Source organism: Salvelinus alpinus, chromosome 9 (genome assembly GCF_045679555.1).
Source record: "Salvelinus alpinus chromosome 9, SLU_Salpinus.1, whole genome shotgun sequence".
NCBI lineage: Eukaryota > Metazoa > Chordata > Actinopteri > Salmoniformes > Salmonidae > Salvelinus > Salvelinus alpinus.
Genome location: NC_092094.1, coordinates 69,304,319 through 69,592,676, shown reverse-complemented (window position 1 = coordinate 69,592,676; position 288,358 = coordinate 69,304,319). Strand labels below are relative to the sequence as shown.

Sequence of the window (288,358 nt, the reverse complement as noted above, 5' to 3'; positions counted from 1 at the left end):
GCCACTCCAGGACCTTGAGATGCTTCTTACGGAGCCACTCCTTAGTTGCCCTGGCTGTGTGTTTCGGGTCGTTGTCATGCTGGAAGACCCAGCCACGACCCATCTTCAATGTTCTTACTGAGGGAAGGAGGTTGTTGGCCAAGATCTCGCGATACATGGCCCCATCCATCCTCCCCTCAATACGGTGCAGTCGTCCTGTCCCCTTTGCAGAAAAGCATCCCCAAAGAATGATGTTTCCACCTCCATGCTTCATGGTTGGGATGGTGTTCTTGGGGTTGTACTCATCCTTCTTCTTCCTTCAAACACGGCGAGTGGAGTTTAGACCAAAAAGCTCTATTTTTGTGTCATCAGACCACATGACCTTCTCCCATTCCTCCTCTTGATCATCCAGATGGTCATTGGCAAACTTCAGACGGGCCTGGACATGCGCTGGCTTGAGCAGGGGGACCTTGCGTGCGCTGCAGGATTTTAATCCATGACGGCGTGGTGTGTTACTAATTGTTTTCTTTGAGACTGTGGTCCCAGCTCTCTTCAGGTCATTGACCAGGTCCTGCCGTGTAGTTCTGGGCTGATCCCTCACTTTCCTCATGATCATTGATGCCCCACGAGGTGAGATCTTGCATGGAGCCCCAGACCGAGGGTGATTGACCGTCATCTTGAACTTCTTCCATTTTCTAATAATTGCGCCAACAGTTGTTGCCTTCTCACCAAGCTGCTTGCCTATTGTCCTGTAGCCCATCCCAGCCTTGTGCAGGTCTACAATTTTATCCCTGATGTCCTTACACAGCTCTCTGGTCTTGGCCATTGTGGAGAGGTTGGAGTCTGTTTGATTGAGTGTGTGGACAGGTGTCTTTTATACAGGTAACGAGTTCAAACAGGTGCAGTTAATACAGGTAATGAGTGGAGAACAGGAGGGATTCTTAAAGAAAAACTAACAGGTCTGTGAGAGCCGGAATTCTTACTGGTTGGTAGGTTTCAAATACTTATGTCATGCAATAAAATGCAAATTAATTACTTAAAAATCATACAATGTGATTTTCAGGATTTTTGTTTTAGATTCCGTCTCTCACAGTTGAAGTGTACCTTTGATAAAAATTACAGACCTCTACATGCTTTGTAAGTAGGAAAACCTGCAAAATCGGCAGTGTATCAAATACTTGTTCTCCCCACTGTAGGTAAAACATTTGTTTGTAATGTAATTACTCTCATAAAGTTCCACCTATAATCTGCCTCATTTGTCTCTGGGTCTCCTGCTGCAAAGAATGAGTCAGTGGTCTATAATGTTTAGAATTACTCAATTGTCTTTTAGCCTCTGAGGTACTGGGTTTTATCCAATATAACAATCTTTGATCCTTTATCTGCTGGTTTTATAACTATTTTGGAATTGTTACTTCAGGATTTTAAGGATTTACTTTCTTGTTTTGTAAGATTATCTTTCCCTGCCATATAAAACCTAAATGTACTAAAAGAAGTAGAGTCCCTTTGAATTAAAGTCTGGGTAAGGGTTAGGTTTAGGTTTATGGGAAATTCTGTTTATTGAGGTGTTGCACCTTGAGTTGCACTGGCCTATTGTGATCTCCTCTGTTATTATTTCCAATCCTGGGTTTATGGAAAGATTTGTGTTTGTGAAAATGTAAAATGTGTGAATAGTTGACCTACCCTTATTTTTTGCCATTCAGTCCAAGTGGAGCCGAAAATCTAAGGGTGGCTATCCACTTGGATTCTGCAGCCTTTCTCTGGGCTATAGTCCAGGTGGAGATAGTTTCTAGGCCAGTGATGTTCAGGTGTATAATGGGGTGTGTTTGGAAATGTGTGACTAGATGTGTGGACAATTTATTATTAGTGATTGTATATATGTGTTTAAGACATGCTAAGATTGTAAACCCAGTTTCCCCGACATAGATTTCATGACATAATGCACAGGTGATTGCATAAACGATATTGGTGCTGTTTATGTTCATCAGTTGTTTGATTGGGCAGAAGGTGTGTGCGTGTGGTTTGTGTATGCTTGTCAGTTGTCTGTAGTAGTGATATTCCATGGGAGAGGGCCTGTTCGAAAATGTAGCATGGATTAAGAGGTCCTTTTAGGTTGGGATTCCTCCTGTATGCTGAGATGGGTTGGAATGGTTGTAGTGGGAGGAAGACATGTTGTGTATTTAAAAATGCGCTTTTTAGTCTTGAGTTTATGCGTTGGTTTGTGTCTGAATAGGTGCTGATGATAGGTAACCTCTGGGGCTCAGACCCTGTAACCAAGATGGGAGTGGGGGTTCGAGGGAAAGTCTGAGGGTAGCGGAAGGGGATTGGATTGGGATTCAGACCCTGGTTAGGGAAGGGGAGAGAACGGGATATGGGTGGCTGGCCCAGAGGTCTGTGGTGGTGGTATTGAGGGTGGAGGTCGGAGTCAGGCCCAGTGTTCTGGTGGTCCTTATAGGCATTCTGGTCCTGATCCTGGGGGTTAGGGTAAGGGTTGGGATTAGGGTTAGAAACCAGGTTCTGTGGGTTAAGGTTAGGGCTAGGGTTAGGGTCAGGAACAGTGCCACCTGGGTTAAGGTTAGGAGGGAGAAGCAATTGATTTTGGATGATGCTTACAAGCGTGTCAACTTTGATGCACCTCAGTGACCGCTTTGAGTACCCCCTCAATGCCTCAAATAATGTGTGTGTAGCTGTATTGAAATCCGTCTGTTGAGTACATAATCTGTAGAATCGGATGAGTTGTGATTTGACAATTCCCCTAAAGGTATGTTTGGGGTGGAAACTGGATCGGTGGAGTAATGCATGTGTGTCTGTTTCTTTGAAGTAAACTTCAGTGTGTAGGTCAACTATGGTTGCTTCAGTGTCCGGAAAGAAAACGGTGGTGTCTAAGAAGTTTATTCTATGTGGGCGTATGACATATTTAACTGTAATGGTGGGATGGTGATTGTTCTAGATGTCTATGAATGTGGTGAAGTCCTGTAGATTGTGTTGCCACACTCCGAAGATATCGTCCAGGTAGCGTTTGTAAAACAAGGAAAGCAGTGGGCATTTTCCCAAAGCTGTAGTCTCCCAGTCCGCCATATATATGTTTGGTATGCTGGAGCGAACTTTTTGCCCATTGCTGTCCCATGAAACTGTAGATAGTATTGGTTGTTAAATGTAAAGTTTAAAAGTATTCCTGACCCCCAGTTCAAGTAGCTGTAAAATGTGATTTTCTGGTCTCTGTCTTTCTGGACATCTTCGGAGTGCGGCTTCCACTGCTGCCATCCCTGAGGGGATGTCTATGTTTGTATAAAGAGAGTCTATATCTACGGTGAAAAGGTATGCCTGTGCTGGAACTGGGATTTTACGAAGTGTGTCTATGAAGTGATATGTGCCATTAATGTAACTGGCACGTTTCTGTGAGATGGGATTGAGAAAATGATCTATGAATTCGGCTGCTGGAGATGACTCACTACCACAATCCGAGACGATGGGTCTTCCCATGGGGACCCGAAAAGGGACGGTCCACGTCTCTGGTGTTTTGTGAATTTTTGGTAAGAGGTAAAATAATCTCTGTCTCGGTATATCAGGTCCATCTAAATATTCTTTCTGTCTATGTGAGATAAATGTATTTTTATAAAGGTACGCTAAAATCTGTCTGACTCGTGTCTGTCTGCATCTGTATGGAAGTGGGGATGGGTGTGTAGTGTTGTATATTGGAAAGTTGGCGATTGGCTTCCAAGAGATATTGCTATTTATCACTATCTTGGAGCCTTTGTCTGCTGGTTTAATTGTTATATGTCTGTTTTGTCTTAGCTGGGTTATCGCTAGTCTTTCTTCTTGTGTAATGTTATGTGTGGTTGTAATAGTAGAGCTATGTAAATCTCTGATAATCTGTGTGTTGGTTTTAATACGTTTTCTGATCGGTTGTGATAATGTCTTTAGTGGGGGTCCCCATTGGGATCTTGCAGTGAATGGTTGCGTAATAAAATCAGTAGTGTAGTCAAAATGGTCTAATAACTTGAGGTTTCTATGGAACCTCTGGATGTCCCTTTGCAGGTCCCCATAGTCAGACCGCGTCGGTGTCGGGACAAACGTCAGTCCCTTCTCAGCAGCCGAGTCTCAGAAAAGGACAGAACAAATACTGTGGAGAGATTCAGAATATTAGTGTGTTGGTGGAGGGGCTGCCCTATGCACGTACCCTCTTCTAGCACTTTAGCTGAGTTGCCCAATGTGTCAGTATTTTGGCTGCTGTAGCTGGTGTCCAATGTATGTAGTCATGATTTTCAGTGATGAATTCTGAGTGGTGTATTTCAAGTAGGGCATTGCAATGTGTAGTGATGTATGTGTTGATATGTTTCAGCATGTCCTTCTGTTGACGTGTGAGGTTGGGTGAGAAGTTGATTGGCCAGTAGATGGTGGCATTGGGGTACATGACTGTGGCTTTGTTGTGGAGTATCTGTAGTTGGCTTATGGGTGTTGATTTCCTTTCCTGGTCTTTGTTATTTATCCCCAAGGACAGCACAACCACCTTGGTGTTGGGGTGGACTTGGCCAAAACCCCAGTAATGTGATGACATTGTGCTCCTGGATAACTATCTATCTGAATGTGTTTTGAAAGGGTGTGGTGGAATTCTACTAAGGTTAGAATCTCCTATGATGATGATCGGTTTATGTGAAGTTATATAACAATCATATGTCCTTCTTGTGCTCAAATTATGTCTGGTGGGTCGATACAATAATCTGGGAGATGGTGGAGATGTTGGGGTGGAGTATCTAGGTAGAGGAGAGAGTCTAACCATTGGTTCTTGGCCAATCTTTTTCATAGTACCCAAGATAAGTGGGGTGGGTACAAGGTTTCCAGTATGTGGAGAAGAAAGTATTGGAGATGTTTCAGAGGGGAAATTGAGTTCCAGTCTCACCATAGGTTGTTTGGGGAGCCCATTTTTTGGAGACATACTACGTGGAGTGGGTAGTAAGGGCGGTCTGGTGTGTGGAGAAGTAGGTGTTGGGGAGGGTTCAGACGGGACATTGCTGGGATTTAACTTCCCTTTAGTCTGTCCGATCATCACATTTTTATCACCCTTAGCCCCTTTCTCCTTATTCACCGTCTCAGTGGGGTTTATGGGTATGTTGGTTTGGGTCTCTGTGGAAACAGAAGTAAAGATGTTAGTGTCTGGGCTAGATGGACCTGAGATGTTCAAGTCAGAGTACACCGCCACATTATTAGATCTAGGTTTACCGGGTGGTTGTGCTGTCCCTATTGCTACGGTGAGTGGAGAGGTGGTTGGAATGGCCACTTGGCTCCAAGGTGTATGGATCACCTGGGCCTCAATCGTAACTGTCTTTGGTTTGGCTGTGATATGTGAGTTTTCAACTACGGTAGATTGTAGAGGTGGGAAGTCCTCTTCTATTAATTAAAAGTTAGTGATGAATGGGTGAGTGTCAGATCGGAGTGCTATACTGGGCTGGGCAATTGTTTCTGGGGGCTGAGTTGTTGTTGCTTGACTGGGGTGAGGGAATATCAAGTTTGGTGTTACCCCATCCCTGTCTCCTGTGTGGTGTGTGTGGAAGGGTTTTGTTTGACGGGCTGGAAAATGGGGGCCACAATGTCTAAAGCATATTTCTCATTACTCAGTCTGGAGGCAGTGTGAGGCTCTTCCAATTTGGCCAGATCTGGGAATCTGTTGTGTAGTTTTGGCTACTGCAGGTTTGATTAGCCTGACAGCCATAAGTGATGGGATTTCTTCTATTGGAGTTTGTTTGGAAGGTCCTGTCATCTGGGTAGGTGGTCTAGGGTTCTTAGTGGCTCGTGGAGGAAAACCTCCAGTTCTCGGAGTTGGGGTAGCGGTAGTGAAGTGATGTAGAATGGCTGAGGTGGGAAGAGGAGCCTCTGTAGCTACTTGGTCCTGTAAGAGGGCTGTCACTGTGGGGAATGTACTATCGTGCAATCTATGTTTGTACCTGTGTTCAGCCCAACGAACCGCTGTCTGAAAGGCGATATCGTTGAAAGGAAAGCCTGTAGGGGACAGTGTTCAGTATGGTCTCATAATGTTCAAGCAAGATATGCATGTTAGCCAACATCCAATTGTTAGTGTTTACTGACACGTTCTGCTTTGTAGATGTGTTTGGGGAAGATGGTTTTATAAAGTCTGTCAATTTCCTTACGTGTTTCATCATTCCCACTGGAAATGTCTGTTTCCAGTGCATGTAGGATAATGTGTTTGTGGTGTGTAGCTTGTACCAGTTTAAAATAAGTCTTGGTTATGTGTTGGATGGAAGGTGTTGTGTTTAGTTCTATGGTGTGAGCGTTAGTCTCCCCCTCTTCTGGAAGGGTATCTAAAACAGTGAACCTATTACTGTGCATATTTAATCCAGCTAATGTTCATTGACATACAAGAACCGTACTTCAGGTGTGTTTACCACCTTCAATTTGAAGGCATGTTGTGTATTTAAAAATGCGCTTTTTAGTCTTGAGTTTATGCGTTGGTTTGGGTCTGAATAGGTGCTGATGATAGGTAACCTCTGGGGCTCAGACCCTGTACCCAAGATGGGAGTGGGGGTTCGAGGGAAAGTCTGAGGGTAGCGGAAGGGGATTGGATTGTGGATTCAGACCCTGGTTAGGGAAGGGGAGAGAACGGGATATGGTTGGCTGGCCCAGAGGTCTGTGGTGGTGGTTTTGAGGGTGGAGGTCGGAGTCAGCCCCAGTGTTCTGGTGGTCCTTATAGGCATTCTGGTCCTGATCCTGGGGGTTAGGGTTGGGATTAGGGTTAGAAACCGGGTTCTGTGTGTTAGGGTTAGGGCTTTAGGGTTTAGGTTTTTGTTTGTCAAGGAATCCACAAGGTCGATCTGATGCCTTCAAGCTAATGCAGAGACCGGGGCGGAGGGTTGCACTCCGCTTGCCGAATGGTAGTCAAGGGGTCCGGGCACAGATCCGCCCAGGTTGTAGAACCCTATAGTTGCCCACTTTAGTAGAGTTGGTTTTAGATGTCTTCATCCTTGGTCATACGTACATTTTAAGTCCATGTAGGGGGTAGGGTTAGGGTGGAGGTTAGGGTAAGAGTGAGGTTAGGGTTAGGATAGGGGTGGGGTTAGGGTTAGGTTTTTGTTTGTTTGGGAATCCACAAGGTCGATCTGATGTCATTTTAAGTCCATGTAGGGTTAGGTTTTATATTTGGTAGGGTTAAAATAAACTTTCGTTTTTTCTAGGTGCACAGGCCTGTTCCTATGTGCCCCTCCAATGTCTTAATAAAATGCCGTATAAGAGTCGCTAGATGGCAGCATAGGATCATAAATAAAACAAAGATGGTACTGAGAGAGTCTTAAAAGCAGTAGGCCAGGCCTCCGGAGGGCCGAATTTTCGAAGCCATGAATAAACAAGTGCATGCTCTGAAATCAATCAGTTTTAGAACTATTTATTAACAGAGAAACATACACATTATCCATCAAACCACCTTTCTTTCAAAATTGACATTTTCGTATTACAACTAAAAAGGTTAAATCCCTCCAACCCCTCAACGCCCTATCCCTGTTTCTCATTCAAACCCTCCAGTGTAATGGTTTTTAAAACTCTGATCCAATTGCTTTCTGCTGCCCCTCGCTGACTCCCGGTCCACCCAGGACCCGACTGCAGAACCGATACACTGCGGTTGGTGATGGGGTGATCTTGAAAGTGATTAACCAGTACTGTATGTAATTATGCTTGTTTGATGTTGTACAGATGTTTTTTCAACCGGGTTTCTATTGTATGTTTTGTTTGACCGATATAGGGTTTATTGCATATTGTACAGATGATAATATAGATAACATTGGAGGTGCTGAGGGAGAGGCTTTCTGTGATCGGGGCAGAGGTGTCACTGTGGGGATTGGAGATTAATTTTCTCTGTCTGTAGTGTGTGGTATGGTGTTTGGGGGGGTTGTGGTGGTATGTTACTGAACTTTGCCTGACTGAGTATAAGTCTTTGAGATTTTTATTCTTCCTGAATGCTGAAATGATTCTGTAAGGATGAAGGGGTGGGTAAACCTGTTGTACTATGGAGAAGTTGTATTTTAGTGCTTGATGTAGGGGTCTGACTCTTAGTGAAAATGTTGATACCAAGGGGATGAGTATTTTCTGTTGATGGGATGATGAGGAGGAAGGGTTAAGGTTAAGGTTGGGAGCGGGATGCGAACCTGGGTTAGGGTCGGGGGTGGGAGTGGGATGCGAACCCGGGTAAGGGTTAGGTTTAGGGGTGAGATGCGAACCCGGGTTAGGTTCTTTGCTAGTTGTGGAGTCGGTTGATCCACTTCCATCTCTGCCATGTGGAAACCGGAGGGGGGATTAGGGAGGGTGACTCCACGGCATTGACACATGAGCCAGAGGGATCCGGGTACACCCGGACAGAGTTGTAGACCCCTTGGTTGCCCACCTGTAATAAAAAGGCTCTGGGGTGCGATTGCTGGGCTTTAGGGTCAGTCCGTCAGTAGGGTTGGGGTTGGGGTGAGGCTACACACACATACAATACAGTATGCTTAAAAATATCTTCTGAACGTTTGTTCTTACAAAATCGAAAAATGTGTAAAAAGGTCTTTAGTCCTTTATGTACACCCCATAACGAGCATAATGTGCATTACTACAGAGTCTCAAATAGTGACATCTGATATTGTGAAGAACACCAATTGTTTAACGATGAACTAAAACTAGTTCCTTCCATAATCGAACTTGAGTTGTAAACCATGTGGTGCGCTGCACAGAAAACGTTAAGCCTTGATCTTGGACTTCCCTTAAACTATCACAATGTGTCATATGCAGGCACAACCCTTGCTACATCCAATTTCCCAGCACCCTAACCCTAACCCCCCCCCCCCCCCCCACCCCACCCCCACCCCCACTTCCTCATCAATTTGCTTCGCCCCCACAAGCCAAGCTAAAGTTGTGTTCTGAATATGAAGCTTTCTGAAAGAGAGAGAGAGAGAGACGACACTGCCACAAGTTATAGCATGTTAGCAGATCCCATAGACTTCCAGTCATAGCAACTTCCTTCAAAATGCACGCAGAGACGTAAAAAGGGTATCTATCTGATGCCGTGTAAAATAATCTTGCCCTATCCCTTTATGTAAACTAGCTAACTGCCTGTGACAAGAACATCATCAGTATTCTGTATGCATTTTAATGACCTTTGCATTGTTTGAAAGTCCCAATCACACCCCAATTTTTTTTTAAAGACATTTATTTTGGTAATTTTGCTTTATATGACATTAATCTTTGGAGATATAACAATGTTGTTGGTAAGCAATTTACATTTATATGTCAGTATTTTGTGGTGTGTTATATCTTGTTTTATTTCTTATGGTCAATTTGACCATTGCCATTTCACAATATTCAAGTCACATACAAGGAAGTCAGGTACAACATGGTGCACAGAAAGTAATTAATATATCTGATTGGTCACCAAAAAAAAGGTTGTAAAAAAACACAGACATACACAAAAACAAGAATCACTTGCTGTAATCAGTAAGACATTTTCAGGACACAACATAGCCATAACACCTCAATTTCACATGTTGCCTCCACTCACAAAATAAAACTGTGAATCATTGGTAACTTTGATTGCCTCCCCATCCCCGATAACTTGTTAGATTTCCTTCCTCTTAGCACCCACTTCTTGTATTTTCAATTCGGGATGCTTCTATTCCTCAAAGAGAGAACTGCCTGGTTGGTAAAGACAGGGAGATAACTTGTTTGATAAATAGCTTGCAGATTTTGTTGTGTGGTTATTGGGTGACACCGTATCACGTTGAAGCGATAAGGAACCCAGAGAAAGAGCAGTGGACGTTCTCAGCGGCAAAGATGCCATTGGCCTCATCATCAGGAATCTGAAGGTAGACTGTATCATTCACATCGAGCATAAGGACAGTGCTACCGGACATCTGGTCCAGGAAGCCCTTGTTGTACTCATCATAGCTGAACATGACCGGCGTGACGTTCTTGTACAGAGCCACCAGAGCATGAGCCCCATTCACGTGAATGGTGTATGAGAAGTAGTAGACTCCAGGGACCTGGCAAGTGAACTTCCCAGTGGTAGTGTCATAGTGATTCTCTGCATTGTACACCTCATTGTCAAACTTAATGGGTTCCCCAGATGGAGGATAAGGACTAGCCAGGGAAACAGAGAAAGCAGACATTGGGGCCTTGACAAGAGTAGGCACCATGACCTCACCCATGCCTATGCTCTTCTCGAAAAACACCTCGCCAGGAGGACCAGGTGGGCCGGGAGGTCCAGCAGGGCCTTGGCCACCATCCTGACCATCATTACCAGGGAGCCCAGGGGGACCCTGAGGGCCAAGGATTCCCTTAGCGGCCTGTCCAGCTGGGCCAGGGAGACCTGGGTGTCCTTTAAGGCCAGGTGTACCTGCGGAACCAGCCGGTCCAACCGGGCCTCTGGTACCTGGGGCACCGGCAGCTCCAGCCTCACCTGCCTCACCATTGCGCCCTGGGAAACCTTTGGGCCCGGCAGGTCCTGGGACACCTGAAGCACCAGTTGAACCTGTGTGGCCAGTGTCACCTTTGTTACCTGGAGCTCCAGTGGCTCCACTGGCACCAGTTGGCCCTGTTGCCCCAGTATAACCTTGCTTGCCCTGGAAACCTTGTGCTCCCTGATCTCCCTTATATCCCTTTGGTCCCTGGGGTCCCATTGCACCTGTGTCACCTTTGGGACCCATTTCCCCAGTATCTCCCTGGAAGCCTCTTGCACCCTGAGGACTGGCAGGACCCATGGGCCCAGTAGCACCAGTAGCTCCAGTGAATCCATGTGCTCCTGGCTCACCCTTCTGACCTGTTGTACCTGTGCTTCCTACAACTCCCCTTTCACCTTTCTGTCCATTTGCTCCTGGCTTTCCATATCCTGGGATACCAGGAGCACCAGTTGCTCCAGTTGATCCCTGATGACCTTTAGGACCAGATGAACCAGGCATACCTGGAGCCCCATTATCACCTGATTTTCCGGGCTGACCTACACCAGGAACCCCAGTGTGGCCCTTAGCACCTGGCAATCCAATGGGACCAGCACCCCCATCCCTACCTGGGCTACCTGACTTTCCTGCCTCACCTGGGAATCCTGGCTTGCCTGGCTTTCCAACACCGACTGCTCCAGGCTGCCCAGCAAGTCCCATAGGTCCCACAGCCCCTGTCTCACCTTGTGCCCCTGGGATACCCACTCCTCTGTCCCCTTTAGCTCCTGACGAACCAGGCACACCTGGATGCCCCTTAAGACCTGTTTCCCCCCTTGGTCCCATTGCTCCGTGCAGACCGTGAGGTCCAGGTATGCCGGTGGAAGAGATTCCAGCAGGTCCGGGGCTTCCAGCAGGTCCAGGCATGCCCCTGGGACCCTGAAGTCCAGCTGCCCCCACCTTTCCTTTCTCGCCAGCTGCACCAGGAACACCAGGCTTACCAGGACCACCCGGAGAGCCAGATTTGCCAGGTGCGGAGTAGCCAGCAGGTCCTGGTGGTCCGGCAGGGCCCTCTGGTCCGGGCTGTCCCACAGCTCTTTCCCCTGCGGGGCCAGGTGGGCCAGGTGGTCCCTCTGGGCCGGGCTCACCTGGGGTACCGGGCTCTCCTGCCACTGACACCACTGTGGAGAAATAACAAGTCACCTTATTAATACAACAGATGACAAGTGATCCTCTTGTAGTAAATGTGTTATTGGCAATTGTCTCTACCTAATTATAGAATTATAATTAAGTCAGCTACTATTGTCGATCATTCTCCAATTATTATTATTTTAATTTAAGACTAGGAGCTGAGATTGGTGTGCCACTCCTGAAGTGTGCACTTGTCCACTCCTCCATACATATTTTAAAGCATTGGAAAGGTGTAAGCATATTCATATTTTTTTCGTTTTAAATCCATTAAGTATACATAAGTGCACATACTTGTTCAGAAGTTTATAGAATTGGGAGACAGAAATGTAGTGCACTTTAAAAGCACAATACTTTGACTTCCATTACCCTATGTGGGCACCTCAAGGTACTATGAGCACATTTAGGTGCCAGGATGTAGTAAAAAAGAATATTAAGATAATACTAATAATAACACTAATTTACAAACAAGTGGAGCACCTTATCCTACTTGTTGTGTTCTATTGGATAGGGTGTAGATATAGAGGTGTAGAGATGAAAGAAAGGAGGAGAGAGGGTGCTAGAGCACTGAGTCGGATTCGGACCCATGCTCACAGCTGCACAGTACATATGATCAAAGGCAGCCGATTAGACCGCTAGACCACCCCAGGCAACAAATGGGTGCACTTTTGGTCTTTGTACTGCAGGGGCATAGCCAGAAATACATTGGTGGATGGTGGACGAGGAGTATTGTTTTCATAATAATGTATTTGCCCAATCTAATTGGGTGGGGCAGGCCCTCCTACTTGTTTGAGTGATGGAGGATGGACATTTTAATTTATGGACATGAAAAATGAAGAGGATTAGAACTTATTAAAATAAGTAAAGTATTGTGTTACACTCAGCAATTGTCAGAGGAACAATGATCTTTTTTTTTTTTTTCCATATTCAAAAGTCATGTACATTTGGTGGATACCTTATTTGTTTATACTAGGATTCCCAGAATGCAATTCACCGCCTGATCATTTACCAAAATGGTGTACTACATCTTTGTTTTGGGTAGGCAAGTTAGTTCGCTAGCTAGACAGAAGTAAGTCGTGTTTCCCAATTTAACCTCGCTCTAGTTTGACATTTGGTTAACACCCCCTTTTGCTGGAAACATGGGAACATGGGGCTGTATGTATCAAGTGTCTCAAATTAGGAGTTTTGATTTATGATCAGGTCCCCCCTGTCCATATAATCTTATTCATTGTGATCTGATCCAAAACTGATCCTGAATCAGCACTCCTGCTCGGAGATGCTTGTTATACATGGCCCCCAATCACCTGCAAAATGTCGGGGTACACTCTCCCTCAAGGTCATTCCAATGATTTTGGCACATTTATTCAAAATGTTTATCAATGAAATTGCCCTTTTGTCCATGTATGTTAAACCTGCATGGGGGAGGAAATCGCCTAATAAGGCAAACTAGAATATGAAATCCATTTTTTTTTAGGAATTGCCACTTCGAAAGCATTGGGTATGATAGCATTAACAGTGCAAGTCAAACCTGCATAGACATTTAAACCTGCTGAATTATTAGCTCAAAGTAATTTTCTCAAGGGTTCAATCTGTTCTTATTTCACCATTTCACCATAAAAAAAGCAGACATTTCTGTCTTAAGAAACTGTAGTATGGGGAGAAAACAAGCATTTGTAAAGCAGAATGATGAATTGTAAGAGTCTTTTTTTTTTAAATTAATTGTTTATGTGGTCACATGACCCAGGGTGTAAACGGCATGTCCTTGGTCAAATGTCGAGGCCTAGTTTAGATTCATCAAAACATATGTTTCTACTTTTTGAAAGGCACACCTATATATTTCTGGGTGATTGAACTGTAATTGACGGTGTTAAAGTCGTATAATATTAACAAGAGGCATGTACCATTTTACACACTACTTTATATGATATGAAAATACAGTTGATGACAATTTAATGTTCATTTGTTACAGCAAGAAACCAATGATGTTGAGCTGTCTATAAATGATTTCATTGTTATCTTCTAGATCTTCTATTGTAATGAATAGCTGACTTTGCCCTACCTAACTGATGGTAACAGTACCGATACTGACTTTAAAAAAAAAGTCATATATATATATAGTTAATTGAAACATAAACATAAGAAGAATCATACAATGTGTCTCTTTTTCCTTAGTAATGCATTAGCTAACTATATACTGTATATGACTTTAAAAAAATCCAGTATCGTTACTGTTACCATCAGTTAGGTAGGGCAAAATCAGCTATTCATTACAATAGAAGATAACAATTAAATATTTATAGACAGTCCAACTTATTGCCATTTTATAAATGACTGAAATGAGCCATCTGTACTGAAGTGTCGTTTTTTAAAGTTAAATATTTAAAAAATACTAAAATATCAGCACATCTATATTCCCCACTAAGTTCTATACAACTGAATCACTGATCTAACTGGGGATCCTCAAATCACTTCTTAAAACCTAATGACAGCACCAAGAGATTGACTGAGAATCCAGTAAAAAAAATCCATTTAAACTCAATTGAAGTACAGATATTGTGAAGGTATTAAAACGCTCAGTTGTAGAATTATAACAAAATGACTGTTGAAGAAATAGGGTTATTTAGCCTGAGTGAGAACGATAACAACTGCATACACAGCGTACTCACTTCAGACGGTATGCAAGATAATGTGATTCAACTGTTACTATCGCTGTGAATTATTATAACGTGTGTTTATGTGTCAATTGATCCTGTAAGGGATGGGTTGTCTACTGCCAATATGACACAAAAATAAAATGTCATTCATTAATTCAACTGTATGTCTGAGTGTCCCTGTGCAAGAACTGAAAGTGTACATCCTCAGATGGAAATCACACGTTCAGTGGAAAAATGTGCACATATATCTGCCTGTTTGTGGGAAAGTGTGAAGATGTTAGAATGAATCATTGATTATAGTTGAACTGTTACATTGTCCATTGAAACTATCACAGCGATTTCAAAGACATCGCCTGTAGCATACCAGGCAATGTAGACGAGGATGTTGGTTCTTACCGTGGCTCTTCACAGAGTAGGGCTGGTATTGGGGGGAGACCTTCATTACCTTCTTCACTATATATGAACCACTACCATGAACAGCTGTCAAGGCCACCAGGAGGATGAGGATGCTCAATACTCTTACTTCCATTTTCTGAAACAAGAAAAGATCCAACACTGCTTAGCTTTAATTTTGAATTTGCTGCAATGACATTTCTGTAACACTCTTTCTTCTCTCTGCACACATATACTGAACTCTGAACTGCGCACACAACTGAATTACACCCCCCCCCCCCCCCAAAAAAAAAAGTACAACAAATGATATAGATAGCAAGGAAATTCATTTGAATACTGAGTTTCAGCCTCCTGGATCTCAGCCTGTTCTTCTAGAACTCTGGCTATCCTCCTTGGTTTTATAAGGCACCAACATCTCTTCCACCTGCCCAGTCCTGGCTCATCCCAGTGGGAGTAGGAGTCAGGCCTCGGAAGGGCCCTATTGTTCACTGCGCCAAGAGATGAAGCGGATAGAGAGGAAGAGCACACATACCGGCATGCAGTTGAGTGAGTTGGAGTTCCAAAAAGGGGTAAGAAATCTTCAGCACCACTGTCCTCCTACTGCTGCTGCTGTATATCCTTAGGTTAGGAGCACTTTGGAGAATCTGCTGCCTCCCAGTACAATGATGTGAGTATTTATACCATATCTGCCCCTTGCATCATAAGAAATAGCCCCCACCACACAAGTACCTCCCTTCTCAGAGCTGCGCTGTAATTAGCTAACAGATCTGCCCAATGCAGGCATCTCACATACTGTAAGGATGCCTATTTGCTTCGAATAGTTAGACACATGATTAGAACTTATTTTAGTCTTGCAAAAATAATCAAGTTTAGACGCCAAAATGTAAAATAGTTCAGTTTGGTTTGAAGATTTATTTTAATTATTGCTCTTGTTCATATGGGTTTTCCCTGTAACGTTTTTCCTCTACCTTTTGTGTGGTGAACAGATCTGGTAAATGTTCTTCCAGATTTGGTCAGTTTTCTGTCAATAGTACCATAAGAGTAAACAGCTAAATCTGTGTTAAAAGTGTTAAACTAACTCGCTGTAGTGCTCATTTGAACACTTTTGCAGTGTGTATATGCATCCACTCTCAGCAGAGTGAATTTTGTACATTCAAAAGTGTTCAAATGTCTACATTTAGACAATTTTTCTGTAACCCTGTACAGAGTAGATCCTTTACACTGGCTGCGTGAAATTCACAATACACTGGAGTGAACTAATAGGCATTACACTGGAGTGAACTAATTGTCAATCAATCAATCCAATTTGTCACAAAGTGCTATACAGAAACCGAGACTAAAACCCCAAAGAGCAGTGGGATGCCCCGGTGCACAACTGAGCAAGGGGACAAGTACATTAGAGCGTCTAGTTTGAGAAATAGATGCCTCACAAGTCCTCAACTGGCAGCTTCATTAAATAGTGCCCGCGTCAACAGTGAAGAGGCGACTCCGGGATGCTGGCCTTCTAGGCAGTTGCAAAGAAAAAGCCATATCACAGACTGGCCAATAAAAACAAAATACTAAGATGGGCAAAAGAACACAGACACTGGACAAAGATATGGCTGTTTCTTTGCAACTCTGCCTAGAAGGCCAGCATCCTGGAGTCACCTCTTCACTGTTGATGTTGAGACTGGTGTTTTGCGGGTACTATTTAATGAAGCTGCCAGTTGAGGACTTGTGAGGCGTTTGTTTCTCAAACTAGACACTCTAATGTACTTGTACTCTTGCTCAGTTGTGCACCGGAGCCTCCCACTCCTCTTTCTATTCTGGTTAAAGACAGTTTGCTCTGTTCTGTGAAGGGAGTAGAACACAGCGTTGTACGAGAGCTTCAGTATCTTGGCAATTTCTCCCATGGAATAGCCTTCATTTCTCAGAACAAGAATAGACTGATGAGTTTCAGAAGAAAGTGCTTTGTTTCTGGCCATTTTGAGCCTGTAATCGAACCCACAAATGCTGATGCTCCAGATACTCAACTAGTCTAAGGAAGGCCAGTTGTATTGCTTATTTAATCAGCACAACAGTTTTCAGCTGTGCTAACATAATTGCAAAAGGGTTTTCTAATAATCAATTAGCCTTTTTAAAATGATGAACTTGGATTAGCTAACACAACGTGCCATTGGAACACAGGAGTGATGGCTGCTGATAATGGGCCTCTGTACACCTATGTAGATATTCCATATAAATTCAGCTGTTTCCAGCTACAATAGTCATTTACGACATTAACAATGTCTACACTGTATTTCTGATCAATTTGATGTTATTTTAACGGACAAAAAAATTAGCTTTTCTTTCAAAAACAAGGACATTTCTAAGTGACCCCAAACTTTTGAACGGTAGTGTATATTTTTTTGTTGCTAAAAATGTGGGTCTCAAAACAGAGCCCCACCTGCCCTGAATGACAGGTAGGTTTTCATTTGAAACTTCAGTATGTGGAGAATAGGGCAACACTTTTAATTATATCCTGTGATCTGCAGTACTACGGACAGTCAAAATATTGAAATATCACTTAGTCACGTGCTATAGATGTAGATGACAAAATATACATTTCAGACATAGATAATCAATGATAAATATTCGTATTTATCAAAGACTAAACACATTGCGAGTATGTTTTCTGTTTCATTATTCAATGACCCTCTACGCACATATCCAGATACTAAAACAAATCTAAAAATAACCCCAGGTTTTTGGTGCCGCCACAGTGGAATCATTGCCTCAGCAAGATGGCATTGAGGATAGGGTATACATCCCCAATATATATCTGCCCCAGACTGTCTGTATTTGACAAGCCTGTTACCTTTACTTACTGTCTGAACATTTCCCACCCGTCCTATGATAAAGTCAACAAAAACACTGGAAGGGCAGCCGAAGTATGGCTCCTCTCTTGACCTAATATTACAACAGTCATAATAGGACCTAAATGTACACCTCCCTAAGGCTAAACACACTTAGCCCTTTACCCTAAAATGAACATAGCAGCATGGATTCGGTTTGGTCGAGTACACAGTGAACCTTTCATTTCATCCACTATTTTAGGCCTAGCAGTTTATAGTCCTTAACTTGTGTATTTTTGTTCGGGCTTCACCCTCGAAACAGCTAATAACGCTATGAAAATAAGTGCTGGAAAAGCCATTTGTGTTGGACTCTGCCTGGTGAATGCAGTGTAGTGTGTGGTTGGCCAGTGCTCTTGAGATGAAGTGTCAAGACCTGAACACCAGGGGGCAGGTTCTGCCATTCAACTTCTGTGGGATGTGAAGTGGCCTTGCCTCTGTGGTCGCTTGTTGTTATTTTGGGACTCTTCTACCTTAATATACATCATCAGGCATATCCCTACAATTATAGCTACTGCCACAATGTAGTACTTCCTCAATCAGCTACTGTATATCCCTCAGTATTTATGGTCCCTGACCCATGTCTCGCTAACTTTGGGATGCTCTCAATGTAATTTCTGAATTTCGTCCACGCTATGTAAGAAATGCATACACCCAAAAAAATCATAGTTTTATAACACACACGTGGCCCATACATTATGTGTAGGGTACTTATTATACAGATTGTGTCCTAAAACGTTTTGAACATAGTACCACTTATGGTTGATTTCCTGCATTTTGAATGCACTGACTGGTTTATATGTCTATTTGCGTCAGAGGCAAATAGGGGTGAGGAAGGGGTGATGAAGGGGTATGCTGTAACAGGATTCTGTGGAGGATTTCTATATTAGCCGTGACACGAGAAACCCCTTCCACAAAGGATATAATTTAAAATTCTTAGAACATGAAACTTGTTTGAACTTTTCCTATTTTAGAATTAGACCAAATTAACTGTAATTTTCTAAAGTGCTGCCTTGCATAAATGATAGTTATAACACTTAATCGAGGTTGACAAGTATTGTTTGAGCACGTTGTCACTATCAAATGAAAGATCATGCTTTATATTAGCTGAAAACACTGAGATATCCCAGATTAAGTAGTAAAGGTGTCTCATATCTAAGACATTGGAATTAGAACAAAAGGAATGTGACATTAGATCATTCTATGCAGTTAGCCAAAGACTCACTTTCAGGCACCCATCATAAATGCCAAGCGTGTTTTTCATTCTGTTCCTACATGTTCCCCCTTTCAACAAGGCTGTTTTCATTACTATGTGTTGTAGAGAGCTGTGAAACAGTTGCTGTAACTTATACTGTGGTGGTATATAGTATATTCCTGTGCCACCTATACTTTTATTTCAAACTCTGTGTTTATGACCCACATAAGAGGACCGATCATCCCAACTTTAGTCATATTTAGCTAAATGGTAGAGCAAGAGAGGATGGAGTCAGGATTTTATACTTTTCTAAGTTCAGATAATTCTAGTTTATTTTAGTTATTTTAAACAGTGCTAACCACAAAGAAGCCAAACACATAAAAAATAAAATGTATGATGCGCCTACTGTATATCTAAAGAAAACTAAGTGCATGATGTGCCTTAGAGCTAACAGTGTAATTTGGTTACTTTATATGTTTACACAATATAGAATTTTGTAATTTTCTACACTAAAGCATTATGAAGGGCTTAATGTCCTTATACTTGGTGCTGAAATCCAGTATTATAAGACTATGACAGTGTATAACTTATTCTTCCTTTGTCCTCTGTTCAACTCAGTGGCATGATGTGGTAGCATTGCCTCCATCGTGATAACCATTATGGATTAGGGTAAATGCTGTAGAAATGATCAGTGACAAAGCCTTTATATTGTCTATTGCTGTGCATTGTAAAACACATTAAACATAAAGTATTAAACTCTGTCACCCCCCCCCCCCCCCCCAAAAAAAAAGATGTGCCACACCAGAGGACATAAAGAGAATGGTAATGCCCCCAAATAAATAATTCTTACTCCTGCACATACACAATATACAGTTGAAGTCGGAAGTTTACATACACTTAGTTTGGAGTCATTAAAACTTGTTTTTCAACCACTCCACAAATTTCTTGTTAACAAACTATAGTTTTGGCAAGTCGGTTAGGACATCTACTTTGTGCATGACACAAGTCATTTTTCCAACAATTGTTTACAGACAGATTATTTCACTTAATCACAATTCCAGTGGGTCAGAAGTTTACATACATTAAGTGGACTGTGCCTTTAAACAGTTTGGAAAATTCCTTGTAACCGAAAGGTTGCAAGATCGAATCCCCGAGCTGACAAGGTAAAAATCTGTCGTTCTGCCCCTGAACAAGTGTCACGTTCGCTGGAATAAATATAGGACCAAGGCGCAGCGGATGTTGAGTTCCACATAATTTAATGAATGAAGTGAAACTTAGCAAAAACAAATAAACTAACAACGAACCGTGACTACAGAGATGCTACGTGCACTAACTCAAAACAATATCCCACAAACACAGGTGGGAACAAACACTACCTAATTATGATCCCCAATTAGAGACAACGATTACCAGCTGCCTCTAATTGGGAATCATACAAATCAACAACATAGAAATTAAACTAGAACACCACATAGAAATACATAAACTAGATCACCCCCAGTCACGCCCTGACCCACTTCACCATAGAGAAACAATGGCTATCTATGGTCAGGGCGTGACAACAAGGCAGTTAACCCACTGTTCCTAGGCCATCATTGAAAATAAGAATTTGTTCTTAACTGACTTGCCTAGTTAAATAAAGGTAAAATAAATAAATATTTGCTTGACATCATGGAAAAATCTAAAGAAATCAGCCAAGACCTCAGAAAATACACTGCTCAAAAAAATAAAGGGAACACTTAAACAACACAATGTAACTCCAAGTCAATCACACTTCTGTGAAATCAAACTGTCCACTTAGGAAGCAACACTGATTGACAATACATTTCACATGCTGTTGTGCAAATGGAATAGACAAAAGGTGGAAATTATAGGCAATTTGCAAGTCACCCCCAATAAAGGAGTGGTTCTGCAGGTGGTGACCACAGGCCACTTCTCAGTTCCTATGCTTCCTGGCTGAATGCTGGCGGTGCTTTCACTCTAGTGGTAGCATGAGACGGAGTCTACAACCCACACAAGTGACTCAGGTAGTGCAGCTCATCCAGGATGGCACATCAATGCGAGCTGTGGCAAGAAGGTTTGCTGTGTCTGTCAGCGTAGTGTCCAGAGCATGGAGGCGCTACCAGGAGACAGGCCAGTACATCAGGAGACGTGGAGGAGGCCGTAGGAGGGCAACAACCCAGCAGCAGGACCGCTACCTCCGCCTTTGTGCAAGGAGGATTAGGAGGAGCACTGCCAGAGCCCTGCAAAATGACCTCCAGCAGGCCGCAAATCCTTCTCTCAACTATTATTCTGACATTTCACATTCTTAAAATAAAGTGGTGATCCTAACTGACCTAAGACTAGGATTAAATGTCAGGAATTGTGAAAAACTGAGTTTAAATGTATTTGGTTAAGGTGTATGTAAACTTCCGACTCAACTGTATACAAAAGTATGTAGACATTGCTTCAAATTAGTTGATTTGGCTATTTGAGGCACACCCGTTTCTGACAGGTGTATAAAATCAAAGACGCCATAGACAAACATTGGAAGTAGAATGGCCTTACTGAAGAGCTCAGTGACTTTCAACGTGGCACCGTCATAGGATGCCACCTTTCCAACTAGTCAGTTTGTCAAATTTCTGCCCTGCTAGAGCAGCCCTGGTCAACTGTAAGTTATGTTATTGTGAAGTGGAAACGTCTAGGAGCAACAACGGCTCAGCCGCAAAGTGGTAGTCCACACAAGCTCACAGAATGGGACTGCCGAGTGCTGAAGTGCGTAAAAATCATCTTTCCTCGGTTGCAACACTCACTACCGAGTTCCAAACGGCCTCTGGAAGCAACTTCACCACAAGAACTGTTTGTCAGGAGCTTTAATAAAATTGGTTTCCATGGCCGAGCAGCCATACACAAGCCTAAGATCACCATGCACAGTGCCAAGCGTCGGCTGGAGTGGTGTAAAGCTCACCGCCATTGGACTCTTGAGCAGTGGAAACACGTTCTCTGGAGTGATGAATCCCGCTTCACCATCTGGCAGTCCAACAGACTAATCTGGAATTGGCGTATGCCTGGAGAATGCTACCTGCCCCAATGCATAGTGCCAACTGTAAAGTTTGGAGGGGAAGGAATAATATGAGGCTGTTTTTCTTGTTTCAGACTAGGCCCCTTAGTTCCAGTGAAGGGAATCTTAAACTCCGGCATACAATGACATTCTAGATGATTCAGTGCTTCCAACTTTGTGGCAACAGTTTGTGGAAGGCCCTTTCCTGTTTCAGCGTGCACAAAGTGAGGTCCATACAGAAATGGTTTGTCGAGATTGGTGTGGAAGAACTTGACTAGCCTGCACAGAACCCTGACCTTACCCCCATCGAACACCTTTGGAATGAATTGGAACGCTGACTGCGAGCCAGGCCTAATCGCCCAACATCAGTGCCCGACCTCACTAATGCTCTTGTGGCTGAACGGAAGAAAGTCCCCGCAGCAATGTTCCAACATCTATTGGAAAGCCTTCCCAGAAGAGTGGACGCTGTTGTAGCAGCGTGACTTGTAGTCGTGACTTGGCAAATTCTCTCATGACCTTACTGGACACTGTCCTAAGGAAATCCTTGGTCTCTTTTTTGTTGTAACACACAGAAGGGGGTTTAGGACCACTTTTAACATTGAATTCCTAGCAGTGTTTCAACTTGTGGGATAATAACAGTGTCTGGACAAAAGGTTTCCCATTTCGTATGTTTTTGTGCGCCTGAAGAACTGATGTTTCTGGTTTATCCTCCTGCTGACTGGACCCAGGAGGATAATATATTTGGCAGTTGATGTAAGTGAGGCCAAACCCAGCACGTGAGCTAAGGCTAAAGATATCCCATCATGGTTAGGATACGGATTTAACGTTTCAATATACTCATTGTACCACTAAGAACTACTTTGAGAGTTATGAATGGAAGGGTTGATGGGGGCCCATGTGACTGATTGGTAGTGAAATTACAGGGTCCCAAAGACAAACATCCCCAAATGGATACGGAAGGGGAACGGTCCAGAGGAGTGGTGTTTGCTAAAACAGGGACCAAAACACCAAAAGGAAAATTCCTAGTTATCACAAAACATTGTGTTTTAATTGGTAATTCATTTAAATGTAATGTGTTATTTAATAACTAGAATATGTGAGCTCTTGAACCATTTGATTGTTATGTTGAAAGTGTTATTCTTATTGAAATAGTGATTTTACTTATATGGTTAAGCTACTATTTATATGGTTTATATGGCCAAATCCTTTGTTACTGCTACCAGAAGAAAAACTTAAAAGGTGATTGAGTTTGAAATGACATTTATAGATACACTATATGACCATAAGTATGTGGACACCTGCTCGTCAAACTTCTCATTCCAAAATCATGGGTATTAATATGGAGTTTGTCCCCCCTTTGCTGCTATAATAGCCTCCATTCTTCTGGGAAGGCTTTCCACTAGATGTTGGAACATTGCTGCGGGAACTTACTTCCATTCAGCCACAATAGCATTAGTGAGGCCTGACTCACAGTCTGCGTTCCAATTCATCCCAAAGGTGTTCGATGGGGGTTGATGTCAGAACTCTGTGCAGGCCAGTCAAGTTCTTCCACACCGATCTCGACAAACCATTTCTGTATGGACCTCACTTTGTGCATGGAGGCAATGTTATGCTGAAACAGGAAAGGGCCTTCCCCAAATTGTTGCCACAAAGTTGGAAACACAGAATAGTCTAGAATGTCATTGAAGGCTGTAGCTTAATATTTCAGATTCTGGCAGGTAGCATTCTCCTGGCATCTGCCAAACTCAGATTCGTCCGTCGGACAGCCAGATGGTGAAGCATGATTCAACACTCCAGATAATGCTCTTCCACCGCTCCAGAGTCCAATGGCGGCGAGCTTTACACCACCCTGATGCTTGGATTTACGCATGGTGATCTTAGGCTTGTGTGTGGCTGCACGGACATGGAAACCCATTTCATGAAGCTCCCAACGAACAGTTCTTATGCTGAAGTTGCTTCCAGAGGCAGTTTGGAACTCGGTAATGAGTGTTGCAACTGAGGACAGACAAGTTTTACGCGCTACACGCTTCAGGACTCGCCGGTCCCTTTCTGTGAGCCTGTGTGGCTTACCACTTCGTGACTGTGCCGTTGTTGCTCCTAGACGTTTTCACTTCACAATAACAGCACTTACAGTTGACCGGGGAAGCTCTAGCAGGGCAGAAATTTGACAAAGTGACTCGTTGGAAAGGTGGCATCCTATGACGGTGCCATGTTGAAAGCCACTGAGCTCTTCAGTAAGGCCATTCTACTGCCAACGTTTGTCTATGGAGATTGCATGGCTGTGTGCTCGATTTCATATACCTGTCAGCAGCGGGTGTGGCTGAAATAGCCAAATTCACTAATTTGAAGGGGTGTCCACATACTTTTGTATATATATATATATATATAGTATTTTCTTTATACAGTGTTCTTGACAATGTATTGTAACCAAGAATATATGTAATCAAGAATGCACTTTCCATATGAAATATTACTTCCAATTCATGATCTTGTAAAACAATTACCATTTATGTTTTTGAATTCTACTCTCCTGTGGATTGTCTTCAGGAATTCCCAATCAAATAGAAGACAGTCTTAATGACGGAATGTGAGGCAGAAATGAATGCTTATTGTGAAATAATTGAAGGTTATCAAAGTTAAATAAAGCCATCTTAATGGGTTTTTCAGCACTTAAGTGTTGGTGGTGGAGTCCTGTATTTAAGGATAATAAATAATCAAAGACAGAAAGCCTACGACAATTGCAGGTTTAGCTGTCTGCATGGGATAATTTCTGCAATTTCACAAAAACTTGACAAACCTGTCAAAGTGTGAGAGAACACCAGCATGCAGCTGTCAGTGTGAAAGCCAATGCCATAGCAGACTGGAGTGCCATTTTAGACAATGCAGAATGAACCACGATGTCAAACCCACATGCAATTCTATTTACTTGAGTTAATATGAAACAGACCGAAACTCTGTACTATAAGGTTAACTTTACCCAAAATGTATGGGTCAGTTCCATTAAACTCATAATGACATAATTTTTTGTCTGCTATTCATCAATTGTACAAAAAGGACCATGAAGTATCATTCGTATGGTACCATTTATGTTTACCATAATTGATTTGACTTTACTATCTAAACACTGATGCTTCAAATGGATATACTTCTCCATTTCCTGTAGCTCCAAATATATGTGACGGGACAGACAGGAAGTTTAGACGAGACACTTGTCACCGATCCTGTTCACCCTTCTCTCTAGAATTGAGACTATGCATTGCACCATAATGAGTCACCGAGAGAGAAGTGCTGTTGTATTTGAGACCAGGCATGTCTGTCTCAAATTATGGGTGCTATAAAATAACCTTGCCCACACAATTCACATATCTTTCATACTGTACACAGATCCACTGTCATATGAAACCAGTCAGGAAATAGTGTATGACAGTGTACAGTACTAGGAAAGAGGCTGGACCCTATGTGGTTTGTAGGACTTGGTGGCTCAACATTGGAGGCTGTGGACACATTGGAGAAGTTGACACTTCTTGTGGTGTTGAAAACCTCACACTTTCTATGAGGCACACGACTATAATGCACATATAGGATACACTTATAGCACATTATAACAGTTGCGGTCATAACGTCTCTTAAGTAGTTATGAAATCCTGACAATACATCGTTATGATGCATTATGAGACTAAAGTGCGTTATGCATCATACCCCATCTATATACAGTGCCGGGGAAAAGAATTTGCACCATTTTAGATTTGTTTTTATACTGAACGTTATCAGATCTTCAACCAAAACCTCTGTATTAGATAAAGGGAACCTGAGATTACAAAAAACTGCATATACTTATTTTATTTATGTAATTAACAAAGTTATGCAATACCCCTGTGTGAAAAAATAATTGCCCAATTACACTCAATAACTGGTTGTACCACCTTTAACTGCAATGACTGCAACCAAATGCTTCCTGTAGTTCTTGATCAGTCTCTCACATCGCTGTGGAGGAATGTTGGCCCACTCTTACAATTGTGGGTTTTCAATCATGAACTGCTCATTTCAAATCCTGCCACAACATCTTAATTGAGATTAGGTCTGGAATTTGACAAGGCCATTGAAATAATTCAAATTAGTTGATTTTTGTAGATGTAGACTTGATTGTGTGTTTTGGATCATCGTGTTGCTGCATGAACCAGTTGCGCTTCAGCTTCAGCTCACAGACGGATGGTCTGACATTCTCCTGTAGAATTCTCTGATTCAGAGCGGAATTCATAGTTCCTTCTGTTGAGGAAAGTCATCTAGGTCCTGAGGCAGTACAGCATGCCCAAACCATCACACTACCATGTGACTGATTGGTAGCGAAATTCCAGGGTCCCAAAGACAAACATCCCTAAATGGATACCATTCCATAATCTCATCCAAAAAGTTGACTAAAGCTTGACAAAAAGCACCTGGAAACAACTGAATGATCATGGACAGACGAGTCAAAAGTATAACTATGCCTGGCGAAATGTTTATTTATACGAACAAGTTTGACACTTGATCAGAGAAAACATTGACTGTGCTGTTTTTTATTTATTTATTTTTTATTTCACCTTTATTTAACCAGGTAGGCAAGTTGAGAACAAGTTCTCATTTACAATTGCGACCTGGCCAAGATAAAGCAAAGCAGTTCGACACATACAACAACACAGAGTTACACATGGAGTAAAACAAACATACAGTAGTACATAATACAGTAGAAAAATAAGTCTATATACAATGTGAGCAAGTGAGGTGAGAGGTGTTTCCCACTCATTGCCACCATTGGTCTCCTCCCGATGTCGCACCGGGTGGTTACTTTTCAAGAAGTGCATCGATGCACTCTCCAAGTTCGTGAACATTATCAGTCACCATGTTATGTGAAACCTTCCCAAGGGTGCAACTTTTGGGTTCAACATCATAGCAGCCAAGGCAGGTGGTCAGCTCACCAAAGTAGGGTTATGATGCATTCTGGACTTCGGTCTTATAATGCTTCATAGTACTGTATTATAAGGATGTTATAACTACTTATGGGTTGTTATGACAGTGTATAGCAAGTCTTACCGACATGTGTTAATTTGTTGTATAATACTTTCATGTGTTATTCTTCGGACCCTTTCGTACTGTGTACCTGTGACAATTGTAAGGATTTTTAACCATTTATAGAAGTTTGAGTGATACATTGATTTCTCTGAAGAACAAACCATGTGTTTGAATATCTGAAAAGACAGAAAAATGTATCTAAGAATGTGCAAACAAGTTGGCCGCAACTGAATCTGCTACTGGCCATTCATGGAGAGAAGGTCAACTTAAAATGAATCAATAAAAAAATTATACTTATAGTGGTGGATTCATTCAAACGGGTTTGCACAATCACGGTGGTCAGCTTCGGGGTCTGTTGGTTTAGGGGTTTTGGTTTGAGCAAGCTCTTCATTTGTGCAAGATATTTTGAACAGTTGCAAAGAAGGGGGCTTTTGTAGAGCTCTAGAGTTGTCTGCATGTTTCGTGTCTCACGTGGCCAAAAAAATGGAGGCATTGGAAAACTGTCCTTAGTACAGTGTGTCTTGATTGTTTCTTTTGAACAACCACTATACGGAAACCATACTGCTAAAGTTATCTGACAAATGGTCATCTTTAGGTGAGACTGTCTTAGCCATACTTTCAATATACTATTAAAAACAACATAGCCCTATTACACACACAATGACATGCTCAATGCCTGACTGCTGAGTATACTGTAAATGCTTCTTCCACAGTAATGGGATTCTATGAGGATATAATGGAACAGCTCAAAAGCAACTATTGTATTGTGTATTGCACAACGATGTTGACTTTGGCATAGGGGAAGTTGTTGGAAAATCATAATGTCATACATCTTTTTCACAATGAAAAGTCAAGGCGAAGCAAAATTATAAAATAAGAGCTATTACCTCCACCTTTACTGTTCTAAACGCATCTCCTTCTGTCAGAACACATCTCCTGCTGTCTGAACACATCTCCTGCTGTGTGAGTGTTTTTGCAAGTGGAAGTGCCACTTAGGCCAACTTTTTACACCTGATTCACACTTGCTGAGATGATCAGTGATCAAGTCGTCGAGATCTCGCCTAGCGGGTGTATTCTTCAAACAGCATGCATGACGGCAGTTGGTTGTTAGCCAATGTCAAAGCATGCTAGTGAGAGCTACACTCCCTCGATTGGCTCTCACACTGTCGCATCAGTGAAACGTACATAAACTCTGTGTGTCTCCTCATGTCTCCTTCCATTGAAAATAAGTGGTCACTGGTATCTAGGTTGCTGATGATCACTGCAAGTCTGATAGGGAGGTTGGACCTTACCCAAACCAACACCCATACTGTATGTTAGACCTAACCCAGATCAAGTCCCAATGTACCGAGATTGTGACAAGACCTAAATGGGTTTACATGTGGAGAAAGAAGACTCCAAGACCCAAGACTGATATCAAGACCAATTCATCCTAAACAATAAAAGTTAAGACAACGTTTTTGTTGTTGCGTTTACCCCCTTTTTTGATCTTGTCTCATTGCTGCAACTCCCCAACGGGCTCGGGAGAGGTGAAGTTTGAATCATGCGTCCTCCGAAACATGACCTGCCAAACCACACTTCTTAATACCCGCCCACTTAATCCGGAAGCCAGCTGCACCAATGTGTTGTAGGAAACACCGTTCAACGACTGAAGTCAGCCTGCAGGCGCCCAGCCCGCCACAAGGAGAAGCTAAAGCGCAATGAGCCAAATAAAGCCCCCCCACTGGCCAAACCCTTCACTAACCCAGACGACTGTGGGCAAATTGTGCACCGCCCTATGGGATTCCCGCTAACGGCCGGTTGTGACACAGCCGGGGATCGAACCAGGTCTGTAGTGACACCTCAAGCACTGCAATGCGATGAGGCTGAATAACAGTTTCTAAAACTCTTGTCTGTCCTAGAATTGAGGGTAAATGGTAGGCATGTTCTCTGCTATCCACTTTATGTTTTAAGTGCTTAGCTAAGCCAGTTTATGAACTCGTCAGTCAGAATTTCCCAGTTCCTCAACACCACATTCCAGCCATTGTGATCTATACAATTACTACTCCAGCCGGCATGAAGCCGCTCATTGTGCGCAAGAATGAATGAGGAACATTAATATTCTTCGTTGACTGGACAATATAGAGCTAGCGGGATTTTCCATGCACCGGCAGAACAGTGTAAGACGAGGATGTCTTTTTGACAATAAGAGCTGGTGCGCGATATCTAATCAAAGAAGTCTTGAGGTATTGCTCGCCTGAGGTTAAGTACCTTATGATAAGCTGTAGACCACATTATCTACCAAGAGAGTTCTCATCTGTATTATTCGTAGATGGCTATTTACCACCACAAAACGAAGCTGGCACTAAGACCGCTCTCAACCAACTCTATAAGGCCATAAGCAAAGAAGAAAATGCTCATCCAGAAGCGGCGCTCCTAGTGGCCTGGGACTTTAATGCAGGAAAACTAAAATCAGTTTTACCTAATTTTTACCAGCATGTCACATGTGCAACCAGGGAAAAATAAATCCTAGATCACCTTTACTCCACACACAGAGATGCATTCAAGCTCTCCCCCGCCCTCCATTTGGCAAATCTGACCATAATCTGACCTGATTCTTGCTTACAAGCAAAAACTAAAGCAGGGAGTACCAGTGACTCGCTCAATACGGAAATGGTCAGATGATGTGGATGCTACACTACAGGACTGTTTTGCTAGCACAGACTGGAACATGTTCCGGGATTCATCCAACGGCATTGAGGAATACACCGCCTCAGTCATCGGCTTTGTCAGAGACTCCCCCCTCCCTTTTGTACACTGCTAGTATACATTTGGGTTTTAAAAACCTTTTATAGCTCTACAGTCTTTCTACTGTGGTAATGGGTGTGATCATCTGTCGAAAATATTGGCGCAAAATGTCTAATTATGTGTGTTGCTACATTTGAACGTTTCTCATGGTACAGTAACTCAGACAGTGTTTGCCTTGTAATCAGTGATGTCAAATTCCAGATGAGGCTCAGTCTGAGATTAAGGTTAAAATCTAGCTGTGGTTTAGCGGTCAAGCAGACATGTTTATCCTGATAGCATTAGTTTCAGATATTTTACAGCACCCTCGTCACTTCTGATTGATGTCTACCTCAAAATTATTTGATTTGCCCTTATTTCAACATGAAAGTCTTATTGAGACTAGTTTTTTTGTAAATGAACACTGAACAATAATAAAAATGAACACATGACACAGACAGGCAGTTATCTGTGGGAATGATAGGCCTACTGTTCACAAATCCGACGACCTTAATCCAACCATAGTCACTTGTCTAAAATTGTTAAGATATCTCATTAGAAAAAAACTGAAATCTATTATTGATAATGTTTGTCTATTGCTAATGAATAATATTCTCCATTTGAGTTTACTTCAAGTAAATTCTGTAACTCTACCAGGGACTGAAAGAGACTTGAGCCTTGCAGAGTTTCCTCTCTCAGTAACAGTTTCCTTCTCAGTAAAGGTTTCCATAGAGTCAGCACCTGTATTTGGACCTCTTCCCACACATCAGTTGTTACTCCGTAAGTGTTAATTTAACACTCATTTGTGCAAAATAAAGCCAGTGTTAGTGTTAATAACCAGTTGAGTGTGAGAGTTTTATTATGCAAAAGTTTTCACCCCCTTGGCATTTTTCCTATTTATTTGGCCTGCAATTTCTGAGGCTGGTAACTCCAATGAACCTATCCTCTGCAGCAGAGGTAACTCAGGGTCTTTCCTGTGGCGGTCCTCATGAGAGCCAGTTTCATCATAGCACTTGATGGTTTTTGCAACTGCACTTTAGGAAACTTTCAAAGTTCTGGAAATTTTCCAGATTGACTGACCTTCATGTCTTAAAGTAATTATAGACTGTCGTTTCTCTTAGCATATTTGAGCTGTTAACATAATATGGACATGGTCTTTTACCAAATAGGGCTATCACCTGTAAACCACCCCTACCTGGTCACAACACAACTGATTGGCTCAAACGCATTAAGAAGGAAAGGAATTCCACAAATTAACTTTTAAGAAGGCACACCTGTTAATTGAAATGCACACCTCATGAAGCTGGTTGACAGAATGCCAAGAGTTTGCAAAGCTGTCATCAAGGCAAAGGGTGGCTACTTTATATTTTCATTTGTTTAACACATTTTTGGTTACTACATGATTCCATACAGTGGTTGCTCCACTAAAAGGTTTGTGATTACCTGTGGTAATTTGTGGTTTAGTACGGTACCCTGCGTCACTGCTTCATTGCTCCAGACCAGCACAAGGGGGAGTTAGAGCACTGATTGTGTTTTTGGGTCCCAAGGCGCTACTATGTCTCTAACTGACAATAAATGGGTGACAAACCAAAAAGAAACGGATAATTGTGCATGACTTCAGTATTAATTACTAAAACTTGTTACACAAAGGTTTTTATTCTAAGAGAAACTTAGACTACAGTTAGGACGTGGAAATATTAGGAATATTTTTCTCTTACTGTGCGGGAGCACTGGTTGGTCGGCCCAATTGAGGTAGTATGTACATGAATGTATGAGTGACTATGCATATATGATAAACAGAGAGTAGCAGCGGCGTAAAAAGGGGGTTTGGGGGGGGCACACAATGCAAATAGTCCGGGTAGCCATTTGTTCACCTGTTCAGGAGTCTTATGGCTTGGGGGTAAAAACTGTTGAGAAGCCTTTTTGTCCTAGACTTGGCACTCCGGTACCGCTTGCCATGCGGTAGTAGAGAGAACAGTCTATGACTGGGGTGGCTGGGGTCTTTGACAATTTTTAGGGCCTTCCTCTGACACAGCCTGGTGTAGAGGTCCTGGATGGCAGGCAGCTTAGCCCCGGTGATGTACTGGGCCGTACGCACTACCCTCTGTAGTGCCTTGCGCCCCAAACTCCACCATTAACACAGTTTCCATTCAAAAACTAGCTGTTTGTCTAAAAACAAAATGACATTGTGACCAAACAGGACAGACATAGTGGACATAGTTTTCATCAAGCCAGCTTCTTTCTATGGTGCTACCCGTTCCAGGGTTGGACTGTAACCACCAGAGGACTTGAAAATGAGCCGGAGCGGAGAGGATCACCAAAACTAAAGGTATTTTGGTTTCAGTGCATTTTCATAAAAAAAATGTATATAGCCTATCAATGTGTAGGCATAATGTGTAATAAAATTGATAATTAAATAAACGTTAAATAAAAAATATATATTTTTAAATGATTGTGTACTGAATGTGTTTTTGCAGAGCATACAACCATGACGACAACCATCCAACCATCGGTTGGCATTGGGGGAAAGTCAGGCGGAGAATGACACGTTGAAGAGGGCGAGGAACGAGATGGAGTCACAATCCATGCCAGGCACACCTGTGAGCTCTGGAACTCCACCTCCAACAGGCAAAGTCAACGTACCTGGCGGGTTTGTCAGGTCGTCGGTTCACCCTGACATTTCCATTTCTCTTCTGACAACAGAACTTGACGAAGGCAAATGTAGCTTACCAGTGAACCTCCAGGTGTTCATCATTGATACTGTGTCTCAGAAGTTTCTGTCCATGACTGATGCAACCCGAACAAGCATTAAAGGCAGAGTTAATGAGTTCTTGAGGTCACCGACTGCTCTCCCTTATGTAAGGAATTAGGCTCTTTCCCATGTTTACTACAGTATGTACTGTAGGCTATGTTTACTTGTCAGACTGCACAGTAGCCTAATAAACATGTATATCCAAATGTAAAACCATATACTGTACAGTACTGTATTTCTTTATCAGCATCTTTATTTGATGATTAAAAATGATTAAAATACTCTTTCAAAATGCATATGTTTATTTAGTTATGTATCCATAACGAATTACTTTGGAAATAAATATCACTGAATTACAAAAATATTGGAACAAAGTTGTTTTTTTGAAACAAATTGTTGCTTACTGGAAAATACTCTTTCAAACATACACGGTCACAGAGTCATTATGGCTATTAGCAGGTACAGTTGAAGTCGGAAGTTACCATGCACTTAGGCTGGAGTCATTAAAACTCGTTTTTCAACCACTCCACACATTTCTTGTGAACAAACTATAGTTTTGGCAAGTCGGTTAGGACATCTACTTTGTGCATGACACAAGTCATTTTTCCAACAATTGTTTACAGGCAGATTATTTCACTTATAATTCACTGTATCACAATTCCAGTGGGTCAGAAGTTTACATACACTAAGTTGACTGTGCCTTTAAACAACTTGTAAAATTCCAGAAAATTATGTCATGGCTTTAGAAGCTTCTGATAGGCTAATTGACATCAATTTTTTGTAAACAAAATAATCTCCAAAATATCGTTATATATTATCAAGTTGATGGCGTAGTCATATAGCCCGGCACCTACATACAGCTGAGTGACTCAGTCATTCATGGCTTTGTAGCAAAATAAATAAGTACCAACATTATTTCTGATAGCCTTTAATAAAGAAATGTTTTGGTTATCCTGACCTGGACACCATGTACAGTATTTAAATAGCCCTTCCGAAGACACTGCATCGCAGTGCAAAATTCTTTGCGACAGGTTCGATACCAGTGCTGGCCGCCACCGGGAGACCCATATGTAATTATCGGCGGTCACGTCATTGAAAATATATTTTTCGATATACTGTAGGCCTACCGTAGGTGACATGAGTCTCACCAGTGTTGAGTAATGTGCTGTTAAAAGTTCTGTAGGTCTTATTTATTTAAAGATCATAGTGAAGTTAGGAGCAATAGGATTTGAAGCAATTGCCTACCCGCTGTGGTCACTATTTTAGCACTGTTTTGCGCTGCTCTGAGACAAGCATGGGGACTGGTCTTGATGAATCTCCTTTTGGGTATTGGTTAGACTACAATTATACAATTAGTGTGTGGAAATGTTATGCTCTTAGTACTGTAGCCTAGTCCCGACTGTCACTTTGTACAGCGCCATATTTTCCATTCCATCTTAACGGAAACCCTGAGGGTTTTTCAGTTTTTCTTGGAATAGGAACACCATAATATTAATCAAATTCATTAAGCAAAATTTCTTAAAATCAGTCCCATATACTATGTTCTTACAAAAAAGGTTTTAAATTCTCTAGTACAGCCACTATTGAAGGCTATCAAGTGCTTCTCAAAGATGCCTTCTGGTGGTCAAACTAGCACTAACTAGCAGTAATGGTACCAGTGGTTGGCCATGCAAGCTGTGCTGCAGTACGCTGCAACTTTTAAAGGACGCACCACTGTATGTGTTATTTCATAGTTTTGATGTCTTCACTATTATTCTACAATGGAGAAAATAGTAAAAAATTAAGAATAACCCAGGAATGAGTAGGTGTCTCCAAACTTTTGACTGGTACTGTATATATATAGGGTTAGATGGCAGTGCAATTTCCTTTTTTCCCCATTTCCCTTTTCCCTTTTATTGTGAACAAATGTGTAATGCACTTTCCAAACTGTGAAAGGCAGCAATGAGTAACAAAGTGTCTCGTCTTCCGGGATATCCACACAAAGAGGTAGAAGATTCAAGTTTGAGCATGTCCATTGACAGTTCTTTGTAAATGCTGATATAAGAACATGTGACAATAAAGAGTTGTAAATAATATTGTAACGTCCTTAACCCAACATTGAGCAACCTTGTCATAATGGTTAAAAGTACTATATGAGGTGTTATTGCCTAACACTGACAAAGTGTAACAGCGTTAGCACCAAGCGCAGTGTTAATTTAACACTGCAACGTGTGGACCCACATTTCAAAATTACTCATTGTAGATCCTCCGACTCTCAACGACTTCTGAATGGAAAGGAACTGATGGGTTAAGGTGCAGAATCTGATAAAACAAACAATGGAGGGCCCTGTGCAAAACAGGTAGGGTGCCAGTAGGTGTCATTTGCCATAAACCAAGCCTTATTCTTGTGTAAAATGGAGCCATTACATGTACAGTACAGACCATTAAGCTAATATCACTTAAGTAGCTGATAAACAGATTTATGGCTGACTTCAGGACACGGAGGGAACTAAAACTATTTGTTTATCACAGCTATTTCTATTTTTGCACAATTTATCCTGGCATGATCTCCGAAGAGATAAACATGGTCCATTAGTGGGAGTACACCTCAAATACAACCCACATTGCCACGGAATTATTTTTCACTCCATATGGAAGGATGTTAATTCTCTCTATCGTCAATAGTTATATTCATTGCTTAACCTTTTGAGTTCCATTTTACAACTCCCTCCCTGACTAGCACCATCGTGCTGTGCATGTCTTGTGAGATTAGCCAATATTCAAATAATAATATACCTAAGTGTTTCAAACTGATTTACAGTAGATCACCTCAACATGGACAGAGAAAACCAGTTCTTCGATACTGAGCCCTTGAGATCAACCCACCAGATGTGGCATACATGATAAAGCATAATATGTCTCGAGACGGGAGGACTGGGTGGGTCTCCAGTGGGTCACACTACACATTTCCCAGAGTGCCACTTCCCCAAACCCAAAGTTAAAGAAAGCTATGGAAATTACAGAGTTGCCTTAGAAGGAAAAAATAGATGTGTTTTGATCATCCTTAAGGCTATTTATTAACGTACTTACTGTGCTCAGCTATAGCATTAGTTCTGTCAGGGATAGTAGATAGTAGAAGAAGGTTCAATCCTAGGTTTTCTTGTACCTCACCATTAATGCTATTAAAATTTGCCTTGTCTTTCAGTGATCACTAAGAGACAGAGCAATTCATCATAAGAGACATGATGCAGTAATTGGTGGCTAAATGTCTAAAAATGGGTAGGATGCATACCATCATATATTCATTCTTCACATGGCTTCCGCATGGGTTTTATTATTTTATTTAAAATATATATATATTTAACCTTTATTTAACTACCTGCTGTTACCAAATTGGAAACTACAGTAATGGTCCCTTTCCCTGTAACAGTTCAAATATGTGATTGGAATTGTTTTGGAACAGTGGAGGCTGCCGAGTGTAGGACAGAGTGAATGGAATTGTAACGGTCTTCTTCATCTTCCTCCTCCTCGGATGAGGAGGAGCATGGATTGAACCAAAATGCAGCGTTGTAGTTCGACATATTATTTATTTACAACAAACAGACGAAGACGAAAAACTCTTGAATAAAATACAAAACAACAAACGAAGTAGACAGACCTGGACTACGAACTTACATGTAACGAAGAACGAACAAGTACTGACTACAAACAAACGATACAGTCCCGTATGGTGCAAAAAACACAGACACAGGAAACAACCACCCACAACACCCAATGTGAAAACACCTACCTTAATATGATTCTCAATCAGAGGAGATGAAAACCACCTGCCTCTAATTGAGAACCATATCAGGTACCCATAAACCAACATAGAAACACAAAACATAGACTGCCCACCCAAACTCACACAAAAACTAACAGAAAACAGGTCAGGAACGTGACAGGAATGGCATCAAACACATAGACACCATGTGTTTGAAACCGTTCCACTTATTCTTCCCCAGCCATTACCACGAGCCAGTCCTCCGCAATTAAGGTGCCACCAACCAATCCTGTGATTTGGAAATATATTGGAACAAATTCTGCAGAAGAATGATAAAATAAAGTAGAGCCATTAAAAATAGCTTCTAATAGCACAATGACTGAGAACTGGATTTGCACCTCAGATCTCTGACAGCTCATAGAGAACATGATTCTATACAACTAATCTAATATACGGATTGTAAAGATATTAGCAGAAATTAGCCTACAACAATAAAGGCGCATGCACACACTAAAACTAAACAGTTGCATTTTCAGATCCCGAGTGCCTTTACATTTAGAAAAGCACAAGAAGTAAATGTTGTTGTTTTTCCTCCTCATTTTGTCTGTGGTGTGGATATGTATAATGGGAGACTGATGTCTGGTTCCTAACCATACGTTGCTCTATAGCTGTTGATTTTTTGCATCCATCCTGTTCCCTCATGTGTGAAATGACCGTCTGCTCTGGGCCATTTAAAGATCTAGGGCCACACTCGAGGGGAGCTGTCGCCTGCCCAGACACACACGTGTAACATAGCACCAGATTGCATACACAGGCCAGTAACAGCGGGAGGAAAAGTCATTGTACTCCAGTTAACTCCAATATTGAAGCAGTATCTGTCCTTTAAGTCCTTACATATATACTTAATTTTTTTTTTATCATAGTGAGACCCATACCCCAGGGTACTTTGTTGCTTATGTAGAAGTTGTTTTTAAAAAACTGTCGAGGGACATCAAAGATGAAAAAAACATTTGTTGGGTTGCACAAGCATTCAAAACAACATTAGCATTATTCCAGGAGGTGTCTCTGAAAGGAGGGGAGTGGACACGGTCCCAGAGTGACCCCCTTGCAGGGTACACCCAGTGGTCATCAGACACAGCCTAACACAGCCAGCTTAACTAGAATCAGTGTTAAACAGAACCCACCAAGGAGGGATACTTGCACAAGACCTAAAACACACATAGAGCTCATCCAGGCCAGGTTTGAAACTTGACCATATTGAAACACACTTAGGCCTAATAAAAAGTGCAAGAGTAAAAGGCCCTCCGTCCAGGTGAAAACACTGGCGTTAACTGAAAGTGTGGTCAAAACTCTTGCCAGATGTATGTCAGACTTCTGCTTCTGGGCACTTTTCCCAAAAACTATGAGCATAAAGAAATACGTGCACTTATGATTAGCCTAAATGACTTAATTGTGACAGAAATAGATACATGTCTCCTTCCTTCTAGCTCATTTACACATGGTAAAGACTATTCACAACACGACTCTCTGTATTTGCTGATGCTGGATTTTAATCGGAGGTATACTTGATGTCAAAGCAAACTCAGTGGTTGTAGAACTACACCGTATTTGGTGTTCTATACGCAATCGGTTTTTATTTTTGAACAATTCATTTTCAACATAAATGAGTCTTTCCTTATTAATATAGAGCAATTAACACTTTTATTTTCAGCCATGTCCAAGATTTGAAAGCTGTGCTGACTTGTTTGTTGAAATTATACACAGTAACTGCAGTAGAAAACTCTGTCACGCCCTGACCATAGAGAGCCCTTGGTTCTCTATGGTGTTTAGGTCAGAGCGTGACTAGGGGGGGTGTTCTAGTCATGTTATTTCTATGTTGGTGAGTTGTATGGTTCCCAATTAGAGGCAGCTGGTAATCGTTGCCTCTAATTGGGGATCATATTTAGGAAGCCCTTTCTCCCACCTGCTTTGTGGGATATTATTTCAGTTAGTGCCTATGTGTGCGCTGTATTTGACGTTCTTTGGATGTTTTGTTGTTTCACTGTGAATTAAAAACATGTGGAACTCACGCTGCGCCTTGGTCAGCTCTGTACCACGTTTGTGACAATCTCTGACATGCATATGGTTGTTTACACACCAAACATTCTCTTTCCATCTTCATATGTAAATGTACACAGTGGAAAATTGAGGGTGGAGACCTAGAGCAGGACATGATGGCCAAATTCTACCCTTTGTGGTTTCCACATCCCAAAATATCAGTCTGATCATTGAATACAGTATGTCCCACAGTGTCCTCAATGTGGATTAACATTATGTCTATGGTTGTAAAGGAAATGGTTTAGACATACCACAGTGAACATGTGCATTGCTTGCTGTATCATGGGCAATGGTGTTTTTCCTCAAACAAGTTATTGTATAATTCTGTTATTTAGACCATTTATTTACATTATTCTAATTGGGGAATGCGTCTGGTGAATGGTCCTTAAATTGGAGTACTACACTGAGTCCACAGACACTGTTAGTACACAATAAATATTATACACTGAGTATATAAAACATTAAGAACACCTGCTCTTTCCTTGACATAGACTGACCAGGTGAATCCAGGTGGAAGCTATTATCCCTTATTGACGTCACTTGTTAAATCCACTTTAATCAGTGTAGAGCAGGTATTCCCAAACTGGGGTAGGTACGCGCAATGCCCTCAGGGGTACGCCAAATAAAAATGTTATTCATATTTAAAATTTGATATTTTAACATTTTTCTTCACATTTTCAAACAGTACATTTATATTTTCCAACGAGATATACATTTGGGTGAGTTTTTTCTCGCCTGAGTATCCTCGTTTCACTGCCAAAAACAAAATTAAACCATCTACTGTTCAAGGAAATAACAGCACAATGTCAAATACAGGTAGCCTAGTCAAATCATTAGCATCCAATCACATAAACTGTTACTCACTCGCGGGAAACCTTCACTCTTGCGCAGACATTTAGAAACGAAACATGACAATTTGAAAAATAAGCCACGGGAGTTTTTTGAGCAAGAATAAAGACAACTTTCGAGGAGTAAGACATGTATAAAAGCAACAGATATCATTAATAAGAAGGGGCTAGAAGCATCTTATATGGTGAGCTACCGAGTGGCTAGGATATGCAAGACCCATATTATTGTGGAGGACTTAATTGTTCCTGCTGCCACAGATATGCCTGGGACAATGCTGGTGGAAAAAGCCAACAAAAACTATACAGACAATTACTTAATCAAACAACACTGTTTCACAACGCATCAGTGACATGGCAGGAGATGTTTTGAAACAATTACTGCTTCGCATACAAGCCAGTGCGTTACAGCTGGATGAGTCAACAGACGTGGCGGGCCTGGCACAGTTCCTGGTATATGTCCGTTATGTTTATGGGGGGTCAATTAAGGAAGACATCCTCTTCTGCAAACCACTGGAAACCGGGACAACATGAGAGAATATTTTTAAAGTACTGGACAGCTTTGTGACATCAAATGGACTTTGGTGGTCAAGATGTGTTTGTATCTGTAATGATGGCGCAAAAGCCATGACAGGGAGACATAGTGGAGTGGTAACGCGTGTGCAAGCAGTTGCTCCCGAAGCCACTTGGGTACACTGCAGCATCCACCGAGAGGCTCTTGCTGCCAAGGGAATGCCTGACAGCTTGAAATACATTTTGGACACTACAGTGAAAATGATTAACTTTGTTAAAGCAAGGCCCCTGAACTCTTGTCTATTTTCTGCATCATGAATTTATATGGGCAGTGTTTTTTACAACATACAGAAGTGCGCTGGTTATCAAGGGGCAAAGTATTGACATGTTTTTTTTTAAATTGAGAGACAAGCTTAAAGTTTAATTCGCTGACTATAATTTTCACTTGTCTGACCGCTTGCATGATGACAAGCCTATGATTAAGAAGTTGGAGCTCTTTTCTGTCTGCATTAGCAAGGACAAAATACAGCTCTTTCTGTCATTGTATGATTTTTTTGTGTGCAAATGAACTCAAGCTTATGGACAATGTCAAATGTGATATAGCGAAGCACCTGAATGAGCTGGGTGTGCAATTACACAAGTACTTTCCAAAAACGGACGACACAAACAACTGGATTTGTTATCCCTTTCATGCCCTGCCTCCGGTCCACTTACCGATATCTGAACAAGAGAGCCTCGTTATAATTGCAAAAATTTGAATTTAATCAGAAGCCACTGCCAGATTTCTGGATTGGGCTGCACTCGGAGTATTCTGCCTTGGCAAATCGTGCTGTGAAGACACTGATGCCCTTTGCAACCACGTACCTATGTGAGAGTGGCTTCTTGGCCTTCGCTAGCATGAAAACGAAATATAGACTGTGTGGAAAATGATTTAAGACTGAGACTCTATCCAATACAATCCAACGTAGCAGAGTTATGTGCATCCTTTCAAGCACACCCTTCTCATTAACCTGTGGTGAGTTATTCACCATTTTTGATTAACAAATAAGGTTTTATATGTAAGATGGCTAACCAAAGAAAGAAAATGATTGACTATTATTATTTGTGCCCTGGTCCTTCAAGAGCTCTTTGTCACTTTCCACGAGCCGGGTTGTGACAAAAACTCACACTCATTCTTAGGTTTAATAAATGTATCGTATAGTGTGTGTGTGGCAGGCTTACAATGATGGCAAAAAACAACATTTGAGAGTGCGTTGACCCTGGTGCTAGAGAGGGTACGCAGCTGGAGGTTGAATGTTTGAAGTGGTACGGGAATAGAAACATTTTGGGAACCACTGGTGTAGAGGAAGGGGAGGGGACAGGTTAAAGAAGGATTTTTAAGCCAATTGAGACATGAATTGTGTTTGTGTGCCATTTAGAGGGTGAATGGGCAAGACAAAAGATTGAAGTGCCTTTGAACAGGGTATGGTATTAGATGCCTGGCGCACCGGTTTGAGTGTGTCAAGAACTGCAACGCTGCTTGGTTTTTCACGTTCAACAGTTTCCTGTGTGTATCAAGAATTGTCCACCACCCAAAGGACATCCAGCCAATTTACACAACTGTGGGAAGCATTGGAGTTAACATGGGCCAGCATCCCTGTGGAAGGCTTTCGACACCTAGTAGAGTCCATGCCCTGACGAATTGAGGCTGTTCTGAGGGCAGAAGGGAATGCAACTCAATATTAGGAGGTTTAGTATAACTCAGTGTATATGGACCAGTAAGATTGCGAAATCACCATAAAACTTGAAACTAATGATTGGGTAAGAAGCAGACACAGTGCCTAGTGGAAGTCGTCACACCCCTTGCACAGCTGTCAAATGTTGCTGCCTTAAAGGGATAGTTCATCCTAATTGCAAAATGGCATATTAGTTTTCTTTCCATGTAAGCAGTCTATAGACAAGGTATGACAGCAATCCATGCTTTGGTTTTGTTTCCCTGGCCACTGTTTCAAATGCTAACTTTTTAACAGTTGTGGCATAAATTCAATGCAAATAATTGGTTTTGGGGCGGCAGGTAGCCTAGTGGTAAGTGTTGGGCCAATAACTGAAAGGTTGCTGGATCGAATCCCCGAGGTGACAAGGTAAAAATCTGTCATTCTGCCCCTGAACAAGGCAGTTAACCCACTGTTCCCAGGTAGGCCGTCATTGTAAATAAGAATTTATTCTTAACTGGCTTGCCTAGTTAAATAAAGGTTCAATAAAATAAACAACGGTACCTATAATTATTATCATTTTCGCGCATTATGTCCAAATCATCATAAAGTATCTAAAAATGGATTGTGTAACTGAATGAAGCTACTTATAGAGGAAGTTTGACATGAAATGGGAAAATGCTAATATAGGTACCAATGACTTGCATTGGATTTGTGGACGCTACTCTGTGTAGCTTCCACAGTCAGTGTGTATCAGCTCACCCCTAAGACTACACACAAACTCTGGCTCTGTGAGATCCTTCTGGCAGGTATTGCACACCAGACCCTTATCCAATTTCAGCATTCTTGTTGAGGCTTGGGCCTGAGGGGACAAGAGATGAATATTAATGCAATGCATAACATGTATTAATAAAAATGGAGTCGACTTCCGCATTATGAATACCTGAAGATTCCCATGACAAATAAAGCAAGTGCATCCCTGAGAAAATATTGTAGCATGTGCTCACCCAAGTGTACTTGTGTCTAAGGAGTTCGACCTGGGCCAGGCCCCTCTCCACCCCTGCCATTCGTCTTTGATGGAACGTCCCTCGAAGGGACCCCAACAGGAACTGGGAGACCAGCTGAACCGACCAGGAATCAGGCAGAACCTGGAGGACTATTTCCAGGTCAAAAGCAGCAGCATTGGCATTCAACAGGTCCACAGCTGCACTCGCTAGCTCATTGGAGCCCAGGTAGATCTGGAGCAGGGTGAGGAAAAGGGTGTGTTCCAGTTCCCTTTCCTGCCATCCAGCAGCCCTCCTGCAGTAGGCCCCTGCAACCTGGAGGTCTCTCTCTTTGTGGACCAAGGTCTGTAGGGCCTGATAGTGGTCACCATCTCTCCCGAGCAGGATGGCCTGCTCTATGTGCAGGACTGTCGGCCGGATGGCCTCTGTAATATCAGTCATACTTATATTATTATAAAACAATAATCACATACACTATTCAATCTAACCATGGGAATCAGGTTTCTAGAGAGAAGAAAAAACAAATATTGTTACTGTGGATGAATGAATATGAAGTTTATGAAGCTACATCAATCCCAAGGAATATGGAGTTTAGTAAGTTACATAATTCTTAGAGCGCAACATGAGTAATAGTTCTATTTATCCTGTTAAGTAATTTTGATAAAATAGTTACGCGAGTAAGGATTTCCTACATACATTAAGCATGATACCTTTTCATATGACTCACATACCATGTACTGTCATGGTGTCATAGAGGGAAGACTGCCACAGCAACTGTTGCAGTTTATCTCTGGTCATTCCTCCATCTGAATCCGTACCCTTTCCATTCTGCAAGGCTCTGAGTATCTGGGTGACATATGTGGTGGCCAAAAGTGTATGATGCTTCTCCTCCTGAGAAATGATAAAAAGAGGGGGGGGGTACAAATATGTGCCTTTAATTAATTTCAAACAACAGTTTATTATGGGTAAAAGTGGTGTGGTGCTATTGATATACTGGTGGTACCAACCTCGCTTTTCAAATCATGGACCAAAAATTCCAGGAACAACATCAAAGCTAGAGAGTACTTCTTTAAAAAAGCGAGGACATCCTCCTGTGCAAATGTGTCTTGGTCTTCTGGATCTCTTTTTGTGAAAATCTGTATTCCAACCTTAAAAGTTACAGTAAAGAAATTACACTGAAATAGGTCAACATGAGGTATAGTTCCGATCAAATAATGTTATTTATTCTAATTATAATATTTGTATACTTTTTTATCATATAACTCTGCCCTCTACAGTTGAGCTATACGGATACTCAGATACCTCCTGGTTTCTTTGGAGAGTCCAGTCTGCAAACGTCCAAACAACGTCTCTCTGTTTTAGTCGACTGAGAGTTCTCACAATGTGCTCATACACATTTGAACATGAGCTGTCTTCATATTGCCCATCGGTAATCTTCACCCAAGTCTGCAACATCATAAGGACTTTAAGTTCTACCGGGAGTCTACCAGGCCAAATAACATTTGTGATGACAGTACTTTTATACATCTTATTTTCAGTATGGTCTGAAATCCTAATGTAAGCAGAAACTACATTATATCATTGTTCACTGTCTTATAACACAAAGATGGTACAAAGTAAGATACAAAGAATATGCTATTGATTAGACTGGTTAAAATAAATGCAAATCATCTATTTATTGAATGCTAAATTCAGAGATTACCTGGATTGCTTTGATATGGTGACCATGACTCTGGTAGAGTAATCCAAGTGTGAAAAATCTGTGATGACAGTATAATGAAATTCTAGCAGTATTATATTAAATGGAGCGTTGCAAGATTCAAATATGTTGTTCTCAGTTTATACTGAACAGCCACCCATTCTCACCTCTTGTGCCGCTCAAGGAGAGGCACACATTTGTCGATTGAGCAGGAATTGGGAGAGGACACAAGTGCGTCCAGGTCTTCTCTGTCACCTTGCTCTGTGTATATTCTCAGTTGTGCAGTATCGATATCCTCACTGCACTCAACTCCCTGCTTCGTCCCTCGAACCACCCTTAGGAAATCGCCCAGGAAGTCTAGATACGGTTGAAATGTGGTCCTGTCCTCTTGCCGTAGTGCCAAGAGCTCCTTTGCATTGTTCACTTTGACCAGCTGGGAATGAAAGGTCTCACAGAGTGGTTCCATCTCCGGATACAAGCTGATGATTTCTCTAGGGTCCAACTCACCTTTGCTGTCGAAAACAGGAATGAAGGATTGAAACGTTATTGAAACATGTCAACAGACAGCAGAACTAAGAATTCAAACGGTTATAACAAAGCAATAAATAATGCTAGTGACATGATCTACTTTTACTATGATTGAAGGCAGTTTCTTTAAATTAGGGGTCCATACTGAAAATAAGATGTGGAAAAGGACTGTCCTCACATAAAAAGTTCTTTGGCCTCTGAAAAAGACTCCTGGTAGAATTTAGTGAATCCATCCATGCAAGTGATGATCTTATGCAGCTCCTGTCAAATCAAATAGAAACATTTGTAAAATCAAATAATATCACTTATCTTCTAAGATCTGGTACATATTTCAAATAAGCATATTTTAAATCAATTTCTTTTTCTCAAGTCACTGGGGCTGAACTTAATGTGTTTGCGGCTAAATCTTAAGATCAACCGTTAATGTATGTCTAAATGTAGTACCCACAAACCCAGATTTCAAAGCTTTCGAGATAGACAAAGTATAATGAAAAAGTCATGAACAGAAGGCATATTCATTCAAGAATCCTCAATTCAACCCTTGACCTATAACTTGAGAATCTACCATGATTCCAACAAATCTCTGATACCAGCTGTTGCCTTGGTGCGTGCTGCATTTCATCATACACCTCCATGTGCAGCTCAATAACTGATGGACATGATTACCCTGATGAAATATTACATTCTTATACCATGTCATGAGGGTATTAATATATTTTATGCCGTCTACACACCAGTTATAAGGTTCTGATGCAATTTTGAACTTGTAGTCCAGGGGATTAGGCTATTGTAGTATGTGAATGGTTGGATTAGTTTTTGTCTTTATTTTCTAGGATGGAAGAGTCAAGGAAGATGAGAGATTAATCATCTGTTCAACTTTCACAATCTGTGTTTTACCTTGTAAGAACCCTTGGGTACAAGAGCTTGCATTGTCTGGGTTCGACTTGCCTGCCTGGCCTGAGTCCTTTCATTTTCAAAGTCATAACCATGTTTGATTAATTACGTGAGAGTTGCAGTTCTTATTCTTGGTGTTCAGTTAGGCAATTTGATTCAGAGTCAAAAGGAGATCTTGGTTATTGTCAGTGATTACCTTGTAAGAAACCTGTGGAAGATGAGCTTGAACTCCACCAAGCAGTCCCAATGCTTCCTCCACTCTCTTATACCTTACCAGGGTTTGGATCTGCTCCTCAAATGGTACAGGGGACAAACCGAGGATCTCTCTCTCCATAAAAATGTACACACCCTCTAAAGAGAGGATAACATTGACATGTTCTGACAGAAACCCAAAACAGAGTATTTGAACCAGAGTAGAAGTCACAGCATGCAGAATAACCACAATTAAACATTGTCATGAGCACTGACTGACTGACTGAATGAATGAAATGAAATGAAAAAACATTTAAATGTGTTATTGGTTGGCAGCTTGATCGATTTGTTGGTCCATTTCTTGTAAATTACCGTAGAAAAAGGTACAGTATGTTACCCTACTGTATTTTTGCAGTATTCAATACTGTTACTGTAATCTTTTTTTACTGTTGTTTTTATGGTAACTTACAGGCAACTGGCTGCCTGTAAGTTACAGTAAAACAAAAGTATAATGCATTACAGTGATCGTATTACGGTAATTGTAATGAATGAACGAATGGGTTAATTCATTAATTTAATTAATTGTGGGGAAATGGGGTTTGTATTTTACAGTATTTTACCGTAATTACATTGAATTGCTGCAAGCGGGTTGGCTGCTAGGTAATGTGTTTACATATTACAGCATATCAATGAATGCCAGTTTGGAAGCCTTTGTTAAGGCCTCCAGAAGTGCAAGTGATATAAGACCACATTTTTGTATTTTATATCACTTGCAATTCAAGAGGCCTTAACAAAGGCTTCCAAATAGTGACAGGGCTAAACACACCAAAGGACATGTAAAATACTCAACTATTAAAGGTTTACGACTTGCGGAAACTCCAATATGTCGCTTATATACATTTAATTTATAGGACACTACTACGACATTTCAGTTAAATTGGTACAGCACTCTTGGTACATCACAAGGCACACAAGGCATGCCTCAAAATATGTTAATGAGCCAGAAACAACAATACCATGCACCCACTAGTGGTCAAAAGGTTTTGGCGCTCCAAAATACTGTACGGTACTTTTTTCTGTGGGGTGGAAGTTACAAGCCATTGGAAATACAGCAACAAATAACATATTTCTTACATTAAAGAATGTACTTTGATTTTGTCAACCATATTGTCACGCCCTGGCCTTAGTATTCTTTGTTTTCTTTATTATTTTAGTTAGGTCAGGGTGTGACATGGGGAATGTATGTGTTTTTTGTAGTGTCTAGGGTGGTTGTAAAGTTTAGGGGGTTTATTAGAGTAGTTGGGTTCATGTTTAGTATAGAAGTCTAGCTGTGTCTATGGTTGAGTGTAGGTATCTAGGAAAGTCTATGGTTGCCTGAATTGGGTCTCAATTAGAGACAGCTGGTTATTGTTGTCTCTGATTGGGAGCCATATTTAAGGCAACCATAGGCTTTAGCTGTTTGTGGGGAATTGTCTATGTCGATGTTCTATGTTGCATGTAGGCACTTAGTTCTTGCTTAGCTTCACGTTCGTCTGTTTGTTGTTTTTGTTTCGGTTTTTTCCTTCTTCTAATAAAGAGAAGATGTACTTTCCACGCGCTGCGCCTTGGTCCTCTCTCAGTCCCTTTGACGATCGTTACAGAATCACCCACCTACCTAGGACCAAGTGACGGGGGAGAGCACAACAGCGAAACCAGGACTCATGGACATGGGAGGAAATATTGGCTGGAAAAGGACCCTGGGCTAAGGCAGGAGAGAATCGTCGCTCTCAGGAAGAGAGGGAGGCAGCTAAAGCCCAGGAGCGGTGGTTTGAGGAGGCAGCAAGGAGAAGTGGCTGGAAGCCCGAAAAGCCTGTGAGTAAACCCCAAAAATTTCTTGGGGGGGGGGGGGCTAGAAGGGAGAGTGGCGAAGTCAGGTAGGAGACCTGCGCCCACTCCCTGTACTTACCGTGGAGAGCGAGAGTACGGGCAGACACCGTGTTACGCAGTAGAGCGCATGGTGTCTCCTGTACACGTGCATAGCCCGGTTCGGTACATTCCAGCTCCACGTATCGGCCGGGCTAGATTGAGCGTTGAGCCGGATGTCATGAAGCCGGTCCAACGTATCTGGTCACCAGTGCGTCTCCTCGGGCCGGCGTACATGGCACCAGCCTTACGCATGGTGTCCCCGGTTCGCCTACATAGCCCGGTGCGGGTTATTCCACCTCCCCGCACTGGTCAGGCGACGGGGAGCATACAACCAGGTAAGGTTGGGCAGGCTCAGTGCTCAAGGGAGCCAGTACGCATGCACGGTCCGGTATTTCCGGCGCCACCTCCCCGCCCCGACCCAGTACCACCAGTGCCTCCTCCACGCACTAGCCCTATGGTGCGTGTCTCCAGCCCTTTGCCACCGGTGCCTACACCACGCACCAAGCCTCCTGTGTGTCCCCAGAGTCCTGTGCGTCCTGTTGCTGCTCCCCGCACTAGCCCTGAGATGCGTGTCCCCAGCCCGGTAACACCAGTTCCGGCACCACGCACCAGGCCTACAGTGCGCCTCAGCCGGCCAGAGTCTGCCGTCTGCACAGCGGGGCCTGAACCGCCCGTCTGCCAAGCGCCATCTGAGCCACCCGTCTGCCAAGCGCCATCTGAGCCATCCGTCTACCCAGCGCCATCTGAGCCATCCGTCTACCCAGCGCCATCTGAGCCATCCGTCTACCCAGCGCCATCTGAGCCATCCGTCTGCCCCGAGCCGTCAGAGCCGTCCGTCTGTCCCGAGCCGTCAGAGCCGTTCGTCAGTCAGGAGCCGCTAGAGCCATTCGTCAGTCAGGATCTGCCAGAGCCGCCAACCAGACAGGATCTGCCAGAGCCGCCAACCAGACAGGATCTGCCAGAGCCGCCAACCAGACAGGATCTGCCAGAGCCGCCTACCAGACAGGATCAGCCAGATCCATCAGCCAGCCATGAGCAGCCAGATCCGTCAGCCAGCCATGAGCAGCCAGATCCGTCAGCCAGCCATGAGCAGCCAGATCCGTCAGCCAGCCATGAGCAGCCAGATCCGTCAGCCAGCCATGAGCAGCCAGATCCGTCAGCCAGCCATGAGCAGCCAGATCCGTCAGCCAGCCATGAGCAGCCAGATCCGTCAGCCAGCCATGAGCAGCCAGATCCGTCAGCCAGCCATGAGCAGCCAGATCCGTCAGTCAGCCATGAGCAGCCAGATCCGTCAGTCAGCCATGAGCAGCCAGATCCGTCAGCCAGCCATGAGCAGCCAGATCCGTCAGCCAACCATGAGCCGTCCAGCCAGGATCCGCCAGAGCCGTCCAGCCAGGATCCGCCAGAGCCGTCATCCAGCCAGGATCCGTCCCACAGTCCGGAGCTGCCGTCCCTCAGTCCGGAGCTGCCCCTTATCCCGGTGCTGCCCCTTATCCCGGTGCTGCCCCTTATCCCGGTGCTGCCCCTTATCCCGGTGCTGCCCCTTATCCCGGTGCTGCCCCTTAGTCCGGTGCTGCCCCTTAGTCCGGTGCTGCCCCTTAGTCCGGTGCTGCCCCTTAGTCCGGTGCTGCCCCTTAGTCCGGTGCTGCCCCTTAGTCCGGTGCTGCCCCTTAGTCCGGTGCTGCCCCTTAGTCCGGTGCTGCCCCTTAAACCAGTGGGGTTAATGTGGAGGGTGGCCATTTGGAGGAGGCTACGGAGGCGGGTAGTGACTGTGGTGGGGTGGGGACCACGACCAGTGCCGGAGCCGCCGCCGTGGACGAACGCCCACCCAGACCCTCCCCTAGACTGTGTGCTGGTGCGCCCGGAGTTCGCACCTTAAGGGGGGGGTTATGTCACGCCCTGGCCTTAGTATTCTTTGTTTTCTTTATTATTTTAGTTAGGTCAGGGTGTGACATGGGGAATGTATGTGTTTTTTGTAGTGTCTAGGGTGGTTGTAAAGTTTAGGGGGTTTATTAGAGTAGTTGGGTTCATGTTTAGTATAGAAGTCTAGCTGTGTCTATGGTTGAGTGTAGGTATCTAGGAAAGTCTATGGTTGCCTGAATTGGGTCTCAATTAGAGACAGCTGGTTATTGTTGTCTCTGATTGGGAGCCATATTTAAGGTAACCATAGGCTTTAGCTGTTTGTGGGGAATTGTCTATGTCGATGTTCTATGTTGCATGTAGGCACTTAGTTCTTGCTTAGCTTCACGTTCGTCTGTTTGTTGTTTTTGTTTCGGTTTTTTCCTTCTTCTAATAAAGAGATGTACTTTCCACGCGCTGCGCCTTGGTCCTCTCTCAGTCCCTTTGACGATCGTGACACATATGCTCTTTGAGCGCCGTTATATTTTGAAAATTCACAAATACAGTAAGTGAACTGCTACGGTATTTTACATAGCATATTTTATGGTAAAGTCCAAAATACATAAAATATTACGAGAATGTCCAAAATACGTCAAATATTTCCCAGCCGTTGAATATTTTCACGCAATGCAATGTTTTTTTTACGGTAATCTACTGTATTCAGTTTATACAATGATTTAGATTGATAATAACAGGATGGTTTTACAGTGCACCTGTTGTTGAGAGTAGGCCTCTGGCCTTAAGCAGAGGCACAGTCTGTTTGAGATGCTGATCCACCATACTGTAGACATAGAGAGCCTGAGGCTGCAGGGCCAGGATGTAGGGGTAACACACCACCGCTGCCAACAGCTCCTCAGACCACTGCACTGGAGGCCGCTGGCATATGCCATTCTTCATGACAAACATGCCTGTGGCAAACAAATAATAGTACATGTATACAACAAATATCCTATAGATACGTAAACTGTACCAACCAACACGTTATTTTAAATAACACATATTAGCCACTCATTTTGTAGTTTATAATGATATCTTACAGTAAATGTGTAAGAACAGGAAATCTATACTTTTCCCAGCAGTAGATTTGTATCCTTCTGTGTTCACTCCCGTCATGAACGGCGATATAAACATGACCAATTATTTATTATAAGCTACTAGTGTGTAGTTGTTTATGTTATGTACAGACACGGTGCTTGACTATAAAATCAGACAAAGTAGCTGTCTATAAGGTGTCTGCGTCTGACGTGTTTGTCCACAGGCATTCTTTTGAAGGGCACAGAGCATGTGCTGCGTGCGAGTGTAATTGTTTTCATGACAGTAGCTCTTACCCAAGGAGCCGGGCCCATTTAAAAGGAATTCCCCTTTTCCTGCGGTGCTCACAATTATATTCTGCCTGCTCAGATTGTGAGGGAAGAGATCAACGGTGCTTCCACTCTTGTGGTCGTGGAGGAAATACCTGTCCCTGGTGGCCACACACAAAGTGTTATCATCCACAGCTAAGGCCACAGGGTCCTGGGGTAGAGACACCTCTTTAACACAATCCCATCTCTCCACCCCCACAACATGGATCCGGACCACTCTGCTCCTGCTAGAGGCTGTCACCAGCTCCACACACACAGACTGCGATGAGATTGACCGTGCCGATCCACACACGTCAAAGAAAGACACGTGTTGGATCCGCTTCAGGAAAGGGAGGGGTTCTAGGGAGAACATGTTGAGGGCGCTGACGGAACGATCCCACAGAACCAGAAGGTAATTGAAAACTGGTATCACCCTTAATTGGGTGACTGGGCTGCTTGAGCCGAGCAGTTTCACCCTCCCCTCCCGAGGACTTTGACTGGAGTACTTTGAGTCACTGGTGCTGGGTAGGATAAGGTGTTGGACCAATGAGTCTTTGGTTCCGATGTATATATTTCTGTCATAGCACTCCAGGCTATGGATGCAAAATTTGTCTTTTCCTTTAGGGTTGGGAAGTTTCTCATAGACTTGCACTTGCGTGAAGGCTTTCAAACTCATTGCTACTGTATTTGTTGGTGTTTGCTGATGCTGTTCTCGATATTAGATTTGAATACCCTGGACAAAAAAATAAAGCAAATAATGTTCAATCAATGATCTTCAACTGAACCCCAAAAAAGTTTAAAATGGAAATGTATTTCACCAATGTTGTCACAATGTTGTCACACAGACAATAATGCAAATCTATCATCAACTGAAAAAGTATATTCACAGGGTTTAGATGAATATCTATTCATATTTATTCTAATAAATTGTCCTTACCTCGATCTTGTGTTGTTCGAAATCCCTTCTCATCTGAAGTGTAGTTTGACCTCATCATGTGACTCCCATCCTGAGAGGAAGTCCGTGTCAGCATTTTACAACACTTATTCTCAGCCTAGGAGTACAATTGCACAATGCCACCACAAGTTAAACCATAAAACAGTTTTACAAGGATGAAAACGATCAGTGTGTTGAGGAATTATATTTTGACGTGCCACAAAACTTAAAATGAATTGTAGTGTTTGGTTTGTGGTCAGTGGACAATGTGTCAGGAAACAGTAGGTGAACAATGCAGTATAAACTGGGGTATGTTTAGAAAGGTGCAACATTCAGAATGTTATAGAAATGTAACAGGCCTTTCTGTAATATGGGAAAGAAAGTGCTCTTCCAAGATGTCATGTTTATTTGAAAAGTGTCTCAGCCTTTTAAATAAGCCAGAGAGGACTTACAACTTTTCTATGTACAGTATATACTGTGTCTATTTTACAGCAAGTTTAGTGCACTGTGTGTGTGACCTGACATAATTGGTTATATCCTCTGGATGGCATCATTGCTACAAGTTTCTTACCAGAAACAGCCCACAAAATCTTCAGTACAAGAGACAAAAGACATGATCTCATACAACGTTTTATCAAATTAAAGCAAAGCAGTGTCATTCATTTAACACAACAGATACATTCAATTTTTAGCCATTCATAAAAGAGGGTCACATTTTTTAGTTGAACAAAAGATTGTCACCGAACTTGAACTACTACAAAACAACTACTACATTGATGTGAATAATGATGAACACATATAACATGCAAACAGGACAGACTAATGTGCAGACAAATTCATTGGGGTCAACTACACCCCTTTGTCATGTAGATTATCACAAGTTAAATGATTCTGTAAATTATACATTTAACTTAGCAAACAATACTATTACTTCTCTTGAAAAGGGAAGCTACAGGTGGACATCATAGGCTCCTGTCCTCACAATCATCACACTAGTAATGAAACAACAACAACAACAATGAAACAATAAAAGGTAAATATCGTGACCATCTTCTGTCACTTCTTGTTGGGTAGGGATTTGTTGTGGTGTTTCAGAATATGTTGTAGTAGTAATATTTCGAGTGCGGTGTGACCAATTGCTGGATTGTTACAAGGTCATAAGGTTGTGACCTCACCAGTGGTCCACCAGCTTCTCTCTGCCGCAGTCGGTGCACAGGATGTCGTCGTGCTGGGTGAGGAAGCCACGGCCCATTAGAGACACGGAGCACTGCATGCAGGTGAAAGACTCGCTGTGCCACTGGTGCTCCTCAAAGGAGATGTACTTGGTTCTTGCCAGAAATGCCACACAGATTCACACAGATATGCACACATATAAACACACCTACTGTATCAGCACAGCACACTATGCAGAATAATGCACGCATAGACACACACACACTTACAAGTACACACATATGATGTTACAAACACAAACACCAAGAGACAACGTGTGATTTGCATGGCATAAATAGAGAATATTCATGGGAAATCTTAGCCTGAAGGGTGAGAAAATGAATGACAATATTCGTGGGGTGACTCACCGGTGATGGGTTTGGTGCAACCCACACACTTCTTGGCATAGAGGTTGCTAAAGCAGTCCAGACATTAGGGGTATTTCTCTCTGGAGGTGAGACGCTGTCCTGATAGCTGCTTCTTACAGCTGATGCGCAAGAAACACTCCCGGTGCCAGGATTTGTTATTGTAAGTCACCCCACCAGTCGTAATGGCCTTAAGGCAGTATTTCTCAAACTAGGGGTTGCGACCTCATGTGGTGTCGCCTGATTTGAAATGGGGTCGCGAGAGAAACTCAGAAAAACCGATTGCCCTTTGGTCATAGAACCGGGGTTATGTCAGGAGCAGTTGTAATAAACAGAGCAGTTTCTGTTTTATTCCTACAAATGTAGCTTTATCTTTTGAACATTTTAAGCTAGAAAATATTATGAACCCATCACTGAAAGATAAGCCTCAGGAACATCGTGCAAGAACTCATTAGAACAGAGCGGACAAGACCAGTCACGAAATCAGACTGGGGGGGAAAAGAACATCAATGATGATGTTCTTTTCTACACTGAAAATCATACAAACTTTTTGCATGATGATCTTCTGATGATCATCTTCTGATGATCTTCTGATGATCTTCTGAACTTCCCAATACATTTCTGATGCATTTCAGTCACTTCAAACCATACTTCCTTCAGATTGAAATACTGTCAAAAGTACTGTCAGACTGATTTGTAATGGACTGTCATAACATTAAAAATGTGAACAGTGGCCGTTGATTACATCACTTCTTTTGCAAGGTGGGGTTGAAAAAAAAATGTCATATCAAAAATGGGGTCACGGGACAAAAAGTCCCTGCCTTAAGGACACACACACACACACACACACACACACACACACACACACACACACACACACACACACACAGAGACTGTACAAAACACACGTTCTTTCCATTACATCGACTGACCAGGTGAAAGCTATGATCCCTTATTGATGTCACCTGTTAAATCCACTTCAATCAGTGTAGATGAAGTGGAGGAGACCGGTTCAAGAAGATTTTTATGCCTTGAGATACTTGAGACATGGATTGTGTATGTGTGCCATTCAGAGGGTGAAAGGGCAAGACAAAATATATAAAAAGGGGTGCAACTCAATATTAGGAAAGTGTTCCTAATGTTTTTTATAACTCAGCGTATAAGAAACATACAATGACTCATTTTTCGAGCATGCTGCTTATACAGTATGTAGGGTATCCAGATCCTATAATATTATGTCACAGTGTAAATAAAAACTTTTATCAGAACCCTTGTTATTTAATATAAAGTCCAAACCATGAGACTGTACACTCTAAAACATGCTGGGTTAAAAACAATCCAGCGCTGCATAAATGGTGGACAAAACGCCAGTTGGGTCACTTAGTTAGAGGTGTAGCTTTCAGATAGTTATTTTTGGCCAGCCATGAGAGTAAATGTAATTCCAGTTAATACATTTATTGTAAAATGTGTAAAAATATTAAAGAAACATTTAGTTTCTCAAACTAACAGTACTGTTTACTAACAGTAAACAAACTTAACAGGAATGTAATTTCTCTCACGGGTGGCCAAAAATAACTATCTGAAAGCCATGTCCTTAATAAGCCATGCCTCCTGAATAATAACGAATGGATTACATTAAAAAAGACCTAGCTGCTAGGTCAACCCAGCATAAAAATGAATGAAAACCCAACTGATGGTTAAATTAAGTTATTTTCAGGATGTGTAGCCATTTGGGGGCATGGCTTTGTGATAGATATTTTTGTCCACCCGTGAGAGTAAATGTCATTCCTGTCAATCATGTTAAGTTTGTACACTGCAATTTAAATTTCTTCTTCAATATTTTTGCACATTAAATATTTGTATTTAATATTAAAGTAGTAACGTTGGGATATGCATCGGCACCTGAACACATACTCTTCTGTAAGTCTCATAAAAGCTACAAGTTTCAGTGCTCAACCTTTACATGTTATGACAATAGAACAGAACATGAACCAGAATGACATTTACTCTCAAGGGCGGCCAAAAACAACTATTTGAAAGCCACACCCCATACTAAGCTACGCCTCCAGTCTTTTGATCTGGCCCGGTGGGTCATAGTGCAATAACCCATCATCAACCTAAATAAGTGACCCAACTGACTGGGTCAAAATAACCCAACTGTAAAGTTCTTAGGTAAAATTACTTTAAAGTACTACTTAAGTAGTTTTTGGGGGTATCTGTACTTTACTTTTTACTTTTACTTCACTACATTCCTAAAGAAAAAAAGGGTTCCAAATAGGTTATTTGCGGAGGGATAGGATTCAACCAAGAACCGTTTTGATCAGAATAACCCTTTTTGGAAGACAAGGCAAAGGGTTCTACCTAGAACCTTTAACATCCTAAGAACAGTTTTTGTAAGAAAGGGTTCTTTGATGATTCTTTGGAAGGCAAGAAAGGTTATTTGGAAGTCAAGAAGGGTTCTACATAGAACCATATATAATATTTCCCAGCATGCTCTATTGCAGGGAGATTTTCAGAATTGTTTGTTTTACTGTAACATCTGTGTTTTTGCGTATACATTAATTGGTTGATTAATTTTATGCTACACAAAGATAAATAACATACCGTTTTCTAAACCCAACCTATCAGTAATTGGATTAATTGCACCTGTTTATTGCACCCAGTTTAGATGATTGAGGTAGTCTCAGTATTCAATCTTGCCTACCCTGGCAGTCATTCTGAATCCAGGTTGCAGGTGAGTAACAACTCCTCTTGTTGGATATCCTAACACTGGCTGGATTCCAATAGGAATTAAACACCACTTTGCAAGCCAGTATAATGTGACTTGCAGGCCTGATGTGGCTTGTAACCAGGAGATTCCCAACACCCCCATGTTAGGGTATAACTAGGCCCTCAAAGAAAGGCCTTATGATATACACTACCGGTCAAAATTTTAGAACACCTACTCATTCATGGGTATTTCTTTATTTTCTACATTGTAGAATAATAGTGAAGACTTCAAAACTATGAAATAACACATATGGAATCATGTAGTAACAAAAAATGTTTGAAACAAATCAAAATATACTTTATATTTGAGATTCTTCAAATAGCCACCCTTTGCCTTGATGAGAGCTTTGCACACTCTTGGCATTCTCTCAACCAGCTTCATGAGGTAGTCACCCAGAATGCATTTCAATTAAAAGATCTTGCTCACATCGGCCAAGGAGAGCGTGAACACAGTCGTCCGGAACAGCTGGTGCTCTCATGCATGCTTCAGTGTTGCTTGCCTCAAAGCGAGCATAAAAGGCATTTAGCTCGTCTGGTAGGTTCGCGTCACTGGGCAGCTCACGGCTGGGTTTCCCTTTGTAGTCCGTAATTGTTTTCAAGCCCTGCCACATCCGACCAGCGTCAGAGCCGAAGTAGTAGGATTCAATCTTAGTCCTGTATTGAAGCATTGCTTCTTTGATGGTTCGTATGAGGTTATAGAGGACTTTCTTATTCACGTCTGGATTAGTGTCCCACTCCTTGAAAGCGGCAGCTCTAGCCTTTAGCTGGGTACGGATGTTGCCTGTAGTCCATGGCTTTGGGTTAGGAAATGTACGTACGGTCACTGTGGGGACGACGTCGTTGATGCATTTATTGATGAAGCCGGTAATGGAGGTGGTATACTCCTCAATGCCATTGGATGAATCCCGGAACATATTCCTGTCTGTGCTAGCAAAACAGTCCTGTAGCGTAGCATCCGTGTCATCTGACCACTTCTGTATTGAGCGAGTCACTGGTACATCCTGCTTTTAGTTTTTGCTTGTAAGCAGGAATCAGGAGGATATAATTATGGTCAGATTTGCAAATGGAGGGTGAGGAAGAGCTTTGCAAGCATCTCTGTGTGTGGAGTAAAGGTGGTCTAGAGTTTTTTTTCCTCTGATTACACATGTGACATGCTGGTAGAAATTAGGTAAAACAGATTTAAGTTTGCCTACATTAAAGTCCCCGGCCACTAGGATGAGCATTTTCTTGTTTGATTATGCCCTTATGTAGCTCGTTGAGTGCGGTCGTAGTGCCAGCTTGAGTTTGTGGTGGTAAATAGACGGCTACTAATAATATAGATATGAACTCTCTTGGTCGATAGTTTAGTCTACAGCTTATCATGAGATATTTTACGTTCACTATGTTACGTTTAGTCTATGAGACAAGGCTGATGGAATCGTTCATAGAAGGTTCTCTGCAATGGGTTCTACCTAGCACCAAAAAGGGTTCTCTATGGGGCAAACCGAAGAAGCCTATATGGTTCTTCTCAGCACCTTTTTTTCAAAGAGTGTAGTTCTTCAATTACAGTATATACACAGGAAGGTCAGTGGCTGAGATGATGCTGAAAGGAATGCATCTTATGTTATGGGCTTTTCCTCTGCTGTCTACTCCACAATTCTCACTAATGTACATAATTAGGCTGTAGCATCACTAGTTGGTCGATGTTTAGTGGGAGGCCGACACTATTACCTTGAGTAAAGGGGACTGTTGAAGAATCTTTGTCAGATAGCAGAGGTTGAATTAGTCTTGGCCTGTAGTATTCATGTGAACCTTATCAGGTTAATATAATGTTAGATAATCTCACAAGTTTGAGGACGCAACTATTAATTATGCTCAGATGGACTCAAAGTCACAAATGCTGCAAAAGTTGAGACTGTAGATCCAACTACACTTGAACTATTCACACACTTCTAAAATGTGTTGCTTTCATTGGCATGTCTTTCTGCAATGTAATGTACAAAGACAGAGTAGATGTGGCCTACATTTATGAGCGAACAAAAGGGCACAGATCTCATGCTGTGGACTGGCTTAATCTGACAGTGGTCGTGAAATAGCACTTCTGTGTTAACACTACTAAACAGACAGTTGAGCACTATCTGTCAGACAACAATGGGGCTGCATTGGCTTGCAAAGTGATGTGTAATGTATATTGAAATCCAGCCAGAGTGGAAAAACCCTCTCAGTAACGGGTGCAATAAATGTATGTTATTTACAGACATCCAACAATTGGAACTGTTAATTTAGAACTACGAGGGTACAGGCATTTGACTGATGAGACTGCCTGGAACATCTCAACCGAAACAACCATCTCAGTAATGGGTGCAATAAATCCAACTACAAACAGATTGGATTCGTTTAGAAAAATATGTTATCTATGGCTGCATTAGACCTTGAACAACGAGGCTTCAAGAAAGTGTGATTATTTTACTTTGTTGGGTACATTGAGGTGGTGACTTGTTGGGGAGGTGGAGTGATGTTTCCCTTTGAGGCACAAAGCTTCCCTGCAATGAGCCTTAAAGTTGCCTGGAATGGTGATGACAGGATAAGTGGATACATTGGGTCGAGATGGGGCTTGCTCTAGTGGTTAACGAGAGGCCTCACACAAACCTGTTCCTCAGAGCCGAGCGATACACTTTTTCCGCCATGGAGAGCCAAGGTCCAGGCTCTCAGCCAAGTACTCGGCCTAAACAGGATAGCCTCAAAGGGAGTGGGCAGGGGACAAGTAGGAACAATCGCAAACTCTGTGATCTAGCAAAACCTTACACCTCTTCAGGGCTAATCTGTGAGTGCCTGTGAAATTGGTTCCCACCCACTCTTGCCAAGTGAGTCATCGTAAGACAAGACCTGTTAGCGAGCCAGACATATGATCCCTTCTTCTAAGGAGGAGTTAAAAGCTATAACACGTTGAATAGAGTAAACATCTACTGTCTAGAAGTATTTTGACAATGAGAGTAGGGTAACAAAGGTGGCAGACATACAGTAATCATGCAGCATGCATCTGACAGGGTTGCAGGTATAGCATGTCATCAATCAACTATTTCTTGATTGATGAAGATAAAATCTACATACTGTTCAACCAGAGTCAAGGAAAATGGCTGAGAATAGAAGGATCCTCAAAAAGTTCTACAGTTGCACCATCGAGAGCATCTTGACTGGTTGCATCGTCGCTTGGTATGGCAAATGCAAAGCGCTACAGGAGGTGGTGCGGACAGCCCAGTACATCACTAGGGAAAAGCTCCCTGCCATCCAGGACCTCTATATCAGGCGATGTCAGAGGAAGGCACGAAAAATTGCAAAAGAGTCCAGCCACCCAAGCCATAGACTGTTCACTCTGCTACCTTCCGGCAAACGGTACCAGATCAACAGGTTCCGAGACAGCTTCTACCCCCAAGCCATAAGACTGCTAAATAGCCAGACTGCTAAATAGTCAAACTATCATGACTGACTATCTTGCACTGACCCTACGCACACTCACTAGACTTAATTTGCCTTCAGAAAGTATTCACACCCCTTGACTTTTTCAAAATGTTTTTTTTTGTTACAGCTGTTAGAGTTTAAAATTGATTAAATTTCATTTTTTTTTGTAACTGGCCTAAACACAATACCCCATAATGTCAAAGTGGAATATTATATATATATATATAATTTTTTTTACAAATTAATAAAGAAAGAATCGCTGAAATGTCTTGAGGCAAGCCTAAATAAGTTCAGTAGTAAAAATGTGCTGAACAAGTCACATGAACACTATTATTGCACACATGCAACTTATTATGCAAATAAATTAATTAAAAATCCTACAATGTGATTTTCTGGATTTTTTTTCTCATTTTGTCTGTCATAGTTGAAGTGTACCTATGATGAAAATTACAGGCCTCTCTCATCTTTTTAAGTGGGAGAACTTGCACAATTGGTGGCTGACTAAATACTTTTTTTGCCCCACTGTACATATAATTGTAAGGTCCCTCAGTAAGGCAGTGAATTTCAAACACAGAGTCAATCACAAAGACCAGGGATGTTTTCCAATGCCTCACAAAGGGCACCTATTGGTAGACGGGTAAATATAAAATGAATCAGACATTGAATATCCCTTTGAGCATGGTGAAGTTATGACACTTTGGATGGTGTATCACCACACCCAGTTACTACAAAGATACTGGCATCCTACTTGACTCAGTTGCCGGAGAGGAAGGAAAACGCTCAGGGATTTCACCAATTGCTGTGGTAGGAGAAAACTGACATTGTAATTACTCCATGATAGTAACCTAATTGACAGAGTGAAAAGAAGGAAGCCTGTACAGAATAAAAATGTTCCAAAACATGCACCCTGTTTGCAACAAGGCACTAAAATAATACTGCAAAAACCTAACTTTTTGTCCTGAATTCAAAGCGTTATGTTTAGGGCAAATCCAATACAACATATTACTGAGTACCACTCTCCATATTTTAAAGCATTGTGGTGGCTGCATCATATTATGTGCATGCTTGCAATCGTTATGAACTGGGACATTTTTAAGGATAAAAAAGTAACAGAACGGAGCTGAAAATGGTGGTCTAGCAATGATCATAAAATGGCGCCGGAAGAAATGGCAGCAGTTTTACGGGCGCCCAACCAACTGTGCTATTAGGTGTTTTTTTAGCGTTATTTGTAACATAATGTTTCTGCAACCATATCTTATGGCAAAAAAGAGCTTCTGGATATCAGGACAGCAATCACTCCCCTCGGATTACACAAAGATTTTTTCTTCAACAGGCAGGACGCACAGGACATTCTCCGAACACCCGACAAGGCCAACATCCCAGTTATTTGCAAGAGGAAGAGACGCAGGTACAGAGGACACAGAGCGGGGTCCCTCGTAAAGATCCGCAGAAGGCGAGTGGGAAAGCTGCCATTACCGCCAATATTACTCACCAGCGTGCAATCATTGGACAATAAACTAGACGAGATACGATCACAAATATCCTACCAACGGGACATCACAAACTGTAATACCTTAAGATCCACAGAATCGTGGCTGAATGATGGCATGGATATTCAGCTAGCGGGACACTATTTGCCTAGAGAGTTTTCAACTATACTTTTCATGGCTGTTTATTTACCACCACAGACGGATGCTGGCACTAAGACCACACTCAGTCAGCTGTATAAGGAAATAAGCAAACAGGAAACCGCTCACCCAGAGGCGGCACTCCTAGTGGCCGGAGACTTTAATGCAGGGAAACTTAAATCAGTTCTACCTAATTTCCATTAACATGTTAAAGTGCAAGCAGAGAGGAAAAAAATTCTACATCACCTGTACTCCACACACAGAAACGCGTACAAAGCTCTCCCTCGCCCTCCATTTGGTAAATCCGACCACAATTCTATCCTCCTGATTCCTGTTTACAAGCAAAAGTTAAAGCAGGAAGCATCAGTGACTCGGTCTATAGAAAAGTGGTCAGATGAAGCAGATGCTAAACTACAGGACTGTTTTGCTATCACAGACTGGAACATGTTCCGGGATTCTTCCGATGGCATTGAGGAGTACACCACATCAGTCACTGGCTTTATCAATAAGTGCATTGAGGACGTCGTCCCCACAGTGACTGTACGTACATACCCCAACCAGAAGCCATGGATTACAGGCAACATTCGCACTGAGCTAAAGGGTAGAGCTGCCGCTTTCAAGGTGCGGGACTTAACCCGGAAGCTTATAAAAAATCCTGCTTTGCCCTCCGACGAACCATCAGACAGGCAAAGCGTCAATACAGGGCTAAGATTGAATCATACTACACCGGCTCCAATGTTCGTCTTATGTGGCAGGGCTTGCAAACTTGTACAGACTACAAAGGGAAGCACAGCCTCAAGCTGCCCAGAAACACGAGCGTACCAGACGAGCTAAATCACTTCTATGCTCGCTTCGAGGCAAGCAACACTGAGGCATGCATGAGAGCATCAGTTGTTTCGGACGACTGTGATCACGCTCTCCGTAGCCGACGTGAGTAAGACTTTTAAGCAGGTCAACATTCACAAGGCTGCGGGGCCAGACAGATTACCAGGATGTGTGCTCCAGGTATGTGCTGACCAACTGGCAGGTGTCTTCACTGACATTTTCAACATGTCCCAGATTGAGTCTGTAATACCAACATGTTTCAAGCAGACCACCATAGTCCCTGTGCCCAAGAACACGGAGGCAACCTGCCTAAATGACTACAGACCCGTAGCACTCATGTTCTACAGCTGCAACATCGAGAGCATCCTGACTGGTTGCATCACTGCCTGGTACGGCAATTGCTCGGCCTCCGACCGCAAGGCACTACAGAGGATAGTGCGTACGGCCCAGTACATCACTGGGGCTAAGCTGCCTGCCATCCAGGACCTCTATACCAGGCAGTGTCAGAGGAAGGCCCTAAAAACTGTCAAAGACCCCAGCCACCCCAGTCATAGACTGTTCTCTCTACTACCACTATGGCAAGTGGTACCGGAGTGCCAAGTCTAGGACAAAAAGGCTTCTCAACAGTTTTTACCCCCAAGCCATAAGACTCCTGAACAGGTGAACAAATGGCTAGCCGGACTATTTGCATTGTGTGCCCCCCAACCCCTCTTTTACGCTGCTGCTACTCTCTGTTTATCATATATGCATAGTCACTTCAACTATACATTCATGTACATACTACCTCAATTGGCCCGACCAACCAGTGCCCCTGCACATTGGCTAACCGGGCTATCTGTATTGTGTCCCGCCACCCACCACCCGCCAACCCCTCTTTTACGCTACTGCTACTCTCTGTTTATCATATATGCATAGTTACTTTAACCATATCTACATGTACATACTACCTCAATCAGCCTGACTAACCGGTGCCTGTATATAGCCTCGCTACTGTTATGGCCTCGCTACTGTATGTACTGTTATTTTTCACCGTCTTTTTACGGTTGTTTTTATTTGTTTACTTACCTATTGTTCACCTAATACCTTTTTTGCACTGTTGGTTAGAGCCTGTAAGTAAGCATTTCACTGTAAGTTCTACACCTGTTGTATTTGGCGCACGTGACAAATAATCTTTGATTTGACTTCATCACCAACCACCTCGACAGAGCTTGAAGAATTCTGAAAAGAATAATGGACAAAGGTTGCACAATCCAGGTGTGGAAACCTCTTAGAGACTCACCCAGAAAGACTCACAGCTGTAATTGCTGCCAAATGTGCTTCTACAAAGTATTGACTCCGGGGTGTGAATAATTATGTCAATGCATTTGCTAAAGATTCTAAAAACATTTTTCAATTTGTAGTATAGTGTGTAGATGGGTGAGTAATTATTTTTTTTTAATCAATTTTATATTCAGGCTGTAACACAACAAAACCCACAAAAATTAACTTCATACACACACAACACGCATACCGCCACACACAAAACACACCACAGGGGGTTGCTGGCACCTTAATTGGGGAGGACGGGCTCGTAGTAATGGCTAGAGCAGAATAAGTGGAATGGTACCAAAAACATGGTTTCCATGTGTTTAGTGCCATTCCATTTTCGCCGTTCCAGCCATTGTTAGGAGCCGTCCTCCCCTCAACAGCCTCCACCTACACACACACACACACACACACACACAATTGTATTCATAATTTGCTGCTGCTTCTCTGTTCTTTATTTGACTGTTATTATCTATCCTAATGCCTAGACACTTTACCCTACCTCAAATACCTCTGCACATGTACAGTGAGGGAAAAAAGTATTTGATCCCCTGCTGATTTTGTACGTTTGCCCACTGACAAAGAAATGATCAGTCTATCATTTTAATGGTAGGTTTATTTGAACAGTGAGAGACAGAATATCAACAAAAAAATCCAGAAAAACGCATGTCAAAAATGTTATGAATTGATTTGCATTTTAATGAGGGAAATAAGTATTTGACCCCTCTGCAAAACATGACTTAGTACTTGGTGGCAAAACCCTTGTTGGCAATCACAGAGGTCAGACGTTTCTTGTAGTTGGCCACCAGGTTTGCACACATCTCAGGAGGGATTTTTTCCCACTCCTCTTTGCAGATCTTCTTCAAGTCATTAAGGTTTCGAGGCTGACGTTTGGCAACTCGAACCTTCAGCTCCCTCCACAGATTTTCTATGGGATTAAGGTCTGGAGACTGGCTAGGCCACTCCAGGACCTTAATGTGCTTCTTCTTGAGCCACTCCTTTGTTGCCTTGGCCGTGTGTTTTGGGTCATTGTCATGCTGGAATACCCATCCACGACCCATTTTCAATACCCTGGCTGAGGGAAGGAGGTTTTCACCCAAGATTTGACCGTACATGGCCCCGTCCATCGTCCCTTTGATGCGGTGAAGTTGTCCTGTCCCTTTAGCAGAAAAACACCCCCAAAGCATAATGTTTCCACCTCCATGTTTGACGGTGGGGATGGTTTCTTGGGGTCATAGGCAGCATTCCTCCTCCTCCAAACATGGCAAGTTGGGTTGATGCCAAAGAACTCCATTTTGGTCTCATCTGACCACAACACGTTCACCCAGTTGTCCTCTGAATCATTCAGATGTTCATTGGCAAACTTCAGACGGGCATGTATATGTGCTTTCTTGAGCAGGGGGACCTTGCGGGCGCTGCAGGATTTCAGTCCTTCACGGCATAGTGTGTTACCAATTGTTTTCTTGATGACTATGGTCCCAGCTGCCTTGAGATCATTGACAAGATCCTCCTGTGTAGTTCTGGGCTGATTCCTCACCGTTCTCATGATCATTGCAACTCCACGAGGTGAGATCTTGCATGGAGCCCCAGGCTGAGGGAGATTGACAGTTCTTTTGTGTTTCTTCCATCTGCGAATAATCACAAAAACTGTTGTCACCTTCTCACCAAGCTGCTTGGCGATGGTCTTGTAGCCCATTCCAGCCTTGTGTAGGTCTACAATCTTGTCCCTGACATCCTTGGAGAGCTCTTTGGTCTTGGCCATGGTGGAGAGTTTGGAATCTGATTGATTGATTGCTTCTGTGGACAGGTATCTTTTATACAGGTAAGAAACTGAGATTAGGAGCACTCCCTTAAAGAGTGTGCTCCTAGTCTCCGTTCGTTACCTGTATGAAAGACACCTGGGAGCCAGAAATCTTTTTGATTGAGAAGGGGTCAAATACTTATTTCCCTCATTAAAATGCAAATCAATTTATAACATTTTTGACATGCATTTTTCTGGATATTTTTGTTGTTATTCTGCCTCTCACTGTTCAAACAAACCTACCATTAAAATTATAGACTGATAATTTCTTTGTCAGTGGGCAAACGCACAAAATCAGCAGGGGATCAAATACTTTTTTCCCTCACTGTATCTAGTATTGGCACTCCCTGCATATAGCTCCATTATTGTGTATTTTATGTTATTATTATTAAACTCTGCATTGTTGGGAAGGGCTCGTAAGCAAGCATTTCACAGTAAAGTCTACACCAGTTGTATTCGGAGCATGTGACGAATACAATTTAATTCGATTTTTTTTACAATTCTGTGTTGAATTGAAACAATAGCTGTTGATGACTTCGCAAATGGTATTTAGGCCTAAATGGCATCATTGATTACATATGACTGATAAAGTATGGTCCTATTTAATTTGTTCTGTGAAACTTATCCTTTGAAATGACTTCCATAGCCACAGTGGATCTATTACATTTTTAAGTGGAGATCACTCAACAATCATTCTCACAATTGATAATAGTCAATGACAAATATCATGGCTGGGCTTGGTTAAAACCCTGGATGGGAGACCAGAGGTTAGCTGTAAATAAATCAGTTCTCCAACATGAACTGCTGGCCAGCCTTTTTTCTTTCTGATAGTGGATATAATGTTGAAGATCTGATGTTGTTTTAAAAGGTACAAATTCAACATATTTTATACAAATTTTATGCAGAAATTTGGTTACCATGATGACATCACCCCGTGGTTGAAATTTTTACCTATTTTCCACGTAGATTCCATGCCACATTACCTTGACAAATTACATTGAATCAACGTTGATTCAATCAGTTTGTGACCAGTGGGGTGATTCTTTTAATAAAAAAACGTGTCCTGCAGGCCTTTTATTTTGAAAGACAGAGCGGTATAAGGATCTCTACAAATCGGTGTCCCACCTGTTTTGTTCAACAACTTGTTGCATTAGATAGCAAACGTGTCCACTCTGGTCTTGGCACGTGTACTCTAGCCAGCTCAACAGCTTGCTGATAAGCCTACAGTGTGGGTAGTTTACCTACATTATGAGATTATTATGGATAAGAGCGATATTATTTTTATTTGTCAAACAGCAGCCAAGCATCAATCATCATGTCACCAGAATAAGACCCTCGATATTTATTGGAAAAGAGCATCAAGCTTATCACTGTGCACTTTCACCACCATGTGAAGTTCATCACAACTTATTTAATCTGTAGCCTAATAAACTGCATGGTTTCCTGAGTCATAGTGGGATGACCGCTCAACATACATCGCATGACATTCCACAGGCCCACCCACTTGGGAGCCATGCCCACCCACTGGGGAGCCAGGCCCAGCCAATAAGAATGCATTTTTCCCTACAAAAGGGCTTTACAGACAGAAATACTCCTCAGTTTCATTAGCTGTCTGTCTGGGTGTCTGGTCTCAGATGATCCCACAGGTGAAGAAGCCAGATGTGGAGGTCCTGGGCTGGGGTGGCTACACGTGGTCTGCGGCTGTGAGGCCTGTTGGACGTACTACCAAATTCTCTAAAATGACATTGGAGACGGCTTACGGTAGAGAAATTAATATTAAATTATCTGACAACAGCTCTGGTGGACATTCCTGCAGTCAGCATGCCAACTGCACGCTACCTCAAAACTTGAGACATCTGTAGCATTGTGTAGTGTGACAAAACTGCCCATTTTAGAGTGGCCTTTTATTGTCCTCGGCACAAGGTGCACCTGTGATTTGATCAATCTGTTTAATCAGCTTCTTGATATGCCACACCTGTCAGATGGATAATTTCTTGGTAAAGGAGAAATGCTCACCAAAAGGGACGTAAACAAATTTGTGCAAAGAATTTGAGACATATAAGCTTTTTGTGTGTATGGAACATTTCTGGGAACTGTTAGGGACAACTTCCGGGGAAACTGGAGGGAGCGCAATTCAAATAAATTCTAATATTTATATTCGATTTTAAACATTTAGGTAAATATAAGTGTCTTATATCGGCTGAAAGCCTAAACTTTGTTCCAACAAGTCAAAATACATTTCTATTTACTCCTCAGATACCCTAAAATGTAATCAAACTACATTATTTATTTAGGAAAGAAGTATGTTCAATAGGAACCGATTTTAGCAGGTGCATAATTTCTTCAATTTCTTCATCCGCGCCCGACACGGATTTCCAAGACTGTGTCCTTCTACAAAAACTATTTCTTATTTGTTTTTGAAAATACAAGCCTGAAACCTTGAACATAGACTGCTGACACCCTGTGGAAGCCATAGGAATTGCATCCAGGGAGCTATTTTATAACATGACCTTTCTCTTGCATTTCTAAGAGGATGGTCTCTCAAAAAAAACATTTCCGGATTGGTTTTTCTTTGGATTTTCTCCTACCATATCTATTGTGTTATATTCTCCTACATTATTTTAACATTTCTACAAACTTCAAAGTGGTTTCTTTCCAATGGTACCAATTATATGCATATCCTGGCTTCAGGGCCTGAGCAACAGGCAGTTTACTTTGGGCACAACATTTAGGTGGAAATGGAGAAAAAAGTGGCCTAGACCCATTTTACATGTTGCGTTTATTTTTGTTCAATGTATATATAAACAATATTGGTTAGTCTGTAAGAAATTGTAACCTCCATTTGTATGCGGACGATACTGTTGTGTATTCTGTTGCCTAAGGTGACCAGATTTCTGAAATTAAAACCGGGGACATTTCCAGTTCGGCGGTCAATATATCATTAAAATATCCAATGTTATTATCTATGAAACAAAAAAGGGGGACAATTCCAGTTTCATGTATTTAGTCTAACAGGCACACTGTGATAGAGAAAACAACTATATTACAGAAACACTACAGACAAGACAGATCTGAACAGCCATTCAGTGGTCCTGGTAGTCTGGGTAGAATTAGAGCAGAAGGAAACATGAGCAAAATTGAAAAAACAGATAATAGTATATGTGAAATACTTAACATAATAAAGAAATAAGATGATGATGAGATTGGTAACTAAATAGTATACTTATAACAACCTAATATGTATATTTCTCAGAAGAATGTATCTTCGTCAGGATTGCTCTGGTCTTTGGCCAGCTTCTCCATGAACTCCTGGCAGGGGAGGTTGAAGTTTGTCTTCACAATAAGCATGGCCTTGATGGTAGGAACAGTGAACCTATATCTTGCTGCTGTCCATATATCATTCATTTGGGAGAACACTCTCTCGACTGGTGCATTACTTCCAGGTACGCACATGACAACAGACGCTAATCTAGCCAGGTTAGTGTGTGGGATGTCGTTCTCTTTGAAGTGGGTAACCACCGTGCTCCATCTCTGACTAAGTGGTGTCTCAGATGTTTTCCATTCTTCAAGCGATCCCCCCCTTTAGGACCTCTTGCAGGCCAGTAACCTCGTCAAACAATGCATCCTCATTGATGGTCACATTGGGGCATTTTTCCTGCAGAGTGCCTGCTGCCTTCTGGATCTCTTCATGTTGAGGTTGCCTTTTTAAAAGGAGACAATGTAAATATTTTAGATTATCTGTGTGCTTTCCCCATGGTTGCAAGTAGTTCACAGCCGTAGTGAAGAACGATTGGGCTGTTTTGAGAAAGCTCTCTTTAGACATTGCTCCATTTTCCTCTTGCTCTCTCAGAAGTCCTCTGACCAAAACTGGAATGAAATTGTCATCACGTCTTGCAGTCAATTTTGCCTCAACGTTTCTCAGAATTGCAGCTGACTCCACAGCACAGCGGTCCCGGCCTTCAAGCATCTTGATCGTGTCACTGAATACGGTGAAGTTTCCAAGGACAAAGGCCAGCCAAAGTTCAGTCAATGGATCTTCGAACATTGTTCGCAGGACAACAGGGCATTTGTCTTCAGGAAGAAAAAAGGATTTCAATGGCACATACATTTTCAGCACTCTTTCTAGAGCAGGGAGCATGGACAGCCAGCGAACATTGCTGTGTCCTAAAATGTTATGGTACTCCTGGCCAACAAACTTACAAAAGCTCTTCAGTATTTCTACTCTGACTGTGAAAATATGAAAATATCCAAATATCTTTGCGAGCAGGTACGCAACATCAAGGGGAATCATATCCAAAGCTGTTCTGGCCGTGGTATGAATGATGTGGGCAGGACAACCTAAGCCAATCACCTCCCGCTGCAGAGCATTTTTAACTTTGGTATGGACATTGACCCTCCCCAGCCTATTCAGTCCTCCAAAGTTGATATTTGTGTTGTCGGCAGAGAATGCCACGACTTTGTTTTCCAGGTTACATTTTTTGGATGACCACCAGGACCTCAGCTGCAATTTCCTCTGCCGTTTCTCCTTTCAATTCAACAAAATCAAGCAGTTTTGTTTCCACAGATGTGTTGCCATCATATATCTTACAATATCTGACTTCTATTGGCAGCAGCTTTACATGTCCATGAATGGACAGGGACACAAATTCAACCTGGTCTAGGTCCTGTGTTAACAAAGTAGTTGCCCATGGTGCTAACAGGTTACTCACTGTGGTGTCACATTTTGTCCTAGCACATGTGAACTTTGGCTCATAAAGCTTCCGTGTCAGTTGTGCTGTGCAGTCCATAGATCTGTAGCTATGATTGTGTCGCATAGTGTGGTATGCAAAGACACCTTCCTGCACAGCTGAATTATATTCTTCTCGGGAAGGCTCTACCTTCTTGAAGAATGTGGTGACAGAGGGCATACCAACACGGCCAATTAAAGAGGCTTTATGCTTTTTCGTCTGTTGATGTTCTACCACTGCCGTTCTTCCCCCGCTGCCAATTGAAAAAGAGGAATAACAAAGGGTGCAGTTATTAACCATTCTATCGTCTTGACCTGAGTGTATAAATGGAAATTCTCTCATCATGTTGTCATTAAAATGGCATTTCCATTTCTTGGAATGGAAATGTACCTCCTCTGTCTGCTCTTCTTCACTCTCCTTGTGTCACTCTTCTAACTCTCTTAACTTTTTCTTCTGCTCCATTCTTTCTCCTCTTTTCTTCACTCGACTTTCCTTCTCTTTACCTTTCCACCTCACTCTTCCACACTCCTCGCTTCACTCTTTTTACTCCATTCATTTTCACTTCTCCTTCCTCTTTAATCTTTAATAATAAATAGTACACTATTCAATCAAATACGTTGGTTAACTTCTTACGGCTGAGATCCCGTTAACGGGATCGATATGACAACAGCCAGTGAAAGTGCAGGGTGCCAAATTCAAAACAACAGAAATCTCATAATTAAAATTCACAGACATACAAGTATTTTACACCATTTTTAAGATAAACTTGTTGTTAATCCCACCACAGTGTCCGATTTCAAAAATACTTTACGACGAAAGCACACCAAACGATTATGTTAGGTCTGCACCTAGTCACCGAAAATCCCAGCCATTTTTCCAGCTGAAGTGAGGAGCCACAAAAAGCATAAATAGAGATTGAATTAATCACTAACCTTTGATGATCTTCATCAGATGACACTCATAGGACTTCATGTTACACAATACATGTATGTTTTGTTCGATAAAGTTCATATTTATATCCAAAAATCTTAGTTTACATTGGCGCGTTATGTTCAGTAATGTTTTGCCTCCAAAACATCTGGTGATTTTGCAGAGAGCCACATCAATTTACAGAAATACTCATAATAAACATTGATAAAAGATACAAGTATTAAACATGGAACTTTAGATAAACTTGTCCTTAATGCAACCGCTGTGTCAGATTTCAAAAAAACTTTACGGAAAAAGCACACCATGCTATAATCTGAGTACAGCGCTCAGAGCCCAAATAAGCCATAAAGATATCCGCCATGTTTTGGAGTCAACAGAAGTCAGAAATAGCATTATAAATATTCACTTACCTTTGATGATCTTCATCAGAATGCACTCCCAGGAATCCCAGTTCCACAATAAATGTTAGTTTTGTTCGATAAAGTCCATCATTTATGTCCAAATACCTCCTTTTTGTTCGCGCGTTTAGTACAGTAATCCAAATGCGCAGGCACTAGGTCCAGACAAAGTCAAAAAAGTTATATTACAGTTCGTAGAAACATGTCAAACGATGTATATAATCAATCTTTAGGATGTTTTTATCATAAATCTTCAATGTTTCAACCGGAGAATTCCTTTGTCTTTAGAAATGCGATGGAACGCAGCTAACTCTCACGGGCCTACGCCTGACTGAGCACATGGCCTTCTGGCAGACCCCTTACTCAATCAGCTCTTATTCTCTCCCCCTTCACAGTAGAAGCCTCAAACAAGGTTCTAAAGACTGTTGACATCTAGTGGAAGCCTTCCAAATTTCCACTGTATCTTGGATAGGCAAAGAGTTGAAAAACTACAAACCTCAGATTTCCCACTTCCTGGTTGGAATTTTTCTCAGGTTTTTGCCAGCCATATGAGTTCTGTTATACCCACAGACAGTTTTAGAAACTCCAGAGTGTTTTCTATCCAAATATACTAATAATATGCATATCTTAGCTTCTGGGCCTGAGTAGCAGGCAGTTTACTCTGGGCACGCTTTTCATCCGGACGTTTCATATTATGTTTGGATCCCAGGAAGAGTAGCTTTCGCAACAGCTAATGGGGATCCTAATAAAATACCAAATACACCCCCCCCCCCCCCTCAGAACAGCCTCATTTCGTCAGGTCATGGACTCTGCAATGTGTCAAAAACGTTCTACAGGGATACTGGCCCGTGCTGACTCCAATGCTTCCCACAGTTGTGTCAAGTTGGCTGGATGTCCTTGGGTAGTGGACCATTCTTGATACATACGAGAAACTATTGAGTGTGGAAAAACCCAGCAGCGTTGCAGTTCTTGAAACAAACCGGTGCGCCCGGCACTTACTGCCATACCCCGTTCAAACGCCATACCCCGTTTAGTATTGCCTATTCACCCTCTGAATTGCACACATAAACAGTCTGTCTCGATTGTCTCAAAGCTTAAAAATTATTCTTTAATCTCTTCCCTTTCATCTACACTGATTTTAAGTGGATTTAAAAAGTGACATCATTAAGGGATCATAGCTTTCACCTGTATTCACCTGGTCAGTCTGTCATGGAAAGAGCATAATTCATAATGTTTTGTACTTGTAAAATAATCAATTGAAACACGTTTTAAACTGCCCTGTTGGCACCAGGGAATTCAGGTGTATTGTGTTTTGTAAGGTATTCCATAACTGTGGCGCATTAAAACTAAAGGCCAACCTTTAACCAAACTTTGTGGAAACAAGCAGGACATCAAAAGTTAGCCAACCTTGCAAACGGGTTTGGTATCTCAAATTTTTATATTTCAACAGGGAAGTGGGATATTTTGGAAGCTTGTGGAGCATAACTTTGTAAAGATGAAGGGAGTAATGAAGTGATCTACGGTATTTTAGTGAGGTCCAGTTGTCCCTTAACAATATTGATGAGTTAGTTAAGAATTAAAATGGGTTTCTTTTATAGGAATAGGGAATGCATTTCGTTAAATACCAGAAAACAAATGATTCAGTCGACATTGATTCCGGCTTTAGAATATAGTCTATATGAACGCAGCTACCACTGTATTGAAGCCATTGGACGCAGTTTATCATAGCGCCAGCGGAGATTTACGCATGAATATCTTGGTGGGGCAAACAAAAAAGGAATAATTGGGACGCATGCCAGTAAAGCCACTACACAACACAACACTAAACAATATGTTAATTGCACTATAACGGTGACAAAGAATGCCCACAAACTGTTATGGCCTACATAAAGCAGTCCCAACACCTTACCACTGCTACACCTGGCTATTAGCGGAACCTTGTTTGGCAGCGAAACAGCTTTCCCACTCGCCTTTTCCGGGTCCTGACCAGGCATCCGGCTCTTTGTCCTCTTTACCTGCGTCGCTTCCTCTTGTAAATAATGGGGATGTCGGCCCTGTCGGGTGTTTGGAGAAAGTCTTGTGCATCTTGCTTGTTGAAGATAAAATCTTTGTCTAATCCGAGGTGAGTGATCTGTCCTGATATCCAGAAGCTCTTTTTTGCCGTAAGATACGGTTGCAGAAACATTATGTACAAAATAAGTTACAAATAACGCGAAGAAAACCACAATATAGCACAATTGGTTGGGCGCCCGTAAAACTGCTGCCATTTTTTCAGGCGCCATTTTGTCAACTTGAACAGGAAGGTGGCGTTGTGGTCCATCGTGTGCAGATGTTGTCATCAAAGTCTGGCATTCTCTGGATTTATGGTGCTTTCAAGCAAACGGAACTGGGGAAAAAACAAGGTCGACTCATGATGACGTCAGTGATCTTCAGGTCGTAACTCTAGAAAGAGGCCCGAGATTCCGAGTTGGATGAACGTTCAAAACTTATTTTTTTTCCGGAGTTCCAAGTTGTCTTGAACTCACTGAAGTCAGATTTCCCAGTTCCCGAGTTAAGTTGTTTTGAGCGCGGCACAAATCTTGCTTCATTGACAGCATGACTAATGTTGAATATTTATAATTTTAAGCTAGGAAAAGAGACACTTAAGACAAGACTTGGTGACCATACAGCCACTCCATTGAACAGAATGCTAGTGATTCCTTTGCAATTGTCACGCCCTGACCTTAGAGATCCTTTTTATGTCTCTATTTTGGTTTGGTCAGGGCGTGAGTTGGGGTGGGTATTCTATATTCTATGTTTTGGCCGGGTATGGTTCTCAATCAGGGACAGCTGTCTATCGTTGTCTCTGATTGGGAACCATACTTAGGTAGCCTTTTTCCCCACCTGTCTTTGTGGGAGGTTGACTTTGTTTAGGGCACTTTGCCTTTGAGCTTCACGGTTTGTTTTTGTAGTGTATATTGTTTTGTTTGGCTCACCACGCTGCACCTTGGTCCTCTCCTTTCAACAGCCGTGACAGCAATGCTTGCAGTTAGCCACTGATTCCTTCCAAACCACTCATAGTTGAATTTGCGATTTCCAACTTGTTGTGTAATGTTTATGGCCGATGAGCGCCGATACGTTTTATCTATAATTTCTCTTCATTATTTATAACGTAACAGTTGGAAAAAGTACTAAATTGATACTTGAGTAAAAGTAAAGATCTCTTAATAGAAAATGACTCAAGTAAAAGTAAGTTACCCAGTAAAATACGACTTGAGTAAAAGTCTAAAAGTATTTGGTATAAAAAATACTTATTTATCAAAAGTAATTGGAATTGCTAAAATGTACTTTTGTGAATTGGACTGTCAAAATGTAACGAGTACTTTTGGGTGTCAGGGAAAATGGATGGAGTAAAAAGTATATTATTTTCTTTCGGAATGTAGTGAAGAATGTTGCCAAAAATATAAATAGTAAAGTAATGTTCAGATACCCCCCAAAAATACTTCAGTAAAAATACTTTAAAGTACTACTTAAGTACTTTACACCACTACCCAAATGCCTTCACACCATTACATTAGCGTACTTTATATACTGTTACACACACACTTATCACATAGTAATCCATACATAAGTTAAGGCCATGCAACCTGAGTTAAAACCTGAGTGAGGTGCACATGTACAGTACATAAACAGATGCATGCGCCATATATTTATGTGGTGGACCCTTGATACGGTCACATGATATTGTTGTGGTATGTCACTAAATCACGTTACGACCACACATATCAATATTCCTTTTATATATCAATATTTTGCTAAGTCTTGCTAAGTGGATGTGTCTCTACAGAAGGTGTAAACGGTACAGTCAAATGGTTACTTGCATATTAGCAATATCAGAAATAGATAGTGTCAATATAAATAAAATAATATACAGTATGTACAAGAACAATATCAATAACGATAGCAGTGATAGACGAGGTAGTTATAAGCATACAATCAGGGGTAAAGTGGCTGAGCAGCAGGATAAAAAAAAAAATAGTAGCAGCAATGTATGGCGTGTGTGTTAGGAGAGTCATTTGAATAGAGGCACTGCAGATAGGGCTGATGACTGGTCCGTCTGAACCACGCATGAACAAGGGAATCTATATTCGGAGAGCCTGTTTCTGTCCTGCCCTTGACCTTGGTGCAGGGCATGTGATGTCCATAGCCTCTTTGTCTCAAAACTCCCTGATCTTCTCAAAAATATAAGTTTGTCTAGCTGTGTCCAGTCCTGGCGATGATTGTACAGGCAGATCATCTATGGGAGGAAGGATTTCAGCGTTGCGCAGCAGCTGAAATCTGGTCCCGACTGAGTCCAAACGCTCCTTGGCAACAACAACACCAGGCTCCAGAGCATCGAAACTGTAAAAAAGGATGTAACAAAAATTAATTAGAAGACATTACAACCTTGCACAACATCAATTCAACTCCCAAGTTTATATAAGAAGAATAACCTCATGCAATGCCAGGAAAATTATATTCACGTGAAGTGCTGGTACTGCTTGATCTGTGGCAGCGGCCTGAAGTACAGAGTCAGGTGTTGTTGCCAGCCATAGCTTTTCACAACACCAGCAATCTCAGACAAAGTGTTCACTACGCTCTTTCTGAAGCGCTGCTTGATGAGGCCGGGGGCAGAAATAATGTGAGATCAATAATAGTGCCAATCATGTTGGAGGTCAATTAAACAATCAAAACATATTGTTTATGCTTTACATACCAAGTGTTGTCATCGATTCCTTGTAGAGACGCCACACTGCTGCTTTTGTCACATAGGATGGCAGCAACTATCCACCAAACTGTTTGTGTCCTGGGTGGCGTCCTGGTAATACTATTGCATTATCCTTTGTGTAGTTGTTGATGAAGTTAACCACACGCTGCAAGTCCTCATGCTTCAGGTGTAACCTGTGCTTGCTTGGGCCAGCTCTCTTTGATGAGGCATTAGACCATTCTCCTTGTATGACTGGTGGAGGAGTCAGGCGTGTTTTACTGATGCTGAAAGACAAATTCCAGGAACAAATATTTTCGCATTACTATACAATAGATGCGAAATGGCATTCTGAGATATCACTACACACAGTTCATACACGTAATGTTAGCTAGATATTCAGCCATCAGCTGGCTAGCTAACAGCAAGCTTTAACTAGCAATACAAACCGATTGTCATAGCTAGCTAAAGTTAACCAAATAGGTTAAATGTTAACTTGCAATGAAAACAACTTTCTGACCATATTTGAAACGTATATCTGAAACTGTAGCTAGATTCTTACCCGTATACATGGATGAAAGCTTCACGGCAGACTGCAACCCCTTTTATTAAATAAGACGTCCTGTGTCATTTCCGTTTTGGATGTACAGCTTGCTTGGCCCATTGTATCAAGTCCCTCTGGTTCACACTGACCGTGTGCAATGCCATAAGAATCATCAGATCGTCCTCCCTCTCTGACAACAACACTGTTGATCGTCGTTTCTTCCCCATCAAGGTTTTCAATTAAAATGTTTTTAGGGTCAGAAAGTGTCAGCATGGCATGATCGTTCTCTAGAAAGTAGTCCATCACAACTTTTTCCCACTGACCTTTGTCGATTAGCGCCTGATAAATTCAGGGCAGCAATGTTATTGAGAGCAGTAGCAACATATTTGCAGTTCTCCATGGCTAACGGTATATCTTTAGCAAAAACTGCAGTAGAAAGGATTATCTACGCATAACGAGCAGCTCATTTTATAGACACAAGATGCTACACCGCAGAACAATCTGAAACTCATCTCTCGGCATGTCCAGCCCACTCATTATCTCAGCCAATCGAAGGTTCCTGACTTTTTCTTTGGCTAAACCAGCTAGGCTCTTAATTTAACAACTTTATTCATATTTACAGATGACAAACATTTGTTATTAAGCCACATTAAAGTTCACATGTTCGAGAAGACATTTCTGCCAAAAACTGCATTTTGATAAAAACATTTTATGCTCAAACGGCTCTCCTGTGAAGCCGCGACATACGCCTAGTTTCCTGAAACGGGTCACAATATATACATATAGGTAGGGGTAAAGTGACTAGGGAATGGGATAGATAATTAGCAGTTGCAGCAGCATATGTGATGAGTCGAGTTAGTGCAAACGGGTTAATGCAGCTCTTTGGTTGACTATTTAGCAGTCTTATGGCTTGGGATAAGAAACTGTTGGTTTCAGACTAGGTGCATCGGTACTGCTTGCCGTGCGGTTGCAGAGAGAATAGTCTGACTTGGGCGGCTGGAGTCTTTGACCATTTTTAGTGCCATCCTCTGACACCGCCTGGTATAGAGGTCCCGGATGGCAGGGAGCTCGGCCCCAGTGATTAACTGGGCAGTAGACACTACACTTTGTAGCGCCTTGCAGTCAGATGTCAAGTCGTTGCCATACGAAGCAGTGATGCACTCAGTCAAGATGCTCTCAATGGTACAACTGTATAACTTTTTGAGGATCTGAGGGTTCATGCGAAATCTTTTCAGCCTCCTAAGGGGGAAGAGGCGTTGTCGTGCCTTCACAACTTTGTTGGTGTGTGTGGACCATGTTAATTCCTTAGTGATGTGGACACTGAGGAACTTGAAGCTCTCGACCCACTCCACTACAGCCCTGTGGATGGGAGCGTGCTTTGGCGCTCCGTTTTCTGTAGTCCATGATCAGCTCCTTTGTTTTGCTGATGTTGAGGGAAAGGTTGTTTTCCTGGCCAGGTCACTGACCTCCTCCCTATAGTCTGTCTCATTGTTGTCGATGATCAGGCCTACCACCATTGTGTCGTCAGCAAATTTAATGATTGTGTTGGAGTCACCCGTGAGGGTCCCACGTCAGCATGGCAGATGTGTTGTTGCCTAACCTCACCACCTGGGTGCGGCCCGTCAAGAAGTCCAGGATCCAGTTGCAGAGGGAGGTGTCCAAGCTAAGTAATGAGCTTGGAGGGCACTATGGTGTTGAACACTGAGCTGTAGTCAATGAACAACATTCTAACATAGGTATTCCTCTTATCCAGGTGGGAGAGGGCAGTGTAGAGTGCAATAGAGACTGCATCATCTGTTGGGGCAGTATGCGAATTGGAGTGGGTCCAGGGTGTCTGGGCTGATGGCATTGATATGAGCCATGACCAGCCTTTCAAAGCATTTCATGGCTATAGATGTGAATGCTACATGGGCGATAGTCATTTAGAAAGGAAAGGGGGATACCTAGTCAGTTGTACAATTGAATGCATTCAACTGAATTGTGTCTAATGCATTTAACCCAACCCCTCTGAATCAGAGAGGTGCGGGGGGCTGCCTTAATTGACATCCACGTCGTCGGCGCCCGGGGAACAGTGGACAGGTTACCTTGGCGTTCTTGGGCACAGGGACTATGGTGGTCTACTTGAAACAGGTAGGTATTACAGACAGGGTAAAGGACAGAGTTGAGTTGAGCGGTCAGAAATAGCGCTCACAGCTCACGCTTCAGCATTCCACTTCCTTTCCAACCACTCTGCTAAAAACCGTTCCTCGCTCCAAATTCGCTCCATTCATTAAAATCAACATCTATTTTTTGGACTACCTGGACCTGCCATTTGGTTTTTAAGGATGGAAACCAAACTATTTGAATAAAAAGTATTTTAATAAACAACATGAAAAGGTTACTGTAAGAAACGCTCATCATTTGAAATAGGCTACATGTCGTATTAATTGGCATATAAACACTCATATAAACACTCTTCTCCTGGTCAGGAGCCAGAAAGGTAGCCGAAGAAGGAAGGAAAATGTATTATTTAGGCTACGTTATTAGCATATTTCAAGGCTGTAGCCTATGAAGAAATACATTGTGAAATATTTGAGAGTGCGACACACTAGGCTGGTAGGGACATTAAGCTCTCCACAATTAAACAACATTTTGTTGTATTAAATCATTGTAGCCAATAAATTACGCATATGGGCTTTCACTTAGAATGAAATGCCTTGTTAGGCTCAGTCTACAGCGCCTTTGAATTCATTTTTAGAAACACTAGTTTTGCTTCAGGAGAGCAGGCCAGCAGGGCTTGCAGAAAAAAATTATGATTTAACTTTATTTAACTAGGCATGTCAGTTAAAGAACAAATTCTTATTTACAATGAAGGCCTACCCCGGCCAAACCCGGACAACGCTGGGCCAATTGTGCGCTGCCTTATGGGACGGATGTGATACAGCCTCGATTCAAACCAATGACTGTAGTGATGCCTCTTGCACTGAGATGCAGCGCCTTGGAGCGCTGCACCACTGGGGGTGCTAAACACCTTTCAGGCCACTCTTGCCAGGCTGGGCAGTATAGAATAACTATCTTCAAAGTAATGACTCGGGACGTCGGGTTTGATATGAAAGCTTCTTTTAGTAATAATACTTGTTCACGTTACATTTACAATCTTTAGATTCTACAGACCAATGAATAATGAGTTGCTAGCGGAAAGGAGTCAAAATAATCACCTGTCAATTGCACTTAACAAGCGCGTTCGCTCTCTACTTCCTGTCGCAAGGCATTCTGGAACTTGCAGTCAAAAGCCTAATTCAATATTAACCAGTACAAAATATGTATGTAGTTCTCTCAATCTCCAACACACAAATTCTAATACAATTACAAATATCTTTAGATACAGCTCGATGAATTAACTTAAACATTAACTCTGTAACCCATTAAAGTTACAACAGGCAGGGATGCAGAGTTATTGTTTTATTTTCTATAGGTAGGCCTAAATGTTTTTAGGCAAAATAACCCTATCAAAACGGAAAGCTCCTTGAAAGAGGTAGTAATATGTTAGGCCTATTGGGCCAAAATCAATTATAGCCTATTGTATAGATAATATAACATTTAAGAGATCAGATTTGTTGTTTATACTGTACATACTTTGCTACAATGACACACTTAGCAAGCTACCTACCTTGTTCCTTTCTGTTAGCATGTGCACATAGAAAGTGTACCATGCTTTTGGGATACATCTTTTTTCAGATTCCATTATTATTTAATGTTGTGGACACTACATCATTGCACTCCCACTATTACGCTTGGTCCTCCTCATAAGTCACCTTGATTTTGCACCTGTATGTTTTATCAGTTTCTTTATGGAAATATTTAGAGAACTCCATGACAATAGGTAAAGCAAGGGGCTATAGCAGCACACAAGTAGCCTACAAATGCATGCTGGGACGGTAATGCCCTGAGCTCGTGAAGTGAGCGGTGCTGGAGAAAAATTGGAGCGGGTGAGAAGGCCTGTGCTCAAGCCTTTGGGAAACTCGCTCAGCACTCCAGTCAAATTGGGCACGCTCCGCTCACATACTTTGGTCAGGGAGAGGTTGAAAATGCGAGTGAAGACACTTGCATCTGATCAGCACATGCTCGGAGTATGCGTCCTGGTAATTCATCTGGCACTGCGGACTTGTGAATGTTAACCTGTTTAAAAGGACTTACTCACATGGGCCAAGGAGAGCGAGATCACACAGTCATAGGGAACAGCTGATGCTCTCAAGCTTCAAAGCGAGCATAGAAGGCATTTAGCTTGTCTGGTAGGCTTGCGTAACTGGGCAGCTCGCAGATGGGTTTCGCTTTGTAATCCGTGATAGTTTGCAAATCCTGCCACATCCAACTCAGTCCTGTATTGACGCTTTGCCTGTTTGATTGCTCGCCAGAGGTCCTAGTGGGAATTCTTATAAGCCCTCTTGCACAAACTTCAGCCATACCTTACTTCATTGTTAACCTACAGACGTAAGAGCTACCAGTCCCGTTGTCAGGGATGTCTAATTTCGGAGATCCCTTCAATCTGCTTTTAGTGGGGTTTTTTGCACCTTACTTGTGTGATAATCTCCTAAACTCTCTAAAACTGGATGAATTGGTGCCTCTAGGGCAATTCAGCCGGTTGAATGTGGACATTTTTACTGAAGAATGTGTCTAATTGTAGGTGAACATTGGGAGCCGGCTTGCATATCAGAATAGCCGAATCTATTTATAAAAAAATTAAGATATGAATATTTAAAAGATTTAAATAAATAGAATTAACTAATTCGAAAAAAAAGAAATAAATTATATAGGCCTAAATGCTCAAGCGCACACACATTCGTTCTGACTGTCTGCTCAGAATTTAGTTTTTTTATTTTATTCACCTTTATTTAACCAGGTTGGCTAGTTGAGAACAAGTTCTCATTTACAACTGCGACCTGGCCAAGATAAAGCAAAGCAGTGCGACACAAACAACAACACAAAGTTAAACAAACATACAGTCAATAACACAATAGAAAAAAATAAATGAATAAGTCTATATACAGTGTGTGCAAATGAGGTAAGATAAGGGAGGTAAGGCAATAAATAGTGCAGAGTAGCAAAATACTAGATGTGCAGAAGATGAATGTGCAAATAGAGATACTGGGGTGCAAAGGAGCAAAAATAAATAACAGTATGGGGATGAGGTAGTTGGATGGGCTATTTACAGATGCGCAGATAACATGTGCAGTTATCTGTGAGCTGCTTTGACAGCTGGTGCTTAAAGTTAGTGAGGGAGATATGAGTCTCCAGCTTCAGATTTTTGCAATTTGTCCCAGTCATTGGCAGCAGAGAACTGGAAAAGAAAGGCAGTTAAAGGAGGAATTGGCTTTGGGGTGACCAGTGAAATATACCTGCTGGAGCGCGTGCTACGGGTGGGTGCTGCTATAGTGAGCTGAGATAAGGCGGGACATTACCTAGCAGAGACTTATAGATGACCTGGAGCCAGTGGGTTTGGCGACGAATATGAAGCAAGGGCCAGCCAACAAGAGCATACAGGTCACAGTGGTGGGTAGTATATGGGGCTTTGGTGACAAAACGGATGGCACTGTGATAGACTGCATCCAATTTGCTGAGTAGAGTGTTGGAGGCTATTTCGTAAATTACATCGCCGAAGTCAAGGATCAGCAGTATAGTCAGTTTTACGAGGGTATGTTTTGCAGCATGTGTGAAGGATGCTTTGTTGCGAAATAGGAAGCCGAATCTAGATTACTTTTTGGATAGGAGATGCTTAATGTTCGTCTGGAAGGAGAGCTTAGTGTAACCAGACATCTAGGTATTAGTAGTTGTCCACATATTCTAAGTCAGAACCGTCCAGAGTAGGGATGCTGGATGGGCTGGTAGGTGTGGCCAGCGATCGGTTGAAGAGCATGCATTTAGTTTTACTTGCATTTAAGAGCAGTTGGAGGCCACGGAAGGAGAGTTGTATGGCATGGAAGCTCGTCTAGAGGTTAGTTAACACAGTGTCCAAAGAAGGGCCAGAGGTATACAGAATGGTGTCGTATGCGTAGAGGTAGATCAGAGAATCACCAGCAGCAAGAGCGACATCATTGATGTATACAGAGAAAAACCCTGTGGCACCCCCATAGAGACTGCCAGAGGTCCGGAAAACAGGCCCTCTGATTCGACACACTGAACTCTGTCTGAGAAGTAGTTGGTGAACCAGGCGAGGCAGTCATTTGAATAACCAAGGCTGTTGAGAGTGGGGGGAAATCATTTCACATAGGGTGTCCAGGGCACAGCTGTGGGCAGAAGGTGGTCTATAGCAAGCGGCAACGGTGAGAGACTTGTGTCTGGAAACGTGGATTTTTAAAATAGAAGCTCAAATTGTTTGGGCACAGACCTGGATAGTAAGACCGAACTCTGCAGGCTACCTCTGCAGTAAATTGCAACTCCGCCCCCTTTAGCAGTTCTATCTTGGCGGAAAATGTTATAGTTAGGTGTCACGTTCTGACCTTAGTTCTTTTGTATTTTCTTTCATTTAGTATGTTCAGGGCGTGAGTTGGGTGGGTTATCTATGTTTTGTGTTTCTATGTTGGGGTTTTCGTTTGGCCTGATATGGTTCTCAATCAGAGGCAGGTGTTAGTCATTGTCTCTGATTGGGAACCATATTTAGGTAGCCTGTTTTCTGTTGTGTTTTGTGGGTGGTTGTCTTCCGTGTCTGTGTTCCACACGGAACTGTTTCGGTTTTCAGTAGTTCACTTTATTGTCCACCACAACCGGACCAAGCAGCGTGGTAACGGGCAGCAGCAGCAGCGATATCTGGAGAAATGGACTTGGGAGGAGATTCTGGACGGTAAGGGACCCTGGGCACAGGCTGGTGAATATCGCCGCCCAAAGGCTGAGCTGGAGGCAGCGAAAGCGGAGAGGCGGTGGTATGAGGAGGCTACACGAAAGCGCGGTTGGAAGTCAGAGAGGCAGCCCCAAAAATTTCTTGGGGGAGGCACACGGGGTGTGTGGCAAAGCCAGGTAGGAGACCTGAGCCAACTCCCCGTGCTTACCGTGGAGAGCGAGCGTCTGGGCAGACACCGTGTTATGCGGAAGAGCGCACCGTGTCTCCAGTACGTGTGCATAGCCCGGTGCGGTACATAGCAGCGCCTCGTATCGGCCGGGCTAGAGTGGGCGTCGAGCCAGGTGCCATGAAGCCGGCTCTACGCATCTGGTCTCCAGTGAGTCTCCTCGGGCTGGTGTACATGGCACCAGCCCTACGCATGGTGTCCAAGGTTCGCCAGCACAGCCCAGTGTGGGCTATTCCACCTCGCCGCACTGGCATGGCTATGGTGAGCATTCAGCCAGGTAGGGTTGGGCAGGCTCGGTGCTCGAGACCTGTAGTGCGCCTCCACGGTCAGGTCTATCCGGTGCCTTCTCCACGCACCAGCCCTCCTGTGGCAGCCCCTCGCACCAGTCTGTCTGGAGCCGCCAGAGCCGCCCGTCTGTCTGGAGCCGCCCGTCTGTCTGGAGCCGCCAGAGCCGCCCGTCAGTCAGGAGCCGCCAGAGCCGCCCGTCAGTCAGGAGCCGCCAGAACCGCCCGTCAGCCAGGAGCCGCCAGAGCCGTCCGTCAGCCAGGAGCCGCCAGAGCCGTCTGTCAGCCAGAAGCTGCCAGAGCCGCCCTTCAGTCCGGAGCTGCCCTTCAGTCCGAAGCTGCCCCTCGGTCCGGAGCTGCCCCTCGGTCCTGAGCTGCTGTTACGCACGCCTCTGAGAAGAGGGAACGCAACACCCTGCTGCAACTCAACTCCCCGTGAAGTGAAAGAGGTATGGGACTGTAGGTGTGAGAAAGGATGACAAAAGGCAGAATTGACCGTTTACTAGGATTTTATTCCTTTACACGGTAATATGGGGAAAAGGGGCTGGACGGAACCAAAGCAAAGAAAGTAAATGTCAAAGCTCCCCCTCTCCTATCTAACCTGCCTAACCACTACTTACCTAACTTAGCACCGCCTGGTGCGCTAACCAAAATACAGGGGGTGGTCCGCCCAGGTCTTACCTAGTGTGCCTAGACAATGAATATACTACGGGTATATGTATGCCCGCGGGCCTCTTGCCTAAGCACTCCCTAGGTGCCTTCCCCTTCCCCCCTGGGAACAAATGAAACAGAATATCAAACAATTACTCAAACAAACTAATAAACAAAGGACATCAAATAAGCTCTAGCTGAGCAACAATCACACGGAACATACCAACTGCTCCCAGCAACAACTAACACAGTACATACCAACGCTTTCTGATAAACAACCAACACTATATCACAATCAAATTCTCCAGCAATGATCTCAGCCTGCCTATGATCTCAGCCTGCCTATGATCTCAGCCTGCCTATGATCTCAGCCTGCAATGATCTCTCTCTTCTGAACAACAGAACACTGGCTTTTATATCTTCAGGTGGCAATGGTAATTAGAGACAGCTGTATCTTGACGAGGGAGCGGGGTCAGCTCTCCAATCATCAATTGGGGCCGACCAATCAGCTGCTTGGGGAGAATTTCAGGAAGCCATCTCCTGAAACATACACTCAAATACAAACTACAACACAGAAACTGGGGAACGTAACAGCTGCCCCTCGGTCCGGAGCTGCCCCTCGGTCCGGAGCTGCCCCTCGGTCCAGTGGGGCCCTTTAGTAGGGTTGCCAGTCTTAGGTTGGCGGCGAGGGTCGCCGCTCAAAGGACGCTACTAAAGCGGAATAAGACTATGGTGGAGTGGGGTCCACGTCCAGCGCCAGAGCCGCCACCGCGGACACATGCCCACCCAGACCCTCCCCTATAGGTTCAGGTCTTGCGGCCAGAGTCCGCACTTTGGGGGGGGGGGGGGGGGGGGGGGGTACTGTCACTGGTGACCTTAGTTCTTTTTTCTCTCTTCCTAAGCCAGGATTCAGACACAGCTAGGATATCCGGGTTGGCAGAGTGTGCCAAAGCAGTGAATGAAACAAACTTAGGGAGGAGGCTTCTAATGTTAACATGCATGAAACCAAGGCTTTTTCGGTTACAGAAGTCCACAAATGAGAGCGCCTGGGGAATAGGAGTGGAGCTAGGCACTGCAGGGCCTGGATTAACCTCTACATCACTAGAGGAGCAGAGGAGGAGTAGGATAAGGGCTATAAGAACTGGTCGTCTAGCACGTTTGGAACAGAGAGTAAAAGGAGCAGATTTCTGGGCGCGGTAGAATAGATTCAATGCATAATGTACAGACAAAGGTATGGTAGGATGTGAATACAGTGGAGGTAAACCTAGGCATTGAGTGATGATGAGAGAGGTATTGTCTCTCGAGACACCAATTAAACCAGGTTAGGTCACCGCATGTGTGGGAGGTGGGACAAGAGGGTTAGCTGAGGCATATTGAGCAGGCCTGGAGGCTCTACAGTGAATTAAGGCAATAATTGCTAACCAAAACGGCAATGGACAAGGCATATTGACATTAGGGAGAAAGAAGCATGCGTAGCCGAGTGATCATAGGGTCCAATGAGTAGCTGGATGGGCTGGAGACTCGACTCGACCACTGTGGACAAAGTGAAAGCAGCTGTGGAATACTTCCACAGGAGCGCAGTAGGTGCTGAAAAACTAAAGTCTACACAACGCCAGATGGGGATGCCTGAGCTGAGACCTGAACAAGACTGCACTACAAGGTAGAATTCAACATGTTGAAGCGGTTTCCTGAGTCAAAGGATGCCATCATCTCTACCCTGGCCATTGTCAATGCACCTGTTGATGCTCTGACCCAAGAGGAATGAGAGGTGGTGGAGGAGGTGGGCAGAGTCCTGGAACCCCTTGAGCAGGTCACTGTGGAGATCAGTGGAGAAAGGTACAGTAAGCACTTATTCCTACATCATTATTTAATCCAGTATTATATATGTATATGATGAGAATGTAGTATCAGTAGACAAAACATGAACCTGAACTAATAAGTTACTGTTCTCTCTTTTCAGCTCTGTGACAGCCTCAAAAATGATACTCCTGTGTAAGGGTCTGCAGCGAATCACAGCCAGTTGCCAGAGAGAATCAAATGTAACCACAGGACATGTGACGGACACCCATATGTTCATCAATGGACAGAAAGTTCCACAGAATGGAATATAATCACGTGCTATCAGAAACCGCTGCACTTGACCCCAGGTTTAAGAAGTTAGCCTTCAGTGATGCCAGAGCGATTGATGAGGCTCATCAAAGAATAACCTCAGCAGCAGGGAGGGACAGCCCCTCCTACAAAGATCTGCAGATCCTCTGAGCTGGTGGAAGAACAAGGCCTCTGTCTGCCCAAGGCTTACTAAAGTCATGACAGGGAGACTCTGCATAGTGGCCACATCCGTTCCCTCTGAGAGGATCTTCTCGAAAACGGGACAAATAATTACTGAGAGAAGAAACCGCATCAGCCCCTCGAAAGTGAGGCAGCTTGCATTTCTGAAAGCGAATCTCTCATGAAAGCAAAATATGGGCAGCATTGCTGTGTGTGCTGCTGGTTATAACATGGCAATAAAGAAGAGAAACGAGGGACCAGTTTAATGTTTTAAGTGGGATGCTGCAGTTTTGCAGTTCTGTTATTAATTTTTCTTTGATATTGTGCAATATTCTATTATTATTCGCAGAGTACGACCCTGCCTCACGCAGGAAGCGGCGCAGGTCCTAATCCAGGCACTTGTCATCTCCCGTCTGGATTACTGCAACTCGCTGTTGGCTGGGCTCCCTGCCTGTGCCATTAAACCCCTACAACTCATCCAGAACGCCGCAGCCCGTCTGGTGTTCAACTTTCCTAAGTTCTCTCACGTCACCCCGCTCCTCCGCTCTCTCCACTGGCTTCCAGTTGAAGCTCGCATCCGCTACAAGACCATGGTGCTTGCCTACGGAGCTGTGAGGGGAACGGCACCTCCGTACCTTCAGGCTCTGATCAGGCCCTACACCCAAACAAGGGCACTGCGTTCATCCACCTCTGGCCTGCTCGCCTCCCTACCTCTGAGGAAGTACAGTTCCCGCTCAGCCCAGTCAAAACTGTTCGCTGCTCTGGCACCCCAATGGTGGAACAAACTCCCTCACGACGCCAGGTCAGCGGAGTCAATCACCACCTTCCGGAGACACCTGAAACCCCACCTCTTTAAGGAATACCTAGGATAGGATAAAGTAATCCTTCTAACCCCCCCCCTTAAAAGAGTTAGATGCACTATTGTAAAGTGGTTGTTCCACTGGATATCATAAGGTGAATGCACCAATTTGTAAGTCGCTCTGGATAAGAGCGTCTGCTAAATGACTTAAATGTAATGTAAATGTAATTATGTTGTTCATATTGTATGTGTTTTGAATGGTTAGATTTATATGCATTTTGTTTATATACATTAAAGAGTTGTACTTTAAATACAAATGTTTAATATCATTGTTTTTCATAACAAACCAATGCATTTTGAAATACATTGTGGTTAAGGTAGAGTATGATTTAATTTAATAATTTAATTAGAATTGTTTTAACACCAATCATAGTCAAAATATCGCAAACTGTATGACTTGAAAAATTACAAAACATATATTTTTTAATGAGCCGTTTGGGAGCCAAAAGAGCCGGCTACTTTTTGGTGAGCTGAGCCGAACGAGCCGGCTCACTGAAAGAGCCGGAATGCACATCACTAATATCAACACTACCACATATCAGTTACATTGGTACAGCACTCTCACAAACGGGTGGCAGAAATGTAGCCCCTTATAAGGCATGCCTCCATGTATGTTAATGAGCCAGAAACAACAATACCATGTAACCACTAGTGGTCAAAAGGTTTTTGGTGTGCCAAACATACTGTATGATACTATATTCTTTGGGGTGGAATTACAGAACCATTTGAAATACAGCAATTCTTTGCACCATAATTTACAGTATGCTGAAGTATAATGCCTCATAGTAATTTACTGTGTGCTGGAGTATAATGCTTTACAGTATTTTATTGTTGATAAATGTGCACATTGACTGTGGGAATCAGTTTTCCATTACTGTAATATTTTGTAAATCATAAATGCTATACACACCTTGTTTGGTTGGATCACTTGTTTGAAAAGGTTGCCAGCACCCCACAACACTGTGCGGTTACAGTAATGTACTGTTAAACCAAAGTTCATTTGAAATTTAAGGAATCATTTACTGTTTACACCTAAAATCCCAGACTGCATTGCCATTTATGGCAATTTACTCTAAATAATTCATATGGAACTTTACTGTGAGTTTCATTGTATAATACTGTAAAAAGAAGATTATTTTACAGTGTATAGTATCCACACTTAAGATTCATGCAAATCTTGCATTGAATTCTATCATGCTTATCTAAAGTTAGGGTTTGGTCCACCATGTCCAACTGAGACAATGAATCAAACTGTGTCAACTCTGCATGTTCGAAGGGATGATTGTGAATGCCAGAGTTCTAGTGAGGATCTTGGGTAACTAACAGCCAGAGAATTGAGGTGCTACCATCATAACACTTGGCCCTTTTTTTTCAGAATCCTATTCTCAATAGGATCCTGGTCTGAACAGATTTTTTTTACAGGATCTAAACAGGATTAGCTACAGTCTGGGATTTGGGATACTCTTCATTTAGAAGACTTTCTTATTGAAACATTTACATTTAAGTCATTTAGCAGACGCTCTTATCCAGAGCGACTTACAAATTGGTGCATTCACCTTATGATATCCAGTGGAACAACCACTTTACAATAGTGCATCTAACTAGGTATTCCTTAAAGAGGTGGGGTTTCAGGTGTCTCCGGAAGGTGGTGATTGACTCCGCTGACCTGGCGTCGTGAGGGAGTTTGTTCCACCATTGGGGTGCCAGAGCAGCGAACAGTTTTGACTGGGCTGAGCGGGAACTGTACTTCCTCAGAGGTAGGGAGGCGAGCAGGCCAGAGGTGGATGAACGCAGTGCCCTTGTTTGGGTGTAGGGCCTGATCAGAGCCTGAAGGTACGGAGGAGCCGTTCCCCTCACAGCTCCGTAGGCAAGCACCATGGTCTTGTAGCGGATGCGAGCTTCAACTGGAAGCCAGTGGAGAGAGCGGAGGAGCGGGGAAACCTTATGAACATTAAACTTAGTCAATCTGGCACATTGTCTTCCAATCAATATGTAATGTATATGAACAATTTAAAACGTATTTGCTTTTATCAATTTCTTTATTTTCTTGACACTAAAACACATCGACAGTTCAACACAACATTTGGCAAAATACAATGATTTGGCAAAAACCTTGTAATCTCTTCCAGTAAACTGGCAAAAAATGAGCATTGTTCAATTAGGATTCAGCAAAACATGAAGAGACAATGTCCATGACACTGACTTGAATAGGAAACACATCCTAAGCTGCTCTCCTAATACACTCATTCACAGACTTGAAAAGGGACAACAGAATTTGTGCAAAGAAAAAAAGAGATCAGAGAACAAACCTTTTGCGACAGATCCCCACCACATTGAACCTCAGTTTCATTTCTGTACAGCAAAACAGTTTCAGAATCATATTCTGGGACAGTTCATGAACTCACGACGGCTCCATTTGAGACAGCCACCAGCACAATGAGTGACACATCTATAAAAGTTCTATATCTCTGCTGAATTTCAAAAAGATGGTTGAAATTAGGTAATGTCACAACGGGATTAGCGTCTATGCCAAAAAACTGTCTGCATTCTCCTTTGTGTAATTGTCTCACTGGTGGAAAAATGTCCTTCCCACAACAGTATTACCACCGTCTTCAACACTGGCTCTCCGGTTTGAGTGTCTCTTTTCCCCCCATCGTTCATGAGCTGCTTTGAAGCACCAACATTATTTAAAGCTGAATACACTTGAAAGTTAGCGACTGAAATATTACAAATACAAAATATACACTACATTATTCTAAAGTGTTTAGAATGCCTTTTGACGGTCTTGATTGACTGTATTTTATTGCATCATTTGAAAATATGATTGGTTGATACAACTATGACATAGCCAGGAGATCAAAGCAAGGCAATGCCAGTGGCTGAGCTGAAGAATACAATCGTTTTATTAGTTATAATCTGTGGCTGTAAAAATGTAGTGGTCTGCTGACACTAATAGGCTATGTGCTGTCATTTCATTTTACTCGCAAGTTATTTATTAATACCTACCTCTGCAAGTTGGGCTCCCGAGTGGCGCAGCTGTCTAAGGCACTGCATCTCAGTGCAATGAGGTATCACTACAGTCCCTGGTTTGAATCCATGCTGAATCACATCTGGCCGTGATTGGGAGGTGCACAATTGGGCCAGCGTTTTCCGGATTTGGCCGGGGTAGGCTGTCATTGTAAAAAAGAATTTGTTCTTAACTGACTTGCCTAGTCAAATAAAAAAAGTTAATCTATTAGCCAGTAGTTGTTGGCCTACTCACTGGGCATTATTAGCAAGTGAGAATTAGTGTTAGCAATTTGCTTTCCAAACTTAATTAGCTATTAATGGACTAGCTAACTTAGTTGGAGTATAGGTCAACTCTGGGCTCCCGAGTGGTGCAGCGGTCTATGGCACTGCATCTCAGTGCTAGAGGTGTCACTACCGACCCTGGTTCAATTCCAGGGTGTATTACAACCGACCGTGATTGAGAATCCCATAGGGCGGAGCACAATTGGCCCAGCGTCGTCCGGGTTAGGGTTTGGCTGGGGTAGGTTGTCATTGTAAATAAGAATTTGTTCTTAACTGACTTGCCTAGTTAAATAAAGGTAAAAAAATGTATTAAAAAATGGCCCAACCAAGGGTAGCCTACATATTACTGTCAGCTGCCCACAATATCAGCTAGATTGATCGACTTTGCTGGGCTCTGTGCAGCTCACCCCTGACTTGCGGAACGCTATAATGCACCGCTGGCGCAGCTCTGCTTCAGCCTTTGGAACTAGGCTATGTCACAGCAGTATAAACGAATCACAGACTGGAACAGTGGAATAAAAAGCCATTTGTTGAACGGCCTTCTTAAATCATCCTACACTTTTTAATTAATGGTAGAGCTGTGGGGTGTTTTTTTAAATGAAAGTTACAGAATTCCGCTTGTCTACATACAGGCATGATCTGTGTCAGTGGACTAGTTTGTTTTAAGGATGGAACACACCATTACGAATGTTGGCCGTGCACAGTACTGTAGATCATCTTCAGGGAGTCAACAAAAGGTGACGTATTCGACATGTAGAGGCTATGATTGTTTTTTTCCTACATAGTCTATAAGAAAAATACATTTTGACCCTCTTTATACAAATGGTCCCACTCAGAGTAAATAAAACAAAATGAAAGCAGCCTGAAAGTTGTTTACACCGTTTGCTCGAAGATTCAATGGTAACCCTTTAGGTGACAATAACTTTGAAGGTTGCATGTAATAACTTGATTTAATGCGTTTCGTGGAAGATGGCGCGATTGATAATTAAAGGCAATGTTCCTGTGCTTGCGGAGACTGCATTCATGGTAAACGCTGCATATGTCGGCTCAAACGGAAATGACCTTTACATTTGAATTGCGCTATACTGCGGATCTTCTGCAAAACGGATTGAATCCAGCCCTAATTTGGCTTGAAACTACCACCTGTAGCATTGCATTGGTAATGTAGCTTTTTGGTAGCGCAGCTAGCTAAAGGTGTTTCGAGAGGGTCGCCGTGTGAACCGAGGCAGAGGTCATTTTCTCGGTGTGAGCTGAAGGAAGTGGCACAGCTAAGCAAGCACAGTGACATCCATTACTCCTACATAAAGCATTCATAACAGCATACGAAACATTCATAACACATCCATTAAGGTGTAAGTAACATTTATAAAGACCTTCATAGTGCATTCGTAAAGCATCAACAGAAAGAACTCAGATGGGAAAACATTGGAAATGGTGGTAGTTCGGAACACTGAAATGTCCTTAACTTTCAAATTCAACTTCTCAAACCTTTTATTACTTTTATTGATTGCATTTTTACATGTGTATGCAAAACATATAGCCAGATACTGTAAATATCTGGTGTATTTTTAGAGCATGTAAGCAACAGAAGTTATATTTCCCATTCGGTTGCCAGGTCAGTCTAACGCTGAGGTTCATATATTTGAGGATCAACTGCATGTCATTAGTGACATTTGTCCACAGTTAATCGTTGTTCTTGCCAAACAGAAACATTTTCTTATTTCATGTTTTGGTTGATCACTATCATTTACATTACGAAATAATATATGGTAAGTAAACTTTGTGTTTTTTTTACATTTGGAAAGCAAAAGGAAATGGCTAAATTGCTTTTAACAATTGCCGGTGACTGTGTTCTGTTTTTGGTAAAAACATCAGAGGTAGGATATTATTTCAGACCATTTCAAGAATATGCTTTGTGCTGGCTATGGATATTTGGAAATTAAATTCAAAGTAAGCAAAGTATAACAATGGCAACATTCATGATTACTTTGTAGTGATATATAATAATGGAAATAGTAACAAGTAAACAGTATTTCAGTGAACCAATAAAGTAAAATAAGGGAAGAAAAATGTTTGTTCTGCCAAAAATGTATTTGTTCACGTGACTTTTATTTTCACATTTATCCTGTCATGTGACATACTATTCAATAATGACTATATGAATGCACTCTGAAGGTCATTAGGGTACCGATTTCATGAACATTTTATGAATCGTTTATGTATGCTGAATGGTTTGTGTATTCAACCTTCAACGAAAGTGGTACACTGTATTTGAACTATACATCATACCAGCATCATAATATAGTCAAACACGACATAATGACAGGTATTATGATATACACTATCGTTCAAAAGTTTGGGGTCACTTCAAAATGTCCTTGTTTTTGAAAGAATACACTGTATTTCTGATCAATTTGATGTTATTTTAAATGGACATATTTTAAATTTTTTTTCAAAAACAAGGAAATTTCGACGTGACCCCAAACTTTTGAACGGTAGTGTACATAATGTACATACTACCTCAGATCATTATGTGGTGTTTAAGTTCAAGGTTGGAGGTATCTTTGGTAAAAAATAACAAATCTAAGCAAGTTAATAGCATTTTCAATCTTTCACAATGAAACCACAGATGTGTGGGCAGATCCAAGCTTGAATAGTTATCCTATTTTTCATGCACTGAACTCATATGGTGAAATTTGCTTAAAGGTTAAAGATATACAAGTGAATATTTAAGACAATGTGGCTAGATGGCAATAGACAAGCCCACACAGATAAGCATATGATGCATTATTCATGTCAAATGTGTGCTCTCATCATTGTACCACAATAGGATGTAAATATTTGAGAGCAAAAACATTCCAAATGAAATTGGATAATGTTCGCATTGTAAGTAAAATATTCATGGAGCATATGATAGAACTGCAATGCATTTAATGTGATAATGCTCACTAAGAAACCACTATTAACATAATAGTTCTCTATTTTTTATGTATCTTCCTTTCCTTCTTTCTGCACTGTATTACTGTACATACATGATCAAAGATGAGTGTCAGTGTGTTTTGCGGTGCAAATGCAACCTTCAAACAATACACACATTTACATTTGACAGTAAATGACACAATTGAATTACTTTCATATGTGTTCAATAAACACTGCATAGATGACTGTATCACTAATACATATGAAGGTCTATCATAAAATGCCTCAATTCAATAAATAGTACATATTTTAATTGACAACTATTTCTTCAATTTCAAAAATGTATTGTATACTGCCATATGAAAATGTCATGCCAGCCCGATTCCCATATAGCAAAACAGTTACAGTACATCATAAAAAACAAATAGCAGCAAATGTGGTCACATTCAGAGATTAAACACACCTATATACACAAAAGTATGTGGACAGCCCTTCAAATGAATGGATTCTGCTATTTCAGCCATATCCGTTGCTGACAGGTGTAAAGAATCGAGTACACAGCCATGTAATCTCCATGTACAAACATTGACAGTAGAATGTCCTTACTGAAGAGCTCAGTGACTTTCAACGTTGCACTGTCATAGGATGCCAACTTTCCAACAAATCAGTTCGTCGAGTTTCTGCCCTGCTGGAGCTGCACCAGTCGACTTTAAGTGCTGTATTTAGTGTTTATTGGGGATGTGGAAACGTCTAGGAGCAACAACGGCTCAGCGGCGAAGTGGTAAGCCACACAAACTCACAGAACGGGACCGCCGAGTGCTGAAGCGCGTAGCGGGTAAAAATCGTCTGTCCTCGGTTGTAGCAGTCACTACCAAGTTCCAAACGGCCTCTGGAAGCAATGTCAGCTTAAGAACTGTTCGTCGGGAGCTTCATGAAATGGCGAGCAGTCGCACACAAGCCTAAGATCACCATGTGCAATGCCAAGCGTCAGCTGGAGAGGTGTAAATATTACCGCCATTGGACTCTAGAGCAGTGGAAACACGTTCTCTGGAGTGATGAATCACATCTGGTGAATGGACGAATCTGGGTTTGGCGGTTGCCAGGAAATACGCTACCTGCCCGAATGCGTAGCGCCAACTGTAAAGTTCGGTGGAGGAGGAATAATGGTCTGAGGCTGTTCATGGTTCGGGCTAGGCCTCTTAGTTCCAGTGAAAGGAAATCTTAAGCTACAGCATACAATGACATTCTAGATGATTCTGTTTCCAACTTTGTAGCAAAAGTTTGGAGAAGGCCCTTTCCTGTTTCAGCATGACAATGCCCCTGTGCACTGAGGTCCATACAGAAATGGTTTGTCCGAAATCGTTGTGGAAGAACTTGACTGGCCTGCACAGTGCTCTGACCTCAACCCCATCGAATCGAACACCTTTGGGATGAATTGGAATGCCGACTGCGAGCCCGACCAGTGCCCGACCTCACTAATGCTCTTGTGGCTGAATGGAAGCAAGTCCCTGCAGCAATGTTCCAACATCTAGTGGAAAGCCTTCCCAGAAGAGTAGAGGCTGTTATAGCAGCAAAAGGGGGGACCAACTCCATATTAATGCCCATGATTTTGGAATGAGATGTTCGACGAGCAGGTGTCCACATACTTTTGGTCATGTATAAAAGTGAGATTTTATGAAACAAATATTAAATGCATTGCAAATTACAACATAAATCATGATTGAATTGAAATGCAATAGACACATTAAGACTGAGCAAATCTGTCTGGTAACAAAATAAAAAAGAGAATGGCTCATTTGGGCCCCTATAACCAGTGAGAAAAACATGTTGGAACATTGTCAATGTCAAATACATCATGACTGAATATATTTTAAAGCAATGCCTCCAACTGCAAAACAACAATTTCATGGCCCTTCAAGGCGTTCCACCCCAAAACCATTTATCAAGGTTATTGAATGCCTTGTACTCCTTGTGCCTTCTGAGATGATCACAAGCGAGGCACGTGTGTTCGGCCCAGAAGTATGCCTTTTTCACTTTAAAGTGCCGTCGCCACTCAAAGTATCTGAGATACATTTCCTCATTCCTGTCCAAGAGCAGGAGATAATCAGCCAGCTCTTTGGGTGAGGTGAAGTCATCCACATGGATAAAGGCTTCCCCCTGGACAAAGTTCTCGTAGTTCTGTCTTGGTGGACCTAAAACCACAGGCACCGTCCCTACAGAGAGTGGGTTATACAGTTTCTCTGTGATGTAGTCTTTGTGAATTGAGTTCTCAAACGCCAAGTAGAATTTACAACTGGCGATGGTAGGAAAGTATTCTTGATCTGCAATGTACTCTCCAAAGGCTTGTCCATAAGCGTGAACCTCAATATGTTTATAGAGCTCGTTGTAGTACTTCACTCGCACGTGATCCTGGTTCCAGTTGCTGACAATCCAGCAGATCAACTTGCTTTTGCTCGGTGGCACGAAATCCTCGTCCCCTTGGGCCGTCACAATCGACCCATAAGGCACTTCGATATCAGCATCCTGGCGATAGTTCAGAGTTAAATTGAACAAGTTTTCAATACCGGGCAGCTGAGAGGAGTGGGATGGTGACTCTAGGTTCATCCATATCCACTTTTGGAAGGAGGGACGGTGAAGGGGGGGAAGGTTGGAGAGATCAGTACAGATATCCCTGTGATGTATGATGACACCATCTGACTTATTATATAGGTTCCGATCTGCTGTGATGAAACAGCCCTCAATGTTGAACAGAGAGCTGCAGACACCAATGTCATAGGTCTGTCCAAAGGGCCAGAGCCAGACGAGTACAGTGGTAAGGTTTTTGTCACCCTTGGTAGAGAAGAGATTTTTAACTTGGATAGTGGATGCTGTTGACTCTACAGGACCTGATAGCCAGCTAGTTGACGGTTTGAAGTACATCAAAAACAGAGTCACAAAACAGCCCAGGAGAAAGGTGCCAAGTAGAAATGGTCGTAGAATTCTGTGGAAAGATGCAGATGGCATACTCTGTCCTATAAAGATATGTAAAAAAAGAAAAGAAATGACATTAAACTCAAATCAGTAAATTCCGTATCATTTAATCAAAGTGACTAAAAGGGAAGACTGTGCGAAGTCGGCTACAATTTTGCCTAGAGGCCCGATGACACATTTTCAAGATTGTTTGTAAACGGTATATCTCGTGGCATCCTTGCCTCGTACGAGAGGGCCAACCGCATTAAGATAGTGGCTTTTACGTTATTTTGTCACGTCCAATTAATAGTTTGGCAAACATTTTTTGTCATGGCTCGTGCAGTGAGGCAATTTGTGAACAGGCACACTAGATTAGCTCGCCCGGTTTACAGAGTAGGTGGAGTTTGCAACTAGGGACCAATAGAATAGTTCCAAACGTGAAACTCCGCTGGCCAGGGTAGGTCAAATGTGCCTTTCGACAACCAGCAATAACCAATGGATATAAACAAACTATGGTACGAAAGGTACAGGGCAAATTGCTGAAAGTGCACTTGCATCATGTTGTGTAGTTTGGCTTGAATAAAGACCGCAAGACGTGGAAGCTTTAACGTACAGTGTGAGATGCTTGGGCTCGTTTGCGTTTAGTAAAAATGTATTGCCTCTCGCTGGCCTACATTGCAATCCTATAATTATAATCCAGATTTTCCATCTGTAGATGCTCATACTATCTGTTGATAAGTAAGTGCTTGCTAAGGTTATGTTTAGATTAAGGGTTAGTGGATAGTTAGTTGACATGTTAATGATAGTCTGTAAAGCATCTACAGATGGACTATCCAAATAAAGTGTTACCTATAATTCTTCAATCAAAAAGGTAATGTAACATTGAATATGCATTATATAATTTAACTATGAGTTACAAAATAACTAAATAACTATTCCACACCTGGTAGAGCTGACTGTGTGCTGAAATCCAGGCAAGGAAAGAAGTCATGCAATCCTGAAGGTGCAGGTTCTACATTGGCTCAGCAATGAGAATGCTCTTCTCGGTGAAGTAGCGTTTGAATGAAGTGTTGCTGCACACAGTTGGAATAAGGTCCTTAGTCGTCTAGTGAATTTGGTCTGATTTTGAGTTCCCAGGTCATCTCATTGATGTCTCCTTAGGAAAGAGAGAATAAGTAAGGTTACAATAGTTACAATCTTCAGTTCAAACAATACCCCGCTACTGTTTTTGGGATAGAGCTGGAGAAATTCATAGACGGAGCTATGGATGTGAGGACTGACCATGAGATCATAATTATAGTTTTAATCATGTTTTGAGGCTATACAGTGTTTATTTACGATTACAGCGTTTACAAACAATGGAGTAAAACAAGCTTGTATTTGTAGCAATCGCAGATTGCTCCTTTAACCCCCTAGAGTCGATTTGACGTACCGGTAAGAAAATAAAATAAAATCACCATAAAAATCCGTCAATTTAAGCTAGAGATATGTTTAAGTATTTTTTTGTGTTTCTTTCGGCTATAGTAGTAAAAAGCCAAATTCAATAATTGATCCACATTTTTTTATCCCAAATCCCCCCAAATCTAAATCAAATAGCTAAATGATCCATAGTATGACCACCTTAAAACAATTTTATGTCAGTTGAGACCCCCCCCCCCCCCCCACGGCTTAGAATTGTAAAAATGTATTGACAATTAATTAGGCTATAGACTTGCACAACTGAAATAACTTGGTTATATTACTTTACATGTGTGACTGGCCTGATACTGAACTTGATTAATATCAGTGATGCAAGACAGTGTTAGCCTATTTAGTTAAAGCCTAGGTATAAGTTCCGGGAGCTAGCACAATTCTTCAGGTCTCAAGCAAGGATACTCATCACACATGCATACTGGTAGTTCAATTAAGCACCTACTCCTCCAATTCACATAATACTGTATTTTTCGGAGTGTCATTATCTTAAGACATCAATCACACGCATATGAGAATGATGTTATCTTAAGGCTAAGAGGAAAGTGGACACATGGTGGCCCATATTTTTATTTTATTTAATCTTTATTTAACTAGGCAAGTAATTTAAGAAAGAATTCTTATTTACAATGACGGCCAAACCCGGACGATGCTGGACCAATTGTGTCCCGCCCAATTGGACTCCCAATCACAGCCGGCTGTGATGCAGCCTGGATTCGAACCAGGGACTACAGTGACATCTCAGGGGAGGTTTAAAATGTCAGTGGACACTTGGTCCACGCGTGCTCTGAGCACACGTCCTTGTAATCTGTCTGGCCCCGCAACAATACATCTGCCATGCTGATCCTCAACACGGAGGCCCCTCAGGGGTGTGTGCCTAGTCCCCTCCAGTACTCCCTATTCACCCACGACTGCGTGCCCAAGTACGACTCCAACACCATCATTAAGTTTTCTGACGACACAACAGTGGTTGGTCTGATGACCGACAACGATTAGACAGCCTATAGGGAGGAGGTCAGAGACCTGGCAGTGTGGTGCCAGAACAACAACCTCTCCCTCAATGTGAGCCAGGAAAAGAGGGCCGAACACGCTCCCATTCACATCGACGGGGCTGTATTGGAGCGGGTCGAGAGTTTCAAGTTCCTTGGTGTCCACATTACCAACAAACTATCATGTTCCAAACACACCAAGACAGTCGTGAAGAGGGCACGACAACACCTTTTCCCCCTCAGGAGACTAAAAAGATTTGGCATGGGTGTCTAGATCCTCAAAAAGTTATACAGCTGCACCATCGAGAGCATCCTGACCGGTTGCATCACCACCTGGTATGGAAACTGCTCGGCATCCGACTGTAAGGCACTACAGAGGGTAATGCGTATGGCCCAGTACATCACTGGGGCCAAGCTTCCTGCCATCCAGGAACTATATACTAGGCGTGTCAGAGGAAGGCCCCAAAAGTTGTCAAAGACTCCAGTCACCCAAGTCATAGACTGTTCTCTCTGCTACCGCAAGGCAAGCAGTACCGGAGCGCCATGTCTAGGTCCAAAAGGCCTAGGTCCAAAAAACAGCGGGGGTGGCCATTTCATTATCTATGCATAGTCACTTTACCCATACCTACATGTACAAATTACTTCGGCTAACCTTTACCCCCACACATTGACTCGGTACCAGTACACCCTGTATATAGACTCAGAATTGTTATTTTATTGTGTTACTACTTTATTTAGTAAATATTTTCTAAATTATTTAACTGCATTGTTGGTTAAGGGCTTGTAAGTAAGCATTTCAGTGTAAGTCTACCTGTTGTATTCGGCGCATGTGACACTTACAATTTGATTTGGTACAATGATTATCCACACTCAGTGCTTGTTTTGTCACAAACTGGTAATTAGGTGAACTATTAAAATTTTTGCAACCACGAAATGACGTAGTGATTTCTTCATTTTGCACCTTTAATAACAAACTTGTATGTCATCTGTAAAGATAAATCAAATGTGAAATCACGAAGATGTTTAGCCACGGAGAAAATTCTGAATCTTGCCTGGCCACGACTGGTTGAGATACTGAGGGGGCTGGGACATTGACGAGAAAAAGAGACGAGTCTGTCACTCTAGGCTTCTCTGTCAAATGGCACACCCTGCTCTCTGCGGATATAGAACTCACCAGTTTATAGTCCTGAAACCCAGAAATTAGTTACCTCTGGTTCGTTCAGCCATCTCTATGGGGAAAGAATAGTGTTTTGTAATTAACAGTAAAAATAAGGTCTGAGGTTAACACAGGCTTAGTAGATATTATACATTTTGTTCTATGAGATAATAGCAGTCAGTTAAAATGACCTTTGAATTATGAAGCCTTTATGTGCTTTTTACAAAAGAGACACCATTTCTATTTCTCTCTATTTGAAAGATCCATAGCTTGATCAAAGACAAAAATGCCTTGATCATTGGACTTACTCATATTTTCATAACGAACAACATGCAAAATGTAGGTATCAACACAGCTCTGTCTTCAGTGGCAAAGGCAGTCTGGTTGAAGCCCAGTGGGAAGGATTATTTAGAAAGTGTTTCAGTCTGCCGTGAATCCTAAACCCTAACGGGTCACAGCTAAGAGTCTACAGTGAAAATGGCAAGCTAGCTACATGTGCATACGTTATTGGCTCAACTGTATCAAAAAGTAGTTTTCATTGCTACGTAGCTAGCTAGACAGTTAAATACAGGTATAGTCAGCTAACATTAGCTAGCTGAGCTGGCCAGTTGCATTCTGCTGTTAATGTTGATGTATTCGTTGTCATGTTTAACTTACTAGCTACCGAAAATAGCCACTGTGGTGTGAATGGTAATTGATTAGCAAGTTAATCAAATCCCATGTTAAGTGATAGGGACACATGTTAACTAAATTGACTAGCTAGCTAGCCACGATGAAATGATGGCTAAATACATTGGATTATGCAGTAGATTCTGAGGTCGTTTTTTGCATGCTCAACTAGCTGGCTAGCTAGATGAATACCATGTGCATCTGGCCAGCTAGTAAATGATAAATGTTTGCTAAATCTAGATAGTTAGCATTGCCATTGTTTAGCTGGAGTCAGTTTGCGTGTAAACAGGGTATTTTAGTCCAGATGTAGCAGTCTACAGGCAATATCAAGCCATAGGAGATGAATTAATGTTTTAATCAACTTTCTGAAATGTGTCTTTCAACATAAGAACCTGCTCTCCTCCACCAGTACAAGGAGATGAACGAGGGTGAACAAGCAACACTTCAGGTATTTTGTCTTTTTACTTTGAGCTCATTGCTTGAACTTTGGGGTCAATTAATGTTTTCGCTGGTATGCAAGGTTTTAATGTCTTGTCTGCTTTCTTCCATTACAGCTTCAATTGTCTGGAGTCTGGTGTTGTTTTGGCCAAAGAGCTTTCACTCAGAAGGAACCAGTTTCAGCTGCTATGCAGAGATGTGCAAGAATACCCCCCCGGAATAGACACAACCGGAGAAACATATTTTTGAGAAGATCAGGACATTTGCAATGAAAAGGCAATGGACAGCTCCAAATTCCTTTGTTCACATCATGACCTGAACCAAAGATTCTCATGATATAGCCCCAAGTCTAGATAGTGTTCTTACCTGAAATATTTTTCGTTTTTTAAGCACTACCTCACTGCTTTAGCACATGGTCACGTGTTCACGTGAATTCTTTAAGCGATGGGTGGATCTAGAGCTTATGAGGGTGTGAACGATGTTACAATATATGACCAAAGGTTCGATGAGGTGTCCACATACATCTCATTACAGAATCAAGGGCATTAATATGGAGTTGATCCCCCCCCTTTGCTGCTATAACAGCCTCCACTCTTCTGGGAAGGCTTTCCACTAGATTATGGAACATTTCTGCAGGGACTTGCTTCCACTAAGCCACGAGTATTAGTGAGATCGGGCACTGATGTTGGGCGATTAGGACTGGCTCGCAGTTGGTTTTTCAATTCATCCCAAAGGTGTTCGATGGAGTAGAGGTCAGGGCTCTGTGCAGGCCAGTCAAGTTCTTCCGCACCGATCTCGACAAACCATTTCTGTCATGCTGAAACAGAAAAGGGCCTTTCCCAAACTGTTGCCACTAGGTTTGATGCACAGAATCGTCTAGCATGTATACTAGAAAGTGTTTGCCCTCAGGTCCTGGAGGGAAGCAAAAGTTATTCCACTACCTAAGAATAGTAAAGCCCCCTTAACTGGCTCAAATAGCTGACCAATCAGCCTATTACCAACCCTTAGTAAACTTTTGAAAAAAATGGTGTTTGATCATATACAACGCTATATCAAACCAATCCCATGGTATTTTCAAATGAGGGGTTAGCTACTGATCATAGCATGCTTGAATTAGAGGCTCCATCTGACATGAAAGCTGCGGTCTTGGATTTGTTCATGTAAATGCCAGAAATCTGATTTCAAAGATGGATTTTATCGAAACTGTCTTCTCAATCCACCGTGGACATTCTGGTAATTTCTGAAACGTAGTTGAATAATTCTGTGCTGGACTCTGTCTCTGTCTGGTTCTAATGTTTACAGATCAGAAAGAATTGGCAGAAGTGGGGTGCTGCCATATTTACAAAGGACAATTGAAATGTTTCTCTGTCCCTAAAATGTGGTATTGTCTCGTTCTTAATTTGGGCCTTGGTCATAATAACCAGCTGACACAGGAGTGTATTGCCCTACCTTGGCTCCGTCATGCTCTTAACAATTTATCAGAATTACTATCCAAGTATGGTAGATCTGAGCTATTAATTGTGGTCAATTTAAATATTGATTGGAGGACACCAGTGTCAGATACACTGCTCTGCTAAACCTGTTTCAGCTGATAACTGAGCCTACACGGCCGAATCCTAAAGATTCTTCTAAATCCATCTTGATTGATCGTATTTTTACGAATACTCCAGATAAATATGTTGCTAGTGGGGTTTTCCCACTGGAGTTTAGTGACCATTGCCCAGTTGTCTGTGTCAGATTTGAGAAGCATAAATCTAAGCCTCATGTCATCACTAAGTGGAACTTTAAAAACTTTTTAGTTAACAAGCGTTTTTATATTATCTTTATTTTAGTGACATTGATTGTATCTCAGCTATCCCTGTACCTGATTTATCTAAGATTTTTTTGTAAATGTCTTCAACACTATTGTAGATAATCATGCCCCTCAAAACTCTGATAGCTAAAGGTAGATCGAATGCCTGGTTGGTTCACTCCTGAATTATCTGAAGTCATTCGTACGAGAAAGGTTGCCTGGGTCAAGGCTAGGCACACAGGCTTAGGCCCAGATATAGACAACTGAGGAAACAATGTATAAGACTAATCAGAAAGGCTAAATCTGATTTATGTAATCACTATTTTGGATTGCAAGGGGAATCCGGCTATATTCCTGAAAACTTTCAAATCTCTGAAGGGTTGTAAATTCCTCCTCTCCACCCCAAGAAATTAATTCAGAATCTGGCCCCATTATGGACAAAAATGCCATCATTGAAGCATTTAATCATACATTTCAGTGGGCTAACACTCTTGAAGAGTGGGCTAAATGCTGATTCGGGAATTTTGAAGATTGACTCTGACTCTGAAAATGATAGTAAAGTTTTTGCATTTCGGCGATACACAGAAAAACAAGTCCTTGATGCCTTACTTGCTGTAGATACCAATAAATCCCCAGGACCAATTGGATATGCTCAAGTGTGCTGCCCCTCTCGTTGCTGGTGAATTTGTTTAAAAATTATGAAAATTATGAATCTATATGCGGGTGATACTATTGTGTACACAATTGCCCCAACTGCTGACCTGGCTGTGACGAGGCAACAGTTTTACTGCATCTGCGGTGAAAGGTGACAGAGCTAGAGGGGTGTTAGTCAGGCCATGAGACATCCCGAAAATCGGTCTGCTCACAGAATCGTCTATAGCATCTGAACGGTTTGGCCTACTAGTATGACCCATCTATGGAAAGATGACTCTCAAGAACATGTACATGTCGGTTGTTTTGCTCTAGGACGCCCACAGGCATCTTTACAGCCGATCTGTCAACTTCTGTCCGTAGCATCCGAACAGCTTGGGCTACACACTAATATGACCCCTCTGTGGAAAGGTTAGACTCTCATGAACACATACATGCTTTGCTCTAGGACATTCACAGGCCTCACAAGACTTGTCTGAATGTCTCCTAATACGAGTTGTAGAAAATGAGTGGAAGTATATATGGAGACTGTTAAGTGCCAAAAATAAGGGGTGAAATACTTATATCTCTCAGATATAGGACAGACACTTCAGAACAAACTTCCTTTAGATATGTTTTTGGGACTATTTGTTTTTCCATGTAGTGAATTTGTTATTCAATGCGTTTGTGTGGACTAATAGCAGTATGGGCCCAAAAAATATTTTTCTGAAAATATATTATTATATTACTTCAAGGTGTCATAAAATAATTCAAAATGAAATAGCTAAATGATCCTTGGTATTACCTTCTCAAAACAATTCCATATAATTTAGCTTAGTAGAATGTGTTTGTTTTAATTGGCTGTATTTTGTAAGTTAATGTGTATATTGTCTATGTATACCTATACTGTATGTGCTTGATTTTGTAAAATAGAGTTTAATCTCAATATGACTTCTCTGAAGGTCATTAATAAATAACTCAAAGTGCAGAATAATGCCTTGCTGTAGAGGGGGTGGGCCACCTCAGCTCATGTAACCCAAAATTGCAAGCTCTGATATTGCTTAAGTTTGGAATAGAGGTAGTCAGTTGTCTGCCCTACATACACAAACAAACAACATTAGGATATCTTCATGCATGTCGGAAATATAGACCTGTAAACACACCGATGCAATAGTCGGAAATATCAACTTTGAATATTTATGATGAATGTAAACTTCACTTTTTGGTAACTGTTCAATAGACAACTTTCCAAGTCAAATGTGTTCTCATTCAGTGCTGTATGGTCCTGCCTGACAAAAATGCATGCGGTTACACATTTGTTATGTTGTGGCTATTGTAATCAAGGCAAGTTGGCTCAGACACTGAACATTTTCCCCATTCAAAGGTTTCTCTGTGGATTTGATATGTTTAGCCCCTACTCTTGTAATTTACGTTAGGGCCCACCTTAAATTAGCCTCCAAATCCTATTATGACAAATCTAATATGGCTGCCACATTACCATTAAATGGTGGTTTAATCACCTGTATATGTACATGTTTTAAATGAGACATTTTTCAGATTTGTGTACTGTACTTATGACCTGTACTATTTTTGTGTATGATGGGAATCCGATATTCCTACCATATACACTGAAACAACTTTTTATGGATATATAAAAGGCAGCAGACTGCTTGGCATGGCAACACCAAGTATTTAAAGTTACAAGCCTCTTTGAGGATCAATGATGCAACTGGGAGGCTCCAACGAAAAGAAAGAGAATCCAACCCTTGACTCTGACAACCTCTCCCTAGCCTTACGACTTGCCCCCAATTTGGCCCTCCAGGATTGGACTCTTAAGTCACCTTATCATTTAGAAATTAGCTTTGATTAATTGCTCGTTCAATACGTCTGCCTGAATCCAACATGACCTTCAACTGGCTCACTGCATTTGTGATTAAGGCTGGGCAATTTATCAGATGAATTCAAATGCATGTTTTTGCGCGATATTCCAAATGCCTATATCGCAGAATCAAGGCAGGTGACAAGCTTTGGTTCAAAATAAGCGCAGAGAAAACCATAGGGCTCATTTTGGACAGATTTCGGCGAGAGTGAAACCTCTCGCTTCGCCTCTTTCTCCCAAGCCCCTCCCCCTACCGCTCATATAAACAAAGATGAAGAGATCACTTCTTCCTCTCTGACAAACGGTTTCAACTCGCTATTCGCATTTGAGATTTGGTCAACAGAATCGGTCATATGGTCACGGAAACACATGGAGACATTATTTTACTGTAGTAGAGGTGAAGTGAACCTTTTCAACCATACCCTGTTTGTTTCAACTCCTCAAATTGCGAGCATAGCAGACACTTTTAAAACGGATGTACCAATGAACATTCATTCTGCAAAATGCATGCTCAGTTTGTCTAGCGCGTATCATGGTACCACGTATCACTAGCAGCATTTTTGTTAAATAATTATACAAGCCATTGAGTCTGTGTTTTATAAATGTGCAAAAAGCATGAAACGATTATATAAAGAATTTGCAATTCGTTCTCATTCTGAGAAATAAGGTAGGCCACTTGATTTCAACATCTGAGCAAAGTGGACAGGCTAGCATGCTGTTCAAACAGTTGGAGACGGACAGAAGGGTGTGTTCCATAACAATTCAAATGGTTTGCCTTGTTAGCTGAATTCAGAGCTTGTGAAATTATACCTAGTTGGCTAAACCTGAAAAATAAATATTAGCTGGCTACTCACTAGCACGTGGGTTTGTGCTTGAGAGATTGTTTAACAAACCAGTGTTCATTTAAAATAAAATATATATATTTAAATATAATTTAATTCAAGTTTTTTACATTATAATTTAAAAACATTCTCTCACAGACAACTCAATACAGATTCAAGATACAAAAAGTGGAGCAACAAAAACAGAAATAAAGTAGAATTATCAGTAAACCTTGCTTGGACTGGATAGCATTATATTGATGACTGTACATATTATGTAATGACTACTGGGAAAACCTACTGGGAAACATTAAAGCATCTTATCAGAGGGGAGCCTCTGCAAGCCATTGAAGTATGATATAAATGGTTGCCATTTTCTAACAAATGTATAATTGGAACCCTTAAGAGAATACTTAATTTTCTCAAGCTTTAGAAAGAACATTACATCGGTGAGCGATTGAGAAGTAGAGGAGGGCTGAGCAGACTTCCACTGGAGAAGAATTCTACGTCGAGCTAGTAAGGATGTAAGAGCAACAATGTCGGCATGTTTGGGGTCCAAGGAGAACAGGTATTCTGGAATACCCAAAATGGCTATCAAGGGACATGGCTGCAGGTTCATTTCAAGTACCTCAGATAAAATAAAATAAATAGAATCCCAGTAATGTTGTAGTTTAGAGCATTAAATGAACATGTGACTATCACACTCATCATTTACATTTGGATATATGTCAGACAATCTGGATTTGGAAAAATGCACTCTATGTAAAACCATAAATTGTATGAGACCAAGACGAGCACAAGATATAGTGGAGCGTACCCTATCAATGGCCTCATCCCACCACTCCTTGGTAAATTCAACACCCATTTCCCGTTCCCAAGCCGTTTTAGTTTTGTTGGTGGAGTGTTTGTCCAATGACATAATACACAGATCTGAGAAATGACTGCTTTCTGTTGAGGTTAAAGAGTCATTGCCATCCCAGGGTTGGCAAGGGGGTGGAGCAGGGAAGCCAGAAAATTGGGAGGAGAGACAATGCCTAATTTGAAGGTAACGGAAAAAGTGAGATTGAGGCAAAGAATATTTAGAGGCCAGGTTGAGAAAATAAATAAATCGCATTTACATGTAAGTCTTACTGGACAAGGAAAGGTATTATCTATTAGGGAAGTGGGGAATAAGTGATTCTTATCAATAGGATCCTTAGTAGATGCAGAGGAGAATTTTAAATGCCGTCGAAACTGGTACCGAATCTTAAGTGTGGAAAGCACTACAGGATTGCCAGTATAGCGAGAGGGGAATGCTGGGAGAGAAGAGCAGAGTAGAATAGGAAGAGAAGCAGAAATACTAAAATGTGCCTCGAGATGGTACCGTAGGGTATCTGCAGCATGTAAACTTAATGGCAATTTCTGAAAGTTTGTTGCCCAGTAATAGTATAAAAAGTTGGGTAGTGCAAGCCCTCCACTAAACGTGCATCTCTGAAGTAAAGATCTACTGACTCTGGGTACCTTGCCTCCCCAGATAATATGTGATTAAGTGACTTTAAAAAAACACTTTGGTAAAAACAATGGGAATAGATTAAAATAGATAAATGTGGGTAAACTGTTAATTTTTTACAGCATTAATCCTTCCTATAAGTGAAGTCGTAAGCTACCCCATCTCTGAAAATCAGTTTTAATTTGCGTAAGGAAGGGATAACAGTTTGCAGAAAAAAGAGCATATAATGAACGAGTTACTTGAAACCAGAGCGGCTAATGAAACCAGAGCGGCTAATCTGAAAGGGCAAGTCTGTCTGCTGGAGCTGTAGCGCTGCTGGATTGATTGGGAAGCAGTCACTTTTCTGGAGATTCAGCTTGTAACCGGAGGAGCCAAAGTTCTCCAGCATAGAAGGTAAACAGGTTACAAGGTTATTTACATAGAGTAACAAATCTGCATATAATGATAACCTATGTTATGATGACCTAACCGTGTTACACCTTGGAAAGAGGAGGATGCCCGCAAAGCTACTGAAAGGGGTTCAATGGCGACGGCGAATAATAAAGAGAGTCGGTTCCATGGGCTAAATTTGTCCCCAAATCCATTTTTTTAAGTACAGCAAATAGGTACTCCCATTCAATTCTGTCAAATGCTTTCTCTGCATCTAAGCGAGATTACCACCTCAGGGGAGTTGGAGAATTGTTTGGAATAAATTGTTAAACAGCATCCGAATATAAAAAAATGAATATCTGTCCGTTATAAAGCCGGTTTGTTCCTGTGATATGAGTCCTGGTAAGACTACATTCAGACGCCTCAGTATCATCTTCGCCAACACCTTTACATCCACATTCACTTCTTATGGCTGGGGGCAGTATTTTGACGTCTGGATGAGAAGCGTGCCCAAAGTAAACTGCCTGTTACTCAGGCCCAGAAGCTAGGATATGCATAAAATTGGTAGATTTGGATAGAAAACATTCTAAAGTTTCCAAAACTGTTAGAATAATGTCTGTGAGTATAACAGAACTGATATGGCAGGCAAAAACCTGAGGAAAATTCATCCAGGAAGTGGGATTTTTTTAATGTGGGTATTTTCAATTGAATACCTATAGAGTATCTAATGGGTTATGACCCAGATTGCAGTTCCTATGGCTTCCACTAGATATCAACAGTCTTTAGACATTGTTTCAGGCTTGTTTTCTGAAAAATGAAGAAGAATGAGACCTTTCTGTCAGTGGACTGAGGAAGAATGCAGAGCTGGTTTGGCGCGTGAGCGTGAATACGCTATTGTCCAGTTGAAGTATTATTGATTATTTAGACAACTGACAACGTGAGGATTAATTATAAACATCGTTTGACATGTTGACAAACTTTACCGGTACTATTAGGATGTATTCGTCTGCATGTTTTGACCGCCTTGGAGCCAGTGGATTACTGAAAAAAACGCGCCAACAAAACAGAGTTTTTGGGATATAAAGAGGGACTTTATCGAACAAAACAAACATTTATTGTGTAGCTGGGACGACTCTTGTGACTGCAACCATATGAAGATCTTCAAAGGTAAGTGATTAATTTTATCGCTATTTCTGACTTTTGTAATTCCTTTACTTGGTTGCAAAATGTTTGTATGCTTTTGTAAGCGGGGCGCCGTCCTCAGATAATCGCATGGTATGCTTTCGCCGTAAAGCCTTTTCGAAATCTGACAAAGCGGCTGGATTAACAAGAAGTTAATCTTTAAGCCGATGTATAACACTTGTATATTTTATGTATTTTGAATTTGGCGCTCTGCAATTTCACCGGATGTTGGCGAGGTGGGTCGCTAGTGGAATGTCTGCGCCAGAAAGGTTAAATGAGAATAATTAATAATAATTCATCCTCTAAGGTTGGCCTTAAGTGATTCCCATAAGAGAGAATGAGATTGTCTGATTTGAACAAAGACAATGGAAATAATGTTACAGAAGTCTGCATCAGACAGGAGAAGAGAATGTAATCTCCAACAGAGAGGAGTACGAGTTTGTCCTGATAGTTCTATGTCGAGGGATAAAGGTCCATGGTCAGAAATTACAATGGGTAAATATTCAGAAGAGGTGACATTTGGAAGTAACTTATGATCAATAAAGAAATAGTCAATACAAGAAAAAGAATGGTGTACATGTGAAAATAAATAATATTCTCTTGCCTGGGGATTCTGAAATCTCCAGGGATCTGTACACCCATTCTGAACCATAAAATCAGAGAAGGACTTTGACATAGCAGAAGGAGACATTGTTCTGGGGTTGGAGCGGTCTGAAGCTGGGCTAATAACACAATTCAGATCCCGCCAAATATCAAAAGATGGGTGTTCAGAGAAGGGATTTAGTACAGAGGAATGCCGTATTGCATGCTCAAGAATGTGGTGGTTCTCATACCGCTGCTGCCATTTCAATGGCATTTGGAAACATGAACACACTCCTAGCGCCATTTGAACAACTGACTGGAGAAATAAGCTAATCAACTGCGTTTGCAGCACCCTCTGTCATGGCATTGAAACGCCCTCTCAACAAAACTGTCGACACAGACCGTGGGGTAACTTACAAAAGTACTCGAGGCCATGAACAAGAGATTTGGTGGTATTCTCTCTGAGCCTCTACTGTGTCGCCGCCATGCTCGATGCTAGGTACAAGGACCGCTACTTTGATGCAGACAAGAACCAGGGTTTACGTGAAATGTTACATGCACAGCTGGACAAGATAGAAATGGACACAGGGACAATGCGCACAGAAGAAGAGAGGCCACGGACAGACAGAGCTGAAACTTCACTTATTGACATGTATGATGAGATCCTGGTTGAGAATGAAATGACTGAACAAATGAACAACGAAACAGCACAGCAAGTAAGTGAAAAAAATAGGTTTTGATTATGTTTTACTGGTAATGGGGACATACGTAAATGCCAACAAAATAACTTCTTGGTCAGTGATGTGTGTTTGTAACCTTTATTTAACTAGTCAAGTCAGTTAAGAACCCATTTTTATTTACAATGATAGCCTACCCCGGCCAAACCTGGACAACGCTGGGACAATTGTGTGCTGCCCTATGGGACTCCCAATCACGGCCGGATGTGATACAGCCTGGAATCGAACCAGGAACTGTAGTGACGCCTCTTGCACTGAGATGCAGTGCCTTAGACCGCTGCGTCCGTGTGTGTATTTTTCTTTTTGGCAAGGAAAATATTGGATATCGGTATCAGCCAAAAATGTCATATCGGTGTATCACTAATCTAAAATGTTGAAAGGAAAAATGTGTGAAAACAGACCAAGTGTTGGCAAAGCCTGCTACATTTTCAGTGAATGTGCATTATGCATGGTTCTGGTTCAATTTGTTACGAAAAGGTCATTTTTATAGACAGAACTGAAAGCCAGATCAGTGATTCATGTGCTTGAAAGCAGATTCCAGATGCATCGGATGTAGTGATCACAATATAGTAGCCATATCTAAGAAAACCAAAGTTCCAAAGGCTGGGCCTAATATAGTGTATACGTTTTGTAGTGATTCGAATGTTATTGAGGTAAAGAATATTTGTGACCGAACGGGTCGAATCGGTCCTATGTAGCAAAATTTGATTATTATTATTTTTTTTACATTGGATAGAAGTAGAGAGTCAGAGCTAGAAAATGGTATATCATACACTTCAGTTGAGGAACAATGGGAAAGTAATTCTGCTTTGAAAGTTGATAAACTTGTAACCTCACTTCTGAGAAAATGTCCCTTGTATATTTTTGGTACCTACTGGAGAGCGCTTCTTTGTCTACACCCATTCAGCGTCGTTCACACCCTCTTAAGCTTTAACCCCCCCCCGTCTCTTTAACGATGCACATGTGAGGCTATGTACTAAACAACCAAAGATTTAAAGACTAAAGGCTGGTTTATTTATTTTATTTTATTTATTTTACTGTTATTTTACCAGGTAAGTTGACTGAGAACACGTTCTCATTTGCAGCAACGACCTGGGGAATAGTTACAGGGGAGAGGAGGGGGGATGAATGAGCCAATTATAAACTGGGGATTATTAGGTGACCATGATGGTTTGAGGGCCAGATTGGGAATTTAGCCAGGACACCGGGGTTAACACCCCTACTCTTACGATAAGTGCCATGGGATCTTTAATGACCTCAGAGAGTCAGGACACCCGTTTAACGTCCCATCCGAAAGACGGCACCCTACACAGGGCAGTGTCCCCAATCACTGCCCTGGGGCATTGGGATCTTTGTTTAGACCAGAGGAAAGAGTGCCTCCTACTGGCCCTCCAACACCACTTCCAGCAGCATCTGGTCTCCCATCCAGGGACTGACCAGGACCAACCCTGCTTAGCTTCAGAAGCAAGCCAACAGTGGTATGCAGGGTGGTATGCTGCTGGCGAGTACTACGAGTGTCTTCGTAAATTTTATCTGGAGTGCCAGAGTGTGCTCTGGGCATTCGTAAATTCAGAGGGTGCAAAGATGTCATCAAGGCAAAGGGTGGCTACTTTGAAGAATCTCAAATATATTTTGATTTGTTTAACACTTGTTTTGGTTACTACACGATTCCATATGTGTTTTCATAGTATGTCTTCACTACTATTCTGCAATGTAGAACATAATAAAAAATAAAGAAAAACACTGGAATGAGTAGGTGTCCAAACTTTTGACTGGTACTGTAACTGTGGGAAGCATTGGAGTCAACATGGACCAGCATCCCTGTGGAATGCTTTCGACACCTTGTAGAGTCCATGCCCTGACAAATTGAGGCTGCTCTGAGGGCAAAAGGTGCAACTCAATATAAGGAAGGTGTTCCTAATGTTTGGTATACTCAGTGTAGTTTAATGTAAACTTCAACTAGTATACCATTTTAAATGATTTATGGACAAACTACAGCAACACTTTGTTTTAATAAAAATAAATGTCCCGAGAATTTAATCCAGATGCATTTCGGTAATGAGAATTTGGGGTTTAAAAAAAATATTCAGGCGAAATTGTAAAATGTACTTAAAAAAGACACTTTCCCAAAAACATCTTATTCCTCAGAATCATAGTTGATTTTTGTAGATCATGGTTTTTGGAACTCAATTTGCTACATACATTTTAAAACTGGTTTCATGAGAATCATACACTTGCATAGAAGCATCACTCCAGCATATCACGCCTGTAAAGAACTCAATGCAAATGGGTCTAACGTAATATCATGGTTTGTGATCACGGATGCTTATGAAACAAGTATTTTTTGATAGGGACGAAATAATTTCTCAGCTGTCAGGATGCAATCTTCCTGCATGTTTATGGACCAAGTAAACTGTAGATCAGCACACGTGTGTCTGTGTGCGCATTCTTACTTCTCAAACTATGGGCAGATTTGAGTCATTCACACAGAACGTATCACGTTTTAGGAAAGACCCAGATGCAGACAGTGTCGAAGTAATAAATTACTAGGACGGGGACAGGCAAAACAGGTCAAGGGCAGGCAGAGGTCAGTAATCCAGTGTGGTGGGACAAGGTACAGGACGGCAGGCAGGGTCAGGGCAGGCAGAATGTTCAAAACTGGGAAAACTATAAAACCAGAATATTAGAAAAGACAGGAGCAAGGGGAAAAACGCTGGTAGGCTTGACGAACAAAACAAACTGGTAATAGACGAACACAGGTATAAATACACAGGGGATAATGAGGGGAGATGGGAGACATCTGGAGGGGGGTGGAGACCAGCACAAAGACAGGTGAAACAGATCAGGGTGTGACAGTACCCCCTCTAGGGGCGCCACCTGGGCGCATACCTGGTTGACCGGGGTGTCGGCATTGGAAATCTGCGATGAGGCCTGGGTCCAGGGTGTCCCTAGCGGGGACCCAGCACCTCTCCTCTTGGCCATAACCCTCCCAGTCAACCAGGTACTGGAATCCCCTGCCCCGAGGTATAATCTTCAGGAAACACCTCACCGTGTATGCCGGTTGGCCGTCGATGAGACAGGGGAGAGGGGTGGGCCTGGAAACAGGAGACAAAGAGCTGTGAGACATGGGTTTGATTTTAGAAACATGGAAAGTGGGATGTATACGGAGGGTATGGGGCAACAGAAGATGAACAGCAGAGGGGCTAATGACCACCTCCGATAATCCGTGAAGGAACATCTCGAACAATGCTTCCGGGTTACAGGCACTCTCAGCCGCCAACATGTGAAAATCCACCACGTAGTCTGCCACACTATGGGAGTCTTGACGCAGCCTGTCTCCCGGGCAACAGAGAACAAAACATCTTCCGAACTTCCGCCATGAACTCCTCTAGACAGAGGCGGACGGCGGACTGTTGCTCCTAGAGCACCATAGCCCAGGCGAGTGCCCTCCCGGACATTAGAGTTATGATGTACGCCTTCCTCGAGCGGTTTGATGGGAACGAAAAACGCTGCAGCTCGAAAATGAGGGAGCACTGGGAGAAAAAAAACTCAGGCAGGTTCCGGAATCTCCAGCGTAGCGCTCCAGAGGTGGTAAGCGGGGTTCTCGGGACACTGGGGTAGGCTGGGAGATTACAGGTGTGACCCGCTGCCCAGTGGGGAATCCGAGGAATTTCTCCAGCAAAGTCTCGAAGTCTGGTCATGGCGTTCTGCCAGGGTATGGAGTCCCTCCATAAGACATTGCAGTAACTCCTCGTGTCGTCCAATGGTGGCTCCTTGCAGGGAGACAGCATTGTGGAGCTAATCTGAGTCTGCTGGGTCGGTCATGGCCAGTTCGTACTATCACATTTTAGGAAAGACCCAGATGCAGACAGTGTCGAAGTAATAAAAGTTAATAACTAGAACAGGGGGCAGGCAAAACGACGGGACAAGGGCAGGCAGAGGTAAGGAAGGTACAGAATGGCAAGTCTCAGGAAAGGCAGAGGTCAATAATCCAGTGTGGTGGGACAAGGTACAGGATGGCAGGCAGGCTCAGGGTCAGGGCAGGCAGAATGGTCAAAACTGGAAAAAATTGAAAACAGGAACTTTGGCAAGGACTGGAGCAAGGGGAATAATGCTGGTACGCTTGACGAACAAAACGAACTGGCAACAGAGAACACAGGTATAAATACGAAGGGATAATGAGGGGAGATGGGAGACACCTGGTGGGGGGTGGAAACAAGCACAAAGACAGGTGAAACAGATCAGGGTGTGACAGAATGTACATCGTCGTTTCATCTTTTTTTCCTACCCTCGCTCTCCTTCTTAGATTTTATGCCAAATTATAAACAACTCAATTGGCTATTTCAGCTATCTGTCAAGCAATGGGCAGGTTGTAACTTGATCCCACTGCTATGATTGGATAGAGCGAGGCTAACTCCGCTCCCCTTTCACATCTCCTCATATCACTTGCTGCTGTTTACTGCCACTATGAGAAATAGCTCAATGGCGATGACATTTTCTACCCAGCCATAAATGTGCATAATATCTAACAAAGAGTGCTAGGGTTGTAAAAAATCTGAAATTGACGATGCACGTTCTGTCTGAATGACTCAAATCTGCCCATAGTTTGAGAAGTGAGAACGCATACACGTGCTCTGATCTACAGCTTTCTTGGTCCATAAACATAAAAGAACATTTGTAGTTAGCTAAACTTATTATCAACTTTTTATTTAGGAATTTTCAACGCTTCCTGCTTTCCCTATAACGACAATCATCTTTTCTGACTGCTTCTGGTCAGATCAGCACACCAGTAAATAGCTAACGTTACACTGCAAGTCAGATGACTCGTTGCCAAAAATGGTGCATGTTCAAAATGATAACCAGCTAACGTTAACTAGCTACGTTGGCTATTAGCTCATACCTGATATCTTAGCACCATGTTTATCTAGCCAGCTAGCTAGCATAGAAACTAATATACAGTTGAAGTCGAAAGTTTACATACACTTATGTTGGAGTCATTAAAACTGGTTTATCAACCACTCCACAAATGTCTTAACAAACTATAGTTTTGGCAAGTCAGTTAGGACATCTACTTTGTGATTGACACAAGTAATATTTCCAACAATTGTTTACAGGCAGATTATTTCACTGTATCACAATTCCAGTGGGTCAGATGTTTGCATACACTAAGTTGACTGTGCCTTTAAACAGCTTGGAAAATTCCAGAAAATGATGTCATGGCTTTAGAAGCTTCTGATAGGCTAATTGACATCATTTGAGCCAATTGGAGGTGTATCTGTGGATGTATTTCAAGGCCTACCTTCAAACCCAGTGCCTCTTTGCTTGACATCATGAGAAAATCAAAAGAAATCAGCCAAGACCTCAGAAGAAAAATGATAGACCGAAGAAGAACACCAACACCATCCCAACCGTGAAGCACGGGGGTGGCGGCATCATGTTGTGAGGGTGTTTTGCTGCAGGAGGGACTGGTGCACTTCACAAAATAGATGGCATCATGAGGAAAGGAAAATTATGTGGATATATTGAACAACATCTCAAGACATCATTCAGGAAGTTAAGGCTTGGTCGCAAATGGGTCTTCCAAATGAACAATGACCCCAAGCATACTTCCAAAGTTGTGGCAAAACGGCTTAAGGACAACAAAGTCAAGGTATTGGAGTGACCATCACAAAGCCCTGACCTCAATCCTATAGCAAATATGTGGGCAGAACTGAAAAAGCGTGTGCGAGCAAGGAGGCCTACAAGCCTGACTCAGTTACACCAGCTCTGTCAGGAGGAATGGGCCAAAATCCACCCAACTTATTGTGGAAAGCTACCCGAAATGTTTGACCAAAGTTAAACAATTTAAAGGCAAATACTAATTGAGTATATGTTAACTTCTGACCCACTGGGAATGTGATGAAAGAAATAAAAGCTGAAATAAATAATTCTCTACTATTATTCTGACATTTCACATTCTTAAAATATAGTGGTGATCCTAACTGACCTAAGACAGGGAATTTTTACTAGGATTAAATGTCAGGAATTGTGAAAAATAGAGTTTAAATGTATTTGGCTAAGGTGTATGTAAACTTCTGACTTCAACTGTATGTATTATTTGAGATTCTTCAAAGTAGCCACCCTTTGCCTTGATGAGAGCTTTGCACGTCCTTGGCATTCTCTCAACCAGCTTCATGAGGTTGTCACCTGGAATGCATTTCAATTAATGTGTGCCTTGTTAAAAATGTATTTGTGGAATATCTTTCCGTCTTAATGCGTTTGAGCCAAGCAGTTGTGTTGTGACAAGGTAGGGGTGGTATAAAGAAAATTGCCCTATTTGGTAAAAGACCATGTCCATATTATGGCAAGAACAGCTCAAATAATCAAAGAGAAACGACAGTCCATCATTACGGAAAATTTCAAAGTTTCTTTAAGTGCAGTCGCAAAAACCATCAAATGCTACGATGAAACTGGCTCTCATGAGGACCGCCACAGGAAAGGTAGACCCAGAGTTACTGTACCTCTGCTGCAGAGGATAAGTGCATTAGTGTTAACCTCACCTCAGATTGCAGCCCAAATAAATACTTCATAGACTGTTGCCAATTTAAAAACATTTTTTATTTAATTACATTTTAGAATAAGGCTGTAACACAAGAAAATGGTGAAAAAGTTAAGGGGTCTGAATACATTCCGAAGGCGCTGTATGCAGTTTAAGGTGTGAGTGTAATCATGTTGGCTATATTGGATTCAGAATCAAATTGATTCACACCAACAGGCTTTATAGGCGTGAGTGTTGCAAATCTCTGAACAAATGCCTCATTTACAGGTGATTTATCCTGCATCAAATGTTATTATGGCAGCCATATTTAATTTTATTTTGGAAGCCATATTGGATTTGAGGCAAAATATAAAGATAATCTGTGATTGCCCCTTTGATTTAATTGCAAGACTAGGGACTAAAGATCCAAAAACCTTTATGGAACCTTGCACTCACAAAATTTTTATTTTGATATCTGTGCCCACTTGTTTTTCTTTGGCGCCACAACATCAAAAAACGTGTAACTATATGCCTTTCTTTCAGGCACGGCCATACAGCACTGAATGAGAGCAAAGTTGTCTATTGAACAGCTATGAACTATTGTGTCTGTGTTTACAGGTATATAGTTCCAAGATTCATTTAGATTTCCTAATGCTGTTTGTGTGTGTAAGTAGACAGCTGACTACTTGTAATCCACATTTGAGCAATATCAAAGCTTGCAATATTGGGTTACATGAGCTTGTGGCCCAACCCCCTCCAGACAGTTTAGGGATGTTTTCAGTAGAGCAGATTACAATGGCCACAACATCAAAAACATGTGTTACTGTATGTATTTTTGTCAGGCAGGACCATACAGCACTGATTGAGAGCAAATGTGTCTATTGAACAGCTACCAAAAAGTGAAGTCATCATAAATATTAATAGTTGATATTTCCCGCCTATTGTATCTGTGTGTTTACTGGTCTATATTTCCAACTTGCTTTAAGATATCCTAATGTTGTTTGTTTCTGTATGTAGGGCAGACTATTGACTACTTGTACTCTACATTTTAGCAATATCAGAGCTTGCAATATTAGGTTACGTGAGCTTATTGCTGTTTTAACTCAAACAGTGCAGAATAAAATCATAGGCAGGCAAATGCTTTAGTGGGGTGCATGCAATGGTCTTGTGCAGGTTATTGAATTTATCCGAGGGCGGAATAAAACAGGTCCATTTGCAGGCTAGCTATTAGAATAATTTCCTAAACCATTTCTCCTTTGGTTTATAGGCTACACTAGCAGAAGCTGGTATAAGAGCAGTATCCAAAGTGAGAATGGATGTTTAGCCAGTGCAACTGAAGGTCATTTAAAAACCTGATGTAGCCTATACACACTTGCAATGAGTCATTCATCATGATGCAGCATTGTGTTTAATTGTTTAAAATAAAAGCAATTGTTCAAATGTAGCCTTATTCGATAGGCTACCTATTCTCTCGGGTTAACAAACGCCCTTTTTTCATATCACTGTTGGCCGTAAGCATATTTGAGAACACTACTCATTATCCTCATGCATCAAGAGGGCACATTGAAGGATAACGTCAATGACCTTAATACAAATGTGTACTTTTCGCAATGCATCATTTTAATCCAAAATTGTGACTTGAACGATGACGAGATATACGCGATATATACATTTCGTAGAATTTTTTTATTTATGTTTTATTTTTAATTAGCTAGCACAGAATGTCTTGCGGGTACCAGGTACCACTGTTCTGACATGGAGCTGAGGAAAATACATTTTACTCACCATCTCGACAAGCGTGTTAAAATATGCATATCTTCCCATTGGCTTGCCAGGTCGTTCCCTCATACCATCCTACATGCCGAAAACGTTAAGGATGTAAATACACTGCACCGGTGGCAATATTTGCAGGAATTAGCCATGATTCATGGGTGCCGAAACCCATATCGTTTCCACGATCTTGCAACGGAGGGCTATATGAATACCCATCTAATGCGACCTGATTGCCAAGGTTACCAGAATTCGAAAATGACTGTTAGGCTATTGTTAATTCACAAAATATCATCAAATGCAAGGTTTCGTTCATATAAGGACGCAATGTAAGGCATGTGATGCGATGTGGAATTATTCCCCACTGGCTGCCCATGCGCTACCTTGTCCCTATTTACCAATAATGCAGCTGTACGCTGAAAGCGTTTTCGCAAAACCGAATGTAGATAGACGAGCAGAGATTCTAGTCGGGCGTGCATGCTAAAAATGCATTAGGCTATTGATTAAATTGAATGTGATTCATGCGTTCCCAATCTGAATTAGGAATGATTGTGCAATATTGCCGCTGCTCGTACAATTAGCCTATTTGCTCGCAGGTGATGTGGTTTTCCAAGTAAATGTTTAAAATTACAAATACAACATAGGCATTGCCTATATCCAAACCCACATTCACATATTTGACAAGATTCGTGCTTTATTTGGTAGATAATTTTGAATAGTCTAATCCTCCATCTAAATTGTCTTGGAGATACATTAGTCTACAGTTCACATCACCAGAGATTATGTTGATGTATCATGATTTTAATGACAATGTTTGCCCCTTTTGTTGCATTTCCTATATTTAAAGAAAGCTTATAGAGGAGAAGGATAACCCTGAAATGACACATCACATAAGAGTAGCCTAGATGTTCTCAATGTTGATTTAATGGTATGTTCAAGCTAGAATCTTTAGTTGATATATACATTTTTGGACATACATTAATGATATATATACACCCATTGATTGTTAAACGTATAACTTGCCTCATTAACTTAGTTCAACTGTTGTACCCCATCAGAACCCAAAATATGAGCTTGTTTTACTCTAATGTTTGTAAACAATGTAAATGTAAAAAAAAAACGGTATAATTTTGGTATCATGGATGATAGCTCTGTCTATGAATTTGAGAGTGGTTACATTACTCCAGGCCTATCCCTCAGCTTTTCACCAAAACAGAGGAGGGTAGACCACTTTGTTATTGTTTCAATAAAGGACTCAAGCTTTAAACTGCTTAGTCATTGGTATGTATATGACAATTTAATTTATGGGGTACATTATTAAACATTATTAAACATTCTCAGTGTCCTGTTAAATAGTGACTGTGATCGAAAAGTAAGTATATAATGCTCTGACGTAAGAACTGTCACATCGTGGTGGGTTGCACAGAACCAGGTTAAGCATTCCCTGGACTAAGAAGCATATTCAATTCAGACCCTCCAATAAAAGTACTTTTTAGTCAGGAAGGGGTTTATTCGGGGTAGGCCCTGGGTAGGCAACTGCCCAAATATAATTTAAGTAAAGAGTTATACATTAAAGTGCAAATCATCATAATCCTATGAAGCAGGAAAAAGATCACATAATTCTATACTTCCATACATAAGGCTGCCTTTTTATTTGTTAGCATGTTAATGTTACCACACAGGATAAAAAGTGAACATAGGTTTCTGTCACACTATTGTGTATACTGTGTATACCTGGCTGATTAATGCAATATGTGTGAAGTACATTTCTGGTCAGATGTTAGACTCTCATTCTGGCCATCTCTTCCTCTCACTGCTAAATATTGCTGCTTATTTCCGAGTTATCTCAAAATAGACAACAGGCTTGTTGAATAAGCAATCTATGTACACAGTATGGCTTGTTTTTGTAATTGCCATCTCAATCTGGGTTCCCTCATGCCATTCATTAAATGACGTTATAGAGATAATATCAGCACCTGCATCTAAGACTGCACGTGATGCCTTTTCATAGTACTTCCCGTTAATGCGGTTGCATGTATTCTGGAAATTCCAAGGCCTAATACTGGTGTCAATATAACCTGGCCCCACACTTGGAATGAACAACAGCTTGTTGTCTTCACAGAATGGAGTCCCAACTGCGGTAAGTGGAGCCATAGGAAAACCCATTAGTGGCAAAGTAAGTGTAAACTCCGTCGCAACCTGAGGTGACTATATCCCTCTTGTTTCTCTTCTACGAGGAGTCCTATGAAGATGCCCTCCTAGGGAGTATCTCTAATGCTACTGCTTTCAGGTGTTTCAGATGTTTTCCCCCACTCTTCTGAGTTGAGTAGATATGAATCGTACATGTAGAATAGTGGAAGAAACTTTCCAGTGTTTGTTCTATGCCTGTAGAATGCAGAGTGCTCACCATCTCTTAAGATAGAATGACACAATTACAAATTATAAAGAATTTTACAAATGGGGTCTACTTAAAAAGGTGAAGAAATAGACATCATCTGCTTGAGTTAGGCATTGGACTTCAATCATCGACAAATCCATGAAGCTGAGGTAATATTTTAAACGTCACCAATTTAAGGTATTACTGAACAAATACATGAATTAAGCTGGGTTAAAACCTATTTTGAATGGTAATAGAAGTGGAACTCTGGCTAAAGGCCAAATTAAAAATGTATAATAAGGAACGGCTATTTACTATGATGTACAGTTGAAGTCGGAAGTTTACATACACCTTAGCCAAATACATTTAAACTCAGTTTTTCACAATTCCTGACATTTAATCCTAGTAGAAATTCCCTGTCTAAAGTCAGTTAGGATCACCACTATATTTTAAGAATGTGAAATGTCAGAATAATAGTAGAGAGAATGATTTATTTCAGCTTTTATTTCTTTCATCACATTCCCAGTGGGTCAGAAGTTTACATACACTCAATTAGTTTTTGGTAGCATTGCCTTTAAATTGTTTAACTCAGGTCAAACGTTTCGGGTAGCCTTCCACAAGCTTCCCATAATAAGTTGGGTGAATTTTGGCCCATTCCTCCTGACAGTGCTGGTGTAACTGAGTCAGGTTTGTAGGCCTCCTTGCTCGCACACACTTTTTCAGGTTTGCCAACAAATTGTCTATAGGATTGAAGTCTTTGTGATGGCTTTGTGATGGCCACTCCAATACCTTGACTTTGTTGTCCTTAAGCCAGTTTGCCACAACTTTGGAAGTATGCTTGGGGTCATTGTTCATTTGGAAGACCCATTTGCGACCAAGCTTTAACTTCCTGACTGATGTCTTGAGATGTTGCTTCAATATATCCACATACTTTTCCTTTCTTCATGATGCCATCTATTTTTGTTTCATCAGACCAGAGGACATTTCTCCAAAAAGTACGATCTTTGTCCCCATGTGCAGTTGCAAACCGTAGTCTGGCTTTTTTATGGCGGTTTTAGAGCGGTGGCTTCTTCTTTGCTGAGCGGCCTTGCAGGTTATGTCGATATAGTACTCGTTTTACTGTGGATATAGATACTTGTGTACCTATTTCCTCCAGCATCTTCACTAGGTCCTTTGTTGTTGTTCTGGGATTGATTTTCACTTTTCGCACCAAAGTACGTTCATCTCCAGGAGACAGAACGCGTCTCCTTCCTGAGCGGTATGACGGATGAACCCGATTTGTGGAGGTCTAAACTTTTTTTCTGAGGTCTTGGCTGATTTCTTTTGATTTTCCCATGATGTCAAGCAAAGAGGCACTGAGTTTGAAGGTAGGCCTTGAAATACATCCACAGGTACACCTCCGATTGACTCAAATGATGTTAATTAGCCTATCAGAAGCTTCTAAAGCCATGACATAATTTTCAGGAATTTTCCAAGCTGTTTAAAGGCACAGTCTAGTGTGTGTAAACTTCTGACCCACTGGAATTGTGATACATTGAATTACAAGTTAAATAATCTGTCTGTAAACAATTTTGGGAAAAATTACTTGTCATGCACAAAGTAGATGTCCTAACCGACTTGCCAAAACGATAGTTTTTTAACAAGAAATGTGTGGAGTGGTGGAAAAACGAATTTTAATGACTCCAACCTAAGTGTATGTAAACTTCCTACTTCAACTGTATTTGACATTGGAAACATACTTGTTTCCTCTCTTCCTTTGTATGGTTCAATGTGAAAAGCAGCCTGTGTAGTAGACACAAATCAATGGCAATAGGGACAAAAGAGGCATTACATTTGAGTAAACAAAAAAATGACTTAGGACACATTTTTCTAAGCTTTGTTTTATGATATTTGTCAAATAATAAATATATATGAGCCATGATTGCTTTTTTGCATTATCATACGCACCTGTTTTCATCCTTAATGCCAGGTGGATACCAGGAAACAGCAAGAACACATAAATGCACAGACTAAGTTATCCAACTGATGATGAATGAGATTGCAAACTTGGGTCTTGTCCATAGAGGGGTCAATTGTTGAGGGGTGATTTTACTCACATGTAACGTAATATAAAAAAGAGGTTCCATTACCAACATCAGAGAATTACCAATAGCTGCCATTCACAGTTGCTTAATGTGAGCTTCAATAACAGAGGGGTCCCAGGAACTATAAGCTCCCAAAGCAGGATAGAAGTAGGCTCCAATGTCATCTGGTGGGCTGTCTCCCCCTCTTGGCTATCTTGCTGCCACCTTTGAGTCCCAGTGTGGCAGAATAGGGTGGTGCCAGTGAATGTACTTTCTATCATAATGTGTGTTGCCATACCGTGTGTAGTAAAAGGCATGCAAATCAAATCAAAGTTTATTCGGCACGTGCGCCGAATACAACCTTACAGTGAAATGCTTACTTGCAGGCCCTAACCAAGAGTGCGATTTTTAAGTAAATGCACATTGCAGTTTAAAGCAGGGAATTGCCTGAGGGCAGCCTCCATGTTCTTGACCCTCTCGGGGGTCTGTGTCATTCGTTTTGATTAGTGCTGCTTCAGTGATGACAATGTCAATGTTACTATGCTTTTGAATGTAATTTTTTCCAGGTCACTTGATATTAAGGAACAATTTGAGACCAAATGGAGAATCTTGTGGTGTAAAGGGCTTTAAAAAAACTGTTAATATGAACACGAGCAACACCAAATCAATAAATGTCTAAACCTTGCCATTCTAGGTATGTTAATGCTTGTTGTGATCCACTGTCCATTCTTGTGAGAACTGTTTGACGTTTTTGGGCTTATTGCTGTCTTTGAAATTTGGCTGCTGAATGTTGGTTCATCCTACAGATTGAAATAAAAAATAAAAAACGTTGGCTACTTATCCATTTATGATCGATCAGGAGTAGCCTACCGACAACTGAAATGCAAGTGACAGAATTACTACCCCCAAGTGAGGGTAATTTCTGAAATTCTAGTTTGTTACATTATTATTATTAAGTCTTTATTGAAGACTCATCTCTTCAGTAGGTCCTATGATTGAGTGTAGTCTGGCCCAGGAGTGTGAAGGTGAACGGAAATGGTCGTTTTCTTTGATTAAATCCATTTTTATAGCATAACACGACACATTTTGTAAACGGCTTGTGTCATGAATTCCATCTCCTTCAACTTTTGACGAAACATTCAATGTAATTACTCACATTAAATTTAAGTTTATCTAGTCATGGTTGGTTTCATTGCAATCCTCTGTTTGTTAGTAACACAACCATACATGAATGTTTCTTTTTGCGCAACGTATTGATTGAAAGGAACTGATTTGAACACACCAAACAATGACCTCATTGCGCGCCAATGATATGACCAGTGGTTCTTTGATTGACTGTATTTCGGCCCAATGACCACTCATCGTCTTGAAATCTAGCTTGGTAGATAGCCAATGAGCTGAGGTAAACGGCAATATCTAATGGTTATATCCGGGAAGACCAGCTCTTGAACGAAAGTCGAGCGTAACACAGCCATTCGCCATTGAAATTTCTACCTGAAGGAGCTACGTTGTTTGCGCGTAGCAGTATTGAGTTGAGATCATTTTTCGCTATTTTATCGAAAGAATTATAGCGAGTAAATCTGAAAAATCAAAGACAAAGTCCAGGTATACAGATCTACACGATATTGATAGTGTAACGGCAGCCTTCCTCCTCTTCACGTGAAGAGAAGGTGTAGCAAGGATCGGACCAACACGCAGCGTAGCCAGTGCTCAACATGTTTAATACGAAACTGTGAACACTTACAAATAACAAAATAATAAATGTGGCAAATATTATTCATTTGAGTTGTTTTGGAGATTTATTTTATTTGACATATATATAACCAGTAATGAAATGTGTGAAGTACACATGGCTCTACATTGTGAGTGTGTGTGTCTGTATATATTAGATATTTTTTACATGTATTTTTATCTAAACATGGAATGGAACAGCACCTCACCATAGTGATTGAGGTTCCCTACTCTATATATAATCTGTGTGTTTCTGTCTTTATTTCACAGTCCCTCCATCTAAATTGTCTCCAGCATCCTATCTGACTGTTTGGCTATTCTAGTACATGTGAAAGATGACGCTACAACAATAAAAAAACAGAAAACGTATGCTCTTTCTTTCTCTTTTCTTCTACCAGATCTATTGTGTTATATTCTCCTACATTCAATTAACATTTCCACAAACTTCAGAATGCTTTCATTCAAATGATACCAAGAATATGCATATCCTTGCTTCTGGGCCTGAGCTACAGGCAGTTAGATTAGGGTATGTATGTCTTCAGGCGGAAATTGAGAAGAAGGGATGCAGCCATAAGAAGTTAAACAAATTTTATTTTCAATTACTCGGACAGGAGAAGTTGTAATCTGTATAAAGGCAAAAAGGCCATTTTGAACAAAGGATGAGCCTTTCTTAATAATCTCCTGGAGAACCATTTTAGGTTTAACTGATTTTTATACTCTGACGTCCTTGGGTAGGCGGAGGGAGTCTGGAAGGGCATCTAGGAATTTTTGGGTTGTCCGTGAATTTATAGCACAACGTTTGATGATCCTTTGTTGGGGTCTGAGCAGATTATTTGTTGCGATTGCAAACATAATAAAATGGTGGTCCGATAGTCCAGGATTATGAGGAAAAATATTAAGATCCACAACATTTATTCCATGGGACAAAACTAGGTACAGAGTATAACTGTGGCAGTGAGTAGGTCCGGAGATATGTTGGACAAAACCCACTGAGTCGATGATGGCTCCGAAAACCATTTGGAGTGGGTCTGTGGACTTTCCATGTGAATATTAAAGTCACCAAAAATGTAAATATTATCTGCCATGACTACAAGGTCCGATAGGAAATCAGGGAACTCAGTGAGGAACGCTGTATATGGCCCAGGAGGCCTGTAAACAGTAGCTATAAAAAGTGATTGAGTAGGCTGCATAGATTTCATGACTAGAAGTTCAAAAGACGAAAACATCTGGCTTTTTTTTGTAAATTGAAATTTGCTATCGTAAATGTTAGCAGCACCTCCGCCTTTGCGGGATGTGCGGGGGATATGGTCACTAGTGTAACCAGGAGGTGAGGCCTCATTTAACACATTAAATTCATCAGGTTTAAGCCATGTTTCAGTCAGGCCAATCACATCAAGATTATGATCAGTGATTAGTTAATTGACTATAACTGCCTTGGAAGTGAGGGTGTGACGTAGAAGTCCGTCACTGGCCGCGGGCAGCATTTGGTTCTTTAACGCATGCACACATTCATCACTCCGCCCTGCTCCGTTATAAGATAAGTTAACAATGTGGGTCGACACACAAATTAACTCCTGTCTTGGTACATACATTTCACACTTGTCAGTGTTCATATTTAAGATATGCAATATTTATTATACTTATCAATGTTGTGGATGAGCTGTTTGTTTGTTTGTTCTGTTCCTCTCTCTCTCCATCTCTGTAGCTTCCGGGTATGCTGGAAAAGGACCCGAGCTAAGGGAATGGGGCTGACTTTATAGTGCCTGTCCCAAATGGCTCATCAGTAGTCAGTAGTGATGTAATGTTGTAAATGTTATGTTGTGGTATTGTTTAAAAAACGTGTTGCAATGTATATCCTTTAGTGGGTTTAGTTCATGGGAAATGTAGGTTTGTATAGTTAATTGCTTAATTAATTATGGTTAATTGTTCTGAGGGGAGGGGCTAGCACTACAAAAGGAGCCTCTCTTTCAGTTCATGAAGAGGCATTTTGGATCGAGCTGTGGATGGGGCAGCATTGTTTTTAGCTGTCCCATAAGGTATACGGTTGATGGTAGTACTGTTGTTCTTGTTCCGGAATCACCTTGTAAATAAACACCTTTGCACAGAAGTACTTTTGCGGCTCCGCCATCTTTTTATTTTGATAGAAGTTAGGTTTTCCAGTTTAGCCTTCTGGCCTACTCTACGTGACAGAGGGATCTGACATTAAGTAACCATATTTTGAGATGTGAGATATCACAATCTCTTTAAAAAATGGCAGGAATGGAGGAGGTATTTATTCCAGTGAGATTGCTAAGGCGACCCCCGCCATTTTTAGTTTTTCCCAACCTAGGTCGAGGCACCCGCACCATATTCAGATTAGCCTTAACGTCGGTGGCCCTGCCCCCTGGTAAACAGTGTATGATCGCTGGATGATTCGTTTTAAGTCTAATACTGTGGGTACTGGAGCCGCCAATGACTAGGGTTTTCAATTTGTCAGAGCTAATGGTGGGAGGCTTCGGCGTCTCAGACCCCGTAATGGGAGGAGTAGAGACCAGAGAAGGCCCGGCCTCTGACTCCGACTCGCTGCTTAATGGGGAGAACCAGTTGAAAGTTTCTGTCGACTGAATGGGCTACACCGGTTGAGCATTCCTACAGCATTTCCTTCCAGAAGCCATGAGAAAATTGTCCGGCTGCGAGGGGATTTTTATACTACTATCTCTACTTACTGGTGGAACAGACGCTGTTTCATCCTTTCCTACACTTAAATTACCCTTGCCTAAAGATTGCGTCTGAAGCTGGGTTTGCAGCACAGCTATCCTCGCCGTAAGGCGATCGTTCTCCTGTATATTATGAGTACAGCTACTGCAATTAGAAGGCATCATGTTAATGTTACTACTTAGCGTCGGCTGGTGGAGGTCCTGACGAACCACATCCAGATAAAGCGTCCAGAGTGAAAAAGTTGAATGAAAAAAGTTGAGCGAGGGAAAAACAAAAAATATGAACAGTAATTAACAAGTAAAAACTGTAAAGTTGGCAGGTAGCAAAGTAAAGTTATCAACAAAACGTACAGCAGACGTCAACAAGTTTACAAGTTGTGACCGGAGACAGACAGTTGTGCTACGCTCGTTGTGCTAGGCATTTTACTTATATTGAAAAAAATGAGGGCACACATTTAATGTGTTGTGAAATCTGTTGTGAATGTGTTGTAATATTTTTTTAATTGTATTTAAACCTACATTTTGCTGGAGCCCAGGAAGAATAGCTGCCAAGGCAGCAGCTAATGGGGGATCCATAATAAATACAAATGCAAATTATCAGTTGCAGCATCCCAATTCCCAGACACTATACATGTGCAATATGTTGCTTAAAGTTTTAATCGTTTTCTTATTGTTTTCCACTTCAGCGAGCAGGTCTTTCTAATTGACCAGGCCCAGGTATCCTGGAAGGATATTGATCTCATTCCGTCAGTAGAGGATGCCTGGTTATTTTTTTTTAAGTGCTTTCCTCACCATCTTAAATAAGCATGACCGCTCAATTGTTTTTTAACCAGGAACAGATATAGCCCTTGGTTCACTCCAGACCTGACTGCCCTTGACCAGCACAAAAACATCTTGTGGCGTTCTGCATTAGCATTGAATAGCCCCCGCGATATGCAACTTTTCAGGGAAGATAGGAACCAATAGACATAAGCAGTTAGGAAAGCAAAGGCTAGCTTTTTCAAACAGAAATTTTCATCCTGTAGCACAAACTCCAAAAAGTTCTGGGACACTGTAAAGTCCATGGAGAATAAGAGCACCTCCTCCCAGTTGCCCACTACACTGAGGCTAGGAAATACTGTCACGATAAATACGCAATAATTGAGAATTTCAAAAAAGCCTTTTTCTACGGTTGGCCATGCTTTCCACCTGGCCACCCCTACCCCGGTCAATAGCCCTGCACCCTCCACAGCAACTTGCCCAAGCCTCCCCCATTTCTCCTTCACCCAAATCCAGATAGCTGATGTTCTGAAAGACCTGCAAAATCTGGACCCTACAAATCAGCCGGGCTAGACAATCTGAACCCTCTCTTTCTAAAAGTATCCGCTGAAAATGTTGCAACCCCTATTACTAGTCTGTTCAACCTCTCTTTCCTTTCGTCTGAGATCCCCAAAGACTGGAAAGCTGCCGCAGTCATATCCCTCTTCAAAGGGGGAGACACTCTAGACCCAAACTGCTACAGACCTATATATATCCTACCCTGCCTTTCTAAGGTCTTCGAAAGCCAAGTTAACAAACAGATCACCGACCATTTCGAATCCCACAATTCCTTCTGCGCAATGCAATCTGGTTTCAGAGCTGGTCATGGGTGCACCTCAGCCACGCTCAAGGTCCTAAACGATATCATAACCGCCATCGATAAGAGACAATACTGTGCAGCCGTATTCATCGACCTGGCCAAGGCTTTCGACTGTGTCAATCCCCGCATTCTTATCGGCAGACTCAACAGCCTTGGTTTTTCAAATGACTGCCACGCCTGGTTCACCAACAACTTCTCAGACAGAGTTCAGTGTGTCAAATCAATGGCTAGTACTATAATTATAAGCCCAAGTCCTCCCAAATTGCAGTTCCTAGGGCTTCCACTAGATGTCAACAGTCCCTAGAAAGAGTTTCAGGCTGTTTTTTTTTTTAAATGACCCAGAAATTGTAGTTTTTCATGGTGGCTCTCATTTTGGCTGTAGTGTTTCTAAGTGCGTGAAGGAAAGCGTGTTCTTTCTTATTTTTCTCCGGTAAAGATGTTAACGATTCTCCGTCTTAAATTTGATCATTTATTTGTGTATTAGGATACCTACGGCTTGATTATAAACGTTGTTTGGAAAAGTTTATTAGTAACGTTTGGGATTCATTTTGTAAGCATTTTGACGGAGGGAAACTGAGTGGATTATTGACCGAAGCGCGCCAGCTAAACTGAGTTTTTATGGATATAAAGACGAACATTATCGAACAAAAGGACCATTTGTGATGTAACTGGGACCTTTTGGAGTGCCAACAGAAGATGATCATCAAAGGTAAGGCATTTTTTATGTCGCTATTTCTGACTTTCGTGTCGCACCACCCTGGTTGAAATATGTTTGTCATGCATTTGTATGATGGGGCGCTGTCCTCAGATAATCGCATGGTTTGCTTTCGCCGTAAAGCATTTTTGAAATCTGACACGGCGGCTGGATAAACAAGAAGGTAAGCTTCATTTTGATGAATTACACTTGTGATTTTATGAAAGTTAAATATTTCTAATAATTTAATTTGAATTTCACCGGATGCAGTTGAGATGGGGCACTAGCGTCCCAATGATCCACAAGAAGTTTTAACTAACCTCCAGACAAGCTTCAATGCCATACAACTCTCCTTCCGTGGCCTCCAACTGCTCTTAAATGCAAGTAAAACTAAATGCATGCTCTTCAACCGATCACTGCCCAAACCTGCCCGCCCGTCCAGCATCACTACTCTGGACGGCTCTGACTTAGAATATGTGGACAACTACAAATACCTAGGTGTCTGGTTAGACCGTAAACTCTCCTTCCAGACTCACATTAAGCATCTCCAATCCAAAATTCAATCTAGAATCAGCTTCCTACTTCGCAACAAAGCATCCTTCACTCATGCTGCCAAACATACCCTCGTAAAACTGACTATCCTGACGATCCTTGACGGCTATGTCATTTACAAATGGCGTCCAACACTCTACTCAGCAAATTGGATGCAGTCTATCACAGTGGCATCCATTTTGTCACCAAAGCCCCATATAATACCCACCACTGCGACCTGTATGCTCTTGTTGGCGGGCCCTTGCTTCATATTTGTCGCCAAACCCACTGGCTCCAGGTCATCTGTAAGTCTTTGCTAGGTTAAGCCCTGCCTTATCTCAGCTCACTGGTCAACATAACAGCACCCACCCGTAGCACGCGCTCCAGCAGGTATATTTCACTGGTCACCCCCAAATCCAATTCCTCCTTCGGCCGCCTTTCCCTCCAGTTCTCTGCTGCCAATGACTAGAACAAACTGCAAAAATCACTGAAGCTGGAGACTCATACCTCCTTCACTAGCTTTAAGCACCAGCTGTCAGAGCAGCTCACAGATCACTGTGCCTGTACATAGCCCATCTGTATATAGCCCATCCAACTACCTCATCCTCATACTGTTATTTATTTTATTTATTCTGCTCCTTTGCACCCCAGTATCTCTACTTGCACACTCATCTTCTGCACATCTGTAACTTCAGTATTTAATTGCTATACTGCAATTACACTGCTCAAAAAAATAAAGGGAACACTTAAACAACACAATGTAACTCCAAGTCAATCACACTTCTGTGAAATCAAACTGTCCACTTAGGAAGCAACACTGATTGACAATAAATTTCACATGCTGTTGTGCAAATGGAATAGACAAAAGGTGGAAATTATAGGCAATTAGCAAGACACCCCCAAAAAAGGAGTGATTCTGCAGGTGGTGACCACAGACCACTTCTCAGTTCCTATGCTTCCTGGCTGATGTTTTGGTCACTTTTGAATGCTGGCGGTGCTCTCACTCTAGTGGTAGCATGAGACGGAGTCTACAACCCACACAAGTGGCTCAGGTAGTGCAGTTCATCCAGGATGGCACGTCAATGCGAGCTGTGGCAAAAAGGTTTGCTGTGTCTGTCAGCGTAGTGTCCAGAGCATGGAGGCACTACCAGGAGACAGGCCAGTACATCAGGAGACGTGGAGGAGGCCGTAGGAGGGCAACAACCCAGCAGCAGGACCGCTACCTCCGCCTTTGTGCAAGGAGTTGCACTGCCAGAGCCCTGCAAAATGACCTCCAGCAGGCCACAAATGTGCATGTGTCAGCATATGGTCTCACAAGGGGTCTGAGGATCTCATCTCGGTACCTAATGGCAGTCAGGCTACCTCTGGCGAGCACATGGAGGGCTGTGCAGCCCCACAAAGAAATGCCACCCCACACCATGACTGACCCATCGCCAAAACGGTCATGCTGGAGGATGTTGCAGGCAGCAGAACGTTCTCCACGGCATCTCCAGACTCTATCACGTCTGTCACATGTGCTCATGTGCTCAGTGTGAACCTGCTTTCATCTGTGAAGAGCACAGGGTGCCAGTGGCGAATTTGCCAATCTTGGTGTTCTCTGGCAAATGCCAAACGTCCTGCACGGTGTTGGGCTGTAAGCACAACCCCCACCTGTGGACGTCGGGCCCTCATACCACCCTCATGGAGTCTGTTTCTGACCGTTTGAGCAGACACATGCACATTTGTGGCCTGCTGGAGGTCATTTTGCAGGGCGCTGGCAGTGCACCTCCTTGCACAAAGGCGGAGGTAGCGGTCCTGCTGCTGGGTTGTTGCCCTCCTACGGCCTCCTCCACGTCTCCTGATGTACTGGCCTGTCTCCTGGTAGCGCCTCCATGCTCTGGACACTACGCTGACAGACACAGCAAACCTTCTTGCCACAGCTCGCATTGATGTGCCATCCTGGATGAGCTGCACTACCTGAGCCACTTGTGTGGGTTGTAGACTCCGTCTCATGCTACCACTAGAGTGAGAGCACCGCCAGCATTCAAAAGTTACCAAAACATCAGCCAGGAAGCATAGGAACTGAGAAGTGGTCTGTGGTCACCACCTGCAGAATCACTCCTTTTTTGGGGGTGTCTTGCTAATTGCCTATAATTTCCACCTTTTGTCTATTCCATTTGCACAACAGCATGTGAAATTTATTGTTAATCAGTGTTGCTTCCTAAGTGGACAGTTTGATTTCACAGAAGTGTGATTGACTTGGAGTTACATTGTGTTGTTTAAGTGTTCCCTTTATTTTTTTGAGCAGTGTATTTCGCCACTATGGCCTATTTATTGCCTTACCTCCCTTATCCTACATCATATATACAGTGTGTACAAATACTTTTTTTTCTATTGTATTATTGCCTGTATTTTTGTTTATTCCATGTGTAACTCTGTGTTGTTGTTTGTGTCGCACTGCTTTGCTTTATCTTGGCTAGGTCGCAGTTGTAAGTGAGAACTTGTTCTCAACTAGCCTACCTGGTTAAATAAAGGTTAAATAAAAAAATATAAAAAATCTTCCAAATTATCCCCTAGGTATTTAAACCTGTGTTTTATGTCTGTCTGTGCCAGTTCATCTTGTATGTTCCAAGTCAACCAGTGTGTTTTTCCCGTGCTCCTGCCTTTCTATTGTCTTTTGCTAGTCCACCCGGTTTTGAGCCTTGACTGTTTCCTGGACTCTTTACCCGCTTGCCTGACCATTTTGCCTGCCCTGACCTAGAGCCTGCCTGCAACACTGTACCTCCTGGACTCTGAACTGGTTTTTACCTTTTGCCTGTCCATTCTCTTTCCCAACCCTTTTGGATTATTAATAAATATCAAGGACTCAAACCATCTGCCTCCCGTGTCTGCATCTGGGTCTCGCCTTGTGCCCTTATACTCAGCTCTGTAGATTTTGCTGTGAAGAGACAGAATCAATAGATCATTTATTCTGGTATTGTTCCTATTTAGCTTGTTTCTGGTCACAGGTTCAGGAATGGTTCAAAAAATCACAACATGCACTTAAAGTTAACCTTACAAATAGCAGTGTTGTGCGATTTGGAAAGCCATAGTCAGTTAATAAATAATATAATAATACTCGTTGGAAAGGTTTTAATCTTTAGCTCCACAATCTGTGGATACTATATGATTTAGAAAGGGGGAAAAAACGATTTAAAACATCACAGCACAATTGAAAAATATATGGCACATGGAAACCAAATGAGGGTGGTCTATGGTGATACGTGGGATGGGCTGAGTGGCTGAGGGTTTGGATTAAAGAGATTATGTTTGGTAATGTATTATTGTTATGTGACTGCTTTATATAAAAGTACCATGTATGTAAAAATGTATGTACAGTGGGGAGAACAAGTATTTGATACACTGCCGATTTTGCAGGTTTTCCTACTTACAAAGCATGTAGAGGTCTGTAATTTTTATCATAGGTACACTTCAACTATGAGAGACGGATTCTAAAACAAAAATCCAGAAAATCACATTGTATGATTTTTAAGTAATTAATTTGCATTTTATTGCATGACATAAGTATTTGATACATCAGAAAAGCAGAACTTAATATTTGGTACAGAAACCTTTGTTTGCAATTACAGAGATCATACGTTTCCTGTAGTTCTTGACTAGGTTTGCACACACTGCAGCAGGGATTTTGGCCCACTCCTCCCTACAGATCTTCTCCAGATCCTTCAGGTTTCGGGGCTGTCGCTGGGCAATACGGACTTTCAGCTCCCTCCAAAGATTTTCTATTGGGTTCAGGTCTGGAGACTGGCTAGGCCACTCCAGGACCTTGAGATGCTTCTTACGGAGCCACTCCTTAGTTGCCATGGCTGTGTGTTTCGTGTCGTTGTCATGCTGGAAGACCCAGCCACGACCCATCTTCAATGCTCTTACTGAGGGAAGGAGGTTGTTGGCCAAGATCTCGCGATACATGGCCCCACCCATCCTCCCCTCAATACGGTGCAGTCGTCCTGTCCCCTTTGCAGAAAAGCATCCCCAAAGAATGATGTTTCCACCTCCATGCTTCACGGTTGGGATGGTGTTCTTGGGGTTGTACTCATACTTCTTCTTCCTCCAAACACGGCGAGTGGAGTTAGACCAAAAAGCTCTATTTTTGTCTCATCAGACCACATGACCTTCTCCCATTCCTCCTCTGGATCATCCAGATGGTCATTGGCAAACTTCAGACAGGCCTGGACATGCACTGGCTTAAGCAGGGGGACCTTGCGTGCGCTGCAGGATTTTAATCCATGACGGCGTAGTGTGTTACTAATGGTTTTCTTTGAGACTGTGGTCCCAGCTCTCTTCAGGTCATTGACCAGGTCCTGCCGTGTAGTTCTGGGCTGATCCCTCACCTTCCTCATGATCATTGATGCCCCACGAGGTGAAATCTTGCATGGAGCCCCAGACCGAGGGTGATTGACCGTCATCTTGAACTTCTTCCATTTTCTAATAATTGCGCCAACAGTTGTTTCCTTCTCACCAAGCTGCTTGCCTATTGTCCTGTAGCCCATCCCAGCCTTGTGCAGGTCTACAATTTTATCCCTGATGTCCTTACACAGCTCTCTGGTCTTGGCCATTGTGGAGAGGTTGGAATCTGTTTGATTGAGTGTGTGGACAGGTGTCTTTTATACAGGTAACGAGTTCAAACAGGTGCAGTTAATACAGGTAATGAGTGGAGAACAGGAGGGCTTCTTAAAGAAAAACTAACAGGTCTGTGAGAGCCGGAATTCTTACTGGTTGGTAGGTGATCAAATACTTATGTCATGCAATAAAATGCTAATTAATTATTTAAAAATCATACAATGTGATTTTCTGGATTTTTGTTTTAGATTCCGTCTCTCACAGTTGAAGTGTACCTATGATAAAAATTACAGACCTCTACATGCTTTGTAAGTAGGAAAACCTGCAAAATCGGCAGTGTATCAAATACTTGTTCTCCCCACTGTATATGTACCAGAAAAGCTGCAAAGATGTGGATGGGTTACAAATATATATTTTTAAACGTGTTTTTAGAAATGTTTAGAAATGTATTTAAATTAAAACACATAAATATTTCATTTACATAAGTATTCACACCCCTGAGTCATTACATTGTAGAAGCACCTTTGACAGTGATTACAGCCGTGAGTCTTTCGGTGTAACTCCCTAAGAGCTTTCCATACCAGGATTTTTTTCAAAAATTCTTCAAACTCAAATTGGTTGTTGATCATTGCTAAACAACCATTTTCAGGTCTTGCCATAGATTTTCAAGCGGATTTAAGTCAAACTGTAACTCTATCAATCAGTCTTCAGTGTCTTCTTGGTAAGCAACTCCGGTGTAGATTTGGCCTTGTGTTTTAGTTTATTGTCCTGCTGAAAGGTGAATTCCTCTCCCACTGTCATTTGGAAAGCAGACTGAACCAGATTTTCCTCTAGGAATTTGCCTGTCCTTAGCTCCATTCCGTTAAAATGTTATCCTGAAAAACTCCCCAGTCCTTATTAATTAAAAGCACTCTTAAACCTTTGGATGCCATCTACCATAGTGCCCTTCGTTTTGTTACAGGTGACAGTTTTGATACTCATCACTGCATCCTGTATCAAAAGGTTGGCTGGACTTTGCTAAAGACCCGTAGACCTCTATATTACTCCCTTTTTGTTTACAAGGCTCTACTTCATAAAATGCTGTCTGTCTTATCTAACTTTTCTGTTGAAGTATAGACATCTAAGTTGCCAACCCCCCCCTCACAGGATTGGCTAACTTTTGACGTTCCTTGGGTCTCCACTGAGTAAGGTACATCTGATTTTAGTGTTAATTCACCGTATTGCACAAACAAACTATCTGGCATCTTGATGTTCTGGTGTCATTTGGCAATTTAAAGTATTGATTGTGGGCTTATTTGTGGAGAAATGTAACCGTTTTTCTGGGTGATGTGATATTTTATTTGCATCACATTACTGTGTTTTTGTATTATAATATATATGTATACTGTGTGTGTGTGTGTGATATATATATAATGCTTACTTATGAGCCCCTAACCGACAGTTCAGTTTCCAAAAATATGGATAGGAGATAAGATGTGGATGGGTTACAAATACAAAAGATGTGGATGGGTTACAAATATATACAAGCAATTAAAGAGGAGCAGTAAAAAAAGAACATTATATACAGGAGGGTGCCGGTATAGAGGCAATGTTAGTTGCACCGGTTAGTTGAGGTAGTATGTACATGTAGGTAGAGTTATTAAAGTGACTATGCATAGATGATAACAGAGAGTGGCAGTGGTGGGGAGGGGCAATGTGAATAGTCTGGGTAGCCATTTGACTAGATGTTCAGGAGTCTTATGGCTTGGGGGTAGAAGCTGTTTAGAAGCCTCTTTGACCTAGACTTGGTGCTCCGGTACTGCTTGCCGTGCGATAGCAGAGAGAACAGTCTATGACTAGGGTGGCTGGAGTCTTTGACAATTTTCATTACCCTGCAGTTTACCTATAAAATTCATGTCACAAAAGCTCTCCACGATGAATTTCAATAGAAAACTTGTAAAAATAGACAAGATCCTGCAACCATGGAGAGGTAAATACCTGTCTATTTATGGAAAAATTGCCCTGATTAACTCCTTAGTCAGATCTCAGTTTACTCACTTACTTATGGCGCTGCCTACTGATATTTCGTTTTTCAAATCATATGAGCAAAAAATATTTATCTTTATCTGGGACGCTAAACCAGACAAAATAAAACGTGCCTATCTACATTATTCAATATGAAAACACTCAAACTCTCTCTAAAAGCTTCACTTATTCAAAAGTTGTACTTGAACCCTAAATGGTTCTCAAGTAGATTACTAAGAAAAGATCATCCTTTGTTTAAAAATTGCCTTTTTGCCTTGGTGCAGATTGCCATGTCTCATTTTCAATTAATTGAAAATTATACTTTTTTCAAAGTATCTCTCTTTTTCAAACAAGCATTGGAGAGCTTGCTACAATTTCATCCCCCTGAAAAGATATAACAAATATTATGGCTGAACTCAAATGTGCTGGATGATAAAATACCTGTATTTATGGGAAAGATGTTTGAAAAGGGTATTTTGTTCTCAAATTATATTGTAAATTGGAAAGGTAGAGTTATGTCCTTTATGGAGTTATCAGAATTGTACAGGAAGGTCTGCTCAATCCAAGAGTACAAACAATTGATTACAGCATTACCCCCAAAATGGAGGAGGCAGTTGGCAGTGGGAGGAGGTAGGGAACTGGTCTGTCTGCCCAATATAAAGGATCAAAACTGGCGGAGGAATAAAAATAGCATAAATAGGAAAGTATACCAGTTTCATTTGAGAACCAGGATGTTGACAACTGTGCCATACAGATTGCAAAATAGTTGGGAAGAAATTTTTGATGTACCGATTCCATGGTACAGGGTGTATGAGTTGATATATAAAACAACGCAAGATTCAAGATTTAGTGCTTTTCAGCTAAAATGATTATATAGAATTCTTGCCACCAACAAAATGTTGAATATTTAGGGCATAAAATCATCAAAGCTATGCAGATTTTGTTGCAAGGATACAGAACCAATAGACCATTTATTTTGTTATTGCGCTCAGGTAGCCTGTTTTTGTTCTCAGGTTTGGGAATGGCTGAAAATGCATAGCATTGATCAAAACTTGACCCTAGAAATAGTACTGTTAGAGAGACTGGGTCAGTCAATTACTAATATACTAATTAATACTCATTTTTATTTTATTTTTTTTATTAAAAAAAAAAAATATTGGGGGGGGGTGATTAATACTAATTAATACTCTTAGTAAAAGTATTTATCATCAACTCGCAATCTGTGGATTCTATTCGATTTGATAGATTGAAATTGTACGTTAAACATCACAGCATAGTTGAAAGATATGTGTTGCGTAGAACCCCGAAGAGGGTGGCCAGCAGAGATAGATGGGATGGGCTGAGGGAAGCTGAGGGTTGGGATGTGGAATTGGAGACATGTGGGAGTGGAGTTGCTGTGCGGGAGACAGAATGATGGTCAAATAAAAAAGTCTAAATAAAACATAATGAAAAGTATGTTTGATTAACACTGAGGGGCAGTGTTTTTACAACTGATGCCGGTTGCACACATGCATACACACTCTCATTCAAATAAACGCATACATGCACACAAACATACAGTTGAAGTCGGAAGTTTACATACACCTTAGCCAAATATATTTAAACTCGTTTTTTCACATTTTCTGACATTTAATCCCAGTAAAAATTCCCTGTCTTAGGTAAGTTAGGATCACCACTTTATTTTAAATATGTGAAATGTCAGAATAATAGTAGAGAATGATTTATTTCAGCTTTTATTTCTTTCATCACATTCCCAGTGGGTCAGAAGTTTACATACACTCAATTAGTATTTGGTAGCATTGCCTTTAACTTGGGTCAAACGTTTCGGGTAGCCTTCCACAAGCTTCCCACAATAATTTGGGTGAATTTTGGCCCATTCCTCCTGACAGAGCTGGTGTAACTTAGTCAGGTTTGTAGGCCTCCTTGCTCGCACATGCGTTTTCAGTTCTGCCCACACATCTTCTATAGGGTTGAGGTCAGGGCTTTCTGATGGCCACTCCAATACCTTGACTTTGTTGTCCTTAAGCCATTTTGCCAAAACCTTGGAAGTATATTTGGGGTCATTGTCCATTTGGAAGACCCATTTGCGAACAAGCTTTAACTTCCTGGCTGATGTCTTGAGATGTTGCTTCAATATATCCACCAAATTTTCCTCCCCTTAAGCCATCTGTTTGTGAAGTGCACCAGTCCCTCCTGCAGCAAAGCATCCCCACAACATGCTGCAACCCCCCGTGCTTCACGGTTGGGATGTTCTTCTTCGGCTTGCAAGCCTCCCCCTTTTTCCTGCAAACATAATGATGGTCATTATGGCCAAACAGTTCTATTTTTGTTTCATCAGACCAGAGGACATTTCTCCAAGAAGTACGATCTTTGTCCCCATGTGCAGTTGCAAACCGTAGTCTGGCTTTTTTATGGTGGTTTTGGAGCAGTGGCTTCTTCCTTGCTGAGTGGCCTCTCAGGTTATGTCGCTATAGGACTCATTTTACTGTGGATATAGATACTTTTGTACCTGTTTCCTCCAGCATCTTCACAAGGTCCTTTGCTGTTGTTCTGGGATTGATTTTCACTTTTCGCACCAAAGTACGTTCATCTCTAGGAGACAGAACGCGTCTCCTTCCTGAGCGGTATGACGGATGAACCCGATTTGTAGAGGTCTAAACTTTTTTTCTGAGGTCTTTCTTTTGATTTTCCCATGATGTCAAGCAAAAAGGCACTGAGTTTGAAGGTAGGCCTTGAAATACATCCACAGGTACACCTCCGATTGACTCAAATGATGTCAATTAGCCTATCAGAAGCTTCTAAAGCCATGACATCATTTTCTGGAATTTTCCAAGCTGTTTAAAGGCACAGTCAACTTAGTGTATGTAAACTTCTGACCCACTGGAATTGTGATACAGTCAATTATAAGTGAAACAATCTGTCTGTAAACAATTGTTGGAAAAATTACTTGTGTCATGTACAAAGTAGATGTCCTAACTGACTTGTTAACAAGAAATTTGTGGAGTGGTTGAAAAACGAGTTTTAATGACTCCAATCTAAGTGTATGTAAACTTCCGACTTCAACTGTATACATTTGGCATTGCTTTTATGATTTTAGTTGTCCTTGATGTCTTTTAAAAAAAATGATCGATTATTCTTTTTTGCATTGTTTTTTGCTGTTTCCTTCTGTCTTTTTCTTTTTTATCTTTAGTTCATTCTCTTGGTTGTTGTTATATTGGGGTGTTCTTGGGGGTGGGGAATGGAATGATTTGTATTTTTCTTCTTCGGGGGAGGGGGGGGGGGGACTGTGGGAGGGGTCTCGCATGGTTGAGGGACAACTATTGGGGAATTGTGGGGGGATCTTTTAGGGTTCGGGTTCACGTTTTTTGGCCTGGTGGGAGATCTGTCAATGTGCCCTTGAGCAGGGCATTGACCCTGGATGCTTCTATGTGTTGGATGACTAGTATGGTGTAGTTGTTGAGCGGCTTCACTGCAAGTATATTGTTTTGGATATTATTATCATTATTTTAAGTTCCTTAACTATAGGGACAAATCATTTCTACGACTGGCCATCCAAGCCAAAAAGTCGGGAGTCTGACCTTTTGATGTATGAGTATCATCGGATCTACATCAATGCTGACTTGAGCAGGGACCTCTACATGAAACGCAGAGAATTCGACCCCATAAAGAAAAATTTATGCTGAAAAACGTATCCCATTCTCTTTGGTGTACCCCGTACAACTACGGGTCAAATGGAAGGAGATATCACACTGAAATCAGCAGTAGAAGTTACCCGATTCCTGGAGAACGTTGGAAATGGCAATGAACGAAATGTATAGACTACAGGACAGCCTCTCAACAGACAATGTACAACAGATGGGGCACTGGACTATTGAACTGTTTAGGCTACTGAAATTAATAAACTATGGACTATTACACCCCACCACATCAAAGACACAAAAGACAAAGGTAGGTGTTGTTAATATATTCTCTCACATTCCTATTCAAAAGATAATCACAGCACAACTCAGGCAATCTGTCTAAATGAATAACACTTTAATGACTATTGGCTATGTAGCCTAAATGACAACCACTTATTTGGTAGGTTATAGCCATGATCTATTTGTTTAAGTAACGAATTGACAAGTGAACAAGACAACGGATGATTGCTATGATCTGGACAATTCTTTTTGAACGGTCTAAGTGGGCCGGGATAATTTAAATGGCCCATATGTGAAAAAAGACTAGGAGAGATCAAATGTCATACAGCCTAAGATGCTGAAATTGTAAGCACACAGTACTTTTATTTCTGTTGCCATCTCTACCTTCCTTTAAAAACATACGTTTATAAAAGAGAGAGACAAACAAGCGGGCTATGTGCGCAAAGCCCACAATTATGCACCTTTCAATCATTATTTCCAGATTTTCGTTGGGCAATTATATCAAAACAAATGAATTAATTGGATGTCAAGGTGGAATGTAAAAGAAATGGAGCTAGGCCAACTGAACATGAAAAGTCAATTGAATAGATGGACGCACTCGCTTTGGCTCTGCCAGTGCCTAGAGCAGACAGATGTTGCATTGACTTTACAAGTCACTATACTACTCCTGCTCTTTATTTATTTAACTAGGCAAGTCAGTTAAGAAAGATTATTATTTACATTGACGGCCTACCCCCGGCGAAACCCAGACAACGCTGGGCCAATTGTGCGCCTATCACGCCCTGACCGTAGAGAGCTTTTTATGTCTCTATTTTGGTTTGGTCAGGGTGTGATTTGGGTGGGCATTCTATGTTCCTTTTTCTATGATTTGTTTTTGTGTGTTTGGCCGGGTGTGGTTCTCAATCAGACGCAGCTGTCTGTCGTTGTCTCTGATTGAGAACCATACTTAGGTAGCTTTTTCCCACATGGTTTTTGTGGGTAGTTATTTTCTGTTTAGCTGTTTTGTTTGCCTGACAGAACTGTTCGCTTTCGTTCTCCTGTTTGTTGTTTTTGTTCAATTGTTTTTTTAAATTAAATCATGAACACTTTAAACGCTGCACCTTGGTCCACTCTTCCTTCAGCCCACGAGAAGCGTGACAGCGCCACCGTATGGGACTCACAGCCGGATGTGATTCTGGATTTGAACCAGGGACTGTAGTGAAGCCTCTTAAACTGAGATACAGACCGCTGCGCCACTCGGGATCCCACTCAGGATCTCTTAATGATCCAGCTGCTTTTTATTTAAAAAATAATTATGCCAACATCAGTTTTTTACAAGAAACTCACCTATCAGCAACAGAAAGTGAAAGGTTTTGGTAAGCTTGGGATGGGTTGGCATTATCCTCCACCTACTCCTTAAGATCCAGAGGAGTATCAATTCTCATTGATAAAGTCCCAATTAAAAGGGAATTTCACCCTGGGTGAATCTGGGCTTGTTTTCATCATGTCCGAGCCATTTCTATGTCAGTCAGATGTGTTTCACACATAATTTCCCAGGGGGAAGTCAGGTCTGGGCGACGCGCGCTGAATGATACACACCCTGTGGCGGCTTCCGGTGTATTGTGAGATCTGAACATAAATGTAGTCCTATTTGTGGCATTTCGTGAAGGCTCTATGTGATATTGTTCGCATTATACATTTTTGTGCGTGTAGATATGGTTGTCCTTGTTCGATAGAGACATTGGACTTCTTTCAGCAATGTTCCTACCAGTGGATTCATTGCTAAATATATAAACTGACACATTTTTTCCGTCTCTGGAAGACTACAACTTGTGTGGGGCAGTGCTTCGTGCTCCGGCCCTGTCTCTCCCCCAAGGCAGGCTTTTCTGAAATGGAGGCAGACACTAATGTAAGAATACTTTGAAGATAACTACACAACGCAGAGTTTGAGAGGACTAAACTAAAAACGAGAGTACTAATGGTCAATAGCGAATGGTAATAGGAGTTGGGTTTCAGTTCAACATCTGTTCGAATCTGTGGAATGTCACTCCTGAACTCAGAGCGACGTGTTCTACGTGGGCCACATTTTCATTGGTCTGTACAATAAGTCTGGAGTGAGACACTTGTTATTTGGCCATTGGCCAAGTGGTCCTGCAAGGACTTCTGATTGGTCAACCCCAGGCTAGGGTGGAGGGGTTATAAATGGCATCATGTTCCTTTATTCTGGGGGAAAAGCTTAGGACAGGGAGACTGAACATCTGACTCCCAGCATAACATCTTGATTTGTCCTCTCTGAATAAACCTATTTTTCTCCCCCTGATTCACTTTGGAGTTTGTGTTATTGAAGAATAACAATTTGCTAAAGCTAACAACACAATCCTTTGAGCAAAACTGAAAGAACTGGCTAGACCGCAATGGCTTCAAGTGATTCCTCTCATCAACACGAATTTGACGATGGAGCATTTTTTTTGCTACATGGTGACATTCAACCATATGCTGGGTTTCTTCCCTGGTGATGCTCTGCCAGGCCTTTACTGAAGCTGTCTTCAGTTCCTGCTTGTTCTTGTGGTATTTTGCCTTCAGCAAGTGAAATGCATGCTCAATTGGATTCAGGTCAGGTGATTGACTTGGCCATTGCAGAACATTCTACTTCTTTGACTTAAAAAAGTATTGGGTTGCATTTACAGTATGCTCAGGTCATTGTCCATCTGCACTGTGAAGCGCCATCCAATGATTTATGAAGCATTTGGCTGAATCTGAGCAGATAATATGGCCCTAAACACTTCAGAATTCATCCTGCTGCTTTTGTCAGCAGTCACATCATCAATAAATACAAGGGAACCAGGTCTATTGGCAGCCATACATGCCCAAGCCATGCTTCACAGATGAGGTGGTATGCTTCGGATCATGATCAGTTCCTTCCCTTCTTTATACTCTTCTCTTCGTATCATTTTGGTACAAGTTAATCTTTCAGCGTATTACAGCTGTGAATGTGTTTTGAAGTATTTTGGAATGCCAATAGAGTGTACCAACTGAGATTTAAATCATTTACACAAACAGATTCAAAAAAGATTAAAATAATCAAAGATGACTGCCATATACCGATACACTAACGCTGAAATATTAATACAGTATAAAGCGTTAGTCAAATGGACCCCAGAATTGGAAAATAAACTCAATACATTATGTAATGACTTTAAGAATTATTACCTGCTGAATTCCAAGATAACCAACCTACAGCACTAGACCAAACTTCACTTGCGTCATCCTTGTGGTATTGAGAGATAAACAGGGTAATGCATTAACTGATTGCACATAAAGGAAGACACTTACTACATGATAGAGTGCTTGCTTTGATATCCAATTGACCTTTTTGTCCTTTCTTTCATCCTGTGAAAAAATGTCATCCTGGTCCCAGATTCTGTCTCGCAATGTTCTGTGTAAAGTCAGCACAATTCTGTCCTTGTCCCACATTAGGTCAGTCAGCACTAGATTTTAACCATAATGTATTATGCAGTACTGTACAAAAAAGGTAAATAAAGCTGGTGACCATTTTACAAACATAACTTTATTTTTACACTTTGTGGTGGCTAATTTCTTTACTATCAAATGAGGAGAGATACACTTATCAGGAGAGACAAACTTATCAAACAAGTCAGTCATACTTAAACTAAATCTTTAATAAGAGCTTTGCAATAGCAATGACATTCAACGATCCACCATTTCTAATGATCCGTTGAGAGTGATAAAACAAAAGTACAAAAGTATTTTATAGGCAAGATACACCCTTTTCAACCTACATGACGAACAACAGATACATAAAATGTTCACAAGGTTAAGACTCCAAACTAGAACCATCTCTCCCTGGTACGGTTATAGAGCAGAAACATTAACTCATGTTCTCTGGAATGCTCTTTAGGTTTTATCACCCAAAGACATCGTAAATCTCCTCTGTCAGTGTTATCTCATAGAGGCCCATCCTCAGTAGAACACACACACAATAAGTTAACAGAATACTCTATTCTGTCAAATAAAACAACCATTATAATGCAATACAAGCATTATAACATAATCTTGCAATTCCCCTGACAACTTACATAATTTGAAAACAGACACACTCCCTGGGAAATGACAAGATATACAGTACCAGACAAAAGTTTGGACACACCTACTTATTCCAGGGTTTTTCTTTATTTTTACTATTTTCTACATTGTAGAATAATATTGAAGACATCAAAACTACAAAATAACACATATGGAATCATGTAGTAACCAAAAAAAGTGTTTATCAAATCAAAATATATTTTAGATTTGAGATTCTTCAAAATAGCCACCCTTTGCCTTGATGACAGCTTTGCACATTTTTGGCATTCTCTCAACCAGCTTCATGAGGTAGTCATCTGGAATGCATTTCAATTAACATACCTGCCTTGTTAAAGGTTAATTTGTGGTATTTCTTTCCTTCTTAATGCGTTTGAGCCAATCAGTTGTGTTGTGACAAAGTAGGGGTGGTATACAGAAGATAGGTCTATTTGGTAAAATACCAAGTCCATATTATGGCAAGAACAGCTCAAATAAGCAAAGAGAAAAGACAGTCCCTCATTACTTTAAGACATGAAGGTCATTCAATATGGAACATTTCTTCAAATGCAGTTGCAAAACCCTTCAAACGCTATGATGAAACTGTCTCTCATGAGGACCGCCACAGGAAAGGAAGACCCAGAGTTACCTCTGCTGCAGTGGAAAGTTAATTAGAGTTCATAGCCTCAGAAATTGCAGCCCAAATAAATGCTTCACAGAGTTCAAGTAACAGACACATCTCAACATCAACTGTTCAGAGGAGACTTCGTGAATCAGGCCTTCATAGTCTAATTTCGGTAAAGAAACCACTACTAAAGGACACCAATAACAAGAAGAGACTTGTTACTTGCCAAGTAACACAAGCAATGGACATGAGACCGGTGGAAATCTGTCGTTTGGTCTGATGAGTCCATATTAGAGATTTTTGGTTCCAACCGCAGGGTTTATGTGAGACGCAGAGTAGGTAACCGGATGATCTCTGCATGTGTGGTTCCCACCCAAAAGCATGGAGGAGGTGTAATGGTGAGGGGGTGCTTTGCTGGTGAAACTGTCTGTGATTTATTTAGAATTCAAGGCACACAACCAGCAAGGCTACCACAGTATTCTGCAGCAATATGCCATCCCATATAGTTTGCACTTAGTCCCACTATCATTTGTTTTTCATCAGGACAATGACCCAACACACCTCCAGGCTGTGTAAGGGCTATTTGACCAAGAAGGAGACTGCTGGAGTGCTGCATCAGATGACCTGGCCTCCACAATCACCCGACCTCAACCCAATTGAGATGGTTTGGGATGAGTTGGACTGCAGAGTGAAGAAAAAGCAGCCAACAAGTGCTCAGCATATGTGGGAACTCCTTCAAGACTGTTGGAAAAGCATTCCAGGTGAAGCTGGTTGAGAGAATGCAAAGCTGTCATCAAGGCAAAGAGTGGCTCCTTTGAAGAATCTTAAATATATGAACACTTTTTTGGTTACTACATGATTCCATATGTGTTATGTTTTGGGGCAACAGGTAGCCTAGTGGTGAGAGCGTTGGGCCAGTAACCGAAAGGTTGCTAGATCGAATCCCTGAGCTGACAAGGTAAAAATCTGTCGTTTTGCCCCTGAACAAGGCAGTTAACCCACTGTTCCTAGGCCGTCATTGTAAATAAGAATTTGTTCTTAACTGACTTGCCTAGTTAAATAAAGGAAAAATAAAAATGTCATAGTTGTGATGTCTTCACTATCATTCTACAATGTAGAAAATAGTAAACATTAAGAAAAACCCTGGAATGAGTAGATGTGTCCAAACTTTTGACTGGTATCGTAAGTAAAGTATTGGTGAATAAAAGATACATCGAAAAATGATGCATTGCAATTCTAATTCTTTATACTTTGATTAATCACAAGAAAAAATCTCTATCACAAGAAAAAGGTTCTGAGCAGTAATGACCTTTTACCGAACCTCATCCTCCTGATATATTTGTTTTCCTTTATTCAGAAAAGTTAGAATGTAGATTATGGGGTACAGTTGAAGAGGGTAGAAAGTTGGAAAGTGTTGCTCATGGAAATATGCGCATGTTCGACTCTAGCACTACCGCTGCGCTCTCGCACTGATCTATTCTACTTCCTCGGGGTCATAGAGGAACGAAGGGGGATCTCACCCTCCACCCAAGCATCTGGACTTGATAGCATATTTTCCCAAAGTTGAATTTCCTCATTGACAGATTCCATCCAGTCCACGTTTTTGCCATAGCTTTGTCCTGGAATCAAACAGAAAAGTAAGGCATTTCAGAAAAGTAAGCCATTGCAAAATATTGAGTGAACAACTTCTATACCGAAATCAAAGACGAACTATGGTAGCATCTCATACTTTATTTTTTCAGTTGTTAACTATGTTTTTAGTGCTTCAGCCTTGGAAATTGATTACTTTTCGTAACAAATTTTGAAACATACTATCGCAGACATTTGTCAAGCATGAGTAAAGCACAAGTAACATCATGACAAAATGGTGTTTAACAATCACCTGTGCCCAGACTGAGGCGCACCCCTCCCAGGAACTGATTGGAGAGTTTGTTGTGGTCCCACACAGTCAGCTCGCAGCAAGCCTCTCTGACCTCTCCGGCACGGAAACCGTCGTACACCATGGCGTGGTTATACACAGGCTTTTGGCTCTTCTTCACCACCCGCGTCTTCTGACGACTCTTCTTGCTTGTGTCAGGCAACATGTAACTGACATAGAAAATGCAATCATTTTGTTTTTTATAGCACATTAAAATGACGCTAATGACTTTAGCATATGGTGTCTCTGCTTGCAAATATCTGTGCATCTGGATAGATGATAAGCTATCATAAAAAAAATGACATATTGATGAGTTCATTAAGAAGCTGAGAAAAAAATGCCTCTCGCTTTCTAACTCTGTAGAGACCGAAGGAGTTTCCCAGAGTTAGCCATCCCTGAGACCGGGTATGGTAACTCATACGTCTAAAGGTTAACAATGATGTTGGGTACAGTGGTTGTTTTTGAAAAAGAGCTTTATAAATAAAATGTAAGCAATGTATGGAGCTACGTGACATCAAAGAGGGTCAGTTCTTTTGGTAGAGAATGCAGTGATGTGTACTAAACCTGTCACCCGTAACAAAACGTAGTACACTATGGTGAACCGCATCTAATGGCTTTAGTGAAGTGGCAGCTGCATTCATATGGATGATATCTCCATAGTCTACGACCGGTAGGAACATCGATTGAATGATCTGCTTTCTACTATTAGGTAAATGAGCTTTGTTCTTTTACACCTTACACTTGGAATAATCTCAAACCTTTGTCTCTAGGGTAGGGGGCAGCATTCGGAATCTTGGATGACAAGCTTGCCCAAATTAAACTGTCTGCTACTCAGGCCCAGAAGATAGGATATGCATATAATTGGTAGATTTGGATAGAACACTCTAAAGTTTCCAAAACTGTTAAAATAGCGTCTGTGAGTATAACAGAACTGATTTGGCAGGTGAAAACCTGAGAAAAATCCATTCAGGAAGTAGGATTTATTTTTGTTTTGTAGTTTTCTATTCAATGCCATTACAGTATCCATTGACTTAGGACTCAAATTGCAGTTCCTATTTCTTCCACTAGATGTCAACAGTCTTTAGAAATTGTTTCAGGCTTGTATTCTGAAAAATGAGGGAGTAAGAGCAGTCTGAATGAGTGGACCCTGCAATGTCACAGAGCTTTTTCATGCGATGGACCGAGAGAGTGCCTTTCTTGTTTACCTTTTATATTGATGACGTTATTGTCCGGTTGAAATATTATCGATTATTTAGGCTAAAAACAACCTGAGGATTGATTATAAACATCGTTTGACATGTTTCTATGAACTTTTCGGATACAATTTGGATTTTTTGTCTGCCTGTTGTGACTGCGTTTGAGCCTGTGGATTACTGAAGAAAACCCGCAAACAAAAAGGAGGTTTTTGGATATAAAGAGACTTTATCGAACAAGAGGAACGTCTTCTGAGTGCAACCATATGAAGATTATCAAAGGTAAGTGATTAATTTTATCTCTATTTCTGACTTGTGTAACTCTGCTACTTGGCTGGTTACTGTTTGTAATGATTGGTCTGCTGGGCGATGTCCTCAAATAATCAAATAATGGCACTAACATATCTAGATGTATAGACTATTCCATGTCTCTGGTGCACAAGACGAGAAGGCAGTCTTGCCTAATACTGTCAATGTCCTGGGGACATTAAGTAGCAACAACCTAGCAGACCGGGTATGGTAACTGCTGGTGGTGAAGGAGCCCAGACTACAGAGGTAAAGAGGGAGTTTACACAAAGGGGCTTTGTAGAGGAACACATACACATGTAGCTTTCTGCGCATATAAAGGGAGTTCCAACCTACCATTTGCTACAAGGTGCAATGGTGGGTGAGTGACTTGGCATTTGTAAAATGGATTTGAAAGGAGCATGCATAATGAACATGAGTCCAGTCTCTGTAAAACAGAGGAGGGCTGCATGCATATACAACAAGTCACCATATTCAATTACAGAGAGAAAAGTGTCCTGAACAAGCTTCTTTCTAGCCATAAGCGGGAAGCATTTTCAATGTAAGCTTCCTCACAAGATTATCCATATGAACTTTAAAGGACAACATGTCATCCAACCATATACTGTACCTACGTAGGTATTTGTAGGATGACACTTTTTCAATGGATAAGCCACAAGGTGTGAAAATGTTAACCTTCTCTGGCTGAGTGCGAGCTCTGGTAAAGGTCATGAATTTTGTTTTTTTTACATTCAAGACCAGTTTGAGACCGTAAAGGGAGGCCTGCAGTGACTGAAAATCAGTCTGGAGCTCTTCAACAGCCGGAACCAGAGAAGGAGCACATGAATATATAACTGTATCATCTGCATATGCATGTGACTTTGCTGGTTGCATCTCATTTCCAAAATCATTAATACGAATTGAGAACAACACAGGAGCTAAAATGGAACCCTGGGGCACACCTCTATTAATCTCAAGAAAGCTAGACTTGTGATTGTCAGTATATACATAGTGTTCTGTCAGAAAGATTGGTTTAGGAACTATTTACTTCCCCTTCACTGAGACCAATGTTACTGAGTCTAGCTAGCCACAACTAATAGTCAACTGAATCAAATGCCTTTGATAAATCAACAAACAGAGCACCTATAGTTGGGGTGCTGTGCCCCAATCAAAAGCCAGACTGAACCCCGCTCAGTATCTTATTTTCAATTAAGACGTTTTTAAACTGTGAATTCACTAGGGATTCAAAGACTTAGGCCAGGATAGGGAGTTTGGACGATAGTTATTAGCATTTGAGGGATCTCCACCTGTAACAGTGACGCTGTGAGTCGAGAAGCAGGTGAAACATTTAATAAAACAACAAACATGAAAACAGAGTAACAGTGGTGATATAGAATGAACACAGGAACAATACTGACTGAGGAAGGAACCCAAGGGAGTGACAGATAAAGGGAAGGTAATCAGGGAGCTACGTAAGTCCAGGTGAGTATCCTAATGATCTGCAGGTGTGCGTAATGATGAATCCCAGGAACGGTGGTTAGTACTCCGGCGATGTCGAACGCCAGAGGGGAGGAGCAGGAGTAGATGTGACAGTACCCCCCTCTGACGTGCGGCTCCCGTCGCCGTACGAGGCCGACTAGATGGACGACCCCGAGGACGAGGAACGAGTCGGTCGTCAAAGGTGAAAATCACAGATGTTGGGATCCAGAATGTCCTCCACCGGAACCCAACACCGCTCCTCTGGGCCATATCCCCCCCCAATTCACCAGGTACTGGAGCCGACCCCCACGACGCCGGGAGTCCAGGTGGGATCTGACAGCATACACCGGACATTTCCTCAATGTCCAGGTGGGATCGGGGGTGTTAAGGGGGACAGCATCAGCTAGGGGGCCAGGGACCACTGGCCTGAGAAAGGAGACATGAAAAGAGGGTGAGATACGACAGTGACTTGGAAGCTGTAACCTATACGCCACCTCGATGACCCTCCGGAGAACCTTGAACGGCCCCACAAACCAGGGCCTCAGTTTCTTGCAGGGCAGGCGGTGTGGGAGGTTCCTGGTAGAAAGCCAGAATCGATCCCCAAGGTGGAACACAGGGGTCTCACTGCGGTGGTGGTCTGCCTGTTCCTTTTGACGATGGAACAGGCAGGCCACTCATCAACCGCAGGAGCTTTCGGTCTGGCCCGGAGTCCACGGAGCCAGGCCCGGCTGAAAACCCAAAACACACTGGAATGGGGTCAACCCAGTGGAGGAGTGAGTTCCATGGAAGGAATTGTGCCCACTCACCCTGCCGGTCCTGACAGTGACTCCTCAGGAACCTCCCTAGCTCCTGGTTCATCCTCTCCACCTGCTCGTTAGACTGACACCGGTAACCAGAAATGAGTCTTCTCCAAAAAGGCCCTCCATACTAGTGATGTGAATTGGGGGCCACTGTCGGAGAATATGTCCTCCGGAAGGGCATAGTTCCGGAAGACCGGCTGGAAGAGTACCTCAGCAACCTGGAGAGCAGTGGGGAGACCAGGAAAAGGGATTAAATGACAGGACTTAGAAAATCTATCCACTACCACCAAAATGGTGGTGAAACCGTCAGAGGGGAGCGCCCAGGTCAGCAGCCGATCCGTTATCCCTTTGGGAATGTAAATGCGTTCAGGAGGACAGTTATTGGGTGCGGGCTCCTTCTCCAGAGCCTGGCGGATGTCCGCATCTACGTTCCAGACCACAGAAGCTACGACTCGGGAGGATGGGATTATAGGTGCACTCTGGACAGGACCCTCTCCCAAATCGTAGAGACAGGGCATCGGTCTTGGTGTTCTTTGAATCTAGGCGATAGGTTAGCGTGAAGTCAAACCTTGTGAAGAACAGGACCCACCTCGCTTGGTGCGGATTCAGCCTCCTCGCTGTCCATATGTACTCCAGGTTCTGATGGTCAGTGAGAATGACGAATGGTTCCTTGGCGCCCTCCAGGCAGTGTTTCCACTCCTCTAATGCCAACTTCACCGCCAGGAGCTCCCAATCCCCGACGTCGTAATTCCTCTCTGCAGGGGACAGTTTCTTAGAGTAAAAAGCACAGGGGTACAATTTCTGTTGAATACCCTGTTGTTGAGACAGAACTGCCCCCACGCTTACCTCTGAAGCGTCCACCTCCACCACAAAGGATATCGAGGGATCTGGATATTTTAGCAATGGGGTGGAGGTGAAACGTCCCTTAAGGATACCAAAGGCCTCCTCAGCTGCTGGGCTCCACACCAACCTACGGGGCCCTCCCTTAAGGAGAGAGATGAGAGGAGTGGCAACAGAGCTGTAGTTCCTGATGAAGCAACGGTAGAAGTTGGCAAACCCCCAAACTCCATTGTACCCCTTTTATGGTGGTTGGGACTGGCCATGACCTGACTGCATCTACCTTCTTGTTTTCCATCCTCACTCCCTGTGGGCTGATTTGGTAACTTAAGAAGTATACCGACCTTTGGTGAAATTGGCACTTCTCGAACAGATGGTTAGCCAGTAGGCGTTCCAGGACTGCTCGAACGTGAGTGATGTGATCCTCCAGGGTAGCCGAGTAGATCAGGATGTCATCGATATACATGACCACCTGGCGTCCGAGCATGTCCCTGAACACCTCATTAACGAAAGCCTGGAACACTGACGGAGCATTGGTGTCACCAAGTACTCGTAGTGACCAGACATCGTGCTAAATGCCGTCTTCCACTCATCCCCCTCCCGGATGCGGATGAGATTGTAAGCACTCCGCAGGTCCAGTGTGGTAAAAAAAAAAAACAGGCCCCGCGGAGTTGTTCGATGGCTGACTCAATGGTAGAGGGTACCGATACTTTGTGGTGATTTCGTTGAGTATTCTGTAGTCAATGCAGGGACGTAACCCTCCATCTTTCTTGGCCATGAAGAAAAAAACAGCCGATGCAGGGGAAGTGCGGATGAAACCTTGTTAACTCGCCTCTTGGATGTAATCCTCCATGGCCTGGATCTCAGCCACCCACAGAGGGTAAATGCGCTGCACCTGCAAGCGGGTCGAGGGCACAGTCCCAGGGGCGATGAGGAGGAAGACAAGGTGGGGCGAGTCTTGGAGAATACATCTCACAGGTCCTGGTATACCTCCGGGATATGGGCTGAAGAGCAACCATAGGACTCTCATCATGGACCACACGGGACACGGAAGCAGGTCCTCCGGCACTCAGGTGACCAGTGTGTAATTCTCATCCTCGACCATGAGATGGTAGGGTTATGGCGTTGAAGCCAAGGGAGCCTGAGGATGATCTTGTGGACTGGCGCACTGGTAATGACTGGACTCCACGGTGAGGGAGAGTGGTTGAGTGATGTGGGTGATGGTTTTGGATCCTAAAGGCTGACTATCAAGGCCTTGAACCGGAAAGGAGAGGAGAGTGGGTATGAGATGATGTTAAGGGAGGAGGCAAAGGTCTGGTCAATAAAGTTCCCCATGGCACCGGAATCCACTAAAGCTGTAGACACAGTACATGAGCGACAGTCAGCTAGCGTGATGGACACCAAAAAGAGCCTAGCAGACAGTGATGAAGACGGCATACTCACTCCTGCCCCAGGGGGTGGAGATCACGTGACTGCCCTCTGCTCTTGTGGATCCTGGGTTCGGACATGCCAGACACCTCTGGAGCTTGTGCCCTTCGTGTTCACAGTACAAACAGAGCCCCAGTTGTATCCGTCTGCCGTGGGGAGGCGTGTGACCCCTACCTCCATGGGTTCAGGCTTGAGTGTTCACTGAGGGAGGGAGAGAAACGATGAGAGTACCGGCGCTCCCGAAGTATGTTGTCCAGACGGATGGCAATTGCAAGGTGAGATTGTCTCGACAGGCCAGTTCTGTCTGGATCTCCTCGCTCAGACCTCTTCTGAATGGCGTGCGAAGCGCCGGCTCATTCCATCCACTGGATGCTGCTATTGTCCAAAAGGTGAGCGCGTACTCAGCAGCCGTCTGGTTCCCCTGCTGTAATTGCAGTAGCCGCTCACCTCCCTCTCTGCCCTCTGGGGGATGATTAAAAATAAATGTAAAACAGAGCCATGAACCCCTCATAAGAATCAAGCTCCTCCTTTCCCCCGAGACGGCCGTAGCCCATTCCAACGCCCGCCCAGTCAGTAGAGAAATCATCGTGGCAACCTTGGACCGCTCGGTGGTGGGCGCTCCCATCTGATGCGTAAAATAGAGGGAGCACTGAAGTAGGAAGCTACGGCATTTGGATGGTGTGCCATCATATTTATATAGGATTGGATAAATGGGCATCTCTGACCTGAGCAGGTAGCTGAATGTGCTGACTCACTGGGTCGACTGGTTGTAGAGTTACTTGCGCTGGATGAAGGGAACGCCTCCTGGGTGTGTTCGAGACATTGCACACTGCGAAGAACCTCCTCCATAGCCGATCCCAGTTGTGCCAGCTGGTCATGGTGTTGGCGTAGAAGATAACGCTGTTCATTGACCGTCTGAGAGATATTAGAATTTCCTGCTGCTTCCATAGTTTGAGTCGGTATTCTGTAACAATGCCGCTGTGAGTTGAGAAGCAGGTGAATATTTTAATAAAACAACAAACATGAAAACGAAACAGCTTAACAGTGGCGATATAACATGAACTTAAAGGTAAGTATCCTAAATATCTACAGGTGCGCGTAATGATGGATGCCAGGTGTGCGTAATGATGAATCCCAGGACCGGTGGTTAGTACTCTGGCGACGTCGAACGCAGGAGGGGAGGAGAAGGAGTAGATGTGACACCAAACCTTTAGCAGTGGGAGGACATCAGCGGATTTCCAAATGCTGGGTATGGAATTGGTCAAGAGAAAATGTGAGCCACAGGTTCAGTAATAATACCAGCTGCTACCTTTGAGGTAGGGATCCAGGTTATCTGGACCTGCAGACGTTTTAGTGTCTACTGCTTTTAGTGCTTTATCGACCTCAGCATAAAAAACAGGCTCAAAGTTAAAATTATTCAGATGAGGGCCTATATCATAGTTTACTGTAACAGAGCTTACATTATATGCCTGGGCCCCACTATTATCAAAAACTGAACCAGCAAATATGAAGTGCATGTTCAAAACTCCTTCAATATTGGCTTTATCCTTCATTTCATTAGAATCCATAATTAAATGGTCAGGAAGGCCAGAGGATCCATTAGAACCCGGCACTGATTTGATTAGCTTCCAGAACTTGGTAGGGTTGTTTAGATTCTCTGTGACTGCATTTAGAAAGAAATCTGATTTGCAATCCTGTGCATTTGTTTCTTAGCACTCTGAAAGAGGCCCAGTCAACAGGAGCGTTTGTATGTCTAGCTTTAGCCCAAGAGACATCTCTTTTCTAATCAATTTATGTGAAAACCAGGGATTGTCCCTTCCACTGATTCAAATTTTCTTCACAGGTGCATGCTTATCACAAATGGACAAAAATTTCATACAAAAATAGTCCCAGGCAGTGTCAACATCGGGAATCAGACTTACTCTGTCACGACTTCCGCCGAAGTCGGTTCCTCTCCTTGTTCGAGCGGCACTCGGCGTCGCCGGTTTTCATCGATCCACTTTTCATTTTCCATTTGTTTTGTCTTGTCTTCTCACACACCTGGTCTCAATTTCCCTCATTACATGTTGTGTATTTAACCCTCTGTTCCCCCCATGTCTTTGTGCGGAATTGTTTATTGTAAGTGCACGTTTTCTCTGGTGCGCGACGGGTTTTGTACCCATTTGTTTGTGGTTCTGGTTACCGGTGGTTTTATGAATAAAACCGCTCCGTTGATTACCCAGTTTTGCTCTCCTGAGCCTGACTTCCCTGCCACCAGTTACGCAGTCCCTTATATACTCTGTAAATATGGTGCAGATCATGTAAGAACGCTTGCTCATCAAACTTTCTAAAATGTCTTTAAAAAAGATCATTATTTGACACAGATTTCTTTAGCAGTTTCTGATAAAACCATTGTCTGCATTTGTCGTATTGACCCATATTCTAATCATGTCTATTTTTGGAAATAGACTTCTGAGATTAACATACAAGAGGCCAAACCTGCTCTGTTTTCGAAAATCATAGGGAGTCGGTAGAGATTGCAGGGTATCTACAGGCCCAGGGCTTGGTCGCACATTACCAGAGACCAACAATAAAAGCATAACAATATATCTCAGTTGCCCAATGTGTGAGGGCTTGGCGGAGCCAGCACCATTGTCAATAAAACGAGCGGAGTCATTCAAAAGTTTGATATTTTGGAAGTATGCCATCAAGTGTAGGCCCAATTGCGTTTGAGAGTGGTACAAATGCAGTTGCAGAGAGAGACCAAGCTCCTGGTGGTATTGACATGATGGTCTCGTCAGAGTGTTTGCAAATTGTAGGGCATAAAGTGAAGATAATTCACTCACCCATTGGTCATTTAGCCTATTTAATCCAGGATAGCATTGAGTAAATTCAGGTGGCTGATTGAGACCCTTTTTCCTGAAGAATATGTTTGTTTTCTATGATTGTTTTCTATCTCTGGTTTACTTTTCACATCGGTATTGATGTGTATATTTTTGAAATTACAGGGCTCGTCTACAAAAGCGCGCTTGGTCTCAGCATGACTCCCTGTCAAAATAAAGGTTAAATAAATACATTTAAAGTATTAATTGAGACAAAATATGGAGAGTCACACAAACACAGACACACAGTGAAAATGACGTCGTCAGAGACGGCTGCCTCGCTTCTTGCTCGGAGGAAACTGCAGTATTCTGTTTTTTATGAATGTATTATTTCAAAGAATTGTTAGCCCAGAATTTTCTTACATTATTACGTACAGTTGAAGTCGGAAGTTTACATACACCTTATCCAAATACATTTAAACTCCGTTTCACAATTCCTGACATTTAATCCTAGTACAAATTCCCTGTCTTAGGTCAGTTAAGATCACCACTTTATTTTAAGAATGTGAAATGTCAGAATAATAGTAGAGAGAAGGATTTCTTTCAGCTTTTATTTCTTTCATCACATTCCCGGTATGTCAGAAGTTTACATACACTCAATTAGTATTTGGTAGAATTGCCTTTAAATTGTTTAACTTGGGTCAAACGTTTCGGGTAGCCTTCCACAAGCTTCCTACAATAAGTTGGGTGAATTTCGGCCCATTCCTCCTGGCAGAGCTGGTGTAACTGAGTCAGGTTTGTAGGTCTCCTTGCTCGCACACGCTTTTTCAGTTCTGCCCACAAATTTTCGAAAGGATTGAGGTCAGGGCTTTGTGATGGCCACTCCAATACCTTGACTTTGTTGTCCTGAAGCCATTTTGCCACAACTTTGGAAGTATGCATGGGGTCATTGTCCACTTGGAAGACCCATTTGCGACCAAGCTTTAACTTCCTGACTGATGTCTTGAGATGTTGTTCAATATATCCACATATTTTTCCTTCTCATGAAGCCATCTATTTTGTGAAGTGCACCAGTCCCTCCTGCAGCAAAGCACCCCAACAACATGATGCTGCCACCCCCGTGCTTCACGGATAGGATGGTGTTCTTTCGGCTTGCAAGCCACCCCCTTTTCCCTCCAAACATAACGATGGTCATTATGGCCAAACAGTTATTATTATTTTTTATCAGACCAGAGGACATTTCTCCAAAATGTATGATCTTTGTCGGCATGTGCAGTTGCAAACCGTAGTCTGGCTTTTTTTATGGCGGTTTTGGAGCAGTGGCTTCTTCCTTGCTGAGCGGCCTTTCAGGTTATGTCGATATAGGACTCATTTTACTGTGGATATAGATACTTTTGTACCCGTTTCCTCTAGCATCTTCACAAGGTCCTGTGCTGTTGTTCTGGGATTGATTTGCACTTTTCGCACCAAAGTACGTTCAACTCTAGGAGACAATGACATCTCTTCCTGAGCGGTATAACGACTGTGTGGTCCCATGGTGTTTATACTTGCGTACTATTGTACAGATGAGTGTGGTACCTTCAGGCGTTTGGAAATTGCTCCCAAGGATGAACCAGCCTTCTGGAGATCCAAAAAAAATAATCTGAGGTTTTGGCTGATTTCTTTTGAATTTCCCATGATGTCAAGCAGAGGCACAGAGTTTGAAGGTAGGCCTTGAAATACATCCACAGGTACACCTCCAATTGACTCAAATTATGTCAATTAGCCTATCAGAAGCTTCTAAAGCCATGACATAATTTTCTGGAATTTTCCAAGCTGTTTAAAGTCACAGTCATCTTAGTGTATGTAAACTTCTGACCCACTGGAATTGTGATACAGTGAATTATATGTGAAATAATCTGTCTGTAAACAATTGTTGGAAAAATTACTTGTGTCATGCACAAAGTAGATGTCCTAACCGACTTGCCAAAACTATAGTTTGTTAACAAAAAATTTGTGGAGTGATTGAAAAACGAGTTTTAATGACTCCAACCTAAGTGTATGTAAACTTCCGACTTCAACTGTATATACATAGACTTTAAATCACTGGCCACTTTAATAAATGGAACACCAGTCACTTTAATAATGTCCACATATCTTTCATTACCCATCTCATATGAAATTGTGGTATTCTACTGTATCTTATTCAATGCCGCTCTGACATCACTTGTCCATATATTTTTATGTTCTTAATTCTATTCCTTTACTAGATTTGTGTGTATTGGGTATATGTTGTGTAATTGTTAGATATTACTTGTTAGATATTACTGCACTGTCAGAGCTCGAAACACAAGCATTTTGCTACACCCGCTAAAGTTGTGTATGTGACCATACATGCCTCAGACGCCATTCTATTAAACCTGTCTTCTACTCACCACTTCACAAAGGAGTCGACACCCTGAGGCTTTAGCTTACGCAGCTCTCTGGCCTCCTTCAGCCACACATGGACCTCCCCTGAGTTAATCTTGTCATCACCTGCAAGAAGAGGAGGCACAATATCCAATATTGATGATCAGAGAGCTAATTCAGTGTCCCACATGTCTTTCAATATGTACTACACGACTATTGACTAATCTAGTCTTTTTCAGGGGTTGGAACCAAAATTATTTTCCAATCGGTTTGGTTTCGTTCCACTGTTCTGACCGGTTTGAACCCCAAAATAGTACCGGTTTATATTGTTCATTTCTGTTCCTTTTTTAACCTGTGAAATCAACCTTTGATGATGTGTAGCCTATGGTGCAAGATGTAACTCAAATGTTGCGGGTAGGGAGACAGCAAGAGAGGGTTGAGGAGGAGGCTTGAAGTGCTGGGCATCATATTATGCCATGCATTATATGAATTAGGTCCACAGAATTATACCTAGGAGGAGCAGCTTCTATGAAGGAACTTTGAATGTCCTTTGCGCTAGCTAGCGAACACGCTTGTGTGTGCAGAGTGGCACCATAATTGTAGATTGTGAGATAGGTGTGATATTGTATTTTTGTAGTTTGTGAAATCGCTAGGGGAGGAAGCGGTTTAGTAGGAACAATGGATAATTGTTTTATGACACTAATTGATTGAGGTCTGCAAAATGTGCACTACATGTGTTGTTGACGTGCCTAAAATAAAGGTCAAACGTTTGGACACACCTACTCATTAAAGAGGTTTTTCTTTATTTGTACTATTTTCTACATTGTAGAATAATAGTGAAGACATGAAAAAAACTATGAAATGATACATATGGAATCATTGAAGTAAACAAAAGTGTTAAACAAATCAAAATATATTTGAGATTTGTCAAATAGCTACACTTTGATTGATGACAGCTTTCCACACTTTTGACATTCTCTCAACCAGCTTCATGATGTAGTCACCTGGAATGTATTTCAATTAACAGGTCTGCCTTATTAAAAGTTAATTTGGGTAATTTCTTTCCTTAATAAGTTTGAGCCAATCATTTGTGTTGTGACAAGGTAGGGGTGGTATACAGAAGATAGCCCTATTTTGTAAAAGACCAAGTCCATATTATAGCAAGAACAGCTCAAATAAGCAAATAGAAACAACAGTCCATCATTACTTTTAGACATGCAGGTCAGTCAATCCATAACATTTCCAGAACTTTTAAAGTTTCCTCAAGTGCAGTCGCAAAAACCACCAAGCGCTATGATGAAACTGGCTCTCACGAGGACCGCCACAGGAAAGGAAGACCCAGAGTTACCTCTGCTGCTGAGGATAAGTTCGTTAGAGTTACCAGCCTCAGAAATTGCAGCCCAAATAAATGCTTCACAGAGTTTAAGTAACAGACACATCTCAACATCAACTGTTCAGAGGAGACTGCGTGAATCAGGCCTTCATGGCCGAACTGCTGCAAAGAAACCACTACTAAAGGACACCAATAAGAAGAAGAGATTGCTTGGGCCAAGAAACATGAGTAATGGACATTAGACCGGTTTGACCAAGGAGAGTGATGGAGTGCTGCATCAGATGACCTCGCCTCCACAATCACCCGCCCTCAACCCAATTGAGATGGTTTGGGATGAGTTGGAACGCAAAGTGAAGGAAAAGTAGACAACAAATGCTCAGCATATGTGGGAACTCCTTCAAGACTGTTGGAAAAGCAATCCAGGTGAAGTCGGTTGAGAGAAGGCCAAGAGTGTGCAAAGCTGTCATCAAGGGAAAGGCTGGCTACTTTGAACAATCTAAAATATCAAATATATTTTGATTTGTTTAACATTTTCAGTGAATAATTGATCACATGTGTGTTATTTAATAGTTTTGATGTCTTCACTATTATTCTACAATGTAGAAAATACTAAAAATAAAGAAAAACCCTTGAATGAGTAGGCGTGTCCAACTTTTGACTGGTACTGTATACATATATTTTTTAAATGTTTTGGCTCAGTAAAGTGATTTAAACATGATTTATTTGTCACTATTTTTCTAGCATAACATAATACTATCCCATGCACAAAAGAGACAGGCATATCATATCAGTACCTGTTGAGCCAGGGGGAATATATTTCAGTGCTACTGTCAACAGTCCATGATATTCAGGAGAGTCCTGAACGCCAGGATTCTGCAAATAAAAACAAGTGGATGATAACTTAACACACAGGCATTTATAATTGAGTGTTGCTCTTGCTGCTTTTTGTTTCCAAGACATGCACAAACATACATTATATCCAATAGTTGTTCTTAATGTCTTGTGATATTTCTTTTGTTCTTATTGTGGGTTTGTCAGGTCGACAAACTAATCTATCCTCGGGGATCAATAAAGTATGAACTCATCTCTTACTGCACATAGCATTTCATCTCTATATCAGGGCCAGTGTTGGTCAGGGAGGGAGAGGTGGTGTCCAGCTGGGTTTTAACACATGTTCTACAATAATATTTGTGTTGTGGTTTATTTCCAAGAAACTCCTCCTTACCAGAGATCTGCTCAGGTCAGTGGTGGGTCAAATAAGCAGGCTTTTCAGGCAATTCAGAAAGTGAATTGAGATTGAACTGAAAAGAATCCTCTTTGAAAGTAATGGTGCATTTTGTCATTAATTACATTTCAAATCTACCTGAAAAGACTACATTAAAATGGGATTGACCTCAACGCCTGGGAGGCAATGTACCAAGCTGCCTTGTGATGTTTCTTTCTGTATAAATTCCACAACTTCTATACAGTAAATGCTATTTACCTTGGGCTGTAGGTTGTACCAGGTAAGGGTCTCATGCCCCCAGTCCCAGGTCTTAAGGTCAATGTCTACCTGCCCCAGAAAGACATTTCTCCCTCTGGAGTCATTGTGCCACACAGAAAGGTTCAGTGTCCTGCCTTTTAGATCATCCATCATCATCTTGTACTGGAGAGGGGAATACAAAAAAAACTGTATTACACACAAAAAAATGAAATAAAAGATGAAGTGTTAAGAGGATAAGCTGCGTTCATAACATCTTGTAAATTCGTAAATACGAGGATATAATCCACTTGAAAGCCCGTCCAACTCGTAATTACTAGTGGGAAACTCGTCATCCCGGAGATCTGACTTCTAGCACACGATGAACTCAACTACTAAGGAAATCACCTCGGTAACAGAATTTGACAGTTAAATGCAACAACAAAACATTATTTATCAAAATGCAATCTATTGCATGGTTTTTTAACACTATAATAGTTTATGGTTAACGCAGCTTGTTAGCCATTAGCCTATCTGCATTCTCAATTAGTTCAAAGCATGTAAACGCACAAAACCTGTTGCTTCCAGGTTACACGCAGTATTTTCAAAGTGTCCCACTTGTTATCACTGCAGCATTAGAATAGAATAAAAATGATCTGTTACTAGCTAGGTTTCCATGCAATTGGCTTCAGATTTTCATGCTAATATTCTAAAATCCGCATAAAATCTGTATTTCCCCACCAGAGACGTTTCCATCAAATTGACTTGTTGCAGATAAAAAGCTGTACGTGATATAGTGCACATAAAAATACTTTTTGCAGTAAAATGTACCAAATGAATTTTTTAAAGCTGTACTAATGGTTTTCTCACAAAATAATTGTGTTATATGGCGAGGGTACCCACTCTGGTATTGGCATGTGCGCTCTAGCCAACAGCTCGCAAATAGAATGCGGGTCAGCCAGCCTACATGATGAGATTATTACGGACAAAAGAGCAAGATTATTTTTATTTGTCAAACGGCTGCCAAGCATCGACGATAATGTCACCAGAATAAGACCCTCTATATGAATTGGAAAGGAGCATCAATTGAGCTCGTCGCCTTGCACTTTCACCATCCTATGAAGTTCATCATAACTTACAGTGCTTACGGAAAGTATTCAGACCCCTTGACTTTTTCCACATTTTGGTATGTTACAGCCTTATTCAAAAATTGATTACATAAATAAAAATCCCCAGCAAGCTACACACAATACCCCATAATGACAAAGTGAAAACATGTTTTTATATTTGCAAATGTATTAAATATAAAAAACAGATACCTTATTTACATAGTACTCAGACCCTTTGATATGAGTACTCGAAATTGACCTCAGGTGCATCATGTTTCAAATGATTATCCTTCAGATGTTTCTACAACTTGATTGGAGTCCAATTGTGGTAAATTCAATTGATTGGACATGATTTTGAAAGGCACACACCTGTCTATAGAAGGTCCCACAGTTGACTGTGCATGTCAGAGCCAAAACCAGGCCATGAGGTTAAAGGAATTGTCCGTAGAGCTCAGAGACAGGATTATGTCGGCACAGATCTGGGGAAGGGTACCAAAACATTTCTGCAGCATTGAAGGTCCCCAAAATCATTCTTAAATGGAAGAAGTTTGGAACCACCAAGACTTTTACTAGAGCTGGCCGCCCGGCCAAATTGAGCGATCGGGGGAAAAGGGCCTTAGTCAGGGAGGTGATGGTCACTCTGACAGAGCTCTAGAGTTCCTCTGTAGATATGGGAGAACCTTCCAGAAGGACAACCATCTCTGCAGCACTCCACCAATCAGGCCTTTATGGTAGAGTGGCCAGACAGAAGTCACTCCTCAGTAAAAGGCACATGACAGCCCGCTTGGAGTTTGCCAAAAGGCACCTAAAGATGATCAGACCATGAGAAACAACATTCTCATGGTCTGATGAAACCAAGATTGAACTCTTTGGCCTGAATGCCAAGCGTCACGTCTGGAGGAAACCTGGCACAATCCCTACGTTGAAGAATGGTGGTGGCAGTATCATGCTGTGGGGATGTTTTTCAGGGGCAGGGACTGGGAGACTAGTCAGGATCGAGGCAAAGATGAACGGAGCAAAGTACATAGAGATATTTGATGAAATCCTGCTCCGGACCTCAGACTGGGGTGAAAGTTTCACTTTCCAACAGGACAACGACCCTAAGCAAACAGCCAAGACAGCGCAGGCGTGGCATTGGGACAAGTCTCACAAGGTCCTCTATTCTGCCAATTAATCCACACATAAAACGGTCAACCGAATCGTTTCTAGTCATCTCTCCCCCTTCCAGGCTTTTTCTTCTCTTGACTTTATATTGGGATTGGCAACTTTCATAAATAAGGTGCATTATCGCAACTGACCTCGTTCGTCTTTCAGTCACCCACGTGGGTATAACCAATGAGGAGATGGCACGTGGGTGTCTGCTTCGATAAACCAATGAGGAGATGGGAGAGGCAGGACTTGCAGCGCGGTCTGCGTCACAAATAGAACTGACTTCTATTTTAGCCCTTGGCAACTCAGACGCTCGTTGGCGCGCGCGAGCAGTGTGGGTGCAACAATGGAATAATATAGATTTCTAAATTTATTTTGCAATTCTGCAATTTTGCAGGTGCAGTCAGCCTGTAACAGCTTACAGACGGTAGGCAATTAAGGTCACAGTTATGAACACTTAGGACACTAAAGAGGCCTTTCTACAGACTCTGAAAAACACCAAAAGAAAGATGCCCAGGATCCCTGCTCATCTGCGTGAACGTGCCTTAGGCATGCTGCAAGGAGGCATGAGGACTGCAGATGTGGCCAGGGCAACAAATTGCAATGTCCGTACTGTGAGACACCTAAGACAGCCCTACAGGGAAACAGGACAGACAGCTGATCGTCCTCGCAGTGGCAGACCACGTGTAACAACACCTGTACAGGATTGGTACATCCGAACATCACACCTGCGGGACAGGTACAGGATGGCACAACAACTGCCTGCGAGTTACACCAGGAATGAACAATCCCTTCATCAGTGCTCAGACTGTCCGCAGTAGGCTCAGAGAAGCTGGACTGTCTGTTGTAAGGCAGGTCCTCACCAGACAGCACCGGCAACAACGTCGCCTATGGGCACAAACCCACCGTCGCAGGACCAGACAGGACTGGCAAAAAGTGCTCTTAGCTGAAAAGTCGGGGTTTTGTCTCACCAGGGGTGATGGTCGGATTTGCATTTATCGTTGGAGGAATGATCGTTACACCGAGGCCTGTACTCTGGAGCGGGATCGATTTGGAGGTGGAGGGTCCGTCATGGTCTGGGGCGGTGTGTCACAGCATCATCGGACTGAGCTTGTTGTCATTGCAGGCAATCTTAACGCTGTGCGTTACAGGGAAGACATCCTCCTCCCTCATGTGGTACCCTTCCTGCAGCCATACTGCTCGTTCTGTGCGTGATTTCCTGCAAGACAGGAATGTCAGTGTTCTGCCATGGCCAGCAAAGAGCCCGGATCTCAATCCCATTGAGCACGTCTGGGATCGGAGGGTGAGGGCTAGGGCCATTCCCCCAGAAATGTCTGGGGACTTGCAGGTGCCTTGGTGGAAGAGTGGGGTAACATCTCACAGCAAGAACTGGCAAATTTGGTGCAGTCCATGAGGAGGAGATGCACTGCAGTACTTAATGCAGCCACACCAGATACTGACTGTTACTTTTGATTTTGACCCCCCCTTTGTTCAGGGACACATTATTCCGTTAGTCACATGTTGGTGGAACTTGTTCAGTTTATGTCTCAGTTGTTGAATCTTGTTTTGGTCATACAAATATTTACACATGTTAAGTTTGCTGAAAATAAACGCAGTTGACAGTGAAAGGACATTTATTTTTTTGCTGAGTTTAGATGGCAACAGCAATGATAGCAATATGCTGGTCACAATATATTAAAGTAATCTACTGCCATCTAGTGGTTTTGATTAGCTATTGACGTTTTGGTTATCTCACAGACCTGGCTGAATAATTTGATTATGGATAAGGACATTGCCATTGCGGACAACAACATTTTCAGATGTGATAGACAAAAAAGACGCAAAGGATTTACTGCTGATATCGGACCAGGCCCAACCCCCCCGTCATTCGCATGAAGAAGAGACCCGAAACAGGGGACACAGATCCAGGTGTCTTGTGAGAATTCGTCAGCGAGTGGAAAACCCGCCTCCACCATCCGTCCTATTGGCCAGCGTGCAATCATTTGAGAATAATCTGGATGAGCTCGAGACTATCCTATTAACGGGACATTAGAAACTGTAATATTTTATGTTTCACCGAGTCGTGGCTGAATGACGACATAGATAATATACTGTTGGCTGGTTTTTCCGTGCATCGGCAAGACAGAACAGCCACCTCCAGTAAGACAAGGGGTAGTGGTCTGTGTCTATTTGTCAATAACAGCTGGTGTGTGAAATCTGATATTAAAAAAGTATTGAGGTTTTGCTCGCCTGAGGTAAAGTATCTCATGAGAGTTTATCTATATTTTTCATAGAGATACCTGACAAAGACCTTCAACGTGTAAATACATATATTACTTGTTACCCAAAAGTGCGGCAGTTCGGGGCAAGGTATTAGGGTTATTGTGAGTGTAGCTCCCAAATTATGCAAGTGTTGCTTCTCTTTCTCTCTCTCTTTAAGTCTCCATCTTGTGTAACAAGTGTCCTATTGTGTTAGTTTGCTTGGGACCTGTTGTCATCGTATTAAGTTTATAATCAATAACCTATACAGTGTGTGTGTGTGTCCTATGTTATCATTTAGTTGGTTAGTTAACCTTTCTAGGACACAAGTTCCGCTAGCGGAACCCCTGACAACATTCCGCTGAAAAGGCAGCGCGGAAAATTCCTTTTATTTATTTTTAAATATGTAACTTTCACACATTAACAAGTCCAATACAGCAAATGAAAGATAAACATATTTTTAATCTACCCATCATGTCCGATTTAAAAAATGTTTTACAGCGAAAACACAACATATGATTATGTTAGATCACCGCCAAGTCCAAAAAACACACAGCCATTTTCCCAGCCAAAGATAGGAGTCACAAAAAGCAGAAATAGAGATGAAATTAATCACTAACCTTTGATGATCTTCATCAGATGACACTCATAGGACATCATGTTACACAATACATGTATGTTTTGTTCGATAATGTGCATATTTATATAAAAAACTCTCAGTTTACATTGGCGCCATGTTCAGAAATGCCTCCAAAATATCCGGAGAAATTGCAGAGCCACATCAAATAACAGAAATACTCATCATAAACTTTGATGAAAGATACATTTTTTACATAGAATTAAAGATACACTTGTTCTTAACTTCTTTATGATAGGGGGCAGCATTTTCACTTTTGGATGAATTGCGTGCCCATAGTGAACTGCCTCCTACTCTGTCCCAGATGCTAATATATGCATATTATTATTACTATTGGATATAAAACACTCCGAAGTTTCTAAAACTGTTTGAATGATGTCTGTGAGTATAACAGAACTCATATGGCATGCAAAAACCTGAGAAAAAATCCAAACAGGAAGTGAGAATTCTGAGACTGGTCAATGTTCAACTCATCGCCGATTCAATTCCCTGTAAGATATGGATCTGTTTGCACTTCCTACGCCTTCCACTAGATGTCAACAGTCTGTAGAACGTGGAATGAAGCTTATGCTGTGTTGTGGGGCCGGATGGGAGGGGAATGAGTCAGTGGTCTGGCAGAATGCCAGTTCCTGGTCAAGCGCTTTCCTCATGATATCGCCTTGCGTTCCATAACTTCTACAGACATGAATGAATGCTCCGGTTGGAACGTTATTGGATATATATGATAACAACATCCTGACCAGTTTGACCAGTTTATTCGACCTGTGTTATATAACTTTTTGAAGTTTTCGTCCGAGTTCGCCTCCATCTGCGCGAGCGTTTGGACATTTGCACTAAACATGCTAGCAAAAGTAGCTACTTAGACATAAGTAATGGACATTATCGAACAAAACAACGATTTATTGTGGAACTAGGATTCCTGGGAGTGCATTCTGATGAAGATGATCAAAGGTAAGGGAATATTTATGATGTAATTTCGTATTTCTGTTGACTCCAACATGGCGGAGAAATGTTGTTATTTTCGAGCGCCGTCTCAGATTATTGCATGGTGTGCTTTTTACGTAAAGTTTAAAAAAAAATCTGACACAGCGGTTGCATTAAGAACAAGTGTATCTTTAATTCTATGTAAAAAATGTATCTTTCATCAAAGTTTATGATGAGTATTTCTGTTATTTGACGTGGCTCTCTGCAATTTCTCCGGATATTTTGGAGGCATTTCTGAACATGGTGCCAATGTAAACCGAGATTTGTGGATATAAATATGCACATTATCGAACAAAACATAAATGTATTGTGTAACATGATGTCCTATGAGTGTCATCTGATGAAGACCATCAAAGGTTAGTGATTCATTTTATCTCTATTTCTGCTTTTTATGACTACTATCTTTTGCTGGGAAAATGGCTGTGTTTTTCTGTGGCTATGTACTGAGCTAACATAATCGTTTGGTGTGCTTTCGACGTAAATCCTTTTTGAAATCAGACATGTTGGCTGGATTCACAACATGTGTAGCTTTAATTTGGTGTCTTTCATGTGTGATTTCATGAAAGATTGATTTTTATAGGCTAAGAGATGCGTAACTTTCCCAAGTACATTTTCATGCTAAATTAATTCATAAAATATACGGGAAGCACTCACAACACGGTAAAACCTACTTTCAGTGTCTCTCCACCAAAAACTGGGTTGATTGTGCGTTTCTTGATGGAGGTCTTCTTCTTGCTATGGCGGGATTTGTCAGGGTGGAGGTAGGTTTTCACATATCTGCACAGGAGACAGGAGTTATACTGTTAAAGGAGTAGTTCACTATTTTACAACTTGATGTAAGATAGTTCCTCACCCTGAAAGTAGTCTATGGGCTAAAATAAACGTACGTTTTCTTTAAAACAGCCACTACAAATTTCAGCCACCACAAGCTAACAATCAATGGATGTGATGGGGACATGTGAGCATGTAAAAAAAACATAATGTCAAAATCACCTGAAATAAAATCAACTCCATAATTGGTTTGATGTTACTTAAAGGTGATTTGTCTCCCATAACTTCCATTGATTGTTAGGTTGTGGTGGCTAAAGTTAGCTGAAGTTTGTAGTAGCTTACAGTTGGATTACAGTTTCTCCTGGCCCATAGACGACTTTCAGGGTGAGGAACCATCTAACATCAAGTTGTACAATAGTGAATGCCATGGGAGACGAGTCATCTTGTATTCTACACAGCAATGACCATAGTTTAAAGGTTCCTTCCCATTCCAACCCCTTAAAAATATTTAACATAAACTGATCTAATACTCTACTAAATACTTATTATTTGGCTCATATTTATTTTTTAAAACCTGTTGTAGGTTCTGGAGACCCCAATTAAAGCTGCAATATGTAACTTTTTGGGCGACTCGACCAAATTCACATAAATGTAAGTTGGAGATCTGTCATTCTCATTGAAAGCAAGTCTAAGAAGCGGTACATCTGTTCTATGTGCACTATTTCTCGTTTTTGGGTCTTAAACGTTCAGTTTTCTACACCAGCTGCAAACAGCTGAAAATACAATATATTGGGTTATGGAAAATATATTTCACAGCAAATTAGATGGTACAATAATTCTCTACACTATACTTGCTTGTTTTGTCACATAAATTGAAATTAGGCTGACTATTAGAATTTTAGCAACCAGGAAATGGCAGAACGATTTCTGCATAGTGCATCTTTAAAACACCTGATTTAACTACTATAATATTGGTCTGAATTTGTGTGTCTATGTGCATGCATGCGTGGTGTGTTGAGTTTACGGGTCAGTGCGCTGCTTGCGAGGGTTGGCGTAGGCAAGGTCCTGACACTGCTCCACAGTGACGATCAGCTCCTCTGCATTTCTGTACCTTAGCGAGAACTCCACTGCCCCCTGAACAGTCACACTCCCAAAGTCCCCCGCCTCACTGTACACACTCAGAAGACTGCCAGTGCGCTGACAAAAGAGGACAGGAGAGGGACATTTCAAAGCTACTCATTTGGAGACAAAGCATGTTCTTCAGGTGTCATTTTGGAAATGGAAGGATTACCAAACACAACCATATTAACCTCTACAGGATCGATGCCCCCCCCCCCCGGTTGTAAGTAACAAGAACATTTCCCAGTACAGAGACATATGTGGCATGGACAGAAAGCTTAAATTCTTGTTAATCTAACTGCACTGTCCAATTTACAGTAGCTATTACAGTGAAAGAATGCCATGCTATTGTTTGAGGGGAGTGCTCAGTTATGAACTTGAAAATGTATTAATAAACCAATTAGGCACATTTGGGCAGTCTTGATACAACATTTTGGGGGGAAATACAATGGTTCATTGGATTAGTCCTAAACTTTGCAGATGCACTGCTGCCATCTAGTGGCCAAAATCGAAATTGCGCCTAACCTAGAACAGTGCATTGTCACCTTTTCTCTTGCATTTCAAGGATGAGGGGGGAAAAAATGCATGTTTTTTTCTTTGTGTTATCTTTTACCAGATCTAATATATTAAATTCTCCTACATTAATTTCCACAAACTTCAAACTGTTTCCTTTCAAATGGTATCAAGTATAAGCATTTGAAAAAAAGGGTTAAGCCTCACTTTCAGTATTTTGTATTTTTTTTGGGAAAAGGTGGCCTAGATAAAGCAATCATTTTGGGGGGTTTTAAGTAATCATTGCAATAGTTTAAAACATGATGCAATTATGAACTGCAAAATCAAGAGCTGTGTCAAGTATTTTGAAAAGTCATACAGTATGATTGTATTTTTGCACAAATATCACCTTTGATGTTCAAAGAAAAGAAAAAGAAAGATTAATAAAATAGACAAAGTATTAAAACAAATATTTTACGGGACAGCTAATATCTTGCTATTCAAGCCATATCTTCCAAAACGACTACAGTATGTTGTTGTAAATGGTAGATTTACAACAACTGTCCATAAAATGGTCCTACCCCAGTGAGGCCCAAAGCAATGGAGCCATAACCTCTTCTTGCAGAGAAGTCAGACCCATAGCTGGAGACAGAGCTGCAGTCATCATCTGAGTCCAGACCCTCATCCTGAAGAGGGTTAGAGTTCAAGTAAAAGTCAAGGAAGGCATATGAAAGCCATCAGCCGGTGTGTGCATGTATGTGGTAATGTTTTTTCAATAGTGCTACATTTCATGTATTTAGACAACTTAACTCACATGAATGAAAGGCATCAGTGTGTGTGCGTGCATGTTTTAAAGAGTTATAACATCCATCTTTCTGGTTGTTTATGTCAGTACTAAACTCCCACAAGTGAAAGCCATTATTCAGAATATGTACATAAATAGTTGAAGAATGCATTTATTCATCTGTTTTGTTGGAAATGTATTTTGACGTCTAACCTCCCAGGTGTCCATGGGTGTAACAACCACTGAAGGGGGTTCCTGAGACGTAGCTGGGTGCTCTAAGCCAGAGTGAGAGAAAAAAAACACAGACAAAAACAACCGTTTGTCATTTGGTGTGATATGCATGTTACCTCAATTGGCATGTGAACTTCCTTGATTGAAAACATACTACTGTATAGCGAATCTCTAAGTGTCAGATACAGTGCAAGGACATTCAGAGACTTGTCCCAAAGCCACTCCTGCGTTGTCTTGGCTGTGTGCTTAGGGTCGTTGACCTGTTGGAAGGTGAACCTTCACCCCGGTTTGAGGTCTGGAGCAGGTTTTCATCAAGGCCCTCAACTTCCGGACTCGTCTCAGTGCTGTTTGTTGCTACTTGGCTATCAGCCAAACTTTTCCGTTTTTACTTTTAATACATTTACCAAAGTCTTCGTTTTTTTTCCATTCAACTTTTTCACCCCGGACGCTTTATCTGGACATGGTTCTACAGGACCTCCATCAGCAGAAGCTAAGTAGTAACATTAACACTATGCCATCTAATTGCAGTCACTGTACTCATACTATACAGGAGAACTATCGCCTTGTGGTGAGGATAGGTGTGTTGCAAGCCCAGCTTCAGATGCAATCGTTAGGCAAGGACAATTTAAGCGTAGGAAAGGATGAAACAACGTGTGTGCCACCAGTAAGTACAGATAGTAGTATATCTCCCCCCCCTCACAGTCTCCGCAGCCGGACAGTTTTCTCAAGGATCCTGGAAAGAAATGTTGTTGGCATACTCAACAAGTGTCGCTCATTCAGCCGACAGAAACAATCAACTGGTTCTCCCCATTAAGCAACGAGTATTAGACTTAAACATAATTATCCAGCGATCATACACTCACTGTCTACCAGGGGGCAGAGCTATCAAACATAAAACCTACTCTGAAGATTGTGCTGGCTAAGGCTAAAACTGGCGAGTGTAGAGAGTATAGGGATATTGTTTTACCACGTCGGCACCAACGATGTTAGGATGAAACAGCCAGAGGTCACCAGGCTCAACATAGCTTAAGCGTGTAATTCAGCTAGAAAGATGTGTCAGCATTGAGTAATTGTCTCTTAGGGGAAGTGATGAGCTCTACAGCTGACACTCACAACTCAATCGCTGGTTGAATACTGTTTTCTGCCCCTCCCTCTTTCTGGGACTCACCCATAAAAAGGACCAAGCCTGGCCTGCTGAGGAGTGACGGACTCCATCCTAGCTGGAGGGGTGCTCTCATCTTATCTATGAACATAGACAGGGCTCTAACTCCTCTAGCTTCACAATGAGATAGGCAGCAGGCTGTTAGCCAGCCTGCAGCTTAGTGGAGTCTGCCACTAGCACAGTCAGTGTATTCAGCTCAGCTATCCCCATCGAGACCGTGTCTGTGCCTCAATCTAGGTTGAGCAAAACAAAACATGGCGGTGTTCGCCTTAGCAATCTCACTGGAATAAAGACCTGCATTCCTGTCATTATTGAAAGAGATTGCGATATCTCACATCTCAAAATAGGGTTACTTAATCAATTCCAATGCAGTCATAATCAATGAACTAATCACTGACCACAATCTTGATGTGATTGGCCTAACTGAAACATGGCTCAAGCCTGATGAATTTACTGTGTTAAGTGAGGCCTCTCCTCCTGGTTACACTAGTGACCATATCCCTGCGCATCCCGCAAAGGCGGAGGTAATACTGCATTTTCGTCTTTTGAGCTTCTAGTCGGCAGGTAGCCTAGTGGTTAGAGTGTTGAACTAGCAACCGAAAGGTTGCAACATTGAATCCCTGAGCTGACAAGGTGCAAGGCAGTTAACCCACTGTTCCTAGGCTGTGATTGAAAATAAGAATTGTTTCTTAACTGACTTGCCTAGTTAAATAAAGGTTAAAAAAAATTGTCATGAAATCTATGCAGCCTATTCAATCACTTTTTATAGGTACTGTTTACAGGCCTCCTGTGCCGTATACAGCATTCCTCAGTGAGTTCCCTGAATTTCTATTGGACCTTGAAATCATGGCAGATAATATTCACATTTTTGGTGACTTTAATATTTACATGAAAAAGACCACAGACCCATTTAAAAAGGCTTTCGGAGCCATCATCGACTTAATGCGTTTTGTCCAACATGTTTCCGGACCTACGCATTGCCACAGGGACCTAGTTTTGTCCCATGGAATAAATGTTGTGGATCTTAATTTTTTTCCTCATAATCCTGGACTATCGGACCACCATTTAATTCCGTTTGCAATCGCAACAAATAATCGGCTCAGACCCCAACCAAGGATCATCAAAAGCCGTGCTATAAATTCTTTAACAACCCAAAGATTCCTAGATGCCCTTCCAGACTCCCTCCACCTACCCAAGGAAGTCGGAGTACAAAAATCGGTTAACCTCCTAACTGAGGATCTTAATTTAACCTTGCGTAATACCCTAGATGCAGTCACATCCCTAGAAACATTTGTCACAAGACATTTGCTCGCTGGTGTACAGAAAATACCCGAGCCCTGAAGCAAGCTTCCCGAAAATTGGAACGGAAATGGCACTCCACCAAACTAGAAGTTTTCCGACTAGCTTGGAAAGACAGTACCGTGCAGTATCGAAGAGCCCTCACTGCTGCTCGATCATCCTATTTTTCCAACCTAATTGAGGAGAATAAGAACAAAATGTAGCATAAGAACTAAAAAGCAGCATTCAACAAGAGAGGATAGCTTTCACTTCAGCAGTGATACATTTATGAACTTCTTTGATGAAAAGATCATGATCATTAGAAAGCAAATTACGGACACCACTTTGAATCTGCGTATTTCTCGAAACCTCAGTTGTCCTGAGTCTACACAGAACTGCTAGGATCAATGGAGACACTCAACATTTTCGATCCTGTCTCGCTTGACACATTCATGAAAATAGTCATGGCCTCTAAACCTTCAAGCTGTATACTGGACCCTATTCTAACTAAACTACTGAAAGAGCTACTGCCTGTGCTTGGCCCACCTATGTTGAACATAATAAATGGCTCCCTATCCTCCGGATGTGTACCAAACTCACTAAAAGTGGCAGTAATAAAGCCTCTCTTGAAAAAGCCAAACCTTGACCCAGAAAAAAAAAAAAAAAAACGATTGGCCTATATTGAATCTCTCATTCCTCAAAAAAATTGTTGGAAAAGCTGTTACGCGGAAACTCACTGCCTTCATGAAGACAAATAATGCATACGAAATGCTTCAGTCTGGTTTTAGAGCCCATCATAGCACTGGGAAACCAAAGTCTTTGGGTTCCGGGGGGAGTATGGTTGCAAAGCTGAAACTTAAAGGAATTGAAGGAAGGGCACCACCAGGAGTGGAGACTGCGGCTTAATTTGACTCAACACGGGAAACCTCACCCGGCCCGGACACGGAAAGGATTGACAGATTTAGATCTTATCTGTCTCTGTGGATGGTTTGTCCTCTGTCAAATCAATTTGTTTGTTTCGGCATCCCTCAAGGTTCCGTTTTAGTACCACTATTGTTTTCACTATATATTCTACCTCTCGGTGATGTCATTCGGAAACACAATGTCAACTAACACTGCTATGCGGATGACATACAGCTGTACGTTTCGATGAAACATGGTGATGCCCTAAAATTGCCTACTCTGGAAGCCTGTGTTTCAAACATAAGGAAGTGGACGGCGGCAAATGTTTTACTTTTAAACTCTGAAAAAACAGAGATGCTAGTTCTAGGTTCCAATAAACAAAGAGATCTGCTGTTGGATCTGACAACTAATCTTGATGGTTGTACAGTCATCTCAAATAAAACTGTGCAGGACTTCAGTGTTACTCTGGACTCTGATCTCTCCTTTGATGAACAAATCAAGAATATTTCAAGGATAGCTTTTTTCCATCTTTGTGACATTGCAAAAATCATTAACTTTTTGTTCAGAAATTATGCAGAAAAGCTAATCCATGTTTTTGTCACTTCTAGATTAGACTACTGCAATGCTCTACTCTCCGGCTACCGGATAAAGCACTAAATAAACTTCAGTTGGCGCTAAACACGGCTGCTAGAATCCTGACTAGAACCAAAACATTTGATCATATTACTCCAGTGCTAGCCTCTCTTCATTGGCTTCCTGTTAAGGCTAGGGCTGATTTCAAGATTTTACTGCTAACCTACAAAGCATTACATGGGTTTTCTCCTACCTATCTCTCTGATTTGGTCCTGCCATACATACCTACAGTCACAAGACGCAGGCCTCCTTATTGTCCTTAGAATTTATACAGCTGGAGGCAGGGCTTTCTCCAATAGAGCTCCATTTTTATGGAATGATCTGCCTATCCATGTGAGAGATGCAGACTCGGTCTCAATCTTTAAGTCTTTACTGAAGACTCATCTCTTCTGTAGGTCCTATGATTGAGTGTAGTCTGGCCCAGGGGTGCAAAGGTGAACAGCAAGTCACTGGAGCGACAAACTGCCCTTGCCGTCACTGCCTGGCCGGCTCCCCTTTCTCCACTGGGATTCTTTGCCTCTGAAACTATTACGGGGGCTGAGTGACTGGCTTACTAGTGCACTTCCATGCCGTCCCTAGGAGGGGTGCATCACTTGAGTGGGTTGAGTCACAGACGTGATCATCCTGTCTGGTTTTGCGCCACCCGGGCTCGTGCGGTGGAGGAGAACTTTGTGGGGTATACTCAGCCTTGTCTTCTTGTTCGGGCGGCGCTCGGCGGTCGTCGTCACCGGCCTACTAGCTGCCACCGATCCCTTCTCCCTTTTCTGTTGGTTTTGTCTTATTGGTTACACCTGTTTCTTGTTTAGGTTTTAGTTGGGCTATTTAAGCCGGTGATGCCCACCGGTTTTTGTGCGGGCTTATTTCCTCTGTTCGTGTTTGTGGTTGTGCGTTTTCTTGTTTTTCTCCGGACTGGTTGGGTCCTGTTTTTGGGTCGGTCTTTGTTATGCGCCTGGTGTTTTGGCGTGACCGTTTTCCTGCGCCGGAATAAAAAACAATTGTCCTTTACCCTCTGTTCCATGCGCCTGACTCCGCACCCACTACTCATAGAAGTGCGTTACAAAACGGGATAAATCTGCAGTTACAAGGAAGACGGAAACAGTTGTGGACATGGTGGAGAAATTTGAGGCTTTTACTAGGAAGCTTGAGTTGTTCGATTTGGACTTGTCATCTGGAAGGCTACTGCACTTCAGCACACTGAAGAAACGACAGGCTGAGGGACCAGGCTGCAGCATTGTCACAGTGGTGATGGAAGATTTCATCAAGCAGGGACAACTTCTCCACCAGATTTGAAGACTACAGCATGCCCAAGGATATCATTGCGTTTGTACGTTATCCTCTCACAGTCCGCCCAGGTGGAGAATTTTTCTCCCTTGCTAAGAAAACAATACCTTCGCTGGATGAGGCCACAATTCAAACTGAGCTGATTGAATTCCAGACATCGAGACAAATCAGGGATGCGCTCAGGAGTGCCGAGTCCCTGTGTGTGTTGTGGGTGGCATGCTCAGAGGAATACAGCACAATAAAGAAACTTGCATTTTATGTGCTAACAATGTTTGGATCGACTTACACCTGTGAGTCCTCATTTTCCTCTATGAGCGCAATATAGACTCACGACAGGAACCTGCTTTCACATAAGTCAATCAAGGACTGCCTGCACATCAAAATCACATCCATCCATCAAACCAAATATCCACAAGATTGCGTCCGAGGGGAAATGCAACTTTTCTCATTGAATAAGTAACTTAGTGGCCTGTATTTAGTAAATACTGACTGTATTTAGTAAATACTAATATTATTGTGAGAGCTTATCCAGGGATATTTAAATGTCAAGCTGACAGTATGTTCTGTTTGTTCTGTCGTTAGAGAGCTGGCTATCCCGACACAGACATACTTTTTTTCTTTAAATTATTGTTTTATGTAGGATACTACATTTTTGACGAGTTGCAATTGTAAGTAGGCCTAATAAAAAATCCTCCTTCTATTAGGCTGTTAAGGCTGTTAAGCCTCATAGCCTACCTCAGCCAGTTAAGTTATTTTATATAGGTCTAGGCTCCAAGGAAATAGACTCAAATTAAGCCCTCTTGTTGTTTTTAAAGTCAAATTAAAATGAAGATTATTGATTATTGAATTGCTCGACTGGTGTAGGTTTTCTCCATCTGTTGCTGTGCAACACTTGCATAACAAGTAAGCTAGATTTTCCTGCACCAGGCACTGTTCACCTCCTATTGATTGCACTGCGGTTGCAGCTTTACATTTCAGCAGCACAAAATGGTCCGCTGCATGCTTTGTTAGTTGACTGTCTACTGCATTCTCTCTCATCATGAATGAAGTTAAAGTGTAACTTTTTTATTATTTAGGTACGGTGACTTCCTTCTCGGGACATTGCATTTGGGAGTATTTTTAACCTTTTGTCAATAGGGGGAGCTGTTAGCACTATTTTTTTTTTTACATTTCCAAATTAAACTGCCTCGTACTCAATTCTTGCTCGTACAATATGCATATTATTATTACTATTGGATAGAAAACAATCTCTAGTTTCTAAAACCGTTTGAATTATGTCTGTGGGTGAACCAGAACTCTTTCTACAGCGAAAATCATGACAGGACATGCGAAGGTCTGAAAAATAGTCTCTGATCTCGGATCAGTTTAAAACTCTGTGTGTGCCCTATGGATCGAAATGAACTGCACCCGCCTTCCCCTGGATGTCAGTAACCAATGAGAAGTGGAATGGTGTCTCTACGTGTTTCTCAGAGTTTATAAAAGGCAATGGAGTGAGGTGTCCCTTCTTTTCGACGCTCGCCAAGGCGCAAGAGAGGACATCAGAATGGCATGCTCAAAAGCTCTCGTTATTGACCAAAGATATATCCGTCTGTGATTTAATTCGATATAGGTGTTAGAAACATCATAACGAAGTTATTTGAAACCGATTTATATCAGTTTATGCGAGTATATTGCTATTTTTCTGAATTTCCTTAGTATTGCGTTTGAGGATTTGGACATGTGTGTGCCGTGTAGTTATCGTTAGCTGCTAGTTCCGAAGTTGAAGAGGTCGTTTTACAACAAAGCAACGATTCTTTTGGACAAAGGACACATTGCCCAAGATACTGATGGAAGCTCGTCCAAAAGTAAGAGCTATTTATGATTTTATTCCGTATTTATGTGGAAAAATGTAAACGCAGTTGTCGGCCATTTTTTGAGGCACTAGTCTGGCTGTAACTCACAATGTATGTCTAGTAACGTAAATGTTAAAAATCTAAATCAGCGGTTGCATTAATAACCAATGCATCTTTCATTAGCTGTCCAACCTGTATTTTTTTAGTCAATCTAATCGATAAATAATCGTAAACTTAGGTGCCTTTCCAAGATGGCGCCGGCCAGAATGCATGCCATGTTTTGACAGATTACATTGCATAACCACGATTTGTGATGCTAAATATGCACATTTTCGAACAAACTCTATATGCATTGTGTAATATGATGTTACAGGACTGTCATCTGAAGAATTCTGAGAAGGTTAGTGAAAAAATTTATATATTTTGGTGGCGATAACGTTATCGCCCCTTTTGCCTTGATTCAATGCTGGGGTGATGTTAAATCATGTGGTATGCTAATATAACGATATATTGTGTTTTCGCTGTAAAACACTAAGAAAATCTGAAATATTGTCTGGATTCACAAGATCTGTGTCTTTCAATTGCTGTATGCTGTGTATTTTTCAGAAATGTTTTAGGATGAGTATTTTGTTAATTGACGTCGGTCTCTGTAATTATTCCGGCTGCTTCCAACGCTATTTCAGATTGCAGCTGCAATGTAGAACTGTGATTTATACCTGGAATATGCAAATTTTTCTAAAAAAACATATGCTATACCATAAATATGTTATCAGACTGTCATCTTATGAAGTTGTTTCTTGGTTAGTGGCTATATATATCTTTATTTAGTCGAATTAGTGATAGCTACTGATGCAGGAAAAAAATAGTGGAGAAAAAAAGTTGTGTCTTTTGCTATCGTGGTTAGCTAATAGATTTACATATTGTGTCTTCCCTGTAAAACACTTAGAAAATCTGAAATATTGTCTGGATTCACAAGATCTGTGTCTTTCAATTGCTGTAGGCTGTGTATTTTTCAGAAATGTTTTAGGATGAGTATTTTGGTAATTGACGTTGGTCTCTGTAATTATTCCAGCTGCTTCCAACGCTATTTCAGATTGCAGCTGCAATGTAGAACTGTGATTTATACCTGAAAAATGCAAATTTTTCTAAAAAAACATATGCTATACCATAAATATGTTATCAGACTGTCATCTTATGAAGTTGTTTCTTGCTTAGTGGCTATATATATCTTTATTTAGTCGAATTAGTGATAGCTACTGATGGAGTAAAAAACTGGTGGAGTAAAAAAAGTGGTGTCTTTTGCTAACGTGGTTAGCTAATAGATTTACATATTGTGTCTTCCCTGTAAAACATTTTAAAAATCAGAAATGATGGCTGGATTCACAAGATCTGTATCTTTCATCTGGTGTCTTGGACTTGTGATTTAATGATATTTAGATGCTAGTATTTACTTGTGACGCTATGCTAGGCTATGCTAGTCAGCTTTTTTACTGTGGGGGGTGCTCCCGGATCCAGGATGAGTACCAAGTAAAAGTTAATTTCATTAGATTTTTTTATGAAAACAATTTTCATAATTATTTTGGGGGGACAAATAATTTTGCCGCCAGATGTTTTCTACAATTTAAATTGAACCTTTATTTAACTAGGCAAATCAGTTAAGAACAAATTCTTATTTACAAAGATGGCCTACCCCTGCAAAACCCAGATGACGCTGGGCCAATTGTGCGCAGCGCCACTCGGGAGCCTTGACCAATATATATATATTTTTTCCAGAACATTAACCATGTGTGTAGGTAGATGTGGAGAGGTTGATACAAATGATTTGTTGTAAGTTGGGGGGGGTTCACACCTACAGTAGCCGAGCTATTAGACTATCCTTTTGTAAAGGTTGAAGAGTCTATTGTCCTGCTAATAGCCCATCCTAGAAACGTTGTTTGCAGAATTCACAACCTGCTACGCTTGTGAAAAACAAAATGCCTCCAGCTGTCCATCACTACTGTAAATAAAAACACAGAATATCTAAGGGGCTTTTATATAATTATAATGCAGAGTTAATAATAATAATACTTTCCCCCCCTTCCACTTGTTGAAAGTTCCAATTGATAACGTTTTTTTTTAATCAATTAATATATTTGAGTTTAACCACAATATTTGTTGTATTATTTTTCTGGTGGATTAAAGAAGATAACAATATTTTGGAGATTATTTCGTTTTCAAATAACCGAAAGTGAGCGATTTAATCAGAATAAAGGGAAAAAGGCTATTCTTGAACATGGGGTGAGACATTCTTACTAAATTGCAAATAAAGCCAGTTTGTTATTTAGAAAAAAATATTTTTGTTTTTAGAGGGAGAGAAACCAAAAGCCCACCGTGCCTATTTTTTGGACAAGGACATCCCGGCCGGCCAAACACTCCCCTAACATGGACAACGCTGGGTACGTCGCCTCATGGGTCTCCCGGTCACGGCCAGCACGGGTATAGAACCAGCATCTGTAGCAACGCAGTTTGCACTGCGATGCAGTGTCTTAGACCGCTGAGCCACTTGGGAGGCCCCATCAACAAAGTTTTTCATGCTGATCAATTGCATTGCACATAGTATCAAAATACTACTTCAACAGAGAAATTCAAATACATTATTAGGAGATATGCTGGACCCTATGTCAGAGAGGTGTTTTTGGGACCACGTCGTGTCTATTGTCCTGCTAATAGCCCTTGTGAAAAAAAAGTGTTCGAAAACATTTTTCCCCCTTCTACTTGCCTCTTCCATTAATTTTGTATTTTTATCAAGGAATCCTGTACAGTATATGCTTTATCTGACATTTCGCAGGTGCATGAATTTTGGAGTTAAAAATGTCTTCCCAACAATTTAGTTAACCTCTAATTCCTCCCAAACACGGATCCGGGAGCACCCCCATCAGTAAAAAAGCTGACTAGCATAGCCTAGCATAGCGTCACAAGTAAATACTAGCATCTAAATATCATTAAATCACAAGTCCAAGACACCAGATGAAAGATACACATCTTGTGAATCCAGCCATCATTTCTGATTTTTAAAATGTTTTACAGGGAAGACACAATATGTAAATCTATTAGCTAACCACGTTAGCAAAAGACACCACTTTTTTTACTCCACCAGTTTTTTACTCCATCAGTAGCCATCACTAATTCGACCAAATAAAGATATAAATAGCCACTAACCAAGAAACAACTTCATCAGATGACAGTCTGATAACGTATTTATTGTATAGCATATGTTTTGTTCGAAAAATGTGCATATTTCAGGTATAAATCACAGTTCTACATTGCAGCTGCAATCTGAAATAGCGTCGATGCAGGCAGAATAATTACAGAGACCAACGTCAAATACCTAATTACTCATCATAAAACATTTCTGAAAAATACACAGCGTACAGCAAATGAAAGCCCAACATCTTGTGAATCCAGCCAATATGTCAGATTTTTTAAGTGTTTTACAGCGAAAACACAATATAGCATTATATTAGCTTACCACAATAGCCAGAAACACAACCGCATTTACCAGCAGCAAATGTTAGCGATCGTAACAATCCAGCAAAAGATATATAATTGGACTAACCTTGATAAACTTCATCAGATGACAGTCCTGTAACATCATATTACACAATGCATATAGGTTTTGTTCAAAAATGTGCATATTTAGCAGCACAAATCGTGGTTATACAATGTGATCAGTAGCAGCATTTCATGCATTCTGGCCGGCGCCATCTTGGAGAGGCACCTAATCTAATCGATAAATAATCGTAAACTTGACTAAAAAATACAGGTTGGACAGCAAATGAAAGATGCATTAGTTATTAATGCAACCGCTGTGTTAGATTTTTAAAATTAACGTTACTAGACATACAGTGTGCGTTACAGCCAGACCAGTGCCGCAATAATGGCGGACAAATCCTTTTACATTTTTCCACATAAATACGGAATAACATCATAAATAGCTCTTACTTTTGGACGAGCTTCCATCAGAATCTTGGGCAAGTTGTCCTTTGTCCAAAAGAATCGTTGCTCGGTTGTAAAACGTCCTCTTCAACTTTGGAACTAGCAGCTAACAATAGCTATGTGGCGCAGACATGCCCAAATGTTCAAAACGCAATACTAAGGAAATTCCGAAAATCACAATATACTCGCATAAACTGATATAACTCGGTTTAAAATAACTTCGTTATGATGTTTCTAACACCTATATCGAATTAAATTACAGACGGATATATCTAAGGCCGATAACTGAGCGTTTCAAAATGCCATCCTGAGGTCTTGCTTTGCGTCATGACGAACGTCAAAAAGAGAGCTCCCTCCATTCCTTGGGGCTTTATAAGGTCTGAGATCTGCGTAGAAACTCCATTCCAATTCTCATTGGTTACTGACATCCAGGGGAAGGCGGGTGCAGTTCATGTCGACCCATAGGATACATACAGAGCTTTAAACTGATCTGAGAACAGAGCCTTGTTTTCAGACCTTCGCAGTTCCTGTCATGAATTTCGCTGCAGAATGAGTTCTGTTTCACCCACAGACATAATTCAAACGGTTTTAGAAACTAGAGATTGTTTTCTATCCAATAGTAATAATAATATGCATATTGTACGAGCAAGAATTGAGTACGAGGCAGTTTAATTTGGGAACGATAAATGTCGAAGTTGAAACAGCACCCCCTATAGTGGCAAGAGTTAAGTGATAAGTATCATTGCCATTCCAAATAAAATTGAATATTTTTTTTGCTCAAATAATTTAAACAGGTCATTCTCCGCCTGAATCTCCGCCAATGACGTGACTCTCTGCCAATAATTACATTTAGAGGATTGGAAGATTCTAAATGTCAGCCTTTAAATGCTTTATTATCCAAATGTTTAAAGTGCGTGTGGGAGACGAAGAGAATGCATTTGTCTGTTAGGGCTTTCAGGAGGAACAGAAAATTGTATGTCAATTCCATGCCATGGAATCACTTCCCAACTATTTTGTAATCTATATGTCTCTCCACCAATAATTAAATTTAAAGGATTGGAGGATTATAAATTAATATCTAAGGGGCATTTTTTGTTAGGGCAAATCTGGTCTGTGAGTATATCTAATAATAATAATAATAATAATCGCTTTGTAAATAAGGATGCATTATGAAAGGATAATGACATCCGCAAGAGACGGTGGGAATATTGCTCATTTTAGAGACTATAATACTGTACCCATGGCATCCGGGTCAGGATAACCACAAAGAACTAACTGGAATATAATTGAACATTTTCGTTTCTCTTACAATAACCTTCTTCATCCTCATCATTCAGTTCATTGAAATTCAATTTTGTAGTTGTGCACAATTATCCGTTTCTATTTGGTTTCTATTGCTCATTCATTGTCAGTTAGAGACACATTAGCGCATTGGGACCCAAAAGCATAACCAGTGCTCTAACTCCCCCTTGTGGTGGTCTGGAGCAATGAAGCAGTCATGCGGGGTAACGTTCTAAACCACAAATTCCCGCGGCATAATCTCAAAACCTTTAATTGAGGAACCACTGTAGAAAATAAAGGAAAATCCTTGAATGAGTAGGTGTGTCCAAACTTTTGACTGGGACTGTATGTATATATATTTTTTTATAAGTCAAAGGTGTGTCATGATATTCCTCAAATGTCATAGCTTGAAGCTGTGTTGCAAACGAGGAAACACTGTAAAGTACTTTCATTCTGAACCTCTTTTCTAACAATAGCAAGCACAAACACGGTTATGAAGGCAAAAGATTTGAAAACACGAGATCAGGTTTGAATTTTATCATGTTAGTTCGGCTAACGAAAGCGTCGCAACATGTTGTGGCATGTGAAACTGAAAAATAATAGAGAGCTCCACACCAAAGTTTAAACTTCAAAATAGAGGGACCTCTTACCTTCAGTGTCATCTGTCACTGGGGATTCAGAGGAATTGACCACTAGTGTGGGAATGAGACATTTTCCAGTCTTCTGATTCACTTTTTGAAAGTCTCCATTTGGAGACAGCTTGGACTTCAAAGTATTCCTTTCCTTAAATATATCTGCCTCCTTTCCATCTAAAGTAACACATGTCTGCCCATCCACTGCTCTGCTTAGAGATTCAGTAGACTTCTTTACATCCATCTGTTCTTGTTTCTTTTCTTCATCAAAATCTCTTGGAGAAACCCTATGGTCCATCTTTGTTACATGTTTCATGCCACCAACAATTGCAGTCTCTGAGAGAGAATCATTTCTAAACGTGGACACTTCCTTCTCTTCGTCTTCCTTTGATGTATGCAGATGGCTAGAAATGACGACTTCACCTAGAAAATGAACAGCAAATGGTAGAGACTCTTCTGAACAAACTAGGTCCTTTTTGGGTCTGGCCTCTTTGAAGATAGATGATTCATCAACAGGAACATGTTTGTCTATGGTGAGTATGTCCTGTGGTCCCTCGGGGAGCAAGTACTGAGGTTTCTCTATACATTTGAAGGACTCAATGGTAGGCAACGGGTCATTTCTCTGGAGAGAGAATGCATCCTCAAGTGATGGCATTTCACTGTGGCTTTGGTCTGTTTGAAGTTCTTGGCTCTCTGTTGAAACATCTTGGTTTAGCCTAACATATTCCAGCTCCAGCATATCATCATATTCAAGCTGACATTTCTCCTTCTCATACTTGACCTCGGAAGATTGCATGCTATGAGGCCCCTCATGTTCTGAAACTTCATCATCAGGTCTCCTGTTGTTGAACTTATCTTCTGATCGGGTCAGAGTGTCACCACTAGGTGGAGTCCCTGTGGTGTTTGTCTTTCCAAAGGTAAAGTTGACCTCTTTTGGCTTTGGCCTTATGTGGCTGCTCTGTGCCCAGATCTCAAAAGACGGAGTAGTGAGAGACTCATGCCCTGAATGCTCAGCATCAAAACCAAGGGTGATATCCTCTGACCTGTTATGTGCGTCAACCCTAGGCAATATCACTATTGTTTTAGTTGCTCCTATGGCCATCTCTATGTCTTTTGGCTCGGCCTCTATGACGCTACTTTTCAACTCTGGTTGTGTCCATACATAGGGGTCTACATACATTACAGAGCTGTTCTTCTCTGGATCATCCTTTATGTCAGGGGGAAACACCAGCTTTCTGCTAGACTTCAGATTCACAATAGTGTCCAGGGATTTGGTTGTTGGTTTGGTTTGAGGGTCGGGACTAGATACGTTGATAGGACCGAGCTGAGACTCAAGAATGGCATTGGCAATATAAGCAGATTCTGTCTTGTTTTCTTGTCCAGGTTTCCTGTCTGGTGATTGGTGGACAGTGTCAGTTGTGCTAGAGTATGGCATCACTTGATTTTGAGATGTAAATGGGTTGCTACATTTTTCCTCACTAGCAGGCACCTCATGAGACCTGTAGAGTGGATGTTTCCATTCAGGAATATCAACAGCGGTGTTGTCTGTAATAAAGGAAAAGTTCAGGTTTAGTTTACGGTTGGCCTGCCGGGATAGGGTTCGGTGGATCCTTCCACAGCTGCTAAATATTTCATACTCACCAGTATCCACAGTGCTTTCCTCATTGCTAAGTTCCTGGTTAGCCTGAGGATCACAATTGTGTTATTATGTATCAACTCTTTGATTAAAGTGAAAGAAAGTTTTGTCTCAAATAATAATGCAATAAAACAAACCTTTTCACGAAGACTGTTGTCTGGTTTCTGGCTATGAGTGGAAAAGAAAGATTGCAAGTAGTTGTACTCAAACAATAAGAATATAAGTACTTAATGTGCATATGCAGTACTTCAAATGTCAGTGCAAGAATGAAAGGTGTAGAACTCTTTAAAAAAAATTGTATCTTTGGCAAAATTAAAAATGTTTGAATGACAAATAGGTATTTCTTGAATATCAATTTTCAAAGCTTCATGCAATTGTTGATAAGCCAAGTGATTTAATTAGTGAGTTGCATGCGTAGATACAGTAATAGAGTTGTACTACTATTACTATTATACAGTATTTCCTTGCTTTCTAAGCTAAAACGAATCATTGAGTAAAATAAATCTAATGGCCATCCGAGCTATTTGCGTTGACACCCCCCCTCTTGTTTTTACAACGCTGCTACTCGCTATTATCTATGCATAGTCCCTTTACCCCTACCTACATGTACAAATTACCTCGACTAGCCTGTATCCCCCCCGCACATTTACTCGGAACCGGTACCCCCTGTATATAGCCTCATTATTGTTATTTTATTATGTTACTTTTTTATTTTTTACTTTAGTTTATTTAATAAATATTTTCTTAACTCTATTTTCTTAAAACTGCTGTTGGTTTAAGGGCTTGTAAGTAAGGATTTCACAGTAAGGTCTACACATGTTGTATTCGGCGCATGTGACAAATATAATTTGATTTGATTTGAAAACACCTTGCAGTAACAGTAAAAGTTATTCTCTGGCATAGAAAAACCAAGCCATGAAACATAATTATGTAATACCAGCACAGAAGTCTTCTGAAGCTTTTATTGCCAGAAGTTTGCTCTTGTAACACATGTATCTTCTATTAGGAGACAGCAATTCACTGTTCAATGCTTAAGCCTCTGCAATGTGTATGTTTGTATTCCCCGTGTGACCAGAAATCTTGATATTGTAGGCTACTCTTAGAATAAACTTACATCTCAGAAGTCTTGGTTTGAGGGTCCTTATTCTCCTTTTCTCCTTCTTTGTTTTCTGTTTGTCCGACATCGCTGAAAGTACTAGTCCTAAAGGCTAAGAAGCAGACAATGATCACTCAGATTATTTATCTTCGGTCAGCCCATCCCTCTGTATGAATAATGTAACTACAGTCTTTATCCTTCTCTCTGAGGAGTGACAGTGGGAGATGACTGAAAAAGGGGTTAAAGTCAGAATATGGAAAATATGAATTATTCTTTCATTGATTGAGAGTGTAGTTATTTAACTGATTCATGGTAATCAGTACAAAATCTATACCTGTTGTCTTCTTTCTCCTCATTGAAGACCTGAGAACTTCTGTTACGTCTGACTGTCGTCCATAGCGATGAGTCCGGAGCTCTTCAAACCACTCCCCGGTCATAATCTTGAGCTTTTTAGGGTCAGGAATGGAGATTTGCAGACGACTGCCACCAATAGACAATAAAGCAGATGGAAAAGTAGTAAATGAAAAGCCTGATTATTTTGGTAAATATTCCAACAAAAATGTTGGTCTCTATTAACATGAATCTACTGCATTGTAAATCTTCTCAAAGGTGTAGATGTTCAAATCAGCTCTTAAATTTGGGCTGAAGGGCTAAATATAACAGATGAACAGTACTAATTTCAAGTAATCTATACTGAACAAAAATATAAACACAACATGCAACAATTTCAAAATTTTTACTGAGTTACAGTTCATATAAGGAAATCAGTCAATTGAAATCAATTCTTTAGGACCTAATCTACGGATTTCACATGCCTGGGCATGGGCGCAGCAATGGCTCCCCACTGGGGAGCCAGGCTCAGCCAATCAGAGTGTGTTTTTCACCACAAAAGGGCTTTATTACAGACAGAAATACTCCTCAGTTTCATCAGCTGTCCGGGTGGCTAGTCTCAGATGAAGAAACTGGATGTGGGAGTCCTGGGTGGTTACACGTGGTCTGCGGTTGTGAGGCCTGTTGGCCAAATTATCTAAAACGACGTTGGAGGCTTATGGTAGAGAAACTAACATTACATTATCTGGCATCAACTCTGGTTGACATTCCTGCAGTCAGCATTGCTATTTGCATGCTCACTCAAAACTTGAGACATCTGTGGCATTGTGTTGTGTGACAAAACTGGCCTTTTATTGTCCTCAGCACAAGGTGCACCTGTGTAATGATCGTGCTGTTTAATCAGCTTCTTGATATGCCACACCTGTCAGGTGGATGGATTATCTTGGCAAAGGATAAGTGCTCAGTAAGAAGGAGGTAAACAAATGTGTGAGTATGGAACATTTCTGCAACCTAATTTCAGCTCATGAAACATGGGACCAACATTTTACATGTTGTGTTTTTATTTTTGTTAAATATAAATCCAAATATGTATTTAACTGCATTGAGATACACTACACAGTGCATTCGTAAATTATTCAGACCCCTTGACTTTTTCCACGTTTTGTTACGTTACAAATCTATTCTAAAATGTATTAAAAATCTATATAATTCTCATCAATCTACACACAATACCCCATAATGACAAAGCAAAAACAACAGCTTTTAAAAAGAAATTGCAAATAAAAAAGTTTTATAAACATAAATACATTATTTACATAAGGATTCAGACCCTTTGCTATGAAACTGAGCTCAGGTACATGCTGTTTCCATTGATCATCCTTTAGATGTTTCTGCAACTTGATTTGAGTCCACCTGTGGTAAATTCAATTGATTTAACATGATTTGGAAAGGCACACACCTTTCCAAATCACATACACCTTAGCCAAATACATTTAAACTCAGATTTTCACAATTCCAGACATTTAATCCTAGTAAAAACTCCCTGTTTTAGGTCAGTTAGGATCACCAATTTATTTTAAGAATGTGAAATGTCAGAATAATAGCAGAGAGAACGATGTATTTCAGCTTTTATTTCTTTCATCACATTCCTAGTGGGTCAGAAGTTTACATACACTCAATTAGTATTTGGTAGCATTGCCTTTAAATTGTTTAACTTCGGTCAAACGTTCCGGGTAGCCTTATACAAGCTTCCCACAATAAGTTGGGTTAATTTTGATCCATTCCTCCTGACAGAGCTGATGTAACTGAGTCAGGTTTGTAGGCCTCCTTGCTCGCACACGCTTTTTCAGTTCTGCCCACAATTTTCTATGGGATTGAGGTCAGGGCTTTGTGATGGCTACTCCAATACCTTGACTTTGTTGTCCTTCAGCCATTTTGCCACAACTTTGGAAGTATGCTTGGGGTCAATGTTCATTTGGAAGACCCATTTGCAACCAAGCTTTAACTCCCTGACTGATGTCTTGAGAAGTTGCTTCAATATATCCACATACATTTCCTGCCTCATGATGCCATATATTTTGTGAAGTGCACCAGCCAAATCTGCTTCAACAAGTACTGAGTAAAGGGTCTGAATACTTATGTAAATGTGATATTTCAGTTATATTTTTTATACATTTGCAAAAAAAAACTAATAAAAAATATTTTCGCTTTGTCATGACGGGGCATTGTGTGTAGATTGAGATGGGGGGAAAAACTGTTTAATACATTTTAGAATAAGGATGTAAAGTAACAAAATGTGGAAAAAGTCAATGGGTCTGAATGCTTTCCGAATACACTGTGTATACAAAGGTATGTGGACACCACTTTAAATTAGTGCATTTGGCTAATGCAGCCACACCCATTGCTGACAGGTGTATCAAATCGAACACACAGCCATGCAATTTCCATAGACAAACATTGGCAGTAGAATGTCTCATACTGAAGAGCTCAGTGACTTTCAGCGTCCACCTTTCCAACAAGTCAATTGTAAATTGTAAATGCTGTTATTGTGAAGTGGAAACGTCTAGGAGCAACAATGGCTCAGCCACGAAGTGGTAGGCCACACAAGCTCACAGAATGGGACGGCCACAGTGCTGAAGCGCATAGCGCGTAAAAATTGTCTGTCCTCGGTTGCAACACTCACTGAAGAGAATTGGAATGGGAATTGGAATTTCATTGTACTTCCTCAACTGACTGGAATTGAAATGGAATTGACCCCAACTCTGCTATGTAGCCTAGGCTGTATTTATATTTGAATGCATACTTCCTCTGGATGCAACATCAGCACCAGAACTGTTCGTCGGGAGCTTCATGACATGGGTTTCCATGGCCGAGCAGCCTAAGATCCCCATGCGCAATGCCAAGAGTCAGCTGTAGTGGTGTAAAGCTTACCGCCATTGGACTCTGGAGCACTGGAAACACGTTCTCTGGAGTGATGAATCACGCTTAACCATCTGGAAGTCCGACCGACTAATCTGGGTTTGGAGGATGCCAGGAGAACACTACCTGGTCTGGGGCTGTTTTTTATGGTTCGGGCTAGGCCCCTTAGTTCCAGTGAAGGGAAATCTTATAGCTACAGCATACAATGACGATTCTGTGCTTCGAACTTTGTGGAAACAGTTAAGCGAAGGCCCTTTCCTGCTTCGGCATGACAATGCCCCCGTGCACAAAGCGAGGTCCATACAGAAATGGTTTGTCGAGATACAGTAGATGTGGAAGAACTTGACTGGCCTGCAGAGCCCTGATTTCAACCCCATCGAACACCTTTGGGATGAATTGGAATGCCGACTGCGAGCCAGGCCTAATCGCCGAACATCAGTGCCCGAGCACAACATTAACTATCATGAAATAGGGAATGTTCATTCTCAGCATGTATTCGAATCAAATCAAATCAAATTTTATTGTCACATACACATGGTTAGCAGATGTTAATGCGAGTGTAGCGAAATGCTTGTGCTTCTAGTTCCGACAATGCAGTAATAACCAAAGAGTAATCTAACCTAACAATTTCACAACAGCTACCTTATACACACAAGTGTAAAGGTATGAAGAATATGTACATAAAGATATGTGAATGAGTGATGGTACGGAATGGCATAGGCAAGATGCAGTAGATGGTATCGAGTACAGTATATACATATGAGATGAGTAATGTAGGCTATATAAACATTATATTAAGTGGCATTGTTTAAAGTGGCTAGTGATACAACAATAGCGACCCAACAATATCAAGACATTTATTGCCACCAAGGCCATAAATGAATTACCGTATACGTCCAGTCTCTCGCTTCCTGAGGTTGTCATCTCGCTGAAGCACCTGCCGGATTGCCAATTCCTCATCTGTGGACAGATGACTCAGGTCCAGAAACTCCAATAAATCCTTTGGGGACTTCATCATGACATGAAGTTTATGTCCGTTTAAAACTTTTTTTTTAAAGCAGTAATTCCAAAAGAGTTCCAAAGATACAAATGAGGAGAAAAAGGAGTTTTGTTTTCAGTCTTCACACACCTGTGAATGTAAATAAAAAAAGGTGCCAAACCGGTTAATCTACTTTGAGGAAAGAGGAAAAACACATTGACTGATGAAAGGTGAAAGTATGGCATATATTCTTTACATGTCCCAAAAAATTATCTCAATTTAAAACAGCTAATCTAATGAGGAGACATGCAGCCACTGAGTTCCAACACATATACCAAAGTGTTTGGCCCGAACTGGCAATGAATGATGTAATAATGTAAACAGTGAAAGGTCCTTTGTCAATAAGAGTGCTGTTAATGATTTGCAGTGCAACGCCATTGTCCAGGGGAAAAATGCTGTGGGGTGGGCACTATGGGCACAGACGTTTTGTCAATAATGTCAAGATTTTAAAATCTAAGGAGAAGTAGGAAATGAATTACTTATCCAGTCTGTTTCCCAGCGTAATGAAAGCTATGGGCAACTTTGTATCAAGGCTTCACTAATGAACTATTTCAGCAACCTTCTCCATTAACACTGAGAAGGGTTTAACCTTGTTGCAGAGTGAACACCCTTACCTAATGCTTGGGTAAATCATTGTCATTGCTTTATGAAAACCCAACCTCAAGCCATAATGGAATTGTTTACAGACAGACACATTCTTGTGGAAACAGGCACGTCATGTGTTCTGACACACCCTATCAAACTGAAACTTGCTATATTGACTTTTTCTAAGGAGGGACAATTTATTTATTTATGATCATCCCATAGTGAGCTATACACTGAGTATACAAGACATTAGGAACACCTGTTCTTCCACGCCATAGACTGACCAGGTGAATCTAGGTGAACGCTATAATCCCTTATTGATGTCACCTGTTAAATCCATTTCAATCAGTGTAGATAAAGGGGAGGAAACAGGTCAGAAAATTATTTTTAAGCCTTGAGACAATTGAGACATGGATCATGTAGGTGTGCCATTCAGAGGGTGACAAAAGATTTCAGTGCCTTTTCAAAAATGGCAAAGCTGCAGCTTTTTTAAATGCACAACAGTTTCCCGTGTGTATCAAGAATGGTCCTTTCGACACCTTGTAGTCCATTGTCTGACGAATTGAGGCGGTTCTGAGGGCAAAGCGGGGTGCAACTCAATATAAACGTGTTCCGAATGTTTTGTAAACTCAGTGTATTTATAGGCTTAGATAGTTTCAAGACAATAAATGGTATTTTCTTTTCTTATTTCCTTGTCTATCATTTAGCTTTTGAAAATACAGTATCTGTGCAGGTATGACATATAGAAGATATGATACCTGTATGTACAGTTGAAGTCGGAAGTTTACATACACCTAAGCAAAATACATTTAGACTCAGTTTTTCACAACTCCTGACATTTAATCCTAGTAAGAATTCCCTGTCTTAGGTCAGGTAGGATCACCAATTTATTTGAAGAAGTGAAATGTCAGAATAATAGTAGCGAGAATTATGTATTTCAGCATTTCTTTCTTTCATCACATTCCCAGTGGGTCAGAAGTTTACATACACTCAATTAGTATTTGGTAGCATTGCCTTTAAATTGTTTAACTTCGGTCAAACATTTCAGGTAGCCTTCCACAAGCTTCCCATAATAAGTAGGGTGAATTTTGGCCCATTCCTCCTGACAGAGCTGGTGTAACTGAGTCAGGTTTGTAGGCCTCCTTGCTCGCACACGCTTTTTCAGATCTTCCCACAAATGTTCTATAGGATTGAGGTCAGGGCTTTGTGATGGCCACTCCAATACCTTGACTTTGTTGTACTTAAGCCATTTTGCCACAACTTTGGAAGTATGCTTGGGGTCATTGTTCATTTGGAAGACCCATTTGCAACCAAGCTTTAACTTCCTGACTGATGTCTTGAGAAGTTGCTTCAATATATCCACATCATTTTCCTTCCTCATGATGCCATATATTTTGCGAAGTGCACCAGTCCTTCCTGCAGCAAAGTACCCCCACAACATGAAGCTGCCACCCCGTGCTTCACGGTTGGGATGGTGTTCTTCGGCTTGCAAGCATCCCCCTTTTTCCTCCAAACATAATGATGGTCAGTATGGCCAAGCAGTTCTGTTTTATTTCATCAGACCAGAGAACATTTCTCCAAAATGTACGATCTTTGTTCCCATGTGCAGTTGCAAACCGTAGTCTGGCTTTTTTTATGGCGGTTTTGGAGTAGTGGCTTCTTCCTTGCTGAGTGGCCTTACAGGTTATGTCGATATCGGACTCATTTTACTGTGGATATAGATACTTTTGTACCCGTTTCCTCCAGCATCTTCACAAGGTCCTTTGCTGTTGTTCTGGGATTGATTTGCACTTTTCACACCAAAGTACGTTCATCTCTAGGAGACAGAACGCGTCTCCTTCCTGAGCGGTATGACGGCTGCGTGGTCCCATGATGTTTATACTTGCGTACTATTGTTTGTACAGATGAACGTGGTACCTTCAGGTGTTTGGAAATTGCTCCCAAGGATGAATCAGACTTGCGGAGGTCTACAATTTTTTTCTGAGGTCTTGCCTGATTTCTTTACATTTACCCATGATGTCAGGCAAAGAGGCACTGAGTTTGAAGGTAGGCCTTGAACCACATCCACAGGTACACCTCCAATTAACTCAAATGATATCAATTAGCTTGTCAGAAGCTTCTAAAGCCGTGACGTAATTTTCTGTAATTTTCCAAGCTGTTTAAAGGCACAGTCAATTTAGTGTATGTAAACTTCTGACCCACTGGAATTGTGATACAGTGAATTATAAGTGAAATAATCTGTCTGTAAACAATTATCACAAAAATTATTTTGTGTCATGCACAAAGTAGATGTCCTAACCGACTTGCCAAAACTATAGTTTGTTAACAAGAAATTTGTGGAGTGGTTGAAAAACGAGTTAAGTGTATGTTAACTTTTGACTTCAACTGTATGTCTTGAAGGAGTTCCCACACATGCTGGCTACTTTTCCTTCACTCCGCGGTCCAACTCATCCCAAAACATCTTAATTGGGTTTTGGTTGGGTGATTGTGGAGGCCAGGTCATCTGATGCCGCACTCCATCACTCTCCTTCTTGTTTAAATAGCCCTTACACAGCCTGGAGGTGTGCTGGGTCATTGTTCTGATGAAAACCAAATTATAGTCCCACTAACCAGATGGGATGGCGTATCGCTGCAGAATGCTGTGGTAGCCATGCTGGTTAAGTGCGCCTTGAATTCTAAATAAATCACTGACAGTGTCACCAGCAAAGCACCCCCACACCATCACACCTCCTTCTCCATGCTTCACGGTGGGAACCACACATGCGGAGATCATCCTTTCACCTACTCTGCGTCTCACAAAGACACGGCGGTTGAAACCAAACATCTCAAATTTGGACTCATCCGACCAAAGGACAGATTTCCACCGTTCTAATGTCCGTTGCTAGTGTTTCTTGGCCCAAGCAAGTCTCTTCCTCTTATTGGTGTCCTTTAGTAGTGGTTTCTTAGCAGTAATTCGACCATGAAGGCCTGATTCATGCAGTCTCTTCTGAACAGTTGATGTTGAGATGTGTCTGTTACATGAACTCTGAAGCATTTATGTTGGTTGCAATATCTGAGGCTGGTAACTCTAGTGAACTTATCTGCAGCAGAGGTAACTCTGGGTCTTCCTTTCCTGTGGCAGTCCTCATGAGAGCCACTTTCATAGCGTTTGATGGTTTTTGTGACTGCACTTGAAGAAACTTTCAAAGTTCTTGAATTTTCCATATTGACTGACCTTCATGACTTAAAGTAATGATGGACTGTCATTTCTCTTTGCTTATTTGAGCTGTTCTTGCCATAATATGGACTTGGTCTTTTACCAAATAGGGCTATCATCTGTATACCACCCCTACCTTGTCACAACACAACTGATTGGCTCAAGCGCATTAAGAAGGAAAGAAATTCCCCAAATGAACTTTTAAGAAGGCACACATGGTAATTGAAATGCAAAAATAAGTATCATAACAAAAGTCTGAAATCACAAATGCTCATATTCCTGCCATCTTTCTGAGCGACACAAAATGTATCTGTACAGGCGCAGTCTGGTTGAAAGGCCCTGTGTGTGTGTTAAAGACCCTCTTTGTTGGGCTCCCAGCCAGTCTCAGTTGCTGTGCACCAGTGTGACGAAGAGGAAGAGAGAACAGAGGGAGATGGATCCAGTGAGCACCGCCTTCACCTGATGAAGCTGGTTGACGGAATGCCAAGAGTCTGCAAAGCTGTCATCAAGGCAAAGGGTGGCTACTTTGAAGAATCTCAAATATAAAATATATTTTGATTTGTTTAACACTTTTTGTAACTTTTTTGTTACTACATGATTCCATACAGTATGTGTTATTTAATGGTTTTGATGTCTTCATTATTATTCTAAAATGTAGAAAATAATAAAAATAAAGAAAAACCCTGGTATTAGTCGGTGTGTCCAAACTGTTGACTAGTACTGTATGTGGTACTACACATTTGCCTCTTAAAGATAGCGGAACACTTTTTGTTGCTATAAGGCTAAGTAAATTGTTAAAACCTTCAAACGAGCTTTGTTAAATATCCAAGCTGTTTCCCAAAACCATTCTTACTAAAATTGCACTTGAAATGCTAGTTATTTACCGACTGCCTCAGACCACCAGTAGAACTGCCAAGTGCATCGTTAGATGCTTGTTCTCCCCTTCTGGGTCACTTTATACACAGAATCTTCTAAACATAGAATACACGTGTTTATCTGTCTTTGTGACCGGCGATAACTTCAGAATAAAGTTGATTACAAATACAAAGGCTCCAATGTTACAGACAAAATAACCATAAGAAGATGATTCAAATGAAAACCCGAGATGAATGCATTAAAATATAAATACAGCATAGGCCTAGGCTACATAGCAGAGTTGGGGTCAATTCCAGTCAATTGAGGAAGTACAATGAAATTCCCATTCCAATTCTCTTCAGTGCTTTTCAATTAGGAACATTTGGAATTGGAATTTGGTTCACTTTCTGATTTGACTGGAAGTTAAACATTACTGACCCCAACCCTGCTACATAGGCCTATGCATTTCAATCAATTTCATGTTCAATCAATTATATTTAGCTAATTGTAGGGTAATGTCTTTTTAAAATTAATTTATTATATGCTCAAGTTTTATGCAGAATAAATAATATGACGAATAATTTGATTGTCAGCGCACGTCCAACATAAAGACATAATTATCCGTAAAATATCAGGTGCATTCATAATACATGCACAGACCTAGCAAGCAACGTTAGATGCTATGCTAACTAATTCCACCATTAAAATAAAAAATAAACCCAGAACATCCCTCCCACCCGAGGCTACGGTCTTTAATCTTTTGGCGCAATATATTTAATGATGTGCAATGACGTGCCAAATCTGTGATTTAATGCATTATTATAGGGTTAGCATTAGAATAAGCCGCCTCAATATTTCCAGCCCTGTAGGTAATCCTACTGTATCTCTCTAAGAGCTGATCAGTCCTCAGTATTGTTGAATAACTATAATATTAAAGTAAGATTTAAATGGAGAAAGCTGATCTGAGAGCAGTGCTGACTTTCTTCCTATCAGTATCGACACACGCTCCAACGACACACCAAGTGAACGCTCTCGCTATAAGGTCTTTTGGGAAACGCATACGACATCTTCGGCCATTATAGGACTGATGCGAATGGCTTCTCTCCGTTTGTTAGCTTAGCTTCTAATGCAAAGCTAGCAGTTCTTGTACAAGAATGTTCACTTCAAGCACAGAAAGGTCCCCTTCAATTTGGGAAGGGGGGTTTACTAACGATGTCTCACGTTCAATCCAATCAGCTTTTCTTGCTAGCAATGTTACCTGGAACACAAAGAAATACTTGCCGCGTCTACTCACGCTCCTGAACTGCAAGAGATAGAGAGATAATACTTAATTTCGGCCAAACAAATATATCTTCTCAAATTTCCTTAATCGTCTGGCCCTTATGTCCTAGCTCTGGAAATTAATAATTCACCCTAAACACTCTAACCCTTTGTCAGGTTTACAACACTGGAGTCAATCTCTCCCTGCTATCTGGGTTGAAAGGAAACACACACCACTCCATCACAATCCTGCCTACTACTCTTTGGGGTATAATTTGCTACACCCTTCCTGTAGACTGAATTCAAAAGTAAGGCCTAATTTTGTCTTATATTCCTCGCACGGGGCTCCAATATGTCGTTATTTGACTTTAACATTAATCTGAAGACTGTTGTTTATCTAATCAACTAACTATGTTTAATTGTTACCGATTTAAATTAATCATGTAACAATTAACCCATTGGGATCTGGGGCACCACGAGAGCGGTTCTTTAAGGGGTTACCATCTCCCAAATTAAACTCTAAAAGGTCTTTACCTATCACATCCATAAACAGTCATCTTATTAATCATAACCTCGTACCATATTATCATTCTTAACAGTCGCACCCTCCTTACATCTGAAAAAACCTGAGCCTTACTTATGATTCAGTACTAAACAAATTTGTTAAATTATTTATTTACTAGCTAATTAAATGGGAACACAGGTTAAACATACACACTTTGCACCAATTATTGACTGGTAAATTAATATGTTAAACAGGTCCCTAGCGGAATGATAAAAACATGCCTGCTTGTTACAAAAGATATGTAGAGGGAGAGAGAGAGGGACAGAGACACTTAACATTGGTATATTTAGAAACTACTCTCACCTACAGTAACCATATACTTTGCACACGAACTGCCACCCGGTTTGAGTAAGACGTCATGAATGTATTTATGTGAAATGCCTGGTTTCGCCGGGATCGCTCTTGGTGGACAGGGCAGCCTTGGAAAGGGAGCTGGGCCTTTATGCGGCATGCTTGTAAGGCTCCGGTTGTCCGAAAATGGTTCTGACAAGTCTTCTACTGTCGGCCTTCTCTGTAGTTGTCCGGTATCCAGTGACTTGTCGTGTAGTCCTGAACTGAACTACAGAGTTGACTTTCCTTCCATTCACTCTTGAAGATGCTTCTTTGAAGATAGGCTAGCCATCGTGTCGATGGTTCCCCAGTGGGGTGATGAGAGTAGCGTAATACGATGGTTTGAGCAGAGTAACAGAATGGTTCTACTTAAATTCACTTTCGAAGATACTTTAATTAGGACAGCTAATCAGCCATATCATTGATTGTCCAGGAGGGGAGATTATCATCTCCACCTCATGTTGAGATTCAAAGTTCAAACAACTTTAAATGTACAGCTGCAGCTTCACGTTTTTCTGGTCTCATATGTTAATTCCATTACCCATCATTTATACAGTTTGTTCGAAAGGGGCAGTTCCGTCAGGCTGACACGCTCTCGGACCTCATTCGGGGGCGTGACTTGTCACTTGTCACTCTTGTAGCTTCTCAAATCACATCCCTCTCTTAACTTCACTAGGGTAGGGGGCACTATTTTCACCTCCGGATGAAAAGCGTGCCCAAAGTAAACTGCCTGCTACTCAGACCCAGAAGCTAGGATATGCATATAATTGGTAGATCTGGAGAGAAAACACTCTACAGTTTCCAAAACTGTTAACATAATGTCTGTGAGTATAACAGAACTGATTTGGCAGGTGAAAACCTGAGAAAAATCCATCCAGGAAGTGGGATATTTTTATGTTTGTAGTTTTCTATTGAATGCCATTACAGTATCCATTGACTTAGGACAAAATTGCACTTCCTATGGCTTCCACTAGATGTCAACAGTCTTTAGAAATTGTTACAGGCTTGTATTCTGAAAAATGAGAGCGTAAGACTACAGTGTCCCAGAGAATTTTCATGCGCGAGACCGAGAGCGAGCCTTTCTTGTTTACCTTTTATATTGACAACGTTATTGTCCGGTTGAAATATTATCGGTAATTATTTAGGCTAAAACCAACCTGAGGATTGATTATAAACATCGTTTGACATGTTTCTACGAACTTTACGGATACTATTTGGATTTTTCGTCTGCCTGTTTTGACTGCGTTTGAGCCTGTTTTTGGATATAAAGAGGGACTTTATGAAACAAAACAAACATTTATTGAGTAAATGGGAGTCGTGTGAGTGCAACCATATGAAGATCATCAAAGGTAAGTGATTCATTTTATTGCCATTTCTGACTTGTGTAACTCCTCTACTTGGCTGGTAACTGTTTGTAATGATTTGTCTGCTGGGCGCTGTTCTCAGATAATCGCATGGTATGCTTTCGCCGTAAAGCCTTTTTGAAATCTGACACCTTGGATTAACAAGAGGTTAATCTTTAAACTGATGTATAACACTTGTATGTTTCATTAATTTTTAGAATGAGTATTTCTGTATTTGAATTTGGCGCAATGCAATTTCACTGGATGTTGGCCAGGTGGGACGCTACCGTCCCACATCCCCTAGTGAGGTTAACAAAAACACTTTAATTTTTCATATTACATGGAAACTTTGTACATGTAGTGGGTATACTTTCCAAGTTACAGTATTTTCTTTCTACATTTTTTTATGACATCACAAAATAACATTAGTGTTCTATAGATCACCTCTGACCATTCCCCACGTTCTATGTTAGAAATATTGTTCCCGTATTGACTCTTGAAAATGTTAGAGTTTTGGCAGGAAAAGTCTATTGAAACAAAATGGTGAATCTGGGACTCGCTCTCGCTCTCTCTCGCTCTCTCTCGCTCTCTCTCGCTCTCTCTCTGAATGCATTGATGTCTGTCAGCTTGCCAAGTGACTCACTGTCTGTAGGAGCGAACCATTTTCATGAATGGGGTGGTGTACCTAATAAACTGGTCACTGGGTGTACGCTCAACCGTTTACGTGGCCACTGAAAGGACTATGAGACATGAAAAATGCTTTAAGTTTTAACTTGAGATGTAAGTTACACTCTAAAAAATGTGGGGTTGTTTAGATGACCCAATTGCTGGGTTGTAGCCATTGGGTCAATAGTTGGGTTGTTTTCTGTAAAAATAGCAAGATTGGGTTGTTGGTGCTGGGTTATTAAGGTTGAGCTATGGATATTTGACGCAGCCAGTAGGTTAATTGACTGAGTGGAAAACGGCTAACGTTATTTCGACAGACTAAGGGTGTTTTGGCTGACTGAATTGTTAAAACGGTAAGTACTAGTTTTCAATGGTTTCTGTAAGTGGCAGCATTAGTTGGACTTGTGAAGGTGGACGCTAGCTAGCTAGTTATGTTTCTAACATTTCTTTATTTCTGTAATTAAATGCAGATGTCAAGGCCAATGAATGGACAGCTTTCCAAAGTTTGAGGGTAAGTAAAATTGAGAAATTCCTTTTTGAGAGTGGTGACTGAGCTTTGGGTGGGGGCATTGCTTTTCATTGACCCTTTGTAAAACAGCATCTACATCTTCCACATTGTCATCGGAAACCGATAGTACAACCTTAAAACTGCAATATGTAAGTATAGATCTGTCATTCTCATTAATAACAAGTCTAAGAAGCGGTAGATCTGTTCTATGTACACTTTCTATTTCTTAAAAAAATGTCCTCTTTTACCTTTGGTTTTGTACACCAGCTTCAAACAGCTGAAAATACAATATTTACTTAAATAGAAAATATATATTTTACAACGGTTTAGATATTACAATAATTCTCTACACTATACTTTCTTGTTTTGTCACAAACTTCAATTAGGCAAACTATTAGAATTTTTGCAAATGGCAGAGCGATTTCTACATAGTGCATCTTTAATGGAAACTCTGCATGTCTTACAGTGGAATCTAGTCTCGCTCTCGCTCTGCTTCCTCTGTCATGGTGTCTTCAAGCTCACCCATTATGCAGCTGGACCTCACTTCTCATGAGAACTATCCACATCCCCAAGGAGAGACATGACGATCTTTACCGCTGCAGGTGCTATAAACATAAAACCACATAAAATGTCTCATGAGATCAACAAAAAAAAAACAAGGCATTCTGAGTTTGCAAGGAGTGTTTGGCCATATGATTTAAACGTGTTACCTTTAGAATCCATACCCCTGGCATTTCGCCTAGAATCTTTACCCTAACATATGTTTCCCTGTGGCAAATTTAGTCAACTTCTCATCATATGGAATCCGCAATATTTGATCCATGGCCTCTACTAAAAAGATAGGTAAGACGTGATCTCATTCCTTCACATAGAAACTGTAATCTCTATGAACCACTTATCGATCGAACCGAGACTACACACCGCTAGGTGAAAGTTCCATTCCTGCTACTTTCCGGAGGATATGTTGTTTGCTCTTTTAAAAAATATCCAAACGCTTGCCTGGCAGCATTTTCTCAGAATACAGCAGGCTCCATACCCACCTTACACTCCCTTTTCCAATTACCAAGCTCCACACCTAAAACAGGACTCTGTCTCGCTACGCTTTAATGTTTTTCCGCTACGTTTCTTTGGTTTACCTTGGCCATTGAAACTATAGGTAGTGATTTCCCCTATGACCCTATTACCCCTTGCACGTCTGCGAAGTGAGCGGAGTTATATTCCACTCAAAACATCCTCCTGAATTAAATACCGATACCCCCTCTTTTACCGTTTTGATCACAGGGTTCAAACCTGCCATCAAAACAGAAGTGCAAATTATATTATTTCTGTGGCAGCCTACTCATTCCGGGTTTATCGTGATGCATTTTTTGTTGATCGAATGCTGACATCAAAACGCTGGTATATTGCTTTTGATTCTGGTTTTATGTCCGTGTGGCAAGTCATAATTGCCTCCCTGAATTCTTTATTTGATTTTAATTCTCCGTCAGCAGGGAAATGTTGCCCAATTTTATCCACCTTCCAAAAATGTTCCCATATTCGAGCCGAATTGGTAGAAAACTGGTGCACTTCTTTTAGCGCCTCCATGGCCTCCAATTTTATATTAAAATCCTCTCGCTCCGTTCTACAGGAAGAATCAGAGCCGTTTGTTGCCATATCAATAGTTATCATTCCCTAAACTCTCCCGACGGTGTTCAGGGTATTTTAGGTTTCTTGACTCCCGTCTATAATACACACCTTCTATTAACTATTTTCCAAGGTAGTGCTACCCACTTCCCCAAATAATAATTAATTGGTCACGACACTTAATACCTTGTATTAGAACCGATACCATAGCGTCTGTGAATTAATTACTGGCGAATACGGATGACTTAATGGCTTTTTCCCGTATTGCCTCCAATATCACTATTCTTGATAACACTTTTCACCAAAATTATTCACACTTGTCTTCCTATTTACACATAATCTCTCATGGTTCACCACCCCTACTGGTCATAAAACTAACCTCTCTTTCACACCCACACTCACACCCTGCGCTCTCACGGCCACTGTGACTGGGCTTCCACCCTCTTGTTACAGATTTAGCAGGGAACCAACCCCAACCAGAATTTACCCCCTAGGACATACCCTTCGCAGGTTCCTGCCTGCGCGGGCTTACCTTCCGGGACTCAACCTCTTATAGTAGTCACATGAACTATCCCCATCAGAATTTACCCACTAGGACTTACCCTACAGGTACTAGCCTGCTCGAGTTTACCTTCTGGGACTTACCCTATACTTTATAGTACTAGCAGGAACCAACCTACTAGGAATTTACCATTTACTTTATAGTACTAGCAGGAACCAACCTACTAGGAACTTACCCCCTACGATTTACCCTACAGGTACCAACCTGTACGAGTTAACCTTCTGGGACTTACCTTCTACCACAAAGCTTCGACCGGTCATTACACAATGGGCCTACCGAATTAAACTCAGGCTCTCCAGGTCCGTATCCCATAATTTGTTCAGCCTACGATTCTCATCTCCCCAAGATGTCAAAATGAGTGGAAACAGGTATAGGAACTTATGCCTGCCTTATTTGTTGTGTCGGCTCCTGTTCCACTGATCTGAACTCTCTGGTTTGACTACAAATCATGGTGAACTCTGCTCACAGCACCATCTGTTAGGTTCTAATTTTGAAGAGTAAATAACTCACGGACACTAGAGAAGCTGAACCAAGTTTAATTATTCCCAAAGGGTCAACACAGCTGTATTCAGACAAAGACATGTTCCCACCATCACAAGCATATATACTCCACTTTGGACACTCCTCCTTCTCTCCAATCCTTGCATCTTATGGATCCACAGGAAGAGGGTAATAGGGTAATGAACCATAATTACTTCCTTCAGGGGATCTGACCTGACCTCTTGACCTCAACCCCTCCTTCCCCTAATCCACAGATGTCCATCCACTTCCCCTATAGAAATCTGGTGACTTCCTCCCGTCCACCCAACACATTCCAAAGCCATCTGTCTTTCTACAGAGAACCATTAACGTCTGATGTAAAAACCAGTCTCTTACACTCCTTAATATACTATGCTTCTGATCTATCATGTCTCTAGTATCTGAATGTTCAAAGTTTACCCCAAATCCAACCAAACCATAAAGCCACTTTGGGACCAGATACATTACATGCACAGGTACCGTAGACAGCCTTGCTTAGATAGTATGCAAGATCACGCCGACAGAGAGGGTCACCTCACTTCTAGTCCTTAGGAAACTATGCAATATTTGTTTTTTAATGTATTATTTATTACATTGTTAGCCCAGAAAATCTTAAGTGTCATTTCAAGAACTATTGGATATCAGAGTGACGTCATTTTACCAACATTACAACCAGGAATGTTCGCACCACCACCTAGAGCATTTGATCTGATTCCAGAGGCCGACCCGAAATAACATCGCCGCAGAAGATGTAGACGGAGCGGCCTTCTGGTCAGACTTCGGAGGCGCGCACACCACCCACTGCTTTTGAGTATATTACTCACTAATGTCCAGTCTCTAGATAACAAGGTAGACAACATTTGAGTTTTCCAGAGAGACATCAGGGATCGTAACATACTCTGTTTCACGGAAACATGGCTCTCTCGGGATATGTTGTCGGAGTCGGTACAGCCACCGGGATTCTTTATGCGGTGGGCCAACAGAAATAAACATCTCTCTGGAAAGAAGAAGGGGCGGGGGTGGATGCTTAATGATTAACGACTCATGGTGTAATCATAACAACATACAGGAACTCAAGTCCTTTTGTTTACCTGACCTAGAATTCCTCACAATCAAATGCCGACTGCATTATCTCTCAAGAGAATTCTCGTTGGTTATTTTCACTGCCGTTTATATCCCCCCTCAAGCCAATATCACGACGGCCCTCAAGGAACTTCACTGGACTCTATGCAAACTGGAAACCATATATCCTGAGGCTACATTTATTGAAGCGGGGGATATTAACAAAACAAATTTGAGAACAAGGCTACCTAAATTCTATCAGCATGTTGATTGTAGCACTCGTAAGGGCAATACACTGGATCACTGCTACTCTAACTTCCGCGATGCATACAAGGCCCTTGCCCGCCCTTCTTTCAGCAAATCTGACCACGACTCCATTTTGCTCCTCCCTTCTTACAGGCAGAAACTCAAACAGGATGCACCAGTGACAAGGACTATTCAACGCTGGTCTGACCAATTGGAATTCACGCTTCAAGATTGTTTTGATCACGTGGACTGGGGCATGTTCCGGGTAGCCTCAGAGAAGAATACCGATTTGTACGCTGATTCGGTGAGTGAGTTTATAAGGAAGTGCATTGGTGATTTGTACCCACTGTGACTATTAAAACCTACCCTAACCAGAAACCGTGGCTAGATGACAACCGTGGCTAGATGACATCATTGAGACGCTAGCGTCCCACCTCGACAATATCCGGTAAAATTGCAGAGCGTGAAATTCAAAATACAAAAGTAGTAATATTAAACATTCATAAAAATACAAGTGTTATACACCATTCTTTAGCTTAGAATCTTGGTAATTGAACCGCTTTGTCCGATTTACAATAGGCTTTACGGCGAAAGCATAGCATTTGATCGTCTGAGGACAGCGCTTCACCCACTTCCTGCATTAACATGAATTCATAACCTGCACAGGTGTCACAAAACTCAAAAATAGCGATTTAAAAAAATCACTTACCTTTGATGATTTTCATCTTTTTACAATCCAAAGGGTCCCAGTTACACAATGAATGGTCGTTTTGTTCGATAAAGTCCTTATTTTTATCCCATAAATGTCAGTTTATTTGGCGCATTTGATTCAGAAATCCACCTGTTCCAACTCGCCCAACATTTTTGATTCCTTTGTAGGCACAAAGTTACCTGTAAACTTCGTCCAAACAATTCAAACAACGTTTCTAATCCAACCTCAGGTACCCTAATATGTAAATAATCTATAAAATTTAAGACGTAATATACTGTGTTCAATACCGGAGAGAAAAAGAACGAGAAGCGTGCACTTATTCACGCGCGCCAAAAGACTAGAGTCCTTCTGAGGGATACTTCGAAAGAATGCGATTACTTCTTCATTTTTCAAAAAATAAGCATGAAACAATTTCTAAAAACTGTTGACATCTAGTGGAAGCCATATGAACTGCAATCTGGGTCCTAATTATTAGACTTTCCCGTAGAAAAGCATTGAAAAGTCCAATGACAAATCAGTTCTGTTATACCCACAGACATTATTTTAACAGTTTTAGAAACTTTAGAGTGTTTTCTATCCAATACTACCATGCATATGCATATCCAAGCTTCTGGGCCTGAGTAACAGGTAGTTTACTTTGGGCACCTCAGTCATCCAAACTTCCGAATACTGCCCCCTAGGCTTAAAAGGTTAACCTTGGCAAGGTGACTGGGAATATGGCAGAATATAAACAGTGTAGTTATTACCTACACAAGGTAATCAAACAGGCAAAACATCAGTATAGAGACAAAGTGGAGTCGCAATTCAGCGGCTCAGACACGAGACGTATATGGCAGGGTCTACAGACAATCATGGACTACAAAAGGAAAACCAGCTATGTCGCGGACACGACATCTTGCTTCCAGACAAGCTAAACACCTTCCTTGCCCTCTTTGAGGATAACATAGTGCCACCGACGCGGCCCGCTATCAAGGACTGTGGGCTCTCCTTCTCTGTGGCTGATGTGAGGAAGACGTTTAAGCGTGTTAACCCTCGCAAGGCTGCCGGCCCAGACGGAATCCCTATCTGCGTCCTCAGAGCATGCACAGACCAGCTGGCTGGTGTGTTTACGGATATATTCAATCTCTTCCTATCCCAGTCTGCTATCCCCACATGCTTCAAGATGGCCACCATTGTTCCTGTACCCAAGAAAGCAAAGGTAACTGAACTAAATGACTATCGACCCGTAGCACTTACTTCTGTCATCATGAAGTGCTTTGAGAGACTAGTCAAGGATCATATCACCTCTACCTTACCCTAGACCCACTTCAATTTGCTTACCGCCCCGATAGATCCACAGACGATGCAATCGCCATCACACTGCACAATCCCATCTGGACAAGAGGAATACACCGCCCCCAGGTGGTGAAGGAATGAAACAACACCTCCCCTTCGCTGATCCTCAACACTGGGGCCCAACAAGGGTGCTTGCTCAGTCCCCACCTGTACTCCCTGTTCACCCATGACTGTGTGGCCAAGCACGCCTCCAACTCAATCATCAAGTTTGCAGATGACACAACAGTACTAGGCTTGATTACCAAAAATGACGAGACAGCCTACAGGGAGGAGGTGAGGGCTCTGGGAGAGTGGTGCCAGGATAATAACCTCTCAATCAACATCAACAAAACAAAGGAGATGATCGTGGACTTCAGGAAACAGCAGAGGGAGCACCCCCCATCCACATCGACGGGACCGTAGTAGAGAAGGTGGAAAGTTTCAAGTTCACATCACTGACAAACTGAAATGGTCCACTCACACAGACAGTGTGGTGTGAAAAAGGCGCAACAGCGCCTCTTCAACCTCAGGAGGCTGAAGAAATTTGGCCTGTCACCTAAACCCTCACACACTTTTACAGATGCACAGTTGAGAGCATCCTGTCGGGCTGTATCACTGCTTGGTACGGCAACTGCAACCGCAGGGCTCTCCAAAGGGTGGTGCAGTCTGCCCAACGCATCACCGGGGGCAAACTAGCTGCTCTCCAGGACACCTTCAGCACCCGATGTCACAAGAAGGCCAAAAATATCATCAAGGACAAAAACCACCTGAGCCACTGCCTGTTCACCACGCTATCATCCAGAAGGCGAGGTCAGTACAGGTGCATCAAAGCTGGGACAGAGACACTGAAAAACAGCTTCTATCAATCTCAAGGCCATCAGACTGTTAAATAGCCATCACCAGCACATAGAGGCTGCTGCCTTTATACATAGACTTGAAATCATTGGCCACTTGAATAAATGGAACACTAGTCACTTTAATCATGTCTACATATCTTGCATTACGCATCTCATATGTATCTACTGTATCTTATTCTATGCCGCTCTGATATTGCTCGTCCATATATTTTTAGATTCTTAATTCCATTCCTTTACTAAATTTGTGTGTATTGGGTATATGTTGTGTAATTGTTAGATATTACTGCACTGTCGGAGCTAGAAGCACAAGCATTTCGCTACACCCGGAATAACATCTGCTAAACACGTGTATGTGACGAATAAAATGTGATTTGATTTCAACACTTAATAGATTATAAGCGTACCAGAGAGTCTGTAAAAAAATAGGTTTTGTGTTTATTACAGCAAAGACTAAATACATTCGCATTCATTCGTGAATGCAATGTCCGAAATGAAACGGTTTATATATTGTTTAAGCTAATTATTCAAGGCTTTAATTTAAAACCAAAATGCTTGATTGCATTTCAAATCATGATTTGTATGCTGTGTGAAGACATGAATGAAGGCATGACTGATACAGCAGCATATATAGGTATTGAAATATAAGCCTAAGTAAATTACGGTATTAAGAATAAACAGGATGCGCTCTTAAGCCTAATCAGTTCTTAATCAGTTTCACTAATTCATTTTAATTAACTTAATCATTATGACACACCCCTCATTACTGTCATTGGTTAAACTAATAGCACTGTGTCTACAAAACCTGGTTCAAGTATTCATGACATTACCCTGAGGAAGGCACAGTGATGCCGAAACGTAGGTAAATAAATACCCATTAAATTGCTGGGAGATTATACATGGAGTGTGCGACTTTCTTTATTTTTATAGTTTATTCGCTGTTAGTCAGCACCTCCACACAAACTATTATTCTGGGTGTGCGCCAGCTCATGTTTGTTTTTTTAATCTACCTTATAAGCAGACATAATTACAAACTATTAAATCCTTCCAAAATAAGTAAAATAAACAATTTAGTTATGAGTTGACTCTTCACATGGTGTAACGCTCGTCGGAAGAAGTGGACCAAGGTGCAGCGTGGTACGTGTTCATGATTCTTTATTAAATCCAAACTCCAAACAAAACAACAAAAGCACAACGAACGTCACGTTCCGTAGGCTACGCAGAGCTAACAAAAAACAACATCCCACAACCTAAAGGTGGCAAACGAGGCTGCCTAAGTATGATTCCCAATCAGAGACAACGATAGACAGCTGTCCCTGATTGAGAACCATAACCGGCCAAAACTTAGAAACACAAAACCTAGAAATAAAGAACATAGAATGCCCACCCAAATCACACCCTGACCATGCCTGTATATGCTGGGCGAAGAACATTCAGAAATCTCTTCCAATACACATTGCCTGTGAGCATCAGAGGTGAACCAGTTGCATACACAGCTCGAGCAAGATATTCATCAGCATTTCTCTGACTATGTTCCTCCATTGTTATAAAATAATATAATTTGTATTAGTGTTGCACCATTGTTATGTAATATAACCATATACAATTTCAGTAGCACATGTCTAAGACTGATGGACTATACCACCCCCACTGCCTTCACAATGGATCAGTCCACTCAGACAGGCGCAAATCAGACTTGTACACCACAATATATATATAATATAAAATATTATATTTTTTGCTACAGCTCAAACCTGGTCGACCAACAGCCTATCAACCAGTTGACTAAATGCGGTCAGCCCTAATAGTTTTCAAGCCTGCCTCACCCTTTCTTTCCCTCCCCCCTCTGTGGGGGTTTCGATCAGCAGGCACTGTGAGTGAGGACTGCCAAAATAAAGGTAACCCCAACATAAAGTGTCTTAGTAGGTCATTGGGCCAGAACAGCTTCAATGCACCTTGGTATAGATTCTACAAGTGTCTGGAACTCTACTGGAGGGATGCGACACCATTCTTCCATGAGAAATGCAATCATTTGGGATTTTGTTGATGGTGGTGGAAAACGCTGTCTCAGGTGCTGCTCCAGAATCTCCCAGAAGTGTTCAATTGGGTTGGGATCTGGTGACTGAAACAGTCATGGCATATGGCTTACATCGTTGACATGCTCATCAAACCATTCAGTGACCACTCGTGCCCTGTGGATGGGGGCATTGTCATCTGATGGAGGCAGGGGTTAGGTCTTTTAATCGGGCTGTGGCCTGAAGGAGACATTAGTGCCACAATATTGACCTCTCCGCTCCACCTACAAACAAATCCCTTAAATGCCCATGAATTAACTACCAAAATGATCTGTTTTATTAAGGGAGATGTGTAGATAAGTCCTTTTTTATACTAGAAAAATGTAACTCAAATCTCCTTAAACTTTTTAGGGATAGGAGGCAGCCTTTTCACTTTGGATGAATAGCGTGCCCAGAGTGAACTGCCTCCTACTCTGTCCCAGATGCTAATATATGCATATTATTATTACTATTGGATAGAAAACATTCTGAAGTTTCTAAAACTGTTTGAATGATGTCTGTGAGTATAACATAACTCATATGGCAGGCAAAAACCCGAGAAAAAATCCAAACAGGAAGTGGCAATTCTGAGGCTGGTCGATTTTCAACTCATTGCCTATTGAAATCCCAGTGGGATATGGATCTGTTTGAGGTTCCTACGGCTTCCACTAGATGTCAACAGTCTGTAGAACATTGAATGAAGCTTCTACTGTGATGTTGAGCCAGATGAGAGGGGAATGAGTCAGTGGTCTGGCAGTGAGCCAGGTCCTGGTCACACGCATTCCACATGATATCGACTTGCGTTCAATTACTTCTATAGACACAAAGGAATTCTCCGGTTGGAACGTTATTGAATATTTATAATAACAACATCCTAAAGATTGATTCTATACTTAGTTTGACAAGTTTATTCGACCTGTAATATAACTTTTTGAAGTTTTCGTCCGACATTCGCCTGGACCTTCACGAGCGTTTGGATATGTGTACTAAACGTGTTAACAAAAGTAGCTACTTGGAAATAAATAATGGACATTATCGAACAAAACAACAATTTATTGTGGAACTAGGATTCCTGGGAGTGCATTCAGATGAAGATCATCAAAGGTAAGGGAATATTTATAAGGTAATTTCAGATTTCTGTTGACTCCAACATGGCAGAGAATCTTTTTTCTATCTGAGCGCCGTCTCAGATTATTGCATGGTTTGCTTTTTCCGTAAAGTTTTTTTTGAAATCTGACACAGCGGTTGCAAACCTTTTCTCAATAGGGGGGCGCCATTTTCACTTTGTAAAAAATCGTTCCCAAATTAAACTGCCTCGTACTCAATTCTTGCTCGTACAATATGCATATTATTATTACTATTGGATAGAAAACACTCTCTAGTTTCTAAAACCGTTTGAATTATATCTGTGAGTAAAACAGAACTCATTTTGCAGCAAACTTCCTGTCAGGAAGTGAGAAATCTGAAATCGGGGGCTATGTTCCAGGGTCAGCCTATTAATTTGCATGGAATCTATGGGTCTACATGCACTGCATACGCCTTCCCCTAGATGTCAGTAGGCAGTGAGAAATGGAATGGGGTGTATAGCTCTATCTGAGGCCGAATAAGACCTGTTGGAATGACGCGACCACTCTTTCCTTTCTTCACCATGGCGCGAAAGGGTCACCTGGATTGCGTTCTGAAAAGCTTTCGTTATCGACGTTAGATATCTCCGGCTCTGATTTTATTTGATATATGTGTTAAAAACATCATAAACTAGTTATTTTAAACCGACTTATATCAGTTTATATCAGTTGATTGCGATTTTCGGTATTTTGTTTGTTATGCGTTCTGGTGAGTTGGACACTTCCGTGCCGCATGGCCAGCTTTGTTAGCTAAATCGACAGATGAAGACGACATTCTACAACCGAACAACGATTATTCTGGAAAAAGGACACCTTGTACAAGATTCTGATGGAAGCTCATCAAATAGTAGGAACCATTTATGATATTATTTCGTATTTCTGTCGAAAATGTTTAGACTATATTCCGCCCAGATTTCGGGCGCTGTCTCGCTATAACGTAAGATGTATGTCGTACTAAGGTTATTTTTAAAAATCTAACACAGCGGTTGCATTAAGAACTAGTGTATCTTTCATTTGCTGTCCAACCTGTATTTTGTAGTAAAGTATATGATTAGTTATTTGATTAGATGATGTGAGTGTCAGAAATATATCCGGATTATTTTGTGCAGTTTGGCTAGTATTCACATTGTTCAACCACGAATTGTACCGCTAAATATGCACATTTTCGAACAAACCATATATGTATTGTGTAATATGATGTTATAGGACTGTCATCTGATGAAGTTTGAGAAGGTTAGTGAAAAAATTCATATCTTTTGCTGGTTTATTCGCTATCGCTAACGTGCCTTGAATGAATGCGGTTGTGTGGTAGGCTATTGTAGTAAGCTAATATAATGCTATATTGTGTTTTCGCTGTAAAACACTTAAAAAATCTGAAATATTGGCTGGATTCACAAGATGTTTGTCTTTCATTTGCTGTACACCGTGTATTTTTCATAAACGTTGGTTTCTGTAGTTATTCTAGCTGCTTTGGTGAGACTTGCAATGTAAAACTATGATTTATACCTGAAATATGCACATTTTTCGAACAAAACATATGCTATACAATAAATATGTTATCAGACTGTCATCTGATGAAGTTGTTTCTTGGTTAGTGACTATTTATATCTTTATTTGGTCGAATTTGTAATAGCTACCTATGCAGTAAAAAAAATTGTGAAAATATGCAGTTGGGTCTTTTGCTATCGTGGTTAGCTAATAGAAATACATAGTGTTTTCCCTGTAAAACATTTTAAAAATCGGAAATGATGGCTGGATTCACAAGATGTGTATCTTTCATCTGGTGTCTTGGACTTGTGATTTCATGATATTTAGATGCTAGTATTTACTTGTGGCGCTATGCTAGGCTATGCTAGTCAGCTTTTTTACTGATGAGGGTGCTCCCGGATCCGGGATGAGTACCAAGTAGAAGTTAAGAACAACTGTATCTTTAATTCTATGTAAAACATGTATATTTCATCAAAGTTTATGATGAGTATTTCTGTTATTTGATGTGGCTCTCTGCAATTTCTCCGGATATTTTGGAGGAATTTCTGAACATTATCGAACAAAACATACATGTATTGTGTAACATGATGTCCTATGAGTGTCATCTGATGAAGATCATCAAAGGTTAGTGATTCATTTTATCTCTTTCTGCTTTTTGTGACTCCTATCTTTGGCTGGGAAAATGGCTGTGTGTTTTTTGGACTTGGCGGTGATCTAACATAATCATATGTTGTGTTTTCGCTGTAAAGCATTTTTTTTAATCGGACATGATGGGTAGATTAACAAGATGTTTATCTTTCATTTGCTGTATTGGACTTGTTAATGTGTGAAAGTTACATATTTCAAAAAAATATTTTTGTATTTCCCACGCTGCCTTTTCAGCGGAATGTTGTCGAGGGGTTCCGCTAGGGGAACGTGTGTCCTAGAAAGGTTAACAGCTTTTGATTCGGAATGATAATGTCTAATGTTGAGAAAGATGACCTTACACGCATGGATATCGTTCTTGGAGAATTCAGATCGCACACTGGATGCTCAGGCCGATGAGGAGGGTTGATCCGAACATTCTGACCTCACAACTGCAGTCAAGCACCCAAACTGGCTAACATTGGCTGGCTAGCTTGCTAGGTACTTCCAGACACAAATGAGAGGACACCTCACTGAGACCAGTTTACTCACCCTAGCAGAGCTGGTTAGGCTGTTTTCATGTTATCCAGAGTGCTGGTGACTAACTGTGCTGCTGTCAATGCTTTTTTGCCGACGTTTACTGACACTGACCATATTCAATGGGTGTTGAGCTTTCGTAAATTCATCAGTTATTCTGCGCTCTGGCACACTCAGACAAGAGTGCTCTGAAATCTGAGTAGATGGCCACACTGAATTTACGAACGCACCCGAAAAGGTTACTGACATAGCGGAGTCTTTTGTTAAGACATATAGCTAGCTAGCTAGGTAAACAATGAACCATAATCCAAACTAATGACGTTACTACCCTGCATGAATCTGCAGGTAGCTAATCAACTAGGTTCAATGTTAGCTAGCTAACATTAGGCTATAGCTAGACAAGTAAATGGCTCTGAGTTGCGAATAATAAGATCATACACATAACATTAGCTAGCGAGCAAGCTAACAGTACACTTTAACTTGAAATGAACCCACTTTCTGTCAAAATTAGAAACATGTAATATCTGTCGGATACCATGGTTTATCTTAGTTTGAAGATGTAATCCGGAGACAGGTGTTTTCTCCATCTCCTTAGCTATCATACTCGAATTACACTGATTTCAAAACTCAGTCCTCCAGAAAGTGGAGAGCAACACAGTTTTTTATACAGTTTTACTACACGACACATTTAAAAAAAAAAGCTGTTTGACTCTACTACTAGACATACTGACCAGCTCAAATAGACAGAAGTGCGCTATATGGCAGACCAATCCAAACTCATCTCTCTGCATGTCCAGCCCAGTCATTATCTCAGCCAATCATGGCTAGCGGGAAGGTTGCTGGCTTTTTCTGTGGCTCAACCAACTGGGCTTCTAATTTAACCATGTTATTCTTATTTACAGATGTCATGCACATTTGTTCTTAAGGCTCATGAAAGTTTACATGTTCGAGAAGGCATTGCTGCCAAAAAACACATTTCAAATTTTTTTTTTAAGTTATACGTTCCAACGGCTCTCCTGTGAAGTAGTGACCCGCGACATACACCTAGTTTCCTGAAACGGGTCACAAATGCAGATCCTGTATATAGAGCTATTAGGAGATACTGTATTTTCTTTGTTACTAGAAGTGTGAATAGAATCAGACTGAACCAATTTGGACATTCAAGAGACTAAGGGAAGCATCCTTTCGGCATTACTTGTGCAAGCTAAAGACTGCCTTGACATCGACGGCAGTTGTTATGGCAAAATGTTTCAAGCTTGGTTGGAACACACCAAAACACTGAAATAGGCCACTGTTTGCTCACCAGTGTTTGACGAGAGTGAAGAGACAGTGGTGAGGCATCTTTTGTTCAGAAAACTAGGTAGAGAATTTTAACTGGAAATTCAACATGGGTTGTGTTCCAATTCCCTTCACTTCCCCTTATGGATTTAAGGCCAGGCACCACACCCTAACAGGGAATTTTTTTAACCCTTTAATCATATCACAATAAACTTTTACCAGTTGAATGTGGTCACAAATATAATACTTTTTTGTATTACAGTTTTCTGAAATATTGTATAAAAATATGCACATTAAGTGATATCTCATTAAATATGTGCATATTTGCATTAAACAGCAAATACATTTTTCTGAACACTGAATGAAGTCAGCCTAAATATTTTGATTTCATTTTGTTAAGTCACTTGTACAAATAAAATTGTGGATAAATACTTTTTCATCTTTCTATCGGTAAAACACTAAAGAAAGGTATGCAAAATGCATTTTGGGCGTATTTTTGAGAAGAAAATGTCATCTACAATAAAAATGTGACAACAAATCAACAATGCCTATGTGTAAGTCTGGAGAATATGTTTAAAGGCTGAAATATACTACACAATGTTTGCCGGTCTACGGGCTCTAACCATCGGAGAACCTCTCACATTTAACGATTCAGTCAAGCCAAATTGTAGTGACCTACAATGTGTATATTACATGCACCTCTGCGGCAGTACGATTGGACATTCGGGCCAGAATCGGGCTATATTTGCTGGGCAGATTTGCGCATGTGTAGTAAGGAAATAATCATGGCAAACAAGGAAGATGCTGCGTTTCTTGTATGTGCATTGTTGTGCTCTGAAAAAGTGAAGACAGCAGTATTGGATAATGGCAAATACTCAGTCAATTTCACTCTGGTTATCCAAACTGACCCTATCAAAGAGATGAGGACATCTAGGCTTATATTATGATGATGTTGATGACGACGACAATAAATAATTTACTTTGGCATGACTTGGCAGTTGTAGAGCTGGGGCAAGTACATAGTGCACACACCGGCGCATCTTGTTTTCCTTTTGGTGCCATTTGTGACGAATTTGTGACTGAGGTAGTTTAAAAGAACCTTTATAATCCTGAGTAGCTGAATGGCTGACAGTGGGACATGCCTCGCATCTGCTCTGAGCACTGCTCACAGTTGGCGATAATGACCGGTATGAGGCTGAATATATTCAACATGTTTGAAAAATGATCGTGTCTCCGTAAGTGTCCGTAGAGTGCGCGGGAGCCCGTGAGAGCCTTCAACTGCAAATCGGGTATGTGCTTACATTTTACGTGCTTTGGCGTTACGTTTTACTTCCGGGTTTGCTCCAATTTCCTCCAATTTGGAAAAATGCACCGGGAGGTGATCGGGAGCCTGTAGATCACGATAAAACGTGTAGTGTCCAGCCGGCTTAAGGATAACTACACACAATGTGGTCAATTCTGAGGCTAGGAAAAATAAGTTGGCGTGTGGGAAGAGTCTAACTGCCATTTCCCGAAAGTCAAAGACAAGTACACTGAATTTAGACAGCAAACACCTAAACTCAGCAAAAAAAGAAACATCCTATTTTCAGGACCGTGTCTTTCAAAGATAATTCATAAAAATCCAAATACCTTCACAGATCTTCATTGTAAAGGGTTTAAACAATGTTTCCCATGCTTGTTCAATGAACCATAAACAATTAATGAACATGCACCTCTGGAACGGTCGTTAAGACACTAACAGCTTACAGACGGTAGATCATTAATGTCACAGTTCTGAAAACTTAGGACACTAAAGAGGCCTTTCTACTGACTCTGAAAAAACAAAAGAAAGATGCCCAGTGTCCCTGATCATCTGCGCGAACATGCCTTAGGCGTGCTGCAAGGTGGCATGAGGACTGCAGATGTGGCCAGGGCAATAAATTGCAATGTCCGTACTGTGAGACGCCTAAGACAGCGCTACAGGGAGACAGGACGGACAGCTGATCGTCCTCGCAATGGCAGACCATGTGTAACAACACGTGCACAGGATCGGTACATCCGAACATCACACCTGCGGGACAGGTACAGGATGGCAACAACAACTGCCCGAGTAACACCAGGAACGCACAATCCCTCCATCAGTGCTGACTGTCCGCAATAGGCTGAGAGAGGCTGAACTTAGGGCTTGTAGGCCTGTTGTAAGGCAGGTCCTCACCAGACATCACCGGCAACAACATCGCCTATGGGCACAAACCCACCGTCGCTGGACCAGACAGGACTGGCAAAAAGTACTCTTCACTGACGAGTCGCGGTTTTGTCTCACCAGGGATGATGGTCGGATTCGCGTTTATCGTTGAAGGAAGAGCATTACACCGAGGCCTGTACTCTGGTGCGGGATCGATTTGGAGGTGGAGGGTCCGTCATGGTCTGGGTGGTGTGTCACAGCATCATCGGACTGAGCTTGTTGTCGTTGCAGGCAATCTCAACGCTGTGCGTGACAGGGAAGACATCCTCCTCCCTCATGTGGTACCCTTCCTGCAGGCTCATCCTGACATGACCCTCCAGCATGACAATGCCACCAGCCATACTGCTCGTTCTGTGTGTGATTTCCTGCAAGACAGGAATGTCAGTGTTCTGCCATGGCCAGCGAAGAGCCCGGATCTCAATCACATTGAGCACGTCTGGGACCTGTTGGATCGGAGGGTGAGGGCTAGGGCCATTCCCCCCCAGAAATGTCCGAGGTCTTGCAGTTGCCTTGGTGGAAAATTGGGGTAACATCTCACAACAAGACCTGGCAAATCTGGTGCAGTCCATGAGGAGGAGATGCACTGCAGAACTTAATGCAGCTGGTGGTCACACCAGATACTGACTGTTACTTTTGATTTTGACCTTTGTTCAGGGACACATTATTCCATTTCTGTTAGTCACATGTCTGTGGAACTTGTTCAGTTTATATCTCAGTTGTTGAATCTTATGTTCATACAAATATTTACACATGTTAAGTTTGCTGAAAATAAATGCAGTTGACAGTGAGAGGACATTTCATTTTTTTGCTAAGTTTATTAGGCCCTACACATTAGACTCTCTTCTGGGGCTAACTATTATTTAGGCCATTATTTACAACATGCTATAGTTGCTTTCATTTGTACACTTACATTTATCTGCAATCATCTCTGGCATATTTGTATTTCTATTTATTATGGATCCCCATACTCTTCCTGGGGTCCAGCAAAATGATGTCAGTTGTACAATTTTAAAAACATTACAATACATTCACAACTGATTTCACAACACATTATGTGTCCTCAGGCCCCTACTCTACTATCATATACAACACAAAATCCATGTGTACGTGTATGTATAGTGCGTATGTTATCGTTTGTTTGTATGCATGTGTCTATGCCTATGTTTGTGTTACTTCATAGTCCCCGTTGTGCCAGAAAGTGTATTTTTAGCTGCTTTTTAAATCTGATTCTTCCTCTTGCATAATTTACAGTACCTGATGTGGAATAGAGTTCCATGTTGTCATGGCTCTATGTAGTACTGTGTGCCTCCCATAGTCTGTTCTGTACTTGGGGACTGTGAAGAGAACTCTGGTGGCATGTCTTGTATGCATTGGTGTCTGAGCTGTGTGCCCGTAGTTCAAACAGACAGCCTGGTGCATTCAACATGTCAATACCTCTCACAAATACAAGCAGTGATGAAGTCAATGTCTCCTCCACTTTGAAACTGGAGAGATTGACATGTTAGCACTCTGTGTACATCTAATGTTAGCTCTATGTAATTTAATGTTAGCTCTTTCATAATTTGGTCAGTTATACTTGGATGTGTAGGTTCGGCATTTGTTGCTGGCATGTCATGCCTAAGTTTGCTAATCTTCCCAATTAAAAAAAATAGTAAAGTAGTTGGCAATATCAGTGGGTTTTGGTGGGCCTTTTTGCCCAAAATGTCATTTAAGGTGCTCCAAACCTTTTTACTATCATTCTTTATATCATTTATCTCTCTTTCATAGTATAGCTTCTTCTTATTTTTGTTCTGTTTAGTCACGATTTCTAAATTTGCAGTAGGTTTGCCAAACAGTTATGCAGCCAGACTTACACTACATGACCAAAAGTACACCAGCTCATTCCAAAACAATGGGCATTAATATGGAGTTGGTCGCCCCTTTGCTTAGATAACAGCATTCCAATTCATACCAAAAGTGTTTGATGTGGTTGAGGTCAGGGTTCTGTGCAGGCCAGTCAAGTTCTTCCACACCGATCACGAAAAACCATTTCTGTATGGACCTCGCTTTGTGCATGGTGGCAATGCCATGCTTAATCAGTTGGCACAAAGCATTCGGGCATGTAGCGTTCTCCTGGCATCCACCAAGACCAGAATAGTCCGTTGGACTGCCAGATGGTGAAGCGTCATTCAGAACTCCAGAGAACACATTTCCACTGCTCCAAAGTCGGCGAGCTTTACACCAGTCCAGCCGACGCTTGGCATTGCGCATGGTGATCTTAGGCTTGTATAGGGCTTTCTACGCACTATGGGCTTCAGCACTCGATGGTTCCGTCCTGTGCGCTTGTGTGGCCTACCGCTTCGCAGCTGAGCTGTTGTTGCTCCTAGACGTTTCCACTTCAAATAACAGCACTTACAGTTGACCGGGGCAGCTCTAGCAGGGCAAACTCACTTGTTGGAGAGGTGGCATTGTTGAAAGTCAATGCGCTCTTCAGTAAGCCCATTCTACTGCCAATGTTTGTCTATGGAGATTGCATGGTTGTGTGCTCGATTCTTAAAAACATATATTTTTTTTTTTACAAAATCCGTTTTCGGGATGTAAATGGCATGTTATAGAAGTGTCCAGAAGCGTACAGACACTTTTTGGGCGATTTCACCTGGTTTTGAGAATCTTGCCCCACCAGCAGTAGACTTCCTCATGGTCGTTCTGCAGTTGCAGGGGCACTTTTAGAAATGGCAACACTCTTAGTATAGTGATGCAGGTCTTTAGATGCTGTACACATGAATGTCATTCCGAACTCTTACCGCAACGTTATATTCCATTTTGTGGACTCGAGTGATACTTTTCCGTGTGCCCCTGCAGAACAACCACGAGGAAGTCTATCGCTGGTGGGGTAAGCTTCTCAAAACTAAGTGAAATAGCGAGAGAAAAAAAAGTGTCTGGACATTTCATTTACATCCAAAATATAGATTTGGTTAAAAACAGTGAACTTGTCCTTTAATGTGTATACATTTTTATAGTAAGACACATGCACACATGTAGGCCTACATTGAGGTAGTATTTTAGCCACTTCCTCCCTCTCTCTCTCTGTGTGTGTGTGTGTGTTCATGTGCATGGATGCTTGTATGTATGGCTCCAATCCCATTCAGAATACTCTTGCCAAAACTGTATGAGAAAGAGGATTTGGGGGTGAGAAAGAGAGGGGGAGATGGGAAAAGGGAGCAAAGAGAGAAACTTTTGCATCTCTCCAACTTAAACAGGCTGGGGGAACGACAATGTTGGATTTTTGATCTTCGTTCCCTTCTTTGTTCTCTGTAAGATATATTCCTGTTGAAATGTAGTTGGTCTCCTCTAAACGCCCCGTCTTCAAAGGGCTTGAGAGAAAGGTTTTTTGAACTAAGTAAGTGAAGAGGGGTTAGAGTGGGAAGGCAGTTGCTATGTTTTGCAGTATTTTTCGATGATGTGGTGTGTGCATGCGTACGTGTGCATAAAGAAGGATGAAAAGAGGGAGAGAGAAAAAAAGAGGGAAGGGCCCTTGTTATCACAGAGCCGTGTTTGTACTCCTAATTATTTGTTCAAGGAGCGCTTTAAAAAAGGAGGGGAAGAACGGGCCCTTTGTATTTGTATTATTAGGGATCCCCATTAGCTGCTGCCAAGGCAGCTGCTACTCTTCCTAGGGTCCAGAAACATTAAGGCACAACACATAAAACAAAAGATAAAACAGTACATCATATTTGTATTTCTTATGGATCCCCATTAGCTGCTGCCAAGGCAGCTTCTACTCTTCCTGGGGTCCAGCAAAATTAAGGCAATTTATACAATTCTAAAAACATTACATTCACAGACTTCACAACACACTGTGTGCACTCAGGCCCCTACACCACCACTACCACATATCTACAGTACTAAATCCATGTGTATGTATAGTGCGTATGTTATCATGTGTGTGTGCATGTCTGTGCCAATGTTTGTGTTGCTTCACGGTCCCCGCTGTTCCATAAGGTGTTTTTTAAATGTAATTTCACTGCTTGCGTCAGTTACTTGATGTGGAATAGAGTTCCATGTAGTCATGGCTCTATATAGTACTGTGTGCCTCCCATAGTCTGTTCTGGACTTGGGGACTGTGAAGAGACCTCGTGGCATGTCTTTTGGGGTATGCATGTGTGTCCGAGCTGTGTACCAGTAGTTCAGACAGACATTTCGGTGCATTCAACATTCTCATAAATAAAAGTAGTGATGAAGTCAATCTCTCCTCCACTTTCAGCCAGGAGAGATTGACATGCATATTATTAATATTAGCTCTCTGTGTACATCCAAGGGCCAGCCGTGCTGCCCTGTTCTGAAACAATTGCCATTTTCCTAAGTCCTTTTTTGTGGCACCTGACAACACGACTGAACAGTAGTCAAAGTGCGACAAAACTAGAGCCTGTAGGACCTGCCTTGTTGCTAGTGTTAAGAAGGCAGAGCATCGCTTTATTATAGACAGACTTCTCCCCATCTTGGCTACTACTGCATCAATATGTTTTGACCATGACAGTTTGCAATCTAGGGTTACTCCAAGCAGTTTAGTCATCTCAACTTGCTCAATTTCCACATGATTTATTACAAGATTTAGTTGAGGTTTAGGGTTTAGTTTTAGAAATATTTAGGGATAACTTATTCCTTGCCACCCACTCTGAAACAAACTGCAGCTCTTTGTTGAGTGTTGCAGTCATTTCAGTCGCTGTAGTAGCTGACGTGTATAGTGTTGAGTCATCCGCATACATAGACACTCTGGTTTTACTCAGTCAGTGGCATGTCGTTAGTAAATTCAAAAAAGCAAGGGGCCTAAACAGCTACCCTGGGGAATTCCTGATTCTAACTGGATTATATTTGAGAGGCTTCCATTAAAGAATAACCTCTGTGTTCTGTTAGACAAGTAACTCTATCCACAAAACATACGTTTTTCCAGCAGTAGACTATGATCAATAATGTCAAAAGCTGCACTGAAGTCTAACAAGACAGCCCCCACAATCATTTTATCATCAATTTCTCTCAACCAATCAGTAATTTGTGTAAATGCTGTGCTTGTTGAGTGTCCTTCCCCATAAGCATGCTGACATTTTGTTGTCAATTTGTTTACTGTGAAATAGCATTGTATCTGGTCAAACTATTTTTTCAAAAAGTTTGCTAAGGGTTGGTAACAGACTGATTGGTCGGCTATTTGAGCCAGTAAAGGGGGCTTTACTATTCTTAGGTAGCGGAATGACTTTACCTTCTCTCTAGTAGGCTTAAATTGAAGATGTGGCATATAGGAGTGGCAATCGTCTATTATCCTCAGTAATTTTCCATCCAGATTGTCAGACCCCGGTAGCTTATTGTTGATAGACAATACTTTTTTTACCTCTTCCACACTGACTTTACGGAATTCAAAAGTACAATTCTAGTCTTTCATAATTTTGTCCGATAAACTTGGATGTGGTGTCAGCATTTGTGGCTGGCATGCTTATCTTGCCAATTAAAAAGTAATTAAAGTAGTTGGCTCATTCATCACAAAGCCCACTGATATTGCAATCGGATTCAATGAATGAAAGAGCTGAGTTGGCTTTTCCTGCCAAAATTCCATTTCAGGTGCCCCAAAGCTTTTTACTATCATTCTTGATATAATTTCTTTGTTTCATAGTGTAGTTTCTTTAATTTAGTTTAGTCACACGATTTCTTGACTTGCAGTATGTTTGCCAATCAGCCAAACCTTTTGCCTCATCCCTCTCAACCATACAATTTTTCAGTTCCTCATCAATCCAAGGGATTTAACAGTTTTTACAGTAATTTTCTTAATGGGTGAGTGCTTATTAATAACTACAATAAATGTCATAAATGCGTCAAGTGCAGCGTCTGCTTGCTCCTCATTACACACCAGCAAATACAGTTGAAGTTGGAAGCATACATACAGCTTAACCAAATACATTTAGACTCAGTTTTTCACAATTCCTGACAATTAACCCTAGTAAAAAATTCCCTGTCTTAGGTCAGTTAGGATCACCACTTTATTTTAAGAAGGTGAAATGTCAGAATAATAGCAGAGAGAATGATTTAGTAAATATTGTATTTCTTTCATCACATTCCCAGTGGGTCAGATGTTTACATACACTCAATTAGTATTTGGTAGCATTGCCTTTAAATTGTTTAACTTGGGTCAAACGTTTCAGGTAGCCTTCCACAAGCTTCCCACAATAAGTTGGGTGAATTTTGGCCCATTCCTCCTGACAGTTCTGATTGAGGGCAGGGCTTTGTGATGGCCACTCCAATACCTTGACTTTGTCCTTAAATGATTTTGCCACAGCTTTGGGTCATTGTCCATTTGGAAGACCCATTTGCGACCAAGCTTTAACTTCCTGACTGATGTCTTGAGATGTTGCTTCAATATATCCACATAACTTTCCTGCCTCATGATGCCATCTATTTTGTGACGTGCACCAGTCCCTCCTGCAGCAAAGCACCCACACAACATGATGCTGCCACCCCCGTGCTTCACGGTTGGGATGGTGTTCTTCGGCTTGCAAGCCTCCCCCTTTTTACTCCAAACATAACGATGGTCATTATGGCCAAACAGTTCTATTTTTGTTTCATCAGACCAGAGGATATTTCTCCAAAAAGTACGATCTTTGTCCCCATTGTGACGGCCCTGAATTTTTATGAACCGTCTCAGTGCTTCTCCTTCCAATAGGGCGCTTCCCCTTTAATTCCCAATTAAATAGCCAGCATCAGCTGCGCAAAAGTGGGGTTGTGATGGAGATGTGAATGAGGATGTGTTCAACCCTATTCCGTTTGTTTTGTTGCCTTTAAAAGTGTGTTTTGTAGCCTAATAGCAAGTTTACCCAGGATCAGATCCACTCTTTGCATCCGTGAACTACACCTCTCCGTTGTTCTTCGTGGCCTTTCTCCGCTGGAGATCTGTTGGCGGATTGGATTGTCAGACTGACCGACTGACTACAACCTTTTTGTATAGGGTATTTCATTTGTTTTGGGGTGATGTATACCATGATGATTTATGTAGTTAGTTGTAAGTGAGCTCGTATTAGTATTTGATACGCTTTATAGTTGTGGTAAAACAATTGTATGATTAATACTGGGTTTACGCTACACTTGAATGAACGGACAAACATTGCGTGACTAAGGTCACTTGAGTTTTCTGAACTTCTTTACCGGGCTGGACTCTTTTTAGGTCTGAGGTACAGGACATTTCTGGAGGAACCAGAGCTCATTATTTGTTATATTGTTATGTGTGTGTGTGATCATTTATGTTGGCAATACAACCCATGCAAAAGAATAGTTGTTTTTTAAGTTCTTTACAATGTTTTAAGGGTTTATGAAAAGTGTATTTCCATCCTGACTTTTACATGAGTCCTTTGTATTGGTGTAGACTTGACGGACCAGATGGGACTCATTCACTCCCAAACCAAAAGGAGAAACCAATGTTTTCTCTGGTAGGCACAACCTACCTGGCACCCCTATAAATAATAACCTCAAGTCAAAACCGTTACACCATGTGCAGTTGCAAACCGTAGTCTGGCTTTTTTATGGCTGTTTTGGAGCAGTGGCTTCTTCCTTGCTGAGCGGTCTTTCAGGTTATGTCGATATAGGATTTGTTTTACTGTGGATATAGATAATTTTATACCTGTTTCCTGCAGCATATTCACAAGGTCCTTTGCTGTTGTTCTGGGATTGATTTGCACTTTCGCACCAAAGTACGTTCATCTCTAGGAGACAGAACGCGTCTCCTTCCTGAGCAGTATGACGGCTGCGTGGTCCCATGGTGTTTATACTTGCGTACTATTGTTTGTACAGATTAACATGGTACCTTCAGGCATTTGGAAATTGCTTCCAAGGATGAACCTGACTTGTGGAGGTCTACAATTTATTTTCTGAGGTCTTGGCAGATTTCTTTTGATTTTCCCATGATGTCCAGCAAAGAGGCACTGAGTTTGAAGGTAGGCCTTAAAATACATACACAGGTACCTCCAATTGACTCAAATGATGTCAATTAGCCTTAAACCTCTGACCTGCTGGAATTGTGATACAGTGAATTATAAGTGAAATAATCTGTCTGCAAACAAGTGTTGGAAAAATGACTTGTGTCATGCACAAAGTAGATGTCCTAACCGACTTGCCAGAACTATAGTTTGTTAACAAGAAATTTGTGGAGTGGTTGAAAAACAAGTTTTAATGACTCCAACCTAAGTGTATGTAAACTTCCAACTTCAACTGTATTCTTTACATCAACATATGAATCACTTTAAAACTTATTGTATGACCTTTTATACACTATATGTATATAGTGTATATCCCAGCCTTTGGAACTTTGGTTTTCCTAGATATGGCTATTATATTGTGATCACTACATACTATGGATTTGGATACTGCTTTAAAGCAAATATCTGCAGCATTAGTAAAGATGTGATCAATACATGTTGATGATTTAATTCCTGTGCTGTTTGTAACTACCCTGGTAGGTTGACTGACAACCTGATCCAGGTTGCAGGCACTGGTTACACTTTAAAGTTGTTTCCTGATTGGGCAGCTTGATGATAGCCAGTCAATATTTAAATCACCCAGAAAATATACTTCTCTGTTCATATCACATGCATTTCACACATATTAACCAGAAACTGACTGTTAGCAGTTGGTGGTCTACAGCGGGTTTTAGGTGAGGCAGATGTAGCCTTTAGCCATATTACTTAAACATTAGATCGTCTCTAAGCTTTACAGGAATGTGGTTCTGAATATAGACCGCAACACTGCCTCCGTTGGCATTTGCCTTTTCGGTAAATGTTATAACCATGTATTGCTACCACTATTACCCACTCGGGGAGGTAGTGACGAAAAATAACAATACAGGACTCTTTCGAGGCCCTGTAATTGGAGTGAGTTTCAGAGATAGTCAAAATATGAATGTCATCTGTTACAAGCAAGTTATTGACTTCATGGACCTTGTTTCTTGGGCTATTTTTAGCACTTTTCTGGGAAGCTTATCAGAGGTAGACTTACTCATGTTATTTACATTGGAGCTGATTATGCAGCTCACCCTGCACTAAGTGGTCTTCCTACTATTTCACACCGCCTCAGTGCTAACAGTGTAACTCTGGTTTATAGGCTCATTATTACTGCTTACAATAGCTGTAGGATAAAACAGATGTATTTGGTGCATTTAGGGGTACATACATTGTGTTTGCCAATGACCCTAACATCATGTACATTTGATGCAGCATTATGACGACTCATTGTCACAATGGTAGGGATTAACTGAGGTGGTATTGGATCATTTACCAGTCCTTGTTTCAACGCAGCCTTGAAATGTGTTGACTGAGTCCAGGAACCAAGATGATTTGGATGGACTCATTCCTCTAGAGTATCTTCTGTTTCCAGAAGGTGTCAAAACTCCAGCAGTGCTACAGTAGTCTTTTAGACAGATGTGTATTGCCAGCAGTCTGCTGAATCTTTCACACCCACGCCCCAACGATGGTACTGGACCTGAAATTATTGGCCATTTTTTGGAGTCTTTTAATGCTAAAATCAGTTATTTAAAATACATTTTCAAATGTTCCGAGCTAGACCTCCTTATGTCGTTTGACCCCACATGGACTACGACAATGTCAGCTCCCGGCATCTGTGGTAGAACAGTCGGAAGCAGCCTTGTTATGTTCTGTACTCGTGCTCCTGGGTAGCACAGGGTTTTTGCATTGGGAACCGAGATGTTTCTCAACAAAGAGCTGCCTATGATAACAGCTGGTGATGTTGAATGGGCCGGTCTCTCAGGCAGCCTCGCGCTGGTGAGACTGGAAGCTCCAAGGGTCTGAACCCAAGGTAGAAGCCACCGGAGAGGACGACAGAACCGAGGACAAAAATGCAGGTACCTCCGGATCCGTTCTTGATTGGGAAGCCACCAAGGACGAAGGCGCCGGAATCTCTGGATCCAGGGCGGCAAAGCTGTTTCTGGTCTGTGTCAGTTCTGGGCTCAACATCTCCATGGAGATCCCCGTTGCCAGAGGACACCTTCGACTTCCACGGCGAGTGACGTACCTCCATGGCTGCTTGGTTGGGTTGAGAACAGCTCCGTTCTCCAGGGAAGGGGGTGACCCCTTCGGGGATGGAACCCTACCCAGCACCGGCCAGTCGGCAGTGGAGAGCCAACACGGCGGTTAAACTTCCACCAGACCAGAGCGGTGTCCGGCTACTGAGGTGGAAGAAGAAGAAAAATAATAAGTAGGTGGGCGTGGGTTCCCCAGTAGCTTCTTCACTCCTGTAGTCCTCTGCAAGCAAGCAGTTTCCACATTGAAAGTCAGCGCGGTTCACATTGTCCCGGAACAAAGCAAAGTAAACACAGCTCCTGCAACGTTCAATAGCGGCCTCCATTGTCGACTTGATTGTCCATTGTCGGCCTCCGTCCGCCGAGCCAGCTAGGCTAGCTGAGCTTTCTCATCTCTCCCCCTATATGGAATCTGGCAGGATCACGGGACAGATATCAGCGCTCACAGCAATTTAGCCCAAGAAAGCTGCAGGATTCAAAGTAAAATAAAAGTATATAAAAACACTGTCAGCCTTTAAACTGAGGTCTAGTTCAGGTTTTGGCATTCGACAACAACAAACATTGCGCTCTAACATTCTTATACCACTAAATATCTACAATACAAAATGTATAATACCACCATACAACAATTTTCAATGTACGTGTGTGTAGAGTGCGTGTGCTAGCTTTGTGTGTGTGTCTCTTCACAGTACCCACAGTTCCATAAAGTGTATTTTTATGTTTTTTTTTATTTGATCTGATTTGGATTAGAGTTCCATGTAGTCATGGCTCTATGTAGTACTGTGCACCTCCTATAGTCTGTTCTGGACTTGGTGATTGTGAAGAGACCTCTGGTGGCATATCTTGTGGGGTATGCATGGGTGTCTGAGCTGTGTACTAGTAGTTTAAAAACAGACACCTCAGTGCATTCAGCATGTCAACACTTCTTACAAAAACATAGTGATGAAGTCAATCTGTCCTCCACTTTGAGCCAGGAGAGTGACACGTGTATTATTGTTAGCTCTCCATGTACATTTAAGGGCCGGCCGTGCTGCCCTGTTCTGAGCCAATTGTAATTTTCCCAAGTCCCTCTGAGGAACCTGACCACACGACTGAACAGTTGTCCAGGTGAGACAAAACTAGGGCCTGTAGGACCTGACTTGTTGATACTTTTGTTAAGGCAGAGCAACGCTTTATTATGGACAGACAACTCCCTATCTTAGCTACTTTGTATCAATATGTTTTGACCATGACAGTTTACAATCCAGAGAGATGGGTTGTGTGCACGTGTGGTTTGCTTATCGGCGTATGTAGTACAGTAATATAATAGATTATGGCTGTTAAATGCAAGAGACCATGGGGCAGATGTGAATTATCCACATTTACACATCCTAATGATACAGCTAGTCACGTAGTAGGACAATAAGATAAAAGCTTTTAAAAAGGGACACAACAACATTGTTTAGTTTGTAGATGGTAGTTTCCCCTAACCACTGATTCAAGGTCAGTTTTGTTCTTTTAGAAGTGACATCACTTCTTGGATTGGGAGAACTGATTCTAGTGAAGTGCTTACAAGAAATATACACCTCTGATTATTACATCCAACCTGGGATTTGAATTTACAATGTTGGGGTCACCAGACCAACGTCTTAACCACTATACCATACAACCACCTCTCGACATAACTTACGTTCCTAGCTAATATAAACTCAAACCGAAGATTTGACAGGCTAGCTGGGCACAGGGCAGAGAGCAGGGGGGAAGGGGAGCGGAGCATCAGGGTTGAGCCTTGGGACAACTGTTTGACAAGCTGTCGGGAATGTTGGCTTAACGTGAGAAGGAATCAGTTACAGGGCAGCGGTCGCTAACGTGAGAAGGAATCAGTTACAGGGCAGCGGTCGCTAACTAAGGTGCAATTGTGGGGCAGAATTTGGTTCAGTCATTCAGGAAGCCTATGGCTCCTCACTAAAAAAGTGCTGTTCCCAAGAGTTGAGGGATGTACCAAAAATGAAGAATTCAGGAGGGTTTTCTTTTGGGTTTCTATTATAATTAAGGTCCTTGAGTTTGGTTTCATTATTATTAGTGTCTTGCATCTTTTCAAGAGTTTTCTAGAGTAGTTGATCAATTGATTAAAGCGTTTTACTGCTGGGCTGGAACAAAAGCTTGCACACCAATGTTGCTCTCCAGGACAAGGACTGTACTAAAGGAGTCACATGACTCTCACCAGTAGCACACCATGTCTTAATATGTTCCCACAAGTGTCCAAATTATTTTAAAGTGATTCCTTCTCGTCTTGTTTCTTTGCTTCATGAAGGTTAATCTGAAAACTCTTGAACGATGTGAAATAGCAATAAGGTTGCAGTGGTAATATTGATATAATGATACAGAATGTAATGACAATAACATGGTGGATGACTATGTAGCCTTTTCATCGATCCACAGTCATTAAGTAAAGGAGATGAGGAAAGGAGGATCCAGTCCACTCCACTCTATATCTGCATTCCCTGCCCTTTCCTCCTCTCTCTCCCCATCATAAAGTCTCCATGACTAATAGCTGGCGCTAATTACCCCAAAGAACTCAGCGGAGTGTGTTAGTGGGAGTGAAAATCTATGTTGGACAGGGAGTTGTGTGTTCCGTTTTTGTGTATGCGTGTGTGGGACAGAGTATTTATGTACACATTTTTCTGTGTGCCAAGTATTTAGTGTCTGTGTGTGCTCGATTATGTGGCCCAGAGTTGGGAGGATGAAGGTACATGTTTGACCAAAGACATGATTACAGGGTTGGTATGATACTGTTGGTTGCCGTGGTGACACGATCACAATTACAGGACACATCTGCATCCTCAGACACGGAAAGCCAAGACTCTTCCTTCAAACACAAGCTAAACCGGGACAAAAAAATAACTGTTTTTTTTTTTACATTAAGGTACACTTTATAAAAATGAAGGTAACAGTTTAGGTTATTAGCCCATAATAAACCACAGGCAGTGGCGACCCGTCATTCAGGGCAAGTGGAGCAGATCCCCACCCCGCCCCCAAAATAAAAATGCATGTTCTTTTGGCATTCATACATGTCACATATCAGTTTGCAAACAATGTAAAAATAAATCATTGTGTTTATAAAGCCGCATAAGAAAGCAAAAAATAGTTTTGTGAGTAAGGCAGCTCCAAAATGCAGGTGTTTCAGTCTAGCTCAGTGCTTTCTGTGGTGGTGGGGCAGCCAGCGGAAAATATGGAGCGTAGGGGTTGGTAATATTCTCTGCCGTGATTGGCTCAGTGTTCTGTCACTCATGGGGACATTACGTCACCGCAAAATCTAAGGGTAGAGCTGGAAAATTCAAGCCCCTTTAGGTGCTGCCATAGAGTTGCATTAGAAATGCCCATCCAATAAGGTTCAAGGTCATTGGCCACAGATAAAATGAAGTCAAATCACGTTATATCTACAGAAGCTTTGATTGGACTGATCAAGTACATCATACTTAACAAATCTTATCTAGCAGGCTAACAGTCATCATCATGAATCAAGTCGACAATCTACTGGCAAATCCTTTTCAATCCTTGTCATATGAAGATACATATTTCTAATATTTCAGCAGTAGGCAGGTCAAAGGCTGCATATATCTGGATGTTAGCCGATGTTTTGACGGTGTCGGAGGTGGAACTGTGTTCGAGCTGTCAAATTCACATATGACTCCCGACATTATACCTAGAGCGGACATCGCCATTGGCTGCATGGAGTCGCATTAAGATATCCCACGCAGCTTTGTTTACAAGTTCAAACACTGAGATGTAATCTACACCTCAATTAGGATGATAGAAATCCTCATTATTTTGTTGAATGATTTTAAATTTTAGCGTCATTATTTTTTAGATAGCCTACACTTTCTCGTCCTGAACTCCTAATGCTAGTGGGATGGGTGTGGCTGCAACAAAATGCTTCGTGACAACGATCACAAGAGCTGCTTCGCCCCTCTGACACCACCAAAACATCAGTTATGTGGGTGTCGGTTAATGCTTGATCAGATAAAATCTAGGCCTTAGACTTATAAAATAAACATGTCAAAATGCACAAATTTTGTACATTCAAAATACACAAAAATGCACTCGTGTGAGCAGTCCCTCACAGATATACAGTGGGGAGAACAAGTATTTGATACACTGACAATTTTGCAGGTTTTCCTACTTACAAAGCATGTAGAGGTCTGTAATTTTTATCATAGGTACACTTCAACTGTGAGAGAAGGAATCTAAAACAAAAATCGAGAAAATCACATTGTATGATTTTTAATTAATTAATTTGCATTTTATTGCATGACATAAGTATTTGATACATCAGAAAAGCAGAACTGAATATTTGGTACAGAAACCTTAGTTTGCAATTACAGAGATCATACGTTTCCTGTAGTTCTTGACCAGGTTTGCACACACTGCAGCAGGGATTTTGGCCCACTCCTCCATACAGACCTTCTCCAGATCCTTCAGGTTTCGGGGCTGTCGCTGGGCAATACGGACTTTCGGCTCCCTCCAAAGATTTTCTATTGGGTTCAGGTCTGGAGACTGGCTAGGCCACTCCAGGACCTTGAGATGCTTCTTACGGAGCCACTCCTTAGTTGCCCTGGCTGTGTGTTTCGGGTCGTTGTCATGCTGGAAGACCCAGCCACGACCCATCTTCAATGCTCTTACTGAGGGAAGGAGGTTGTTGGTCAAGATCTCGCGATACATGGCCCCATCCATCCTCCCTTCAATACGGTGCAGTCGTCCTGTCCCCTTTGCAGAAAAGCATCCCCAAAGAATGATGTTTCCACCTCCATGCTTCACGGTTGGGATGGTGTTCTTGGGGTTGTACTCATCCTTCTATTCCTCCAAACACGGCGAGTGGAGTTTAGAGCAAAAAGCTCTATTTTTGTCTCATCAGACCACATGACCTTCTCCCATTCCTCCTCTGGATCATCCAGATGGTCATTGGCAAACTTCAGACGGGCCTGGACATGCGCTGGCTTGAGCAGGGGGACCTTGCGTGCGCTGCAGGATTTTAATCCATGACGGCGTAGTGTGTTACTAATGGTTTTCTTTGAGACTGTGGTCCCAGCTCTCTTCAGGTCATTGACCAGGTCCTGCCGTGTAGTTCTGGGCTGATCCCTCACATTCCTCATGATCATTGATGCCCCACGAGGTGAGATCTTGCATGGAGCCCCAGACCGAGGGTGATTGACCGTCATCTTGAACTTCTTCCATTTTCTAATAATTGTGCCAACAGTTGTTGCCTTCTCACCAAGCTGCTTGGCTATTGTCCTGTAGCCCATCCCAGCCTTGTACAGGTCTACAATTTATCCCTGATGTCCTTACACAGCTCTCTGGTCTTGGCCATTGTGGAGAGGTTGGAGTCTGTTTGATTGAGTGTGTGGACAGGTGTCTTTTATACAGGTAACGAGTTCAAACAGGTGCAGTTAATACAGGTAATGAGTGGAGAACAGGAGGGCTTCTTAAAGAAAAACTAACAGGTCTGTGAGAGCCGGAATTCTTACTGGTTGGTAGGTGATCAAATACTTATGTCATGCAATAAAATGCAAATTAATTACTTAAAAATCATACAATGTGATTTTCTGGATTTTTGTTTTAGATTCCGTCTCTCACAGTTGAAGTGTACCTATGATAAAAATGACAGACCTCTACATGCTTTGTAAGTAGGAAAACCTGCAAAATCGGCAGTGTATCAAATACTTGTTCTCCCCACTGTACTTTACCCCCTTAATATTTGAATTTCTGTTTTTTATTTTGGATAAAAGTAGAGAGTCAGAGCTACAAAACGGTATGTAATACACTGCATTTGAGGAAACAATGGGAAAGTAATTCTGCTTTGAAAGTTGATCAACTTGTAAACTTGCTTTGAGAAAACCGTCTTTCAATGTTTTGGTACTACTATTGAAGAGCCTTTCTTTGTCTACACCCATTCAGCATTGTTCACACCATCTTAAGCCTTAGCCCCACCCATCTCTTTAAGGGTTGAACTAACTTGCCAGCTACTTCCAGACATCAGAGAGAGGAGAACAACTCACTGAACATTACTCGCCCTAGCAGAGCTGGTTAGGCTGTTACAGTATGTTATCCAGAGCGTTGGTGACTGTGCTGTCAGATTGAGCGTTTCGAGTTCAGAGCGCACACTGGACGCTCTGGCCAATAAGTAGGGTTGTTCCGAAAGCTCTGACCTCACACCGACGGTCAAGCACCCAAACTAATTGGCTAACATTGGCTAGCTACTTCCAGACACATAATGAGAGAACACCCACTCTGACCATTTTACTCACCCTAGCAGAGCTGGTTAGGCTTTTTTCATGTTATCCAGAGCGTTGGTGACTAACTGTGCTAATGGCAACAACTGAATTACGCTTTGTTGCCGACGTTTACTGACACCGGACATATTCAATGGGTTTTGAGAGTTCAAAATTGAATCAGTTATTCTGCGCTCTTGCGCACTAAGACGAGAGTCTTGTAAGAAATGTAGCTAGATAGCTAGGTAAACAATGAATCCCAACACATGACCTAACGTTAGCTAGCTAACAGTACACTTGAAATGAAAATACATTGTCAAAATTAGAGTGGAGTCTTGTTAAGACAGGCAGCTAGCTAGCTAAACAATGGACCATAAACACAACTCATGACGTTACTACCCTGCATGAATCTACAGGTAGCTAACCAACCAGGTTCCATGGCTATAACTAGTCAAGCAAATATGTCTGAGATACGAAGAATAAGATCATACACATAGCTAGCTAACGTTAACAGTACACTTGAAATGAAACCACTTTGTCAAAAATTTGAAACGTGTAATATCTGAAAATGTAGCTAGCTAGACTATCTTACCAGGATACATCATGAACGGGATAGACTGTGAGGATTTGTGGACGTCAAGTCTGGTTCATCCTTGGGAGCAATTTCCAAACGCCTGAAGGTACCACGTTCATCTGTACAAACAATAGTACGCAAGTATAAACACCATGGGACCACGCAGCCGTCATACGACTCAGGAAGGAGACGCGTTCTGTCTCCTAGAGATGAACGTACTTTTGTGCAAAAAGTGCAAATCAATCCCAGAACAACAGCAAAGGACCTTGTGAAGATGCTCGAGGAAACAGGTATAAAAGTATCTATAGCCACAGTAAAATTAGTCCTATATCGACAACCTGAACGCCGCTCAGCAAGCCAAAACCGCCATAAAAAAAGCCAGACTACGGTTTGCAACTGCACATGGAAATGTCCTCTGGTCTGACGAAACAAAAATAGAACTGTTTGGCCATAATGACCATAACGATGGAGGAAAAAGGTGGAGGATTGCAAGTCGAAGAACACAATCCCAACCATGATGCACGAGGGTGGCAGCATCATGTGTGGGTGCTTTGCTGCAGGAGGGACTGGTGCACTTCTCAAAATAGATGGCATCATGAGAAGGAAAATTATGTGGATATATTGAAGCAACATCTCAAGACATCAGTCAGGAAGTTAAAGGTTGGTCGCAAATGGGTCTTCCAAATGGACAATGACCCCAAGCATACTTCCAAAGTTGTGGCAAAATGGCTTCAGGACAACAAAGTCGAGGTATTGGAGTGGCCATCACAAAGCCCTGACCTCAATCCTATAGAAAATTTGTGGGCAGAACTGAAAAAGTGTGTGTGAGCAAGGAGGCCTACAAACTTAACTCAGTTACACCAGCTCTGTCAGGAGGAATGGGCAAAAAAATTCACCCAACTTATTATGGGAAGCTTGTGGAAGGCTACCCGAAACGTTTGACCCAAGTTAAACAATTTAAAAGGCAATTCTACCAAATACTAATTGAGTGTATGTAAACTTCTGACTCACTGGGAATGTGATGAAATAAATAAAAGCTGAAATAAATCACTCTATTATTCTGCCATTTCATATTCTTAAAATAAAGTGGGGATCCTAACTGATCTAAGACAGGGAATTTTTACTAGGATTAAATGTCAGGAATTGTGAAAAACTGAGTTTAAATGTATTTGGCTAAGGTGTATGTAAACATCCGACTTCAACTGTATATCTCCCTCACTAACTTTAAGCATCAGCTGTCAGAGCAGCTTACCGATCACTGCACCTGTACACAGTCCATCTGTAAGTAACCCACCCAACTACCTCATCCCCATATTGTAGTTATTTTTGCTCTTTTTCACCCCAGTATCTCTACTTGCACATCATCATCTGCACATCTATCACTCCAGTGTTAATGCTAAATTGTAATTATTATTTCGCCACTATGGCCTATTTATCGCCTTACCTCCCTAATCTTACTACATTTGCACACACTGTATATAGATTTTTCTATTGTGTTATTGAGTGTATGTTTGTTTACCCATGTGTAAATCTGTGTTGTTGTTTTTGTCGCAGTGCTTTGCTTTATCTTGGCCAGGTCGCAGTTGTAAATGAGAACTTGTTCTCAACTGGCCTACCTGGTTAAATAAATGGGAAATAAAAATAAAATCAGTACGGATATGGATCCCCAAGGAAACGATCAAAGCCCATCTGCCACATGAGTTCAAGGACTATCCAGACACCCAGGTAGTGATCGACTGCACTGAACTCCGCAGCCAGACACCATCTTCACTACTACTGCAGAGTGAGGTGTTTTCTTCCTACAAGTCACACTGTACCTTTAAGGGCATGTTGGGAATGTCACCACATGGAGCTGTCACTGTTGTGTCATCGTTGTATCCTGGATCTGTGAGTGACAAGGTGATCTTCGAGCAGTCTGGAATTATTTCCTTACTCACCCCTGACATGGCCATTATGGTGGATAAGGGCTTTCTCGTAGATGACATTGTTCCACGCAAGGTCCACCGGACAGCCTTTGTCAAGACGCACACAGAGGTTAGGGAGACCCAATCCATTGCCAGGCTGAGAGTGCATGTTGAAAGAATGATCCGCAGAGTAAAGATGCACAAGCTGTTTGACACAGTCATCGCCCTGACCATCTCAATCAGCGTCAACCAATTATTTGCTGTGGCGTGCCTTTTTGTCAACTATCAAAATGGACCTTTGGTCAGAGCATGGGCCAAGCCAGTGTAAATGTACATGTGTTTATTTGCTAGCAGCAAAATCATTATTTGTTTATCTATGACATGTATCAATTTGTGTTCTAGTGAATATCAGTTTGTGTGGAGCTTGATTGGCTTTAATTAGGCAATGAGTTTAGGGGTGGTGGAACGAAAGCAAGTTATAACCTGCCCAGGGACTGCAGTTGAAAATTAGCCGGCTGGCTAAAACCGTCACTTTTACTGAAACGTTGATTAATGTGCACTGTCCCTGTAAAAAAAAATAAACTCAAACTCAACACATAATAGCCAGAATGCAAGACTGAATAACTGAACTGTTGAACATTCGCTGAAATACATTTTTTAAAACAAATCTATTCTACTGTAGTTTTCCTTCACAAGAACATCAATACTTTTTTTTCATGAAACCACTAAACTTGGCACCCATGCAGGGGATCCATTCAGGTGTGAGAGACACTTCTGGTAAAAATAAGAGGTCAACCTTCTCTTTTCTGGTTTCTTGAAACCTGTAGATCTTTAAATATCCTTTCAACTAGGATGTCCTCCTGTGCACAGATGACAGTCACACCAGCTACAACCTGTGAGAAGGATTTGACCTTGCACCTGCCAATAGTAAGCATGAGATCTCTTCAACTTCAGCTCTCCATTCTGTATCTTCAGGTAAGGGCAGTCAACATAACTTGGTAAATTTGGGGACTTGACCTCTAAGATTCCAAAGAGTGGTCTCACACTGGGATCAGATATGATGCCATCTGGAGAGGATCCTAACCACGGGGCATCTGAGTGCACTACGAAGCCTCACAGAAAGAAGTTAATTCTTCAGTGTGCAGTACTCCTGTACAAACAGTGGCTCCATGGGTAGCTAGCTCCCTCTTCATCTCCGTGGTCTGAATACCAGATCCCTTTAACATCCGCTCAGCTAGGCAGTCAGCTGAGGTCTCTCCCCGGACATGGCAAACCTCTCAGGAAACAACAGGATGTTATTCTCATTTTCCTGAGCTGATGCAATTCTGGGCTGCTGCTCTGCTCCGTTGTAGCGACCTCGACTTTGTGTGACATCTCATAAGTTGTCTCTAATGCCTTGACGTGGAACTGCTCCTGATGGCTAAGGACATAAGCACGCTGGGAAGCCTGTAGCCATCTAAATGGAAGTATTGGTGGAGAAGGGGCATTGGCTATCTTCACAATTTCACAGGTCTTTGGCTGTGGAAGTTTATAGGACAGCACACTGCCAGTGCAAGCTGAACCTCCAACTTACCTTATTCCATCAGCACACGAGTTAGTAGGTTTACAGAACTCCATCCCATCAACCGGACCTGGCTCCACACCCTAATTAAGGATTTACTGTCACATAGGCTGAATACTTTTCAGGTGCATTTTTTATGGATATTGATAGACTCACAAGTATTATTGGCTTGTGCCAACGCTGTTCTGTGTCTGTGCAGCAGGAATGTTTAGTTGAGAGTAGTGCGCTGTCTGGTAAAGAAGGGCCACCGGATGAATGCACAGAGCACTTCCTGCAACACAGGAGCAGTGGCTCTGGACCACTATCACTGGTATGGAGTGCCTTAACACCATCTGTGAAGATACGTGTTATGAAAGACTGAAGTGAGAAACAAGAATGATGCGTCCCATAAATAACAAACATAGTAGTTTTCTTAACTAGGGGCTCATTTAACTATACAGGAATGCGTCAACATATCTTCACTAAATAACCTGTTAAGTGGGCAATTCTAAATTGGGATTGGGACCCATCATTGATAAGATTAAAAGTTGACACTGTCTCCAACACATTGACCATGATGACAGTGTCCCAGAGGATATGTTTAACAAGGTGCCTAGTAGCTATCTATAACCTTACCCTACTCTCATGCTGTGTGGTTTTTCACTCTTCCTCATGGACCTGTAACAGGCAGCCTTCACGGTGATCTCCCCTGTCAATGTATTTTTGTTAGATACTGTGTAGAAGACATGAATAACCATCATTTTTATCTAGCAGGCATAATTTTTAAGCAAGCTAACAAAAATACACACATTCTGGTAGATTCTGCCAATGTTACATAATTTTACAAAGTAACTAGCTAGCTACAGTTAAATGAGCTATTTAGCTAATAGGATTGTAGCTAGCTATATATGTCACTGACTTGGTACGCACCTTCATAGTTGTCTATGTAGCTTCCTATATACATCTAGTAAAAAAATGCAACAGTGGTAGTAATGTTATATTGTCGATAACAACTACTGACTTAAGTTCTATGGTATGCGCCACCGGAAATTGCCACACCGGTAGGAAGTGTGCTTATAACGTTCAGTCATGGAATGTGCATAAGGGCTATTGCAGTAGAGAAACCCTTTTTCAACTACTGCATTTACAGTGCCTTCGGAAAGTATTCAGACCCCTTGACTTTTTCCACATTGCTACGTCACAGCCTTATTCTAAAATGGATTAAATAAAATCTACACACAATACCCTATGACAAAGCGAAAACAGGTTTTTAGAAAAACATATACCTTATTTACATAATTATTCAGACCCTTTGCGATGAAACTCGATATTGACTCAGGTGCATCATGTTTCCATTGATCATCCTTGAGATGTTTCTACAACTTGATTGGAGTCCACCTGTGGTAAATTCAATTGATTGGACATGTTTTGGAAAAGCACACACCTGTCTATATACAGTTGACAGTGTATGTCAGAGTAAAAACCAAGCAATGAGGTCGGAGAAATTGTCCGTAGAGCTCCGACACAGGATTGTGTCGAGGCACAGATCTGTGGAGAGGTACAAAAAAATGTATGCAGCATTGAAGGTCTCCAAGAACACCGTGGCCTCCATCATACTTAAAATGGAAGAAGTTTGGAACCACCATGACTCTTCCTAGAGGTGACCGCACAGTCAAACTGAGCAATCAGAGGAGAAGGGCCTTGGTCAGGAAGGTGACCAAGAACCCGATGGTCACTCTGACAGAGCTCCAGAGTTCCTCTGTGAAGATGGGAGAACCTTCCAGAAGGGCAACCATCTCTGTAGCACTCTACCAATCAGGCCTTTATGGTAGAGTGGTCAGATGGAAGCCACTCCTCTGTAAAAGGCACATAATAGCCCGCTTGTACCTAGACTCTCAAACCATGAGAAACAAGATTCTCTGGTCTGATGAGACCAAGATTGAACTCTTTGGCCTGAATGCCAAGCGTCACGTCTGGAGGAAACCTGGCACCATCCCTACGGTGAAGTATGGTGGTGGCAGCATCATGCTGTTGGGATGTTTTTCAGCGGCAGGGACTGGGAGACTAGTCAGGATCGAGGCAAAGATGAACGGAGCAAAGTACAGAGAGTACAGAGAGATCCTTGATGAAAACCTGCTCCAGAGCGCTCAGGACCTCAGACAAGGGCGAAGGTTCAACCTTCCAACAGGACAACGACCCTAAGCACACAGCCAAGACAACGCAGGTGTGGCTTCGTGACAAGTCTCAATGTCCTTGAGTGGCCCAGCCAGAGCCCGGACTTGAACCTGATCTAACATCTCTGAAGAGACCTGAAAATAGCTGTGCAGAAATACTCCCCATCCAACCTGACAGAGCTTGAGAGGATCTGCAGACAATGGGAGAAACTCCCCAAATACAGGTGTTCCAAGCTTGTAGCATCATACCCAAGAGTACTCGAGGCTATAATCGCTGCCGAAGTTGCTTCAACAAAGTACTGAGTAAAGAGTGAATACGTAATATTCAGTTTTATTTTTAATACATTTGCCCCAAAATTCGAAAACCCTATTTCTGCTTTGTCATAATGGGGTATTGTGTGTCGATCAATGAGGGGGAAAAAACTATTTAATACATTTTAGAAGGCTGTAACCTAACAAAAGGTGGAAAAAGTCAAGGGGTCTGAATACTTTCCGAAGGCACTGTATTCACCATGTTCTTGATATTGTTGCCATTTCCACCTGGTATTCACTAACAAACTAGTTATTTCTGGTATACAGAAATGACTGATCCAATATGAATCGTGCAGTGTTACTATTGCATTATTATGCAATTACAATTTAAACACTTTCTTAGCTAACTTTTGTACTAAGTTTCAGCACACAATCATACATTTTTTTTGTGGATTGACAATTTATAAAATGTATAGGCATTGTTAAAGGTGTGGGAATCACACAAGCATGTTTCATTAATAAATCACCCTTTTATTTAAAAAAATCCAATGAATCATTTTTTCACATCAAGTTTAAGGTTTATGAATCAATGTTGTCATGGATTTCAACGTACAAACAATTCAATCTAAATCTGTGTAAGAACATTTCATAAATGATGCCCCAGATTTAAAAAACTGACTATAAAATAAAGCAAAAGCAAAACTGCAACTTTACATGTTAAGGGAGAGTGTGCGACTGATATTTAACTAAATGTACAGTACAGATAGCCAGAGTAAGCATTTCTGATCGTACCCATGCCCTGTTATCTGGTACAATGGAAGGACCAATAGTATCAGCAAGTCGTGGCACGGCCTACCAGGCACAGTGCCATCGGCACGCTGATTTGATTCACATAGGTTATGGAAACTTAAATCAGTGGAGGACTTACAGTGAGGCAGTTCTTGATCCTCTCTAAGGTGATCAGAGATTAGCGGGTCGGAAAGGAGATATACCATGCAGGTTTGGGGGCTCGATTTCAATGTCAAATCAGGAAGTCTCCTGAGTTAAACTTATCTAAAAAAAAATATTTTAAAAATGGTATTGACTCCCAAACCTGGTGCTGTGTGGAAATCAGGTTTTGGGCAGGGGTTAGAGGTCAGGTTTCACGGTGGAAGTCCCTCTTCCCGCCCGTCTTACTGACCAGCTTGACGTCCGTAACGATGATGTCATGACTCACCGCCTTGCACATGTCGTAAAGCGTCAACGCCGCCACCGTGACCGCCGTCAGTGCCTCCATCTCCACTCCGGTGCGGCCTGTGGTGTGGGCAGTCGCCGTGACAACGGCTGCGAGTCGGCTGGCGTCGAGGTTGAAGGTGACGGAGATATGGTCTAAGGGCAGCGGGTGGCAGAGCGGGATGAGGGCGCTAGTCTGCTTGGCGGCCATGATTCCCGCTAGTTGCGCTACCACTAGCGCGTCGCCCTTGGCTAACTGGTTGTCACGGAGCAGGCGGAAAGTGGTGGGGCCCAGATGAACGGTAGCTGTGGCTGTGGCGCTTCGCCGTGTGGGAGACTTGCTGCCCACATCCACCATGGAGGCCCGGCCTTGGGCGTCAGTGTGTGTCAGTTGGGCGGTGGTGGGGTTGTCTGGCTTAGGGTAGTGAGAGGAATTTGCATCCGCCCCCAAGTGCTCCTGTGTGGGTTGTTTGAGTTTGGCTTGGGGGACATCTCTGGAGGTTTGTCTGTGGCACAGCCTTATGCTATGCTGGCCTAGGAGGTGCCCAGTTTTGGCGCTTCTCAGTAGTGTGCAAAGGGAAGGAATCCCAGAGGTCCTTGTAGAGGAATTCTTTATTAACTTTGGACCGCTGGTAAGCGTGTACCTGAGGCAGTCTGTGTCATTGTGACTCAACACATTTGTGTGTGTGTCAGAACCAGCAACTTTGGTTTGATAACTGGGGGTTGCCAGTAAGTCACCGATCCCATATTTGCTGCTGGGGGCTACACTAGAGGCACTGTCACCCCCGTAAAGGCTTCTTTTGACAATATGGGACCACTGAGGGATTCTTCCACACTGGTGGGTTCTCGAGCAGCTGACATCAGGCTGCACTGTTGAAACAGTGTAGCCTGAAAGGCACGAAACATCCTTACTGTGTTGGCCACCCCCGCTTCTGGAGTGGTACTGTTGGAGGGCCATAGCTGAGGTGAGGACTCTAGGATGGGGGACATAGGAGAGGGGTGTGGGGGACCCCTGGCTGATTCGGGTCTTGGGCAGGGACAGAGGCCTTTTGGCTGTGGTGCCTGAGAGACAGGGAGGAAATGAATATGAAGGTTTAGGAAGGCAACTCGAAAATATAGTCAAACAGCATTGTAATATGGTAATGCATTGTCATTATTGTAATTCAATCAGTGTTAGTGATTTTATTTTAAAAGTTACCACATGACTTAGAGGTCAAAAAGGCCTCTATCCAAGCAGAAGATCAATGTTTTCCATTTTGCATGCCAGAAGAATACAATGTAGCTGAAAACACAACTCAGAGATGCACATCTCCACTTCTTTGACAACATGGGCAGCGCCATTGAGGGCTTTCACCATTTTGAAGTAGTTGAAGTGGGACATGCTAGTGAGTTAAGGATAACAGAATTCTATCCAGGTCACCAGGATGGTTTAGCCAATTAATTATACTCCTGAACATTCCATAACTGCAGGTGGCAGTAAATCACCTACCTTGGCTTTATACCTGTTCAGACTTTACACACTCCAGCACAATAGGTGGTGGCATGCACCTTTACCGTTAACTAACAAACTTCCAATTTACTCATAGAAGTAAAAAGAAATGATATGAGCTCTCTAGTACATTTCTATGGGTTCACTTTATCAAATTCAAATCAAAATGGACTGAGGGGACAAGATTAGGAGAGAGGGGGAAAGCGAGTGCGTGAGTGTTATGTACAGCCGCACCACCCACCTATTTATTTTTTTAAAGGAAGGCGAGATGAGTCAGGAGAGAGAAAAGAGGTAACAATTTCACCTTGTTTGAAATCTGAATCAGTCTGTGATCAAAACGTAACGTTATGACTAACTACGATTCCCTGAAGGAGGGAAAAGAGGTACAACATACTATGGGAAGTCGCACACTTGGTTGAAGGAGCTAAAACCACGGCTGACAAGACCAAGGAAATCTGCGCCTCCCTGGAAGCCCCGCCGTCCACAGGTGATAAGCGAGAGGGTCGGATTAATTCCCTCAATTTAATTCCACTCTTCACCGATTCCAGGAACGGTCGGTGCGGGGCCAAATAGGTGTTGTACCTTGTTTCCCTCCTTCAGGGAACAGTAGTTAGTCATAACATTACGTTCCCTTTCAGTCAGTCAACAACAGTACAACAAACTATGAGGAATAAAATCATGCCCCAAGCCGATCCCAACGGATATTAAATGAAACCATGGCAGACTACCCAGACTTGACCCCGCCAGATGCGGCAGTCCGGGTATTGCGCACACGGCATGCTGTCTAGTGAACTTCCATTGAGAGCATCTCGAACTGGCTGCATCACCACTTGGTATGGCAACGTGCTACAGAAGGTGGTGTGAACGGCCCACTATATTAACTAGGGCTGAGCTCCTTGCCGTCCAGGACCTCTATCAGGCGGTGTCAGAGGAAGGCCCGGAAAATTGTCAAAGATCCCAGCCACCCAAGCCATAGACTGTTCAGTCTGCTACAGCATGGCAAGCAGTACCGGAGAGCCAAGTCTGGGACAAAGTTTCCTGAGCAGTTTCTACCCCAAGCCATAAGACTGCTGAATAGTTCATCAAAAGGCTACCTGGACTATTAGCATTTACCATCTTTTGCATTGACTCCCTCCTACTGGACTCTTCTCACGCACAGTGCATCGAGAAAGTATTCAGACCCCTTGACATTTTCCAATTTTTTATACATTACAGCCTTATTCTAAAATCGCTTAAATACTTTCCCCCCCTCAATCTACACACAGTACCCCATAATGACAAAGCGGAAAAAGGTTTTTAGAAAATGTTGCACTAAATAAAATGCTAAATTCATCAATACCTTATTTACATACACCACCGTTCAAAATTTTGGGGTCACTTAGAAATGTCCTTTTTTTTGTCCATTAAAATGACATAAAATTGATCAGAAATGCAGTGTAGACAATGTTGTAAATGACTATTGGAAACGGCAGATTTTTTTATGGAATATCTACATAGGCCCATTATCAGCAACCATCACTCCTGTGTTCCAATGGCAAGTTGTGTTAGCTAATTGAAGTGTATCATTTTAAAAGGCTATTTGATCATTAGAAAACCCTTTTGCAATTATGTTAGCACAGAAACTGTTGTTCTGATTAAAGAAGCAATAAAACTGGCCTTCTTTAGACTAGTTGAGTATCTGGAGCATCAGCATTTGTGGGTTCGATTACAGGCTCAAAATGGCCAGAAACAAAGTACTTTCTTCTGAAACTCGTCAGTCTATTCTTTTTCTGAGAAATGAAAGCTATTCCATGTGAGAAATTGCCAAGAAACTGAAGATCTTGTACAACGCTGTGTACCACTCCCTTCACAGAACAGCGCAAACTGTCTCTAACCATAATTCAAAGAGGAGTGGGAGGCCCCAGTGCACAACTGAGAAAGAGGACAAGTACATTAGAGTGTCTAGTTTGAGAAACAAATGGCTCACGTCCTCAACTGGCAGCTTCATTAAATAGTACCCGCAAAACACCAGTCTCAACGTCAACAGTGAAGAGGCGACTCCGGGATGCTGGCATTCTAGGCAGAGTTCCTCTTTCCAGTGTCTGTGTTCTTTTGCCAATCTTAATATTTTATTTTTATTGGCCAGTCTGAGATATGGCTTTTTCTTTGCAGCTCTGCCTATCGTTCGAGCGAAGGCCTCCTAAGCGTGTTCCAAGTCGAGAAAAACTACACATAAATCATGAGTATCTTTCAAAGAAACAGTATAACTGCATGATCTCGACCCCGAACCCGGATTTGCCATCATCGTCTTAGACGCCTTCTACTTGTTCCTGATTAGGAAACGTATGAGTACAAAAACAAACTTCAGCAAACAACGTCAACACAACGTCCAAATACATACAACATGGCGCCGACAGACATGGTCGGCCTGTTTCTAGCTCCTAGCAAACTTTTTTTGTGCGTAATTTCGTACAAATTTCTGAGAAAATAATGTATTATTACCTAGTCGGAAATAAACTTTTGGATATTAAATCAGTGGTTCTCCACCCTAAATTAGAGCAGAAATTCAACTTCCCTGTATTAGATCCTTTGTTTGAACTTCCCAAGGCAGTGCTATTCACCCCAGGGGCTGCACCAAAACACTGATGCCGGAAAATATGCAGGAGTGGGGCCCTACTCAGACTCTGGCGGTGTACATTCACCGCTTCAGAGTATATTACTCGTTAGCGTTCAGTCCCTGGACAATAAAGTAGACGAGTTCAGGGTAAGGATCTCCTTCCAGAGAGACTAACATACTGTTTAATAGAATCATGGCTCTCTCCGGATATATTGTCCCCGTCCATTCCGCCAGCGGGGTTCTCTATCCATTGCGCGGACAGGAAGGCAGAAGTGTTTGTTTCATCATTAACAACTCATTGTGTGATTGTGGTAACGTACAGGAACAAGTCCTTAACTCAAAACAGGAAGCTCCCGTGGTAAAGACTGTTCAATGTTGGTCTGACCAATCGAAATCTATGCTTCAAGATTGTTTTGGCCAAGCTGCGCCGCAACTTTTGAAGGACGAACCACTGTAGACTCCCAGCCAAACTCAAGGAGCTGGGGAGAAACACAAACCAAGAAATAGATAGGATTGATATACTTGAGCCACCCGAACTCGACTCACCAGCAACAGTATACAACTACAGTTATACACTTTTAGGACATACTGTAGTTGGATTTTTTTTCTACATTTAAAACCTCTACAGGATTGGTGGGTCACCCTCGGGACGGTTGAGCTAACGTAGGCTAATGCGATTAGCATGAGGTTGGAAGTAAGACATTTTTTCTCCTCAGGACATAGACATATCTGATATTGGCAGAAAGCTTAAATTATTTTTAATCTAACTGCACTGTCCAACATACAGTAGCTATTACAGTGAAAGAACACCATGCTATTGTTTGAGGAGAGTGCACAGTTATGAACTTATATTTATTTATAAACCAATTAGGCACATTTGGGCAGTCTTGATACAACATTTTGAACAGAAATGCAATGGTTCATTGAATCAGTCTAACACTTTGCACATACACTGCTAACTCTAAATTGCACCTGGGCTGGAATAATACATTATGACCTTTCTATTGCATTTCAAAGATGGTACAAAAAAAAAAAAAAAACATTTCCACAAACTTCAAAGTGTTTCCTTTCAAATGGTATCAAGAATATGCATATCCTTGCTTCAGGTCCTGAGCTACAGGCAGTTTGATTTTGGTATGTCATTTTAGGCAAAAACATTTTTTTTAAAGGGTCAGATTCTTAAGAGGTTATTAAGGCTTTCTGTCACACACACACACACACAACTGGCTATAGTGCTTTGTCGCCACCTACTGGCAAACCATAGCATTGAATTCAGATTTGATCTTCAAATAGAACCAATCGGAGGAAATGGGTTTGGAAAAATCATCCTAATCTGAAGGCCCTTAATAAATACATTCAAATAGCCTACTGGTAAGAAACAGACCAGTCAACTCCAGCACTAGGGCTGAGTCTAATTATAGCAATGCAATGTCTAAGACACCTATCAGACAGACCTTGATAGTCCTGCATCCAATAGAATTCTGGGTTTAACGGTCCTCCGTGGCGGATCTTCCCTGGATGAAGGCTTCGTCTGATGAGTCAAACTTGTGCCTGGCTCCTTTGAGTTTGATCTCAAGTGTAACAGGAATGAACACGATATCTGTTTGAACTCGTTAGGAATAGTCTGGGAAGAACATAATTGTAGATCCCTTCCATGTCACCGGTTTCTTCTCTCTTATGCAAATTATCAACATGGTCTTGTAAATTTTGCAATTCCTTCTGTATTTCGCCTGCTGGACATTTCGTTGTGACAGTGCCATTCTCCAATGATGCAACACGGTCCTCTGTTTTGCTAACGCGGGTGGTCGGTGTATTGATTTTCCCTTCCATTTCCTCCATCGTGGTCTTGATTTGTGGGCTCGCAAGTTGCAGTGTCTAGCATAGCTGGCCTATTTGGCCCTTAAGCAGCCTCCATTTTCTTGCTAAGCTTGGACAGTTGTGTCTTTAGTGAATACTTGCGCACTGTGATTTGCAGCTATACTGGTTAGACATGTTATTTTTGGTTTTAACAAAATCTGTGAGCGCACGTGAACTCATTGAGCAAGGCACTTATCCCTAGTTGCTCCAATAATGATAATGGCAGACCCTGGCCGTGACCCCACTCTCTACAGGTGTCTTGGGGAGTTAGAATATGCAACAACAACAAAAAATATATATATATATTGCAAATACGACAAATATAAGCACTCACCAATTTTGTATTATTATAAGCGTTTGTCGGCAGTTATCTTGGCCAAAGGCTGTCCAACCAAGTACTAGCCCCGGGGTGCCAATAGTTTTGTATTTTATTTATTTTTGATATAAAATGAGTTCTGCAATGTTGAAAATCAACAACGTGTAGAGACTAAAAGTATTTTAAAAATAAGTTAAGAAAAGTGCAAGGGTACCAACATATACTGAACAAAAATAAAAACGCAACAAGGAACAATTCAAAAGATCTTGCTGTTACAGTTCATAAGGAAATCAGTCAATTGAAATAAATTCATTAGGCCCTAAATCTTTGGATTTCATGACTGGGCAGGGGTGCAACCATGGTTGGGAGCAAGGCCCACCCACTGGGAAGCCAGGCCCAGTCAATCAGAAAATAAATTCTCTAATAAAAAGGCCTTTATTATAGACAGAAAAACTCCTCAGCACATCCACCCTCCCCCTCAGAAGATCCGGCAGTTGAAGAAGCCGGCTGTCGAGGTCCTGCAGTTGTGGTCTGCAGTTGTGAGGCCGTACAGCCAAATTATATAAAACAACGTTGGAGGTGGCTTATGGTAGAGAAATGAACCTTCAATTCCCTGGCAACAGCTTTGGTGGACATTACTAGTCAGCATGCCAATTTAAAGCTCCCTCAAAACATCTGTGGCATTTGACAAAACTGCATATTTTAGAGAGGCCTTTTGTCCCCAGCAGAAGGTGCACCTGTGTAATGATCGTGCTGTTTAATCAGCTTATTGATATGCCACACGTGTCAAGTGGATGGATTATCTTGGTAAAGGAGAAATTCTCACTAACAGGGACGTAAAGGACCTCCACATCCGGCTTCTTCACTCCAGTCACCCAAGTCATCGACTGTTCTCTGCTACCGAATGGCACCGGAGCGCCAAGTCTAGGACCAAAAGGCTCCATAAGACTGCTGAACAATTAATGAAATGGCCACCCGGACTATTTACATTGATCCCCCCCCTTTTGTTTTTACGCTGCTGCTACTCGCTGTTTATTATCTATGCATAGTCACTTTACCCCTACCTACATGTACAAATTACTTTGACTAACCTGTACCGGTACCCCCTGTATATAGCCTCGTTATTGTTATGTACTTTTCTTGTGTTAAATCAAAATGTTTTTACTTTAGTTTATTTAGTAAATATTTTCTTAACTCTATTTCTTGAACTGCATTGTTTGTTAAAGGCTTGTATGTAAGCATTTCACGATAAGGCTTGACATATCAATAATTGTAACTAAGAATTGCTTTATTCTTGATCCTTGATTTAAATTACTCTACTGTTGTAGTCGGCGCATGTGACAAATAAAATTATACTTGATTTGTCTTGTTGAAAAACAAATGATAGTCCCACTAAGCTGTAATGAATGAAATTTACTTTGTGCATCTTATCTTTGGTGTCTTAAACAATCCTTGGTTCCGGGCTGTGTCTGGTCAAGAGAGGTGGAGGGCCCCCTCCATAGGAACATCTGGCAGAACGCCCAGAATATGTTCTTTAAGTTAAGATCGAGACAGAGCCAGTTCTTGGTCACCTCCATGACCAAGGCCCTTCTCCCCCGATTGCTCAGTTTGACCGGGCGGTCACCTCTAGGAAGAGTCTTGGTGGTTCCAAACTTCTTCCATTTAAGAATGATGGAGGCCACTGTGTTCTTGGAGACCTTCAATGCTGCATACATTTTTTTTGTACCCTTCCACAGATCTGTGCCTCGACACAATCCTGTCTCGGAGCTCTACAGACAATTCCTTTGACCTCATGGCTTGTTTTTTGCTCTGACATGCACTGTCAACTGTGGACCTTATATAGACATGTGTGTGCTTTTCCAAAGCATGTCCAATCAATTGAATTTACCACAGGTGGACTCCAATCAAGTTGTAGAAACATCAAGGATGATCAATGGAAAAGCAAAAATGGAAAAGACTCAATTTCCAGTCTCATAGCAAAAGGTCTGAATACTTATTTTAGTTTTTATATATATATGTGTGCAAAAATATCTAACCTGTTTTTCACTTTCTCATTATAGGCCATTGTGTGTAGATTGATGAGGACGGTTAATTTGATCAATATTAAAATAAGGCTGTAACGTAACAAAATGTGGAAAAGGGAAGGGGTCTGAAGACTTTCCAAAATAACTTTGTAGAAATCTTTATTTAATGTAATATCTTATGTTGTTCTTGTATATTACTGTTCTGTACGTTTTATGTTGACCCCAGGAAGAGTAGCTGCTTTATGTGCAGTAGCTAATGGGTATCCTAATAAACTAAACTGGTGAGCTGTGACGCCATCCCAACCAGAACACTAAGAAATAGAATGAATAGAACAGGCGTCCCCTTTCAAGTCAATGATGGTAGAATGGGTGGACTGGCAACCATTGTGAGTGAATCCATGCCAGGAAGTAAATTAAGTATTATCTGTGCTTTGATTTGTTGACTCAACTGACATGACACAAAATACATTCCATTGCTTGAGTTAGCATCATCTGAATGAACATTTAACATAGCAATCTAGCATCAGTTGATAGATCATTCACAATTGCCATGGAAATTGTATCACAATACCAGGCAGCCATTGCAAGTGTACCAGTCAAATTGCCAGGGTTAGAGCTTCCATGCCTGTTCTATTTATATGCCAGAACATCCAGTTTAAACATGCTTAATTTGCTTTCCCGCCATGAGGTGGTTCAGCTTCGGTTGTACAATTCCCCCTTTCCCCCCCCATTGCATACTTCAGATGCACTGTACTAAAACCCCCACAAACATCCAATGCCTATGTGGTTATATTGGCATCTACAAGCTAGCACCTCTAACAACTCAACTAAAAATGAGATACACAGGCATGCTTTGAATTATTGTGTAAATCCTGTATTATCATGAATGGGAATCTTGGATGATGAGTTTCTAAAGATTCTGCCCAATGTGAACATCTCAATGGAGTGATCGGTAGGATATCACATCACAAGATACAACACACAGTCTTGGCGTAGTGAATCCATTCCCCCTCACACATGCTGCATTAAGTTGAAGCATGTGTAGAAAAGGAGACGGTAGTGAGCCTCGTCTCTGGAAAGCACTTACAAGCCTCTCTCTCCAGCAAGGGGTTGCCTTATGAATCATTGATAACTGAAGTTAATACAAGATCTCAGATCTAGGGATGTGACAAATGGAGAAAAACATTCTAACATTTAAACTGCACTTTTGTGGTTTTTCTTTAAAACGATAAGAATTCCTACAATTCCATGGGAAAGCAGCTGCACTGCTGCCAGCAACGTTTTGGGTCTTACAGTGCGTTGCACCGTGTCACTACGTCACGCGTCATTAAGCATTGCACCTGTACTACCATTACTGTACCTCAATTCCAACTCGCAAAGTTAGCATTTCCTTCTCAAAGAATTGCCATACAGGACTTCGCTTCTGTCGCTTGCTTTTCCCGAGCATTTTTCCAACTGTTAACGACGATGATGTAGTGGTGGAGAGTCCTTGACTCCTTGTACGTCGCTTCCCATTTCTGAGTGTCAAGATTCGATTCCATTAGAAATCTGCTTCTAAGAAACAGAATGTTTTGGAATGGAGGACACTGATTAGTTGTCGTACTTCCAAAGACACAAACATTCACATCTTTCATAGCGAGGTTAGGAGGGGGAGTGGCACAGTATAGGCAGGTCAGCCACCAAGCAGACAGAGTCAGAACAGTACGATAGGCCCATCTATCGGAAATCAAAAGCTACGCGCGACGTACGCCTAGTTTCCTGAAACGAGTCAAATTTAGGTTAGATATTACTGCATGGTCAGAACTAGAAGCACAAGCATTTCGCTACACTCGCATTAACATCTGCTAATAATGTGACAAATAACATTTGATTTGTGACTCGTTTCAGGAAACTAGGCGTACGTCATGCGTCAGTACTTCACAGGAGAGCCATTTGTTTTTTTTATCTAAATGCATTTTGCTGCAGAAATACCTTTTGGAACATGTGAAATTTCATGTGCCTTAATAATACACTTCTATGCCATCTGTAAATATGAATAAAAGAGTTAAATTACAAGCCTAGTTGGTTTTGCCACTGATGGATTCTGTTAAAATGTAACATGTTTCAAGTTAAACTGTAGTTTGTTTGTATCCTGTTTAGTGAATGATTACTGAGTATTAATGGAGTTTAGGCCATTAAACTGTGTGCATGCTAATTTGGAAAGGTTGACCTAATCAGATGAGGAAATTGCCTACGATCAGACAGCAAGGTCAGGCCCACGACAAGAAAGGACCATGGACATTCCACAGGGAAGATATGGCAAACTCATTGGTGTCATAAAATGTATAGCTGTGGAGGTGACACCTAAAGGAGGGAAGAGTATAAGATGTGTTGTGAACATTCTAAATGTACGCACTCAGCTGACAACATCCTTGGTATTAAACACTTGGAACTTCTCTTGAGCTTTTGGTCTCAATTCAACTTACTGTTGCGAGTTAGAATATCCTCACTAGGGTAGAGGGCAGCATTCGGGATTTTGGATGAAAAGCGTGCCCAAAGTAAAACTGCCTGCTACTCAGGTCCAGAAGCTAGGATATGCCTATAATTGGTAGATTTGGATAGAAAACACTCTAAAGTTTCCAATACTGTTACAATAATGTCTGAGTATAACAGAACTGATACGGCAGGCAAAAACCTGAGGAAAATCCATCCAGGAAGTGCTATTATTTTGAAATGCCTGTTTTCCATTGAAAGCCTATCCACCATACAAAGACTTATGACCTAGTTCACGAGCCCTATGGCTTCGCCAACAAGTGGCCATTGTTTCAGGCTTTTACTCTGAAAAATGAGGGAGAAACAGCACTTTCAATGAGAGGACAGTGGAAATCTCCAGACATGAGTCCAGCTTGTGACCGGGAGCAAGCCTTTCTCGTTTCTCCTTTTCTATTGACGAAGCTATTGTCTGGTTGAAATATGATCGATTATTTATGACAAAAACAACCTGAAGATTGATTATAAACATCGTTTGACATGTTTCTACGAACTTTTATGGTACTTTTTTGATTTTTCGTCTGTCTGTTGTGACTGCGCTTTGTTCCAATGGATTACTGAACAAAACAGAGGGACATTATCGAACAAAACAAACATTTATTGTGTAACATGGAGTCTTCGGGAGTGCAACCATATGAAGATCATCAAAGGTAAGTGATACATTTTATCGCTATTTCTGACTTTTGTTACTCCTCTTCTTGGCTGCTAACTGTTTGTAATGATTTGTCTGCTGGGCACTGTTCTCAGATAATCGCATGGTTTGCTTTCGCCGTGAAGCCTTTTTGAAATCTGACACAGCGTTTGGATTAACAAGAAGTTTATCTTTAAGCTGGTGTATAACATTTGTATCTTATATGTATGTTTATTATGAGAATTTCTGTTTGTTGAGTTTCACGCTCTGCAATTTCCCCGGATGTTGTTTGAGACAGTAGATTACTGAACAAAACGGTGGTTTTTGGATATAAAGAGGGACTTGATCGAACAAAACCAACATTTATTGGGTAACTGGGAGTTTTGTCAGTGTAACCATATGACCAAAGGTAAGTGATTAATTTTAGCGCTATTTCTGACTTTTGTTGCTGGTTTGCTGTTTGTAATGATTTGTCTGCTGGGCGCTGTTGAAATCTGACACCGTGGTTGGATTAACAAGAAGTTCATCTTTAAAAATAAGTATAACACTTGTATGTTTATAATGAGTATTTCTGTTTTTGAATTTGGCGCTCTGCAATTTCACTGGATGTTGGCCAGGTGGGACGGTAGCGTCCCACACCCCTTAGAGAGGATATACAAGGTGCAATTTCAAAATTTCATTGTGCGTAGGGCTGTTGCGGTGACCGTATTACGACCACACCGGCGGTCACGAGTCATGAAGGCAGTCAAATTCCACGTGATCGTTTAGTCAAATAATTAGGCTTCTCCAAGCGCTGATGCTGCTGATGGTCATTAGTAGCCTACCAAACTTGCTAACTGCCTGGTACTCAGCACTTTATTGTCCCTCTAATCACTCTGATGTCGATGCAAATGTGTTCGAAAATCAATCACTTCAGGCTATGCAATTGTGCAAGATAACAGTGATGGCCTCTACTGAAAAGAGGAGGATGAGCTTTTTATAGGCCTACTATATTTATTTCTCAACTTTCCTAATATTAAGCACATTGCTTATATTTAAAACAGGAGTATAGACTACCTGGCTGGCATGAAAATAAACCACCGGGAAAAGCATCCTCGATTCACATAGACGACAAGTATTTTTTCCCGCGCCCCTGTTTCGATACAGGTGCATGATAATGGTCCATTCTAAATCAAAACAAATTTCACACATTATTTAGTATACATAAAGACAATATTAAATCAAGAATAGTCTGATGGTTGATAATATTAGCCTATCACTTGTGAATTATATATTATCACTTGTGAATGATGCCTAGCATAAGAAACAATGCCTTTAAAGAAAAAATCATTGGTCACACACCTCATGTAGCCTAGCCCATAGGCACTAAAGTGGCCAAATTAATGTGCTTAATTTAAGAAGTTATCTGCTTTACAAGGGGTGTAGAGCCTAACTGGCATATATAAGCAGCACGAGTTTCAATTTTGGGGAAGACAATTTTCACCATAAAAATGCACCTTTATAATAAAAGTATTACATGCATAATTGCATTTGCGGTCACTTTTGATAATAGTGTTTTCCGCTAATAGAACATTTGCGCTTATCGCCTACTACCATGTGCGCATTGCTACACATATAATGTGTAGAAATAGCCGTCAGCCACATTGCATACATTTTTTTTGGTACTAGTGGTTGTATTAATTTGAGATCTATCGCATCCCACAACTGTTCCAGACTATTTGGAATATTTATTTCTCGCACAGAATAGGTCGACCTTTGTACTATGGGAGATAGTAGATTGACATAGGCTAGTGCTTTTGCTATTCGTTAGGCCTGCTCATCTTGTTGGCTGACAAATGTGGACAGTTCTTCCAATATCTACCTCAGAATTGGATAAGGACACGCGCAGTTGCGTCCCCGATGGGTCTGTCTTCACTTGTAGCCTGTGAGAAATGCCTGATCACGTGATGGAGCGCAGCACTCAGGGAGAAATGCACAACGGCCACTGGCCAAAAAAGGCATGGATTTTTTTGGGGGTGCATTATGTCCACACAAAGGGGATTCCGCCGTGAAATTCTAGTCATTATCAAGTGCTTGTCAAATTTTGAATGAGTGACTGATGGTGTGTGTACAGCCTGCGCACAAAAACAAAGCAGGGCACATGCCTTTCAAGTAAGTGACTTTTTTCAAATCATCATTTAAGTCGCATCATGCAGCCTCGCAATGTATTAAAAAACAAAACATATAGCCCAACGTTTGTAGAACAACTAAAGTTACATTAAATTAAGCATATCGGAATATATATTTTGGTTAACCGCTCAACACAGAATAGCAACATGTGCCCTCAAATCGTTTGGAGAAAATATCCTTTATTTTTTTCTTCAGCTTTGATCAATTGTATTTTTCATAATATAAAATACTGCCACGGAATTCTAAGCAAATCTTGCCTGCTAAATGAACTAGTGTAGCCCACAGCCATATGGCATAGAGCCAGATCAGGACCTAACTTAAGGACAACTCAGAGTATGCTATTCTGTTCCTCTGAAATAAGACATTTTCTTCATATCATGCTTCTTTAGACCTGTCTAAAATAAATAATAGATTTATTGTGTAGTCTATATTACATTGATTTACTAGACTTTTTAAAATGGAGATGTTCCAAAGGTCAGCATCAGTGGCTTGTAGGCTGTGTGTGAAAGTGCAAAATGTGTTTGTTAATTAACAGTCAATTACCATGAAACCGACAGTTATTTGCTTGACAATCACCGGTTGACGAAATATCGTGACCGCCACAGCCCTACTTGTGCATCAGCAGAGCAACTGCGCCCCTCATGATGAGATCAGATGTTGTGTCACCTAGCCCTATCAAAGTTGCCTATCCCGGACCTAGGCTATCGGAAAGCAAGACGGAGCTATTAGGCTAGCATTTTGTTTATCTGATTCTTTCAGGGGGTAAGGGGTGAATGACAAATGCAGGACAGTTCTCATGAATAAAAGACAAGTTAATGTGACAGAGATGAATCACCCACTATTGGCGAGAAATTGAATAATTTTAGTAAATTTCTCTATTGTTCAAAAACCAATTATTATGGTGTCTTAAAGCCACCTTTGTCATGCTTACAACGAAGGTTGCAATCCCCCATCATGGAGACGCGCAGGTAGCTGCGTCTTCGACAAAAGTCGCCTGTCAGGAAGGCAGAGAAGGGTAGAACGTCCTCGTTTAACCTTCGCCTCCGGCCCCCTGGGACAGCCACCTCCTGGGCAATAACAATAAAAGACAAAAGAAACTGTGAGCAAACATCTTTAAGGAGGCTTACTTAGCCTGCATTTTCTGTGCTTCATGTCCAAATCATCTTAAAGTAGGCTCACTTTATTGAATTAGACAACCAATTTTCGAAACTTTAGGATGATTTGGGCAAAAAATTGCTAATATCAGGGATATTGACTTGAATTTTTGGCCCACAAATACTAAAATGACAGCATTTGGAGTTGCAGGTAAACAAAACATGGTTGCCTAATGACTGCGTACAGGGTAAGGAAACCAACATGCAACTTTGTCCCTTTACTCAGGTCTGTTTCTTTTACCTTCAGTAAACCTGGCAGGTCAATTAAGAGCAGCATCTTATTTACAATGACAACCTGGCAAGTTGATGGTAGTATATTTTTCATAGGGGAGAAAATAAGTGAAAATGCAGAGGTGTGTATGGAACAACATGGTCAAGGCACTATGTTCTTCATGTGGAAGCAAAGCAGCAATAATACAAAAATCAGGGATTCGGCATAGTCTCTCTGGTTGAATGTCTATGTTCTCCAGATGAGTCTGTCAAATGAAAACCTTGATTGCATAATTGCAAAGGAAACTAATGCAACTCATACCGAATACCAGTCTAAACATATTTTTCAAAAATGTGAAGTGTCATCAAATGTGTGATCAATTACAATAACTACATGGACAAATACATGGATACACAAATACTGGAATGGTTTTGCATCCAGTGTTCTTTCACTGACAAGACAATTGTATAGGGTACAATTGTAAAGCACTGTGCATTATTGTTAAACAATGAGACCCGAGGGGGTGAGGTATATTGGCTTTATACCATAAACCCCCAAGCGGCCTTATTGCTATTATAAACTGGTTACCGTCAACATAATTTTTTTGTTGTCCAGCAGCCAAAGGCATAATTCTAGTCATGGTAGTCATATTAGTAACCCATGCTAGTTAATACATCTTTAGATGTCCCTTCTCTTCATTTCTAACGGATATTTTGTTGCATTAGCCTCATTGCTTTTTATTATTATTATCATCAATGGTTGTATGAATTTTGGATCGGTCATCCCAGAACTGCTTTTTTAAACCAGACATTTTTTTTAAAATCGTCCCAGGGATGACAGGACACCCTTAATTCCGAGCCCTGGAGGGAATATTTTATAAAGACAAAAAGTATTTGGTTGTATTTTTTTGATTGCAATATTTTATAGGCTACCAAGGGTGGCCAACCATCCTCCAGGAGAGCCTTAAAAAGGAGAGTTGTATTTTGAGACAGGCTTGAATATGCAAAGAAGACAATAGACATAGTGTACATCTTTGTCATTCTCTATGGTAAAAATAATAATTCATTTTATTTTGTAAAGTGGCATCTTTACAAAATGATGTAAAAATTGTGTTTCTTTTGGGACAAGAGACTTGATCTTGTCCCACTCAGTCCGAAAGACAAGTGGCTAACAAAGCTAATGTCAAGCCCTTTTAGTGAACATAGCTTGTTTGAGTTGGAGTTCCATGAGAATTCGTAAAGACTTGTGTTGATGCATCTGAACATTAGGAGTTTACTTCCTAAACTGGATTACATCAAGATCTGGGCTATGCAGACAAATCCAGACATTCTGGTATTGACTGAAACTTGGATCTCAGGGGACATTCTGGACTCTGATGTCAATATTGAGGGTTATCATGTGTTCAGAGCTGACATACAGGGTAGAGGTGGTGGAGTGGCAATTTTTATACAAAATAATTTCTCTCTCATAGCTGAAATCCATTTCCCTCACCCAAAAATTTGAGCTATTATCTTTAAGCCATTGTCTGGAGAAACATGTATCCATAACTGTTATAGGGGTCTACCGTCCTACCTTGGCTAACCTTTGTGCACTTGAGTTAAAAAACGAGTTGTTTTACTAAATCAGAAGTTAGTCCTGGGTGACCTAAAACATGATTAGCAAATGCAGGCTTTAGACAATCTAAAACACATGTGTAATGATCTAAACCTAACCCAGCTGGTGACTAAGCCTACAAGTTCCAACCTTAGAGGTCCTTCAAAGTCAACTCTGACTGATCTTATATTAACAAAATATGTTTCTACTGGTGTCTTCACCCAAGGCAATAGTAGCCATTGCCCAGTTGCTTGTGTTAGAATACACAAATCTAAGCCTTTAATATCAAAATGTTTTTTTTGTTGTTTTTTTTGTACATTATTTTAGTAACCTTAATTGTATTTCAGCTATCCATGAACCTGATTTAGCTTATGTAAATGTTATTATTATGTAACTGCTCTTTCAGATTGTAAATGGGAACCATACTAAATTCTGGGGGGGAAAAAAACTGTCAAATCCCTGAAGGGTTGTACTTCCTCCTCTCTGCCACAACAAATTAACTCAGACACTGGCCTCATTATGAAGAAAAAAAATCCATAATTGATACATTTAATCACCACTTTATTTCAGCCAACTCTCTCTGAAATAACTTTAATAACTAATCCTATTCACAATGATTGGGCTGGTAGCTGATAGGGGAAACTTGCTTAATAATCAGAAATTATATTCAAAGCTTTTCTTTAAAAAGTTATTTACAGAAAAATAAGTCCTGAATGCATTGCTAGCAATAGACAAGAAATCCACAGGGGCCGACCAATTGGATCCTTTTATTTAACATTATTATCAGGAAATATTCAAAAATGGAAATTAGCTTGTGCTGCCACATTGGAAGCGGGGACCGCAGTGATTTTAATCCTTATCACCCCATTTCAGGTCTTCCTTCTCAAGCGAAGAGTCTCTATCTGAGAAATGTATTTTGAATGTAAACAAAATCAGGGTTTAGGCCTTGGCATAGCACTATTACAGCAACCACATTAGTAGTTAATGATCTTGTCAATGCTTTAAACATTCAAATGAAATGTGCTGCTTTGTTTGAGGACCTGTCAAAAGCTTTTGATCATGCTAGTTTGTTGAATAAGTTATCCACGATAGGCCTGCGTTTTGACACCTGTTCTTGGTTTCATTATTATATTAGTGACAGAGGTTAAGTCTGAATTTCTTGAAGTGCACCACAGAGGTCGATTGTTGGACCTGTTCTCTTCACTATTTGTGACCGACTGCCTCGATCTTATGTAGCAAAATTTGAAAGTGTTTTTTACATTGGATAAAATTAGAGAAGTAAGTAAGTAATGGGTAAGTAATTCTGCTTTGAAAGTTGATCAACCCCACTTTTGAGAAAATGGCCCTTGAAAATGTTTGGTACACCTACTGGAGAGCTCTTTGTCAAAACCCATTCAGCATTAACCTTAGCCCCAACCATCTCTTTAAGGATTCACGTGAGGCCGAGTAGTTTCGTAAACAACCAAAGATTAAGACTAAAAGTGGTAACACTCCAGGTAAAAATACACTATCTAGTCCTTGGCATATATCCTAATCTGACTTTGGAACATGCCATGTTGTTTTTCACATTACCATCTCTGGTAAACACACACTTTATCAAATAAAAGCTAAGTTTGTCACATGCACACAATACAGAATGTGTAAACGGTACAGTGAAATTGTTACTTGCATAGTAGCAATATGAAAACAAAAAGTGTCAAGATAAAAATATTTTAGATTACGCTTACCCGACACACTTGTTTAAATTGATGGGTCATGTGAAGGAAATGCTATAACCACCCCCCAGCCACATCTAGCTAAGTGGATGGGTCACTATTGTTTAGACATGTACACATGTTCATGAAATACAATAGATGGCCGTAATCACCCCCAGACACACATCCAGCAACTTGATGGGTCATGTAGTCATCTGGCGAAGTGGAGTCTTTTGTTTCTAGCTAGCTAAACAAAGAACCAACATAATCCCAAATCATACTATTGCCAAAACAAACATTGCCATAGCTGTAGTATGAATATGCAGGTAGCTAAAGCTAACCAAAAAGGTTCAATGTTAGCTAGCTATAACTAGCAATGCAAATGTTTTCTGATTCTAACAATATTACTACACAGATCATACACGTAACTTTAGCTGGAGAGTCAGCAAGCTAATGTTTGCTAGTTAGCTAAGAGTACACTTTAACTTGCAATGAAAACGTAGCTAGACTATTACCCGTACACAGTGCATTCGGGAAAGTATACAGACACCTTGACTTTGTCCACTTTGTTACGCTACTGCCTTATTCTAAAATGATTTACATCATTCCCCCCCCCCCCCTCAATCTCCACACAATACCCGATAATGAGAATTATGTTTGCAATTGTATACACATTAAATACCACAGTTACAGTTGAAGTCGGAAGTTCACGTGAACTAGTTTTAAATGACTCCAAGTGTTTCAACAACTTCACAAATTTCTTGTTAACTTCTTGTCAATAGGGGGGCGCTGTTTTCACTTTGGATAGGAAACTCTGAAGTTTCCAAAACTGTTTGAATTATACAGTGGGGAGAACAAGTATTTGATACACTGCCGATTTTGCAGGTTTTCCTACTTACAAAGCATGTAGAGGTCTGTCATTTTTATCATAGGTACACTTCAACTGTGAGAGACGGAATCTAAAACAAAAATCCAGAAAATTACATTGTATGATTTTCTAATAATTAATTTGCATTTTATTGCATGGCATAAGTATTTGATCACCTACCAACCAGTAAGAATTCCGGCTCTCACAGACCTGTTAGTTTTTCTTTAAGAAGCCCTCCTGTTCTCCACTCATTACCTGTGTTAACTGCACCTGTTTGAACTCGTTACCTGTATAAAAGACACCTGTCCACACACTCAATCAAACAGACTCCAACATCTCCGCAATGACCAAGACCAGAGAGCTGTGTAAGGACATCAGGGATAAAATTGTAGACCTGCACAAGGCTGGGATGGGCTACAGGACAATAGGCAAGCAGCTTGGTGAGAAGTCAACAACTGTTGGCGCAATTATTAGAAAATGGAAGAAGTTCAAGATGACGGTCAATCATCCTCGGTCTGGGGCTCCATGCAAGATCTCACCTCGTGGGGCATCAATGATCATGAGGAAGGTGAGGGATCAGCCCAGAACTACACGGCAGGACCTGGTCAATGACCTGAAGAGAGCTGGGACCACAGTCTCAAAGAAAACCATTAGTAACACACTACGCCGTCATGGATTAAAATCCTGCAGTGCACGCAAGGTCCCCCTGCTCAAGCCAGCGCATGTCTAGGCCCGTCTGAAGTTTGCCAATGACCATCTGGATGATCAAGAGGAGGAATGGGAGAAGGTCATGTGGTCTGATGAGACAAAAATTGAGCTTTTTGGTCTAAACTCCACTCACCGTGTTTGGAGGAAGAAGAAGGATGAGTACAACCCCAAGAACACCATCCCAACCGTGAAGCATGGAGGTGGAAACATAATTCTTTGGGGATGCTTTTCTGCAAAGGGGACAGGACGACTGCACCGTATTGAGGGGAGGATGGATGGGGCCATGTATCGTGAGATCTTGGCCAACAACCTCCTTCCCTCAGTAAGAGCATTGAAGATGGGTCGTGGCTGGGTCTTCCAGCATGACAACAACCCAAAACACACAGCCAGGGCAACTAAGGAGTGGCTCCGTAAGAAGCATCTCAAGGTCCTGGAGTGGCCTAGCCAGTCTCCAGACCTGAACCCAATAGAAAATCTTTGGAGGGAGCTGAAAGTCCGTATTGCCCAGCGACAGCCCCGAAACCTGAAGGATCTGGAGAAGGTCTGTATGGAGGAGTGGGCCAAAATCCCTGCTGCAGTGTGTGCAAACCTGGTCAAGAACTACAGGAAACGTATGATCTCTGTAATTGCAAACAAAGGTTTCTGTACCAAATATTAAGTTCTGCTTCTCTGATGTATCAAATACTTATGTCATGCAATAAAATGCAAATGAATTACTTAAAAATCATACAATGTGATTTTCTGGATTTTTGTTTTAGATTCCGTCTCTCACAGTTGAAGTGTACCTATGATACAAATTACAGACCTCTACATGCTTTGTAAGTAGGAAAACCTGCAAAATCGGCAGTGTATCAAATACTTGTTCTCCCCACTGTATCTGTGAGTAAAACAGAACTCATTTGGCAGCAAACTTCCATATAGGAAGTGAAAAATCTGAAAACGAGGCTCTGTTTCAGGGCCTGGCTTTTATTTATCGATATGTATGCACTTCATACGCCTTCCACTAGATGTCAACAGGCAGTGGAAGGTGGAATGGGGTGTCTAGCTTGATCTGAGGCCGAATAAGAGCTTTGGGAGTGACAGGTCCGGTATTTTCTTTGTCTTCGACGGCGCGCGGGGGAGCTCGACATTGTCTTCTGAAAAGCGTTTCGGTTTACACGGCGAATATCTCCGGCTCTGATTTTATTTGATACATATGAGAAAAACATCATAAAGTAGGTTTTTTCAACCGAGTTTTATCAGTTTATTCAACGTTTAATGGGACTTTTGGAATTTTCCGTTCTTTGCGCCAAGAGAGGATGAGAATGTTCGCGCCACAATGCTAGCCAAGGTTGCTAATTCGACAGAAGAAATGGACATTCTAAAACCAAACAACGATTTATTCTGGAAATAGGACTCCTTGTACAACATTCTGATGGAAGCTCAGCAAAAGTAAGAAAACATTTATGATGTTATTTCGTATTTGTGTGTAATATGTTGATGCCTATTCTCCGCCGTGTTGGTGAGCGCTGTCTCACAATAACCCAAGCTGTATGTTGTGGTAAAGTTATTTTTTTCAAATCTAACACAGCGGTTGCATTAAGAACCAGTGTATCTTTCATTTGCCATACAACAAGTATTTTTATGTAAAGTTTATGATGAGTTCTTTGGTCAGATTAGGTGAGTGTCCAAAATATCTCCGGACATTCTGGGGAAATGTTGCTACGTATTCACAATGTATAACCACGATTTGCAGCTCTAAATATGCACATTTTCGAACAAAACATAAATGTATTGTATAACATGATGTTACAAGACTGTCATCTGATGAAGTTGTCCAAAGGTTAGTGATTCATTTTATATCTATTGCTGGTTTATGCGAAAGCTACCTTTGCGGTGAATAAATGCCTTTGTGTGTTTGGCTATTGTGGTAAGCTAATATAAATCTATATTGTGTTTTCGCTGTAAAACATATTTATTTTTATTTTTTTAATCGGAAATATTGGCTGGATTCACAAGATGTTTATCTTTCATTTGCTGTACACCATGTATTTTTCATAAATGTTTTATGATGAGTATTTATGTATTTCACGTTGCTCTCTGTAATTATTCTGGCTGCTTTGGTGCTATTTTTGATGGTGGCTGCAATGTAAAACTATGATTTATACCTCAAATATGCACATTTTCGAACAAAACATAAATGTATTGTATAACATGTTATAAGACTGTCATCTGATGAACTTGTTCAAGGTTAGTGATTAATTTTATCTCTATTTTGTCGGTTTTGTGAAAGCTACCTATGCGGTGGAAACATGGTGAAAATATGCGGTTGTGTTTTTGGCTATTGTGGTTAGCTAATATAAATCTATATTGTGTTTTCGCTGTAAAACATTTTTTTTTTTTAATCGGAAATGGCTGGATTCACAAGATGTTTATCTTTCATTTGCTGTATTGGACTTGTGATTTCATGAAAATTATATTATATGATATCCCTGTCCCGTTAGGCTAGGCTATGCTAGTCAGCTTTTTTGATGAGGAGGATCCCGGATCCGGGAGGGTGATGAAGTAGAGGTTTTAACAACCACTTCACAAATTTCTTGTTAACAAACTATAGTTTTGGCAAGTCAGTTAGGACATCTACTTTGTGCATGACACAAGTAATTTTTCCAACTATTGTTTACAGAGATTATTTCCCTTAATCACAATTCCAGTGGGTCAGAAGTTAACATACACTAAGTTGACTGTGCCTTTAAACAGCTTGGAAAATTCCAGAAAATTATGTCATGGCTTTAGAAGCTTCTGATAGGCTAATTGACGTCATTTGGGAGCAATCTACAAACACTTGAAGGTACCACGTTCATCTGTACAAACAATAGTATGCAAGTATAAACACCACGGGACCACGCAGCCATCATACCGCTCAGGAAGAAGAAGCGTTCTGTCTCCTAGAGATGAACGTACTTTGGTGTGAAAAGTGCAAATCGATCCCAGAACAACAGCAAAGGACCTTGTGAAGATGCTGGAGGAAACAGGTACAAAAGTATCTATATCCACAGTAAAAGTCCTATATCGACAACCTGAAAGGCCGCTCAGCAAGGAAGAAGCCACTGCTCCAAAACCGCCATTAAAAACCCAGACTACAGATTGCAACTGCACATGGGGACAGTGATCATACTTTTTGGAGAAATGTCCTCTGGTCTGATAAAACAAAAATAAAACTCTTTGGCCATAATGACCATTGTTATGTTTGGGGGAAAAAGGGGGAGGATTGCAAGCCGAAGAACACCATCCCAACCGTGAAGCACGGGGGTGGCAGCATCATGTTGTGGGGGTGCTTTGCTGCAGGAGGGACTGGTGCACTTAAAATAGATGGCATCATAAGGCAAGAACATTTTGTGGATATATTGAAGCAACATCTCAAGACATCAGTCAGGAAGTAAAAAATTGGTCGCAAATGGGTCTTCCAAATGGACAATGACCCCAAGCAATTTCCAAAGTTGTGGCAAAATGGCTTCAGGACAAAAAAGTCAAGGTATTGGAGTGGTCATCACAAAGCCCTGACCTCAATCCTATAGAACATTTGTGGGCAGAACTGAAAAAGCGTGTGCGAGCAAGGAAGCCTACAAACCTGACTCAGTTACACCAGCTGTCAGGTAGCCTTCCAACTTATCTTGGAAGGCTACCCGAAACGCTTGACTCAAGTTGAAATTGTTTAACGCAATGCTACCAATTACTAATTGAGTGTATGTAAACTTCTGACCACTGGGAATGTGATTAAATAAATAAATGCTGAAATAAAATCACTATTATTCTGATATTTCACATTCATAAAATAAAGTGGTGATCCTAACTGACAGGTAATTTTTACTAGCATTAAATGTCAGGAATTGTTCAAAACTGAGTTCAAATGTATTTGGCTAAGGTGTATGTAAACTTCCGACTTCAACTGTAAATAAGTATTCAGACTCTTTACTCAGTACTTTGTTGAAGCACCATTGGCAGCGATTACATTACATCTTATTTTCAATGACGGCCTAGGAACGGTGGGTTAACTGCCTTGTTCAGGGGCAGAACAACAGATTTTTACCTTGTCAGCTCGGGGATTCAATCTTGCAACCTTACAGTTAACTAGTCCAACGCTCTAACCACCTGAATACATTGCACTCCACGAGGAGACTGCCTGTTACGCGAATGCAGTAAGGAGCCAAGGTAAGTTGATAGCTAGCATTAAACTTATCTTATAAAAAACAATCAATCATAATCACTAGTTAACTACACATGGTTGAAGATATTACTAGTTTATCTAGCGTGTCCTGCGTTGCATATAATCGATGCGGTGCGTATTCGCGAAAAAGAACTGTCGTTGCTCCAATGTGTACCTAACCATAAACATCAAAGCATTTCTTAAAATCAATACACAGAAGTATATGTTTTTTAAACCTGCATATTTAGCTAAAAGAAATCCAGGTTAGCAGGCAATATTAACCAGGTGAAATTGTGTCACATAACATTGAAGGTTGTGCAATGTAACAGGAATATTTAGACTTATGGATGCCACCCGTTAGATAAAATACGGACCGGTTCCGTATTTCACTGAAAGAATAAACGTCTTGTTTTCGAGATGATAGTTTCCGGATTCGACCATATTAATGACCTAAGGCTCGTATTTCTGTGTTTTATTATGTTATAATTAAGTCCATGATTTGACTGAGCGGATGTAGGCACCAGCAGGCTCGCAAGCATTCATTCAAACAGCACTTTCGTGCGTTTTGCCAGCAGCTCTTCGCTGTGCTTCAAGCCTATCAACTCCCGAGATTAGGCTGGTGTAACCGATGTGAAATGGCTAGCTAGTTAGCGGGGTGCGCGCTAATAGCGTTTCAAACGTCACTCACTCTGTGGCTTGGAGTGGTTGTTCCCCTTGCTCTGCATGGGTAACGCTGCTTCGAGGGTGGCTGTTGTCGATGTGTTCCTGGTTCGAGCCCAGGTAGGGGCGAGGAGAGGGACGGAAGCTATACTGTTACACTGGCAATACTAAAGTGCCTATAAGAACATCCAATAGTCAAAGGTATATGAAATACAAATCGTATAGAGAAATAGTCCTATAATTCCAATAACAACTACAACTTCTTAACTGGGAATTAACTCATGTTAAAAGGAACCACCAGCTTTCATATGTTCTCATGTTCTGAGCAAGAAACTTAAACGTTAGCTTTTTTTACATGGCAAATATGGCACTTTTACTTTCTTCTCCAACACTTTGTTTTTGCATTATTTAAACCAAATTGAACATGTTTCATTATTTATTTGAAGCTAAATTGATGTATTATATTAGGTTAAAATAAGTGTTCATTCAGTATTGTTGTCATTATTACAAATACATTTATTTATTAATTTTTAAAATCGGCTGATCAATCGGTATCGGCTTTTTTTGGTCCTCCAATAAATCGGTATCGGCGTTGAAAAATCATAATCGGTCGACCTCTAGTAATGAATATTCATTTCCTCCCCACAGCTGGTTGGACAGGAGGATGGTATAGTGCTGGTGGAAAGCTATGGCTGGCAACAACACCTGATTCCGCACTTCAGGTTGCTGCCACAGATCAAGCAGTACCAGCACTTCAGTTGAATTGTCACGTTCCTGACCTGTTTTGTATTTATTTAGTATGGTCAGGGCGTGAGTTGGGGTGGGTTGTCTATGTGTGTTTTTCTATGTTGGTATTTTGTGTTCGGCCTGGTATGATGAGGCAGCTGTCAATCGTTGTCCCTGATTGAGAATCATACTTAGGCAGCCGGGGTTTCACGTGTGGTTTGTTCCTGTGTTAGTGTTTCGCCACACGGGACTGTTACGGTATGTTCGTTTATTGTTTTGTATCGTGTATTGTTTTTGTGTTCATTAAATTACCATGGAAACTTACCACTCTGCAAATTGGTCCTCCGATCCTTCTCGCCTCTCCTCGTCCGATGAGGACGACTTAGACTGCCGTTACATGAATATCATTTTCATAGCCTTGTATGAGGTTATTCTTATTATCTACACTTGGGAGGTCAATTGATGTTATGCAAGGTTGTAATATCTTATTTTTTGTCTATTTTCCTGTTTTACAGTGTCGATGCTCCTTCCTCCCATAGATGGTCTGCCTGTACAAGCACCACCTGGACTGAACACAACCTGACAAACGTATCTTTTTGAGAAGATCAGGTAGTGTTGCGACGAACAGCCCATGGACATTACATGGCCTACACCAAAGTCACGGGGAAGACAAAAACAGGCTTTCCGAATATAGATTCCCTTATTCATCCTTGGTGTGGAAGGACCAGTTGATCACTTGGGGCAAGTTCCCAGTCATCCGGATTATGTGCAGTGCCTCTATGCACATTCACATGACTCTAACACACACACACACACACATTGTTGCTACTATTTTTAATCCTGCTGCTCAGCCACTTTACCCCATATTGTATGCATATAAACTACCTTGTCTATCACCAGTATCACTGATATTCTTCTTGTGCACACTAAATTATTTTGTTCTTGCTCTACTGGCATTGACACTTTTTTGTTTTTACTTGATATAGTGTGTCTTTATCAAAGACGGTAATGTGAAGAACAACATGACCTGCACAAAAGTCAGATTAGACTATAGACCAAGGGCTAGATAGTGTATTTTTACCTGGAATTTTTCCTTATTGTAGGCTACTACTTTTACCACTTTTAGTCTTGAAATCTATGGTTGTTTACTACACAGCCTCACATGTGAATCCTTAAAGAGATGGGTGGGGCTAAGGCTTAAGAGGGTGTGAACGATGCTGAATGGGTATAGACAAAGAGCGTCAGTAGGTGTAGCAAAACATTCAAGGGCCATTTTCTCAAAAGTGGGGTTACAAGTGGATCAACTTTCAAAGCAGAATTACTTTCCCTTTGTTCCTCAACTGCAGTTTATGATATACCAGTTTATATCTCAGAGTCTCTACTTTTATCCAATGTAAAAAAAAAAAACTGTTTCAAATGTTTCTACATAAGACTGAATCGAGGCGGTGAGTCACAGAATTACTTGGGGCAGTGACAGAGTGGCATATGTGACACTAGCAATTAGCCACAATAGTGGCGTTTGCGGCTTGCCTTCAAGCTAAAAGTCCCTAATTGAAAGTGATTCAAACGTAACAGAGTAAGAAATATATCTTGTATTATTTGTGAAGTTCGCCAACATTTGTTTCATAAGCATTGAATTCATGCTTATCAGTTTCAATTATTCCTATTGATGGGTTTCATTCATTGTTATTTGACGGACATCGTGTGGTTGGTTGACGGTAATGCATCCCAGCTGCTGTATTATTCTTGCGCACCCTCAGACTGTTTCATGCTGATGGTATTAATAGTAGGTAGGGTATCCTTCTCCACTCCTTTCCCAGTTAAAAGGCACTTTCTCTATAATTGCGTTCCAAATTGTCACAGTATATGTAATAACTAAGGTACAATGTAATAACATGTAATGTAAACTCACTCACTTTTGTACGTCGCCTTGGTCCGTACAATTGACCTTATTTTAGCGGCCAAAAAATGTAATACTTCCAGATCAACTGTAATGTCAATACCATTGTAAAGCACAATTTCTCCCCTTTCCAACAAAATTAATGACATGACCTCCACACTGCCCGTTTCTGCATGAGGCAATGAGCTCCGTCGGGTCTTTTTAAAAATGGCGGGTGGGGAAGCAAAACTAATGCGTGATAGCGAGGAGAGATGTGTTGTTAAATTGCTTTTTTTCACTCGATCTGTCCCAACTTATCACCTCTAAAATGTAAATAAAACACTATAAAGAGTTTATATAATGTGTCATTACATACCTATTTGAAGGTTTGTGTCGAATTTGAATCGGGTTTTTAGGTCGGTGCTAAAGTGATCTTCAGAAGTAAAGTTTTTTTGAGTCGTGATCGCTTGCAGTGATGACGCAAAAAATGACAAGGTATCCCCCTTACCCTCATCACTGTCCATTTCTTGTTTTTAAAGGATGAGAGAAGTGCTACACCTGGTGGAGAGACATTGTAAGACAGAAATAGTTGCTTTATGCGTGCTGTACGTTGAGGCATGACACATCACGATGTAACAGAGGGTCAGTTCTTTCAACTTTTCTCCAATACTAGAGCCATTACCATGTCAATCAACGCTTGAATAGAAACGTAGTTCACACCCCAGATTTTGAAGTCAACACAGTAACTACAGTCCCATTAGTTTTCTTTGTAGCCTCGTTTGAATGTCGCGGTTACGCACATTTGTACGGAATGGGGTGAGTTTACGTTAGTTTGTCATAATGTGAAGTGTATTTTGTTGTGAAGTGTATCTTGTTGTTTTAACCAAGTTTCCATGCTAACTTGTTAGCTATGCTAGATCTCGTCCCGTTACCCATGTACCCTGTTAGCTAGCTTGTTTTCAACAAAGTAAAAATACTATACGATCAAAACAAGAATAATATAACAGACTGTTTCATGATGATGGAATTAATGGAGGTGAGAAAAGCCATAAGTCAACTAGCACTGCGGTATATTATTGTCTGTCCCCAAAATAAAAAAGATTGCATATGCTCCAGTACCATCATGTCCGTGGTTGCCTCGGAAAGGAGTTAGAACCGGAATGTTACGCAAACAAATAGTGGAATCAAGCCATATTTGGAGTAGATTATGCTAAACCAGGTTGGAATGTTAATTCATTTCAAATGTAATGATTTACTTAATAACAAACAGAAAAACGGTTTCAATCCCACTGTGGATCTATTAGACTGCATAATTGTATGCTTATATGCACTATGCTGCCTTAACTCTGAATTGTGCACCCATGAAATGGGGTAACACCTGCAGAACATTTTTGTAACCATTAACCATTAACACCTATCACTGTAGGCTATGTTTAATCTTACAACAGCTACATAGAGGCAGTATTTAGTCAAATGGTACATCAATATTAAACTAATTGGTACACTAATTTTCATACAGATATCAAACAAAAAAACGTGGGTACACTTTGTTAATGTGAAAATGTTCATCCCCTTTCAATGCCTTAGCTCTGAAATGTAAATGTTTACACATGTTCAGATTGAGTTATCTTTCTAAAATGTGTGTAGTTGGCCAAGTTATTTACCGACGTGTTTACCACCACTGCATGGAGAAAGTCAAGACGAAGCAGTGGAGCGAGGTGGACACGTTCCATGCCATGGAGGACGGCGGGGCAGGGATGGCTATCTGCCAGGCTACCAAGGTTAGGCATCTTTTGTTTTTAGGAGATTACCACGTGCATGTGAATTTTGTCTGCTAGTAACAATTTTCTGTTCTATCAAGGTGCATGGTGTACCTCATCAGACCCTGGCGGACTGGCTGAGCGGCCGGGTGACCAATGGTTGTCGCAGTGGACCACCCAGATTGCTTGCACCAGAGGATGAAAATTCTATGGTGCAGTACTGCATCTGCTGCGCCAGCCATGGGTTCCCCTTCACCAGACAGAGGCTGATGAAATACAAAATACGCAGGTAGTTGGTGTTCTATGCGTTTATGTATGTAGAATGCTGGACTGAATGTTCTCGATGTGTGTAATGTAAATGTGGATGTGTATGGTGATGACAAAACAAACATTTTCATCCTGATGGACAATTTCATATTTCATTCTATTGTAGCTTTCGGCACCCAGGGGAAACAATCCTGCCACTGGGGAAGAGGTGGTGGAAAATGTTCAGAACCTGAGCATGAGGAGGCCGGACACCCTAGCCAGGGGGAGTGCCGAGTGTGCCACACGTCCGACGATGGACACCTTCTTTACTTGTTATGAGAAGCACTTGGAGGAGAGTGGGTTGATGGAGAAACCCAGACAAATCTTTAACTGCGATGAGTCTAGGTTTCGTAGCAACCAGAGCAGGCACAAAGTGCTGGCTCTGGGACCAAGGAGCACATCAGAGTGCTGGCCTGCTTCAACGCAGCTGGGGAGGACGTCCCCCGTTTATCATCTACCCCAAGTGTTTTCCCGGTGGACACTACACACTGGGGTGCCCCCCCCAAGCCTTGTATGGACGGTCAAACAGTGGCTACATTGACAGGGACCTGTTCAGGAAGTGGTTTCAACACTTCATTCAGCATGCAGTGAAGGAGCGCCCTCTCCTTCTCCTCTTCGATGGACACGAGCCACATGGACCCGGAGGTGCTCACGGCGGCACTAAGGGTAGGGGTTATACTTCTTTGTCTTCCACCACACTGCACCCATGTCCTGCAGCTGCTGGACGTGGCATACTTTGGCCCTTGAAAGGCGGAGACCTCAGTTATTTTAACCACTCCTAAATAAATCCGAATTTGTCCGAGTATTCTGCTACCCGTACCAGCGCTGCAAGGGCATGCGGGTTTAAGAAGTGTGGCCTCTTCCCTTTTGACCCTACCGAGTCCCATCAGCACCTCCTCCCCAGCGACCACAGGAGGACCCTCAGCCCCTGCTCCAGTCCCAGTCCCAGAAAAGCCCTGATAGCGAAGGACCTGGGGCACATCCTTACTGTCCTGAAGTATCGGCTAGACCGATACAGAAGACTCCCCGTGGTCGCCACATGCCTCACTGGGGAAGAATACACGTGCCAGTGGCAGGAGAGGGGTGAGAAGGAGCATCGGGCAGCCCTCAGAATGGATGACGCCATCGCCTCTGCTGGACCTCCCGCTGGACCACTCCTGACAGCTGCATCACCACTGCCAGTGCCTCCCAGTGTGTAACATGTAGGAGCCGCCGGAGCCCTCAGCTACAGAAGGCCACGTGCCTATTCTCCCGGCCACACCATCATCGGCCCCTCACCATTACAAACACCAGCTCCTCCAAGCCATTGTCAGCTGTTTCGTCCACCACCACCACGATACACACCACCCACAGTCTGTCACCACCAACACGGCCTCCTCTGGACCAACTGCCTCCTCCTTCTCCCCTGGTCACACCACCATTACAGCATCGTCTGGTGTCCCTGCCCCCTGCAATTTGGATATAGCCACCTCCACATGTAAACATGTTAAATTCCCCAAAAATGACTTGTGTTTTATAAAACTGCAATGTTTAAACTTTTCTTCTTTCTTTACATATCTACAGTCCACAGCACAAGCCCTCAAGGCATGTCCACTTCCTCCTAAACTTCTGCAGCTTCCTCCAGAGGTATTGATGTAAAAAAAATTGAAAAGGGTTTTCATTTAACATGCTCTAACACTACTTCCTCTCTTAACTGCAGCACAGATAAGAGAAAAGCTCCACCGGCCACCTCTGTCACGCCACCCATGGCAGCACTCTCAGGTACTTCATAATCTTTGTTTTTCCCTCTCTGTTATATCAACTACTATTGTTGCTGTAGTACTTCTACATTTTGCAGAACCATATTAAATCAATTTGATGTGGTTTTTTTTTTCCAAATGAAAGAAGACACCACCTGCTGTACTCACTGCGGGGAGCGTGATCCACCTGTAAGCTCCCCGCAGGAGTGTACGTCCAAGGTTCCACTGCAGGAGTGTGCTGTGGCTTCTGCCAGTACCGGTTCCACTGCAGGAGTGTGCTGTAGCTTCTGCCAGTACCGGTTCCACTGCAGGAGTGTGCTGTGGGATCTAGCTGGATTTTTATTGTGATTTTTGTGACAATATAGGGATGGAGGTCAAGATTTAATTGTTTGTTTTCATATGAAATTTCTTTGTTTAAAAAAATAAAATGTCTAAAATATATATTTATTCAACGCATCTTGTGTAATTCTTCCTTTACTTTCCAAGTGCATCTCTGCAACAAACTCCAACAGTGTTTAATTGTTTATGTCAATGCACATGACTGAAGTTGTATTTGTTTAAACTCATGTATATTTTAGTTTATAAACTGTTATCTACTTTCTCAAACCAAGATTAATATGTAAAACAAATAATCATTCTTAAACGCTGTTGAATATGACGATGTTAGCGTGGAACCCCGTATTTATGTAGAGTTTACAGAAATATGAACATCTTAGCTCTTATTGCTGGACTTTGACTGTTGAAAATCACCTTCCCAGTCAGTCTATTGTGCGTAAACAAAGTTATGACTACGTCCGTCCGAGCTCGCTAATTAATGCCTTAATCGAAATTACGGATTGCCTCTCATCAGCTTGCCGTCCCCTAATGCCATAGTTTGTACATCTTAAATGTCATTAGAAACCACATGTTTAAGCAAGTCACCCATGTTTTTTTAAGTCAGTAAATGTAGCTGAATGAACTGTTTTGCTGCCAGACAAGGCTGATAGCCAGATGTAGCAGTGCTAAGATGTTGGGACAGCTTTATGTAGGCACCGTTTGCACTATAATGGTGACAATTCATGTATTGTTTAGGGTAGTGGCATTGCTGGCATGCATCCCACGTTGTTGTTACCCCACCAATATTTACATGCTAAAATCGCAACTGGTGAGTTTGACAGCTAGCAAGAACATGCATTAAGTAGTTTCAAATGTTGGTCAAGCCTTTCTTACTAGCCTGGGCAGCCGTTATAGGTGTACTTTCTTACCTGTGTCGTTACGGTGACAGCTGCACTTGAGTGTGCAAGAGTTACGAGTTCAAGTTCATTTTCCTCTTGCGTGTCACTGGAATAGAACCGCAGCATTTTGGCTGTTGAGCTTGGCGCAAATAGTTTAATGTGCTGCGTTGACAGGGCCTTAACAACGTAATGGTTGCCCAGTACAATGCGGCAGCACTTGTTGGCATGAAAAGCCATCGCATAAATTAAATGTAGCTATGGATATCGATGTTTATCGTCCTAAAAGTATCAAAGGAAGACACTTCGCATCCAATAGTGAAGGCTGAGGATCGCATAACGTCTTCAGAGTCACTGCAGCCATATTCGAGGGGGAGTGGGCAGCTTCAGCCAATCATCTGAAACTGCGATTTTGTTGCCGTCTGGTAAGTGTAGTTTTATCATAGACAGGTTTCCTTCCATTGACACAGGTTTATTCCACAAAAGCAACGTCGCCAAAAACAACAACTATGCGACATGTAATGGAAACGGCAACTATAGGAGAACTGTTATAAAGATCTACAAAATATTTATCCGTTCAACAGAGGTGGATTTTTCTTTTGTCTAACTTTTTTTCCTGCTGCAAATTAGGATGGAAAGTGTGTTATTTTTTTAAAAGAAATTATATTTGGCGAAATTTTTTTGAAGGTATGCAGGGCATGTTAGGTCATCACATAGCTTAACTATAATGCTACGTTCATAACCAAGTGGGAGGTGGGAATTTACCAGTTGTGAAGTCCTAACTACCAGATGGATGCATTCAGATGCTTTGAACTCGTTGAGAAACGATGATTGGCTAATGACCAACAAGCTATGTAAACCATAAACTAAAGTACAGCTATCATGCTTTTAGACTAATTATAGTGATGAATTAATTATAGACTAATTATTGTTGCATTTAACTGCCGAAAATGCTGTTACCGAGATAATTTCCTTAGTAGGTGATGTCAGAGGTCAGCATGTGGGAGCTCATGCTGTGTTCACATGCTATCGGAGTTATTGGAAGTTCCTAGTTCCGACTGGGAAGTTTGACTTGGAACGACCCTCCAAGTCAGAATTACAAGTGGGAAACTCTGAGGAAATGTTGTTGCCCACCAAGGCACCTGCAAGTCCCCGGACATTTCTGGGGGGAATGGCCCTAGCCCTCACCTTCCGATCCAAAAGGTCCCAGACATGCTCAATGGGATTGAGATCCGGGCTCTTCGCTGGCCATGGCAGAACACTAACATTCCTGTCTTGCAGGAATCACGCACAGAACGAGCAGTATGGCTGGTGGCATTGTCATGCTGGAGGGTCATGTCAGGATGAGCCTGCAGGAAGGGTACCACATGAGGGAGGAGGATGTCTTCCCTGTAACGCACAGCGTTGAGACTGACTGCAACGACAACAAGCTCAGTCCGATGATGCTGTGACACACCGCCCCAGACCATGACGGACCCTCCACCTCCAAATCGATCCCGCTCCAGAGTACAGGCCTCGGTGTAACGCTCATTCCTTCGACGATAAACGAAAATCCGACCAACCCTGGTGAGACAAAACTGCGACTCGTCAGCACTTTTTGCCAGTCCTGTCTTGTCTAGCGACGGTGGGTTTGTGCCCATAGGCGACGTTGTTGCCGGTGATGTCTGATGAGGACCTGTCTTACAACAGGCCTACAAGCCCACAGTCCAGCCTCTCAGCCTATTGCGGACAGTCTGAGCATTGATGGAGGGATTGCGCGTCCCTGGTGTAACTCGGGCAGTTGTTGTTGCCATCCTGTACCTGTCCTGCAGGTGTGATGTTTGGATGTACCGATCCTGTGCAGGTGTTGTTACACGTGGTCTGCCACTGCGAGGAGGATCAGCTGTCCGTCCTGTCTCCCTGTAGCGCTGTCTTAGGAGTCTCACAGTACAGACATTGCAACTTATTTCCCTGGCCAAATCTGCAGTCCTCATGCCTCCTTTGCAGCATGGCTAAGGCACGTTCACGCAAATGAGCTACACCCATTCAGCATTGTTCACACCCTCTTAAGCCTTAGCCCCACCCATCTCTTTAAGGGTTGATCCAACCGTTCTCAACTAACTTGCCAGCGACTTCCAGACATCTAAAAGAGAGAGAACAACTCCCTGAACATTACTCGCCCTATCTGTGGTTTCGTGTTCAGAGCGCACCCTGGACGCTCTGGCAATAAGTAGGGTGGTTCTGAAAGCTCAAACCTCACAACTACAGTCAAGCACCCAAGCTAACTGGCTAACATTGGCTAGCTACTTTCAGACACATAATGAGAGAACACCCCACTCTGACCATTTTACTCACCCTAGCAGAACTGGTTAGGCTTTTTTCATGTTATCCAGAGCATTGGTGACTGTAACTGTGCTGCTGGCAACAATTGAATTACGCTTTGTTGCCAACGCTTACTGACACCAGACATCTTCAACGGGTGTTGAGCGTTCAGAAATGCATCAGTTATTCTGCGCTCTGGCACACTAAGACAAGAGTCTTTTGTTAAGAAATGTAGCTAGCTAGGTAAACAATGAATCCCAACGCATGATGTAACGTAAACTCACTCACTTTTTTACATCGCCTTGGTCCGTACAATTGACCTTATTTTAGCGCCCCAAAAATGTAATACTTCCAAATCAACTGTAATGTCAATACCATTGTAAAGCACAATTTCTCCCCTTTCCAACAGAATCAATTACATGATTCAAGAAGGCAATGAGCCCCGTCGGGTCTTTTTAAAAAATGGCGGGTGGGGAAGTGAATCTAATGCGTGATAGCGAGGAGAGATGTCGTGTTGGAAAATAGCTTTTTTTCACTCGATCTGTCCCAACTTATCACCTTATCGCCTCTAAAATGTAAATAAAACACTATAAAGAGTTTATATAATGTGTCATTACATACCTATTTGAAGGTTTGTGTCGAATTTGAATCAGGTTTTTAGGGTGGTGCTAAAGTGATCTTAGAAGTAAACAGAAGCTTTGAGAATGATGATTGCATACAATGATGACGCAAAAAATGACTAGGTATCCCCCCTTTACCCCCATCACTGTCCATTTATTGTTTTTAAAGGATGAGAGAAGTGCTACACCTGGTGGAGAGAGATTGTAAGACAGAAAAACGGAGGGGCAGTTTTTTTAAACTTCTCCAATACTATAGAGCCATTACCATGTTGATCAACGCTTGAATAGAAACGTAGTTCACACCCCTGATTTTGAAGTCAACACAGTCGCTACAGTCCCATTAGTTTTCTTTGTAGCCTCGTTTGAATGTTGCGGTTGCACACATTTGTACGGAATGGGGTGAGTTTACGTTAACGTTAATTAGTGAGACAGCCAGCTAACGTTAGCTCGCTAACAGTACACTTGAAATGAAAATACTTTGTCAAAATTAGAGTGGAGTCTTTTGTTAAGACATGTAGCTAGTTAGCTAGCTAAACAATGGACCATAATCATAATAATAACTCATGACGTTACTACCCTGCGTGAATCTGCAGGTAGCTAACCAACCAGGTTCTATGGCTATAACTAGTCAAACAAATGTGTCTGAGATACGAAGAATAAGCTCAATAAACCTGTTCATTTTTATTTTGTCACACCACTCTTTTACTTTCAAAGATTTCATTTGAAGTCAAACTTTTTTTTATCATGTTTATCATATAACGTTAGCTCACGACCCAGCCAGCTAACGTTAGCGAGCTAACAGTACACTTGTAATGAAACCACTTCCTGTCAAAATCAGAAACGTGTAATATCTGAAAATCTTACCAGTAGTATACATCATAGTTGGACGTGTCTCCTATCTGATGCCATGCATGGTTGCCTTAGTTTGACGATGTAATCCAGACTGGTGTTTTCTCCATCTCCTTAGCTATAATACTCGAATTCCACTGAATTCAAAACTCGGTCCTCCAGAGAGTGGAGAGCATACACATAGCGTTAGCTAGCGAGCCAGCCAGTTAACTGTACACTTTAACTCAACATTAGGTTTATGCAGTTTTACTACGCAATAAAAAAAATGTTAAAGCCGCGTTCGACACGATTACCTAAACATACTGACCAGCTCCAATAGACAGACGCGTGCTTTGTGGTAGACCAATCCAAACTCATCTCTCGGCATGTCCAGCCCACTCATTATCTCAGCCAATCATGGCTAGCGGGAAGGTTGCTCACTTTTTCTGTGGCTTAACCAACTAAGCTCGTAATTTAACAATTGTATTTGCAGATGGTATACAAGTTTGTTATTAAGGCACATGAAAGTGCACATGTTTGACAAGGCATTTCTGACCCAAAGAAACGCATTTTGTTAAAAAAAAAAATCAGTTCAAACGGCGCTCCTGTGAAGTCCTGACTTGCGACATACGCCTAGTTTCCTGAATCGGGTCACAAATAATGTTTCATTGCAGGAGAAGGATTGTCTTGTCTTTCAAGAATGCCTGAATTGCTTCGCCTTGCTTTCTTGTTGTTTCACCTTCCAATTATTTTAGATTTGCTACGGATAATGTAAACACTTCAACCACTTAATTTTTATTCAACACTAGGTTTTTGCAAAAAATTGCTTTTTTTATAGGTGTGACGTCATTACGTCCAGCTGTTTTTATCGACACAAGACAGTTCAATGGAAACGCACCGTAGCAGGCAATTGTCACATCTATTTTCTAAGCAAACTTGTTAAATGTCCACAAGAAATCACTGGAAAAGTTATTTAATTTTTATTTAACTAGGCAAGTCAGTTAAGAACAAATTCTTATTTACAATGACGGGCTACCGGGGAACAGTGGGTCAACTGCCTTGTTCAGGGGCAGAACAACAGATATTTACATTGTCAGCTTGCAGATTCGATCCAGCAACCTTTCGGTTACTGGCCCAACGCTCTAACCACTAGGCTACCTAAGTTAATGGAAACATAGCTAGTGACTTTGGCGTTAATGGGCTGCTATAGAATAACATACAAGTCATTACAAACAGCCTGAAGTCTGATTTAAGAGCAATTGTGTAATTCATTGATAGTCTACATGGAAATGACAAGAAGAGCCTTCAAAAACGATTCGAGACAATAATTGACTGTGAATTGAAAGCATTTGGGGCGGGCAAGTGGAGATAATCGAACAATGGTGCTGGAATAATGTAACTGAGGCACTTAACAAATGTTTTTTTATGAACTATGTGACAACAAGCCCTAACAAACAAGGGAAGGCAATAACACTTGTTCTATCATACTGCTACTGTTCAGGGCTACATGTTTTTGCTGAGTCTTTCTGTAGATTCAGGGATATAAGATAAAAATACAAGGGGTAAGCATAGGGCAGGGAAAGCACCCGTTGGTGACATACTGTTTTAAGTTTTGTGTTTGAACCTCCATGGAGGGAATGGGTCTGTTAAAGAAGTTGTAAAAATAAAAAATAAACTATCACCACCACCTACTATATCCCAGTGAGTACCTTTAGCCACCCCTCTCCATATCAACTTTAATTCAAAGTCAGCTGACCAATCAGGGTTTTGAATTTGATTTGACAATTTAAATGTTACACCAGTCAACATATGCAAATATTACTGTACACAAAAATGTCAGAAGACTTGTTTCCTCTTGACTTATTATGGTCAAGAAGTCATTGTGGTCCTCTTGTAGCCTATTTATGTAACCAATAATCAAGTTTAACGATGACCCGTGCTGATGTTTGTGTCACTTAAATATCCATTAAACAACCAGAGAAATACTATACAAAGAGACACTCCTAGTGGGTGAAGCAGGAACACTAATGCATTAATTACTTACATTCCTCCAAATGCTAACCTCACTGTGGTTACAAATGCTAAATAATATATTGTGTTTCACATGCTTCACAGACTTTGTGTTTCCACCTCCACGGCACGGCACCTGTGTCTCCCAGTGGACCTGCTCTGACTTGAGACCAAGGCCATGCCACTGGTAATTTACATAGCAAGGTTGCTAGGGTTTGGGTTAATAGGTAACACAACCAAATATGTATTCCTCTCACGCCTCAATTTCAATACTTTCTATTCATATAAACAATTGAAATATGTAAGGGGAATGTCAATTATGTTCTCGAAAAAGAACGAGATTAAAATGTAGGGTAGGTGCTCAAATGCACATAGAGGAGCAGCCCACACAAAGTATTCATCCCATGTTTACAGCACAAAACAAAGTCTACCGCCCTTTATTGGCTAGGACACATCTTCAGTGGAGATTCACAATTAAATAGAACCTGTTATTATTTGATTCTTACACATTATCTATTGTTGAAGCATTGACAGTAGGTGTGTCAGTAACACTGCACCTCTATCTTTTGTGAGAATGGTGTCATCTAGTTGAAACTTCTGGTATTGCATACAACATGGTCAGGTTTTCAGTGTAGGAGATGGCAATTAGTCTGGCTGACACCGAATTCATAGTCTGGAAAGGCTCTTTGATGTTGTCGGTATGATGTGTCGTTAGTGAAGGGAGCGCCGCTTTTAATGGTTGATTAGCCTCTGTGTCTTTCTCACTCAAACACCCACACACAGGATCTGAGTGCTGCCCCCTTCCATTACAACTGTTGTATTTTCAAATTCAAACAAAAAGAGGTTGCAACCGCCAGAAGAAAAAAAACAGAACCAATTAAAGCTTGATCAATTTTTGAATGGCTTTCCAATAGGTGATGAGTGTTCCTAAGGGGTCCATTCTCAGTCCTGACTTAAATCTGCTTGAAAATCAAGGTTTGAATCCGTTTAGTTCTTAAACGGAAGTTGTGGTTCCATTGTCTCTCGTCATAAAAAATAAGTGGCTGGAAGAAGGTACCCCCTGGACTTCACTCCACATGGACGAACTGACAATTTATAGATGTCCATGTTGTGCCCAAGAACATATTTGCTGTAAGTAGGCCTCAACGAGACTCCTTTTTTAATATAAAAATGTAGTGTTTCTTGGAATAAAATATTACAACTACGCTACTTACAGAGGCTTGCGAAAGCATTCACCCCCCTGGGCATTTTTCCTATTTTGTTGCCTTACAACCTGGAATTAAAATTGATTTTTGGGGGGTTTGTATCATTTGAGTTACACAACATGCCTACCACTTTGAGGATGCAAAATATGTTTTATTGTGAAAAACAAGAAATAAGACAAAAAACAGAACTTGAGCGTGCATAACTATTCACCCCCCCCCAAAGTCAATACTTTGTAGAGCCACCTTTTGCAGCAATTACAGCTGCATGTCTCTTGGGGTATGTCTCTATAAGCTTGGCACATCTAGCCACTGGCTTTTTTGCCCATTCTTCAAGGCAAAACTGCTCCAGCTCCTTCAAGTTGGATGGGTTCCACTGGTGTACAGCAATCTTTAAGTCATACCACCGATTCTCAATTGGCTTGAGGTCTGGGCTTTGACTAGGCCATTCCAATACCTTTACATGTTTCCCCGTAAACCACTTGAGTGTTGCTTTAGCAGTATGCTTCGGGTCGTTGTTCTGCTGGAAGGTGAACCTCCGTCCCAGTCTCAAATCTCTGGAAGACTGAAACAGGTTTCCCTCAAGAATTTCCCTGTATTTAGTGCCATCCATCATTCCTTCAATTCTGATCAGTTTGCCAGTCCCTGCCGATGAAAAACATCCCCACAGCATGATGCTGCCACCACAATGCTTCACTGTGGGGATAGGGTTCTCAGGGTGATGAGAGGTGTTGGGTTTGCGCCATACATAGCGTTTTCCTTGATGGCCAAAACGCTACATTTTAGTCTCATCTGACTAGAGTACCTTCTTCCATATGTTTGGGTAGTCTCCCACATGCCTTTTGGCAAACACCAAATGTGTTTGCTTATTTTCTTCTTTAAGCAATGGCTTTTTTATGTCCACTCTTCCGTAAAGCCCAGCTCTGTGGAGTGTACGGCTTAAAGTGGTCCTATGGACAGATACTGCAATCTCCGCTGTGGAGCTTTGCAGCTCCTTCAGGGTTATCTTCGGTCTCTTTGTTGCCTCTCTGATTAATGCCCTCCTTCTATGGTCTGTGAGTTTTGGTGGGCGGCCCTCTCTTGGCAGGTTTGTTGTGGTGCTATATTCTTTCCATTTTTTAATAATGGATTTAATGGTGCACTGTGGGATGTTGAAAGTTTCTGATACTTTTTATAACACAACCCTGATCTGTACTTCTCCACAACTTTGTCCCTGACCTGTTTAGAGAGCTCCTTGGTCTCCATAGTGCCGTTGCTTGGTGGTGCCCCTTGCTTAGTTGTGTTGCAGACTCAGGCCTTTCAGAATAGATGTGTATAAATACTGAGATCATGTGACACTTAGTTTGCACACAGGTGGACTTTATTTAACTAATTATGTGACTTCTGAAGGTAATTGGTTGCACCAGATCTTATTTAGGGGCTTCATAGCAAAGGGGGTGAATACATATGCATGCACCACTTTTCCGTTTATTTAAATTTTTTGAACAAGTTATTTTTCATTTCACTTCACCAATTTGGACTATTTTGTGTATGTCCATTACATGAAATCCAAATAAAAATCAATTTAAATTACAGGTTGTAATGAAATAAAATAGGGAAAACGCCAAGGGGGTGAATGCTTTTGCAAGGCACTGTATGTTAAGTGATTTATGTTGAGAAATACAGTGCCTAGTGAAAGTGTGTGCACTCCTTGCTTCCCTAAAATTAAATCTAAAAAGGGATTAAATTAGGTTTGTTTCCTCCGGATCTACACAACCTGCCTCACATTTTCAAAGTGAAAGAAAAAGTATCGAACATTTTCTAAATTCATATATTTGTTTTTACAATGAAGATGTCTTGATTGCGTATGTCTTCACACCCCAACGTTAATAGTTGGTGAAAACACCTTTGGCAACAATTACAGCTGTAAATACTTTTGAATAAGACTACCAACTCTGCACAACTCTAAAGACAACTGAGTTTACAAAACATTAGGAACACCTTCCTAATGTTGAGTTGCACCCTCTTTTTCCCTCAGAACAGCCTCAATTTGTTGGGGCATAGACTCTACAAGGTGTCGAAAGCGTTCCACAGGGATGCTGGCCCATGTTGACTCCAATGCTTCCCACAGTTGTGTCAAGTTGGCTGGATCTCCTTTGGGGGGTGGAACATTCTTGATACACACTGGAAACTGTGGAGCATGAAAAACCCAGGTGCGTTACAGGTCTTGACACACTCAAGCCAGTGTCTTGCCCATTCACCCTCTGAATGATACACAATCCCTGTCACAATTGTCTCAAAGGTTAAAGAAGGATTTTTAAGCCATCTCCTCTCCTTCATCTACACTGGTTGTTGTGGATTTAACAGGTGGCATCAATAAGGGATCATAGCTTTCACTTGGATTCACCTGATCAGTCTATGTCATGGAAAGAGCAGGTGTTCCTAATGTTTTGTACACTCAGTGTATATGCCCAAATAATAGATGATCCATCCTTTTGGGGGACCTAGAACGCAGACTGGCTGGGATGGATTATTATCCAATTGTAATGGGAGGAGACGTTAATCAGGTTCTTGATCCCATTCTGGACCGCAGTAGCTCATCTTCCTCCCGCCAACGTAGGTCAGTTGGGGTATTAGCCTCTGTAAGGCCCTAGGTTTGGTTGATCTGTGGAGAATGTTCAGTCCTACAACAAGAGACTATACATTTTTCTCCTCCCCAGCATCATGTTTATTCTAGGATTGACTCTTTCTTCATTTCTGGCCGTCTCCTCTCCTCCAGCCTCTCATGCACAATTGGGAATATTCTGGTATCTGATCATGCTGATATGAATCTCTGCTTAGTACCCTTAAGTAAAACTTATGGGTGGAGGCTTACTTCTAGTTCTAGTATCTTTTGGATGTTGCAGGTTTTTTAAAAGCTCAAATTGACTTGTATAAAGAGATTAATCTGCCCTCCGCCCATCACCTGGGGTGATGTGGGAGGCTCTAAAGGCTTTCCTTAGGGGCCACATAATCCAGCATGCCTCACAAAAAGGAGAGTGCTGCCAAACAACTGGAATTTGAGAAACATGTGGCATAATCAGGTTTCAAACAGAATATGTCTAGCATTAATCTTAGGCATCTGACACAGTTGAAATACGAATGCAATACCCTTCTCACTCAAAGTGGAATTCTTTCTATTCAGGGCTAGGCAGAAATATTTTGAAGAGGGTATAAAGCAGTGAAATTACTATTGAATTACATCAAACAAAAGTAAATATATGGATGAGCAATGACCGAGCGGCATATGCAAGATGCAATATATGGTATAAAATACAGTATATACAGTGGGGAGAACAAGTATTTGATACACTGCCGATTTTGCAGGTTTTCCTACTTACAAAGCATGTAGAGGTCTGTCATTTTTATCATAGGTACACTTCAACTGTTAGAGACGGAATCTAAAACAAAAATCCAGAAAATCACATTGTATGATATTTAAGTAATTAATTTGCATTTTATTGCATGACATAAGTATTTGATACATCAGAAAAGCAGAACTTAATATTTGGTACAGAAACCTTTGTTTGCAATTACAGAGATCATATGTTTCCTGTAGTTCTTGACCAGGTTTGCACACACTGCAGCAGGGATTTTGGCCCACTCCTCCATACAGAACTTCTCTAGATCCTTCAGGTTTCAGGGCTGTCACTGGGCAATACGGACTTTCAGCTCCCTCCAAAGATTTTCTATTGGGTTCAGGTCTGGAGACTGGCTAGGCCACTCCAGGACCTTGAGATGCTTCTTACGGAGCCACTCCTTAGTTGCCCTGGCTGTGTGTTTCGGGTTGTTGTCATGCTGGAAGACCCAGCCACGACCCATCTTCAATGCTCTTACTGAGGGAAGGAGGTTGTTGGCCAAGATCTCGCGATACATGGCCCCATCCATCCTCCCCTCAATACGGTGCAGTCGTCCTGTCCCCTTTGCAGAAAAGCATCCCCAAAGAATGATGTTTCCACCTCCATGCTTCACGGTTGGGATGGTGTTCTTGGGGTTGTACTCATCCTTCTTCTTCCTCCAAACATGGCGAGTGGAGTTTAGACCAAAAAGCTCTATTTTTGTCTCATCAGACCACATGACCTTCTCCCATTCCTCCTCTGGATCATCCAGATGGTCATTGGAAAACTTCAGACGGGCCTGGACATGCGCTGGCTTGAGCAGGGGGACCTTGCGTGCGCTGCAGGATTTTAATCCATGACGGCGTAGTGTGTTACTAATGGTTTTCTTTGAGACTGTGGTCCCAGCTCTCTTCAGGTCATTGACCAGGTCCTGCCGTGTAGTTCTGGCTGATCCCTCACCTTCCTCATGATCATTGATGCCCCACGAGGTGAGATCTTGCATGGAGCCCCAGACCGAGGGTGATTGACCATCATCTTGAACTTCTTCCATTTTCTAATAATTGCGCCAACAGTTGTTGCCTTCTCACCAAGCTGCTTGCCTATTGTCCTGTAGCCCATCCCAGCCTTGTGCATGTCTACAATTTAACCCTGATATCCTTACACAGCTCTCTGGTCTTGGCCATTGTGGAGAGGTTGGAGTCTGTTTGATTGAGGTTGTGGACAGGTGTCTTTTATACAGGTAACGAGTTCAAACAGGTGCAGTTAATACAGGTAATGAGTGGAGAACAAGAGGGCTTCTTAAAGAAAAACTAACAGGTCTGTGAGAGCCGGAATTCTTACTGGTTGGTAGGTGATCAAATACTTATGTCATGCAATAAAATGCAAATTAATTACTTAAAAATCATACAATGTGATTTTCTGGATTTTTGTTTTAGATTCCGTCTCTCACAGTTGAAGTGTACCTATGATAAAAATTACAGACCTCTACATGCTTTGTAAGTAGGAAAACCTGCAATATCGGCAGTGTATCAAATACTTGTTCTCCCCACTGTACATATGGGATGAATAATGCAAGATATGTAAAGATAATTATTAAAGTGGCATTAATAAAGTGACTAGTGATCCAATTGTTAGTGGCCAATGATTTCAAGTCTGTATGTAGGCAGCAGCCTGTGTGTTAGTGGTGGCTGTTTAACAGTCTGATGGCCTTGAGATAGAAGCAATTTTTCAGTCTCTCGGTCACAGGTTTGATACACCTGTACTGACCTCACCTTCTGGATGGTAGTGGGGTGAACAGGCAGTGGCTCGGGTGGTTGTTGTCCTTGATGATCTTTTTGGCCTTCCTGTGACACCGGGTGCTGTAGGTGTCCCGAAGGGCAGGTAGTTGCGTTGTGGAGACCACACCACCCTCTGGAGAGCCCTGTGGTTATGGGCAGTGCAGTTCCCGTACGAGGTGGTGATACAGCCCAACAGGATACGCTCAATTGTGCATCTGTAAAAGTTTGAGGGTTTTAGGCAACAAGCCAAATTTCTTGAGCCTCCTGAGGTTGAAGAGGCGCTGTTGCGCCTTCTTCACCTCACTGTCTGTGTGGGTGGACCATTTCAGTTTGTCCGTGATGTGTACGCAGAGGAACTTAAAACTTTACACCTTCTCCGCTGCTGTCCCATCAATGTGGATAAGGGGGTGCTCCCTCTGCTGTTTCCTGAAGTCCACGATCATCTCCTTTGTTTTGTTGACATTGAGTGAGAGGTTGTTTTCCTGACACCACAATCCGAGTGCTCTCATCTCCTCCCTATAGGCTGTCTCGTTGTTGTTGAACAAGCCTACTACTGTTGTGTCGTCTGCAAACTTGATGATCGAGTTGGAGGCGTTCATTATCACGCAGTCATGGGTGAACAGGGAGTACAGGAGGGGGCTGAGCACGCACCCTTGTGGGACCCTTGAGGATCAGCGAAGTGGAGATGTTGGAGGGTACTATGGTGTTGAATGCTGAGCTGTAGTCAATGAACAGCATTCTTACATAGGTATTCCTCTTGTCCAGATGGGATGGGATAGGTTAGTGTGCAGTGGGATGGCAATTGCATCGTCTGTGGACCTATTGGGGCAGTATGCAAATTGAAGTGGGTCTAAGGTGACAGGTAAGGTGTAGGTGATATGATCCTTGATTAGTCTTCATGATGACATAAGTCATTTAGTTCAGTTACCTTTGCCTTCTTGGGTACATGAACAATTGTGGCCATCTTGAAGCATGTGGGGACAGCAGACTGGGATAGGGAGAGATTGAATATGTCTGTAAACACACCACCCAGCTGGTCTGCGCATGCTCTGAGGTTGCGGCTAGGGATGCTGTCTGGGCTGGCAGCCTTGCGAGGGTTAACACGTTTAAATGTCTTACTCAGGTTTGGCTGGTGTACAACATCTCCTATGCACTTTCTTATAAACTCACTCACCGAATCAGTGTATAAATTGATATTATTCTTTGAGGCTACCTGGAACATGTCCAAGTGGCATGATCAAAACGATCTTGAGGCGTGGTTTCCGATTGGTCAGACCAGCATTGAATAGTCTTTGTCATTGGTACATCCTGTTTGAGTTTCTGCCTTTTGGAGGGGAGAAGCAAAATGGAGTCGTGGTCAGATTTGCTGAAAGGAGGGCGTTCTCAAATTTGCATTGTTAAAATCCCCAGCTACAATAAATGCAGCCTCAGGATATATGGTTTCCAGTTTGAATAGAGTCCATTGAAGTTCCTTGAGGGCCGTCGTGGTATCGGCTTGAGCGGGGATATACATGGCTGTGACAATAACCGACGAGAATTCTCTTGGGAGATATTACGGTTGGCATTTGATTGTGAGGAATTCTAGGTCAGGTGAACAAAAGCACTTGAGTTCCTGTATGTTGTTAAAATTACACCACAAGTCGTTAATCATGAAACATGCACCCCCGCCCTTCTTCTTCCCGTAGAGATATTTATTCTGCCGGCGCGACGCACAAAGAATTCCGGTGGCTGTACCAACTCCAACACCGTATCCCCAGAGAGCCATGTTTCTGTGAAAAAGAGTATGTTACAATAGCTGATGTCTCTCTGCAAAGCAACCCTTGCCCTAATTTAGTCTATCTTGTTATCTAGAGACTGGACATTAGAGAGTAATATACTCAGAAGCAGTGGGTGGTGTGTGCGCATCTGAAGTCTGACCAGAAGGTCGCTCCGTCTACCTGGAAGAAGTTTGGAACCACCAAGTCTCTTCCTAGAGCTGGCCTCCCTGCCAAACTGAGCAATCTGGGTAGAAGGGCCCCGTTGAGGAGGTGACCAAGAACACGATGGTCAGTCTGACAGAGCTCTAGAGTTCCTCTGTAGAGATTGGAGAACCTTCCAGAAGGACAACCAGAAGGACAACCATTCCAGAAGCACAACAATCAGGCCTTGGTGGTGGAGTGGCCAGACGGAAGCCACTCCTCAGTAAAAGGCATATGACAGCCCACTTGGAGTTTGCCAATAGGCACCTAAATGATTCAGACCATGAGAAACAAGATTCTCTGGTCTGATGAAACCAAGATTAAACTCTTTGGCCTCTTGCCAAGCGTCAGGTCGGGACAAAACCTGGCACGATCCCTGCGGTGAAGCATGGTGGTGGCAGTGTAATGCTGTTCAATGTTTTTCAGCGGCAGGGACTGGGAGACTAGTCAGGATCGAGGGAAAGATGATCGGAGCAAAGTACATAGAGATCCTTGATGAAAACCTGCTCCAGAGTGCTCAGGATCTCAGACAGGGGCGAAAGTTCACCTTCCAAGAGGACAACAACCCTAAGCACACAGCCAAGACAACGCAGGAGTGGATTCGGGACAAGTCTCCGAATGTCCTTGAGTGGCCCAACCAGATCCCGGACTTGAACCTGATTCAACATCTCTGGAGAGACCTGACAATATCTGTGCATCAACACTCCCCATCCAACCTGACAGAGCTTAAGAGGATCTGCAGAGAAGAATGGGAGAAACTCCCAAAATACAGGTGTGCTGAGCTTGTAGGGTCATACCCAAAAAGACTCAATGCTGTAATCGCTGCCAAAGATGCTTCAACAAAGTACTGAGTAAAGAGTCTGAATACTTATGTAAATGTGATGTTTCATTTTTTTTTTTTTTTATCAATTAGAGAAACTTTCTAAAAACGTGTTTTTGCTTTGTCATTATGGGGTATTGTGTGTAGATTGATGAGGAAAAAACCTTTTAATACATTTTAGAATAAGGCTGTAACATAATGTGGAAAAAGTGAAGGGGTCTGAAAACTTTCCGAAGGCACTGTATGTAAATTGTGTGTAAAATGTGCAGTATGTGTAACAAGAAAGCTGTAAAAACAATCATGTAAAACAAAGTTACTTTTGTCCCCCGAAGAGGATGTTTTTATTGGATCA

At 41.7% G+C, this 288,358-nt stretch overlaps 5 protein-coding genes, 2 long non-coding RNA genes and 1 pseudogene across 10 annotated transcripts; 1 reads left to right on the top strand and 7 right to left on the bottom strand.

Moving 5' to 3' along the window:
- Positions 1-9,425: 9,425 nt before the first annotated feature.
- col10a1a (collagen, type X, alpha 1a) lies at positions 9,426-15,281 on the bottom strand. Its single transcript, XM_071327016.1, has 3 exons — positions 15,150-15,281; positions 14,621-14,756; positions 9,426-11,563 (listed from the first exon to the last, which is right to left on the bottom strand). The coding sequence occupies exons 1-3, from the start codon at positions 15,153-15,155 to the stop codon at positions 9,726-9,728; spliced, it is 1,980 nt and encodes a 659-aa protein (XP_071183117.1). The 5' UTR covers positions 15,156-15,281; the 3' UTR covers positions 9,426-9,725.
- A 22,275-nt stretch (positions 15,282-37,556) lies between these two features.
- On the bottom strand, positions 37,557-51,666 carry LOC139530524 (transforming growth factor-beta receptor-associated protein 1). Its single transcript, XM_071327015.1, has 12 exons — positions 51,573-51,666; positions 50,624-51,368; positions 50,009-50,203; positions 45,496-45,650; positions 44,584-44,666; positions 44,045-44,389; positions 43,881-43,938; positions 43,481-43,624; positions 43,186-43,326; positions 42,910-43,069; positions 42,182-42,603; positions 37,557-42,036 (listed from the first exon to the last, which is right to left on the bottom strand). Exons 2-12 carry the CDS (start codon positions 51,309-51,311, stop codon positions 41,896-41,898), a joined length of 2,532 nt encoding a protein of 843 aa, XP_071183116.1. The 5' UTR covers positions 51,312-51,368; positions 51,573-51,666; the 3' UTR covers positions 37,557-41,895.
- A 22,849-nt stretch (positions 51,667-74,515) lies between these two features.
- Positions 74,516-77,717, bottom strand: LOC139584069 (uncharacterized). Its single transcript, XR_011676689.1, has 2 exons — positions 75,470-77,717; positions 74,516-75,347 (listed from the first exon to the last, which is right to left on the bottom strand). It is a non-coding gene; the product is annotated as an uncharacterized lncRNA (long non-coding RNA).
- Positions 77,718-89,356: 11,639 nt separating this feature from the next.
- LOC139530523 (4-galactosyl-N-acetylglucosaminide 3-alpha-L-fucosyltransferase 9-like) lies at positions 89,357-119,401 on the bottom strand. 2 transcript variants are annotated; one of them, XM_071327014.1, is made up of 4 exons: positions 119,001-119,401; positions 113,748-113,793; positions 97,439-97,651; positions 89,357-96,557 (listed from the first exon to the last, which is right to left on the bottom strand). In XM_071327014.1, the coding sequence occupies exon 4, from the start codon at positions 96,547-96,549 to the stop codon at positions 95,461-95,463; it is 1,089 nt and encodes a 362-aa protein (XP_071183115.1). In that variant the 5' UTR covers positions 96,550-96,557; positions 97,439-97,651; positions 113,748-113,793; positions 119,001-119,401; the 3' UTR covers positions 89,357-95,460. The 2 variants fall into 2 exon arrangements, with proteins under 2 accessions (XP_071183115.1, XP_071183113.1); XM_071327012.1 differs by lacking the exon at positions 113,748-113,793.
- A 1,414-nt stretch (positions 119,402-120,815) lies between these two features.
- LOC139530978 (glycoprotein endo-alpha-1,2-mannosidase-like) lies at positions 120,816-123,919 on the bottom strand (annotated as a pseudogene).
- A 20,823-nt stretch (positions 123,920-144,742) lies between these two features.
- LOC139530529 (synaptotagmin-like protein 1) lies at positions 144,743-191,660 on the bottom strand. Of its 2 annotated transcripts, XM_071327021.1 has the most exons (15): positions 191,201-191,660; positions 187,399-187,544; positions 187,083-187,176; positions 186,106-186,136; positions 185,974-186,016; positions 184,351-185,877; positions 171,338-171,399; positions 170,922-171,026; positions 169,754-169,926; positions 168,630-168,735; positions 161,845-162,006; positions 161,156-161,234; positions 159,055-159,154; positions 147,782-147,987; positions 144,743-147,518 (listed from the first exon to the last, which is right to left on the bottom strand). In XM_071327021.1, the coding sequence occupies exons 1-15, from the start codon at positions 191,329-191,331 to the stop codon at positions 147,379-147,381; spliced, it is 3,105 nt and encodes a 1,034-aa protein (XP_071183122.1). In that variant the 5' UTR covers positions 191,332-191,660; the 3' UTR covers positions 144,743-147,378. The 2 variants fall into 2 exon arrangements, with proteins under 2 accessions (XP_071183122.1, XP_071183123.1); XM_071327022.1 differs by lacking the exon at positions 184,351-185,877 and having other exon boundaries at positions 191,201-191,655.
- Positions 191,661-215,483: 23,823 nt separating this feature from the next.
- LOC139530528 (uncharacterized) lies at positions 215,484-272,353 on the top strand. Its single transcript, XR_011666064.1, has 5 exons — positions 215,484-215,946; positions 266,754-269,898; positions 269,979-270,166; positions 270,311-271,944; positions 272,068-272,353. It is a non-coding gene; the product is annotated as an uncharacterized lncRNA (long non-coding RNA).
- Positions 240,129-273,520, bottom strand: LOC139530527 (uncharacterized). 2 transcript variants are annotated; one of them, XM_071327019.1, is made up of 3 exons: positions 273,167-273,520; positions 255,358-255,508; positions 240,129-241,892 (listed from the first exon to the last, which is right to left on the bottom strand). In XM_071327019.1, the coding sequence occupies exons 1-3, from the start codon at positions 273,371-273,373 to the stop codon at positions 240,754-240,756; spliced, it is 1,497 nt and encodes a 498-aa protein (XP_071183120.1). In that variant the 5' UTR covers positions 273,374-273,520; the 3' UTR covers positions 240,129-240,753. The 2 variants fall into 2 exon arrangements, with proteins under 2 accessions (XP_071183120.1, XP_071183121.1); XM_071327020.1 differs by having other exon boundaries at positions 255,373-255,508.
- Positions 273,521-288,358: the final 14,838 nt, after the last annotated feature.

Coding starts and splice junctions, on each gene's coding strand:
- LOC139530524 (XM_071327015.1), bottom strand. CDS start 51,311: ATGAGTTTGAAAGCCTTCACGCAAGTGCAAGTCTATGAGAAACTTCCC. Junction 43,327..43,480: donor CTCTCCAAAGAAACCAGGAG/GTATCTGAGTAT, acceptor GTAACTTTTAAG/GTTGGAATACAGATTTTCAC. Junction 43,070..43,185: donor TCCATGATTTGAAAAGCGAG/GTTGGTACCACC, acceptor ATCATTTCTCAG/GAGGAGAAGCATCATACACT.
- LOC139530523 (XM_071327014.1), bottom strand. CDS start 96,549: ATGCCATCTGCATCTTTCCACAGAATTCTACGACCATTTCTACTTGGC.
- LOC139530527 (XM_071327019.1), bottom strand. CDS start 273,373: ATGGCTTTTCATGCCAACAAGTGCTGCCGCATTGTACTGGGCAACCAT. Junction 255,509..273,166: donor CTGTCACCGTAACGACACAG/GTAAGAAAGTAC, acceptor GTTATTGCCCAG/GAGGTGGCTGTCCCAGGGGG. Junction 241,893..255,357: donor TCGTTGTAAGCATGACAAAG/GTGGCTTTAAGA, acceptor CCTGTCTCTCAG/GCACCACAGCCAAAAGGCCT.
- LOC139530529 (XM_071327021.1), bottom strand. CDS start 191,331: ATGATGAAGTCCCCAAAGGATTTATTGGAGTTTCTGGACCTGAGTCAT. Junction 169,927..170,921: donor TTGCTTTGGGCCTCACTGGG/GTAGGACCATTT, acceptor CTCTTTTGTCAG/CGCACTGGCAGTCTTCTGAG. Junction 147,988..159,054: donor GTCGACTCCTTTGTGAAGTG/GTGAGTAGAAGA, acceptor TTTCTATGTCAG/TTACATGTTGCCTGACACAA.
- col10a1a (XM_071327016.1), bottom strand. Junction 11,564..14,620: donor CTACTCTGTGAAGAGCCACG/GTAAGAACCAAC, acceptor ATTTCTCCACAG/TGGTGTCAGTGGCAGGAGAG.